Consider the following 267070-nt stretch of genomic DNA (forward strand, 5'->3'; position numbering starts at 1 on the left):
CGTAGCACTACTGTTATAGACTCTCTATACGGCTTCGGGTGATACCCTAGCCGTAGGCACGCGGTAAATAGGTTTATAAGGCTCGGCGCGATCTCTTCTCTATACTCTTTTAGTAGTACGTTTAGTATCCTATCTAGGCCTAGGGCTTTTCGTCCTTTTAGCTTACTTATAACTCCTATTACTATGTTAGAGCTAACCGCCTAATCTATGTCTAGGGGTTCCGGGTATATACTCGGGTCGATGTCCGTAAGGTCTGCCTCTACTTACGTCGAAAAGAAATAGTCGGCTAACGCTTTTGCCTTGCCCCGGGGCGTAGCCTAGGCAATCCCTTCGCGGTCTACGATTAGGGGGAAGTAAGGGGCTTGTTGCTCTTTAGGTAGTCGTACCTATTTAGTAAGTCTCTATATCTCTTCCGGATTTTCTATAACGAGCCCGATCGTCGCTCTCTAGTCCTATAGCTTATCGCGTCTTATCTGTACCTTCTTCTCTTATGTCGCGCGACAGTATTGCTCCTACGTCTCTTAGGTATGCTCCTTCGTCTACTATCGCCTTACCCTTCTAGCCTCCCTTACCTTCGTAGAGCATTTAGGGGTCTAGAAGGCCTTCTACTACGTTAAGGGCCGGAGTAACGGCGTATATTATTCTACTACTTGCTATATAACCGAGGTAATCTGTTCCGCTACTTGATCTAGCTAAGCTGTCGTCTCGAGTTCTCTATACTATAGTAGGTTCGCTATTAGGAAGCCTCTTATGTCGTCCTAGCGTGCCTTCTTCTAGTTACGGCGTAGTTCGTTTACTAGCTCCTCTATCGCCTTTACTCCTAGCGTCGTTTAGATAGGGATATAGTCTAAGGAGGCTTCTAGCGCGTAGTTCGGTCGGCATTAGACTAGTCTCTCTTTAAGTTCTCGTGATAGGAAGTATATATCGATCGTGCTTATACTAGTACGGGCCTTCTACGTCTCTGTTCCCTTTAGTATTACTAAGGCTATTCCGTAGCGTACGGTTATGTCTAGTAGCTTCCCCCCTAGAAACGCGTATAGGGGAGTGAATTCGAGTCCCTACTATAGGTAGTAGAGGTTAAAGTCGCCGAGGAGTACTTACTTCGTATCTTAGCTTAGGGTCCGCTCTAGGTAGGCGAGGGTTCCTAGTTCCCTACTCGTCCGACCCCGCGGTAGCGGGTTATAAACGTTATAGATCTAGATAGGGCCTTATGTCGTGTCGATCTAGATTGATGTTATATTTCCTAGGTTGCCCTACTACGGTAGTATAACCTTCTACGACTCAAGGTCTATAGTCTTGCTTACGTATATATATATCCTCGGGATAACGCCTCGTTAGCCCGCGATTACGGTATAGTATCTCCGGTCATTATAAGTATAAGGAAGGAATCGTATTTAGTAAGCTAGCTACGAGATAAGGTGATAAGTCTTAACCGCGCTTTCCTACTTATCTAGTACTACCGTATAGCCTCGTTTCGAGAGGTTAGCCCGGAGCAAAAGCTTCCCTCTACGCCCTCCCTCCCTATTTGCTCCTTAAGCCAATATCCACCTCTATAGGCCTAAGCCCTTTAGTGCTCGCTATTGACCGACATACGTATCCGTCCTCTCGGGCTATATAGATAGTGTTAGCCGTCGCTACTAGTATATACTACGCCCTAGGTTTTGACGCCCTTTACGTTACCGTAGCCTATCTCTAGAAAGTGGCCGTCTATACCTCGTAGGTTTACTCGGGGCATACACTACGCCGGGTAGCGTACTCCTTACGTTTCTACCTACTAACTAATAAAAAGTTCCTTATTACCCTGCCCTCGATCCTCCCCGATCACAGAACTTATCTACTTGTATTATACGTCTTTTCCCCGTCCTAATAGCCGTCTTTTCCTTGCTTAGGCTATCGTCTTTTCCTCGTCGTAATCTACTATATTAGACTAGGTACGTTATGTAGCGGGATAGGTAGTACCTTAGGCAAAACCCTCGTTCCTATACCGGGTGTTTAATAGGCCCTTATAGGCTTCGTTACGTATCTACCTACCTACCGTATTGCCCGCTAGCAAACACTAGATTGTTTTATAGTCCGCTCGACGCCGTTATATAGTCCGCTTAGTTGTTGTTCTATAGTCCGCTCGTCTAATGTTCGTCGCTTAGCCCGCTCGGTTTACGGTCTCCGGAGGTGAAAATTCTATACTTATACTAGAGGTGTCCTATCGAGCGTATAGGCCACGGTTCCGCGCCCTTCTTATACGTAGAAAGAAGAGGGACTCGCTCCCGACACGAGTACACGCTCGTCGGATAGTTTTTATACCCGTTTTACTAGTAGTCCTCTATTCGCCGCGGCTTCGCCTACGTTACGCGCCCGTCGCGCCTACGACGCTCTAGCGTAAGAGTACTTAGCTCTCTCGTAGCTAGACGAGAGGTTCGTAGCCGACACTACGTATAGGTGATTCTCGTCGTCGACCTATATTAAATATAGACTCGCGCTATACTACTAGTCGTATAGCTAGTAGCGAGCCTCGCTATCCTTAGGGTCGTACTATATTAGGTGCTACTTAGCCTATAGTAGTCTCTTATACCGCGTCGCGCGTTTTTTATCGTACGCCGTAATCTCTTATTACGGTTATTATTAATAATCTACGCTCTTATAGATCCCGTCGTAGCTCTTCTACGGATATAGAGACCTAGCTACGTATAACGGTTTATAGTCGTATTGATATAAAGTAGCTAGGTACGTAGGAAAGAGGAGCGCGAGGTACGCCGAGGCTATATATAAGCCGAGGTACTACGCTAGTACGCGCGGTCACGTGACCCACGTACTAGCTAGACATTTGCTAGGCCTAGGGCCGTAACACTACGTTATATAAGGTCGACTGTCTTAGTAGTTCTAGGATGTCTATATTATAGCTCGTCGTAATATTGTCGTAAATATTCTTGTTCGCGTTCTCTCGGTACTTAGTACTTTCCTTACAAAAAAGGAAACTATTCCTCTATATTGCTTAGGATTTGTATAATGTTATTAAATTCCTTCGTGTTTACGCTAAGACTTCCTTTAGAGTTTGTCTTAGGTATTTTGTGTTATAATAGTTCTTTTCCTTCTATATAGTCGCTCCTTCGGCTTAGTACGTCTATACGGCCGTTCTCGGTTCCTAGAGTATACTTAATTTCGAACTTATATTGTCCTAGTAGCTCCGACTAGCGGACCTGTCTTCGGGTAAGTTTCTTAGTCGTCGTAAAGTATCCTAGATTCTTATAATTAGAAAGAATTGTTAGTTATAGTAGTCCTTCTACGTATACTCTCTAGTATTATATAGCTATAACTATTACTAGAAGCTCTTTATTATAGATGTCGTAGTTTTGTTCTACTATAGTCATTTTTCGGGAATAATAGGCTAATAGGTATCTTTCCCCCTCGTATGTCTATATTAGACAAGCGCCTATTACTATATTAGACGCGTCGGTCTCGATATAGACTTCCTTACTACTATCAAATAGTCGAAGCGTAGGGGCTAAAGCGTATTGTTCTTTAAGCCGCTTAAACGCTTCAGTTTAGTCCTTTCCCTATTTCTATATAACGTCCTTTCGCGTTAGGATCGTTATTAGTACTACCGTCTTTAAATAGTCCTTAATAAATTTCCGGTTATAATTAGCTAGTCTAAGGAATAATTATACGTCCTTAACTATTCTTAGCTCCGGCCATACTCTAATTAATTATGTCTTCGCGGGATCGATTGAAATTCCTATAGTACTAATAATAAAGCCTAAGAACTTGACTTCTTTCTTATAGAATTTGTATTTCTCTAGTACCGTCTTAAACCCTACTCTAATAAGCCGTTTAAAGACGTCCTAGACTTACTTAACGTGTTCCTAGAGGGATCCTCTTATATAGACTAGTATGTCGTCTATATAAGTAATAATTTATACGTTAAGTAGATCTCTTAGGGTTTCGTTAACGAGGTCCTAATAGGATATAGGTACGTTAGTTAGTCCTATAGGTATAACTAAGAATTCGTAGAGTCCGTATCTTATTCTAAAAGCGGTTTTCAATTCTTCTCCTTCTACTATTCGGATAGCGTAAAAGGTATCTCGTAGGTCAATATTTATATACTAGTTAGATACGGTTAATCTATCTTATACTTCTTCGATATTTAGTAGTAGATACCGATTCTTAATAGTAATCTCGTTTAGCTTTCGGTAATCCTAAACGAGTCGTAGTTTCTCGTTTTATTTTAGAATAAATATATATAGAGTTGCTACGCTCGAGGTAGATCATCGTATCTATCCTTTAGCTAGCTTCTCCTTTAGCTATTCTCGTAAGGTTTAGAGCTCTTTCTCGGACATTTAATATAGAGGTCCCTATATAGGCTCTTTTCCTAGCTAAATGTTTATCTTATAATCCTATAGTACGTATCTAGGTAAGGCGTCCTTACCTTCCTCTTTTTAGAAGAGTCGTAACTACTTACGATACTCGGTCGACGACGAGAATTACCTATACGTAGTATCGGCTACGAACCTCTCGTCTTACTACGAGAGAGCTAAGTATTCTTACGCTAGAGCGTCGTAGGCGTAACGGGTACGTAACGTAGGCGAAGCCGCGGTAAATAGAGGACTACTAGTAAAACGGGTATAAAAACTATCCGACGAGCGTATACTCGTATTAGGAGCGAGTCCCTCTTCTTTCTACGTGTAAGAAGGGCGCGGAACCGTGGCCTATACGCTCGATAGGACACCTCTAGTATAAGTACAGAATTTTTACCTCCGGAGACCGTAAACCGAGCGGGCTAAGCGACAAATATTAGACTAGCGGACTATAGAACAACAACTAAGCGGACTATATAACGGCGTCGAGCGGACTACGAAACAATCTAGTGTTTACTAGCGGGCAATACGGAGGGTAGGTAGACACGCGACGAAGCCTATAAGGGCCTATTAAGTACCCGGTATAGGAACGAGGGTTTTACCTAAGATACTACCTATTCCGCTATATAACGTACCTAGTCTAATATAGTAGATTACGACGAGGAAAAGACGATAGCCTAAGTAAGGAAAAGACGGCTATTAGGACGGGGAAAAGACGTATAATATAAGTGGATTAGTTCTATAATCGGGGAGGATCGAGGGCAGGGTAATAAGGAACTTTATATTAGTTAATAGGTAGAAACGTAAGGAGTACGCTACCCGGCGTAGTGTGTGCCCCGAGCAAAGCTACGAGGTATAGACGGCCGCTTTCTAGAGATAGGCTACGGTAACGCGAAGGGCGTCAAAACCTAGGGCGTAGTATACACTAGTAGCGACGGCTAACACTGTCTATATAGCCCGAGAGGACGGATGCGCATGTCGGTCAATAGAGAGCACTAAAGGGCTTAGGCCTATAGAGGTGGATATTAGCTTAAGGAGCAAACAGGGAGGGAGGGCGTAGAGGGAAGCTTTTGCTCCGGACTAACCTCTCGAAACGAGGCTATACGGTAGTACTAGATAAGTAGGAAAGCGCGGTTAAGACTTGTTACCTTATCTCGTAGCTAGCTTACTAAATACGATTTCTTCCTTGCCCTCGATATCGTAGGAGCCTTCGATAACGTCTTATACTAAAGGCTAATATATATCCTATAATAGAAAGGTATCCCCTAGTAGGTAACGAAGTTCGTCTACTCCTTTCTCTAGGAACGGACGACATACCTAGTCCTAGGGAGATATACGTCCGACCCGGTAAAGGTAGAGGCTAGAATACCTTAGGGATCTACTCTCTCCCCTATCTTATTTCTAATATTTATGTCTAATCTAATCCCCCTACTTACCTCTCCGTAAACCTTAGTATCGGGATTCGTAGACGACATAAATATTCTAGCCTAGTTAGACTCGATAGAGGAGAACTGTCGCCTCCTTAAAGATAGGTATAAGAAATACGAGGAGTAGGTAAAGAAGTATAGTGCCCGGTTCGCCCCTAAAAAGTACTAGCTTATACACTTTAGTAAAGCGAGAACACACTATAATATAAAGGCGGCGGTAAGAATCTAAGGCTTCGAGACTAAGCTATTAGCGGAGCTACGAGTACTAGGGATCTAGCTCGACCCGAAGCTAAGCTAGAACGTATAGATTAAGAAAGCCTAGAGTCGAGCGCAAGTTAACGAAGCCTTAATAAAGAGGCTTACGGCGTCTATATAGGGAGTAATATTCGATAAGGTAAGGACAATATATAAGGCGATTGTTAGACTAGCTATATTATACGGGGTATAGATTTAGGGAATAGGAGGCGTAGGTAAGCCGATCCCGAAACGGATAGAGCAATCCCTAAATCGGATATAGGTAGGTAACCTACGTAGGATACTAGGCGTATATAAGACAACGTTAATAAGTACGGTAGAAATAGAGACGGGAGCACTACTAATCGGCTAATATATCCGGGGAATAAGAATTTAATACGCGGTAAAGACGATGGATTACCTAGTATAAACTACGATCTAGGAGGTAAAGAATAAGATAGAAAGCTCCTACCGGAGAGGGGCCGGATATAGGACAAGCTAAAAAGAGGATGACCTTACTACCTTTACGGCCGTATAGACAAGTACTAAATAGCTAGTACAAAAAGAGGAGGAGCGTAGGACTCGCTAGGCCGGCGGGAGTAAGGCTAAGACCTAAAGTCTAGCGGAATAGATAGCGAGCTACCTATAGGAGTAGGACTAGAAAAGGAAGCCCCCTAAGACAATAGGCCCGATAGTACTCCGAGCCTTCTAGAGACATAATTACTAGCTATATAGGGACCTAATAAGGGCCGAAGTAAGTATAGCAATCTAAATCAGGTCCGAATATATTAGATTAAGGGCCTACCTATTTAGGAGACGCGTACTAGATATCTAAAGTCTAGCCTACTAGTATAGCTACCTATCGTAAAACCTAGATATATACTACTATAATGCCCGTAGTAGGCGAGAGGTAGGGGAAATTAGAGGCACTAAGCGGGAAGGAGAGACTATAAGTCAATCATTAGGGACAAAGGCAACATTCGCCGAATCTCTCGGTAGATACTATAGTAGGGATACCTCTAGTAGTTTAGCCTCGCTAGCGAGACGGAGGAGTAGATAGACAAGAGGCGGAAGCAAGGGGGGTTGTAGATAGGGTAGTTATTAGGGTAGGCCTATAACACTAGCGTACCCCTAATAAGGGAAATCTAAGACGATAAGGAGGGGGAAAAGATAGGCGGGAAGGAGGAGGGATTTTTACTAATACGGTTTCCCCTCTATATATACCAAAAACAAGATAGTATAGCTATATAGGCCAAAGGGCACTATAACAGCTTAATAAAATATCTATCTATCTATTTCTTAACGGCTTCATTCTCCTTCTCGGCTAGTCTATATAGCTTTCGATATAGCGGTTCTTAAGGTCTACCGGGTTTGATATAAATCTCGTAGTCGATACCTAGTCGGTAAGGTAGGAGTCCCTCGTAGTCCTTTACTAAGAAAGTATCTATAATGTCGTAGTATATAGGCGGGAGCTTCTCTTTAGGATTGTAGTTGAACTGCTTATTTAAGAACTGACCTAGGTCATTAGCTACTATCGCGCTTAGTTTAAGGCTATTATCGTTATTATTGTCATCCTCGCGCCCCGTAGGCATAATATAGAAGTACTCGGCCCTAGGCCGGTACGCGTACATCTCCTATACGCGCTACGAGAGTTCCTAGTAATCCACCTCTTTATCTACCTCTAGAGCGGACACATTTAGCTCTGCCCCTCCGGCTATAAATCCTACTAATTCGCTAGTAAAGGGCTTTAGTCTATATTTTGTTTACTAGGTTCTACCGATATAGTTTAGAGATTATACTATTATTAATGTCTTATTATATAGATAGTGACTAAAGTAGTAGTTAGATCTAAACGCTACCTCGCTAGTTTCCTAGAAGATGTTCGGATTATACGCGGAGAGCTACGGTAGTCTAAAGACAATGTCGTATTTGAGGTCGGTAACGTAGTATAGTATTTACTCGTAATAACCGCCGATAACTACGTCTATAAGGGCTATATATCCAATCTGACACGCTATAGCCGATCTATCTCCTAGTATTAATTGTCTATTCTTTATCAAAGGGATTAAGGAGGTTATATATTTACGTATAAGTTTCTAATTAAGAAAGAGAGAGGTAGAGGTAGAATCTATAAGGCCGCGAGCCTTTTTATATTATATTATTACGGGTAATACTAGATAAGGGTATATAGCTAGTTACTGTTTATCTAGTATATATACCGATATCTTAAGCTCCTTACTATAGTCCGTCTCTTATATTCTATGTCTCTTAATCTTATACTCTTTCTATCTTAGAAAGTTCGGTTACTAACCGCTATCTACTACGCTTAGGTAGCGGTCGTACTATTTCCCTAATACTATAGGTCGGTAGTAAGGGAGCTAAGGTTCGGGTTGTTTCGTAGGCGTAGAGGGCGGTAGTCGCCGTCGTAACTATATATCGGGTATTCGGGGTTCGTTAATACGTACGAGCCTATACGGTAGCGGTAGTACTTACCCTACTTCTTAAGGTCCTTACGCTACTTACGGTTTAATAAAGGCAGGTTCTATAAGTGACCCGGTAGGTCCTCCTTCTTCTTCGTACCTACGTATTATAGTAGTCGCTAGACGATTATAGCGGTCGTACTAGTAGCTACGGCGCCTACGGTATTACTACCGCCCTATACGCCGTTATTATTCGAATTAGGGTTGCTACGTAGGCGCTCCTTCTATAGATATAGTCGGTCGGTCTCGTAGAAGCTCTTATCTAATACCGTATATTCCTTAATAATATCCTATATATCGTATAAGCGTCTATCTACTTCCCTATCGCGGAAAGTCTTAATAAAGTACTTACGGTTTAGGCGGTTACGAAATAGTATTAGCTTAGTCTCGTCGGTCTACTCTATCTAGGTACGTAGCTTCGAGTAGCGAGCGTAGAAGGTAATAAAGGTCTCGCCCTACTCCTACTTATAGGTAGCGACATTAACTATAGCCTTAGTTCCTTCGTTACGGGTGACGTACTAGCGCGTTATCTAATCTAGTAGTTCTTTACTAGTCTTAAACTCGTTAAATAATTATTATCTAGGCACGGGGATCCTCGGCTTAATACTTCTCTAAGGGTCACCCTATATCTATCTATATATAAAACGAAGGCCGTCTACCTTAGATATTAGAATAAGGAGGATAGTAAGACCTAGTAACCGGCTAAGAATATATTTAAATACGCGGCCGCCGCTATTATAGACTTTTACTATAACCGGCCGGAGCTGTCTACGCCTATAGGCTTCGTAGCTCTATATAATTAGGTCCCCCTAAGTATTTCTCGAAGGGAGCCGGTCGCGGATAGGCTAGTTATAGATAGACTGGATATAGATGTATTACTAGATAATTATAAGGTATTAGAGGATAATTAGAGTTTTGTACGGTTATAGAGTAGTACGGACAAGTAGCCGTATAAGATAGATAACGCTTAGAGGACTAAGACGCGTTTTAAGAGGGGGGGTACTATTACGGGTAGCCCGCGACCCTTTACTATAGCTACGTCGGCCCGGGCGAACCGCGGACCTTCCGTATCGGGTTAGCGCGGCTTAGCTTTACTTTCTAACTTCGCCGCGCCTCGCGCTCCTCTTTCGTAGCTTCGTAGAATAAGAACTCTCTTATTCGGACCCTATAGTACGCGCGCCCTTATAGTTTGTTCTACTACCCTACCTAGATCGCGGATCTAGGTAAGGGACGCGTAATAATAGGAATAGACAGAACTATAGAACTCGAAGAACGTATAGAGTTATATTAGAATATAGAATACGGTAAGGCGTATAGCGCGTAAATGCCTAGAGAACGTAACGCGGCGATATTATTAGTAGGTAGTCGCGCGCTCGTAGATAGTTAGGAAATAGGCATCGTTACGCCTCCCCCGAACCTAGATAATATAACTTTATAGACGAACGGCGGTATACTACCGCTACTAAAGCCTAAGGGTAAAGGTAAGTAGCGTATATCTCTTTTCCCCGACCTCTCCTCCTTTTCTTAGAGTTAGATATAGGACGATAACCGGCGGGTTATAGTAGATACCGGTATCGCGCTATAATAGGAAATTAATAAAGCTTACTAGAAAGCCTTCGAGCGAGAAGAAGGTAGTAAGATTGACTTTATAGAACTATTCGAGTTTAAGCTCGAAGAGAACCTAGGCGGCGACCTAGACGAGGTATACCTATTACTCGACGAGGTAGAGTACATTCCCGTATCCGAATACTAGAATATTATACTAGGTAAACTTACGACTATAAGGGCGCGCGTACTATAGGGTCCGAGAGAGATAGTTATTATTCTACGAAGCTACGAAAGAGGAGCGCGAGGCGCGGCGAAGTTATAAAGTAAAGCTAAGCCGCGCTAATCTAATACGGAAGGTCCGTAGTTCAGCCGGGCCGACGTAGCTATAGTAAGGGGTCACGGGCTACCCGTAATAGTACCCCCCTCCTAAAATATGCCTTAGTCCTCTAAGCGTTATATACCTTATAAGACTACTTACCTATCGAGCTCTATAATCGCGCGAACGCCTAATTATCCTCTAGTACCCTATCGTTATCCGATAACATTATATTCGCTCTATTTAGACTATCCTTGACCGGCTTCCTTCGAGAAATATATTGCCTAGTTAGCTAGCTTGCCCTAGACCTAAGTCTATCTTCGGCTAGTACTCGCGTATAATCCTTATAACTACGGTTAGGTATTATTATAGGCCCTACGGGTCTTACTCGAGTATCGGTATAACTGCCGTTACGGTCGTAGAGCTAAGGGCGGCGAGTTTTACTTATACCGGTGACCCTAGTTATAAGAGTAGGCTTTCCCGTAACATGACTTATATAGCGGTACGTAGTAAATATATACGGATGAGATTCTATTAAAGATAAGGCTCGAGTCGACTTATTCGTAACGGTATCTCTATTAATCCTAAATGTATTAAGTCCGAGCACCTTAGCGTCTAGCGGTAACTAGTTAGATAGAGCTACGAAACCTATAGGCGTAGATAACTCCGGCTAGTTATAGTGAAAATCTATAATAGTAGCGGCTACCCTCGTAAATAGGTCCTTAGTAGGTTACTAAGTTTTACTATCCTCTATGTCCTAATATCCGACCTATCGTACCTTATACTATATGTCGACCTTACGCTTATACCCCTTCTTTACCTTCCTAGTACGCTTCCTCGTATATATATCTAAGATCTTATCTACCTCGTACTCGATCGCCGCGGGTACCGCTATAATATCGGCCTCGGCATTAGCTTCCGTCGTATTAGGAACTATAACTACGGGTAGCGGCGGTATAAGGTACTGTCCCTCTAGCGGCGGTAGGTTAGTATCGTCGGCGCGCTATAGTAGCGACGTATAGAAACAGTTATCGAGTCTAGCTAACGTATCGGAGAGCTTTAGCTTATAGGAGAGCTTCGAGGGCATAACTTTTACGATCTAGTATAGTCTAGTATATCGTCGATCTAGTTTCTTAGAAGGGCGTATCGTACGGATGTTCTTCGTACTAAGGAATACCTAATCGCCTACCTTATAGTCGGGCGAGATACGGCGATATCGGTTAGCGGCCTTACCTTATAAGGCTTAGGACATTCTTATATTCTCTTAGAGGAACTAATATAGCTCGTAAAGGCGTCGGGCGAATACTTCGGCGGATTTGCTATCGAGTCGCTAAAGAGTCGTTATCTAGCGGCGATCCCCGCCTACCTATAAGTCGATACGTTCCGTAAACTCGGGGTTATATCTAAGGTTTACGTAGAAAGGTAAGACACCGGTAGTCTCTAATACGTAGTTATTAATAGTAAACTGAGCTAGGTATAGCTATTTAGCCTAGTCACTCTATACCTTATTAACGTAGGCGCGTAAGTACTGTTCTATATTCTAATTAGTACGCTTAGACTAACCGTCCGTCTCGGGGTGATATAATGAACTTAGCTTACGTTAAATCCGTAGTATCTTATATAACTACTTCTAGAAAGTTACGATAAACTATTTTCCTCTATTAGAAGTAATCGTATCCGGGAGCCTACGTCGACTAAATACGTACTTTAAGAATAGGCGCGCTATATTCTTCGCCGTTATAGCTCTAATAGGAATAAGTTCTACTTCTTTCGTTAGGCGGTCCGTAACGGTTATAATGTTATTATAAGTTATGCCGTCGAGTTCGCTATCTAGTAAGTCTACTATAAAGTCGACTAATATATAGCGCTAAGGTCGTTCTAGTATAGAAAGTAGATGTTATAATCTAGGTAGTTAGGTGTATAGACATTTCGTCGTACGGTATACTCGGTAATCTACGGTATATCTACGACTTAATCTTACTAAGCTAGGCTAGTAAAATTCACGTACTACGAGCTTATATATACGGGCTCTACTAGGATAGCCTACTACTAGTACGTCGTAGTTCATCTTTACTATTCGAGTCCGTAGCTTCTAGTTATCCGGTACCTATAAGCTCTAGTCGCCGTACTAATTACGGACGTAGAGTATATCTCCTTCTACCTTATAGTATACTAGGTGCACCTTCGCCTTTTAAAGAAGTAGCGGGATTACGTTACCTTTCTATAGTATCTTAATTACTGCCTTAAGCTCTTAGTCCACGGCGTACGCTATTACTATTCGATACTCGAGTTCAGCCTCGTAATTAGCCTCTATCGTAGGCTTCGATACGGTAGTAGCTTCTACCGGTATAGCGGCTTCGGCTAGTATAAATTCTATTGCTTCTAGGTTTAGCGGAGTTTCCGTCTCTTTAGTAATATCTTCTACGGTTACGCGTATAGAGTCAATCTTAAGGAATCGCTTAGGCGGTAGTAATGTCTAGTACTAATACTAATTACGCGGATCGTCTACCCCCTACGGAAGGTCCTAGCTACGTCTCGTTAGACTGTCTAGCTTTATACCTTAAACACCGGGCCTATAGACGATACGGAAGTTGAACTAAGAGAGGAACTTAGCCTACCTCGCCTAACGTCGATTAAGCTACTTCGTCGTTATAAAGTACTCTAGGTTCTTATGATCTATAAACACTTTGACCGGTTCGATAGTACTATTATCTGCTTCGTAGGCTAATTTAGGCCTCTACTCTTTAAACGCCTTGATAATAGCTAATAGCTCCTTATCGTAGATCTTATAGTTATACTCTTATAGACTTAACTTCTTAGAGTAAAACGCTACCGGGTATAGGACGCCTTCTTCGTTATATTAGGAGAGGACGCCGGCATTAACGAAATCCGAGGAGTCCGTTCTAACGACTATCTATCTCCCCGGTACGTAATGTACTAATATACCCGCTTTACTAAATGCTACCTTTAATACGTTAAACGCCTTCTAGTACTCTAGTGTCTAATCGATTCTTCTATTCTTATAGTTACTAGGGCTATCGGACTTAGTCAAGTTGGTTAGCGGCGATATAAGTCGCGAGAGCGCTTCGATAAACCGTCTATAGAAGTTAATAAAGCCTAGGAACGCTTATATATCCTTTAGGTTAGTTAGAGCCTCCTAGCTTTAGATACATTCTAGCTTGTCGGGGTCTATTTTAATGCCTTCTAGCGTAATAATTAGGCCTAGGTATTTGACTCTCTACTAATAGAATTCGTATTTGTTAATATCTACGGTTAACCCGGTATCGCGTAGTTTTATTAAAACCTTTGTTACGTACTCGATATACTCTTCGAGTATGTCGCTAAAAATCTAGTACATTATCTAGGTATACCGATACGAGGTCGTCGAGGTGTTCCTATAGCACACTATTAATATATAACTAAAACGATGCCGGGCCGTTATATAGACTAAACGGTAAGACTAGACATTCGTATACTCCGTACCGCGTAGCGAACGCTATTAGCTATTTATACCCCTTAGCAAAGCGAAGCTTATTAAAGGCTACGACGATATCTAGCTTTATAAAGTACTTCTTACTATATATCCTATTAAGGGTTTCCTAGATCAAAGGTATAGGGTACCTGTTCTTTATAGTTATTATATTTAGCCCTCGATAGTTAATATATACTCGGAGTCCTCCTACTAGCTTACGTACTACTAGAATAGGAGCTAGGGACTAGCTTGTCTTCTAACTAGCCTTACGGACTTTCCCTTCGCTCTCCTACTTAGTGACCTATTTCTTGACTGCTTTATTCTCTTACGGTACAAGCCTATAGGGTTTGCGGTAAGGAGGCTCTTATAGGCCGTCGGGCTTAATATAGATTTTATAGTTAATGCCCGGCCTATAAGGCGGGAGCCCTTTATAGTCTTTAGCTAAGAACGCGTCCGTAATATAATAGTACTCGGGCCGAAGCTTCTCCTTCGGGTTGTAGTTAAATTGCTTGTTTAGGAACTAATCAAGGTCGTTAGCTAATATTACGCTTAGCTGGTCGACGACGAGAATCACCTGTACGTGGTGTCGGCTACGAACCTCTCGTCTAGCTACGAGAGAGCCAAGTATTCTCACGCTGGAGCGTCGTGGGCGCGACGGGCGCGTAGCGTAGGCGAAGCCGCGGCGAACAGAGGACTACCAGCAAAACGGGTATGAAAACCATCCGACGAGCGTGTACTCGTGTCGGGAGCGAGTCCCTCTTCTTTCTACGTGTAAGAAGGGCGCGGAACCGTGGCCTATACGCTCGACAGGACACCTCTGGTATGAGTGCAGAATTTTCACCTCCGGAGACCGCAAACCGAGCGGGCTAAGCGACGAACATTGGACGAGCGGACTACAGAACAACAACTGAGCGGACTATGCAACGGCGTCGAGCGGACTACGAAACAATCTGGTGTTTGCCAGCGGGCAATGCGGTGGGTAGGTGGACACGCGACGAAGCCTGTAAGGGCCTGTTGAACACCCGGTATGGGAACGAGGGTTTTGCCTGAGGCACTGCCTGTCCCGCTACACAACGCACCTAGTCTGACATGGTAGATTGCGACGAGGAAAAGACGATAGCCTAAGCAAGGAAAAGACGGCTGTTAGGACGGGGAAAAGACGTACAATGCAAGTGGATTAGTTCTGTGATCGGGGAGGATCGAGGGCAGGGTGATAAGGAACTTCATATTGGTTAGTAGGTGGAAACGCAAGGAGTACGCTGCCCGGCGTGGTGTGTGCCCCGAGCAAACCTGCGAGGCATGGACGGCCGCTTTCTAGAGATAGGCTGCGGTAACGCGAAGGGCGTCAAAACCTGGGGCGTGGTGTACACTGGCAGCGACGGCTGACACTGTCTGTACAGCCCGAGAGGACGGATGCGCATGTCGGTCAATAGAGAGCACTAAAGGGCTTAGGCCTATGGAGGTGGATATTGGCTTAAGGAGCAAACAGGGAGGGAGGGCGTAGAGGGAAGCTTTTGCTCCGGGCTAACCTCTCGAAACGAGGCTACACGGTGGTGCTAGATGAGTGGGAAAGCGCGGTTAAGACTTGTCACCTTATCTCGTAGCTAGCTTGCTAAATACGATTCCTTCCTTGCTACAGACCGGATACCACCCGATAGCTTTTAAACAATCGACGACAGTGGTCCTACGCAAGCCGCAGAAGGAAGACTATACGCAGGTGAAGTCGTACCGCCCAATTGCGCTCCTTAACACTCTTGGGAAGGCGCTTGAGAAGCTGGTTGCAACGAGACTCTCCGAGGCGGCAGAGGAACACTCCCTACTCCCGGACACCCAGATGGGTGCGCGCCCACAGCGATCGACGCTATCCGCGATGGAACTTATCACCTCTCAGGTAAAGGCCATCTGGTATAAGAATAGGGACAAGGTGGCTTCCTTACTTAGCCTAGACATATCGGGAGCCTTCGACTACGTGTCACACCCGCGGCTTCTCTACATCCTAAGGTCGAAAGGACTCCCTGAGTGGCTTGTTAACTTCGTACGGTCCTACCTCTAAAACCGTAGTACGTCGATCCTGGTCGGCTAGTACAGAAGCCCATTTCAAGCAGTCCACACTGGAATCCCGCAAGGCTCAACGCTAGCACCTATTCTGTTCCTCTTCTTTATGGCGACGCTGCTCCCAGCCCTAGAATCCCGGAACACCGCTGCGAGCGGCTTCGTAGACGACACAAACATCCTAGCGTGGTCTTCCTCGACTGAGGAGAACTGTAGGCTACTAGAAGAGAAGCACAAGATCTGCGAGGACTGGGCTAGGAGGCACGGGGCTCGGTTTGCCCCAGAAAAGTACAATCTAATACACTTTACGCGCCGGCCACGGTTCCACAATATGCAAGCTTCTATCCAGATACAGGGGCACACGACTAACCCGGCAAATCAGCTCAGGATCCTCGGACTATGGGTGGACCCGGCGCTACGGTGGAGGAAGCACGTACAGGCAATATTACGGAAAGCTGAACAGAATATGGCATCATGCCAGAGGCTCACTGCGTCCACATGGGGGGCGGACTTCCGGCAGTCACGACTTCTATATACGGCTATTGTACGGCCAGTCCTTACCTATGGCAGCCAAGTGTGGTCCTTAGGCGAAAGGGCCTGCCCATCGAAGGGACTCGTCGCGCCGCTAGCGAAGATCCAAAACCAATGCCTAAGGAAGGTCACCGGGGCATATAAGTCGACACCAACGAGGATGCTTGAGCACGAGACCGCTATACCGCCGATCGACCTATACATCCAGGGACTACGGACCTCCTACTTAGGCAAGTCGGCACAGTACCCAGTACAGAAGGTCATCGCCAGTGCAGTCGCAAGGGCCCGCGAATCAGTACCAGCGCATAAGGGCATTCGACCCGGAAACGAGCCGAACTACCGGGCAAGGGACGAACAGCTAGCAACACAATGGGAAGGTGAGAAATCGTTTGTAGAGCAACTATGGAAAGAGAGGTGGAACAACCAGGTTGTAGGGCATAGTGGACGCCCCCAGCCAGCGGGACAACCTAAGGAATGGTCAGCTACAAAATCCGCGGTCAAGCACCCCCCGAAGCTCATCCACTACCGCCTTACGAGGGCACAGAGTAGCATAGCAACCCAACTGCGAAGCGAACACATCGGCCTCCAGGGGTACCTATCATGGAGGAAGGTCCCAGGATACACGAATACTAGCTGCCCCTGCGGCTATCGCTCCCAGAACGTACGGCACGCACTCCTCGTCTGTCCGAGGTGGTCGCTAGGAAGGGGGGAGTGGATGGTAAAGGCGAGGAACCGGACGATTGGGGCACTTCTTAACAACGCTGAAGACCTACGGCGCATTACGAACTGGATACTAGAGAAGGGCTGGCTAGAACAGTACCGCCTAGTAGGAGCAGTGCAGGAAGAGAGGACACGACGCAGCGCGACGAGACCGGCTAGGAGCGGGGGCTAACGGGGTAGTGACATGGACTACGTACGTTCAGAGGGAAAGCTAATCTAGACAAGGAGTAGTCGGGGGCGGGAAGGGTTTTCACCTATTCGGGTTTCCCTTTGTACATAACAATAGATATATACCTGCATAGGCCGGATAGGGTCCTAGAACAGGGGAATGACAAATCTATCTATTACGCTTAGCTTTAACTCGCCGTTACTATCCGTTTCGCTAGACTCGTTACTAGTAGGTAGAATATAGAAGTACTCGGCCCTAGGCCAGTACGTATACATCTCCTAAGCGTAACGACTAACGCCTTAATAGTCTACTTTCTTATCGTCGTCTATATATAAGGACGGAGCGACCATTGACGGAATTATCGATCTCTGCGCCAAAACACGACACATTCGAAAGCTCTTATCAAGGCCATTCTAACGATATAAAAAGCAGGCCACTGCCCCTAGGACTGAGGGAGTTCTACCCTATTTAATCTGGACAGCTTGAAGCTCTCTTCACCCTGTTTCTTCAGCTCTAAACGCCGCGGAGGTGCCTAGCTATATTAGGCAACTCCTAGGCAATAGTAGCCTAGGCTACGGTACTAACGGCGCCTACGGCCCTATAGGCGAAGCCCCCCTAAGACAACTAGTAGCAACTTATAGAGGACGCAAAAAGCATAGAAACTAACGATCAGCTCCCTTACCGGTCTCTATAGGTAATGATCACTTAGCTACGCACGGCGCTTATACTGTCGTATCACCGAGGGCAACAAGAAATGAGGACGACGTCCTAGGCGATTAGCAAGGCCACCCGGAATCAACACCCCTATAGCTAGGCATCGGTCGCGGCATCGATACTAGGCCCCCGCCTAACGTACGATGTAGTTACGATCCGCATTATAGCAAAGGAAGACTAGGCCGAAGTTGCGAAGCTATCGAACAAGGAGCTCGCCTAACGAATTAACTAACTAGGGGTGGTCGTAGTGAACCAACAGTCTAACGGCACTCTATAGATCTATACTAGCTCTGCTACTACTAGGAGGCACCTAGAGGCACAGCCACAGTAGGCATCTAAGGTTACGGCATTAGCGAAGGTCTTAACGAAACAATTCACGATCCTAGTCCACGACATGCCTAAGGAGTTTGACCTAACTAACTAGGGTCACCTACGCGCTCTCTAAGAGGACAACCCGGTCACTCTTAACTCTCTAATCTAGAAGGCGACTTGGCTCTATAGGAAATGGCTAGAAGGCAAGAAGGCCTCGGCGCTAATAGTATAGCTATAAGACGCGAAAGCGGCGGATCTAGCGATAGAACAAGGCCTGGTCTAGTGATATAGCCTCAAGACAGTAGAAAAGCACTCCTCATCCTTTCGTGTCCTCCAATGCTTTAAATGCTAACAGTATGGACACCAAACCTACACGTGCACAAACAAGCAGGCCTGCTCGAACTGTATAGGAGACCATATGTCTAGGGACTATATATCGACTACGAGACGGTGCGCGAACTGTCCGGGGCACCACCTATCGTATAGTGCGGAATGCCTATAGCGGAAACTAGCGAAAAACAAGGCAATCACAAATAGAACCGTCGCCCTAAGATTCTACGGCGACCGTAAGGCTAGCCCACACCGGAACCAACTAGCGGCGGTCGGGCACAAGCGCCCTAGGGCCGAGAACGATGTAAAGGATGCGCAGCCTAGGGCGTACGGGAGGCCACGTGCTCTACTAGCTACGGCGAGGGAATCTAACTAGGCCCGGCTCCCCTTTAGTACACAGCCGATAGGCGTAGACCAGGACGCACAGGGCAGTAGGACACAGGACGATATAGAGGAAATGATTGTCGATGCGGATGACTAGCCTCGACACGCTTAACATCATCTAGTATAACGTCAACTATAGCAAGGATATAGTCCAGAACCATTTCCTACACGAGGCGGACCCGCGCGTCCACCACGTCCTTGCAATCCAGGAGCTATAGATTAACCCGCACTATAAGAGACCAACGACCTATAAGTTACTAGGCTACACGACATGCCTACGAGGCGACGGCAGACCCCGTACGTGCTTCTATATCAGCAAGGACATACTAGAATCCGACTGGGAGGTAGTGTACTACGCAGACGAAGAAGGCGGGGGCGATATTACCTCCCTCCACGTGGGTAGCACCTAGATACACAACCTATATATGCAACCGCTAGCCTCGAGGTCTAGCCGCGACCTAGGGGTCTGCAGACACCTAGACAGTGCGCTTAAGAGACAAGGGTGCCACATCGTAGTAGGAGACTTCAACATACACCACCCTTCCTAGGAAAGCCTTATGCAGCCGCACCCTATAGCCGACGAAGTACTCGACTTGATAGCGAGCAACGCAATTGCCCTCAATACCCCGAAGGACCTAGGTACCTAGAAGAGAGGGGGACTCTAAGGCACGATCGACCTCTCCTAGATCTTAGATAGCTACTACCACACGGTAACCTACTGTGGGATCGAACATGAACTCGAGGCGTCGTCAGACCACATGCCAGTCAGGGCCTCTATTGCGACACAGATACAACGCACACTAGCGAGAACCCCTAAGCCAAACTGGGGAAAGGCCTACTGGGCCAACATCTAGGCGTACCTCGATAACTCTAAGAGGCTAGTCCAGATCGCGCAGTAGTAATACAACAGTAAAGACGAGATAGACGAAGCAGTCCAGGGGTTGACAGACGAAATAAGAAAAGCGACCTCACTTCACGTTCCGCTTGCCTAACTAACGACATAGTCCAAACTATACTGGACGCCGGAGTGCACTGCGGTAGTAAGAGAAGCAAGGAGAGCCCGCCGGGTGTGGACGAGCAGCTATAGCGAGGAGGCCTAGAACGTATATAGGGAGGCATGCTAACAGAAGAAAGCTATAATACGGAGGGAGAAAGCAGTCGGCTAGAGGGCCACAGTAGAAGAAATCGCCGGCAAGCTAGAGAGGATGTGGAAGCTAGCGAAATGGGCCCGACAGGACCCTACACAGGGCCCCTCCTTCTCTATCCTAGCGCTACAATCGCCTAGTGGCCCGGTTAGCGACCCCGAGGCTAAGGCGCGTCTACTGGCTAGCAAGTTCTTCCCACCCCTAGTCGAGGCTGATCTAAGCGATATAAACAGCTCTACTCCCCTAGCCCCTAGCATCGCGGTCTAACAGGAGGTGTCCGAGGGAGAAGTTACCGCTATGCTAAGGAAGTTGCCGGCGAAGAAAGCCCCGGGGCCGGATAGGATCCCAAACGAGCTACTAAAGAAGTGTAGAGATCAACTAGCCCTAGCAGTTACAGCGATCTTTAACGCCTGCCTATAGACCGGATACCACCCGATAGCTTTTAAACAATCGACGACAGTGGTCCTACGTAAGCCGTAGAAGGAAGACTATACGCAGGTGAAGTCGTACCGCCCAATTGCGCTCCTTAACACTCTTAGGAAGGCGCTTGAGAAGCTGGTTACAACGAGACTCTCCGAGGCGGCAGAGGAACACTCCCTACTCCCGGACACCCAGATGGGTGCGCGCCTACAGCGATCGACGCTATCCGCGATAGAACTTATCACCTCTTAGGTAAAGGCCATCTAGTATAAGAATAGGGACAAGGTGGCTTCCTTACTTAGCCTAGACATATCGGGAGCCTTCGACTACGTGTCACACCCGCGGCTTCTCTACATCCTAAGGTCGAAAGGACTCCCTGAGTGGCTTGTTAACTTCGTACGGTCCTACCTCTAAAACCGTAGTACGTCGATCCTGGTCGGCTAGTACAGAAGCCCATTTCAAGCAGTCTACACTAGAATCCCGTAAGGCTTAACGCTAGCACCTATTCTGTTCCTCTTCTTTATAGCGACGCTGCTCCCAGCCCTAGAATCCCAGAACACCGCTGCGAGCGGCTTCGTAGACGACATAAACATCCTAGCGTAGTCTTCCTCGACTGAGGAGAACTGTAGGCTACTAGAAGAGAAGCACAAGATCTGCGAGGACTGGGCTAGGAGGCACGGGGCTCGGTTTGCCCCAGAAAAGTACAATCTGATACACTTTACGCGCCGGCCACGGTTCCACAATATGCAAGCTTCTATCTAGATATAGGGGCACACGACTAACCCGGCAAATCAGCTTAGGATCCTCGGACTATAGGTGGACCCGGCGCTACGGTAGAGGAAGCACGTATAGGCAATATTACGGAAAGCTAAACAGAATATGGCATTATGCTAGAGGCTCACTGCGTCTATATAGGAGGGCGGACTTCCGGCAGTCACGACTTCTATATACGGCTATTATACGGCCAGTCCTTACCTAAAGCAGCCAAGTGTGGTCCTTAGGCGAGAGGGCCTGCCTATCGAAGGGACTCGTCGCGCCGCTAGCGAAGATCTAAAACTAATGCCTAAGGAAGGTTACCGGGGCATATAAGTCGGGTATTAGTAGTTTAGGGACTAAACTATTGTCGAAGTCTTCCTATAAAGATAGTAACTAAAGTAGTAGTCTAATCTAAGGGCCACTTCGCCGGTTTCCTAGAAGGTGTTAGAGTTATACTAGCTTAACTAAGGTAGGCCGAGGACGATCTCGTATTCGAGGTTAGTTACGTAGTACATTATTTACTCGTAATAATAACCGCCGATAATAACGTCGACTAAGGCTACGTATATAATACGCCTAGTACTTACCTTCCTATCGCCTAGTATTAAGTTCTTACTCTAAACTAGGGGTATTAGAGGGATGTTATGTTTACGTATATATTTCTAATCGAGAAAGAGAGAGGTTAAAGTAGAATCTAGTAGGCCTCGTGCCTTTCTATTCTATATCGTTATAGGTAGTACTATATAAGGGTATAGGTCGACGACGAGAGTCACCTATACGTAGTATAGGCTACGAACCTCTCGTCTAGCTACGAGAGAGCCAAGTATTCTTACGCTAGAGCGTCGTAGGCGCGACGGGCGCGTAACGTAGGCGAAGCCGCGGCGAATAGAGGACTACTAGCAAAACGGGTATAAAAACTATCCGACGAGCGTGTACTCGTGTCGGGAGCGAGTCCCTCTTCTTTCTACGTATAAGAAGGGCGCGGAACCGTGGCCTATACGCTCGATAGGACACCTCTAGTATAAGTACAGAATTTTTACCTCCGGAGACCGTAAACCGAGCGGGCTAAGCGACGAATATTAGACGAGCGGACTATAGAACAACAACTAAGCGGACTATATAACGGCGTCGAGCGGACTACGAAATAATCTAGTGTTTACTAGCGGGCAATGTAGTAGGTAGGTAGACACGCGACGAAGCCTATAAGGGCCTATTAAACACCCGGTATAGGAACGAGGGCTTTACCTAAGGCACTACCTATCCCGCTACACAACGCACCTAGTCTAATATAGTAGATTGCGACGAGGAAAAGACGATAGCCTAAGTAAGGAAAAGACGGCTATTAGGACGGGGAAAAGACGTATAATACAAGTAGATAAGTTCTATAATCGGGGAGGATCGAGGGTAGGGTAATAAGGAACTTTTTATTAGTTAGTAGGTAGAAACGTAAGGAGTACGCTACCCGGCGTAGTGTATGCCCCGAGCAAACCTACGAGGTATAGACGGCCGCTTTCTAGAGATAGGCTACGGTAACGTAAAGGGCGTCAAAACCTAGGGCGTAGTATATACTAGTAGCAACGGCTAACACTATCTATATAGCCCGAGAGGACGGATACGTATGTCGGTCAATAGAGAGTACTAAAGGGCTTAGGCCTATAGAGGTGGATATTGGCTTAAGGAGCAAATAGGGAGGGAGGGCGTAGAGGGAAGCTTTTGCTCCGGGCTAACCTCTCGAAACGAGGCTATACGGTAGTGCTAGATAAGTAGGAAAGCGCGGTTAAGACTTATTACCTTATCTCGTAGCTAGCTTACTAAATACGATTCCTTCCTTACCCTCGATATCGTAGGGGCCTTCGACAACGTCTTATACTAAAGGCTAATATATATCCTATAGTAGAAAGGCATTCCCTAGTAGGTAACGTCGTTCGTCTACTCCTTTCTCTAGGAACGGACGACATACCTAGTCCTAGGAAGGTACACGTCCGACCCGGTAAAGGTAGAGACTAGAATACCTTAGGGATCCACTCTCTCCCCTATCCTATTTCTAATATTTATGTCGGACCTAATCCCCCTACTCACCTCTCCGTAAACCTTAGTATCGGGGTTCGTAGACGATATAAACATCCTAGCTTAGTTAGACTCGACAGAAGAGAACTGTCGTCTCCTTAAAGATAGGTACAAGAAATACGAGGAGTAGGTAAAGAAGTATAGTACCCGCTTCGCCCCTAAAAAGTACCAACTTATACACTTTAGTAAAGCGAGAACATACTATAATATAAAGGCGGCGGTAAGAATCTAAGGCTACGAGACTAAGCTATTAGCGGAGCTACGAGTACTAGGGATCTAGCTCGACCCGAAGCTAAGCTAGAATGTATAGATTAAGAAAGCCTAGAGTCGAGCGCGAGTCAATAAAGCCTCGATAAAGAGGCTTACGGCATCTATATAGAGAGCAACATTCGATAAGGCAAGAGTAATGTATAAGGCGATCGTTAGACTAGCTATATTATACGGGGTATAGATTTGGGGAATAGGAGGCGTAGGTAAGCCGATCCCGAAACGGATAGAGCAACTCCTAAACAGGACATAGGTAGGCAACCTACGTAGGGTACTAGGCGTATATAAGATAACGTTAATAAGCACGGTAGAAATAGAGACAGGAATACTACTAATCGGCTAGTATATCCGGGGAATAAGAATTTAATACGCGGCAAAGACGATAGGTTACCTAGTATAAACTACGATCTAGGAGGTAAAGAATAAGATAGAAAGCCGCTACCGGAGAGGGGTAGGATATAGGACAAGCTAAAAAGAGGATGACCTTACTACCTTTACGGCCGTATAGACAAGCACCGAATGGCTAGCACGAAAGGAGGAGGAGCGTAGGACTCGCTAGGCCGGCGGGAGCAAGGCTAAGACCTAAAGCCTAGCGGAATAGATAGCGAGCTACCTATAGGAGTAGGACTAGAAAAGTAAGCCCCCTAAGACAATAGGCCCGATAGCGCTCCGAGCCTTCCGGAGACATAATTACTAGCTATATAGGGACCTAATAAGGGCCGAAGCAAGTATAGCGATCCAAATCAGGTCCGAATATATTGGATTAAGGGCCTACCTATTTAGGAGACGCGTACTAGATATCTATAGCCTAGCCTACTAGTATAGCTACCTATCGTAAAACCTAGAACATATACTACTAAGATGCCCGTAGTAGGTGAGAGGTAGGGGAAATTAGAGGCACTAAGCGGGAAGGAGAGACTATAAGTCAATTATTAGGGACAAAGGCAATATTCGCCGAATCTCTCGGTAGATACTATAGTAGGGATACCTCTAGTAGTTTAGCCTCGCGAGCGAGACGGAGGAGTAGATAGATAAGAGGCGGAAGCGAGGGGGGTTATAGATAGGGTAGTCATTAGGGCAGGCCTATAACACTAGCGTACCCCTAATAAGGGAAATTTAAGACTATAACGAGGAGGAAAAGACAGGCGGGAAGGAGGAGGGGTTTTCACTAACACGGTTTCCCCTCTATATACACAAAAACAAGATAGTATAGCTATATAGGCCAAAGGGCACTATAACAGCTTAATGAAATATCTATCTATCTATATAAGGGTATATATCCGGTAACTATAGTTCTAATATATAGGCCGATATCTTAAGTTCTCCGCTATAGTCCGTCTCTTATATTCTATACCTCTCGATCTTATACTCTTTCTAATTCTTGTTCTAACTACTATCTACTACACTTAGGTAGTGGCCCCGGCATTTCCCTACTCGGTAGTAAGGGCGCTTAAGTTCGGAGTCGCGTTACGTAGTCGAGGTAGGCGGTAGTCGCCGTCGTAGCCGTATATCCCGTACTCGGGGTTACTAGTAATATATAGTCCGGTACGGTAACGAAAGTACTTACCCTACTTCTTTAGATCTTTACGACCCTCGCGGTTAAGCGGTAGTAGATTCTAAAGGTGTACTAGTAAGTCTTCCTTCTTCTTAATACCTAAGTACTATAGTAGGCGCTATACGATCGCGCCGGTCGCGCTAGCTACGGTAGCTATAGTAGTTATTACGTTACTAGTAGGGCCTAGGTTTTAGTTACCTCCTCCGCCGCTACTATAAGGGCGGTTATTATCCTACTAAGGGTATAGCTACTCGGTCTCGTAGAAGGTCTCGTCTAACTCGGTATACTCCTTAATAATATTATATATACTGTTTAGGTAACGGTTAACCTCTTAGTCGCCGAATATCTTAACGAAGTACTTACGGTTTAGGCGGTTATAGAAAAGTATTAGCTCGGTATTATCCCCCTAGTCTATCTAGGTACGTAACTTCGAGTAACGTACGAAGAATGCGATAAAGGATTCCTTCTACTACTACTTATAGGTTATAATATCGACTATAGCCTTTATAGCTTCGTTCCGGGTACCGTACTATCGAGTTATCTAGTCTAGTAGCTCCTCGCCGGTACTAAACTCGTTATATAACTAATGTCCTAGGATAGAGATACGTAGCTTAATAGTAGTCTAGACTTTACTATTAGTCTATCTATATAGGAAGCGGAGGGCATCCTACTTAGTACGGAAGGTCGCTACTATAAGCTTTAGTAGGATACTCGTATACTAACTATCGAAAGATAGGTCGGCATCGTTCTCGAACTTCTTAGGATCTAGTACTCCCTTACCGATCTCTATACTACGCTCTAAGGTACGGTCGATATTAATAAGACGCTCGGCAAGGTCTACTAGCGGTGTCTATATACGGTTAGTACGTCCTCCTCTAGTACGTACCGTCTCTTAGCGCTAGTTACGGCGGCGATTGTCGCGGCCTCGATCCTTGTCCTTATCGCTACGGCCTAGGCCGTCATTATTATCGTTATCTCTACTACTACCCCTACCGCCCCCGGTAGCGGCTTTACGATATATACGCTAAAGCTTCTCGAGGAAGGTCTCTCGCGGGTAAGAGCGCGAGCGTAACGGACTACGGCCTCGACGCCTATTACTATTAGTAGTATTGTCCTCTATAGCTTAGAGTCGAGTCTTTAAGTTATCGATCTCCTTCTATAACGCCTAGTTTATACTCTTAGTATCTTATGCCTTCTTCTTAGCCTCTTATACCTTCTTCTTCTCCTTTTCGCTAAGATCGTAAAATTGCTTATATAGATTATTAGCTTACTTATACTTATCCTAGACCTCCTTTATCTTAGCTAGGTCTAGTACGTTCTTAAGATCCTATACTATCTTCTATAATACGGACTTCTCGGTTCTAAGTATCTAATAGATACGGTCGTATTCGGCGTAGAGGTTACGGTACTAGTCGTTCTAGAGGGCGTTTATACGTTATAAGACGTCGACTTACTCGGTAGCGGTCTAAGCGGTATTAAATCCTCGTAGGATAAAGTCGTATAAAGTCTTAGGATAGTCTCGGACTAACTCGGCGAGGTCGTTCGCGTCGACGTTCTAGAAATCGCTAGCGGCGATATATTCGGCTTCGTCGAGGGAGTAGTAAATAGGTAGTATGTCGTCGCTACCCTTCTCCTAGTACTCCTTAAGCTCGTAGAGTTCTATAAAGTTAATAGCGCCTCTCTATTCCCTATCGAGTACCTTCTCCTATACTATATCTAACTCCTACTAAAGAGCGACGCCGGTATTAATCGTAATACGCCGGTCGTTATCTTAAGTCTAGGGCTATAGAAAAGATAAGAGATCTAGGAAAAGAGATATACGCTTACCTAAGGGCTTTACCGGTAGTAGTATACCGTTCTAGGTCTATAAGTCCTACTGACTCGTTATAGTACAGTTATTAACGCGACCTGTCGCTATCGCTAAGGTCTTCGCGGCGTTCACTTCCCTAGGTATCTACGTACTTAGCGCCTTACCGTGTTCTACTACCCGCTCGTAGTCGCGTGTTCTTTAGTTCTATAACTCTATTTCTATTATTACGCGTCCCTTACCTAAATCCGTAATCTAGGTAGGGAGGTAGAACAAACTATAAGGGCGCGCGTACTATAGGGTCCGAGAGAGATAGTTATTATTCTACGAAGCTACGAAAGAGGAGCGCGAGGCGCGGCGAAGTTATAAAGTAAAGCTAAGCCGCGCTAACCCGATACGGAAGGTCCGTAGTTTAGCCGGGCCGACGTAGCTATAGTAAGGGGTCACGGGCTGCCTATAATAACGACCCTCGTATCCTAGTACCTAAAGACTACCTAAGACTTCGTACTATAGGTAGTAAATATAGCGATTAGTAAAGGTAGACAACTCGATATAATAGAGCGAGCTAATAACCTCTAGAACACCTAGTATACTACGCTATATACCGAGTATAACCGTATCTATAAGATACTACGAAGCGAGGAGGCTATAATAGATAGATAGATTTGTTATTCCCCTATTCTAGGACCCTATTCGGCCTATATAGGTATATATCTATTGTTATATATAAAGGGAAATCCGAATAGGTAAAAACCCTTCCCGCTCCCGACTACTCCTTATCTAGATTAGCTTTCCCTCTAAACGTACGTAGTCTATATTACTACCCCGTTAGCCCCCGCTCCTAGCCGGTCTCGTCGCGCTACGTCGTATCCTCTCTTCCTATACTACTCCTACTAGGCGGTACTATTCTAGCTAGCCCTTCTCTAGTATCTAGTTCGTAATACGCCGTAGGTCCTTAGCGTTATTAAGAAGTGCCCTAATCGTCCGGTTCCTCGCCTTTACTATCTACTCCCCCCTTCCTAGCGACCACCTCGGATAGACGAGGAGTACGTACCGTACGTTCTAGGAGCGATAGCCGTAGGGGCAGCTAGTATTCTTATATCCTAGAACCTTCCTCTATAATAGGTACCCCTAGAGGCCGATGTGTTCGCTTCGTAGTTAGGTTACTATACTACTATATACCCTCGTAAGGCGGTAGTAGATAAGCTTCGGGGGGTACTTGACCGCGGATTTTGTAGCTAACTATTCCTTAGGTTGTCCCGCTAGCTAAGGGCGTCTACTATGCCCTACAACCTGGTTGTTCTACCTCTCTTTCTATAGTTGCTCTATAAACAATTCTTACCTTCCTATTATATTACTAGCTATTCGTCCCTTACCCGGTAGTTCGGCTCGTTTCCGGGTCGAATGCCCTTATACGCTAGTACTAATTCGCGGGCCCTTACGACTATACTAGCGATGACCTTCTATACTAGGTACTATACCGACTTACCTAAGTAAGAGGTCCGTAGTCCCTAGATATATAGGTCGATCGGCGGTATAGCGGTCTCGTACTTAAGTATCCTCGTTAGTATCGACTTATATACCCCGGTAACCTTCCTTAGGCATTGGTTTTAGATCTTCGCTAGCGGCGCGACGAGTCCCTTCGATAGGTAGGCCCTCTCGCCTAAGGACTACACTTGGCTACTATAGGTAAGGACTAGCCGTATAATAGCCGTATATAGAAGTCGTGACTACCGGAAGTCCGCCCCCTATATAGACGTAGTAAGCCTCTAGTATAATGCTATATTCTGTTTAGCTTTCCGTAATATTGCCTATACGTACTTCCTCTACCGTAGCGCCGGGTCTACCTATAGTCCGAGGATCCTAAGCTAATTTGCCGGGTTAGTCGTATGCCCCTATATCTAGATAGAAGCTTGTATATTATAGAACCGTAGCCGGCGCGTAAAGTGTATTAGATTGTACTTTTCTAGGGCAAACCGAGCCCCGTGCCTCCTAGCCTAGTCCTCGTGAATCTTATACTTCTCTTCTAGTAGCCTATAGTTCTCCTTAGTCGAGGAAGACTACGCTAGGACATTTGTGTCGTCTACGAAGCCGCTCGTAGCGGTGTTCTGGGATTCTAGGGCTAGGAGTAGCGTCGCTATAAAGAAGAGGAATAGAATAGGTACTAGCGGTAAGCCTTACGGGATTCTAGTATAGACTGCTTGAAATAGGCTTCTATACTAGCCGACTAGGATCGACGTACTACGGTTTTAGAGGTAGGACCGTACGAAGTTAACAAGCCACTTAGGGAGTCCTTTCGACCTTAGGATATAGAGTAGCCGCGGGTATAATACGTAGTCGAAGGCTCCCGATATGTCTAGGCTAAGTAAGGAAGCCACCTTGTCCCTATTCTTATACTAGATAGCCTTTACCTAAGAGGTGATAAGTTCTATCGCGGATAGCGTCGATCGCTATAGGCGCGTACCTATCTAGGTATCCGGGAGTAGGGAGTGTTCCTCTACCGCCTCGGAGAGTCTCGTTATAACTAGCTTCTTAAGCGCCTTCCTAAGAGTATTAAGGAGCGTAATTAGGCGGTACGACTTTACCTACGTATAGTCTTCCTTTTACGGCCTACGTAGGACTACTATCGTTAATTATTTAAATACTATCGGGTAGTATCCGGTCTATAGGCAGGCGTTAAAGATCGCTACGACTACTAGGGCTAGTTGATCTCTATACTTCTTTAGTAGTTCGTTTAGGATCCTATCCGGCCCCGGGGCTTTCTTCGCCGGTAACTTCCTTAGTATAGCGGCAACTTCTCCCTCGGACACCTCCTATTAGACCGCGATACTAGGCGCTAGGGGAGTAGAGCTGTTTATGTCGCTTAGATTAGCCTCGACTAGGGGCGGGAAGAACTTGCTAGCTATTAGACGCGCCTTAGCCTCGGGGTCGCTAACCGGGCTACTAGGCGATCATAGCGCTAGGATAGAGAAGAAGAGGCCCTATATAGCGTCCTATCGGGCCTATTTCGCTAGCTTCTATATCCTCGCTAGCTTACCGGCGATTTCTTCTACTATAGCCCTCTAGCCGACTACTTTCTCCCTCCGTATTATAGCTTTCTTCTATTAGTATACCTCTCTATATACGTTCTAGGCCTCCTCGCTATAGCTACTCGTCTATATCCGGCGGGCTCTCCTTACTTCTCTTACTACCGTAGTATACTTCGGCGTCTAGTATAGTTTAGACTATATCGTTAGTTAGGTAAGCGGAACGTAAAGTAAGGTCGCTTTTCTTATTTCGTCTATTAACCCCTAGACTACTTCGTCTATCTCGTCTTTACTGTTGTATTACTACTACGCGATCTAGACTAGCCTCTTAGAGTTATCGAGGTACGCCTAGATATTAGCCTAGTAGGCCTTTCCCTAGTTTAGCTTAGGGGTTCTCGCTAGTATACGTTGTATCTATGTCGTAATAGAGGTCCTAACTAGTATATAGTCTAACGACGCCTCGAGTTTATATTCGATCCTATAGTAGGTTACCGTATAGTAGTAGCTATCTAAGATCTAGGAGAGGTCGATCGTGCCTTAGAGTCCCCCTCTCTTCTAGGTACCTAGGTCCTTCGGGGTATTAAGGGCAATTGCGTTACTCGCTATTAAGTCGAGTACTTCGTCGGCTATAGGGTACGGCTATATAAGGCTTTCCTAGGAAGGGTAGTATATATTAAAGTCTCCTACTACGATATAGGACCCTTGTCTCTTAAGCGCACTGTCTAGGTGTCTATAGACCCCTAGGTCGCTACTAGACCTCGAGGCTAGCGGTTATATATATAGGTTGTGTATCTAGGTACTACCTACGTAGAGGGAGGTAATATCACCCCCGCCTTCTTCGTCTACGTAGTACACTACCTCCTAGTCGGATTCTAGTATGTCCTTACTAATATAGAAGTACGTACGGGGTCTAGCGTCGCCTCGTAGGTATATCGTATAGCCTAGTAACTTATAGGTCGTTAGTCTCTTATAGTACGGGTTAATCTATAGCTCCTAGATTACTAGGACGTAGTAGACGTACGGGTCCGCCTCGTATAGGAAATAGTTCTAGACTATATCCTTACTATAGTTAACGTTATACTAGATAATACTAAGCGTATCGAGGCTAGTTATCGTTATCGACAATTATTTCCTCTATAATATCCTATGTCCTACTATCTTATACGTCCTAGTCTACGCCTATCGGCTATATACTAAAGGGGAGCCGGGCCTAGTTAGATTCCCTCGCCGTAGCTAGTAGAGTACGTAGCCTCCCGTACGCCCTAGGTTGCGCACCCTTTATATCGTTCTCGGCCCTAGGGCGCTTATACCCGACCGCCGCTAGTTGGTTCCGGTATAGGCTAGCCTTACGGTCGCCGTAGAATCTTAGGGCGACGGTTCTGTTTGTGATTGCCTTGTTTTTCGCTAGTTTCCGCTATAGGCATTCCGCGCTATACGATAGGTAGTACCCCGGACAGTTCGCGTACCGTCTCGTAGTCGATATATAGTCCCTAGATATATAGTCTCCTATATAGTTCGAGTAGGCCTGCTTGTTTATACACGTGTAGGTTTAGTGTCTATACTATTAGCATTTGAAGCATTAGAGGACACGAAAGGATAGGGAGTGCTTTTCTACTATCTTGAGGCTATATTGCTAGACTAGGCCTTGTTCTATCGCTAGATCCGCCGCGTTCGCGTCTTATAGCTATACGATTAGCGCCGAGGCCTTCTTCCCTTCTAGCCATTTCCTATAGAGCTAAATCGCCTTCTAGATTAGAGAGTTAAGAGTGACCGGGTTGTCCTCTTAGAGAGTACGTAGGTAACCTTAGTTAGTTAGGTCGGACTCCTTAGGTATACCGTAGACTAAGATCGTAAATTGCTTCGTTAAGACCTTCGCTAATACCGTAACCTTAGATATCTACTCTAGCTATACCTCTAGGTACCTCCTAGTAGTAGTAGAGCTAGTATAGATCTGTAGAGTACCGTTAGACTATTGGTTTACTACGACTACCCCTAGTTAATTAATTCGTTAGGCGAGCTCCTTATTCGATAGCTTCGTAACTTCGGCCTAGTCTTCCTTTACTATAATACGGATCGTAACTATATCGTACGTTAGGCGGGGGCCTAGTATCGATACCGCGACCGATACCTAGCTATAGGGGTATCGATTCCGGGTAGCCTTATTAATCGCCTAAGACGTCGTCCTTATTTCTTATTACCCTCGGTAATACGATAGTACTAGCGCCGTACGTAGCTAAGTAATCATTACCTATAGAGACTAGTATAGGAGCTAGTTATTAGTTTCTATACTTTTTACGTCCTCTATAAGTTGCTACTAGTTGTCTTAGGGGAGCTTTACCTATAGAGCCGTAGGCGCCGGTAGTACTATAGCGTAGGCTACTATTACCTAGGAGTTACCTAATATAGCTAGGTACCTCCGCGGCGTTTAGAGCTAAAGAAATAGGGTTAAGAGAACTTTAAGCTATCTAAATTAAATAAGGTAGAACTCCCTTAATTCTAGGGGTAGTAGCCTACTTTATAGATCGTTAGAATAGCCTTAATAAGGGCTTTCGAATATGTCGTATTTTAAGCTAGATAATAGTAACGACTCCGATCTATTATCTAATAAGTTAGAGGAGGCCTTAGAGTCGGATCTTCGTTATTAAATATAAGAAAGGGACGGTAAACTCCTCGGACGGCCTCTCGCGAAGACTAGACTACTTTAAGGGGTTTAAGGATACTACGAAGAGAAACGAGCTACGGAGCCTACTACTACTCCTATAGTAAAAGTTAAGGGGCGCCTAGAGGGACCCTAAAGCCCCTATAAAGGCACCTAAAGGGTATCCGGTAGGCGGTAACGAGGATACAGAGCCCTCGTATACGCCTTAGCTAGAGGGCGATTAGTAGGATCGGCTAATACTCGCGAGCTTACTCCTCTAGGATAAGCGGTAAGACTCTATAGTAGACTCTCTCGACGCTATTAACGGCCTATACCCTACTAGGGTAGGACCTTTAGCTAGTATAGGGATACGTAATATCCTAGTACCTCGCTTACTCGTTATTATAGTAGCGAAGGGCGAAACGGTATAGGTAGTAGAGCCGCCGGAATCGCTTATTAACTTCCTTCGGGAGGTTTAGTAGAGGGACGCTTTCGTTAAAGATATTCGAGCCGGGGTTATACCTATAGCCGGAGATAGTAACGGAGAGATACCTAAAGAGTCCTCCGAAGGTACTAAATAGGTACCTAGAAAGCCTAGTAGAGGGCTAGAATAGAAATTCGATAATAAAGGCCTCCTAAGGTATAATAGGCGAGTTTACGTCCTAAGTGTTCCCGTATTAACGGTAGGAGATCCTTCGGCGGAATTATGACGACCCTGTTACTAGCTACTACGGTAAGCTAAGAACGAGATAGGTTATCGCCGCTAAGTACTACTAGCCCGGTATTACTAAAGATATTTACGAATACGTTACCAAATATAACGTCTACTAGAGGGCGAAGATAAAGTACTATAAGCTATTCGGTAAACTTTAGTCGTTATAAGTACTAACGATACCTTAGAAGAGCCTATTAATAGACTTTATAACAGGATTACTACCTTTAGTAGGGTTTAGCGGTAAGGTATACGACTCGGTCATCGTTATTATTAACCGCTTCTCTAAGATAGTACGGTACCTACTAATAACTAAGGACATTAACGCTATTAAATTAGCGGACTTATTCTATAGGGAGGTAGTTTATAATACCGGCCTACCGGACAAACTCGTCTCGAATAGAGGCTCGGTATTTACTAGCGCCTACTAGAGCTCGTTCTACTACTACTTAGCGGTAAAGAAGCGACTTAGTACTATATTCTACCCGTAGTCGGATAGTTAGACTAAGCGTATAAACTAATAGTTAGAGAATTACCTACGTATCTACTATAATTAGGACTAAGATAATTAGGTAAGGCTATTATATATAGCAGCCTTTACTTATAATAGTAAGCTCTATATAGGACTAGACGGTAAATCCTCGATCGAGATTAGCTATAGTATCTCTCCGAACGTACCTAATAGCGTACGCCTCGCTACGACGAGAGAATACCTACCTAGAGTAGGGGAGGAAGGTGCCTAGAAGGTACCTAGCCGGACTAGGAAGCTTACTAAGGAGGCCTACGTATAGTCGCTAGTAAGGTAAGAGGAGTTCGACTCCGCTAGGTAATCCCTTAAATATATATAGCTACTATAGTAGCGCTATTATAACTATACGGTTAAAGAATAGTACTTCGATATTAGAGATAAGGTCCTACTCTTAGTAAGGAACATCTATACTAAGAGACCGTATAAGAAGCTTAAGAATAAGTACTTAGGGCTATTTACGATTACCGAGAGAATCGGTACCTAGACGTATAGGCTTAATCTTCCGCTATCTCTTAAGAGGCTATATAATATGTTCTACGTCTCCCTCCTAGAGGGGTATAAGGCACGGGAATGGTACTAACTACCCCCCGTTAAGGAGCTTACTAAGAGGGAGTAGGAAGAATAGGAGATCGATAAGATCGTAATATATAGATAGATAGATAGATTATTTATTCGCCTGTTTTAGTACCCTATAGCCTATATAGGTCTCTCGCTATTTAGGTCTATTTATATAGGTAGGAAACCCGATTAACGGATAAAAACCTCCTCGTCTTTACCCTCCTCGTTCTTTCCTATCTTGTCCTTTCGTTCTCCTTCCTTTAGGGTACGCTAGTATTATAGTTATTACCCTATAACTACCTTGCCCGTAACCCTAGTGATGTCCTCCTCTCGATTCCCTTTCTCCCTTCTGTTTCCCCGGCTCTTCTCTCTCTCTCCCTCCTCTCTATCCACCTTTCCGTTTCTACTACTAGGGAGAATTGCTCTAGGTAGTCCTCGTTAAGGATCTATCTTGTTACTCTCCTTATATCTTGTCTGTCCTAGATGATAGCCTAGTATTACCTATCTCTTGCCTTCGCCCTCTACTAGCTTCTCCCTTTTACCTACTTAGTACAGTTTAGTACTATGTGCTCCGGGTTTTAGGATAGGTAGCTATAGGGGCAACGTTTAGAATCGTATCCTAGGACTCTTCTTTAGTATAAGTATGCTCTTAGCCCAATGTACTTAGAGCGAATCGAGATAGCTATACTTGCTTCCGCCCTCTTTAGGTCTTTATAGATAAGGTAGTTATACCTCCCGAAGGTCCTAGCCGCTAGTAGGGCTCCTAGCCTTACCGGTTTTTAGTTCTAACGCGTTTCCTATAGGTGACCTACGATCCTTTCTACTTGACTTTGCTTCTTTTTCCCTTTGTCCCCTATATTAGCTTGCTCCCTTAGAGCTTCTCTCTGTTCAAGGGCTACTAGGATTTCCTATGATGTTTTTAGGTCTGCTTCCTTCTATAGGATTATATATAGCCGGTTAGGTCTTCTCCTCCTCTCCTACTAGGTTCTTATCCTTTAAGTAGCTACTTAGATAGTTCCCTAGGCTAGGTATACTAATGTCTTCTCTACGTATAAACACCTTATGCCCTAGAGGTACTCCCTAATAGGGGCTATACCTAATTCCATTTCTATTGTCCTATAAGGGGTTGACTTATATGCCCCTAGTACTCTCTTTAGGTAGGCTACCTACGCTCTATTAAGGGGGTCCTCAATTCTCTTCGGGATGTGTTTTTCCGCTACCTAAATTGCTACTCTATATAGCATTACGGGCTTGATAATAGCCTTGTATATAGATAGATAGATTTGTCATTCCCCTGTTCTAGGACCCTATCCGGCCTATATAGGTATATATCTATTGTTATATACAAAGGGAAACCCGAATAGGTGAAAACCCTTCCCGCCCCCGACTACTCCTTATCTAGTTTAGCTTTCCCTCTGAACGTACGTAGTCTATGTCACTACCCCGTTAGCCCCCGCTCCTAGCCGGTCTCGTCGCGCTACGTCGTGTCCTCTCTTCCTATACTACTCCTACTAGGCGGTACTGTTCTAGCTAGCCCTTCTCTAGTATCTAGTTCGTAATACGCCGTAGGTCCTTAGCGTTGTTAAGAAGTACCCTAATCGTCCGGTTCCTCGCCTTTACTATCTACTCCCCCCTTCCTAGCGACCACCTCGGATAGACGAGGAGTACGTACCGTACGTTCTAGGAGCGATAGCCGTAGGGGTAGCTAGTATTCGTATATCCTAGAACCTTCCTCTATAATAGGTACCCCTAGAGGCCGATGTGTTCGCTTCGTAGTTAGGTTGCTATACTACTCTATACCCTCGTAAGGCGGTAGTAGATAAGCTTCGGGGGGTGCTTGACCGCGGATTTTGTAGCTGACTATTCCTTAGGTTGTCCCGCTAGCTAAGGGCGTCTACTATGCCCTACAACCTGGTTGTTCTACCTCTCTTTCTATAGTTGCTCTATAAACGATTTCTTACCTTCCTATTATATTACTAGCTATTCGTCCCTTACCCTATAGTTCGGCTCGTTTCCGGGTCGAATGCCCCTATACGCTAGTACTGATTCGCAGGCCCTTACGACTATACTAGCGATGACCTTCTATACTAGGTACTATGCCGACTTGCCTAAGTAGGAGGTCCGTAGTCCCTAGATATATAGGTCGATCGGCGGTATAGCGGTCTCGTGCTTAAGTATCCTCGTTAGTATCGACTTATATACCCCGGTGACCTTCCTTAGGCATTAGTTTTAGATCTTCGCTAGCGGCGCGACGAGTCCCTTCGATAGGTAGGCCCTCTCGCCTAAGGACTATACTTAGCTACTATAGGTAAGGACTGGCCGTATAATAGCCGTATATAGAAGTCGTGACTACCGGAAGTCCGCCCCCTATATAGACGTAGTGAGCCTCTAGTATAATGCTATATTCTGTTTAGCTTTCCGTAATATTGCCTATACGTGCTTCCTCTACCGTAGCGCCGGGTCTACCTATAGTCCGAGGATCCTAAGCTAATTTGCCGGGTTAGTCGTGTGCCCCTGTATCTAGATAGAAGCTTATATATTATAGAACCGTAGCCGGCGCGTAAAGTGTATCAGATTGTACTTTTTTAGGGCAAACCGAGCCCCGTACCTCCTAGCCTAGTCCTCGTAGATCTTGTGCTTCTCTTCTAGTAGCCTACAGTTCTCCTTAGTCGAGGGAGACTACGCTAGGATGTTTATGTCGTCTACGAAGCCGCTCGTAGCGGTGTTCTAGGATTCTAGGGCTAGGAGTAGCGTCGCTATAAAGAAGAGGAATAGAATAGGTACTAGCGTTAAGCCTTACGGGATTCTAGTATAGACTACTTGAAATGGGCTTCTATACTAGCCGACTAGGATCGACGTACTACGGTTTTGGAGGTAGGACCGTACGAAGTTAACAAGCCACTTAGGGAGTCCCTTCGACCTTAGGATATAGTGTAGCCGCGGGTATAATACGTAGTCGAAGGCTCCCGATATGTCTAGGCTAAGTAAGGAAGCCACCTTGTCCCTATTCTTATACTAGATAGCCTTTACCTAAGAGGTGATAAGTTCTATCGCGGATAGCGTCGATCGCTATAGGCGCGTACCTGTCTAGGTGTCCGGGAGTAGGGAGTGTTCCTCTACCGCCTCGGAGAGTCTCGTTATAACTAGCTTCTTAAGCGCCTTCCTAAGAGTATTAAGGAGCGCAATTAGGCGGTACGACTTTACCTACGTATAGTCTTCCTTTTACGGCTTACGTAGGACTACTGTCGTCGATTGTTTAAAAGCTATCGGGTAGTATCCGGTCTATAGGTAGGCGTTGAAGATCGCTATAGCTACTAGAGCTAGTTAATCTCTATACTTCTTTAGTAGCTCGTTTAGGATCCTATCCGGCCCCGGGGCTTTCTTCGCCGGCAACTTCCTTAGTATAGCGGCAACTTCTCCCTCGGACACCTCCTATTAGACCGCGATACTAGGCGCTAGGGGAGTAGAGCTGTTTATATCGCTTAGATTAGCCTCGACTAGGGGCGGGAAGAACTTACTAGCTAGTAGACGCGCCTTGGCCTCGGGGTCGCTAACCGAGCCACTAGGCGATCATAGCGCTAGGATAGAGAAGAAGGGGCCCTATATAGCGTCCTATCGGGCCTATTTCGCTAGCTTCTACATCCTCTCTAGCTTGCCGGCGATTTCTTCTACTATAGCCCTCTAGCCGACTACTTTCTCCCTTCGTATTATAGCTTTCTTCTATTAGTATACCTCCTTATATACGTTCTAGGCCTCCTCGCTATAGCTGCTCGTCTATACCTAGCGGGCTCTCCTTACTTCTCTTACTACCGTAGTGCACTCCGGCGTCTAGTATAGTTTAGACTATATCGTTAGTTAGGCAAGCGGAACGTGAAGTAAGGTCGCTTTTCTTATTTCGTCTATCAACCCCTAGACTGCTTCGTCTATCTCGTCTTTACTGTTATATTACTACTACGCGATCTAGACTAGCCTCTTAGAGTCATCGAGGTACGCCTAGATGTTGGCCTAGTAGGCCTTTCCCTAGTTTAGCTTAGGGGTTCTCGCTAGTATACGTTATGTCTATATCGTAATAGAGGTTCTGACTAGCATATAGTCTAACGACGCCTCGAGTTTATGTTCGATCCTATAGTAGGTTACCTTGTAGTAGTAGCTATCTGAGATCTAGGAGAGGTCGATCGTGCCTTAGAGTCCCCCTCTCTTCTAGGTGCCTAGGTCCTTCGGGGTATTAAGGGCAATTGCGTTGCTCGCTATTAAGTCGAGTACTTCGTCGGCTATAGGGTGCGGCTACATAAGGCTTTCCTAGGAAGGGTAGTGTATATTAAAGTCTCCTACTACGATATAGCACCCTTGTCTCTTAAGCGCACTGTCTAGGTGTCTATAGACCCCTAGGTCGCGGCTAGACCTCGAGGCTAGCGGTTGTATATATAGGTTATATATCTAGGTGCTACCTACGTAGAGGGAGGTAATATCGCCCCCGCCTTCTTCGTCTACGTAGTACACTACCTCCTAGTCGGATTCTAGTATGTCCTTACTGACATAGAAGCACGTACGGGGTCTGCCGTCGCCTCGTAGGCATATCGTATAGCCTAGTAACTTATAGTTCGTTAGTCTCTTATAGTGCGGGTTAATCTATAGCTCCTAGATTATAAGGACGTAGTAGACGCGCGGGTCCGCCTCGTATAGGAAATGGTTCTAGACTATATCCTTGCTATAGTTGACGTTATACTAGATAATGCTAAGCGTATCGAGGCTAGTCATCGGTATCGACAATCATTTCCTCTATATCGTCCTATGTCCTACTGCCCTATACGTCCTAGTCTACGCCTATCGGCTATGTACTAAAGGGGAGCCGGGCCTAGTTAGATTCCCTCGCCGTAGCTAGTAGAGCACGTGGCCTCCCGTACGCCCTAGGTTACGCATCCTTTATATCGTTCTCGGCCCTAGGGCGCCTATACCCGACCGCCGCTAGTTAGTTCCGGTATAGGCTAGCCTTACGGTCGCCGTAGAATCTTAGGGCGACGGTTCTGTTTGTGATTGCCTTGTTTTTCGCTAGTTTCCGCTATAGGCATTCCGTACTATACGATAGGTAGTGCCCCGGACAGTTCGCGTACCGTCTCGTAGTCGATATATAGTCCCTAGATATATAGTCTTCTATATAGTTCGAGTAGGCCTACTTATTTATACACGTATAGGTTTAGTGTCTATACTATTAGCATTTGAAGCATTAGAGGACACGAAAGGATAAGGAGTGCTTTTCTACTATCTTAAGGCTATATTGCTAGACTAGGCCTTGTTCTATCGCTAGATCCGCCGCTTTCGCGTCTTATAGCTATACTATTAGCGCCGAGGCCTTCTTGCCTTCTAGCCATTTCCTATAGAGCCAAGTCGCCTTCTGGATTAGAGAGTTAAGAGTGACCGGGTTGTCCTCTTAGAGAGCGCGTAGGTGACCCTAGTTAGTTAGGTCAAACTCCTTAGGTATGTCGTAGACTAGGATCGTGAATTGTTTCGTTAAGACCTTCGCTAATGCCGTAACCTTAGATGCCCACTATAGCTATGCCTCTAGGTGCCTCCTAGTAGTAGTAGAGCTAGTATAGATCTATAGAGTGCCGTTAGACTATTAGTTCACTACGACTACCCCTAGTTAGTTAATTCGTTAGGCGAGCTCCTTGTTCGATAGCTTTATAACTTCGGCCTAGTCTTCCTTTGCTACAATACGGATCGTAACTATATCGTACGTTAGGCGGGGGCCTAGTATCGATGCCGCGACCGATGCCTAGCTATAGGGGTGTTGATTCCGGGTGGCCTTACTAATCGCCTAGGACGTCGTCCTTATTTCTTATTACCCTCGGTAATACGACAGTATAAGCGCCGTACGTAGCTAAGTGATTATTACCTATAGAGACCGGTAAGGGAGCTAATCGTAAGTTTCTATACTTTTTACGTCCTCTATAAGTTGCTGCTAGTTGTCTTAGGGGGGCTTCGCCTATAGAGCCGTAGGCGCCGTTAGTGCCGTAGCCTAGGCTACTATTACCTAGGAGTTGCCTAATGTAGCTAGGCACCTCCGCGGCGTTTAGAGCTAAAGAAACAGGGTGAAGAGAGCTTCAAGCTGTCTAGATTAAATGAGGTAGAACTCCCGTAGTCCTAGGGGCAGTGGCCTACTTTATATATCGTTAGAATGGCCTTAATAAGAGCTTTCGAATATGTCTTGTTTTAGCGTAGAGATCGATGAGCGTTTTTTCTAGCAACATCAAAATATCCCTCGAAGTTAATACTAAAACGCTTGGCCTTATATATAGTCTAGGCCTTTATAAAGGTCGCCCCCTAGGTTAACGTAGTGAGTCTCTCGATTAATTGTCTATTAGTGTCCGCTCTCGCTTACGCCTTCTTTACTTATAGTCCCTAGCTAAGTTTCGGGTCTAGCTATATCCTAAGGACTCTAAGTTCCCTTATAGGATAGGTCTCGAACCCCCGGATTTTTACTAGTACTACCAAGTTGTATTTTGTCTTTACCTTACTAAAATAGATAAGTTAGTACTTGTCCGGTACGAATTTTGCCCTATACTCTCTTACCTACTTTTCGTATTGTCTATATCTCTCCTCTAGGAGTACGTAGTTTTCCTCTATAGACCCGACTACGCTAGGATATTTGTGTTATCTACGAGCCCTAATACTAAGGTGTTTACTGTTTCTAGGAGTAGGGTCAGGTCGGCTATAAAGAGGAGGAACAGAATTAGGGAGAGTGTAGAGCCCTATAGGATGCCCGTGTTCGTAATTAGGGTCTACGGGGCTTTAAAGGACCCTAGGAGGATCTAGGTTGTTCTGTCCTTAAGGAATGACTATATAAAGTGTACTATCTAGGCTAGGATGCTTTTTATTCTAAGGATATATAGGAGCCTTACGTAGGACACGTTGTCGAAAGCCCCTAATATGTCTAGTAAAAGTAGTGAGGCTACCTTATTATTACTATAGTACTAGATATATCTGATTTGCTCTATGATCAGTTCGACTACTATAAGGGTAGATCTCTTTTATCTCCCCCCTATTTACGTTACCGGGAGGAGGTTATGTTCTTCTACTATTCCGGTAAGCCTTATAGCTACGACCTTCTCTAGGAGCTTCCCTAGTATATTTAGTAACGTAATTGGTCTATATAACTTCAACTTAGTATAGTCTTCCTTTTAGGGTTTCCTTAGGACGTAAGTTAGTAATTGCCTAAAGGCCTTTAGGTAATACCCCTACTTTATATACTAGGTAAAGATTGGCGTAAGCACTAGAGTAATAAGGCTACTACTAGCTTTTAGGTAATAGTTAGGGATCTTGTCTAGGCCTAGGGCTTTGTTGCCCTTTAGTTTCTTAATAATGTTTCCGATCTCTATAGTAGACGCTTACTAGTTAGCCTCCCTTAGCGGAGGAATATATGTTCCTAGGATATTGCTTAGGTCTGCCTCTACCTAAGTCCCGAAGAAGTGGTCTACGAATGCTTTCGCTTTCCCTATCGGAGTGGTTTACGTTTCCCCGTCTTAGTCCTATATTAAGGGAAACTAGGGCGGGGAGTTTCGTTCCTCGTCTAGTTTCCTAGCCTATTCTACTAGTCTCTAGATTTGTTCCGGGTGTTCTATAATCATCCCTATAGTTGACCTCTACTCCTATGTCTTGTCTCTTCTGATCTACGCCTTCTTTACTTTATACGCGTTGTTATAGGCTTCCTAGTTTACTGAGGTACGTCGTTACTCCTATCTCCTTCTTGCTCTCCTTGCCTCCTTGACTTTGGCTATATACTCTAGTGTCTAGTATAGCTTCTAGTATAGCGACCATCTCTTCTTAGGTATATAGGCCTAGGCTGCCCTTTGTATAGCTTCTATTAGCTACTCTACTGCTTAGTCAATCCCCTCTATTATATAAATGTTATTAATGTTCACCTACCCTAGTTCGCCTTCTAGCCGCTACTATACTAGTGTCCACTCGGCCTACTTCTAGTAGAGCCTCCTCTTAGGTTCCCTCTCCTCCTTAATTATAAGTTAGATGTCGGTTTGGATTAGATAGTGGTCTAATAAGGACTCTAGTTAGTTATTAACTATATAGCTTTCTACCCGTCGTATTAAGGCGTAGGACATAAAGCATAGGTCTAGCGTGCTAGAACTATTATTTCTAGCCCAAGTTTCTGTTCCCTTTAGCGTGATCAAGTCTATTTGGGCTGTTTCTATCTAACTAATAAGCCTCCCTACTAAGAAGTAGTGTACTAGGGTGAAGTCCGATCCCTACTTTAGGTAGTAGAGGTTGAAATCTCCTATTACGATGTTGTTATTTTGTTAGTCTATTACTTCCGGGAGCCTTCCTAGCGTATATAGTTATGTGCTACTTCTGGACTCTAGAGGTGGGTTATATACGCTATAGATTAGGACCTAGCCTTAAGTTGTTTTAAGCTATACTATAGTAATATCCCTATCGGTTCTCGGCTAGGCCTACTAGTCCTCTACTAGTACCTTCTTACTAATATAGATACAAGTTCGTAGGACTCCCTCGGTTCTGTTTATTACTACGTAGTATCTCGGATCTCGTATAGTTAATAGAATCCTAGAGTATAGGTTGATCTATAGTTCCTATATTGCTATAATATAGTGTTCCTCCGGGTCTAAGGCTTATAGAAAGCTCCTTTAGACCTTGTCTTTGCTTCTATTTACATTATACTAAATGATTGATAGTCTATTAGTATAAGGCATTAGGACATGTTTGTGTCTAGGTCCGTTTAGTCTTACTATTAGTCTTACTATTAGTTTTCCCGTCCCTCCGCCTATTCTTCCCTTTAGGGTTAGTTCCCTATTATTTAGTTGATTCTTATTCGTCTATTGCTCTACGCTACCTTGTATAAGAACGTTAGTCTCCCTATTACTAGCACTATTTATAGCTCCTCTTATAGCCGGGGTCTCTTATTTAGGTAGGTAGTTCTCTCTAGTTGTTTCTGTTTACCTACTATAAACCTAGTTAGTATTGTTACCCTTGCTTCCCGCGCTCTCTACTAGGCTAATAGTCTAACTAGGCATTAGTTTGACTATACCGGGTGTTTTCTCCTATATACTACGTATCTTATATCCTCCTTCCGTTTTTAGTACTCTTAGGTCGCGTGATTACTAGTATAGTAGGAGTAGACTAGTATAGCTTTACTATACTTTAGGGCAATATGTCCGTACTATTAATAGTTAAAATATTAAAGGATTCTATAGTTACTCTAATAGATTTCTATATCTAGCCTCTTAAAGTCCTAGTACAACTCTTAGTCTAAGACCTTGTTCGCTTGCTCTAGTGTTACAACCTATAAGATTAGCGAGGAGGCCCTCTTGCCCTCCTCTATCTTCTTCTTGACCTACGCTGTCTTTATGATCTATAGTCCTAGTACTGTTACCTAGTTTTGCCTCTAGAGGTTTAGTATATCCCTTTATATATTAAAGGTTCGTAGGACCCTATACGTAATTACTATATACTATTAATAGGAGACTTTCGCTATACTCCCGATCTTTAGTGTCTACTCCTTATTTATTTCGAGGGCCTTCTTGTCCTATACGTATACTATAAACAGCTTAACCCCTTTGTTGTCTACCCTTGCCCCTACTATTCCCTTTACTCCGATCTTCTCGACTATCTCCCTCCCGGTCATCTTTCCTATCTCTTCCTTCTCTTTCTAGTCCGTAATATAGACTCGTAGTACTATACTTTAAGGGGGGGTGGGTTGGCTCGCGATTATTACCTAGGTCGTTAGGCCCTAGGTCTGTCTTAGGTCTCTTTAAGGGTTGTTTCTTACGTTTCGTATTACTACCTCGATTACTATGTTAATCGTAGTGCTTATTTGTCGTTTAAGCGCCTTTAGTCCCCCGAGTAGTTCGCTTATTACTCCTTTTAGTACTCTCTCCGGAAACCTCCCTTCTTCTACCGCTACTATCTCTTCCGCCTTCTTGTAGAGCGTCCTCTACTCGTCTCCCCCTTACTCTCGGTCGTCTACTACCGTCGTCGTCGCCATTTTTGAATGCCCGATATTAACCTCCTATCGATCGTAATATATAAGGAGACGAAGAAGGGAAGGAAGTATAGGGTCCGATAGCTAGGATAGCCACCTAAAGATAATAGCTAGTTATATAAGGAAGACCTAGAAGGAGTATAAGATCTCCTAGAAGAGTATAAGAAAGGGCTAGGAAAAGTTCCCGTAGTAGAAGGCTTAGTAGAGATACCTAGAAGGGACCGTCGAGGTACCTAAAAGGACGCTATAGGGCATCTACCTAAGAGGAGGCGAGGCTAAGCCCGCCTAAGAACTTAATAGAAGATAAGAATAATAGAGAGAGATGTTTTAAGGATATAGTAATTGTTTTATTCTCCTTATTATAGGGCGAGCGGACGTTAAGCTAACGATCGACGGTTAACTAGTTACCGCCGGTAGGCTATAAACGGCGAACGTACTTAGTATAGATATCGTAGATATTACGTAAGGTTAGATAAGGATAGAGCTAAAGGCCGTTAGCCTAGCTAAAGTTAGTAATAGGGCGGTCGGAGACGATAGTCTCCTCGGTAGTATAGTAGTTAACGCCGTTACGCGTACGGCTATTAGATAGACTACTACGACCTACTAAGCCCTAGGCGCGGGTAAGGGAGCTATCGGAATTGCCCTACTAAATAGATATCGTACTAGCTCGAGGACGGTAGGGAAGAGGTTTACGCAAAGGTATACGTAGTAAGAATAGGCGTAGAGGTAAGGTATCGAGGATATAGTCTATAAATATAGATAATTAGCGGAGAAAGTTTATAGGCACCTTACTAACCCCTAGTAGGCGCCTAGAAGGGGCCTAAAGGAGCTAGAATGTCACGATTAGCCCGCGACCCCCTACTATAGCTACGTCGGCCCGGCTAAACCGCGGACCTTCCGTATCGGGTTAGCGCGGCTTAGCTTTACTTTATAACTTCGCCGTACCTCGCGCTCCTCTTTCGTAGCTTTATAGAACAATAACTATCTCTCCCGGACCCTATAGTACGCGCGCCCTTATAGTTTGTTCTACCTCCCTACCTAGATTACGGATCTAGGTAAGGGACGCGTAATAATAGAAATAGAGTTATAGAACTAAAGAACACGCGACTACGAGCGGGTAGTAGAACACGGTAAGGCGCTAAGTACGTAGATACCTAGGGAAGTGAACGCCGCGAAGACCTTAGCGATAGCGACAGGTCGCGTTAATAACTGTACTATAACGAGTCAGTAGGACTTATAGACCTAGAACGGTATACTACTACCGGTAAAGCCCTTAGGTAAGCGTATATCTCTTTTCCTAGATCTCTTATCTTTTCTATAGCCCTAGACTTAAGATAACGACCGGCGTATTACGATTAATACCGGCGTCGCTCTTTAGTAGGAGTTAGATATAGTATAGGAGAAGGTACTCGATAGGGAATAGAGAGGCGCTATTAACTTTATAGAACTCTACGAGCTTAAGGAGTACTAGGAGAAGGGTAGCGACGACATACTACCTATTTACTACTCCCTCGACGAAGCCGAATATATCGCCGCTAGCGATTTCTAGAACGTCGACGCGAACGACCTCGCCGAGTTAGTCCGAGACTATCCTAAGACTTTATACGACTTTATCCTACGAGGATTTAATACCGCTTAGACCGCTACCGAGTAAGTCGACGTCTTATAACGTATAAACGCCCTCTAGAACGACTAGTACCGTAACCTCTACGCCGAATACGACCGTATCTATTAGATACTTAGAACCGAGAAGTCCGCCTTATAGAAGATAGTATAGGATCTTAAGAACGTATTAGACCTAGCTAAGATAAAGGAGGTCTAGGACAAGTATAAGTAAGCTAATAATCTATATAAACAATTTCACGATCTTAGCGAAAAGGAGAAGAAGAAGGCACAAGATACTAAGAGCATAAACTAGGCGTTATAGAAGGAGATTAATAACTTAAAGACTCGACTCTAAGCTATAGAGGACAATACTACTAACGGTAATAGGCGTCGAGGCCGTAGTCCGTTACGCTCGCGCTCTTACCCGCGAGAGACCTCCCTCGAGAAGCTTTAGCGTATATATCGTAAAGCCGCTACCGGGGGCGGTAGGGGTAGTAGTAGAGATAACGATAATAATGACGGCCTAGGCCGTAGCGATAAGGACAAGGATCGAGGCTGCGACAATCGCCGCCGTAACTAGCGCTAAGAGACGGTACGTACTAGAGGAGGACGTACTAACCGTATATAGACACCGCTAGTAGACCTTGCCGAGCGTCTTATTAATATCGACCGTACCTTAGAGCGTAGTATAGAGATCGGTAAGGGAGTACTAGATCCTAAGAAGTTCGAGAACGATGCCGACCTATCTTTCGATAGTTAGTATACGAGTATCCTACTAAAGCTTATAGTAGCGACCTTCCGTACTAAGTAGGATGCCCTCCGCTTCCTATATAGATAGACTAATAGTAAAGTCTAGACTACTATTAAGCTACGTATCTCTATCCTAGGACATTAGTTATATAACGAGTTTAGTACCGGCGAGGAGCTACTAGACTAGATAACTCGATAGTACGGTACCCGGAACGAAGCTATAAAGGCTATAGTCGATATTATAACCTATAAGTAGTAGTAGAAGGAATCCTTTATCGCATTCTTCGTACGTTACTCGAAGTTACGTACCTAGATAGACTAGGGGGATAATACCGAGCTAATACTTTTCTATAACCGCCTAAACCGTAAGTACTTCGTTAAGATATTCGGCGACTAAGAGGTTAACCGTTACCTAAACAGTATATATAATATTATTAAGGAGTATACCGAGTTAGACGAGACCTTCTACGAGACCGAGTAGCTATACCCTTAGTAGGATAATAACCGCCCTTATAGTAGCGGCGGAGGAGGTAACTAAAACCTAGGCCCTACTAGTAACGTAATAACTACTATAGCTACCGTAGCTAGCGCGACCGGCGCGATCGTATAGCGCCTACTATAGTACTTAGGTATTAAGAAGAAGGAAGACTTACTAGTACACCTTTAGAATCTACTACCGCTTAACCGCGAGGGTCGTAAAGATCTAAAGAAGTAGGGTAAGTACTTTCGTTACCGTACCGGACTATATATTACTAGTAACCCCGAGTACGGGATATACGGCTACGACGGCGACTACCGCCTACCTCGACTACGTAACGCGACTCCGAACTTAAGCGCCCTTACTACCGAGTAGGGAAATGCCGGGGCCACTACCTAAGTGTAGTAGATAGTAGTTAGAACAAGAATTAGAAAGAGTATAAGATCGAGAGGTATAGAATATAAGAGACGGACTATAGCGGAGAACTTAAGATATCGGCCTATATATTAGAACTATAGTTACCGGATATATACCCTTATATAGATAGATAGATATTTCATTAAGCTGTTATAGTGCCCTTTGGCCTATATAGCTATACTATCTTGTTTTTATATATATAGAGGGGAAACCGTGTTGGTGAAAACCCCTCCTCCTTCCCGCCTGTCTTTTCCTCCTCGTTATAGTCTTAAATTTCCCTTATTAGGGGTACGCTAGTGTTATAGGCCTGCCCTAATAACTACCCTATCTACAACCCCCCTTACTTCCGCCTCTTATCTATCTACTCCTCCGTCTCGCTAGCGAGGCTAAACTACTAGAGGTATCCCTACTATAGTATCTACCGAGAGATTTGGCGAATATTACCTTTATCCCTAATAATTAACTTATAGTATCTCCTTCCCGCTTAGTGCCTCTAATTTCCCCTACCTCTCGCCTACTACGGGCATCGTAGTAGTAAATATTCTAGGTTTTGCGATAGGTAGCTATACTAGTAGGCTAGGCTATAGATGTCTAGTACGCGTCTCCTAAATAGGTAGGCCCTTAATCTAATATATTCGGACCTAATTTGGATCGCTATACTTGCTTCGGCCCTTATTAGGTCCCTATATAGCTAGTAATTGTGTCTCTAGAAGGCTCGGAGCGCTATCGGGCCTATTATCTTAGGGGGCTTCCTTTTCCAGTCCTGCTCCTATAGGTAGCTCGCTATCTATTCCGCTAGGTTTTAGGTCTTAGCCTTACTCCCGCCGGCCTAGCGAGTCCTACGCTCCTCCTCTTTTCGTGCTAGCTATTCGGTACTTGTCTATACGGCCGTAAAGGTAGTAAGGTCATCCTCTTTTTAGCTTGTCCTATGTCCGGCCCCTCTCCGGTAGCGGCTTTCTATCTTATTCTTTGCCTCCTAGATCGTAGTTTATACTAGGTAATCTGTCGTCTTTACCGCGTATTAAATTCTTCTTCCCCGGATGTACTAGCCGATTAGTAGTGTTCCTATCTCTATTTCTACCGTACTTATTAACGTTGTCTTATATACGCCTAGTACTCTACGTAGGTTACCTACCTATATCCTATTTAGGGGTCACTCTATCCGTTTCGGGATCGGCTTACCTACGCCTCCTATACCCTAAATCTATACCCCGTATAACATAGCTAGTCTAACGATCGCCTTATATATTACTCTTGCCTTATCGAATGTTACTCCCTATATAGATACCGTCAGCCTCTTTATCGAGGCTTCGTTAACTTACGCTCGACTCTAGGCTTTCTTAATCTATATATTCTAGCTTAGCTTTGGGTCGAGCTAGATCCCTAGTACTCGTAGCTCCGCTAATAGCTTAGTCTCGTAGCCTTAGATTCTTACCGCCGCCTTTATATTATAGTATATTCTCGCTTTACTAAAGTGTATAAGTTAGTACTTTTTAGGGGCGAACCGGGTACTATACTTCCTTACCTACTCCTCGTATTTCTTATACCTATCTTTAAGGAGGCGATAGTTCTCTTCTATCGAGTCTAACTAGGCTAGGATGTTTATGTCGTCTATAAACCCCGATACTAAGGTTTGCGGAGAGGTGAGTAGGGGGATTAGATCAGACATAAATATTAGAAATAGGATAGGGGAGAGAGTAGATCCCTAAGGTATTCTAGCCTCTACCTTTACCGGGTCGGACGTATACCTTCCTAGGACTAGGTATGTCGTCCGTTCCTAGAGAAAGGAGTAGACTAACGTTGTTACCTACTAGGGGATGCCTTTCCACTATAGGATATATATTAGCCTTTAGTATAAGACGTTATTAAAGGCTCCTACGATGTCGAGGGATAGTAAGGACGCCGCTCGGTTCCTACCGTAGTACTAGAGGGTCTGAATTTGCTCCGTAATTAGCTCTATTACTATTAGTATCGATCGCTAGCTTCTTCCCCCTATCTATATTACTAGGAGTACGTAGTTGTCCTCGGCTAGCTACGTAAGTCTCTAGGCTACTATCTTTTCTAGGACCTTCCCTATCGTATTTAGAAGTACGATTAGTCTATACGACTTAAGCTAAGTATTGTCCTCCTTCTATAGCTTACGTAGTACTACTATTATAGACTCTCTATACGGCTTCGGGTAATACCCTAGCCGTAGGTACGCGGTAAATAGGTTTATAAGGCTCGGCGCGATCTCTTCTCTATACTCTTTTAGTAGTATATTTAGTATCCTATCTAGGCCTAGGGCTTTTTGTCCTTTTAGCTTACTTATAACTCCTATTACTATATTAGAGCTAACCGCCTAATCTATGTCTAGGGGTTCCGGGTATATACTCGGGTCGATGTCCGTAAGGTCTACCTCTACTTACGTCGAAAAGAAATAGTCGGCTAATACTTTTGCCTTACCCCGGGGCGTAGCCTAGGCAATCCCTTCGCGGTCTACGATTAGGGGGAAGTAAGGGGTTTATTGCTCTTTAGGTAGTCGTACCTATTTAGTAAGTCTCTATATCTCTTCCGGATTTTCTATAACGAGCCCGATCGTCGCTCTCTAGTCCTATAGCTTATCGCGTCTTATCTGTACCTTCTTCTCTTATGTCGCGCGACAGTATTGCTCCTACGTCTCTTAGGTATGCTCCTTCGTCTACTATCGCCTTACCCTTCTAGCCTCCCTTACCTTCGTAGAGCATTTAGGGGTCTAGAAGGCCTTCTACTACGTTAAGGGCCGGAGTAACGGCGTATATTATTCTACTACTTACTATATAACCGAGGTAATCTGTTCCGCTACTTGATCTAGCTAAGCTATCGTCTCGAGTTCTCTACACTATAGTAGGTTCGCTATTAGGAAGCCTCTTATATCGTCCTAGCGTACCTTCTTCTAGTTACGGCGTAGTTCGCTTACTAGCTCCTCTATCGCCTTTACCTCTAGCGTCGGTTAGATAGGGATATAGTCTAAGGAGGCTTCTAGCGCGTAGTTCGGTCGGCATTAGACTAGTCTCTCTTTAAGTTCTTATAATAGAAAGTATAGGTCGATCGTACTTATACTTATACGGGCCTTCTACGTCTCTATTCCCTTTAGTATTACTAAGGCTATTTCGTAGCGTACGGTTATATCTAGTAGCTTTCCCCCTAGAAACGCGTACGGGGGAGTGAATTCGAGTCCCTACTATAGGTAGTAGAGGTTAAAGTCGCCGAGGAGTACTTACTTTATATCTTAGCTTAGGGTCCGCTCTAGGTAGGCGAGGGTTCCTAGTTCCCTACTCGTCCGACCCCGCGGTAGCGGGTTATAAACGTTATAGATCTAGATAGGGCCTTATGTCGTGTCGATCTAGATTGATATTATGTCTTCTAGGTTGCCCTACTACGGTAGTATAACCTTCTACGACTTAAGGTCTATAGTCTTACTTACGTATATATATGTCCTCGGGATAACGCCTCGTTAGCCCGCGATTACGGTATAGTATCTCCGGTCATTTCAAGTAGCTAGGAGTCCTACGTAGGGGTTGATCTATAGTTCCTATACCGTAATAACGTAGTACCGTAGCGGGTCTAGCTCTTATAGAAAGTAGCGCTAGACCTTGTCCCTACTATTATTTACGTTATACTATACAATAGTAATGTCGTCGTATAGTATTATTTATTATCCGTAAGGTCCATTTCCGTACTAACCTACTATATCTCCTAAGCCATTGAATATAGAGCACTCTTTCGGGTACTAGGACGAGGACCATTCAATCGATAGCCCTTATCAAGACGAGCAATCTACTCAAGCAGTAGCGACCCGCCTGCGCTGGCGGCGGCGCAATTGTGATACAAAAAAAACCCAAAAACCGAGGTCCCCTTCCCCTGAAGGCAGACCCTAGAATTGCGGAGTTGCGGAGGACAACTGCCCAATTAGGAAGCGCGACCCCGAACAACAGCGAAGGATGGCAACCAACGAGAGCTATAGCCTTGCGAACATTCTGCACTAAGAGTCAAACCGGGGAACAAACCAAGAAAAAACCTAGGACACAAGCCAAGGCCTACTATACAGAAAGCAGAGGCCAACGACAAACAACACAGCGTGGACGACCCTATATACGGAGGCGGAGAACTTACTAGGGGATGACGAACACCTAGCCCGGGCATATAAGAACACTATAGCACAGCTACTAGGAGCGCTAAAAGCGCTATCATACCAAATCCCGAAGACAATCTAACAAGTAACACAGAAGGTAGCCCAGAAACCAACTATATAGGCAACAGTAGCAGCAGGCAAGAATCAACCCCCTCCGAAGGAAAGTAAGGCGGTACGCCTATACATTACTGATCCGGCGGAGAAACAAGAAATCGCAGCCCTAACAAGCAAGGAGATTGTCGACAGAATCGGCCAAAGGGAGGTAGTTGGGGCGAGGGTAGAAGCAACAGGCGTAGTAAGACTCTTTACCGCACAAGAGTCTGATAGACGAAAGCTGGAGACCTATAAGGAGTGGACTACTAAAGTCGCGAAGTCGGCACGAGTCTCCCACCAACAGTATACCGTCATCGCCCACGGGGTCCCTAGGACATTCAAGGTCGAAGACCTTCCCCACCTCTAAGTACAGAACTAGAACACCTCCCTAGGAGTACGACTAACGAAGGCGGCATGGCTGCATAAGACAGTAGACCGAGAAAAGACGCATTCATCGCTTATTATTTGGGTAGAGACAGCGGAACAAGCTAACCAGATATTAGACAATGGGCTATTCTAGAACTGCGAGAGAATGGACACGGAGATCCATCAGAGCAGCCATAGGGTACTACAATGCTTCCAATGCCAACAGTACGGTCACATAGCCTCAAAATACGGGGAGAAGACCCCAAGGTGTCCTCACTGCGCAGGCCCACACTAGGGAAGGGAATGCCCAAAAAAGGAGAGCAGGTGCGCATGCTACGGCAGAAGGCACCCAGCGTATTCAAGCCAATGCCCGGCTAGAATAGCAGCACAAGAACGAGCGAGACAAGCAAGGATCTCTACACTAGCTAGGTACCCCTAACGACAACAGGAGGGACCTACCGTGTACAAGGGCTTCGAGCCGAGCAAAAGGAAGAGGGCAGAAGAGACGAACAAGGGAACCTAACCGCAAACGCATCCACCTCCCGGTCGGCCTCGACACCTTAACCGGGCAGCCAACGAACTAGGCCAAATGCGAATCTTTGGGGCGCCCTAGCGGCCCTAGGGCCAGCCGGACAGCGAGATACAGGCTCAGGAGACACAGCAGGTCAGCACGGAAATGGACCTCACGGATAACGAATGATACTATACGACGACATCACTATCGTACAGTACAACGTAAACAAAAGTAGGGACAAGGTCCAGCGCCACTTTCTATAAGAGCTAGACCCGCTACGGCACCACGTTATTGCGGTACAGGAACCATAGATCAACCCCTACGTAGGACTCCTAGCCACTTATAATGACCGGAGATACCACACCGTAATCGCGGGCCAACGAGGCGTCATCCCGAGGACATGTATATACGTAAGCAAGACTATAGACCTTGAGTCGTGGAAGGTTATACTACCGCAGCAGGGCAACCTAGGAGACATAACATCAATCCAGATCGACACGACACAAGACCCTATCCAGATCCATAACGTTTACAACCCGCCACCGCGGGGTCGGACGAGTAGGGAACTAGGAACCCTCGCCCACCTAGAGCGGACCCTAAGCCAAGACACGAAGCAAGTACTCCTCGGCGACTTCAACCTCTACCACCCACAGTGGGGACTCGAATTCACTCCCCCGCACGCATTTCTAGGGGGGAAGCTACTGGACATAACCGCACGCTACGGAATGGCCTTAGTAACACCAAAGGGAATAGAGACGTGGAAGGCCCGTACTAGTGCAAGCACGATCGACCTATGCTTTCTATTACGAGAACTTGAAGAGAGACTAGTCCAATGCCGACCGAACTACGCGCTAGAAGCCTCCTTAGACCATATCCCTATCCAAACGACGCTAGGGGTGAAGGCGATAGAGGAGCCAGCAAACGAACCACGCCGTAACTGGAAGAAGGCACGCTAGGACGACATAAGAGGCTTCCTAATAGCGAACCTACCATAGCATAGAGAACTCGAGACGACAGCTCAGCTAGATCAAGCAGCGGAACAGATTACCTCGGTCATATAGCAAGCAGCGGAACAATACACGCCGTTACTCCGGCCCTCAACGTAGCAGAAGGCCTTCTGGACCCCTAAATGCTCTACGAAGGTAAGGGAGGCTAGAAGGGCAAGGCGACAGTGGACGAAGGAGCACACCTAAGAGACGTAGGAGCAATACTGCCACGCGACACAAGAGAAGAAGGCACAGATAAGACGCGATAAGCTGCAGGACTAGAGAGCGACGATCGGGCTCGTTACAGAAAACCCGGAACAGATGTAGAGACTTGCTAAATGGGCACGACTACCTGAAGAGCAACAAGCCCCTTACTTCCCCCCAATCGTAGACCGCGAAGGGATTGCCTAGGCTACGCCCCGGGGCAAGGCAAAAGCGTTAGCCGACCATTTCTTTTCGACGCAAGTAGAGGCAGACCTTACGGACATCGACCCGAGCACATACCCGGAACCCCTGGACATGGATTGGGCGGTTAGCCCTAACATAGTAACAGGAGTCATAAGTAAGCTAAAGGGACGAAAAGCCCTAGGCCCAGACAGGATACTAAACGTACTGCTAAAAGAGTGTAGAGAAGAGATCGCGCCGAGCCTTGCAAACCTATTTACCGCGTTCCTACGGCTAGGGTATCACCCGAAGCCGTACAGAGAGTCTATAACAGTAGTGCTACGCAAGCTATAGAAGGAAGACTATACTCAGCCCAAGTCGTACAGACCAATAGCACTTCTAAATACGATAGGGAAGGTCCTAGAAAAGATAGTAGCCCAGAGACTTACGCAGCTTACCGAGGACAACCACGTACTCCCAGTAACACAGATAGGGGGAAGAAGCCAGCGATCGACACTAACAGCAATAGAGCTAATTACGGAGCAAATCCAGACCCTCTAGCACTACGGCAGGAACCGAGCGGCGTCCTTACTATCCCTCGATATCGCAGGGGCCTTCGACAACGTCTTATACTAAAGGCTAATACATATCCTACAGCAGAAAGGCATCCCCTAGTAGGCAACGTCGTTCGTCTTCTCCTTTCTCTAGGAACGGACGACATACCTAGTCCTAGGAAGGTACACGTCCGACCCGGTGAAGGCAGAGACTAGAATACCTTAGGGATCTACTCTCTCCCCTATCCTGTTTCTGATATTTATGTCGGATCTAATCCCCCTACTCACCTCTCCGCAAACCTTAGCATCGGGGTTCGTAGACGATACAAACATCCTAGCCTGGTCAGACTCGACAGAAGAGAACTGTCGCCTCCTTGAAGATAGGCACAAGAAATGCGAGGAGTGGGCAAAGAAGCATAGTGCCCGGTTCGCCCCTGAAAAGTACCAACTTATATACTTCAGTAAAGCGAGAACACACCATAATATGAAGGCGGCGGTAAGAATCCAAGGCTACGAGACCAAGCCATCAGCGGAGCTACGAGTACTAGGGATCTGGCTCGACCCGAAGCTAAGCTAGAATATATAGATTAAGAAAGCCCAGAGTCGAGCGCAAGTCAATAAAGCCTCGATAAAGAGGCTTACGGCATCTATATAGGGAGCAACATTCGACAAGGCAAGAGTAATGTATAAGGCGATCGTCAGACCAGCTATGTTGTACGGGGCACAGATTTGGGGAACAGGAGGCGCAGGCAAGCCGATCCCGAAACGGATAGAGCAACCCCTAAACAGGACATAGGTAGGCAACCTACGTAGGGTACTAGGCGCATACAAGACAACGTCAACAAGCACGGTAGAAATGGAGACAGGAATACCACCAATCGGCCAGTATATCCGGGGAATGAGAATTCAATACGCGGCAAAGACGACAGGTTACCTAGCACAAACCACGATCTAGGAGGCAAAGAATAAGATAGAAAGCCGCTACCGGAGAGGGGCAGGATATAGGACAAGCCAAAAAGAGGATGACCTTACGACCTTTACGGCCGTACAGACAAGCACCGAATGGCTAGCACGAAAGGAGGAGGAGCGTAGGACTCGCCAGGCCGGCGGGAGCAAGGCTAAGACCCAAAACCTAGCGGAACAGATAGCGAGCTGCCTATAGGAGCAGGACTGGAAAAGGAAGCCCCCTAAGACAATAGGCCCGATAGCGCTCCGAGCCTTCTAGAGACACAATTACTAGCTATATAGGGACCTGACAAGGGCCGAAGCAAGCATAGCGATCCAAATCAGGTCCGAACACATTGGATTAAGGGCCTACCTGTTCAGAAGACGCGCACTAGACATCTATAGCCCAGCCTGCCAGTGTGGCTACCCATCGCAAAACCCAGAACATATGCTACTACGATGCCCGTAGTGGGCGAGAGGTAGGGGAAATTGGAGGCACCAAGCGGGAAGGAGAGACTACAAGTCAATTATTAGGGACAAAGGCAACATTCGCCGAATCTCTCGGTGGATACTACAGTAGGGATACCTCTAGCAGTTTAGCCTCGCGAGCGAGACGGAGGAGTGGATAGACAAGAGGCGGAAGCGAGGGGGGTTGCAGATAGGGTAGTCATCAGGGCAGGCCTATGACACTAGCGTACCCCTAACAAGGGAAATTTAAGACGACAACGAGGAGGAAAAGACAGGCGGGAAGGAGGAGGGGTTTTCACCAACACGGTTTCCCCTCTATATATACAAAAACAAGATAGCATAGCTGCATAGGCCAAAGGGCACTACAACAGCTTAATGAAATATCTATCTATCTATATCTCCTAAGCCTACATCTCGCTATCCGGCTAGCCCTAGGGCCGCTAGGGCGCCCTAAAGATTCGTATTTAGCCTAGTTCGTTAGCGGCCCGGTTAAGGTGTCGAGGCCTACCGGGAGGTAGATACGTTTACGGTTAGGTTCCCTTATTCGTCTCTTCTACCCTCTTCCTTTTACTCGGCTCGAAGCCCTTATATACGGTAGGTCCCTCCTACTATCGTTAGAGGTACCTAGCTAGTATAGAGATCCTTACTTATCTCGCTCGTTCTTATGCTACTATTCTAGCTAGGTATTAGCTTAAATACGCTAGGTACCTTCTACCGTAGTATATATACCTACTCTCCTTTTTTAGGCATTCCCTTTCCTAGTATAGGCCTACGTAGTAAGGACACCTTAGGGTCTTCTCCCCGTATTTTAGGGCTATATAACCGTACTGTTAGTATTAGAAGCATTATAGTACCCTATAGCTACTCTAATAGATCTCCGTGTCTATTCTCTCGTAGTTCTAGAATAGCCTATTATCTAGTATCTAGTTAGCTTGTTCCGCTGTCTCTACCTAGATAATAAGCGATAAATACGTCTTTTCTCGGTCTACTATCTTATATAGCTATACCGCCTTTGTTAGTCGTACTCCTAGGGAGGTGTTCTAGTTCTATACTTAGAGGTAGGGAAGGTCTTCGACCTTAAATGTCCTAGGGACCCCGTAGGCGATAACGGTATACTATTAGTAGGAGACTCGTACCGACTTCGCGACTTTAGTAGTCTACTCCTTATAGGTCTCTAGCTTTCGTCTATTAGACTCTTATACGGTAAAGAGTCTCACTACGCCTATTGCCTCTACCTTCGCTCCGACTACCTTCTTTTAGCCGATTCTATCGACAATCTCCTTACTTATTAGGGCTACGATTTCTTGTTTCTCCGCCGGATTAGTAATATATAGGCGTACCGCCTTACTTGCCTTCGGAGGGGGTTAATTCTTACCTACTACTACTATTGCCTATATAGTTAGTCTCTAGGCTGCCTTCTATGTTACTTATTAGATTGTCTTGAAGTTCTCTTCACCCTATTTCTTTAGCTCTAAACGCCGCGGAGGTGCCTAGCTATATTAGGCAACTCCTAGGTAATAGTAGCCTAGGCTACGGTACTAACGGCGCCTACGGCTCTATAGGCGAAGCTCCCCTTAGACAACTAGTAGCAACTTATAGAGGACGTAAAAAGTATAGAAAGTAATAATTAGCTCCTATACCGGTCTCTATAGGTAATAATCACTTAGCTACGTACGGCGCTTATACTGTCGTATTACCGAGGGTAATAAGAAATAAGGACGACGTCCTAGGCGATTAATAAGGCTACCCGGAATCAACACCCCTATAGCTAGGCATCGGTCGCGGCATCGATACTAGGCCCCCGCCTTACGTACGATATAGTGACGATCCGTATTATAGTAAAGAAAGACTAGGCCGAAGTTATAAAGCTATCGAATAAGGAGCTCGCCTAACGAATTAACTAACTAGGGGTAGTCGTAGTGAACTAATAGTCTAACGGCACTCTATAGATCTATACTAGCTCTACTACTACTAGGAGGCACCTAGAGGCATAGCTATAGTAGGCATCTAAGGTTACGGTATTAGCGAAGGTCTTAACGAAGCAATTTACGATCCTAGTCCACGATATACCTAAGGAGTTCGACCTAACTAACTAAGGTCACCTACGTACTCTCTAAGAGGACAACCCGGTCACCCTAAACTCTCTAATCTAGAAGGCGACTTGGCTCTATAGGAAATGGCTAGAAGGTAAGAAGGCCTCGGCGCTAATAGTATAGCTATAAGACGCGAAAGCGGCGGATCTAGCGATAGAACAAGGCCTAATCTAGTAATATAGCCTTAAGATAGTAGAAAAGCACTCCTTATCCTTTCGTGTCCTCTAACACTTTAAATGCTAACAGTATAGACACCAAACCTATACGTATATAAACAAGTAGGCCTGCTCGAACTATATAGAAGACTATATATCTAGGGACTATACATCGGCTACGAGACGGTACGCGAACTGTCCGGGGCACTACCTATCGTATAGCGCGGAATGCCTATAGCGGAAACTAGCAAAAAACAAGGCAATTATAAACAGAACCGTCGCCCTAAGATTCTACGGCGACCGTAAGGCTAGTCTATACCGGAACTAGCTAGCGGCGGTCGGGTATAAGCGCCCTAGGGCCGAGAATAATATAAAGGATACGTAACCTAGGGCGTACGGGAGGCTACGTACTCTACTAGCTACGGCGAGGGAATCTAACTAGGCCCGGCTCCCCTTTAGTATATAGCCGATAGGCGTAGACTAGGACGTACTAGGTAGTAGGACATAGGATATTATAGAGGAAATGATTATTAATAACAATAACTAGCCTCGACACGCTTAGTATTATCTAGTATAACGCCAACTATAGTAAGGATATAGTCTAGAACCATTTCCTATACGAGGCGGACCCGTATATCTACTACGTCCTAGTAATCTAGGAGCTATAGATTAACCCGTACTATAAGAGACGAACGACCTATAAGTCACTAGGCTACACGATATACCTACGAGGCGACGGTAGACCCCGTACGTACTTTTATATTAGTAAGGACATACTAGAATCCGACTAGGAGGTAGTATACTACGTAGACGAAGAAGGCGAGGGTGATATTACCTCCCTCTACGTAGGTAGTACCTAGATACACAACCTATATATATAACCGCTAGCCTCGAGGTCTAGTAGCGACCTAGGGGTCTGTAGACACCTAGATAGTGCGCTTAAGAGACAAGGGTGCTATATCGTAGTAGGAGACTTTAATATATACTACCCTTCCTAGGAAAGCCTTATATAGCCGCACCCTATAGCCGACGAAGTACTCGACTTAATAGCGAGTAACGCAATTGCCCTTAATACCCCGAAGGACCTAGGCACCTAGAAGAGAGGGGGACTCTAAGGCACGATCGACCTCTCCTAGATCTTAGATAGCTACTACTATACGGTAACCTACTATAGGATCGAACATAAACTCGAGGCGTCGTTAGACTATATACTAGTCAGGACCTCTATTACGACACAGATATAACGTATACTAGCGAGAACCCCTAAGCTAAACTAGGGAAGGGCCTACTAGGCTAATATCTAGGCGTACCTCGGTAACTCCGAGAGGCTAGTCTAGATCGCGTAGTAGTAATACAATAGTAAAGACGAGATAGACGAGGTAGTCTAAGGGTTAATAGACGAAATAAGAAAAGCGACCTTACTTTACGTTCCGCTTACCTAACTAACGATATAGTCTAAACTATACTAGACGCCGGAGTGCACTACGGTAGTAAGAGAAGTAAGGAGAGCCCGCCGGTAAAGCTACTAGTAGAGGCGGCGGCGGCGGAGGCGGTAGTATACTAGTAGCTTTACGATACTTACGTATTAGCTATTCGAGTAAAGTCTCGCGCGGAGGTAAATAGGAGGGTCGGCGACTAGAGCGGCCCCTACCTCTATTCTATATAGTGTCTTTAGTAGCTTAGAGTCGAGTCTTTAGATCGTTAACCTCCTTCTATAGAGCCTAGTTCTTAGCTTTAGTATCCTATACCTTCTTCTTCTCCTTTTCGTAAATCTCGCTAAATTACTTATATAGGTTATTAGCCTCCCTATACTTCTTCTCTACCTTGTATAACTTTACTAGGTTATAATCCTTCTTACTCTTTAGGTCTACGGCTATCTTCTATATTATAGCCTCCTCGCTTCGTAGTATCTTATAGATACGGTTATACTCGGTATATAGCGTAGTATACTAGGTGTTCTAGAGGTTATTAGCTCGCTCTATTATATCGAGTTGTCTACCTTTAGTAATTACTATATTCACTACCTATAGTACGAAGTCGTAGGTAGTCTTTAGGTACTAGGATACGAGGGTCGTAAGTTTATCTAGTATAACATTCTAGTATTCGGATACGGGAATGTACTCTACCTCGTCGAGTAATAGGTATACCTCGTCTAGGTCGCCGCCTAGGTTCTCTTCGAGCTTAAACTCGAATAGTTCTATAAAGTCAATCTTACTACCTTCTTCTCGCTCGAAGGCTTTCTAGTAAGCTTTATTAATTTCCTATTATAGCGCGATACCGGTGTCTACTATAACCCGCCGGTTATCGTCCTATATCTAACTCTAAGAAAAGGAGGAGAGGTCGGGGAAAAGAGATATACGCTACTTACCTTTACCCTTAGGCTTTAGTAGCGGTAGTATACCGCCGTTCGTCTATAAAGTTATATTATCTAGGTTCGGGGGAGGCGTAACGATACCTATTTCCTAACTATCTACGAGCGCGCGACTACCTACTAATAATATCGCCGCGTTATATTCTCTAGGCATTTACGCGCTATACGCCTTACCGTATTCTATATTCTAATATAACTCTATACGTTCTTCGAGTTCTATAGTTCTGTCTATTCCTACTATTACGCGTCCCTTACCTAGATCCGCGATCTAGGTAGGGTAGTAGAATAGACTATAAGGGCGCGCGTACTATAGGGTCCGAATAAGAGAGTTATTATTCTACGAAGCTACGAAATAGGAGCGCGAGGCGCGGCGAAGTTATAAAGTAAAGCTAAGCCGCGCTAACCCGATACGGAAGGTCCGCGGTTCGCCCGGGCCGACGTAGCTATAGTAAAGGGTCGCAGGCTACCCGTAATAGTACCCCCCCTCTTAAAACGCGTCTTAGTCCTCTAAGCGTTATCTATCTTATACGGCTACTTGTCCGTACTACTCTATAACCGTATAAAACTCTAATTATCCTCTAATACCTTATTATTATCTAGTAATACATCTATATCCAGTCTATCTATAACTAGCCTATCCGCGACCGGCTCTCTTCGAGAAATACTTAGGGGGACCTAATTATATAGAGCTACGAAGCCTATAGGCATAGACAGCTCCGGCCGGTTATAGTAAAAGTCTATAATAGCGGCGGCCGCGTGATTAAATATATTCTTAGCCGGTTACTAGGTCTTACTATCCTCCTTATTCTAATATCTAAGGTAGACGGCCTTCGTTTTATATATAGATAGATATAGGCTAACCCTTAGAGAAGTATTAAGCCGAGGATCCCCGTGCCTAGACAACAATTATTTAACGAGTTTAAGACTAGTAAAGAACTACTAGATTGGATAACGCGCTAGTACGGTACCCGTAACGAAGGAACTAAGGCTATAGTTAATATCGCTACCTATAAGTAGGAGTAGGGCGAGACCTTTATTACCTTCTACGCTCGCTACTCGAAGCTACGTACCTAGATAGAGTAGACCGACGAGACTAAGCTAATACTATTTCGTAACCGCCTAAACCGTAAGTACTTTATTAAGACTTTCCGCGATAGGGAAGTAGATAGACGCTTATACGATATATAGGATATTATTAAGGAATATACGGTATTAGATAAGAGCTTCTACGAGACCGACCGACTATATCTATAGAAGGAGCGCCTACGTAGCAACCCTAATTCGAATAATAACGGCGTATAGGGCGGTAGTAATACCGTAGGCGCCGTAGCTACTAGTACGACCGCTATAATCGTCTAGCGACTACTATAATACGTAGGTACGAAGAAGAAGGAGGACCTACCGGGTCACTTATAGAACCTGCCTTTATTAAACCGTAAGTAGCGTAAGGACCTTAAGAAGTAGGGTAAGTACTACTGCTACCGTATAGGCTCGTACGTATTAACGAACCCCGAATACCCGATATATAGTTACGACGGCGACTACCGCTCTCTACGCCTACGAAACAATCCGAACCTTAGCTCCCTTACTACTATTAACGAGCTAAGGGCCCCTTTAGACCCTGAAATTTGCGCGTCGAATCTCGGTAACCTTTAACGGTTAATTACGTAGTAGGGGTATGTAGGGGTACTACTAAGATATATATAGCTAGGAGGCGACCTTAGTAGGAAGCTAGGATTTACGAGGAATTTCTCTATAAGGCAAAAATACGGGAATCTAAAAATTTCAGATTTATTATCTTTTAGGATCACTATATATATTTTATAGCCCGCTCGCCGGTAAGTATATATACCTACGCGTAAGCTATCCTAAGGTCACTAGGCGCGCCCCTACTTACTAGGGTAATTAGTCGTCTATATTTTAGTAGTTAATAAGGGGGGTTTCAAGTATATACCCGGTGGCATTATTAGTACATCTTAGCAAAATCAAGGTCAAGGTCGACTCGAAGTCGAAATCTTAAGGTATTAAGGCACCTAAGGTCAAGGCTCTTAGTAATAAGCAAAGCAAGTATAACGTCACGAGCAAGGTTACGGTTACGAATAAGGTTATAAGTTTTAGTTATGTCTTTATCGAGGTTCGAGTCGTTTGCTAGTATTAGAGCTGGCTAAGAGTTACTAGAAAGTCTAACGAAGGCCTATAGGCCTTATAGGGAGGCTATAATCCTAGAAGGGATAGAAGACTCGGATAGCGACGAATACAATACCCCGGAGGCTTTAGGCTCTAATAAGGGCAAGGAAAGAGCACGACAAAATAACTAAGAAGAGGATGACTCAAATAAGGGCACTATAACGTTAGGAATGCCCTATAGCCCGGATACGATAGCAGTATTGTTTAGCCGTCTTACTATTACTATAGAAAATGTAGGACCTCGCTTCCCTACTCTAGGGAGTCCGGAAAACCCCCTCTTTAATAGTAGGAACGCTACTAAATTCTAGGAGAGGTTTAATGATCTTATAGACTAGTATCTACTAAGGCTATTAATTAAGAAAGACAACTTCTAGGGTCGTTTCGAGCGTAACTACGAGACCACTATCCGACGTTTAGTAATAAGGTTAGAGGGGTAGCAAGTGAGGCGGAGCACCTTTAGGAGGTCCTTCTTAGCTGAATTTTCGAGATTCGATACCTATTCGATATTAGGAAGTCGAGAATATCTAGAAGAGATAGTCCGGGCCGAGTAAGGGAAAAGCCCTAAGGAACAGGATATAAAGGAGTTTATCCGTCTCTTCGTAGCCTCTAGTGACCTAATTGATCCTAAAGACCTCGATAACAGCTCCCGTAGCCGTCTTCTACTTTAGGGGCTCCTAGAGTCAGTTACTAAGGTAGTTTATAAGAAATGTAGGCTCTATCCGAAGTAGCCTAAGAAGTTTCGGCGCTTTTAAAAGATACTAGACGAGGCGACAAGTATTGCTAATAGTAAAGAAGGATAGAAGGCCGTATATACGGACTTTCTACTTACTTTACCGTAGCTTTATCGGTCAGTTATAAAGTAGATGCCGCGCTTGATCCCTAAGATTAATATACTTAACAAACTAGCTATTTCCGCTACTATCGACGATGACCTTATTTAGAAAATAGTAGAAATGAGTATTTGGGCTTACTAACGAGGTCGCGCGGCGGAGGTTAGATCCTTTAACCCTAGTGAAAATCAAAGGTCTATATAACTAGAAAACCCCGATCGCGTGCCTAAACTATAGGTTTACTTAATATAGCGCCCGTAGTTATAGAACCGCGAGTAGTCTAAAGCGCTTAATAGGTGCTATTATAACTATAGTAGTACGGAACATTAGGCTAATAGGTGCCCCGCGATGCTATTCCTTATCTTATAAGGGTATGTCTTTTTAGCGACGAACAACTAGTAGTACCTAGGAAAGAAGACCGATCTAAATCCCCCTAAGTTTAACTTCCGACGGGACTATAGCAAACCTAAGCTCCTTTATATACTTCCGTAGCTTAAGGAACACTATGGCCCGATTCTGTTAAACAGGTACGAGTTGCGCAGCAGTGGAAGACGGCGGATCACACGAAAGACGAAGAAGGACCTAATGGGATAGCGTGTATCTACATACAGTATCGCCGGTGTTGGTGTAGGTGTTTCAGGAGGGACAGCTGTACTCAGGACTTGACTAGCAAGCCCTGATTACTAATCCCCCTAAGCACCTAATGTTGACCCTATGACCTGCATATTCTCAACACTCCCACTCAGGTCAGAAGGTCTCAAACAATCCCTTATACAAGCTGGAGCTGCCTTACAAAGTTTTGAAACTGCTGGCCATTGAGGGGCTTAGCCAGCCTATCAGCAACTATGTCCTTTATATGGCAGTAATCCACTGCAATCTTCCTTTGCCACGAGAGATTCCTGACATAGTGGTATGCAACATCAATATGCTTTGACCTGTCATGGACATGGGCATCTTTGACAAAGGTCAAAGCTGCTTGGTTGTCACCCATAAGCTCCACGGGTCTCAGCTCATCAACAGTACTGCTTGCCTTGATCCTAGGTTGGAATGAACACTCTCCAACCAGGTCAGGACACCTCATCTCCCTAAGGACTGCAGCAAGAAACTGTGACTGCTTGGCTGCTGCATTCATGGCCATGAACTCAGCCTCCATTGTTGATGTGGCAACAGACTTCTGCTTCCTACTCATCCAGGACATAGGTGATCCACAAAGGAACCATATATGTCCAAGGATTAAGACTCTGTCTGCCTTGTCCATAGCATAACCAGAATCTGAGTATCCCTGGAGAATACCTCCTCCTCTTCTGTACATCAAGCCCAGGTCCGGGTATGATCTCAGATACCTGGAGAGTTTCTTCAAAGCTCTAAGATGTTGCTTTGGAGGGTCAGCAACATATGAGCTGATTCTTCCAAGGGGGAAAGCAAGGTCTGGCCTTGTCATTGTCATTGGCCACATCCAGGTACCATTGCAACCCTGGTACTCCTGTTTGTTGCACCTCTCATCCATAGTAGCTGAAGGTCTCAGATCCTCATAGCTGTCTATAGGTGAGAGTGTGGGTGTGGCCTTCTCTGGAGAGATGCCCATCTTGGCAAGGTTAGTTTGGATGTAGTGTCCTTGATCAAGCTTTACAGTGCCTTGGGACCTGTCTCTTATAATCCTCATTCCAAGGATCTTCGTAGGTTCACCAAGATCTTTAATCTTAAACACTTTTCCAAGCTCAGCCTTAAACCACTGAACATCTGACAGCTTTGGAGCTGCAATGGGGATGTCATCCACATAGGTGAGGACCATGAGGTCTCTTCCTCTGTGGATGAGTAGGCATGGATCCACCTGGGACTAGGTGGATCCAATCTGTTCTAGCTTGGCAACACAGAGCTTGTTCCAATCTCTAGCTGCTTGCTTCAGTCCATACAGGCTTCTAAGGACCTTGAAGACCATATTTGGTGGAATTTCAACACCTAGGGGTGGGATCATGTAGATGTCTTCAAGAAGGCTGCTTTCGGTGAAAGCATTGTTCACATCCACCTGGTGTATCTCAAGATCTCTCTCACATACTACAGCCATGAAGACCCTAAGGGTATCATGCCTAACAGTAGGTGCAAAGGTCTCTTCAAAGTCAACACCATATTTCTGTGAAAACCCTCTTGCAACCAGTCTTGCCTTGAACTCTTCAATGGCTCCACTGATCATTCTTTTCACATCAAAAACCCACTTAGATGTAACCAGGCTTGCACCCCTTGGTGGTACAACTGAATCCAAGGTGTTGTTGCTTCCTAAGGCAATAAGTTCTTTCTGGATTGCCTCTTTCCACATATGTCCCCAATTGGGGTCTCCCACTGCCTCCTTATAGGACTTTAGGATTGGCACTTCCTGCTGGTAGGCTATGGCCTGCCTAACAGCAGCAAATGCATATCCCTCCACATCATTCAGGATTTCCTCAACCCAGCTCATAGTTGGATCAAGATGAAACATCTGAGCAATCAATGCCCTATGATGCTTGGCTTCATGCTCAGCAAAGCCATCATCTTCATCCCCCCTTGACCTCTTGTTGCCTGCAAGCTGAGGTGGCTGTTGAGGTTGATCCTCCTGAACAAGTTCCTCTTCCTTTTCTTTTCTTGGAGTCCCCTCTACTCCACTCTTCTGGTACACTCTAATGTCTTTTGGAGGTTGGGGAAGTTGCACAAACAGAGGCTTTGCCTGGAGCTGCTGTGGCTGCATTGATGAACTGGAGACCTGAGCAGGAGGTCTTCCAACGGGGTTTCTCTTCAGGGCTCTGCTTGACTGGTTTGTGAAGGTGATGCCAAGATCCATATCACCCCCCCCCCCTTCTCATTCTCAAACCAGTCAACTTGCCCGTGTGTTTTGATGGCTTTCATGTCAGGCTCCCAGAAGAGCCATTGCTTTGTGGTGTCCTCCACATAGCCAACAAAGACAACTTCTTTACCCCTATTCATGAGCTCGTCACTTCTCAAGCCTTGAGGTTGGGATCTCGGGTCTACACAGACCACTGCTTTACATCCCTAGACTCTCAAATGGTCAACTGATGGTACCTGGCCAGTGAAGGCTTCTTCTAGTAAAAGAGTAGTACCATCTATTATTGGTCCATTTGGAAGTCTGTTTCTGACCACAGTTTGAGCAATAAGGGCCTCTAGCCAGAATTCAACTGGCATACTCGAGTCCTTAAGCATAGCTCTCACTGTATTCTCAGAGGCTTGGATTGACCTTTCCACAGGTCCATTCTGAAGTGAGTTGTAGGCATCAGTTGTGTCCATCTGAATGCCAAACTCCTTCTCCCACTGTTTTAGCAAGGAAAGAATTTCCCTTGCACCATCACTACGGATTGCAGATAGAAAACACCTTGAGCTGTTCTCTACCTGAACCTTCCATTCCTTTAGAGCTGTAGGAGCATCACTCCTAGCCTTCAAAGGGATTACCTACTTCTTCCTCAAGAAGTTGTCTACAATCTCAAGCCAGTACTTGAAGCCAAGTCTTGAGACTGCCCCTTGAAAAGGCCCACAGATGTCAATAGAGATGAGGGCCAGCCTCTCTCCTTTCCTCTCTGTGGCAGGTCCTTTGAACTTCCTCATGTTTGCAAGGGAGCAGATCTTGCAGTTCTGGTGTTCAGAAGGAACAGGAATGGGATCTTTCTTGTCAGTGACTCTATGCAGGTTTCTTAGCAGTCCCTTGCTAAGGTGTGCACATCTTCTATGCTATAGCTCCCACTGGTCCTGGGACTCAGTGGCAGTCATAGCCTGTTCCAATTCACACTCAAAATGTGTACCTAACTTGGACAGATCCAAGTCATGCTCCTGTAGAGAGGCATATGCTTGAGGCATAGCTTCAAGCTGCTCTGAAACACTTTGAATGAATGGAACACCCCCTCTCAGTTTTGTCTGGACAACAGGTTTTCCAGAAAGGGATTTAAGGGTGAAACTGGGTGGTTGGACAGCAAATTGTTGGCTGAACTGATTCCAAGAAACAAGACTAACTCCAAGGCCAGGAACAAACAAGACATTTTCTAAGACAATTTGCTTTCCAGAAGGACCACCCATTACTGCACTTCCCATATGTGTAGCTTGTAGATAGCCACCCCCAACCTTGATCCACTTCCTCTTTTGAAGAGGCTTCAGTGTCCTGAATAGTGAATCTTGGTCAGTCATATGTGATGAAGCACAAGAGTCAAGCAACCACTCGGACGAGGGGTACTTGCCCTTGGCTTCCACAGTGGAATGGGCAACCTCATCAACATCATCATCTTCTGATGGTATCTCAGGGTCTGATGCGTCTTCCTGGGTCGCACGGGCCCTTGCAGGCTTCTTACTAGAGGAGGCCTTTGGCTTGCGGCTCTCCTTCATCTGCTTTGCAAGGTCCGTCATCACCTTGAGGACATCACGAAGGTTTGGTGATCATGACCTCCTACGAGGTGGTGACGGTTGTCTCTTAGCAGGGTAGGTAACCCTAGCTAGTTTGTCCTTGTTCCTAACAGCCTGCTGAGCTGCAGAAAGGTGTGGGCACTTGCTCATAAAATGGTCACCATTGCAGAGATGGCACGTGAGCTTGCCCTGGAAACCCTTCTTAGCGAACATGGCTGTCCCTTGATGAATCATTGATTCTTGCTTCTCCCTAAGGATTGCAAGAATGTCTTGTGGTGAGAGATTCACCTGGGCATCAATTGCATCGCGAATTGAGCCAAATGAGTCTGGCAGAGCTGCTAAGAGTTGCTGGATCTTTCTGTGCTCAGTCTTGATGTCTTGGAACTGAGGCGAGATTAAAACAGCTCTCCTTGCAATTGAGCTAAGCTCCTGCCAGGCGTCATCTATTGACTGGTCCTCTGTCATCACGAAATTGGTGTATTGCTGAAGCAAACTTCTTCCAGTAGCGAGAAGTCTTCTCTTGTATTTGGCTTCAGCCCATTCCCACAACTCCTTCGCATGCCGGATCTCGTATGTCATCTCTTGGTCATCTGTCGACAGACAGATGTACATCTCATACAGGGCCGTTGCATTGTGCCGTCTGTACGATGCCTTCCTTATCGCTTGATCTAAAGGAAGGGATGACTCCGATAATGTAGAGGGTGTCGCTATAGATGGGGTTGCAGCGGGAATGTCCGTAATGATGTCTTCGAGGACCCAGTCAACCTGCTTTGATACCAGGTGTATTCTCATCAGCTTGAACCATGTTTCGTGGTTCTCTCTTGTCAGAACAGGTGCTGCTCTCTTTCTTGTAAACCCAGTCTCGTTCTCCATTTTTTGTAAGTTGAGGGACAGGTTGGCTGCCCTTAGGTAAAAGGATGTATTCGGTCGTACGCGATCGGATCGAAATGGGATAAAACGAACGCGAGGTTGATGGCGGAAAGGATGGCTATCCGCCGGAAAGGGGAGGAAAGTCGAAGGATCGTGTTGGTGCTAAGACACTGTAGCGTAACTCTCTCAGCAGAGGGGGTTTCTGAGACACTGCGGCTCTCTCAGAATGAACAGTTAGTCGATGCGAACGCGATGTCCGGAGAGCGACTCTTCTCAGTAAGCTCGCCCACTTGTCTGAGGTATTGACACAGGCTCCCTGACTCGGAGTCTGACAGTGCCTCACTAGGCTCTTTCACGTCTTATATGCACCTACAGCACGGCTGTAGCTTCCTGTGCAAGGCGGGTGCGGCCTCCAGTCTGCCTTCCTTTTGTTCTGAAGAGGAATAACTCCAATACGACTTTGTCGAGGGTGAAACACCGAGTTGCTAACCCGGGCTCATAACCTGTTAAACAGGTACGAGTTGCGCAGCAGTGGAAGACGGCGGATCACACGAAAGACGAAGAAGGACCTAATGGGATAGCGTGTATCTACATACAGTATCGCCGGTGTTGGTGTAGGTGTTTCAGGAGGGACAGCTGTACTCAGGACTTGACTAGCAAGCCCTGATTACTAATCCCCCTAAGCACCTAATGTTGACCCTATGACCTGCATATTCTCAACAGATTCTATTCAATAAGGACATGAAAATCCCTACGCTTCGGAAACAATAGATAGGTCGAGATTATACTAGTGTCTTAAGCGTAAAGCTTCCTAACTACTCTAAACCTCTACCTAACAACCGACACCTTATAGAATACGGCCCTTAAGATGTTAGATCTAGGTAGTAACTAACGGCCGCTAGTAGTTACTAGATCTAGTTTAAGGAAGAAGAAGAACCGGCTCTATAAGGGCATAGGATTATAAACTACGACGAGTTTAAGGTTAAGGCCTACCTAATCTAGAGTAACAAATCTCGAGGTAAAGCTCTAGTAGGAATCATAAAGAATCCGAATCCTCGAACTAGGTCTAGTATATAGGCATTAAGAGTACGAGCCGAGGCCGCTAAAGCTATACGATAAGAACTCGAAGAGGAGATCCGGTAGGAAGAACTCGGTTAGTAGAAGGTAGAGATGATTAGAGACGCCGGTTCTAGGGCTAGTAGAAGCTAGTTAACGGTAGCGTTAGGAGAGACTCTTAGAAGGACACCTAAGCCTCGAGCTAAGTTAAGGCCCACGCCCTCGGAATAGCCGGTAGGGCCTATTAATACCCTATTTATATAGCGTAACCGGTTATAGAATATAAAGACGATAAGGATTAATAACTACGTCCGATAGTACGGTATAGGAGATAGGCCTGTTACTAAGGAGGAGGGAGTGACCTATTAGATTGATTAAATCCTTTAGACTACGTTTCTAAACGTTAATGCCCGGGACTAGTTTCGGTATAGTCGCTAGTTTAAAACTGCCTTGTTTAGGAGAGTAGTAAATACCCCTAATCTATAGTCTAAGCTTACTACCGTCCGTAAGTTAGCTAGCTAAGAAGGGACTAAAGTCCGTACGAGTTATGTCGCTACCTATAAAGACGAGGAAGAAGGCGCTAATAAAGAAGTCTTTCGGGATAGTTATTAAGCTCGCTTTATAGGTATGTTCTTAACGATATTATGTAGTAAGGATACTATCCCTACCGCCGAGTTGTACGAAAACATTGAAAAAATTGGTCTCTCTAGTATACTAGATGATTTTGTAATAGTACCTAGCCCTTAGGTAGTTACCTGTTAAACAGGTACGAGTTGCGCAGCAGTAGAAGACGGCGGATCACACAAAAGACGAAGAAGGACCCAATGGGATAGCGTGTATCTACATACAGTATCGCCGGTGTTGGTGTAGGTGTTTCAGGAGGGACAGCTGTACTCAGGACTTGACTAGCAAGCCCTGATTACTAATCCCCCTAAGCACTCAATGTTGACCCTATGACCTGTATATTCTCAACATTACCGAGCTTAGGACTAGTAAAGGTTAGACTCGAGCCCTACTTAACGAGGGATCTAAAGTCAACATTATTAGCCCGAGGATAGTATATAAGTTTAGCTTGCCTATCGTACCTAGCGCCTACTTGTCCTTTCGAGGAGTAGGTAGAAGAGCGAAGTTTAAGGGGGTAATTTCAAAGCTTAATACTTAGGTGTTTAGTATGTACTACTAGATCGATATGTTTGTCTCCGCTAATCTAGATTCGCCTACGATCCTTAGCCGCCCTTAGTATAGGAAGGTATAACTAATAGGCCGTAACTACGACGATAGATTATAGGAGGGAACAATCGCTAGTAGGAAAGGTAAAAGTATAATGTTCACGGCTATTATAGGTACTAATAAGTATAAAACTCTTTAAGAACTTCTATAGTCCTCGAAAAATACGAACGCGGGTTGATTCACGGTAGTTAACCCGCTATAAGCATTAGAAGTCCGGTTTTAAAACAAGTCCGCTTTTCGAGTCTAGTCGGGGAGACCTTAGTAAATATATTAGGGGCGGAGTGTTCTAACAATACGGCGCGTCGATATCAATAAGAAGGTATAACGAAGCTAAAACCCAAGCCTATAGATACGACTGTCTTCGACTACTTTAAGAATCACCGCGGCCCCGCATTATAATAAAGAGAAAATGTCCTCGACCTTAGCCCGTATTCGAAGAAATTGCTAGGACTACTAGGGAACCGCTAATACTTAAGCGCTAAGGTGACTACTAACGCTCTAGGAGAGTAGGTCATCATAAATATATACTCCGTGTAGGGCGACTAGTGTATAGAGATCCTAAAATAGGGCTAGATTAATAGGTAGGCTTAGAAACGAGACGTAGGGTTATATAGACCCGGTATTAGGATGCCGTATATATTTACTATATATAAGCGTAAAGCTAATAAGAAAAGACCTATTAACGCGAGCGTTTACGAGAGGCCTTAGTCGAAAGTAGATAGTAATATAGTTTAGGAGCGGAAGGCCCTTTACTAGGAATCTCTAATACTAGTAGGGCAAGGCCCGTTCGATAGGAGGTATCTTATTAAAAAGCTCTCTAGTATCGAGCGCGGCTCGAGGATTATACCTAAAAGGCTCGCTAGTATTAAGGTTAGTATCGCTCTCTTAGCTAAGGAAAGACAAATGTTTAAAGAAATGCTCTTTAACCGAGAAGGTGTCCTAGCGTAGGATTTCAGCTATATACGGCAGATTAGATATAATGTTATGCCTCCTTAGAAGATCATAACGATTACGTATAAACCGTAGTAGGCGCGGAACATTCGGTTATACCTAAGCTTACGAGCAATTATAGAATAGATAATCCGCGCTCGAATTAAGAACAGAATTCTTAAGTATAGTCAAGGTGCTTATACGAATGCTTAGTTCTTAGTAGCGAAGAAGGTCGAGCTAAATAGCAAAGCTATACTATATAGGTTGATCAACTCCGCTATACTCTTAAACGAGGTAACGATAAGGTATACGAACATTCCCCTAGATACGGACGGGTTCTCGGAAGACTTTACTAGGTATAGAGTAGCCTCTTTAGTAGACTTGTTTTTAGGGTACGACTAGATTACGCTTAACGAAAGTAGCCGAGACTTAACGGCCTTTATAACGCCTCTTAGGCTTATATAGTATATAACGTTACTATAGGGTATAACGAACTCAGTTACTCAGTTCGTACGGGTAGTAACTAAGGTGTTAATAGACCACATTTCTTACCGAGCAAAACTATTTCTTAACAATATCGGCGTAAAAGGTCCTACTAAGGACTATAGTAACGCTGAGGTAGAGCCTAGCCTTCGACGATAGGTCGTAGAACACATTATATCCCTTGATCTTATTCTTACGGACCTAGAGAGGGCCGGAGCGGTAGTTATAGGGGAGAAGTCGTAGTGGCTTTATAAGACCCTAAAGATTGTAGGCTATATTACTAGCCCGAGCGGCCGCTATCTAGATCCTAAGGTAGTAGCTAAGATCTTAAACTAGCTAACCCTAAAGTACGTAAAGGACGTTCGAGTTTATATTAGGATCTATATTTACTTCCGGATTTAGGTCCTCTAGTTCGTAATCGTCGCTCGGCTAATATATAAGCTTTCAAGGAAGGACGTCGAGTTTGTCTAGACTAAGAATAAGTAGTTCTCGAAAGAGAACCTAGTAAGATTCTTAGTAATAGTACTAGCGTTAGTAATAATCTCCTACGTCCTAGGAGCTAGTAGGATCTTTGTTTCTATTAATATAAGTAGTATTAAGTAGGGTTGTATAATATCGTAGGAATTACTAGATAATACTTAACGAAGATACCCGGTAAGGTATAAGAGCGGTACCTAGAACGTAAACGAGGCTAAGTACGATATAGGAAAGCGGGAGTGCCTCGGAGTGCTAAAGGGCCTTAAGAAGGTATAGCGCTACCTCGTAGGAGTAGACTTTATCCTCGAAGTTGATGCTAAAACGCTAGTATAGTAGTTAAATCGGCTAGTATCCGATATTCTAAACTCTATAATAGTAAGGTAGGTTACTTAGATCCGGCTATTCACCTTTGAAGTAAGGCATGTCGATAGGAAGAAGTACTCCGGACCGGATGTACTGTCTCGTAAACTACCTATAGCTAAGGAGCTTACGGAACCTAACGATAATATTAATAAGATAATTGACGACAAATTCTTCCGTTACGCCGAGCTAGTTAATACTTTCCCCGTTATTCTAGAGCGTAAACGACTCCTCGAACCCTAGTATAGTAACAATTCCGAGCTTATAGCTTATATTCTAGTATATCGAACACGACCGGAAGGGGTCACCCGGGCTAAGTATCGAAACCTCGTTAAGAAGAGTCCTCGGTACTACTTAAGAGATAAGCTCTTATTTTATTAGCGGCGAAAGGGTATACCGATATAGCTAGTAGTAGACGATAATGATGCTTAGAAAGAGATCGTAATACACTATTACGAAAAGTATAGTCACCGGAGTATAGAGCTAGTATATAATCTTATTACTAGCCGGTATTACTAGAAGGGCTACTTCTCCGACGTATCGAATTAGGTAAGGACTTATACTCCTTATAACTTTCGCGAAGGCAACTAGAGAGTAGGAGAAATGTACTTATCGACTTAGTAGGTTATAGGAGAGAGGTAGTACTACGATCCCGTCTACGTATATAGAAACGGGTACTTACTTATCGCCCGAGAAGCTCTAAGTAGGTAGATTAAGGCGAAGGTCGTACGGAAGCCTCTAAATTTACGGGCGATTACTAAGTTCCTATATAAGATAGTGTTTAGCCGGCATAGATACTACTATAAGATTGTGCTTAATAACGCTAGTATTAACGAAGGGGAGGTAGAGAGGATACTTATTAGTATAGGCATTAAGTATATCCGGATCTTACCCTACTATCCGTAGTTAAATATAACTATAGAAGTGGGATATCGACCTATTCTAGCTATATTAGCTAAGCTTACTAAGAACACCTATAAGTCCTAGGAACGATAGATTACTACGGTGCTTTAGGCTAATAGAACTACGGTATCTAGAATCACGGGTATAACGCCGGCGGAGGTTCTATATAGCTATCGTACTATTCTCCCGATCGAGGTAGAATACCTAATATAGGCGAACTATAGATAGGGATCTATTAGATTAACGGAGGAGCTATTAGCTATTCGGGCGCGTTAGTTATAGGTACGGGACATAAGTCTTTAGGAGTTATAGTTACGAAGAGTAAGGCTTTGTACCCTAAGTAAGGAATACTTCGATACTAAACGTAGTATTAACTTCTAGGGGTTCTAGGTCGGAGATCTTATAGTCAAGTTTGACAAGCCGTATAAGGATAACCTATCTAGAAAGATTAGGTACTACTAGCTTAGGCCGTATCGTATAGCTAAGGTATACTCGGGGTTTAGTATATACGTCCTCGAAGAGCTTAATAGTACGAGGTTAAAGGGTGAATAAGCCCGAGAGAACCTAAAGCTAATCCTATAGTTAAGACCGGACCCGGAGCTTAATCTTCCTAACGCTAAAGACATTATAGCGCTAGAGAATAGGGTTAATGTCGAGAATGTCGAAAAGGGCGATCTTCCGAACAAGAATAGACCTACTACGTCCGGATCTAACGACAAGGAGGATGACGATATACTTCTAATAGGTATTAATAGGGCTACTACACTTCCGGAACTAGAATCTAAGCCGACGAGACTATAGGTACGGCCTTATAACCTTACTACGGAGGAGATAGCCAAATTCACTAGGATTTAGGTCAAAGGAGGGATAGGACTCTATTATTTCTTTTTCTTAGGCGTAAGGAGTTCACTTAGTAGTTTTAGTTTCTGACCTTAGTTTAACTAGCTTCTAGTTCTAGTACCTAGTTTCTAGCGTGCTTGACCGATTTCTAGGCTATATCCTTAATTTGAGAGTAGGCTTACTACGAAGACTAGACTTTGACTTAGCCTCCTTAGCCCTTATAGAATGAACTTGCGATCTCCTTAATATCTCTAGACTAACTACTTAACTAGACGCCGGATCCGCCTTCTTTACGTATAACTTGTAGGTATAGTTTCTTAGTCTATATTAGCGTAGCGGAGGTGAAACTAGGGACAGTTTCGTAATAGGGGAGGATATATTAACGAGCTGAGGGCCCCTTTAGACCCTGAAATTTGCGCGTCGAATCTTGTTAACCTTTAACGGTTAATTACGTAGTAGGGGTGTATAGGGGTACTACTGGGATATATATAGCTAGGAGGCGACCTTAGTAGGAAGCTAGGATTTACGAGGAATCTCTCTATAAGGCGAAAATACGGGAATCTAAAAATTTCAGATTTATTATCTTTTAGGATCACTATATATATTTCACGAGATAATCCGCGCTCGAATTAAGAATAGAATTCTTAAGTATAGTTAAGGCGTATCACGATGATAGCGATCGCAGGAAACGACCAGGAGCAGGAGAGTAACGAGTGGAAGGAGGTCTGCAGGAAGGCAGAAACAATGGCAATGGCAGGAGATGGCGAGCACCCAGAAAGAGCACTTAAGGGGATGATTTTGGAGCTCCTTGGAGGGCTAAAGGCACTAAGGAGCCAAACAGGACAGATCATTAACAGGACAGTAGCAGCAGCAGCAAAGAAGAGGACACAGGAAGGCCAGAAACTAAGCCAACCAACCTGGGCAGCAGTTGCATCCCAAAACCCTCCCCCCCCAGAAAACAGCTATCAAGGTCTACATTTCCGACCAGCAAGAGCAGAAAGAGATTGAGGGCCTGTCAGGCAAGGAGATCATACAGAAGATTGGGATACAAGGCATCATTGGAGCCAGGAAAGAGAAGGGAGGTGTCCTTAAGCTGTTCACAGCACAGGAGCAAGACAGGAAGAGGCTAGAGACACAGAAGGAGTGGACAGTCAAACTAGGCAAGACGGCTAAGGTCTCACACCAACAAAATATGGTTATTGCCCATAGGATGACCACAAAGTATGACATTGAAGGAGACCTTAAGAGGCTGCAGGACCAGAACTAGGCTGTATGCCCAGGGCTACAGATCACAAAAGCAGCATGGGTCAACAGAAAGACAAAGGACACAAAGAGAGAGTCTTCTCTAGTGCTCTGGATAGGCACTGCAGAACAGGCAAACACCGTGCTTGACAAGGGCATCTTCTAGGAATGCGAAAGAATGGACACAGAAATCCATAGAAGCACCCACAGACTACTGCAATGCTTCAAGTGCCAACAGTATGGTCATATCTCTACTAGATGCCCAAGCCAAAAGGACACTTGTTCCCACTGTGCTGGTAGCCACAAAGTACAGAATTGCACAGCCCCAAAGAGTGAAGCCAGATGTGCATGCTGTGGAAAGAAACACCCTTCCTGGTCCCAAGACTGCACAGCTAGGATTGAGGCAAAGAGGAGGGCAAGAGAAGCCAGGATCAACACCCCTATCAGATTCCAGACAGGGACAATCACCCAAGAACCCCTAAGGACTGTCTACAACCCTCTGAAAAGAGGCAGAACAGAAGAGACCACACAGGCCCAAGGCCACCCTGCTATGGGTAGACCAAAATCAATTGTGGTTGCAGGAAGAGACCCGGCACAAAGCAGGCTCAACCTTACCACAATCCCAAATAGCAGCCAGCAGCAGGAAGCACGAGAAGACCAGCAGGAGACCAGCATGGATGAGTCATGATTGAGACACCTAATCTTACCACTATCCAGTACAACGTCAACAAAAGCCAGCACAAGGCCCAGAGAAGCTTTCTCCAAGCACTGGACCCAAAGAAACACCTAGTTATTGCAGTCCAGGAACCTTGGATCAACAGCAAATCTAACAGACCATCTACTGCTAACGACCCAAGGTATCACACACTCCTAGCCAAACAAGGCACCCCTAGAACATGCATGTACATCAGCAAAGAGATGGCAACAGACAGCTGGGAACAAATCCAACAGGAAGGGGGAGACATCACCTCAGTCAGACTCAACACCAACCAAGGCAGCATCCACATCCACAGTGTATACAACCCACCCCCCAGCTCCAGAAGCAGCACCCAGCTGGGCACACTACAACAGCTGCCAGACATCCTGCAGAGTGACTCCCAACACATCGTGCTGGGAGACTTCAACTTGCACCATCCTACATGGGGATCAGACTTTGCACCTGCCCATCACTTCCTAGCTAACAGACTCCTCTCCACTACCCAAAGCAACAACATGCACCTAGTTACCCCAAAGGGCCTAACTACCTGGTCACAGAGAGCAAGCTCAAGCACCATTGACCTGTGCTTTGCATCACATGACCTGCAGCAGAAGGTCACCAGATGCTGGGTTAACCAGGACTTGGAGTCCTCATCAGATCACCTCCCAATTCAGGTGGAGTTTGAAACACAGACACAGCAGGAAGGAGACCTAGAACCTCAGCTGGCCTGGAAGGCAGCCAACTGGGAACAGATCAGACAAGACCTGGAACAGAAGCTAGCTGGACTAGAGACCAGGAGACTGGAAACAGCCTTAGACATAGACCAAGCAGTGGCAGAACTGGTTAGAACAATGCAGGAAACTGCGGCAGCCCACACCAGAGAAAAGAAACAGTCACTGTACCAGAAGCCATTCTGGACAAAGGAATGCTCAGAGAAGGTCAAGGCAGCCAGGCAGGCCAGGAGAGCCCTTACCCAGAGTCACTCCCAGGAAGCATGGGACAGATACAACCAGGCAACCAGAGACAAGAAGGCCCAGATCAAGAGGGACAAGATGCTGGAGTGGAGGTCAACAGTTGGATCCATTACCCAGAATCCTGAGAAGATGTGGAAACTAGCAAAGTGGGCAAGACAACCCACACAGGACAGAAACATGCTGCCCCAGTTTCCAAACATTGAAGACCAGGAAGGAGTAATCCAACACACTCTCCCAGGAAAGGCACAGGCATTGGGGAAACATTTCTTTGGCACACAGGTAGAAGCTGACCTGCAGGATCTGGAGGGCAGTGTGTATCCAACACCACTAGAGCAATCCTGCACAGTGGGAGAGGGAGAGATCAAGAGCATCATTAAGACACTCTCAGGAAACAAGGCCCCAGGACCAGATGGGATTCCAAACTTGTTCATCAAGACATGCAAGGACCAGATCTCCCCTGCACTGTCAAACATCTTTTCACAGTGCATGGCCCAAGGACACTGCCCTAAACACTTCAAGCAGTCACTGACTGTGGTCTTGAGAAAACCACAGAAAGAGGACTACACAAAGCTAAAGGCATACAGACCTATTGCCTTGCTCAACACACTAGGCAAACTCCTGGAAAAGATCATAGCAGAAAGGCTGACAAACCTAGCTGAAGAACATGGAATCCTTCCTGAAGAACAGATGGGAGGCAGGAAACAAAGATCAACACTAACAGCTGTGGAACTTATCACAGAGCAGATCAAGACCCTATGGCACTTTGGGAACAACAAAGCAGCCACACTCCTCTCACTAGACATATCAGGAGCCTTTGACAATGTCTCACACCAGAGGCTGATCCACATCCTGAAACAGAAGGCTATCCCCAACTGGACAGTCCAGTTTATCTAGTCCTTCCTCAGAGGCAGAACCACAAGACTAAGACTGGGCAGATACAAATCTGACAGCATGCCTACAGAGACAGGAATCCCACAGGGATCAACAATGTCTCCAATCCTGTTTCTCCTCTTTATGGCAGACCTGCCAGCAAAGCTAAACTCCAGAAACACATCAGCCTCAGGGTTTGTAGATGACACAAACATCCTAGCCTGGTCAGACAGCACAGAAGAGAACTGCAGAATCTTGCAGAAGAAACACAAGGAATGTGAGGAATGGGCCAGGAAACATGGAGCCAGATTTGCCCCAGAGAAGTATCAACTCATCCACTTCAGTAGAGCCAGAAACAGACACAATATGCAAGCCCCAATCACTATTCAGGGACACACAACAGAACCCTCAAGTGAATTAAGGGTGCTAGGAATATGGATGGATCCAAAGCTCAGCTGGGGACCACAGGTCAAGAAAGCACAGGCAAGAGCAGACAACAACAGGCAATCAATTGACAGGCTTATAGCCTCTATATAGGGAGCCACATTTGCGAAAGCAAAGGTTATGTACAAGGCCATTGTGAAGCCAGCCATGCTATATGGAGCCCAGATCTGGTCAGCCCAAGACAAGATCCCAAAGAGAATTGCAGATCCCATCAGCAGAGCCCAAGCCTCCTGTCTGAAAAAGGTGCTTGGAGCATACAAGTCAACTCCAACAAGGGTGGTCGAAATGGAGTCTGGCTCCCCACCAGCCAAGCTCTACCTTCAAGGGTTGAGATACCAGTATGCAGGAAAGACGTCTGCATACCCAGCCCAGCTAGTAATCCAGAAGGCAGTCAACAAAATCAGGAGCCAGTGCACAAGAAGGCACAGACAAGCAAGACCCAATCCAGCCCCACAGAAGCAGCAGGACCTGCAGAAGTTCAAAGAACTAACAGAACAGCTGCACCTAGCCCAGCAGGAACAGGACAGAAGGGCTCAAGGGAGAGGATCAGCAGCCAGCCAAGGGAAGAAGCAACAGTCTCTAGCTGAAAGGATGGCAGGACTCCACTGGAAGACTGAATGGACAAGAACCCCACAGAGGCCAGGAACCCCAAAGGCACTCCAACAGTTTGGTAGCCACAACTACCTACTGTACTCAGACCTGACCAGGTCAGAAGCAAGCATAGCAATACAAATCCGCTCTGAACACATCGGAGTCAGGGCATACCTGCATCAGAGAAAAGTCCCAGGTATCGAAGACAAGAGTTGCCCATGCGGCTACCTGTCCCAGAATGTCGAACATAGACTTCTGGTTTGCAAAGAATGGAGTACAGGGAGAGGTGAATGGAGGGCAAGGGCAAGGAACAGAAACTTCCAAGCCATGATCAGCAATAAGGGAGACCTCCAGAGAATTACAAGGTGGATCATCCACCAAGGATTTTTGGAGCAGTTCTCTCTTACTAGGGAAACAGAGAGATGGATTGAGGAGAGAAAGAAGGAGGAGGAGAGCAGGAAGAGGGGGACAACTCTAGGGTTGCAGACAAGGTAGTCAGAGGCTAACCACCATGACACTAGTGCACCCTAATGGAAGGAAAACTGAGAACTCATGGCAAGGAAGCTATTAGAGAAGGAGAGGAGGTTTTTACCTAGGAATAGGTTTCCTACCTTATGCAGTAACATATATAGACATAAACCCGCATGGGCCGGAGGGCACCATAACGGGTAAATGAATCATCTATCTATCTATATATATTTCACGGCCCGCGGACCGGCAAGTATATATACCTACGCGTAAGCTATCCTAAGGTCACTAGGCGCGCCCTTACTTACTAGGGTAGTTAGTCGTCTATACTACCGACCTATAGTATTAGGGAAATAGTACGACCGCTACCTAAGCGTAGTAGATAGCGGTTAGTAACCGAACTTTCTAAGATAGAAAGAGTATAAGATTAAGAGACATAGAATATAAGAGACGGACTATAGTAAGGAGCTTAAGATATCGGTATATATACTAGATAAACAGTAACTAGCTATATACCCTTATCTAGTATTACCCGTAATAATATAATATAAAAAGGCTCGCGGCCTTATAGATTCTACCTCTACCTCTCTCTTTCTTAATTAGAAACTTATACGTAAATATATAACCTCCTTAATCCCTTTGATAAAGAATAGACAATTAATACTAGGAGATAGATCGGCTATAGCGTGTCAGATTGGATATATAGCCCTTATAGACGTAGTTATCGGCGGTTATTACGAGTAAATACTATACTACGTTACCGACCTCAAATACGACATTGTCTTTAGACTACCGTAGCTCTCCGCGTATAACCCGAACATCTTCTAGGAAACTAGCGAGGTAGCGTTTAGATCTAACTACTACTTTAGTCACTATCTATATAATAAGACATCGATAATAGTATAATCTCTAAACTATATCGGTAGAACCTAGCAAACGAAATATAGACTAAAGCCCTTTACTAGCGAATTAGTAGGATTTATAGCCGGAGGGGCGGAGCTAAATATGTCCGCTCTAGAGGTAGATAAAGAGGTGGATTGCTAGGAAGTCTCGTAGCGCGTATAGAAGATATACGCGTACCGGCCTAGGGCCGAGTACTTCTATATTATACCTACGGGGCGCGAGGATAACGACAATAACGATAATAGCCTTAAACTAAGCGTATAGTAGCTAATAACCTAGATTAGTTCTTAAATAAGCAGTTTAACTACAATTCTAAAGAGAAGCTCCCGCCTATATACTACGACATTATAGATACTTTCTTAGTAAAGGACTACGAGGGACTTCTACCTTACCGACTAGCGATCGACTACGAGATTTATATCAAACCCGGTAGACCTTAATAACCGCTATATCGAAAGCTATACGGACTAGCCGAGAAGGAGAATGAAGCCGTCAAGAAATAGTTACTCGAATAGACTTTAGAAGGTAAGGTACGTAAGGCCGGTTAGAAAACAAGCTAGTTACCGGCACCGGGATTAGTAGTAAGAAAGCCTAGAGGAGGGCTACGAGTATATATTAACTACCGTAGGCTAAACGCTATTACTATTAAGGATCGCTATCCTATTCTATTAATATAGGAAACGCTTAACCGTATATACGGAAAGAAGTACTTTACGAAACTAGATATTATAGTAGCCTTTAATAAGTTACGTATCGCGGAAGGGTACGAGTAGCTAATAGCTTTCGTAATACGCTACGGTATATACAAATGCCTCGTATTACCGTTCGGCCTCTATAGCGGACCCGTAACCTTTTAGTTATATATTAATATAGTTCTATAGGAATATCTAGATGACTTTATATTAGTATATCTAGATAACGTCCTTATCTTTAGCGATACTCTAGAGGAATACGTCGAACACGTACGAAAGGTATTAATTAAGCTATAAGATACCGGGCTTACTATTAATATCGATAAGTCCGAGTTCTACTAGGAACGTATAAAATATCTAGGCCTTATTATTATACCCTAGGGCATCGAGATAGACCCGGAGAAATTGGAATACATATAGACCTAAGAAGTACTAACTAATCTTAAGGATGTCTAAGCCTTCCTAGGATTCGCGAACTTCTACTATAGGTTTATCGAGACCTTCTCTTATATTATATCCCTATTAACTAACCTAACGAAGTTAGATAGGCCTAGTAATTATAAGAACCGTAGAATCAACTAGACTGATAATTACTAGAGGGCATTCGAGGCGTTGAAAGTAGCGTTTAGTAAGGCGGGTATACTAGTATACTATATACCGGGTAGGTAGACCGTTATCGAGACTAACTCCTTAGACTTTATTAATATAGGTATACTGTTATAATACGACGAGTAGGGAGTGTTATATCCTATAGCTTTCTATTCGAAGAAGCTAAGCCCCTAGGAGTATAATTACGAGATCTATAATAAGGAACTCCTCGCGATTATTAAAGTATTTAAAGAGTAGCGCCCGGAGCTTACTTACGAAGTAGACGAGGACGGCGATCTAGTTAAAGTGTTTATAGACTACAAGAACCTCGAATATTTTATGACTACGAAGTGGCTAAATCGCCGATAAGCGCGATAGGTAGAATTTCTATTATAATTCAACTTCTAGATTATATACCGCCTAGGTATATAAGAAACGAAGCTAGATAGCCTAACGAGACGTAGCTAGGACCTTCCGTAGGGAGTGGACGATCCGAGAAATTAGTACTAGTATTAGATATTACTTCCGCTAGAGCGATTCCTTAAGATCGACTCTATATAAGCTACTGTCGAAGATACGCCCGAAGAAGAAGAGACGACTCCCCTAAATCCTAAAGTAACCGAGTTTATTCTAGAACTAGAATAGGTACTATAAATATAGCTAGTACTAGCTTAGGAAGTATAGACTACGAATAAAGCCGAAGTTGAAGCTGAACTCGAGTACCGTATAACGACTACTTACGCCCTAGACTAAGAACTTAAGGCGGTAATTAAGATATTACGGAAAGTTGGTACTATCCCTCTACTCTTATAGAAGGCGAAGATATACCCTACGTACTATAAGGTAGATAGTAATATGTTATATATACGAAACTAGTACGATAGTTAGAGCCTATAGGTACCCGATAACTAGGCCCTACGGACTCGGCTTATTAGAATAAATTATAACGCTCTAGTAGTAGGACATCTAGGACGAGCTCGAACCTATAAACTCGTAGTACGAGAATTCTATTGGCCTGGCTTAGTAAGATTAGTACGTAGATATACCGCGAATTACCGTATATACCGTACGACAAAATCTCTATACTCCTAGCTACCTAGATTATTATACCTACTTTTAGTACCGGACCGACCTTAGAGGTATATCGCGGTAGACTTCGTAGTCGGACTTCCTAATAGTACCCACGATAGCATAACCTATAACAATATTATAACCGTAATAGATAGGCTAACGAAGGAAGTCGAGCTAATTCCGATCGGAGCGATAACTATATAGAATACGGCAAGACTTTTCCTTAAGTATATCTTCTCCCGACGCGGATTTCCTAACACTATTACTTTAGACCGCGGTAAGTAATAGATTACTACCTTCTAGAAGAAACTTTATAAGATGCTTCGTACAAGTCGTAAGCTAAGTTCTTTATACTACCTAGAAACTAATAGACAGTCGGAACGTACTAACTAAGCAATAGAATAGTATCTCCGTATATTTACTAACGAGGTATAAGATGACTAGGTAGAATAGCTTTGTCTAGCTCAGTTCGTAATTAATAACTACCTTTCTAAAACTACTAGTATGTCGCTATTCTACGCTACTTTAGGCTATAACCCTAAGTTTATAGAGCGCGTAGACCTAAGCGCTAGAAAAGAGGGAGGACTAACTACTCTCTAGCGACTAGATACGCGATCGGCTAAAGCCTTCGTACGCCGGATTTATAACCTTTATAAGCACCTTTAAGAAAATATACGGATATTATAAGCTCTCTAAGCTAAAGTAGTAAACCGCTACCGAAGCATCCCGCTAGACTATAAAGTAGGCGACTAGGTATACCTAAGTACTAAGAATATCCGTACGACTCGACTATCTAAGAAGCTCGATAGAAGATACGCTAGCCCGTACTAGATTATAGAAGTTATACTAGCTAAGCTCTTATATAAACTAAGATTATCGGACGCTATAGTAGGACTCGACAACTACTTTTACACCTCGTTACTTTAGCGAGCCGATCATCCCGACTTCCTACTACTCGAAGGCTAGTATCTAGTACTACTACCGCCGATAACTATCGAGCCCGATACTACCGAAGCCGATATAGTCGCTAATATAGTCGTAATACCTATATATATATATATATGTTAAACAGGTACGAGTTGCGCAGCAGTGGAAGACGGCGGATCACACAAAAGACGAAGAAGGACCCAATGGGATAGCGTGTATCTACATACAGTATCGCCGGTGTTGGTGTAGGTGTTTCAGGAGGGACAGCTGTACTCAGGACTTGACTAGCAAGCCCTGATTACTAATCCCCCTAAGCACTCAATGTTGACCCTATGACCTGCATATTCTCAACACTCCCACTCAGGTCAGAAGGTCTCAAACAATCCCTTATACAAGCTAGAGCTGCCTCACAAAGTTTTGAAACTGCTGGCCATTGAGGGGCTTAGTCAGCCCATCAGCAACTATGTCCTTTGTGTGGCAGTAATCCACTGCAATCTTCTTTTGCCACTAGAGATTCCTGACATAGTAGTATGCCACATCAATATGCTTTGACCTGTCATGGACATGGGCATTTTTGACAAAGGTCAAAGCTGCTTGGTTGTCACCCATAAGCTTCACGGGTCTCAGCTCATCAACAGTACTGCTTGCCTTCATCCTAGGTTGGAATGAACACTCTCCAACCAGGTCAGGACACCTCATCTCTCTAAGGACTGCAGCAAGAAACTGTGACTACTTAGCTGCTGCATTCATGGCCATGAACTCAGCCTCCATTGTTGATGTGGCAACAGACTTCTGCTTCCTACTCATCCAGGACACAGGTGATCCACAAAGGAACCACACATGTCCAAGGATTGAGACTCTGTCTGCCTTGTCTATGGCATAATCAGAATCTGAGTATCCCTGGAGAATACCTCCTCCTCTTCTGTACATCAAGCCCAGGTCTGGGTATGATCTCAGATATCTGGAGAGTTTCTTCAAGGCTCTAAGATGTTGCTTTGAAGGGTCAGCAACATATGAGCTGATTCTTCCAAGGGGGAAAGCAAGGTCTGGCCTTGTCATTGTCATTGGCCACATCCAGGTACCATTGCAACTCTGGTACTCCTGTTTGTTGCACCTCTCATCCATAGTAGCTGAAGGTCTCAGATCCTCATAGCTGTCCATAGGTGAGAGTGTGGGTGTGGCCTTCTCTGGATGCCCATCTTGGCAAGGTTAGTTTGGATGTAGTGTCCTTGATCAAGCTTTACAGTACCTTGGGACCTGTTTCTGGTAATCCTCATTCCAAGGATCTTCTCAGGTTCCCCAAGATCTTTGATCTTGAACACTCTTCTAAATTCAGCCTTGAACCACTGAACATCTGACAGCTTTGGAGCTGCAATGGGGATGTCATCCACATAGGTGAGGACCATGATGTCTCTTCCTCTGTGGATGAGTAGGCATGGATCCACCTGGGACTAGGTGGATCCAATCTGTTCTAGCTTGGCAACACAGAGCTTGTTCTAATCTCTAGCTGCTTGCTTCAGTCCATACAGGCTTCTAAGGACCTTGAAGACCATATTTGGTGGAATTTCGACACCTAGGGGTGGGATCATGTAGATGTCTTCAAGAAGGCTGCTTTCGGTGAAAGCATTGTTCACATCCACCTGGTGCATCTCAAGATCTCTCTCACATACTACAGCCATGAAGACCCTAAGGGTATCATGCCTAACAGTAGGTGCAAAGGTCTTTTCAAAGTCAACACCATATTTCTGTGAAAACCCTCTTACAACCAGTCTTGCCTTGAACTCTTCAATGGCTCCACTGATCATTCTTTTCACATCAAAAACCCACTTAGATGTAACCAGGTTTGCACCCCTTGGTAGTACAACTGGATCCAAGGTGTTGTTGCTTCCTAAGGCAATAAGTTCTTTCTGGATTGCCTCTTTCCACATATGTCCCCAATTGGGGTCTCCCACTGCCTCCTTATAGGACTTTGGGATTGGCACTTCCTGCCGGTAGGCTATGGCCTGCCTAACAGCAGCAAATGCATATCCCTCCACATCATTCAGGATTTCCTCAACCCAGCTCATAGTTGGATCAAGATGAAACATCTGAGCAATCAATGCCCTATGATGCTTGGCTTCATGCTCAGCAGAGCCATCATCTTCATCCCCCCTTGACCTCTTGTTGCCTGCAAGCTGAGGTGGCTGTTGAGGTTGATCCTCCTGAACAAGTTCCTCTTCCTTTTCTTTTCTTGGAGTCCCCTCTACTCCAATCTTCTGGTACTCTCTAATGTCTTTTGGAGGTTGGGGAAGTTGCACAAACACTGTTTTAGCAAGGAAAGAATTTCCCTTGCACCATCACTACGGATTGCAGATAGAAAACACCTTGAGCTGTTCTCTACCTGAACCTTCCATTCCTTTAGAGCTGTAGGAGCATCACTCCTAGCCTTCAAAGGGACTACCCACTTCTTCCTCAAGAAGTTGTCTACAATCTCAAGCCAGTACTTGAAGCCAAGTCTTGAGACTGCACCTTGAAAAGGCCCACAGATGTCAATAGAGATGAGGGCCAGCCTCTCTCCTTTCCTCTCTGTGGCAGGTCCTTTGAACTTCCTCATGTCTGCAAGGGAGCAGACCTTGCAGTTCTGGTGTTCAGAAGGAACAGGAATGGGATCTTTCTTGTCAGTGACTCTATGCAGGTTTCTTAGCAGTCCCTTGCTAAGGTGTGCACATCTTCTATGCTATAGCTCCCACTGGTCCTGGGACTCAGTGGCAGTCATAGCCTGTTCCAATTCACACTCAAAATGTGTACCTAACTTGGACAGATCCAAGTCATGCTCCTATAGAGAGGCATATGCTTGAGGCATAGCTTCAAGCTGCTCTGAAACACTTTGAATGAATGGAACACCCCCTCTCAGCTTTGTCTGGACAACAGGTTTTCCAGGAAGGGATTTGAGGGTGAAACTGGGCGGTTGGACAGCAAACTGTTGGCTGAACTGATTCCAAGAGACAAGGCTAACTCCAAGGCCAGGAACAAACAAAACATTCTTCAAGACAATCTGCTTCCCAGAAGGACCACCCATCACTGCACTCCCCTCATGTGTGGCATGTAGGTAGCCACCCCCAACCTTGATCCACTTCCTCTTCTGAAGAGGTTTCAGGGTCCTGAAAAGTGAATCCTGGTCAGTCATATGGGATGAAGCACAAGAGTCAAGCAACCACTCTGAGGAGGGGTACTTGCTTTTGGCTTCCACAGTTGAATGGGCAACCTCATCAACTTCATCATCCTCTGATGGTGTCTCAGGGTCTGATAAGTCTTCCTGGGTTGCACAGGCTCTTCCTTGTAAGGTCCTTCATCACCACTAGGATGTCCCTCAGGCTTGGGGATGGGGACCTCGTTCTCGGTGGTGATGATTGTCTCTTTGCAACAGAGGTGTTTCCTCTGTTGAGCTTGTCCTTCCTGACAGCATGCTTGGCTCCAGAGAGGTGTGGGCAATCCTTGATCACATGATCACCATCACAGAGATGGCAGGTGATCTTGCCCTGGAAACCTCTTCCTACAAACATTGCTGTTTCCTTGGATGCAACTTCCAGCCTGGATTCATGTGACTCAAGCAGTTGTAGACAATCTTCATATGACAGTCCTGGCTAGGCCAGGATAGTGTTCTTGGTCCCAAGATACACCTCAGGCAGGGCTTGAAGCAGATGCTTCAGCTTCCTTGTAGGCTCTCTGTAGTGAGCCTCTGCTGGGTCAACTTCAGCAATCCTTCTTACAAGATTGCCAAGGTGGACCCAGGCCTGTCTGATGGTCATGCCATCTATCATTCTGAAGTTGATCAATTCTTGAACAACTGTCATTGCATATGCAGCATGAACCTTGCTGTACTTTGCCCTCATCTTGAGCCAGATCTCTCCAGCTTGTCTCATCTATTTGCTTTCCTCCCAACTGGACTGTATCTTGACTCTTCAAGTCCAGGTAAGGGATCTGATGACTCAGATGGTGTTGAGGAGCTGGGTGTGCTTGATAATAGATGGCCTCCATCTACAACCCAAAGCACATCTTGAGCTTCAAGATGGTCTTGTATCAATGAGAACCATGTCCTCTAGTTGTCCTTGGTTAGGATAGGTGCTGCTCTCCTTCTACCAAGGGTGCTGTGTCCGGTTTCCTCCATGCTTTTATATATAGGACAGGATGGCTGCCTACAGAAGAAAGGTATTCGTTCGTACGCGATCGGATCGATAGGAGGTGAACCGAACGCGAGGTTGATAGTGGAGAGAATGGCTGTCCACAAGAAAGCGAGGAAAGTCGGTCGTAAGGATCGTGTTTCTGAGACACTGTCTGTAGCTCTCTCAGGGGAGGGTGTTCTGAGACACTACGGCTCTCTCAGACGGAACAGTTAGTCGATGCGAACGCGATGTCCGGATAGCGACTCTTCTCAGTAAGCTCGCCCACTTGTCTGAGGTATTGGCACAGGCTCCCTGACTCGGAGTCTGACAGTGCCTCACTAGGCTCTTTCACGTCTTATATACACCTACAGCGCGGCTGTAGCTTCCTGTGCAATGCGGGTGCGGCCTCCAGTCTGCCTTCCTTTTGTTCTGAAGAGGAATAACTCCAATACGACTTTGTCGAGGGTGAAACACCGAGTTGCTAACCCGGGCTCATAACCTGTTAAACAGGTACGAGTTGCGCAGCAGTGGAAGACGGCGGATCACACAAAAGACGAAGAAGGACCCAATGGGATAGCGTGTATCTACATACAGTATCGCCGGTGTTGGTGTAGGTGTTTCAGGAGGGACAGCTGTACTCAGGACTTGACTAGCAAGCCCTGATTACTAATCCCCCTAAGCACTCAATGTTGACCCTATGACCTGCATATTCTCAACAATATATAAGGTAGAGAAGATCTTAGATATATATACCCGTAAGCGAGTAGGCAAAGTGAAGAAGAGGTAGAAGCGTAAAGTAGACACTTAGTAAAAGGTAAAATGGCTTAGATATTAGAATAAGGAGGATAGTAAGACCTAGTAACCGGCTAAGAATATGCTTGAATACGCGGCCGCTACTATTATAGATTTTTACTATAACCGGCCGGAGTTGTCTACGCCTATAGGCTTCGTAGCTCTATCTAATTAGGTCCTCCTAAGTAATAAGGTGCTCGGGCTTAATACGATTAGGGTTAATAGTAATACCGTTACGAATAAGTTGTCTCGAGCTATACCTCTAATAGAATCTACTTAGTATATATTTACTACGTATCGCTATACTAGCTAGGTTACGGGAAAGCCTACTATCTTAACTAAGGACTCCGGTATTACCTACTACCCTTAGCTCTACGATAGTACCGGTAGTTTTACCGATACTAGAGTAAAACCTATAGAGCCTATAATAATACCTAACCTAGGCTATAAGGATTATATACGAGTACTAGCCGAAGATAGACTTAGGTCTAGGGTAAGCTAGCTAACTAGGTAGTATATTTCTCGAAGGGAGCCGGTCGCGGATAGGCTAGTTATAGATAGACAGGATATAGATATATTACTAGACGATAATAAGGTATTAGAGGATAATTAGACTTTCGTACGGTTATAGAGTAGTACGGGCAAGTGGCCGTATAAAATAGATAACGCTTCGAGGACTAAGACGCGTTTTAAGAGGGGGGGTACTATTACGGATAGCCCTCGACCCCTTACTATAGCTACGTCGGCCCGAGTAAACCGCGGACCTTCCGTATCGGGTTCGCGCGGCTTAGCTTTACTTTATAACTTCGCCGCGCCTCGCGCTCCTCTTTCGTAGCTTTATAGAACAATAACTCTCTTATTCGGACCCTATAGTACGCGTACCCTTATACCGTCGTTATCGCTACTACCTCTACTACCTCCTCGTCGGGTGCCTCTACCTATACGGACCTACGAAGTAGGAGGCGTAGGTAATCGTGAAATACCGTTACGACGAGGGGAGTAGACGCGGACCTAACGACTACGGTTATTATTATTATTACCGTTAGTACCGTTAGTATCGCTAGTACCGCTCGTGTCTTTAGCTACTAGCTAAGCCTTTAGCTCTACTACCTCCTTATTTAGAGCCTAATTACGCTTAGATAGGGCTTTAATGTCCTTAGGTAATATATCTACCTACGACTCCTCGACCTATCCGAAGAGCGTATTATTATCCTATCGAAGGCGCTAATTAGCTTTCTTAAGGTCTTATATCTAACTCTTATACTTATAGTAACTTATTTGTTAAAGTAGAATATAAAGAGGCCCTTAATATTCTTATTATTTTCGAGTTAACTAAGACTCTCGGATACGGTATTACGTTCCTTCTTTATATCGGCGTACTTACGCTATATAACCTTATTAGCCTTCTTTAGGAACTCGACCTAGTTAAAAAGTGTAATAAAGTCTAACTATATCTAGTAAACGAGGTGAAACATAATCTCCGGGTATACTATAGTACGAGTCGCGAACTCGGCTAGGCTCTTAATAGTAGTATACTCTAAGGCGATTACCTACTCCTTAGGTTAGCGTAAATTATTAGTTTTACTATCTTATATAGATATATCATCTCTTAACTCTATGATCTTATACACCTTAATTCCTCCTTCTTCTAAGATCTATTCTTCGTCGAGGAACTATACGAAGTTAATAGGGTCGGAGGTTAAGGTAAACTACTATTCTTTAGGTAGTAGGTCCTTCTCGATCTCTTATTATTTAGCGACGAATACGTTCGAGTCGTCGTCGGAAGGGAAGGCACCTAGGGCGGTATCGATACCTAGGTTATCGAGTGTCTACGTTTTAGTAGATACGGTTAGGAAAAGCTTAGTACGTACGAGCGACTAACGCTTATACTTACTAAGATCTAGATAAAGAGGTTACTTAGGTAAGAGCACCCCGTTAGTAGTACTACCGGGTATAGCTATATTATACTATTACGTAGTAGATAAGACTACTCTCTTAGTAGGTATATAAGGGCCCTATAAGAGTAGGGAGGCGCGCGTTTTACGCGAAGGAGAGAGGTAATCTATTGACTTAACTAATACGCTTGTTTACGCGACTATAGTTATTATTAATACGCCTATACGCGCGACTCGACGGTTAGTAACTATAGTAAACTTGACCTACCTTAACGTATACTTTACTAGTACGATTTAATTATAACTACTAGCCTAACTAGATAGGCCGCTTATAAGACCGAATAAACTATTACGGGTAGTGATCTATAAGACGATAGTATAGGGTTTGTTACGGCCCTAGGCCTAGTAAATGTCTAGCTAGTATATAGGTCACGTGACCGCGCGTACTAGCGTAGTACCTCGGCTTATATATAGCCTCGGCGTACCTCGCGCTCCTCTTTCCTACGTACCTAGCTACTTTATATTAATACGACTATAAACCGTTACACTTAGCTAGGTCTCTATATCCGTAGAAGAGCTACGACGGGATCTATAAGAGCGTATATTATTAATAATAACCGTAATAAGAGATTACCGCGTACGATAAAGACGCGCGACTCGGTATAAGAGACTACTATAGGCTAAGTAGTACCTAATATAGTACGACCCTAAGGATAGTAAGGCTCGCTACTAGCTATACGACTAGTAGTATAGCGCGAGTCTATATTTAATATATAGACTTAAGGACAAACGTAAGAGTAGTAGTAGACTACCGGCGACGCTATATAGTAGAAACTCGAGAACTTATAGCGCCTAGTTACTAACCTACCTAGTAAGTTTAACTTATACGACCTTCTAAACGACGACGAGATCTAAGACGAGAACGGCGTTACTATAGCGGTAGTCGACTACGACGACGACGGCGCGACCGAGGAAGGTAAGGGCGAGGATATATAATAAGTCGCGAAAACCCTCCGAATTCCCGCGAACGACCTCCTTTAACTCGATATCGACTAGCTCGTTAAGCTCCTAGTAGAGCCCGAGACCGCCGCGGCTATCTACTTTATCCTACGACGCGCCGAGTAAGAGTATAGGAACGTAATATAGTTAGCGACTATCCTCTACGAGTAGTTAGGTAAAGTAGGGCAAGAGCTTAGGAGATAGAAGAGTTACGACTAATAGATACGTAATAAATACGACACCCTAGTTAAGGAACTCGATAACCTAAAGGCCCGACCTAAGGCATTATCGAATATAGTAATGTCCGTAGAGATTAGTATACTTACCGCGAAGAACGATACCCTAAAGAAGTAAGCTAAGGAGGTACTTTAGTAGTTATCTAATAATAACTCGAGGATTAAGACCCTTAAATTCGATCTCGATACGTATAAGATAGAAGCTTAAACCTACTAGAACGATATTAAGTACCTTAATAAGTCGTAGTAGACTTAGGTAGATAATCTTAAGAAGTAACTCGAAGACCGCCGAGGCCGCTCTCGAGTACGATCCTTACTATCTCGCGCTATATTATAGCGTCGTGCCCTATAGAACGGCCGAACCCTATCTAAGGATAATAATAAGGATAATAATAGAGCTAGTAATAAGGACGAGGAGGACAAGGCAGCTCGCCGTACTACTAGAAAGAAGGCTAAGAAGTCTATACGTAAGGATAATAGTAACGACTCCGATCTATTATCTAAGGAGTTAGAGGAGGACTCGGAGTCGGATAGTAATACTCGTACTTATCGCCGCTCTTCTAAGAAGAAGAAGCTAGTCTACGACTTCGAGTCTCTAGTTAAGTACAATCTAGACCTTAGCTAGCCCTTTAAGACTTAGCGTAGTATAGATAAGCTAGAGAAGTTCGTCGGTACTATCGATAGTAAGCTATCTAGACCCTCCCTCGAGAAGTTCTTCTCCGAGTTAGAGACTATTATCGACTATACGGCCTTTCGCGACAAGAAGGTAGTACTTAAGTTCGTATACGACTTACTAGCCTTACTAGGTAATACTTAGGAACTAGTTAGACTAAAGATCCCTACTATCTTAGGTAGCCTAACTAGTAGTAAGAAGACGTATAAGGGTATTAACGATCTTATTAAGGAACTCGCTAAGCGATACGGAGACCGTAACCTAATTAGTAGGGCTCGTAATTGCCTAAGTAACCTTAAGATAGACAATAAGGATAGCTTCTAGACCTTCTTCCCTAAGTAGCGCTAGAATACTAACATCCTAGGCCTTAAGGGTAAAGATACGATAGATAACCTATAACGTAAGCTAACTGTCCGCTATCTTAATAAGCATCTTGACTTCCGTCCCGAATCGTTATAAGAGATGATCGATATTCTCTATTAGGTAGATAAGGACTTTTAGATCCTCGACGCTCTCTACCTACGCTCCGAGAAGCTAAAGAATAATAAGAAGGACGATAAGAAGGACGGCAATAAGGATAATAAGGACGATAAGCTAGTAGGTTTAGGCTCTAATAAGCCGACCCGTAAGGCTTAGTCTATCCGACCTAAACTATTAAAGAGTAGCCTTAGTAAGACTATAGATAAAGCTAAGAACACTCGCTATATACGTAAGAGCCTCTATAAGAAGTGTCGTAAGCCCGGTTACCGCCTATAATAGCGTACTTACGAGCTGTTCGAGTACGAGATACTAGTACGTCTAGGTACTAACGCTAGCGGTACTACCGTTATACTACCGGCGGAAAATGCCTAGTCTACTACTTAAGCGTAATAACTAGTAGACATAAAAAGGAGAATATAAGACATAACGAAGAGGCACTACTAGTAAAGCCATCCGAAGGGCTCAAGCTATTATTACATAATCTTAGGATAGTAAAAATAGAATATAACCCTATTATCGGCTTATACCTCGTAATACTAGGGATAGCTAATAGGCAAAATGCATTTACTTTCCTTAATAACGGTGCTAATTCTAAGTATATCGACTTCTCCTATACGTAAAAACACAATCTACCTTTAATTAAGCTTAATAACCTACTAGCCCTTAGGTTAGTAAACGGCTCGATAGCCGCGGAAATAATAGAATACCGTATAAGTCTAGAACTTATACTCGGCAATAGTTATAAGGAGACTAGAACCTTCTAGGTTATATATCTAGAGTATAATATCGTACTAGGCAGGCCCTAGTATAATAAACACTAGCTAGGTATCTACTTTACGTTAGGTACTATAACCCTCGACTCGGAGTACTATAAGGAGTATTACCTATAGGATAGCGAGCTAGTCTAGGTATAGAGTATTAACGATAAGTAGGAACCGGTAATTACTAAGTAGACCTTCGAACCTATCCTAAAGACCTGACTAGCGTATTAAGCTACTATCGAAGAAGACGACGATATAGATTTTGTCTAGACTAACGTGCTTTACTACCGAGCGGGCTATACTACCGAGCGGGCTACTTTTACTAAGAACTGTACCACTTCTATAGATATAGCTATATAACTACTATTATAGCGTATATTGTCTTTAAACGAGGCTAAACTGACCTTAGCTGTCTAGGCTACGAAACGCGACGCGATAGTTACGAATCGACTTACTATAAAGGTATACGACGCGTCTCGAACTACACTAGGGTATCGATTGAATAGACGACCTCCTCGGGGTGACTACGAGCCTAATTCGAAGAAGCTTATAGAGCTAGAAGAGAGGATAATACTTGAGTATATACTCGAGCTAGATCTTAGAGGTTTCTCGCTATTAAAGGCTAGTATACGAGTAATAGCCGATTCATTACTATAAGAGAAGGGTCTTAAGCCCGCTAGTCTTAATTAGACAGACAGGTTTATTAGGCGGTATCGTGAGCTAAAGGTTCGTATAACACGTAGATACGATCGTTAGCGAGTCCTAATAGAAGATCTAGACGTTATCGAGAAGTAGTTCTTACTTATACGTAATATAAAGGAGAAGTATAGTATCCTTAACTAGGACACCTACAACTTCGACGAGACAGGGTTTATAATAGGTGTCATTACGTCTTAGAGCGTCGTTACGGGTTTAGAAAGGCGTAGTAGAAAGAGGAAGGTCGTTTAATAGGGCAATAGAGAGGGAGTAGAGAGATAGCGTATTAGATAGCTCTTATACGAAGCGAGATTAGTAAGCTACGTAAGTCTAACGAGGCCCTTATATAGCGGAAAGCACGAAAGCGTAAGTATATTCAGTCTAGAGGGTCTCTAACCTTCGATAAGGCGTCGCAATTAATACCTCTAGAGGATACTAGGAGGTAGGAAGTAAGTAGAGAGTCGCTAGATAGTATTCGGCTAGTACTAAGGCTACGACGCTATAAGCGATATAGCAAGTCGGAGTATAACGTACGTACCTATTAAGTAGACTCGCTAGATAGCGAAGAATCTAAAGAGGAATTGTCCTCCTAGTAACGATTCTATAGGATGTCGTCGTGTTTAGATACCGTCGCAATTAAAGTAGAAGTAGTATAGTTCTTAGTAAAAGTGGCCCGCTCGGTAGTATAGCCCGCTCGGTAGTAAAGCACGTTATAACCTCTAATATAATTATAAAGGAACGCCCGCGAACCGCTTAACTATTATTCGAAAAGAAACTAGCTACGCTAATACTACCGGATACCGATATCTAGGAAGTTAGCGCGGAGGTAATTAAGAAGATAGTAAGGCGGAAAGGAGTAGAGGTATATATAATGTTTATCTTTAATAAGAACGAGCTATAGTAACCTAGTAATATACGTACTATAGACCTACTTACTACCTACGCTATAAGCGCCCGTAATATACGTAATATAGCGATATACTCGCCTAATACCGGCTATAGGATACTTTCTAATAACAAGACTATCGAGCGACTTAATATACGTATAGCGGCGTTCGTACTAGTAGCGTAACGCGTTAGTCCAACTCTCTCTACCTATAAGATATATATACAAGCCGATATAGACAAGTTTATACGTAAGAAGGAGGAGACTATCGATCTAAAGGACTACCTTCTCTATATATATCACGAATTCGTATATTACTTCTCTAAATAAGATACGAAGGAGCTTCTACTATATAGGCCTAGTATTAACTGAAAGATCAAGCTAAAGCTAGGAACTATACCGCCTTTTAGTAGGCCCTACCGGATATTAAACTAGGAGGACGAAGTCATTACGTACTAGGTCTAAGAGTAGTTAGCCTAGAAGGGCATTTATAGATACGAAGGTAGAGTAGATACTTTATTACCCGTACTTATTATTGAGAAACTAGGAGGCAGATTGAGAGTCTATATTGACTATAGATAAGTTAACAAACGTACAATCAAGTCTAGGTATCCTATACCCTTAATATAAGACATACTTAATTGTATTACTAGTAAGAAGTACTTTACTAAGCTAGATGTTATTACCGCTTTTAATCGTATTAGAAAAGTAGAGGGCTCCGAATAGCTGACCGTATTTATAACACGATATAGACAATTTGAATGCCTAGTAATGCCATTCGGGTTATATAATGCCCCTAGTACTTTCTAGTCTTATATTAACGATATACTACGAGAGTTCCTTAACGACTTTACGTCGGTATACCTAGATAATATACTTATCTTTAGCGACACTCTTAAGGAGTATATAGAGTATATTAAGAAGGTACTTCGTAAATATAGTAAAGCCGGCCTATAACTCGACATTACTAAGTATAAGTTTTATACCTAATCTACTAAATACCTAGGCCTGATTATTAGTAAGGACGGAGTCTTAATAGACCTAGCTAAGGTATAAGCTATAAGGGAATAGGGAACACTAGTAAACGTGAAAGATATCCTTCCGTTTAATAGGTTCTCCGGGTTCTATCGGCGCTTTATTAAGGACTATAGTAAGATAGTATTACCTATAGTAAAGCTGACTAAGAAGGACTGCCCTTAGTAATAGACAGAGGAATGTTAGAAGGTATTCGACGGACTAAAGTAAGCTTTTACCGATACTAAAGGCACTATATTAACGATATTTATCCTAGGATATAGAACAGTACTTAATACGGATACGAGTAACTTTATTATGGCTACGGTCCTATCGTAATACGATAGGGACAACATCCTAAGGCCAATCGTATACCTGTCTAAGAAGATGAGCCCGTAGGAGTATAATTACGACGTTTATAACAAGGAACTACTTACTATCGTCAAAGTATTTAAAGAGTAGAAGCCCGAACTTATAGCTAGCAATATCGACGAACTAGACTTTAAGAACTTCACTAATCTAAGCGGCCACCTAGTACTAGTATATAGCGACTATAAGAACCTCGAATACTTTATAACTTCTAAGTAACTAAATAGACGACAAGTAAGATAGGCCGAGTTCCTCTTATAATTCTTCTATAAGATTATATATCGTCTAGGTGTTTAAGGAGCTAAACTAGACAGCCTTACTAGACGTTTATAGGACGCGATTCTATATAACAAATCAGATCCGCGGTACGTATAGTAGGATCGTATACTACTTAAACTATAACACTTCTTATCTATTAGCGCTAGCTAAATCCTACGGCTAAGCGTATCCGAAGTCGAAGGAGTAGTAATAGACGAAGCGCTATTAGCCGACATTAGTAAGCTATACGAATAGGACGATATAATCGAAGTTACGACCTAGTTAGTAGTAGGCAAATCTATTAAACTACTACGAAAGAACAAGATTAACGACAAGTACGCGATACTAGTCGATAGGATGATCTATATTAAGAACAGATATAGCGGTTATAGTCTCTTTATCCTACCTACCGAAGATAAGGAAAACACTATACGTTTACGTATTAATAAGGCCTTCTACGATATACCTACTATAGGACACCCCGGTAAGACAACTACGAGTCGGTTAGTATTACGTTACTATATATAGCTACGAATAATACGGTTTATTAGATCTTTCGTACGAGTATACCGTATATACCGGAATAGCCGTAGTATTAACGAACCTTAATAGATAGATAGATTTGTCATTCCCCTGTTCTAGGACCCTATCCGGCCTATATAGGTATATATCTATTGTTATATATAAAGGGAAACCCGAATAGGTGAAAACCCTTCCCGCCCCCGACTACTCCTTATCTAGTTTAGCTTTCCCTCTAAACGTACGTAGTCTATATCACTACCCCGTTAGCCCCCGCTCCTAGCCGGTCTCGTCGCGCTACGTCGTGTCCTCTCTTCCTATACTACTCCTACTAGGCGGTACTGTTCTAGCCAGCCCTTCTCTAGTATCTAGTTCGTAATACGCCGTAGGTCCTTAGCGTTATTAAGAAGTGCCCTAATCGTCCGGTTCCTCGCCTTTGCTATCCACTCCCCCCTTCCTAGCGACCACCTCGGACAGACGAGGAGTACGTGCCGTACGTTCTAGGAGCGATAGCCGTAGGGGTAGCTAGTATTCGTGTATCCTAGAACCTTCCTCTATAATAGGTACCCCTAGAGGCCGATGTGTTCGCTTCGTAGTTAGGTTACTATACTACTCTATACCCTCGTAAGGCGGTAGTAGATAAGCTTCGGGGGGTGCTTAACCGCGGATTTTGTAGCTAACTATTCCTTAGGTTGTCCCGCTAGCTAAGGGCGTCTACTATACCCTATAACCTAGTTGTTCCACCTCTCTTTCTATAGTTACTCTATAAACGATTTCTTACCTTCCTATTATATTGCTAGCTATTCGTCCCTTGCCCGGTAGTTCGGCTCGTTTCCGGGTCGAATACCCCTATACGCTAGTACTAATTCGCGGGCCCTTACGACTACACTAGCGATGACCTTCTATACTAGGTACTGTGCCGACTTGCCTAAGTAGGAGGTCCGTAGTCCCTAGATATATAGGTCGATCGGCGGTATAGCGGTCTCGTACTTAAGTATCCTCGTTAGTATCGACTTATATACCCCGGTGACCTTCCTTAGGCATTGGTTTTAGATCTTCGCTAGCGGCGCGACGAGTCCCTTCGATAGGTAGGCCCTCTCGCCTAAGGACTACACTTGGCTACTATAGGTAAGGACTGGCCGTATAATAGCCGTATATAGAAGTCGTGACTACCGGAAGTCCGCCCTCTATATAGACGTAGTGAGCCTCTAGTATAATGCTATATTCTGTTTAGCTTTCCGTAATATTGCCTATACGTACTTCCTCTACCGTAGCGCCGGGTCTACCTATAGTCCGAGGATCCTAAGCTGATTTGCCGGGTTAGTCGTATACCCCTATATCTAGATAGAAGCTTATATATTGTAGAACCGTGGCCGGCGCGTAAAGTATATCAGATTGTACTTTTCTAGGGCAAACCGAGCCCCGTGCCTCCTAGCCTAGTCCTCGTAGATCTTGTGCTTCTCTTCTAGTAGCCTATAGTTCTCCTTAGTCGAGGAAGACTACGCTAGGATGTTTGTGTCGTCTACGAAGCCGCTCGTAGCGGTGTTCTAGGATTCTAGGGCTAGGAGTAGCGTCGCTATAAAGAAGAGGAATAGAATAGGTACTAGCGTTAAGCCTTACGGGATTCTAGTATAGACTACTTAAAATAGGCTTCTATACTAGCCGACTAGGATCGACGTACTACGGTTTTAGAGGTAGGACCGTACGAAGTTAACAAGCCACTTAGGGAGTCCTTTCGACCTTAGGATATAGAGTAGCCGCGGGTATAACACGTAGTCGAAGGCTCCCGATATGTCTAGGCTAAGTAAGGAAGCTACCTTGTCCCTATTCTTATACTAGATAGCCTTTACCTAAGAGGTAATAAGTTCTATCGCGGATAGCGTCGATCGCTATAGGCGCGTACCTATCTAGGTATCCGGGAGTAGGGAGTGTTCCTCTACCGCCTCGGAGAGTCTCGTTATAACTAGCTTCTTAAGCGCCTTCCTAAGAGTGTTAAGGAGCGTAATTAGGCGGTACGACTTCACCTACGTATAGTCTTCCTTCTACGGCTTACGTAGGACCACTATCGTCGATTGTTTAAAAGCTATCGGGTAGTACCCGGTCTATAGGCAGGCGTTAAAGATCGCTATAACTACTAGGGCTAGTTAATCTCTACACTTCTTTAGTAGCTCGTTTAGGATCCTATCCGGCCCCGGGGCTTTCTTCGCCGGTAACTTCCTTAGTATAGCGGCAACTTCTCCCTCGGACACCTCCTATTAGACCGCGATGCTAGGGGCTAGGGGAGTAGAGCTGTTTATGTCGCTTAGATCAGCCTCGACTAGGGGCGGGAAGAACTTGCTAGCTAGTAGACGCGCCTTAGCCTCGGGGTCGCTAACCGGGCCACTAGGCGATTGTAGCGCTAGGATAGAGAAGGAGGGGCCCTATGTAGGGTCCTGTCGGGCCCATTTCGCTAGCTTCCACATCCTCTCTAGCTTGCCGGCGATTTCTTCTACTATAGCCCTCTAGCCGACTGCTTTCTCCCTTCGTATTATAGCTTTCTTCTGTTAGTATGCCTCTCTATATACGTTCTAGGCCTCCTCGCTATAGCTGCTCGTCTATACCCGGCGGGCTCTCCTTACTTCTCTTACTACCGTAGTACACTCCGGCGTCTAGTATAGTTTGGACTATATCGTTAGTTAGGCAAGCGGAACGTGAAGTAAGGTCGCTTTTCTTATTTCGTCTATCAACCCCTAGACTACTTCGTCTATCTCGTCTTTACTATTGTATTACTACTACGCGATCTGGACTAGCCTCTTAGAGTCATCGAGGTACGCCTAGATATTGGCCTAGTGGGCCTTTCCCTAGTTTGGCTTAGGGGTTCTCGCTAGTGTGCGTTGTATCTATATCGTAATAGAGGTCCTGACTAGCATGTGGTCTAACGACGCCTCGAGTTTATGTTCGATCCTATAGTAGGTTACCGTATAGTAGTGGCTATCTAAGATCTAGGAGAGGTCGATCGTGCCTTAGAGTCCCCCTCTCTTCTAGGTGCCTAGGTCCTTCGGGGTATTAAGGGCAATTACGTTGCTCGCTATTAAGTCGAGTACTTCGTCGGCTATAGGGTACGGCTATATAAGGCTTTCCTAGGAGGGGTGGTATATGTTAAAGTCTCCTACTACGATGTGGCACCCTTGTCTCTTAAGCGCACTGTCTAGGTGTCTATAGACCCCTAGGTCGCGGCTAGACCTCGAGGCTAGCGGTTGTATATATAGGTTGTGTATCTAGGTGCTACCTACGTAGAGGGAGGTAATATCGCCCCCGCCTTCTTCGTCTACGTAGTACACTACCTCCTAGTCGGATTCTAGTATGTCCTTGCTAACATAGAAGCACGTACGGGGTCTACCGTCGCCTCGTAGGCATGTCGTATAGCCTAGTGACTTATAGGTCGTTAGTCTCTTATAGTACGGGTTAATCTATAGCTCCTAGATTGTAAGGACGTAGTAGACGCGCGGGTCCGCCTCGTATAGGAAATGGTTCTAGACTATATCCTTACTATAGTTGACGTTATACTAGATGATACTAAGCGTGTCGAGGCTAGTCATCGGTATCGACAATCATTTCCTCTATATCGTCCTATGTCCTACTACCCTATACGTCCTAGTCTACGCCTATCGGCTATATACTAAAGGGGAGCCGGGCCTAGTTAGATTCCCTCGCCGTAGCTAGTAGAGCACGTGGCCTCCCGTACGCCCTAGGTTACGTATCCTTTATATCGTTCTCGGCCCTAGGGCGCTTATACCCGACCGCCGCTAGTTAGTTCCGGTATAGGCTAGCCTTACGGTCGCCGTAGAATCTTAGGGCGACGGTTCTGTTTGTGATTGCCTTGTTTTTCGCTAGTTTCCGCTATAGGCATTCCGTACTATACGATAGGTAGTGCCCCGGACAGTTCGCGTACCGTCTCGTAGTCGATATATAGTCCCTAGATATATAGTCTCCTATATAGTTCGAGCAGGCCTACTTATTTGTACACGTATAGGTTTGGTGTCTATACTGTTAGCATTTGAAGTATTAGAGGACACGAAAGGATAAGGAGTGCTTTTCTACTATCTTAAGGCTATATTGCTAGACTAGGCCTTGTTCTATCGCTAGATCCGCCGCTTTCGCGTCTTATAGCTATACTATTAGCGCCGAGGCCTTCTTGCCTTCTGGCCATTTCCTATAGAGCTAAGTCGCCTTCTGGATTAGAGAGTTAAGAGTGACCGGGTTGTCCTCTTAGAGAGCGCGTAGGTGACCCTAGTTAGTTAGGTCAAACTCCTTAGGCATGTCGTAGACTAGGATCGTGAATTGTTTCGTTAAGACCTTCGCTAATGCCGTAACCTTAGATGCCTACTATAGCTATGCCTCTAGGTGCCTCCTAGTAGTAGTAGAGCTAGTATAGATCTATAGAGTGCCGTTAGACTATTAGTTCACTACGACCACCCCTAGTTAGTTGATTCGTTAGGCGAGCTCCTTATTCGATAGCTTCGTAACTTCGGCCTAGTCTTCCTTTACTACAATGCGGATCGTAACTATATCGTACGTTAGGCGGGGGCCTAGTATCGATGCCGCGACCGATGCCTAGCTATAGGGGTGTTAATTCCGGGTGGCCTTGCTAATCGTCTAGGACGTCGTCCTTATTTCTTGTTGCCCTCGGTAATACGATAGTATAAGCGCCGTGCGTAGCTAAGTGATCATTACCTATAGAGACCGGTAAGGGAGCTGATCGTTAGTTTCTATACTTTTTACGTCCTCTATAAGTTGCTACTAGTTGTCTTAGGGGGGCTTCGCCTATAGGGCCGTAGGCGCCGTTAGTACCGTAGCCTAGGCTACTATTACCTAGGAGTTGCCTAATATAGCTAGGCACCTCCGCGGCGTTTGGAGCTGAAGAAATAGGGTGAAGAGAGCTTCAAGCTGTCCAGATTGAATAAGGTAGAACTCCCTTAGTCCTAGGGGCAGTGGCCTACTTTGTATATCGTTAGAATGGCCTTGATAAGAGCTTTCGAATGTGTCTTGTTTTGGCGTAGAGATCGATAAGCGATGGTCCGAATATGTCGAGAGATAATAGTAATATAACCCTAGGTAACGAACCTTAATATAGACTACTTACTCTACTACTAGTCCTATTCGATACGTAGGACGACATTGCCTTAGACTTCGTTATCGAACTACTAAGGGCCAAGTATACGGTAGATAGTCAGTACTATAAGAACGTACTTATAGTTATAGACCGTTTAGGTAAGGAGCGGCATTATATCCTAGTATTAGAAATAATAGCGGAGTATATCGTATATATCTACGTAAAGTATAGCTTCTCCCGATATAGTCTACTAAAGACAATTACGTCGGATCGTAGTCCTTAATAGGTATTAGCCTTCTAGAAACGCCTCTACGAGTTATTATAAATTAAGCGTAAGATCTTAACCGGCTATTACCCTAAGACTAATAGTCAAAGCGAGAATACTAATAAGATTATAGAATAGTACCTACGTACGTTTACTAGTTACGCTTAGGATAACTAGCTAGATTAGCTCCTACTTATAGAGTTTACTATAAACGACTACGTCTCCGAAACGACTAGCGTAAGTCCTTTTATAGCGAACATTAGTAAGAACCTACGTTATATAGATACTAAACTTAATCTCCCTATATAACTACTTCCGTATAAATAGCGATTAGACGTAGAGTCTATAAATATATTCGTATAACGTATAATAGACCTTAGGTATAAGCTACGAAACTCTATAGTAATAGTATAAGTATCGTAAGCTGAATATACTAATAAGTATAGAACGATTATACTACGGTACGAAGTCGGAGACCTAGTACACCTTAGTATACGTAACTAGCGTACTAAGCGCCTATTAAAGAAACTTGATTACCGCTATACTAGACTATACGTAGTTACTAAGGTGCTACTATACGACACGTACCGTCTAGACCTCCCTTAATCCCTAAGTAACCTCTATAACGGCTTTTACGCTAACTTACTAATACCTATATACGTACTAATACTAAGACAAGTATAGCTACCTCCGGCCCCGATCGAGGTAGAAGATAATAACGGAGACATAAGTACGTATTAGCTTCTAGATATAGTACTTAACGTAAAGAGTACATTACCGCTAGGCCTAGCGCTACGCGGTAGGAGGAAGGAACGAAGGTATAAATACCTTATATAATAGGTAGGTTATAGTAAGCCTCTCTAGGAGCCCGCTAAAGAGTTAATAGATACTACTACCGCCTCTATCGCGGACTTCTACTATAACTATCCTATAAAGGATAGGCTAGCTAGCTTTACGCCGCTACTAGAGTAGATTCCTAATAAGTATTACCCGAAGACGTTATAATCGGCGAAGTAATAAACGCTTTAGCCGCGAACGCTTCGTTAATAGTTACGTCTAACCCGGTAACTATAGGTAGGCTACGTAAGTTATTCGCGTAGGTACCTATAGCTCTTCCGGTAGTTACGTATTACGAACCTAATACTAGTACTTATTAAATAGATACGAGTTACGTAGTAGTGAAAGACGGCGGATTATACAAAAGACGAAGAAGGACCTAATAGGATAGTGTATATCTATATATAGTATCGCTAGTATTAGTTTAGGTAGATACTAGGTATCCGGATGTTTACTAGCCTATAAACCCTAGTTACGTAATCTAGCTACATAATATAGCCATACCTATATACTTGTCCTACGGCCTATATGTTCTTAATAGTACTTATAATAGCCCGTAGGCGGCTACTTTAAGAAAGATAAATGTTAGTAGGTAGGTACCGGATATACGTTAATATAAGTAGTATACTTCCCTTAACTCGATAACTACGGATATACCGCTAGCTTAAGCTAGTAATAGGTACCGTAGCTCTTCCTCGACTTAAGTAATAGCTACTATAACGGACTCCTTCGCGGAGTTTGTATATCGCTACGATAGAAACGAAATCACGACTCGTATAGGCTAGGTTAGCTACTACGGAGGATACGATAATACTAAGATTAACGAATACGATACCGGACTAACGAGGATAGATACGATAGACGGTATAGAGGATAATATAGAGGATAACGCCGCGTTTATAGCGGCTATACTACGAGCTTAAGGGACTAAGCGCGATTTTGAAGGGGGGGTAGTATTACGGCCCTAGGCCTAGTAAATGTCTCGCTAGTACGTAGGTTACGTAACCGCGCGTACTAGCGTAGTACCTCGGCTTATATATAGCCTCGGCGTACCTCGCGCTCCTCTTTCCTACGTACCTAGCTACTTTATATTAATACGACTATAAACCGTTATAGGGTTACCGTAAAATAAGCGTTATTCGGTAAGGCTACGAAAGAGAAGCGTAAAGAGCGCGAGATATATTAGGAAGCGCTAAGGCACTAGTACGCGGGGAAGAGCCGCGGCGCGACGTTACGGTAGTAGTAAACTATAATACCGCCTCGCTATTATCTATACGGTACTAACGTAGTAGCGTATAAGGCTCTCCTACGTCTAACTAGCGTAACGCTTACTATAGCTCCGCTTCTCTATATATAACGCGGATCTTAGTTATAAGTTTATTGTCCTATCGGCCTAGACGGATCTCGATCGGCGAGATATTAAGGAATCGGTACTTAGGTAGTAACGTCTGTTCTTAATACTATCTTTATAGGTCGTTATCGTTTATAGAGACGTCCTATAGCCGCCGTATTAGAGTATTAGGTTTGACATTTGTCTTACTAGGGATATAGACAATCTTAAAGTAGAACTACGATAAGAACTCGGACTAATATACCTAGCGTCTGTTTAGGACCTTAGTACTCGTAAACTATTTAAGGTTCTTATAATTAGAGTATACTAGGATTCGCTTACCGCTTTCGTTAGTAAGGTTTTTAAAGTCGGCCTTATCTCTATTAATGTCTCTAGACATAAGCTCTAGCTTCTATTCCTTAAAGGCTTTTACGATAGCGAGTAGTTCCTTATTATAGATGTCGTAGTTATATTCTTACGGCGATATCTTCTTAGATATAAAAGCTACTAGGCGCTATATACCGTCTTCTCCTCGCTACGATATTACTATAGTAGTAACGAAGTCCGACGTATCTATTTCGAGCTTTGTTTCTCGCCTAGGTACAAAATGTACGAGTATAATATCGCCCTTAGTAAACGCTTGTTTTATACGTTCGAAAGCGTCCTGATATTCGTTACCCTATACCTATAGTACGTCCTTCTTAGTAAGCTATATTATCGGGTAGGCGATGCCTAAGTAGTTACGAATAAACCGCCTATAGAAGTTATAAAAGCTAAGGAAGGACAGAATATCTATTAGGTTACGAGGAGTCTCCTATTCTTAGATTACGGTAATCTTGTCCTTATCTATCTTAATGCCGTCCGCGCCTATAATTAAGCTAAGGTACTTCGTCTCTTAGACGTAAAACTCGTACTTATCGATGTCGAGTTAAAGTCCTACCTCCTATAGCTTCGCTATGACCTTCTCGACGTAAACAATATGCTCCTCTAGGGTATCGCTAAATATAAGTACGTTATCGAGGTACGCGGAGGTAAAATCGTCTAGGTACTCTCGGAGCGCGTTATTAACATATAACTAGAAGGTACCGGGTATATTATAGAGACTAAAGGGTATTACTAGACATTCGAATTGACCGTAGCGCGTAGTAAATACCGTTTTCTACTCGTCCCCTTCCGCGATACGTAAACGATTAAAGGTAGCGATTATATCGAGCTTAGTAAAGTACTTCTTACTACTAATCCAGTTAAGGGTATCTTAGATAAGTAGGATAGAGTACCTCGATTTTATAGTAATAGCGTTTAGGGCGTAGTAGTCAATATAGACGCGTAGTCTACTACCTAGTTTATATACGATAATTACCGGTAATACTATAGGTAAGTTACTACGTTAGATATTACCTTTCTAAAGTTAGTTATCTACCTAAGCTTTTACTACTTCTAACTCTCTATTCGAAATCGGATAGGGCCGCTTAAACGGTAGCCGAGTATCCTTCTTTAGCTTAATCTTATAATGTAGGCTAGGGCGATAAGGTAGTAGCTTATCTTACTCTGACTTCGAGAATAGAGCTTACCGATAATAGTATATAGCCGGTAGCTTACCGAGTACGTCGGGGTCCTTCTACTTCCGGTATAGTTTTTCTATAAACACGTTATAATTAGCTACGTTTATTACGTAGGCTTCTACCTAGTACTCCTATTAGTAACGGAGCGTTCTATAGTAGCTGTCTTTAATATATATAGCGTACGCGAATATAGCGTTACCGCCTATAACCTTTCGTACTATTATAGTGTAAAGCCCTAACGCTTATACTATAACTAGATCGGCCGCGCTCTTAGCCGTATATACTTTACGTAGGTTAATCTATATAGTATATACTTCTATACCTCTCGTACGATAGAGTCTCCGGAGTTCGTATAAGTTGATCTACTTAATATCGTCTCTATACTTAGCCCTAACTCTTTTAGCGCCGACTTCGAGGGGCTAAGGGATTAGCATATCGCGGATGTCGGGTCGCTTAAGGCTATCGTAGTCGGGTACTAGCGTTAGTAGTAACTCGGGAATAGGTATCGTTACTAGTAGGCTAACGTTCTTATAGAGAGAGTGATTCTAATAGTCAACGTTATTAAAGGTAAGTACGATTCGCTTCTAGTCTTTATAAGGGCTATACTTCGCGTACTATCTAAGGCTAAGGACTATATCGTAGTAGGTATCGGTAACTAGGCATTTGACCGTCTCGATATAGCCTTAAAGATTTAGTTTAATGTTTATAGCTTTAGTAATAATTTTTAGTACTTAGGAGCTATTACCTAGGCCTAGCGTAAAGGGCTTAATATCGTAGAGCGGGAATTAATGTTTTTACGTAAAGGAAGTATTTACGAGTTTAGAGTTAGTACTATTATTAAGGAAGGTATATATATATATTCCATTTGCCCTACCCTCTACTATAAAGTAATACGAGACTTTAGGTCCTTTATCTACTTCTATAGAAGAGGGCGTACTCGCTCGGGCTTATAAGGAAAACGCCTATACGTTACGGGTATATTTATAAGGTTCGTAAGGGTATTAGTTCTAGTATAAGACTTCCTAAGGCGGACTATTATCTATTACGCTCAAATAATAGCTTAGGCATTTCCCGCCGGTACTTTAGTAACCGTAAGGCCGTTATTATTAGCCTTCTTCTTAGGACGCTCGTATAGGTCAAGTAGGTAGCCGGCGGCGCCTAAGACGTAGCCGGTACCCCGGTAGCGTAGGTAGCTACCGCTAGCGATAATCTAAGTACGCTAATCCTAAGTAAGTTATATAAGGTTCTTATACTAATTAGGGCGGTCCTTCTACGGAAGGAGCGGCTAATTAGTATAAGGAGAGCGGCCGAGAGGTATACCGTTATCTAAAGGGAGTACCGGTAGTATAATCTACCCTACTATAGGAGGTGCCGATACCGTACCGTTACCCTTAGGTATAGTCGTCTTCTTGTCCTTCTTCTCGTCGTTCTTAGTACGTAGTAGGTCGTGTTTAAGTTAAGCTAGCCCGCTCTCTAGGCGGTAGTATTACCGAGTAAGCTCCTTAACTAACTTCGCGTTAGGTAGTACGACTAGTCGATTACGGTACTCAAAGCTTAGCTTCTTCTTAAGCTCGATAACCTCGTACTTACGGCTCGCGCCTTATAGGAGCTAGGCGCGCTTACGTTAGAACTTAGTATATAACTTAGAGAACTTGTTATTCTCTACTATCTTAAGCGCGTATATATTATTACGCGCGGTGCCCTCGGGATTATAGTCGCCGAAGTTCTTATCTAGGAAACGTAGACATTTCTTTACGCTCTTAAATAGATAGACAGATAGATGATTTATTTACCCGTTATAGTGCCCTCCGGCCTATACGGGTTTATATCTATATATGTTACTACATAAGGTAGGAAACCTATTCCTAGGTAAAAACCTCCTCTCCTTCTCTAATAGCTTCCTTGCTATGAGTTCTCAGTTTTCCTTCTATTAGGGTGTACTAGTGTTATAGTGGTTAGCCTCTGACTACCTTGTCTATAACCCTAGAGTTGTCCCCCTCTTCCTGCTCTCCTCCTCCTTCTTTCTCTCCTCAATCCATCTCTCTGTTTCCCTAGTAAGAGAGAACTGCTCCAAAAATCCTTAGTAGATGATCCACCTTATAATTCTCTAGAGGTCTCCCTTATTACTGATCATAGCTTAGAAGTTTCTGTTCCTTGCCCTTGCCCTCCATTCACCTCTCCCTGTACTCCATTCTTTGCAAACTAGAAGTCTATATTCGACATTCTAGGACAGGTAGCCGTATAGGCAACTCTTATCTTCGATACCTAAGACTTTTCTCTAATATAGGTATGCCCTAACTCCGATGTGTTTAGAGCGGATTTATATTGCTATACTTGCTTCTGACCTAGTCAGGTCTGAGTATAGTAGGTAGTTGTGGCTACTAAACTGTTAGAGTGCCTTTAGGGTTCCTAGCCTCTGTAGGGTTCTTGTCTATTTAGTCTTCTAGAGGAGTCCTACTATCCTTTTAGCTAGAGACTGTTGCTTCTTCCCTTAGCTAGCTACTAATCCTCTCCCTTGAGCCCTTCTGTCCTGTTCCTACTGGGCTAGGTACAGCTGTTCTATTAGTTCTTTGAACTTCTATAGGTCCTGCTGCTTCTATAGGGCTGGATTAGGTCTTACTTGTCTGTGCCTTCTTATGTACTAGCTCCTGATTTTGTTGACTACCTTCCGAGATTACTAGCTAGGCTAGGTATGTAGACGTCTTTCCTACATACTAGTATCTCAACCCTTGAAGGTAGAGCTTGGCTAGTGGGGAGCTAGACTCCATTTCGACCACCCTTGTTAGAGTTGACTTGTATGCTCTAAGCACCTTTTTTAGACAGGAGGCTTAGGCTCTGCTAATAGGATCTACAATTTTCTTTAGGATCTTGTCTTAGGCTGACCAGATCTAGGCTCCATATAGCATGGCTGGCTTCATAATGGCCTTGTACATAACCTTTGCTTTCGCAAATGTGGCTCCCTATATAGAGGCTATAAGCCTGTCAATTGATTGCCTGTTGTTGTCTGCTCTTGCCTGTGCTTTCTTGACCTGTGGTCCCCAGCTGAGCTTTGGATCCATCCATATTCCTAGCACCCTTAATTCACTTGAGGGTTCTGTTGTGTGTCCCTGAATAGTGATTGGGGCTTGCATATTGTGTCTGTTTCTGGCTCTACTGAAGTGGATGAGTTGATACTTCTCTGGGGCAAATCTGGCTCCATGTTTCCTGGCCCATTCCTCACATTCCTTGTGTTTCTTCTGCAAGATTCTGCAGTTCTCTTCTGTGCTGTCTGACCAGGCTAGGATGTTTGTGTCATCTACAAACCCTGAGGCTGATGTGTTTCTGGAGTTTAGCTTTGCTGGCAGGTCTGCCATAAAGAGGAGAAACAGGATTGGAGACATTGTTGATCCCTGTGGGATTCCTGTCTCTGTAGGCATGCTGTCAGATTTGTATCTGCCCAGTCTTAGTCTTGTGGTTCTGCCTCTGAGGAAGGACTAGATAAACTGGACTGTCCAGTTGGGGATAGCCTTCTGTTTCAGGATGTGGATCAGCCTCTGGTGTGAGACATTGTCAAAGGCTCCTGATATGTCTAGTGAGAGGAGTGTGGCTGCTTTGTTGTTCCCAAAGTGCCATAGGGTCTTGATCTGCTCTGTGATAAGTTCCACAGCTGTTAGTGTTGATCTTTGTTTCCTGCCTCCCATCTGTTCTTCAGGAAGGATTCCATGTTCTTCAGCTAGGTTTGTCAGCCTTTCTGCTATGATCTTTTCCAGGAGTTTGCCTAGTGTGTTGAGCAAGGCAATAGGTCTGTATGCCTTTAGCTTTGTGTAGTCCTCTTTCTGTGGTTTTCTCAAGACTATAGTCAGTGACTCCTTGAAGTGTTTAGGGCAGTGTCCTTAGGCTATGCACTGGGAAAAGATGTTTGATAGTGTAGGGGAGATCTGGTCCTTGTATGTCTTGATGAACAAGTTTGGAATCCTATCTGGTCCTAGGGCCTTGTTTCCTAAGAGTCTCTTAATGATGCTCTTGATCTCTCCCTCTCCCACTGTGCAGGATTGCTCTAGTAGTGTTGGATACACACTGCCCTCCAGATCCTGCAGGTCAGCTTCTACCTGTGTGCCAAAGAAATGTTTCCCCAATGCCTGTGCCTTTCCTGGGAGAGTGTATTGGGTTACTCCTTCCTGGTCTTCAATGTTTGGAAACTGGGGCAGCATGTTTCTGTCCTATATAGGTTGTCTTGCCCACTTTGCTAGTTTCTATATCTTCTCAGGATTCTGGGTAATAGATCCAACTGTTGACCTCCACTCCAGCATCTTGTCCCTCTTGATCTGGGCCTTCTTGTCTCTGGTTGCCTGGTTGTATCTGTCCTATGCTTCCTGGGAGTGACTCTGGGTAAGGGCTCTCCTGGCCTGCCTGGCTGCCTTGACCTTCTCTGAGCATTCCTTTGTCCAGAATGGCTTCTGGTACAGTGACTGTTTCTTTTCTCTGGTGTAGGCTGCTGCAGTTTCCTGCATTGTTCTAACCAGTTCTGCCACTGCTTGGTCTATATCTAAGGCTGTTTCCAGTCTCCTGGTCTCTAGTCCAGCTAGCTTCTGTTCCAGGTCTTGTCTGATCTGTTCCCAGTTGGCTGCCTTCCAGGCCAGCTGAGGTTCTAGGTCTCCTTCCTGCTGTGTCTGTGTTTCAAACTCCATCTGAATTGGGAGGTGATCTGATGAGGACTCCAAGTCCTGGTTAACCCAGCATCTGGTGACCTTCTGCTGCAGGTCATGTGATGCAAAGCACAGGTCAATGGTGCTTGAGCTTGCTCTCTGTGACCAGGTAGTTAGGCCCTTTGGGGTAACTAGGTGCATGTTGTTGCTTTGGGTAGTGGAGAGGAGTCTGTTAGCTAGGAAGTGATGGGCAGGTACAAAGTCTGATCCCCATGTAGGATGGTGCAAGTTGAAGTCTCCCAGCACGATGTGTTGGGAGTCACTCTGCAAGATGTCTGGCAGCTATTGTAGTGTGCCCAGCTAGGTGCTGCTTCTAGAGCTGGGGGGTGGGTTGTATACACTGTGGATGTGGATGCTGCCTTAGTTGGTGTTGAGTCTGACTGAGGTGATGTCTCCCCCTTCCTGTTGGATTTGTTCCTAGCTGTCTGTTGCTATCTCTTTGCTGATGTATATACATGTTCTAGGGGTGCCTTGTTTGGCTAGGAGTGTGTGATACCTTGGGTCGTTAGTAGTAGATGGTCTGTTAGATTTGCTGTTGATCTAAGGTTCCTGGACTGCAATGACTAGGTGTTTCTTTAGGTCTAGTGCTTGGAGAAAGCTTCTCTAGACCTTGAGCTGGCTTTTGTTGACATTGTACTGGATAGTGGTAAGATTAGGTGTCTCAATCATGACTCATCTATGCTGGTCTCCTGCTGGTCTTCTCGTGCTTCCTGCTACTGGCTGCTATTTAGGATTGTGGTAAGGTTGAGCCTGCTTTGTGACGGGTCTCTTCCTATAACCACAATTGATTCTGGTCTACCTATGGCAGGGTGGCCTTGGGCCTGTGTGGTTTCTTCTGTTCTGCCTCTTTTTAGAGGGTTGTAGACAGTCCTTAGGGGTTCTTGGGTGATTGTCCCTGTCTGGAATCTGATAGGGGTGTTGATCCTGGCTTCTCTTGCCCTCCTCTTTGCCTCAATCCTAGCTGTGCAGTCTTGGGACCAGGAAGGGTGTTTCTTTCCACAGCATGCACATCTGGCTTCACTCTTTGGGGCTGTGCAATTCTGTACTTTGTGGCTACTAGCACAGTGGGAACAAGTGTCCTTTTGGCTTAGGCATCTAGTAGAGATATGACCATACTGTTGGCACTTGAAACATTGCAGTAGTCTGTGGGTGCTTCTATAGATTTCTGTGTCCATTCTTTCACATTCCTAGAAGATGCCCTTGTCAAGCACGGTGTTTGCCTGTTCTGCAGTGCCTATCCAGAGCACTAGAGAAGACTCTCTCTTTGTGTCCTTTGTCTTTCTGTTGACCCATGCTGCTTTTGTGATCTGTAGCCCTGGGCATACAGCCTAGTTCTGGTCCTACAGCCTCTTAAGGTCTCCTTCAATGTCATACTTTGTGGTCATCCTATGGGCAATAACCATATTTTGTTGGTGTGAGACCTTAGCCGTCTTGCCTAGTTTGACTGTCCACTCCTTCTGTGTCTCTAGCCTCTTCCTGTCTTGCTCCTGTGCTGTGAACAGCTTAAGGACACCTCCCTTCTCTTTCCTGGCTCTAATGATGCCTTATATCCCAATCTTCTGTATGATCTCCTTGCCTGATAGGCCCTCAACCTCTTTCTGCTCTTGCTGGTCGGAAATGTAGATCTTGATAGCTGTTTTCTAGGGGGGAGGGTTTTGGGATGCAATTGCTGCCCAGGTTGGTTGGCTTGGTTTCTGGCCTTCCTGTGTCCTCTTCTTTGCTCCTGCTGCTACTGTTCTGTTAATGATCTGTCCTGTTTGGCTCCTTAGTGCCTTTAGCCCTCTAAGGAGCTCCAAAATCATCCCCTTAAGTGCTCTTTCTAGGTGCTCGCCATCTCCTGCCATTGCCATTGTTTCTGCCTTCCTGCAGACCTCCTTCCACTCGTGACTCTCCTGCTCCTGGTCGTTTCCTGCGATCGCTATCATCGTGTCACTCCTCCCGGATCTTCTCCGTAGATATATAGTCTATTCGTATCGTTTCGTAATAAGAGGATATAGTCTCCCCTTCTCAGTAACTACGAGGGCTTTACGCTCTTAAATAGCCGGCTCGCGGAGGGAACCTTAGAGAAGACAATCTTCTAGGGAATATAGTTACGGAGTATAGAGTATACTAACCCTATAGTAGTTTCTTATACGAAACGTAGGGCTAATAGTACGTCCTTAAAGATAGAAGCGGTCAGCTTATTATCGAGTTAAGTAGTCTACTTATTAAGTGTCGGCGAGTCTTTACTACCTATATTCTCTCCTAAGAATTTAGGCTTAGGTACTTCGATACGGAAACTCGTCTTAAAGTCTTCTACTGTAGCTAGGTTATAGCGTACGATATCTACGCTACTATCTATAATCTCGAAGTCGTCGTCGTCGGCGATAACGGTCTCTTATCTCTTTCTCGATCTCTTATCCTTACCCTTACTCTTACGGCGCGGACGCTCTTCGAAATTGGAATTAGAGTCTAAGGACGAGTCGGAGGAATTAGGGTCGGAGGAGTTATTATCGAATCGCTCCTTACGTTACTTCCGCGTAGGCTTCGTAGCGGGTTATTCGGCGGGCTTTTTAGCTAGTCTATTACCGCGTCGACGTCGTAACTCGGAGAGGGAGCGGGCGATACGCTCCTTAGGTTTCTCGGTAGTACGGCTACGCTTAGCTTCCTCGAGATCCTATTTAAGCGTAGTAATAGTCTACTATAGCCCTACTACGTCGGTAGCCGTAGGGGCGGAGTCGTCTAGTACGAGTGTTTCTAGTTTAGCGACTTTAACCTTAAATATATCGACCTCCTTTTCGGCTCTCTTAGTAGAGCTATACTAGTTATTAGCCTACTTTCTATACTTAGTAACGTCCTAGTTAGCCTTTATAAGGTTCTTATTAGCTTGTTCTAGGTCCTACTTATATTCCTACTTATACTTTTCCGTATATTATAGTTCGGTATATACTTCCTCGAACTTCTTCTTATTTAGCTCGTTAGCTTAATATAGCGCCGCCCTATCTAGGATAGCTTAGCGGTGATTAGCCTCGAGTTTAGAAAGGGCGTAGGTAATTACCTTTAGTTAGTTCTAGATATAGTCGTAAAACTAAGTCGCGTTAAGTAACTATAGTTAGTCGAGTAGGATACGGTATATCCCGGTACGACCGCGGTCGTCTATATAGTCAATAGCAAAGTCCTTACGAGTATTATCGGTTAACCTATTCTTATCGAGCTGGTCTATAATATCGCCCTCGTAGAGTAATACTACGAGGTTAAAAGTGTCTATAATTTCGGGTTAGGTATCCTCTCCTTCCTCCTCTTCTAGGAGCCTATCGAGAACCGCGCGTTCCTTATTAGCGTACTTAGTAAAGGGATCTAGTAGGACGGTATCGTCGGACTAGGTATACTAATCGGATCGCGTAAAAAGTTCTAAGTTTCGAGTTAGGCGCGCGTAGCGCTCGATACGATAAGTATTCGCGCCGCCGCCGCCGCTAGGGCTACCGGTGCCCTATAGCCTAGCTATAATATAGTGATACGCTCTCTTAGCGTCTTAATCTAGGGAGAAAGAGAGAGCACTACGCTACCTTTATACTAGTACGAGTCGGGAATTTTAAGGAGTCGTAATATCGCGATTTCTAGAGTCTTAAGCGGCGCTAAATATAGTAGCGTCCTTAATATAAGCTATTAAAGTATTACGAGACTATAGTACGAGGGTATAAGGGTATAGTATTAACGAAGTCGATAGCTAAAGAGAGAAGAGAGTCTAAGAATAAGGCCTATACTTAAAGGCCGAGGTGTTAGGCGTCGGTATCGGGCCGAGCTTAGTCATCCGGGTCACGTGACCCAGGGTCACGTGATCAGATTCGAATCCTTTACTTACGGAGCGGCCGTAATACCTATATAGAGACCGAACCCGCTACGGCTAAGGACAAAGGACTAACTATCTTAAGACCGCTCTATATCTAACTTCCCGGTAGACTAGATAATATCGCGGACTATAAGAAGATCGAGTAAACCCTAGAGCTACCGGAACTAATCGTCCGGAGGAAAAGGACTAGGGATCCCGACGATAACTACGGCTAAGACTAGAACTATAAGGCTAAGTACTATAAAGCTATAATAGCTTTGTTCTACTAACTACTATAGGTAAATAATAGACTTACCGATACCGATAAACGTATATTTATAGCTATAGTAGAGGAACTATTCGACGAAGTCTAAGAATACGTCTTTACTATATTCGGACCCGGTATTACCTACTAATAGGAAGTACCTATCCCGAAGATATATAAGGCTACGGTAGGGGATCCTAAATAGGGCTACTTATAGAAGGACGCTATTAATACCGAGCTACTCTTATTATTAAGTAATAATACCTAGGAAACGGCTATCGCTCTAAGGGGGGCAAATATAGTCACCTCTAAGTAGGTCTTTAACGTAAAGAGACTTATTAGCGGAGTAATCGAAAAGTTCAAGGTAAGACTTATCGTAAGAGGGTTTTTATAGAAGTAAGGCGTTAACTTCGAAGAGATATTCGTACCTATAGTACGCTATAACACCCTAAGGGTCTTTATAGTAGTAGTTTACGAGCGGGATCTCGAAATATACTAGGTCGACGTTAATAATACGTTTACCTAAAGCTAACTAGCTAAAGACATCTATATAAAGCCCCTACTAGGAGTCGAAACCCTACTAAATACGGTCCTTAAGGTACTCCGGAGTCTCTACGGCCTAAAGTAGGTAGCTAGAGACTAGAATAAGCTCTATATCGCTACGTTAGTTAAAATAGGATTCTACTAGTTCGAGATAGACCTATATCTCCTAACTTATACTAAGAGAGACATTATACTACTTATCTATATAGACGACAATCCTATTATACTACTAAGGTTAGCCGATATCTAATAGTTTAAGAAGTAGTTTGCGTAATACTTTAAGATTAAGGATCTCGGGGAACTAGAGAAACTACTAGGACTAAAGATTATCCGCGATAGGCGTAACGGTACTCTAAAACTCGACTAGGGCTATTATATCCGTAAGGCCCTTACTAAAATAGATATAGTAAAAGAAAAGGCAAGCCTAACACTCTCGCTAATAGATAGTTACGATAAACTCCGTCCTATAGCCCCGAACGACGAGAGATATAGTAAGGATAACTACTAGAGCGATAATAGGACCTAGATATAGCTAATAACTATAACGAGACCGGACCTAGCCTTCCTACTCGGGAGAACTAGTATATATGTCGCGGATCTAATAAAGCGGTATATAAAAGTACTAAAGAAGGTCTCGAGATACCTAAGGTCGTTCCCCGACCTAGGGTTAATATTTAGATATAGTAGCGGTACCCTAACCGGATACTTAGACTCCGACTACGCGATAGATCGAGTTAATAGGGTCTTAATTCTAGGACATGTCTAGCTAGTTTACGGTACGCCTATATCCTAGATAAGTAAGAAGTAAAAGTCTATAGTAACCTCTACTATAGAGGTAGAGTTTATAGCGATAAACGCCGCCGCGAAATAATTATAGTTCCTAGCGGCTATCCTCCGAGAGATGAACTTCCCGGGGCTAGTAGGAGACTACTCTTTCTAATTAATAGTCCTAGCTAATAAGAGTACCGTCGACGAACTAAGACTAGTACGCCTTATAGGGGATAAGTAGGCGGCTCTAACCTTAGTTAAGGACGCCTATATCTACGAAAGATCTAAGTATATTAATGTTACCTATAACTATATTAGGCACCTCTAGTAGTAGGGGAAGATTAAAGTAGAGTACTACTATACTAAGGAGATAGTAGTAGATAGTTAAACTAAACCGCTAGCCGGTCTCTAGTTCTAGACCTTCGTATAATAGCTATAGCTAGTATAGTAAGATAATCGTTCCTTGCCTTACGACCTAAGTAGGAGTATTACGAATATAGGTTAGTAGGTATATCGTACGGTACTAAGACTAACTTAGTATATACTAAGTTAGCTATTACGGGCAGCCCGCGACCCCTTACTATAGCTACGTCGGCCCGGCTGAACCGCGGACCTTCTATATCGGGTTAGCGCGGCTTAGCTTTACTTTATAACTTCGCCGCGCCTCGCGCTCCTCTTTCGTAGCTTCGTAGAACAACAACTATCTCATTCGGACCCTATAGTACGCGCGCCCTTACAGTTTGTTCTACCTTACTACCTAGATCGCGGATCTAGGTAAGGGACGCGTAACAATAGGAACAGACAGAACCGTAGAACTCGAGAACGCGTAGAGCCGTATTAGAACATAGAACACGGTAAGGCGTATAGCGCGTAGATACCTAGAGAACGTAACGCGGCGACACTATTAGTAGGTAGTCGCGCGCTCGTAGACAGTTAGGATATAGGTACCGTTACGCCTCCCCCGAACCTAGACAATATGACTTTATAAATAGCGAACGGCGGCATACTACCGCTACCTAAGCCTAAGGGCAAAAGTAAGTAGCGCACATCTCTTTTCCCCGACCTCTCCTCTTTTCCTTAGAGTTAGACACAGGACGACAACCGGCGGGTTATAGTAGACACCGGTATCGCGCTATAATAAGAGATTAATAAAGCTTACTAGAAGGCCTTCGAGCGAGAAGAAGGTGGTGAGATTGACTTTATAGAACTGTTCGAGTTCAAGCTCGAAGAGAACCTAGGCGGCGACCTAGACGAGGTGTATCTATTACTCGACGAGGCAGAACATATTCTCGTATCCGAATACCAGAATGTCACCCTAGACAACCTTACGACCCTTACATCCTAACACCCGAAGACCACCTACGACTTCGTACTATAAGTAGTCAACACGGCAATTACTAAGGGCAGATAACTCGATATAATAGAGCGAGCTAACGACCTCTAGAACACCTAGTACACTACGCTATATACCGAATACGACCGTATCTATAAGATGCTACGAAGTGAAGAGCTTGTCATACAGAAAATGGCAGCAGATCTTAAGAGTAAGAAGGATTACGACCTAGCTAAGTTGTAAGAGCTAGGGAAGAAATATAAGGAAGCTAACAACCTATATAAGCAGTTTAGCGAGATCTACGAGAAGGAGAAGAAGAAGGCACAAGATGCTAAGGCGAAGAACTAGGCCCTATAACAAGAAGTCGATGACCTAAAGGCTCGGCTTGAGGTAGGAGACACTATATAGAACGGAGGTAGGGGCCGCTTAGGCCGCCGACCCTCTCGTTCCCGCCTACGCGAGACCTTACTCGAGTAGCTATTACGTAGGTATCGCGAAGCTACTAGTAGAGGGGGCGGTGGCGGTAGTAGTAATAACGATAACGATAGAGACGACGATAACCGTAGCGATAATAGCCGAGGACATAATAACGACCGTCCGCGACTAGGACCTAATAATAGTCGTGACTCGAGAATACGTAACACCCGTACCTAGACACTACTAGTTGACCTTCTAGAACGTCTCTTCACTATTAACCGTACCCTCACTCGCGGTATAGAGATCGGTAAGGGTGTGCCCGACCCTAAGCACTTTAAGAACGATAACGACCCTAATTTCGACAGCTAGTATAGCAGTGTTCTCCTAAAGCTAACTATAGTAACCTTCCGTACTAAGGCAGATAGTCTGCGCTTCGTGTATAGGTAGACATAAGGTGATCCTTAGCGAAGCATTAAGCCGAGGATCCCTATACCTAGACAGTAGTCCTTTAACGAGTTCAAGACTAGAGAAGAGTTATTAGACTAGATAATACGCTAATATAGTATACGTAATAAGGGAACTAAGGCTATAGTTGACATTGCTACCTATAAGTAAGAACAAGGCGAAACCTTTATAGCCTTCTATGCCCGCTACTCGAAGTTACGCGCCTAGATATTATAGACCGATAAGACCGAGCTTATACTGTTCCGTAACCGACTAAACCGTAAGTACTTTATTAAGACCTTCGGCGACCGCGAAGTCGACCGCCGCCTAGATAGTATATAAGACGTTATCGAGGAGTGTACCGTACTAGACGAGAGTTTCTACGAGACAGATCGACTATACCCGTAGAAGGAGCGCCCCCGGGGCAATAGTAACTCGAACAGTAATAGCGGCTAGAACAACTAGAATAACGGTAACGTAGTTACTAGTACCGCTACCGGTATAGTAGGTGCCTTAGTATAGCGCCCACTATAGTACGCTAGTACTAAGAAGAAGGAGGATCTACCGACATATCTATAGAACCTGCCTACGCTTAACCGTAAGTAGCGCGAAGACCTTAAGAAGTAGGGTAAGTGCTACCGCTACCGTATAGGTTCTTACGTATCGACTAACCCTAAATACCTAATATATAGGTACGATAGCGACTATCGCCTACCGCGTCTACGTAATACTACGCCGAATCCGAACGCGAACCTTAGTTCCCTAGCCGCCGATCCGCGGTAGGGAAATAGTACGACCGCTACCTAAGCGTAGTAGATAGCGGTCACCCGAACTTCCTAGGACAGAAAGAGTATAAGATTAAGAGACACGGAACGTAAGAGACGGTAATAGACTATAGTAAGGAGCTTAAGATATCGGCATACGTACTAGATAAGCAATAGCTAGCTATATACCCTTATATAGTGTTACCCGTAATAATATAATAGAGAAAGGCTCGAGGCCTTATAGATTCTACTTCTACCTCTCTCTTTCTTAACTGGAAATTTATACGCAAATACACAATACCCCTGATCCCTTTGACGCAAAGCCGACGACTAATACTAGGAGATAGAACGGCCACTGCGCGGCAGATTATATACGCGGCCCCTATAGACGTAGTTATAGGCGATTATTACGAGCAAATGTTATACTACGTCACCGACCTCGAATACGACATCGTCTTTGGCCTACCGTAGCTTATAGCGCACAACCTAAACATCTTCTAGGAGACAGGCGAGGTGGCATTTAGGTCGGATTACTACTTTGGTCACTATCTATAGAATAAGACACCGATAACAGTACAATCCCTAAGCTACCGCGAGAAGAAGAAGTAGGCACTAGTACGGTACGGACTAGAGCCCTTTACTAGAGATGTAGCGAGCTTTATAGTAGGAGGAGCAGAGCTAAATGTCTTATTATATGACCTAGAAGATATAGACGATAAAGAAGTGGACTACTAGGGCGCTTCTTAACGCGCGTAGGGGATGTACGCGCACCGGCCTAGGGCTAAGTACTTCTATATTATACCTACTAGGCGTAAGAGCGACGGCGGAGAGCTTAAGCTAAGTGTAATAGCTACTAATAATCTAGACCAATTCTTAAACAAGCAGTTCAATTACAACCCGAAGGAGAAGTTGCCGCTAATGTACTACGATATTACGGACGCTTTCTTAGCTAAGGATTATAAAGGACTCCCACCTTACCGACTAGGCGTAGATCATAAGATTCACATTAAGCCTAATAGTCTATAAGAGCCACTATACCGTAAGCCCTACGGCCTAGCTAAGAAGGAGAACGAGGCAGTTAAGAAATAGCTAGACGAGCAAACATCTAAAGGGAAGGTACGGAAAGTAGGGCAAAAGACGAACTAGTCTCCTACACTAGTGCTAGTGGTACGTAAGCCTAGAGGTAGGCTACGTGTTTATATCGACTATAGAGGATTGAATACGATCACTATCAAGAACCGGTATCCGATTCCCTTAATATAAGAGACGCTTAACCGTATATACGGCAAGAAGTACTTCATAAAGCTAGACATTATAGTAGCCTTTAACAAGTTACGGATAGCTAAAGGGCACGAGTAGTTAATAGCGTTTGCGACACGATACGGCATCTACGAGTATCTAGTGTTGCTATTCGGCTTATGTAACGGACTAGCATCGTTCTAATTATATATTAATAAGGTCTTATAAGAACACCTAGACGACTTTGTGTCGGCCTACCTATATGACGTACTTATCTTTAGTGACACCTTAGAGGAGCACATTGAACACGTACGGAAGGTTCTTACTAAGCTACGCGATGTAGAACTTATAGTAGACATCGATAAAAGCGAATTCTACTAATAGAAGGTGAAGTATCTTAGGCTAATTATAACCCCTAACGGCATCGAGATAGACCCCGAGAAACTCGAATGTATTTAGACATAGGAAGCTCCTAAGAACCTAAAGGATGTCTAGGCCTTCCTTAGATTTGCCAACTTCTATAGGCGATTTATCGAAGCATTTTCGCGTATAGCTACTCCTCTTACAAACCTGACCAAGTCGGACGGACTAAGCAATCATAAGAACAGAAGGATTCAATAGTCACTAGATTGCTAACGAGCCTTTAACAATTTAAAAGCTACGTTTAGTAAAGCCGGCATACTCGTACATTACGTGCTAGGTAGGGAAACAGTAATAGAGACAGATTCTTTAGATTTTATAAACGCCGGCGTGCTTTCGTAGTATGACGAGAATGGTGTACTATATCCTATGGCCTTCTACTCGAAGAAGTTAAGTCTATAGGAGTGCAATTATAAAATCTATAATAAGGAACTGTTAGCTATTATTAAGGCTTTTAAGGAATAGAGACCCGAGCTCGCCTACGAGGTAGATAATAAGGACTTATAGCCAGTCAAGATTTACACCGACTATAAGAACCTAGAATACTTTATAACGACAAAGTAGCTAAATCGGCGACAAGCGCGTTAGGCTAAGTTCTTATTACAGTTCAACTTTAAGATAATATACCGTCTAGGACTTCAAGGTACAAAGCTAGACAGCCTAACGAGACGTAGCTAGGACCTTCCGTAGGGGGTAGACGACCCTCGGAACTAGCATTAGTATTAGACATTGCTACCTCCTAAGCGATTCCTTAAGATCGCCTTACTATAGGCAATAGTAGAAGATGCGCCGGAAGAAGAGGAACTAGTACCGCTAAACCCTAAAGCTAAAGAGTTTATACCTATAGAACGAGATGCGCCTACTGAACAACCGGCGACGCGTAAAAGTTAGCGGGAAGCCGAACTCGAGTATCGAATGTCGACGGCGTACGTAACCGATAACGAGCTTAAGACCGCGATTAAGGACCTATAGAAAGACCGTACTCCTACACTACTATAGAGAGCGAAGATTTACCTAGTACACTATAAAGTAGATAGCGACCTACTATATATTCGAAACTAATACGACGGCTAGAGCTTATAGGTACTAAATGACTAAGCTTTATAGACTAGGATAATCAAGATAAACTATAACGCTCTAGCAGCAGGCTATCTAGGACGAGCTCGTACTTATAAACTCGTAGTACGTGAATTCTACTGGCCTAGATTAGCGAGATCCGTACGTAGATATACCGCGAATTGCCGTACCTACCGTATAACAAAATCTCTGCACTCCTAGCTACTAGGATTACTATAGCCACTTCCTGTTCTAGATCGGCCTTAGAAACACATTGTAGTCGACTTCGTTATCGGACTCCTAGATAGTACTCTTGACGGTATAGTCTATAATAATATTATGACCGTTACTAATAGGCTTACTAAGGAAGTCGAGCTGATCCCTATTAGCGTAATAATAGTATAGAATACGGCAAGGCTTTTCCTTAAACATGTGTTCTGTCGGCGCGGGTTTCCTAACACTATTATATCAGACCGTAGCAAGCAGTAGGTTGCTACCTTCTAGAAGAAACTCTATAAGATGCTCCGTATAAATCGTAAGCTAAGTTCTTCGTATCACCTAGAAACTGATAGACAGTCAGAACGTACTAACTAGGCGATAGAATAGTATCTCCGTATGTTTACTAACGAGGCATAGGATGACTAGGCAGAATAGCTATGCCTTACTTAGTTCGCGATCAATAATCACCTATCTAAGACTACTAGTGTGTCGCCGTTCTACGCTACCTTAGGATATAACCCTAAGTTTATAGAGCGAGTTGACCTAAACGCTAGAAAGGAGGGAGGACTGACCACTCTCTAGCGACTAGACGCGCGATTAGTAGAAACCTTTATACGTCGAATTTACGAGCTTCATAAACACCTTTAAGAGAATATACGAATGTTATAAGCTCTCTAAGTAGAGGTAGCAAACCGCTACCGAAGCATTCCTCTAGACTATAAGGTAGGTGATTAGGTATATCTTAGCACTAAGAACATCCGTACGACTCGACTATCTAAGAAGCTAGATAGGAGATATGCCGGCCCTTACTAGATCACGGAAGTTATGCCGGCTAGACTCTCTTATCGACTAAAACTATTAGACGCTCTAGTAGGACTTAATAACTACTTCTACACCTCACTACTATAACGAGCCGACCACCCCGATTTCCTACTACTTCAAGGGTAGCATCTGGCGCCGCTACTACCGATAACTATCGAACCTGACACTACCGAGGCTAATGTAGTAGCCGATATAGTAGTAGTACCTACGTATATATACGAGGTAGAAAAGATCCTTAATATATATACCCGTAAGCGGGCAGGCAAGGTGAAGAAGGGGTACAAGCGTAAAGTAGATATATAGTACAAGGTGAAATGGGCTAGATATCAGAACGAGGAGGATAGTAAGACCTAGTAACCTATAGAGGATATACTTAAACACGTAGCCGCCGCTATTATAGACTTTTACTATAACCGGCCGGAGTTGTCTACGCCTATAGGCTTCGTAGCTCTATCTGACTAGTCCCTACTAGCTACTGAGATACTCGGGCTCAACTCGATTAGGGTCATTCCGAAAGACACCGTTACGAATAAGTCGCCTCGAGCCTTGCCTCTAATAGAATCTGCTCCGTATATATTCGATACTCGAGTAGAGCCTATAGAGCCTATAATGATACCCAACTTTAGTTATAAGGATTATACGCGAGTACGAGCCGAAGACAGACTTAGATCTAGGGCAAGCTAGCTAACTAGGCAATATGTTTCTCGAAGGAAGCCGGTCGAGGATAGTCTTAATAGAGCGAATACGATGTTATCGGATGACGATAGGGCACTAGAGGATGATTCGGCGTTCGCGCGATTATAGAGCTCGACAGGCAAGTGGCCTTATAAGGTGAATAACGCTCAGAGGACTAAGGCGTGTTTTAGGAGGGGGGGTACTGTTACGGGTAGCCCGCGACCCCTTACTATAGCTACGTCGGCCCGGCTGAACCGCGGACCTTCTGCATCGGGTTAGCGCGGCTTGGCTTTGCTTTATAACTTCGCCGCGCCTCGCGCTCCTCTTTCGTAGCTTCGTAGAACAACAACTATCTCATTCGGACCCTATAGTACGCGCGCCCTTATATTAGCCGAGATAATAGTATAGTAATACTACCGAGATACCGTACGAATAGTAGGAGCGACTTAGAGGACCTAAAGTCGCTTAGCTAGTTAGTACGAGACTGTCGAAGGAACTGTCGTCGTAGGATAAGATATAGGTAAAACCGATAAGGCGTAGTAAAATAGAACTAGGACTAGAGTAAGATCCCTCTATATAGATATAAGAGACGTAGTCTCTATACCGATAGTAGAGACACCTTTAGTACTAAACACTGTTCTACTATATACCTTCGTATACTATATTAGTCCTTCCTCCTTCCCTATTACGTATCCTAACTTCCGTATATATATATACTATACCCTTTTAATAGTAGTACTATAATATCTAAAAATCCTCTATAGAGCTATCTACTAAAAAGCGACTTACGCTCTTAGCCTACGTGCAGCTTCGCGCCCGCTTGCGGTATAGCGTAGAAGCTGAGAATCACCTTCTAGAACCTCCACCTTCCGGACCAGATCAGCTCTTATCCAAGGAGGACTTGGACCGGTGTGAACGGCTGCTTGAGAACTACCACTATGAAGGCCATCATGTGTCATGGGGCAATCTGCTCTGGAGAGCTGACATTGATTCTTGCTCAGCTGAGACACTGCGAAGGAATATGAGGAACAGAGGCTATTCAACCTACATTGCTGAGAGCAAGGAATGGATAGTCACCTCACTGGCACGCTCAAGGGTGCGATGGGCTCTTCGCATGCTTATGACTTATCCAAGACCGGAAGACTGGAGGCATGTGAGATGGAGTGATGAGGTCCATTTTAGATGGGACCCTGAAGGCAAGGCCTATATCATTCGAAAGCGTGGCGACGCAGAGAGACGAAAGCCTGATTGTATCCAAGTGAGAGAGACCTACGACGACACGAATAAGAATCAGAAGCGTGTCCATCTATGGGGAGCCATATGGTACAACAACATCTCCCCATTGATTCAATATGAGGTTCCCTCGAACAGCAACGGCAAGATGAATCAAGACATCTACTGCAGCCAGATATTGCCCGTTGTGAAGGACTGGGTTGAGGATGTGTATCCAGATACACACTACTACTATCACCCTGGCTCTGACGACCGTATTCTATTTGCGCTTGAGGAGGATAATGACGGTGGCCATGGGGTTGCTCAGAGAAACAACAAGGTGGAGCGAATGAAGCAGTCAATGGGGCTGTCAAGGACTGAAGGCCCATATCGTTACTTCTTCAACCACGCCAGATCACCAGACTTCGCACCTATTGAGAACGTGTGGAGCCCTCTGAAGCAGTACGTACGACAACGACCTCACTGGTCTGATGAGATAGTGGCTGAGCTGTGTCAAGAACGATGGCAACAGATAAGAGAGGAGAATATGGACTGGATCAACGCCCTATGCGACTCAGTGCCAGAGAGATTGGAGAATATCATATTCAGCAGGGGTCAGAAGAACGCAGTAGATACACATTGTGACTACAGACGCAGCAGAACGAAGAACAAGGTGGTGTGGATGTGAATAGAGAGATAGAACAACACCTTCAGAAATGAACATAATCCCACCAGTTGTTTTGGGCGGTTTGGTCAGTGTGGAGCGTGCCTTCATGGCCAAAATCGTCGACATGACCGGAGAGCCGCACAGCGTGACGGACGCTCATGATCGAGAAGCGCCGAGCACTCTGTGGGTGCTCTAGGCGCCACGCCATGTCAAGGGCAAGGGCGACGGACTCCATGCCCCTGCGAGCTTATACAGGCGGTACGTGCGAAAAGCTCGCCGCCAATACCCTACCGAGGGACTGACACGGCGAGTTGTGCAACACCGCTGCTGAGTCCGCCGCCAACCGCCACCTGCCAAGGCGTCCTCGGGCACGCAGGTGGTAAGTGAGCTAAAACGCAGTAGAGAGAAGTGGCATGTCTCGCACGCCTTGGCAGCCAAAGATCAATAAGCCGTGGACAAACGCCGCCGCAGGTGAGGGCTGGTGAAGGGCGCTACCAATTGTGACCACGGCGTCCTGGCCTGCTTTCCCTTGTCGCGCTCCTCGTCTGCGTGCATCACCCCATACGCCGACGTTGCTGCGGCAGCTGGCGACGGCCTCAGCATGAAAGGGCTGCAATCTCGACTCATTATCGGCGTATCAGTTCGGACAGCGTCGCTAAACAACGCTTCGCAGAGATACACTGGAATCCACTATCCACTGCAAGGACACGCCGCCGCAACGTACCCCGCAACCAGTGTACGACCGAAACGTGCTACGAGCCCCACGGCGCGTCCTTCCTGCAGCGCCGCAGGACTCTGGTCGCTCTCTTCAAGATGATGCTGTGGAAGGAGACTTGATGGCTTACCCGAGGGTGCTTCGCTGCTCCGACAAGTGTTACTGTGATCGCCGTCTTGGGGATTCCGGGAGCAGCAATCCAAGGGACGACCTTTCAGCCCCAAAATCTGCGCGTCCGACAAGACATATCGCGTGAATCTTGGACAGATGCTCCAGTCCGGCCTGGCTATGCTTGGCCTGGCCATGTGCGCGAAGATCGAGTATGCGCTAACAAGCAATTGGCCGTGTTAGCGGAGAATCTTGGGCGCTAAGTGGAACTTCTGAGACATCCTTCCAGCGTTATCCGGAAATCCTCTTCAGATGCCACGAACAGCACGGCGGAAGCTACGAAAATGGACCCGACGTGACCAAGCCGAGCCACCGTCAGACATCCTTGCTGGATGTTCGCAATGCTCTATGCAGCTCCACGCGTAACGCTGGAGCTAGTGGCGAAGGTAAGTAGTTGTCTACTTTCTACAAGCAAGTCCCGACAAGCAAGTCTCAACAAGCAAGTCTCAACAAGCAAAGTCTCAACAAGCAAAGACTCAACAAGCAAAGTCTCTGCGAAGAGATAGCCGTTCCAAATCAACACAGTCGATATTCAGAGGCTTCACGGCGCTCTACATACCGGAGATGGACTTCAAAGTGGACTCAGACATGCTATTTGCACCATATACCAACGAGAGTCAAGTCAACATCCAAGACCATCATGCAAAGCCTGGCCTTGCGCTCAACGCTGCTGACACAATGCCGTTGCAAAGACTGTCAGACCTGGCTCAGATTCGTCAGTCCCACATACTGCAATCCCAGCACGATGAGTGGTTCGTCAACACTTCCGCCCTAGATGGGCGAATCTTGGCGGATGTGGGTGGCACCGGTCCTTCGACACCTTTGTCGAGCGGAGCAATTAGCGATAACACTGTCAATGAAAGAAAACGCTGCGAGGATCATGATGATTATGGCGAAAGTGATCGCGACGTACCCAGCGATGTCACAGCGGAAGGGCCAGGATTGAAATCGCAGATCACGGACGCAGAAAAAGAAGCCGGTGCTTCTCCTCAACAACGACCTCATGCGGCTGTAGAGAAGAGATATCGGCGGACTGTCAACACGAAACTACAGCAACTTTACACATCAATTCCGTCATCTCGGAAGTTCTCGCCAGACGACAGGGCAGGCACAGGTAGTGACGACAGCGACCAAGCAGCAAAACCTGTTGTTCTCGACAAGGCCATTCAGTACGTCCAACACTTGACAGAGACGTATCTGAAATACGATGCCGATATTGAAGATCTACGGAAACAACTGCGAGATCTCGCCGAACGTCGCGGTGTCGGTGAGCACGTCGCGCAGACACAGTTCGAGGAGCCAGCTTCTGAGCTGGCCTGAGTGACGTCTCCTTGTTTGCTCATCAGGCTTCTGCTTCCCGTCGAAATTCCAATGCGCCCCCGGTCAGCTCCCAGTCAGCGCATCTCGAAGCCACTTGACCGCCGACAGGCTGGCAGTGGCGGCTTGGTCCCTTGACCATGCCGCCGGACTGGATTTGAAAACGAACTGCGGACTTCGGTCCTGCGACACACCCGAGAGGCTCGTGCGCGTTTCGTAGTCCAGCATCGTCTTTTCTCGACCTGGATGCGCGTGCACCTCATGTGCACACTGGTGTACAAAGATTGCGGCTTAGGAACACGGGGACTCCGGATCATCCTGGCCCGAGTGAACGAAATCTCATCCGACCCGTAAGGTCGACGGTCTATCTAGTGGCGTCAAACTGTGTCTCAGTACTCCTTGCAAATCTCAACGGGCCGAATGCTTGAGCCTTGGGCCGCATGGTACACTTGCGCTGTTGGTCAGGACTATGTTTCCAGGCTCGATTTTTGCCATGTGGCACATTTTTGGGTCGTCGCGTGGCCTACCAGCAAGACGCCTCATACATTGCAGCAGAAGGCGATTCATCACGGACAGCCACCAACATATAGATGTAATTCGACAAACCGCACTATCAGATAGTCAATCGAGCCTCCCGTGCTTCTTCCGCTGGCTGATCAAGTTATGTGGTGGTGTTGCGCTCGAGTGACATTGTCTCTTTTCCGAAGTATCGAATGGTGCTGCTACAACCATGCGGCGCAAACACACACCAGTAGTCAGTTTAGCGTACGCTGACTTCGCATCTATCGCCTGCGGTCACAGACTGAACCGTTTTGTCTCAATCTCGACCAGGGCGCCCAAGGAGGTTTCAGCACAGCACCTTTTTTAGACGCTGCAACATGAAGTTTTCGATGACTGTATGTAATGCGCTTCATCCTGAAGCGTCGTTTTGGTAATTGAGAATTGGACTGCCTGATGAGTGCTCATCATCTGATGTGGGGACGTTCTACAGTAGGAGTAGAGATGCAAGGCCACATGTGGATTCATCTCGTTGCAGTGGCCACATGTGTAGCCACCTATGGGTCACAGGGTGGCCACAAGTCAAGGTAGCGTTGGTAAGGCCTACAGGACTGACTATAAGGACTTCATAAGGCATTCAGGCACGAAGTACGTGGCCTTGTGTATGAGTGGCTGCCACGAAAACCGCATCTCTATCTAGGAGTCCCTTGCCATTCACTCGGGACGGACCCTCTAATCCCGCCAAGATGGCACGTGTTGTCGGCAGACTCGAAGCACCGGCCGCGGAGAATAGAGACGGCTTGTCATCGTGCGTACTCTAGTGATCCCCGGACGCTGTGCCCGGTCTCAAAATACGACACGCTTCAATGCTTTAGGCAACACGGAGTCTGCGGAGGCCTGATCGACGGTAGTTGAGGCATTTGCTGTTAGTGGTTCCTAGTACATCGCATGGCGAAACATAGCATACCCTGCAGCCATGTGCAGCTTCTGTTACTGCACTATGAAGCATCAAGGGAGCCTGGCATAGAGCCTGGCACCTGCACAGCCAGCAGCCAATCCTTAACCCTCAACAGGACACGAAATTTAGATGGTTCAACCCCTTGTTCTTTGCTGCTAAAATGATATATGGTATGTAGACTCGGTGTCCAGGTTCGCGTCGAACTCGTGTGAATTCAGCTTGACGACCCAAATCTCGAACCTACTTCAACATAAGGCTTCGAAGGCAGGCGCTCAGCCGCAGCAGACGAAAAGTAGAGCTCCGTGTCAAGATAGCCGAGCTGCCATGTACACAGATGCCTCCACTTTGAGCATGGATGCCCATCTCTTCCCTTCCACATTCGGCAGTAAGTCCGCATATGATCGAAACTTGACGAGCCAAACTAACGTCCTTACCAGATTCCGACTACATGCACCCGGATGGAAGCAATGGAGACTTCCTATTCTCTCACCATGGGGTTTGGAATCCTGAAGCAACGTTCAACCCAGGGGTCTACTATGGTGACATGAGCGGCTATGGTCCCATGATGGTGTACGATGCGCCCATGCAATGCAGCCTCAATGTAGCCCCCAGCTTTCAGATCGACACATTGCCAGTGGCAGAACAGAGACCCATCGGCTCTTCCGGACAGAAGCGAAAGTCTCGGAGCTCGACAAAGCCAGTAGTCCAAAAACGACAGGTAAAGCACCGTCAAATATCAGTGAAGTGATAAAGACGCTGACAGCATACCAGAAGCAAAGCAACAGCCAAAGAAGCAGTGTCAGCAGTAGCAGCAGTCCGAAAAGCATCGTCAGCGACTCCATCGCACCTACCGCACCAAGCTGCCGTGCCCATTACGCTGTGGAGAAGCGGTATCGAACAACATTGAACGATCGTTACGCCGCGCTCGCTCGACTCGTGTCACAAACCGAGACACAGGAGATATGTCGGACGGAGAACAAAGATTGGGAGGTCCCTCCTAAGCTCGACAGCAGTCCGAGTTCTGGAGACGATAAGGGACCCTGTAAACGGCAAAGCAAGACGACAACGCTATCGGCCGCCATCGACACCATCGCTCTCCTCGACCGGTGTTGCATGCGAAAAGCGCAGGAGCTTCAGTCACTGAGGGAACAGTATCGTGCGCTCAGTGCCGCCGGAAATTGATGGGGACAAGCGGTGAGGCGGAGGCGCCATTCTTCGACTCGACCACACATTGCAAAAGAGAGGCGAGCCTTGCTGGCGAGGCGAGTGCAGCGAGCACTGCACAGGACACGTACATGATTCAGGGCGATGCCCTCGGTGGACGGAGCCCATGCATGATGTTTATCTTTATACCCCGGAATCGCAACCTTGAACAATAGATGCACTTGACGTGCGTAGCCCTACGGCCTTGTGCCCCTTGTTGGCACTCAGCCGATGCAAATAGTGTTTGGTGCTTTCACATTGACCTTTACCTACATTCACCCACTCTCCGTCCATGCCTTGCCACTTGCAGCCAACGCTCAGTGCTGCATACTGGGTAGGCGTACTGCATAAGGCATGCGGGATACTGTATACGACATACTGATACTGCAGACTGCATACACTGAGGACGCTGCAGCTGGTTCTGTCGACAAATTCACGATTTCATTGGCCCTCATCACGTGCTCCCTCACACTGATAGCATCTATCCCCGCAATCTCCGGCCGCTAAGGCAACGTTATCGAGCTTTTGGCTTGGCCGAAAAGTTCGACTTCGACCACAACTGGAACGCTCTCGACGCGATCGTTGTCACCACCACCACCACCACAACCATACCCACAACCACGCTCCAGTAAGATGAAGGTCGGCAAGCCCAAATCCAAGCGAGTGCCTGTACGCCTCCGACATAAGATCCAGAAAGCGTCAGCGAACAAACAGCGCAAAGAGCGAAAAGACGCAAAGAAGAACCCGCAATGGCGGTCACGTCTGAAGAAAGATCCTGGCATTCCAAACCTGTTCCCGTACAAAGAGAAGGTTCTCGCTGAGATCGAGGAGAGCAAGAGAAAGAAGGAAGAGGAGAAGCTGAGAAGAATTGCAGTTGCGAAGGCGCAGCGAGAAGGGCGCAAGGTCGAGACTGCCAGCGAGGCGATGGAGCACGACGGTGAAGATGAGGATGGGGAGTTGCCGGACCCCGAAGACGACGTCGAGGGGGAAGGAGCTGATGGTGATGAGATGGAGGAAGACACAAATCCCATGGCTGCGCTCTTGGCTTCTGCGCAAGCTCGCGCGCAAACTTTCCAAGCAGATGATGTCGATGAGGAGCACGAGGATGGCGATGATGGAGATGATGACGAGGAAGTGGCCGCGCCGGAGAATACCAAAAGGACAATTCAATCGAAGAACACCACAGCACCAGCACGAAAGGAGCTTCCGAAGCAAGCACTAGCCGATCCCATCAAAACAGTCACCAAGCTCCTCGACAGACTGCAAAGGACGCAAGAAGGCCTCCAGCAACTCCTCGATTACTACCAGCTCCCACCTCTCGTCACAGCCGGCAGTGACACCACAACCCGATTACTGGTCGATGTGGCGCGCAAGCGTGGACGCCTGGGACGGGGTGGCATCCCAAACCTCAACGCCGCAGCATTGACAGTCCTGTCAGATGTCAACGACGACCGCCTCAAACTGCCAGCGCTGTCGCAGCAGCCCTTGACAACATCACAAGCAGCAGCGAACAAGAGCAAAGTGCAAATTGTCACAGAACTAGCGCAACCATTCCGAATCGAAGGACTGTTTGGCGATTCTTTGAAGGAAGAGGGCAGTCGCGATGCCGGGGCCATGGACATCGAAACATGATCATGCTCTTCTTCGTTGCGATTTGCTGGCCTTTGCTCGGCGCTATGCATAGAGATACCCCACATCATCTACATACTTTTCCATCGCCGAGCGCCACGCTTGCTTCCGTAACCAAAAGACTCAATTCTGCATTCCGCGTTTTGCTAGACCATCCCATCGCCACACAGCATCTATGACTTGAAAACTGTGGCCTCGGGCCAACGCTTCCTCGCCGTCTCAAGGTATGTTCGCCTCGCGTCCTCTTCAGCCCTGATCTCGTCGAAAAGCTCCAAGCCGGCCTCTGCTTGTTGTAACGTCACGCTTGATAGTTCCAAGGATCTCTGCAGATCTTGCACGCCCTGCGACTTCGTCTCTATCGCGCCTGGGTTGAGCGCACTTCTCAGGCGCACGACTGAATGTATGTGATCGGCGCTGTGATTGTGCTTCGCAAGATACTCCTCGTTGTGCTGCCCAAGCGATAGGGAGTCCAGTTTGCCGAGAAAGAGATCCTGGACGACCTCTTGGACCTCCTTTGGTAAAGGCTCCGAGAGCTTGTCAAGGGCAAGCTTGAAGCGGCCGCTGAGTTCGTGACATTTCGGATGGTTTGGGTCGATGTTTTGAAGAGCCAAGAGGCACTTGAGCGCGAGAAGATACTTTTCTGTAGAGAGTGTTAGCATTCAGCAGTCTCGCCGTAGGATACCGTGCCATGACTTACTTCGTCGGATGTAGACCTCAAATCCAGCCAGTTGCCCATCAATGTTCTTCGGACTGAGCTCCAGCAATGGGATCAGGTACTTCATCGCCTCCTCAAGTGGCTTTTCTCCTGCACTCTTCAACAGCTCGAGGCCGTTCGGATCTTGATCTTCTTTCTTTGCGTTCCCCTCGTCATCCTTCTGCGGCTGGGACTTCTTGGCAGCTGCTGCCTTCCGATCGGCCTCAGCTTTCTCAGCCTCCTTCTTTGCCTTCTTTGCTGCCTTCTTCCTCTCGGCAGCGCTCTCAGCTGTACCATTAATCTGGCCACTCGCCAATTCCGGCTGATCATGCAGCATAAGATAGATTCCAATGGCAGATAGTGCGGCTCGAGTGAAGAAGGGATGTTCTCGTAGCTTGTCCTCCCACCTGATCATGTCGACGTAAGCGCGGACTACACCTTTGCGCAGACTGAAAGAGTGAAAGTCGAATTGATCTTCTTGCCAAACCTCGAAGATGTCGTAGACGGCCTTGAAGCGCTTCAAGGCTAGGCTGAAGTTGCGCTGCCGTAAGTAAGACTCGCCATCTTCGGTGATGAACCACACACACTGCATGTCGAGCAGATCGCCAAGGGGACCACCAACGGCTTCTTTGCGAGTAAACAAGCCCATCGTGTCAGTCGCAGATTGATGCTCGTCGTTCCTGAGTTGATACTTGGCGCATTTCGTGTTGATGTAACGATCTTTGAGGTCCATCTCTCGTGCTGCATTCATCGCTTTCGAAGCTGTCTCGGTATCGCCGAGGTGTTTAGATATCCGCGCTTTCGTCATGTGGTACGTGTAGTCGGTCTTGGAAGGATTCAGGGAGATGGCCTTGTCGATGTAGTCCTGTGCTCTGCTGAGGTCTCGCGAAAGGTAGTAGTTGTAGTGTTGCGCAAGGAAGTAGTTGACGCTAAGTGGCCAAAGGTGTGCTTTACTGTCGCCATTCGTTTGATGTGAGCCGTCGATGCTGCCGTTGGCCTGGCTCTTCTCTGCGCTGCCGTTGGCTTGTGGTTTTTCTGCAGCATACCCTTCCACCAGTTGCTGAATTGCTTGCAGTTTCTGGGCATCCGAGTAGAGTTGCTTTACGTTTGCAAATGTGCTTGGCACGCCCCTCGAGAACATTCTTCGCAGGTAGCTATCGGCGTGTTTCCGGAACGCCTCCCCGTGTAAGAAGTCGAGCGGTATGCGTCGCGCGGCGTCGTTGCGCTGATTCTGGTCGGCGTAGGACTGGTAAATGTCTCGGAGCTTGTCCTGGTCTTCAGCCTTTTCGCGATCCAGGCCCAGAGTCTTCTCTAGACCTTCAAAGTACGCTCTCATCTCTGCGTTCCTGCGTAGCAAGGCCCGATACGCCTTTTCCGCCTCATCTCGTCTCTCAAGCTTCAACAAGTACTCTGCCTTCAGCTCCATGACGGCCGTCCGGTCCAAGGCCGAGTGGTATATCGAATCGAGGTGCTCGAGTGCGCGGCTGTAGTCGCCCTGCTCTGCAATGATCGCGTTCTTGTACAGTACTGCCTCTGCATGCTCCATGTCTGAGCGTGGTGGGGGCTGCTTCAGGGTCTCCTCGAAACGATGCAGCACATTCTCGGCTGCTTCGAGATCGCCCTTGAGATGCAGCGCAACTGCCAATGCGGTCCAGTTCTGCCTCAGCTGCGGCCGCGCCTGCAGCATTTGGTTACGACTATGCTCGAAGCCGACAAAGTCCCTCATCTGCACCTGCAGCAGCGCCAGGTCTCGCTGGATCTGCTGGCTGTCGGGATCCAGCTTCAAGGCAAAGCGGTATGCCTTGATGGCTTCCTCCCAGTTCTTGGCGCTCCGGTAGAGCAGGCCGTAGACGTGCCAGCACACGTGCGACTTCATCGAGTTCTTCAGCGCCAGTTTACAGAGCTCAAACGCCTCGTCTTGCTTGCCTTGATTGTTCAGGATCAAGGCCTTCATCGCCTGCGTGTCGCCATGGTTGGGGTGTTTGCGGAGGATCTGCTCGGCCGCCTTGAGGCCTTTCTTGTACTGCTTCGACTCGTAGTGCTGCACGAGATGGCGGAACAGCGTCGCCTCCTTGGACGGGAGCGGAGCGGCCATAACTGCGGGCTGCTGGGCGCGGAGTGGAGCGGCGGAGAGGTGCAGTGCTGGAACGGACAATGCCTATGTCATGCGGTCGTCGGCGGAGAGGGAGAGGGTGAGGGTGAGGGCCGCGCGATATGGTCGATGCGGATGTGCTCCGTCGAGAGCGCGCTCGTTCGGCTTCTGCTTGGTGGAGCGCTCTCACATGCACGCGCCGATCAAGACGTATAGCAGGCAACACACTCTCGAAGCTCAACGGCGCACAAGCGAATGTGTGTACGGGCATGTATGACCAGAGGGGAGTGCCTGAAAGATGTTCGCACGGAATTGTCGGCAGCTCTGCTAGACCGGACTGGACAGCTCCGCAATTGCCAAGAGACCAGCATCTACGAGGGCATGCCGTCACTGATACATGTACATTTGGACGTATGTGTTAAGAGACACCTTGTGAAGATGGCATACTGTTTAATGCGGTAGTAACCAATTGCATTATCGCAGGCACCGCCTATCCGTTGTGCTCACAGCGCTTCCTTCTGCGTCCCGGCGACCATCCAATAAAGTAGCCAGGCCAGTGCAGCACATCCATATATCAAGTCACAAACGCCTCGCTCGATCCACAGCACATGCTAATACAACTCTCTATGCCCGGACATCCCGCTGGCCAATGCAGTATGCCAGCCATGAAAAGACAAAGGAAAAAATGGTTGTTGCTTGGGCCAATTAGGCAGAGAGTCCAGCTTCTGCCTGCGCTTGCGGTCTCAGTCCCGTGAGTTCCGCTATAATCTCAACTCTTTGAGAATCTTCTGCGCCATGTTCTTGTACTGCCATGTGCCACCCTCCACCTTCTTGAACTGCACGCCGTGTAGGCTCAGCAGTGGCACTTTCACCACCAGGATCTCGAATTTCAGCATCATTTCGCCTCCCAGGTCCGACTGCACATGTGTGCTGGTCTCTCCTGCTGGTCGTGATCGTGATGCTCCTGGTCGCGAGTTTGGCGGATCTTCCTCCGAATCTTCTTCTGACTGCGTGTAGCTCGCCTTGGGTCGAGGCCCACCGGGTGGCGTAGCTCGAGCCTCCTCTTTGTCGCCATTTGCACGATCTCGGAATCCCCCGAAGCTGATCTTGCGCCTGTGGCCAGCCTCCGAAGGCGCATTCAACGCCTGGGCTCCGGACGGCGCCGTCTCATCAGCAGCAGACTTGCTCATGATACTCGGCGAGTGCTTGCAGCTAAAGCCACCTTTGATCTCTCGATACTCGACGCCAAGCTCATGCAGTACCCGGATGATGTCGCTGCGTATGAAGTTGAGTGGCTTGTTGCTAGTCGTCGATACGCTGAATAGGCCTTTCAGGTACACTGGCTTCATGTTCGGGCTTCCGCCACCATTCTCTTTGTTCGGAGTCTCCTCCACAAGCTCTTGGTCGGTCTCTTCGGGGACATCGGTGCTGCGCGCGTCCTGTCTCCGAGAACGACGGACTTGCATGCTTTCCTTGCGTGCATGGCCCATTGACTTCGCTCGGTTAGCCAGGGAGCCTGTCGGACGAGATGACTCTACGTCAGATGCTGCCTCTTTGATACTGCTTCCCTGGTCGAAAGACACTTTACGATCCGTACTGCCAGCAGAAGTCACTGGCGGCCTCATGGACGAGCCTTCGGAAACACCACGCCTGGTGAATCGTCTTCGTATGTCACTCGAGTTGACACTTACTGACCGACCAAGGCCATGTGTTCGTCTGCGCTCATTGCCCGCAGTGTCGGCGGCCTGGGGTGGAGTCAGGAGCTCACCAGGAGCAGTGCCGTCGGTCTCGTGCCTTGCGGCCTCACACGTCTGACTTGACTCTCTCGTCCTACGCATGCTGAAGCTCCTCCTCGGCGCGTCGGTGGAATTATTGAAGGCGGCAAGTGCTGGAGGTGGATGGCTCGGTCTGTCACCTCTGTCCCTCCTACTCAACCTTCGGATGAGACCGATCGCAGCGCTCTCTTTTCTCGTGTGGCCAGACGACTTCTGCTCAGCAGCTGGCTCCACAATCGTGGGGTGCACATTCGTTCCCGATGTGTGAGCGGAAGCGCCGGCGTTCAAGCCAGTATTTTGGAGGTCCCGCGTGACTTCATCTTCGCCATGTGTCCGCGCGCGAGGCCGTGTGCGGCCACCTGTCGGCTTCTCGCCTGCCATCTCATATGTCGACGTGTTGGTGTGTGCTGCGGCTGGAGGTGCGAGATCTGGTACTGGTAGAGGCTTCTCTCCTGGGCTTTGCGGGAGTGCTAAGGCACCAGGATTCTCCTCTCGGGCTTCTCGCTCCTGCTTTTCTCGAGCCAAATAGTATATAGAAATCAGTGGGTGATATGCGTTGATCGGGTCGGAGCCGGTCTGTATGGCTTCAGTGGATGGCGTGTTCAAGGTATCGCGACTGGTTGTCGAGCTTCTGCGCTTGTAGAAAGCGCCAAAGACGCCACGCTTCTGGTCGTTTTCGGGTGGAGCCTGGAAGTTCCTCTTTTCCGATAGATGAATGGCACGTTTGTACTCTTCCGATTCCAAAACTTTGGTCAGTTGAGATGTGATTGTCTCCGCATCGCCGAAGTCGAAGCCGGTCATCTTGTCGACCACGGCTGGGTCGAGTGGCAGCTGTAAAGGTTTCCGTGCCGGTAAGTGATTTTCAGGTGGCGCACTAAAACCTTTGGTCATCCATGGATGGCTCATGATCTCCTGTAAGGTTGCCCTGTCGCTTGGGTTCGTGTTGAGCATGCGAGCGATAAGGCTGCGGCATTCTGTAGGCCATTAGTACCGCATTCGTCCCTTTCGTGAGCATCCTTACCAGGACTTAGCCAAGGTGGGTACTCGACCACACCCTTCTTGATCTTGGCATGCAGCTGAGGCATGCTCTGATCATCAAATGGCACCTTGCCACACACAAGCACATACAAAACAATGCCGAAACTCCACACATCGACTTCCGGTCCCGTGTATTGCTTGGCCTGCAGCAATTCAGGAGCAGCAAAGTACAAGCTTCCGCAGAACGTCTTTAGGTGACTCCTTGGGCTGAAGAGATTCGATAGACCAAAGTCGATGATCTTGATATCGCCAGTCTTGCTGATAAGAATGTTCTCAATCTTCAGATCTCGATGCACAATACTATTGCGATGGCAGTAGTCCAAAGCGCTGGCGATCTGGCGACCAAATTTACGGGCTTGCTTCTCCTTGAGGCGACCGTGGCTGATGATATAGTCGAGCATCTGTCCTCCATTCACGTACTCGAACAACATGTACCAGTGATAGTTGGTCCGGACGACATCCCGCATGAAGCAGATATATGGATGATCGACCAGCGTCACGATCGCTGCCTCTCGGGCGGTCCTGACCTCTTTGGAGTGGTCCGCTCGCTCGCGCTCCTGCTGTGTTCGATGCTCGCCATCAGTACTCTGCCTGGGCACGATTTTGACGGCCACCTGCTCTCCAGTCTCCTTATTTCGGGCAAGCTTCACTTTGCCCATGCTGCCTGCACCGACCGTCTTGCCCAGCTCCCAATGCCCCGTCTGAGCATCAATCGTCGTCCGCCGCCGTAGATTCGGATTCGCGCTCGATCTCGCATCGGGATTGTGTGAGCTGGGCGCAGGCGTCGGCTGGTCATTGTAGCGCGAGGCGGTGCGGCCATGTGTCTGGTGCCTCATACTGTCACTGCGAGGTGGATGTGCATGGGAGCCATTCGCCGGCTGCTCGCGCGACTCGCTCCGGCGGTGGGAAGTGTCCGGATGTGCGACATTGGACTGCTCGAAGTCGTGCCGAGCGAGCCTTTCGAGGTTGCCCGATGGCTGTCGGCTGTGCGAGGAGGCCGTCGCTTGCGGCTGCGACGTGGACATTGATCGTCTCGGCGAAGCAGGAGCGACTGGGCGGGACGCGCTGCTGGCAGCCCGATGCGGTGTGTACTGCTGCGGCTGCGGCTGCGGCTGCGGGGCGCGGTGGGAGGAGGTGCGTGTTGGCAGAGAGGCGGCGGCGGAGGACATGATGGCAGCGTCGACGTCGTCGTCGACGTCGTGTGCGTGTGTGCTGGTGTTGCTCTATGCGGGCGGGCAGGTGAAAGGTGCTGGCAATCCCCGTCCAAGGTGCGCAGTCGCAGTCGCAGTCGCCGTCGTGATCGCAGTCGCAGTTCCAACACGCCAATGTCTTGGTCGTTGCTGTCGCCGTCGTGTGCCAATGAGCGACTACCAAGCAAGCAAGATGGTCATGTGTTGCGGTATCACGTATCACGTATCACGTATCACGTCGTGAGCGAGCTGACTGCGGTGCAGGTGGGATCGCGTCCAGGGAGATGGACCTAAAAGGTACCTCCGGGTACCTCCTAGTTCTAGCTCGCAAACACGCACGACACGCCAGTGCAAGGCCCGATCGCCAGTGCGCCCGACTTGTGCGAGCAAGCAAGCAAGCAAGCAAGCAACGTCGACATGTACGCAGCTTGATTATTGATTGCACTGTGTAGTGCGACTGCATACACCTTCACGCATGTCACTGCTGGTAGCTGCAGCTGACACATGTATGCCGAGCACATACTGTACATGTATTGGTGAAACGACCATCAGGCTGCAGCGTCACGTGCAACGGTCGCTGCAGCGCCACAAGCACCACACTATCCGACGTCCTTATTAGCGCAGGGTATGCGGTCGCCGGGACTGTACAGTGCACTATCGAGACCATCTCCCTCCCTCCGGTACACGTAGTCACCTGGGCACTGGATGTTGCCCTGAGTGTGCAGTGGCTAACGTGCGAGGTGGCTAATGCCCTAAGCTGTCCTCTGTCCTCTGTCCTCCGAGTCCCGAGCCGCTGCCGCTGCTAGGAGGTATATTGAGACTTGAGCACTCCACCACCTGCAACAAGTCATCCTGCACGTGCACCTCACTCATTCACTCGTCCTACTGCTTGAGAAGACTGTGAAGGCACATCCCGCACCACGACATCGCTGCGCTCCACGGCGCCAAGTCCCGTCAAGTACTACTGCAGGTAAGTCTTGCAAGCACCAGCACTGCTCGACGGACCATCTCAATGCTGGCCAAGAACGCAGACTAAGAATGTCCTCCAAGCGCTCCCGAGCCGCATTCGAATCGGACACCTCCGCACCGCCGCTTCATGCTCCCTTTGCCTTGTACGGCACGCCTCTGCCTGCGTATGACCCCAAGAGCCGTGACGACGGCAGCTATGTGCCCGTGTGGAAGCAAGAGGTCACCGATAAGCGTGGCAGGAAGCGTCTGCATGGCGCATTCACGGGAGGCTTCAGCGCGGGCTACTTCAACACCGTAGGCTCCAAAGAGGGCTGGGCTCCGAGCACCTTCGTCTCCTCGCGCGCAAATCGAGCCAAGACTCCGCAAGATGGAAAGCAGCAACGGCCAGAGGATTTCATGGATGATGAAGACCTCGCTGAGCAAGCCGAGGCCCAGACGCTCGAGACTCAGAACACCTTCGCCGGATTGGGCAGCACCGCATCAGATGGTGCAGTTCGAGGCATGTTCTCAGACTTGTTCAAGAGCACAGGCGAGACCAAAGGTGTCAAACTGTTGCAGCGCATGGGCTGGCGTCAAGGCCAAGGCATAGGGCCGAAGGTCAGGCGGCGAGCCCAGGGCGACAGAACCGGCCATGCTCACCTCTTTGCCCCCGAGAACTCTCGCATGATCGCCTTCGTTCGGAAGACAGATCGCAAAGGTCTCGGTCATGCTGGAGAAGCACGGCTTAACAACCCGAGCTCCGTGCTGGACGAAGATGAAGACAGTGGGGAAGATGCCAGGATTCTCAGAGCTAACCGTTCGAAGGTCACGATCAAGCCGAAGCCACTGAAAAAGTCCGGTCTTGGCGTAGGTGTGCTGAACGATGACGGGTCCGACGAAGAAGATCCGTATTCCATGGGTCCCGCTATCAATTACAACAAGATCATCGGAGTTGACAGGAAGAAAAAAAAGAAAGAAGGCCTCCTTGCGAGCAATGCCACTTCATCTGTTACAAAACTACCATCCGTGGCGAAGAAGCTCATCCAGCGTACAACCAACGTCTCCAACTTCAGGAAATGTCACGACGATCGTCTGCCACTGGATGGATTTGTGCTAGCCACTGCTGCACTGACCGTTACGCATGCGCAGGAATATCCACCCCCGGTAGTGCCTGCTGGTTGGAGGCCAGCTCAGCAGACCAACAACGTCGAAGCCAAGGCTGGTGCATATCAGTCTACCGCAGATGCTGCAAAAGCCTCTTCCATGGATCCCAAAGGTCGTGCTGCACTGCTTGGCGAGCAGCCCCTACCCGGCAAGTCCATTTTCGACTTTATCACACCAGAAGCACGGGCACGGCTGGCAACGGCAACTGGTAGACATAATCTTCCCCAAGCTTTGGGCGAAAGTGCGCCTGCTGGTTTCCAGTCAAGTGATGCAGAAAAGCATCGCACTCTGTGGGATCTTGTTCCACGCCTTGACAAGCAGACGGCAGCGTCGGCATTACAGCGTGGCAATACTGGATGGATGCCTTATGCCGAAGATGAAGGGAAACGCGCCAGATACAAATATTTTCTGGAACTCAATACAGGCCTGCGGTCCAACTTGCCTGAGCGCCCAAGCACGCTCTCGCTTGATGAATGGAGTAAGGAGATGCGCGAATTCTCTGAAGCAGCAGAGATCTTCAAGCCTATGTCCGGACTGATGGCCAGTCGCTTCAAATCCTCAACGAGTGCTGGACCAAAACTGGCATCTGACGCGGCAGACGCTGCACCACCGACTCCGGCCAAGGAAGAAGATCCGGCAGAAAAAGCAGCTAAATTAGGCATGTACGGCCCCATGACTCGCTCGAGGCAGGCGTTTCATCCTACACGGCTGCTCTGCAAACGCTTCAACGTGAAGCCACCAGCAAATGTTGCAGCAGGCGGCGTAGCCGAAGCAGATGCGGCACTTGTGGATAAGAGTCGAAGGCTAGACGTGGTCAGTCAAGCAAGTCTCGATCGAATGATGATGGAGACCAGCTTTAAACCGACAGGATTCGTGTCTCAAGGCACCGAAGGCCCTTCCACAGAGACGCAAGGCGTCGAGCCGTCCACAATGCAGCCTATTAATGTAGACGCAGAACGCAATGAGGCTCTCGAAGGAAAGCGCGCAGGAGACGAAGTCTTCAAAGCAATCTTCGGCAGCGACGATGAAGATGACTAGGCTGTGTATCGTCTATTCCAAGCATTCTCTCGTAACTCTTTCACCTTCCGCCAACGGTTTTTCCAACCCTTTTCATACCGCGCCACATCTGTTTGATCACCTCGACTGTCTGTACGGTTCCATTGAACAGACCAAAAAGGAACAGAGCAAGCCAGCTCAGAAAAAAGCAAATAACAAAACTAAGCCAGTATGTCTGAACAGAGTACTCCACGCCCACCAGTTGCATACTGAAGTATCCAGTCATGAGGCTGACCGGTAAGAACAAGATTGTTGCTTTGGTGAGCAGTAAGGTGACCCTCGTCAGGCGGTCGACGTCCACGGATTGCTTGATGGCAATGAGGTTGAAGTTCTGGTAGATTCACACGTCAGCATCGACACATTTCCAAAGGTTGCTGAAGCAAAGATAAGCCCACCATAGCAACAAGCGACTCCTTCTGCTTAATGTACTCCTCCACCTCCGATAGAGCGTACAGATCAATCACGTCCCTCAGCCGCTTGAACCTGACTCTCGCAGCACTGCTCAAACTCACTCCCATCAGACTGTCCTTCTCCGTTACGATTGGTCGGACTGTATCCAACGATGCCTGCGACGACGAAGTCACTACCTGCGAATTATGCAGAGAAGCTGCGGACGCCGTTTGAGGTTCCAACAATCGATCAATAATTCTGTCGTAGCTGGAATAATGCTTCTTCAGAACACCAAGCTCCTTCCCGATCTTGTCCAAGCGGTCAATATGGACTAGCTTAGGCCGTTGGAACATCTCACTTCGGAGTTGGCTCAGCTCTACGCCGTAGCGACTCTCTTTGCGGGATACTAGGGTATAGCTATTATGCCAGTTCTCAAAGAGATAATAGAACAGTAGTCCCGGAGCGTCGGAGTCACGATGAGCTGTCTCCTCGGGTGTGTTGCCTAGTCGCGTGCGGATGGGTAGTAACGTTAGTGGGTTGTGTGCCAGGAGAGGGTCATTATGAATTGTGGAAAGCGACCGGAAGACGTTGACCAGGTTCCGACGAGTCTCGGCGAGGATTCGAAGCTGAAAGGTGCTGTAGTTCCCATCCGGACAGGTGAAAGGGAAGGGATCCTCGTTGATGGAGACGACGGTGTTGTCTTCGCACAGTATCAGCCAAGTCCATACTCTTGTGCATTGAGGCAGATAGCTCTTGGAGTCAACTTCGTCCTCGCAGTGGGGTTGCTTAGTTCCATACAACGAGTTGAACCCGACGCAAACGTACTGTCGACCAAAATCAACGGAAGAGTAATGCCATATGCTATCGGCGATCTTGTATAGGTTTCCATGTGTGACAGAGTCTACACTTGAGACGGACATGTGTTCAGATATCTCATCCAGCTCAGCAGCTTCGGCCTCTTTGTCTTCAGCAGTGCTCGAGCGACTGCTCCAGTAATGTCGCCTGGCCGGCGGAGACATCGTGCTGCGAGAGGCTGACAACCTGGGTAGCTTGGGGTCTGAGGACATCAGCGCAAACAGTCGAGGGGAGAAGTCATATCGTTTACCCAGCAGGCTAAGTATAGACCGATGCTGGAAAGGGTGCCAAATGTTGATCCAACGTGTGCTCAGTGCTTCTGGCCTTCCCAATTCGAACAAGGACTGCAGAGAATCAGTCGATAGATTGAATCCAGCCCATGCAGCGTTGTCGCTAAAGTCCACGACAAAGTTCTCCGAGGCGTGGTGCTGCACGTCACCCATGAGCTGTTCGAGATTAGAAGGGTTGTCAAGACTGCTGAAGCTTTTGTGCACAGCGGCGTCTCCAACAGCAAGGTAGTAGTTGTAGGCATCTTGAGCTCCACGTGCTTGCTGTCCGTCTTCGCTTGTCATCTTAGTCGTTGGATACTGCATCGGCATCCATCTTGATTTAGCAGCGCAGCAAAGGCAGTACTTCTACTCCCACAGCATTCTCTTGTGACTACGGCAGCGTCATGCTGGGAGCAGCCGATGACCACGGTAAGTCGTTATAGACAAAGCAGAAGATGCATCAAGCGCCAGCGTGTGAGGCAGATGAGACATTAAAGCACCTGTTTCTGCCCTGTGGCTGGGGCTGAGGGCAGAGCATCAACTCCACACTTTCTGTCCCGGGTCGCGTGACTCGAGCCGTGAGTAAGACAGAGCACCCGAAACGATGTCTTCCCTATCGCAAGGCAATCCTTCCGGTCAGAGTGTTACGACAGTGCAGTTGAAAGAATGAAGCATGCCGTGGTGAACCTACCAAAGCTGCAACCAGATGAATACGTAGAACACAACATACTTCCTCGAAAATTAGCAGAAAAGAATCGCGAGCTACGTCTGCGTGCTCTGTTGATCGCTCCTGAGGAGTTCGCTTCCACATACGAAGTAGAGGTAGAAAGAGGATTGACACATATACTGGACCGTCTGGGGAACAGCCAGGCTGACCACTTTTTTGCGATTGAAACGCATGCAGAGTGGAACATCCAAGGGAATCGGAATATCTTCGAGGAGCTGCTCAGGGTGCGATGGATTGGCATGATTGTTCTTATCGGACCACAGGGACCATCGTCTCCCTCAGCCACGGCCGACCCACTGGCGCAAGAGACAGACCGTACAACAAAGGTCCAGCTCTCCGCAACTGCGAATGGCCAGACACTGCGCTACCACCTGAGTGACATGTTCGTTGAGCCTGTCGCGCAGAGGCAAGGCATCGGGAAGGCGCTGATCGAAGCAGCACTTGGGAAGGCAAGAGGAGTATGCCGGCAGCAAGACGCCAGCTTTCATTGCAGCATCTTTGTCGACTCAGAGAACTCAGCAGCGCGAAGTCTGTACCAGAATATCGGCTTCACGGCAGTTGGAGAAGAATCATACGTCCAGCTGTCGCGGAGGAAGGCGGGAGAGCCGCGGACGAAGACACCAGAGCGTAAGGCCATCCAGATGGAGATCACATGAGCTCGTCACGATGCTAGGCCGATGCCCACCTCAAGATAGCCTGGATGGGTGGATGGTTTGATGGTTGACACGCTGTTTGTATCTGGTGCAGGTGGGAGAAGAGCAGAAGTGATATGTGTGTAGGTAGGCTAGTAACCCTTGTTGCCCGACGCACCATGTCACGTGAGCAGAAATTGCCCCACACGCACTTTCAATGTTCAAAATCTGCCGCCACTCTGGAATTCTTTCCTCTCTCCAACAACGAACATACGCAAAGCCGTACCAATACCGTTCCCCAGAGTAGTATTGGAAGACCGCAGCCATCATGTCGAAGATCACGGTCGCTGGTGTGCGTACGAACGTACAAGCCCTCCTCGAGTACTCCAACGAGACCAAGAAGCGCAACTTCCTCGAGACTGTCGAGCTTCAGATCGGCCTCAAGAACTACGACCCGCAGCGTGACAAGCGTTTCTCGGGTACCGTCAAGCTCCCAAAGGTCCCACGTCCAAACATGAGCATCTGGTACGAAATCGCCAACAAGGGCGGAAGTGACGCGGTCAACTAACGATGCGCAGCATTCTCGGTGACCAGCACGATATCGATCGTGCCAAGCACGGAGGTGTCGACGCCATGTCTTCGGACGATCTCAAGAAGCTCAACAAGAACAAGAAGTTGATCAAGAAGCTCGCGCGCAAGTACGATGCCTTCATTGCTTCCGACTCCTTGATCAAGCAGATCCCCCGTCTCTTGGGCCCAGGTCTCTCCAAGGGTGAGTCAAGCCTTACGCGAGCCTGACTGGGACGACAGCTAACCACTTTCGACAGCCGGCAAGTTCCCAACCCCAGTCTCGCACGCCGACGATCTCTCTGGCAAGATCACCGAGGTCAAGTCCACCATCAAGTTCCAGCTGAAGAAGGTTCTGTGCATGGGTGTCGCAGTCGGCAACGTTGACATGACGGAGGATGAGCTCATCGGAAACATCATGTTGGCCATCAACTACCTCGTCTCCCTCCTGAAGAAGGGCTGGCAGAACGTGGGCAGCTTGACCATCAAGGCCAGCATGTCTCCACCAAAGCGTCTGTACTAGATGCAGCCTTTGGTTGCACTCAAAGTTGGGCTGCTACGAGCGCGTGGCTACACATTGTTGGTAGCTAGTTCTGCCCGCCTTTACTGGTAGAGCGAACAATAGAGCCTCGAGTCATCCTTGAAAATGTGCACCTTTACGTGAAACCCGTCTTTCGTATGTCAGCGCGCAACGCGCCGAGCACTGTTCAGCCCAGACTTGATAGACTTGATGTCCAACTCTCCATTTCTTCACCAGATACTGTAATGCCATGCGTGCAAATCGTACTTAAACGAGATGATGAGGTGCCTGCATACAGGGCAATCGCACAAAGGGCTCATCTATTGACAGCTCAGGGCAGCCGTCGGCAAGCTTAGACGGTAATGCATATGGCACTGATGAGGAACAATCAGCTCGATACGTGTGCACGACGACTCGATTGTGGAGACACATGCACTTTTGATCGAGACTGCCACATGTCGGACGGGTGAACAGGACAGCTAATCACAGGACAGGGTTGGAAGGAGGAGCGGCCGATTGGTCGTCTTGGCAGCGGCGATCCATTCAAGGGTCCGTGGACGGTTTGCCAACTGTGCACACCGCGCAGACATCACCACCACCACCACCACCACCTCCACCACCACCGCAGCCCATTGCTTCACTTCTGCACAACCACCCACCACTTACGGATCGAGTGCCGCTGAAGGTGAGTCTGCGCTGCATGCGAGTGTGGCCGTCTTGTTGCGAGCAAGGACCAGCACCGGCGGACGCCCACGCCCAGGCTGCCTGAATTGCACCCTTCAGCCAGACGCAGCACAACACGGCGATGCGCACACAGAACACCCATCCTCCCCCGCCAAGGCAGTCACATTCGCCGTGCTCGATAAGAGCCGCGCGCCACGTGCGACGAAGCCTGCGGCACATGTGCTAACTTCGCTTCTTCTAGATCGCACTGGTCCTGCCGCACACTACCCTTTCCACACTGCCACCCCGAGACACCCTCCCACACTACCGCCAACATGGGTCTCACTTTCTCCAAGTTGTTCGATCGCCTCTGGGGCAAGAAGGAGATGCGCATTCTGATGGTCGGATTGGACGCGGCCGGAAAGACCACCATCCTCTACAAGCTGAAGCTCGGTGAAATCGTCACCACCATTCCCACCATCGGTGCGTAAAGTTCAACCCGGGGAGCCGCCAATGGCTGAATCAAGAGTTGCATGGCTGACAACAACCGGGCGCAGGCTTCAACGTCGAGACTGTCGAGTACAAGAACATCCAGTTCACCGTGTGGGACGTCGGAGGCCAGGACAAAATCCGCCCATTGTGGAGACACTACTTCCAGAACACCCAGGGTATCATCTTCGTCGTCGACAGCAACGATCGCGATCGTGTTGTCGAGGCCCGCGAGGAGCTCCAGCGCATGCTGAACGAGGACGAGCTCAGGGACGCTCTTCTCCTCGTCTTTGCCAACAAGCAGGATCTGCCCAACGCCATGAACGCTGCTGAGATCACTGACAAGCTCGGCCTGCACAGCTTGAGGCAACGTGCCTGGGTAAGTCGTTCACCATACAGCCTTGGAGGCAGTAACTGACTTTCACTTCAGTACATCCAATCGACTTGCGCTACTTCTGGTGACGGTCTCTACGAAGGTCTCGAGTGGCTCAGCAACTCGCTGCGCAAGGCCGGCCACAACTAGACAACATAGCAGAGACATGCCAATGCACGAATCACATCAAACAGACAGAACACAGCGATGATTCACGTGCTGTTTCCGAAACACAATTCGATCCCAGACTCACGTTTGCGGCAGCAGGACAAGCATAGAGAATGGCAACGGATGGCTTTGGAATCTCCGGGGATGTGATGCTGTCTACTATCTTGCCACAGCCGACAGCGGGTGTCGTGTGTACTCTTTTCCATACCATCAAAGAATATGCTGCGTTGCCGGTTGATGCTGCATCGGGAGGTGCTCCGTGCAAGGCGTTCTTCTATTGGGAATGTGCTTGTAGGGCGAGACTACCAATCTATAGGCGTATGAAAGTTTTCATTTACTACATCCTCCTCTCCCACGTGTCTGTTTCCAAGGTACGGTACTGTATGCACGAGCTTAACTATAGGTTAAATATGCGTTTCAGCATGAAGCCGCCGAACAGATCTTCGCCAGGTGAACCTATGCACCGTCTGAGACGATTGCCATTCCTGACGCTCAACCAGTTGCCGGTATCACCTGGGATCTCGCCTTCGTGGTCGTCTTCGCGCTTCTTACGAGTGCGTCGATCGATCACACACATCCCTCTCGTCCACTGCCCTGAACTTTCCACGCGGAGATCCTCATCCTCGATCAAATTCCATTGAGACGGGTCATCGACCATGCAGTACCACTAAAAGATCAGGCAGTTAGTAAATCTTCAGTCCCAAAGGGGACAGGATCATGCAGTCGTCACGAGGTAGCAACATTTCTCCTAACAAGGCGCTATGGGGCTCTGCTAGAGAGCAGCAGCATAGCTGTTCAAGACAGTGGTTGCGACGTTGCCAGCTTAGCCACGGTTGCATGCATGTACTCCTTCATTCCACTTACTATACACAACGGATCATGCAGCTGCAGGGCAATAGCATCACCGCTGATATTCTGCTGCAGAGACTCAACTTTTTTGAAGGTAGAGCTCATAAAGGCGTCGACCCATTCTGCCATTGGGGACTTCTGCTCTAGCAATGGGTCGAGTACTTTGCGAAACTCGCCTCGATTGAGATTGTGGCGGTGCGTTATGTCGAGCGGAAACAAGGTGACTTTTAGTCGGCGAGACAGCTTGGCTGGATACGGAGCCAGAAATGGTGGTGGAGGATGATCGGCTTGCTGTCCTGGCGGTGCTGGTGGTGTGGGAGGCATAGTCGAGCGAGGGTTCGGGGACGTCAAGGCGTAGAGTCGTGCTGCAGCGAAGGAGTCCGCGAAGGTGTTGAACTCTGCTACTGGAGTGATCTGGTTTCTGTTGTTCAGCACATCTCTTAGAGGCCCTGGCGGCTGCTTGATTAAGCGGAAGGGAGGCTCTTCGATCGGCGGCGAGCCTTTCAGCGGTAGTGGACCTACGTTGCCTTCTTCGTTGATGTTGCCTCCCATCACAACGACCTCTTTGACTCGAAGAAATGTCTCGGGATCCTCGGCGGCTGCCAGAGCCAGATTTGTCAGTGGGCCAACGGCTACGATCGTGACGGTATCTGGCTCGTTCTCACGCAGGAGGCGTAGTAACTCCCGGCTCGATGGCGCCTTTGATGGTGTGAACAGTGCGTGTTTCTTGTGCTGCTCTTCATCCAGTACATGTTCGTCTGGGTCTTTCGACGCTTCAGCTTGCTGGAACATAGACCTCCAAGTCTCTGCCGGCGTCATGTGTGGATGCTGTGTGAGATTAGGTTAAGGTCCATCTCACACGTTGCCGATATTCCTACCGTCTTGTGGATGCCACCAAGTCCATCATGACCGTCTGCAGACCTGTCAATACTGCTATTGACTCGAATGGATCAAATCACCCACGGAAGAAGTCTGCCATCAAGAGCTGATCTGACAACGGGTGGTCTGTACCCACAGCTACCAAAGGCTTAGACTTCAACAGTGTCTCGAAACCGAGAGCCCGACCATTTGCTTCTCGCCATGTCAACTCGTGCTCAATATGGTGGAACAGGGACACGACGTTGCGAAGGCAGTTTTGTAGATCAATGTTGCCATATGTGACACTGATCAGTAGCAATTCGATCTCTTCTGGAGAGGCAGAACATGCCAACAAGATGGCGAGGATATCGTCCACACCCTTTAATTGTCAGTGCATTTAATCGGTAATCTCTGGCACGAGTACACACAGGATCTGTGTCAATGATGAGCTTGCATGCCATGGTCGTTCGAATGGTCGGGAAGCGGTGTCGAGCTTGAAGGAACCAGAATGAGAGGTATAACGTAACGTATGTCGACAGTCCTGTGCTCTGGATGCTGCGCGCTGCTGCTATGCAAATGCTCCTGAATGGGTCCCGTTGGTGATCTCAGAACAAGGACTCGAGATGGCATCGGCTGCTGCCATAGAGAGCGCCGGCCAGAAGTTCGAGTCGGCAGAACCAAGACTTTGCACCCTGTGCCTGTCCGTGCTCAGCTTTTGTCAAAATCTTTCGTGGAGCGACTGTGCGGCTTCCTTCTTTCTTCAACAATGTCTTTACAGGCCACCAATAGAGTCTCGGTGCGAACGATCAATGTTTGCACAGGTCTACAAGGCCTCCTTGCGTGCTCCGGTAGTCTAAGATTGAAGACGGCCGCTATACAACTTCGTTCCAACGTCGAGGGGATGTAAGATGGGAAAAGTGTCCGTGACATTCTATGCTATGTACAGGTCCTGCCTCACTGGAAGAACTGGCTCTCGCTCTGGCTGGCAATCGAGCGCCTACTTGATGCCGTTGGAGCGCTGCTTCATCTTGAGCCTGGAGAAAGGTCAGCGTGGCAGTGTCCTGGAAACTGTACCATGCACACCTCAGCAAATTCGCTTTGGGACAGCTTACGGTCGAAGCACCATCGCCATTCTCCTTGTAGAATAGGTTGCAACAAGCGTACAGCGCATCAACCTTGCTATACGTCAGATTGTGTCTCGACACTGCGACGTGCGTGGATGGACTACCTGTTTTTGGCACTTTTCCTCCTTGTAGTCGTTCTTCTGTATGCAGTCTGCAATGTTCTCAGCCTTGTCGTGCGTCAAAGGTCAACTTACTAATCGCTCACCTTGAATAGCACATGCCTGCGAATGGCATGCTGGATAGCTCTTCAGTCCTTCCTTGGGTTCACTCGCCTGTGGGCAGTCAGCCATAGAAACGAACGGGTCGCGTGAAATGGAAAGTACCATGTTCAGCTTGTCGAGGCAGGTAAGGAGATGGGTGACAAAAGATCAATGTGCAAGGTCACATGCAGATGAGTAGCCTACATGTGCAACGCCTTGTTGCCTTCTTGGCAGCATCGTCCGTCTCCAGCCTTCTCACCCCACCTTCAACTTGGACGTTATCGCTTTCACGCCGAGCATCGAGCATCGCCCGCACCTCCCACAGACTCGAAGTACCAAGAGGCACCACGACGCCATATCGCGTCGCCTGTAAAAGGTAGGCGCGTCATTCTCCCACCACTCTTTCCATTGTTCTAGCGCGCGACTGCCGTCCCCGCGCTCACTTACTGACGCTTCACCAGACGCCACCCGCACCTTTACAGGACTTCACGCTGCACGCACTTTACATTCACCACGTCTTAGTCATCGCCGAAGAGGCTATATAAACCCCGCCTGCCTTCGTTTTCGAGCTTGCTTCGCAGCAACCACATACACACACACACGAGACCACCGACACACTCTACCACAGCTTCTCACCACCATCGTCACCTCCACGCGAACCCAACATGGCAGACAACGGCAGTCCTGCAGGCGAGAAGCCAGAAGATCAAGCACAAGGCGCGACCGAGCATCTAAACATCAAGGTCACTGACAACAACAACGAGGTCTTCTTTAAGATCAAGCGCACAACACAACTGAAGAAGCTCATGGACGCTTTCTGCGAGCGGCAAGGAAAGAGCCCGCAGAGTGTGCGATTCCTCTTTGACGGCCAGAGAGTCAACTCCTCCGACACGCCTGACACTGTGAGTTCATTATACAGGAGCAATGAAGTGAGTAGAAGGCTCATAGGCTAACAACAGTCGCAGCTCGAGATGGCAGACGGGGACACCCTCGAGGTTCACCAGGAGCAGATTGGCGGCTCATGTTGGTGATCGTTGTCACATCGGCGCAGATCGCAAGCAGCATATTTACTAACGAGTCTGGCATGCCTCGCTCACCTGTGGAACAGCGTACAGCAAATTAGGTGGGCCAAGATAACCACGATACCACACACGAAGTTTAATGGATGGATATTGAAGCGAGGAGACATGGCGGCGGACATGTTTCTACATCAGGCGTTCTGGCGTCAGCAAGCATACCTACCTTTCTGAGCAGACACGTCTTCTCTCCGACAAAAGATTCAGCGATGTTTTAGCTCGGCGTTGCAATGATTGAATGGACTTGCTTGGCGTGCATGAAGCCTCACGAACCAATCGTCAGGGTTGTTTATGTTCCATACCATCTCAAAGCATCGACCCGTGCTATACCAGGTTGGAGCATATTTTGCTCCTTGCGAACAACCTGCCGAGAGATTGGCCAAGATGAAGGGTATGGGCACGATGCTTGACACTACTAATTGACCAGTAGATGGCAACTCCTCTAACTCCTTGCCATGAGAGTACATGTCAGATCGTAAAGCTGTACATCACACCTGCCGGTCGTCCAACGCTAATACTTTGTACAGAACGCCGTGGCACTACTTCTCCGCGATCTCCATGACACGCTTCGCGGCACTCTCAAAGTCGTCGAAGGCATCCAACCCAAGATCGCTCTCAGCAATCTTCTTCTGCCCCACCTCCTCGTTGGTACCACGTATCCGCACCACAACAGGCACATTCTTCATGTCGACCTCTTTGAACGCCAGCAGAATTCCTTCCGCAATCATACCACCATCTGTTAGGCCACCGAAGATGTTGACAAAGATGACCTTGACTCTTGGGTCCTGCAGGATGAGCTCGAAGCTTTTCTTGACTGTCTCCGAAGTCGCCTTGCCTCCAGTGTCCAAGAAGTTGACCGGACGCCCACCGTGAAGCTTTAGCGCATCGATTGTGTTCATTGCAAGGCCAGCGCCGTTGACGAGTGTGCCAATGTTTGCTTGTGGATCATCGTACTTGACGTAGACGATGCCATCCTTCTCTGCCTCTACCTCCTCAGGAACTTCTCGGTCCTTTTGTCGAAGGCGGTGGATGTCTTCCTGGCGTTTCTTGCTGCGATACGCGGCATCATCGAACATGAGTGTAATGCTGGGCTGATGAAGCTTCAAGTTTCCAGAACCCCCGATGCTTACGCAGCCGGACAGGATGATAGCTTCCTTCTCTTTGTACATCTTCACCAGGCTGGCGATAAGGCCGTGTGCTTGCTGTTTTGCGCTCTGTGGGGCCGAGTCGAGTTGCAGGTACTGGATGGCTTGGCTAATGAGCGACTCGGAAGGACCTTCCCGCCAGTCGTATGGGAACTTTTTGACGCGGGCATCAATAGCGGAAGGATCGGCAGTTGGCGCGACTGCTATGCAAGGTGAGCGCTCGGTACGGTCGACAAGGATGCCCAGGTAGTAGCCGTCTTTGGGTGCTTCGTCAAGCGCAATTGCGAGACCTGTCACCTTGCTGAGGTATGGGTGAAGTGGAACTGGCACTAGCTCTGGTGCGATGAAAAGTCCTCGTTGCTGTTCTCTCGAGCCAGCGTTAACCCGAGGCTGGAGTTTTGGTCCATATGTCGCCCCAGACATCGCTGGACTTCTGCGAAAGGTGTGGTAGCCACGCTTCTGCTGTTGCTGGACGTTGGCTTGGATCTTACTGACATCCCGACCAGATTGCTCCAGCAGAGTCTTCATAACACCACCAAACTTCTCGGGGTGATCGACCATGGTGGCTCCAGCCTCCTGCAGGATGCTGTATTTCTCATTGGAGTTGTGCTCGCCACGGGCTGCCCAAGCACCAGCGTGACCCATGATAGTGGTTTGTCGAGCGTTCTTTCCGCCAACCAACGCGGCGATTGGCTTTGGGTTTCTTGTGCGCTTGAGGTAGTCCTTGATCCAATCCGCAGCATCCTCTTCTGCTTTGCCGCCAACCTCACCGATCAAAACAATGCCTTCTGTTTCTGGATCTGCCTCGAAAACCTTCAGAGAGTCGACGAGGTTGGTACCGGCAATGATGTCGCCTCCCATGCCAATGCACAGACTCTGACCAAGTCCGGAACGGGTGATGGATGCCACAGCTTCGTACGAGAGGGTCCCTGACTTCGCAGCAATGCCAATGTGACCAGGAGCAAAGGTAGGAAGAGGCTGAAACCCGATTCGACAGAAGCCAATTGGAGCAATGATGCCGGGTGCATTTGCACCCACCAACCTAGATTTTGACTGTGTTTTCAAGATACTCGCGACCTGTGCCCGTGTCAGCTACCTAATGGTTGTTCCAAATTCATGTAACGCACTCTCATGATGTCGTGAAGCGGAATGTGCTCGGCCACAGATACGATCAAAGGAATCTCGGCTTCTATAGCTTCCTCTATCGCAGCACCACAGTGCGGTGCCGCCACAAAGACAGCAGTAGCATCAGGCTTGAGTTGCTCCTTGGCCTTCTTCAGATCTGGAAGCAGTGGCAAGCCGATGTGTTCTCCCTCCTTGCCAGGCGTGACTCCTCCAACCACGTTGGTGCCATAAGCTATGCTGTCTTTCGCATTCCCAGTGGCTACACGTCCAGTGAAACCCTGATAGATGACACGCGTGTGCTTTCCTATCCTCAGATTCTGAACAGTGTCTTCATAGCCGCTTCTGAATTGGGTCGAGGAGAAAGGCCTTCTCGAGCATCTGGAGAGTCTCGATGTGGTGTTCTGGAGGATGGAAGAAGCTTGCGAGCTCCGTAATGAAGCCATTGTCATGAAGAGAGGTCGAGCGACAGCATGGAAGATAGCAACACTGGAGAGAAAAGATGAGAATGAGGAAAGAAGTTCTGCCACGACGCACCGCACACGACATCAAGTCCAATGCTTCAGATACTTTACCGACGTTACCGACTACGGAGCTGTTGATAGATCAAGCACCGGGAATAAGGAGCCGGGGATTATTACAGGAAAGTTGGATGCTTGACGGCGTCCACGGGTGCTGCGACCCAGGAACAGACAAGGCGCCACCCGCCGGGTGAAAGGTGAGCCTGTAAGGTGTGGGTACTGCACCTAGGCATTTGTTGACTTGCGGGACTTGAATAATGTCTCAGGGCTGTCGACGACGGAGGACACAGCACGTTGAAGCGGTCCCGAATGACGGAGTCCAAGATTCCCCGCGTGTCGCGTGTCGAGCCTCAGGGCTGACCGCAGACGTGGAGTCGTGGACTGTACATGTAGTACACTGCATGTAGTATATAGTACATGTACATGTACATGTAGTCCAGACTGTCCTACATTGAAGCCACTCTCCCACGTGCGACTTCTCAGCCACCTTGCCTGCGCAACAACGCTGCTAGTATTCTATTATCGCTCCGCTTGCCATCGGCGACCATGTCTTCGCAGCCCGCAACGTCCGTGACAGCCTCCCTAGGCAAGCTTCACATTTCACCCACGCCGAAACGGGCGACGCAAGCTGAGCCCGCCGAGTGTTGGGAAGACGAGGCAGGAGATTCGGGATCAGAGACTGAGGCCGAGGGCACACTGACCCCGGTGCGTCCACGAACCTCCGACTTACCAGGCGCACCTCCACCAACGCCATCGTCGCCCGCCTCCACCCGTGAGCGCGAGACCAGCTATCCACCTGTTTCATCGTTCGGCTTCGACGATGCATTCGTCAAAACTTCTTGCAGCTCCAGATCTGGCACTGCTGGCGCAGACGGCAAGAGGCCCGACAAGACCACATCTGTTGCATCAAGGCTCATAGCCGCTGGTATTGGTCAAAAGGCACCCAGACGAACGAAAGAAGAGCGCGAGTACGATCAGGCCATGCAAATACAAGAGAAAAAGAGGCGTGACAAGGCCCGGGAAGAAGAGGAGAACAAAAAGCGAGAGAAGGAAAGGGCTCAAAAGGCCGTGTGGGATGACTGAAGCTTGAAAGAAAGCATCTCGATCACAAGGTTCATCATGGAGCATCACCCGTCACCTCAAAGTCCCACGCCACTTTTGCGTAGCTGCTTCAATTGCACGCTACAGGCACGAGTCTAGCACAGCACGCGCGACACAGGCGGATACGCAACAGCAGGAGGCTTGGGCAACGACACACCGCCACTGGATGCTTTGACAATGTTGCCTGCGGCTCGCGACGAAGGACCAGCCATCAGCTGTCATGCGTTGCAGTCTCGGGGAACACGCAAGACGACACAACAAATCGATACAGGCATCTGAGCCAACACTGAGCATTTAAAGCTTTGCGCCCGAGCCCTTCTCCAACTCCTTCAGCTTCTTTTGATAGTTCTTGCCCAGCTGCCGTACCATCAGATCAAGCATGACATCTTCCGAGCCGCCTGGAATGCGGTTTCCGTTGACTTCACGCCACATTCTTTCCGCGATTTCACCTTGTCCACTTCTGGTATATCCATTACCGCCGAACAGCAGGACTGCACAATCAGCACACTCCTTCAGGACCTGGGTTGGATCATTGCAATCAGTATCTTTATCTCCATCACTCAGAAAGAAAGGACCGCTACTCACGATTCCGGCCTGGGCCTTGCAAGCAGCCGTCAGGCCTCCGAGTTCTCTATCGGCATCTTCCTTCTTCATTTGAGTCATCTGATACACGAACTGCTCAATCCAAGCCTGCTGGCTCTCAAGTATCGTTCCAGCCTTTGCCAGTCGGTGCCGCACTACAGGTTGTTCAAACAGTGTCTTTCCGAAAGCCTCCCGCTTCAGGACGTATGCAAATGCAGCAGAAAGTGCCACTCGGGCTTGTCGTGTCGTGCCAATCGCGATCGTGAGACGCTCATGGTTGAAGTTGGTCATAATGTACTGGCTCGCGGTCAGTATGTTGCTTAAGCTGATGTCGTGGCTCTACTCACCCGCATGCCCTGGCCTTCCTCGCCGATTAGATTCTCGACCGGAACTTCGACATCGTCGAGCTCGATAAAGGTGGTGCCTGCGGATATCTGCCCTTGGACCTTAAGGCGTCGCATTTCAACGCCCTTGTGCCCTTTCAACGGCACTACAAGCATTGACAGCCCACCTGGACCTGGACCGCCGGTGCGGACAGCCATGGCCGCATTATCAGACCAGTAGGCATTCGTAATCCACTTTTTGGTACCGTTGACAATGTACTTCTTTCCATCCTTACTTTTCACGGCAGTCGTTTGTATGTTGGCAACATCACTGCCTGCGTCAGGTTCAGTGATGGCAATACAAGTCCTCATTTCGCCGCGCAATAGCCCTGGTAGGAACCGCTTCTTAAGTTGCTCGTTGCCAAACTTGATGATTGGAGGAACACCGAATGCGATGCCAGTAGTGAGACTGCCTGATGGACCTGTCAAGCCACTGCGCAACATCTCGTTGCCGTATATGTAGTTGTGCCAGTACGTAAAGTCTTCGACTTTCACCCCGAGAACGTCGTGGATGCCTGCATCCTTCAATTCGCGGACAGGCAGTGGAGAGGGAAGTGATGGTATCAACATTCGGTTCTGTGCGAATTCCTTGAAGACATGCTCTGGCACGGTCTCTTCCTTTTCCCATTCCCAGGCATTCTTCGTGAGGTGCTCCGTGATGAATTCGCGACATTTACGCTGCCATTGTTGGAGTTCTGGTGTGTACCATGGAACTGGCAGACCTAATGCGTATGGTGGCTCGGAGAAAGGTATTGGGACTTCTGCAGGTATTGTAGCCATGTTGGCGATTATAGATCGCGACCTGGCGATCGTTCAGGGGACTCAGCTGTTTGATTGATCAGAGGAAACACTGCACAGTGCGAAGTTGCAGGACAAGTTGTCCTGCGAGTCGTGAGCAACGATACGATAGTGGAGCTGTGGGGATGCCCGGGTCTGTCTTTGCCGAGGTGGAAGTCGGGTCAGTGTCGCGTGTCAGCCCTGTTGCTTTTCGAAATTATTCCCAGGGTATATCCATCGGGAACACATGTCAGCCCAAAGCGACGATGTCGGGGAGCTCCCGAACATTAATGACTTGCCTGGTATCAAGGTCCAGGATCCTCGCCGTACCTAGATTCAGCAATCCCGTAGACACGGTGCGAAACCACAGCTGCGCTTCGAAGCAAGCACCTGATGCTAGAGGACCGACACGGAATTCAGGAGATCGAACATATACGTCCAGTGGCTTTGTAGACTCCAATGGCGGCACGCTGAAGATCTTCGCGACAAGTCCTGCATCAACGGCTGTAGCTTGTGTTGAGCTTGCGGTCTTTGGTTGGCGATGTTGCAGCACAAGGACAACAAACCGTCTTGTCCTGGAGGATTGGTTGCTGCACTGAAGGTCTATGGCAAATTCGGAGTCTTTTGCAACCGTGGCAGGCCCTGAGATGCTGATCATGATTGCATTCTCGTCTGCTGTAGACTTCTGGGTGGCTTCGAAAGATATCGTGCCGGAGCCTGACTGTGTTGAGCTGCCTCGCTGGTGCGCTGACATGCCACTCAGTGGACCAGACCAGTGATACTCGGATCTCGCCTGAGGCGTGCTTAAGTTCACCTGTGCTTGCCAGTTCAGCTCGAAGTCGATCGTGGAACCTTGGTCAAGGAGAGCTTTCGCGGTCACCGTGACCGACAAGGACTGGGTATTGTTGATTGGCGCAGTATGCCTGGTGTCCCGGTAGATCTTGTAGACCACGACCGTTTCGTCGCCACCTTGAGTCGCAAGCGGCAAGTTGAAAGCTGTCAAATGCTCGACTTTGGCATGCGAGACCTCGACTGCAACACGGCTGATCGTCACTACTCCTGCAATGATCCGTGAGGTTTCCAGGTGTAGGCTTGCGACAACGGCGTCTGGAAGTGACGAATATCTAATCTTGGTGAAAAGTGCGAGGACGGCAGGAAAGGCTCGTCTTGTTGCACCTCGGATTGGCTTTACGGCATCGTGGAGACGAGGTGCGCGTGGTGCGACTTTCGTGATCCTGCTTTCAGGTAGCGAGAGGCCTGTATGTTTCAGTGCTGGGTCGAATTGAAGCGGCTCAAGCACATTTGCTGGCAAAGGCTCGAAGCTCTTCAAGTATTCAGGATGCGCTCCCTGCAGGCCCCTCGTATTCTCGTTCGCGATCGTCAGATTGGCAGTGAAGTAGATGGCCGGTCGGTGGAGTCTGACGCGAGGACGTGAAAGACGTAACGATGGCCTCCAGACGACATATGCCTTGTCCCCGACAGTGACTAGCTGTTCATAGGTGTCCGCAGCGAGAGTCTTCGAGTCGAGGTCATGCTTTCCAGAAGCTGAGGCAGCGTTGCCGCCCCCTTGAGGCACTGCATCTGTTGCGTGAGCGGACAGCACTATTTCGAGACTTGGTAGAGTCTCTTGGAGCCTGGCCTGCGCTTCCGATGTTCGCAAGACCAGGACGATGTTGGCCTGCTCGTCTGTCGTGCTGCGTCAGTAAGGCGTAGCTGTGCGAAGTGCCGTCGGGCCATACCGAAGAACAGATTTCGTCTCGCTGGAGCGCGAAAGATGTCGTCCGGCAAGCCACCGCGGAGCAGCTTCACAACATCAAAGTCTGGGCTTCGGGGCAGCAATACGTCCAGATGGGACTCCTTTGCGAGCGCCTCAAAGTACGTTGGGTCTGGGTCCGCCATTGTCACGGCACGGAGGCATTGAACGTGCGCGAGGATTGCGCATTGTACATGTTGGCGGCTCCCACGTTGACGCAGTGGATCCTCCATCAAGCCAGCAAGCCAGCGCGAAGGACAAGGAAGGGCACATGCCGATGCAGATGCAGATGCAGATGGGGGTCTGAACCTGCCCTGAGACAAGCACAAGCACCCCACTAGATCTACACACACATTGATGTTCACTGCACCACTGCCGTCACTTCACAAACGACAGCACATCTTTTGCTTCTGTTGCTACTCCTCTCCACGACAACGCCGCCTGCGTGCACTGATATACGGCCATCACCAATCCATCGATTGCGAGCACATCTGACAAGAGGCGACATCATGGGAGCGAAAGTACCGCGCAACTTTCGTCTGCTAGAGGAGTTGGAGAAGGGCGAGAAAGGCTTGGGTGCTGGTCAGGCTTACAAGATATGGCGACGATGGAAGCATAGACACTGATCTTGGGATAGAGGCATGCTCGTACGGCCTAGACGAGGGCGATGATCTTCTCATGACCAACTGGAACGGCACCATTCTTGGTCCACCCCACGTGCGTTCACGTGCTTGCAGTCGATCACGAGGATGCAGATACTGAATTGCTACATTACAGAGCGTCCACGAGAACAGAATATACTCCCTCAAGATCATATGTGGATCAAACTATCCAGACTCACCACCAGAGGTCACTTTCATCAGCAAGGTCAACCTTCCGTGCCTCGATCAGCGTACTGGCAAGGTAGGAACCAATGCGTCATGAAATATTCGCCTCGATTGTTGTTGACGCTCTCAACAGGTCGACCTCACGAAGCTTCCAACACTCAGCACATGGAAGCGCGACTTCACCATGGAAACGGTGCTCATCGAGATCCGACGATACATGGCTGCACCAGCGAACAAGAAGTTACCTCAGCCACCTGAAGGAACAAACTTCTAACTGGCTCCTTCTACCCTTCATCGGTCTACGGCAGTATTGATCCATTTTGTCCTAGCATGGCCCAGGCGCGGAGTTATGCTGCAGGGAGTGGTCTTCCTCAGCAGCATGGATCTTGGACGACAGTTTGAGGTGCTCTCTACTCTATGTCTATGCTTGTCTAGCCACTTGACAATAGGCTGGCATGGCAGGGAATCTCGCAGACGACTGCGAAATCAAGTGGTGCTATACACTCCCGCCATTTGTTTGGCATGTTTTGGCTCGATGAACAATGCCTCTGCTTCCACAAGTGGTGTGCCAGCACCATCCTCCTCGCCCAACAGCTCAATCCAGCCTTTCACCCATGCTTTGCGTCCTTCCACCTTGGTGGTTTGAGCTTTCAAGACAACGTAGCTACTGCCAGGACATGGCACGCGATAATCGATCTTCAAGCTAGCAGTCACACCCACCTTGTTGGGCAGAGCTGGAAAGCAAGCACGCGCCAATCCCTCGTCCAGCATTGTAGCCAACAGGCCGCCGTGCACAACATCAGGGTGTCCACACAATGCAGGTCCAAGATATGATATCTGTACGAGCGTAGGAAGGTCTGCTTCTTTCTCACTGAAGTTGAGAGGTGGGACCTCGATTTTGTTGTCTCCCAACAGTGTTCCTCCCGTGAGATTGTGTGGTCGCATAGCGGGAGGAATCTTCATGTGTGGTCGGCTTTCCACCATTCCTTCCTGCTGCCGCAGCCTCTGAGATAGTGGGTGTTTGACAATGTACTCATTGATCTCAGCTGATTTCTGTGTGCTCGGTTGGAAGAGATCGAGGGTCTCGGCATCGGTGGGAGGGTTGATGAAGCCATTGACAGCCTGAGCGACTGGTGCAGCAGCCATGCCAAAGCCTGCGAAAAAGACTAGTGCCACAAGCGAGGAAGTAAAGAGCGCTCGGCGTATGCGTGAGGGCGGTCGAGGCTGAGATATATGTTGCGGCTCGGAATCGTGTGATGTAGTACTCGGCCTCGGGGCTGATGGGGGAGTGGTGTCGGAGGAAGCAGCTGAGATGTGGAGGCTGCGCTGACTTTTACGAGAAGCAGAAGTTGGTACAGCGGGTCCGGTGTATTTGTGAGTCCTTGCGCAGCGTGATGATATCGTCGTCAAAGATCTGATCATGCCAGGCCGGAGGGATCCCGAGATAAGTGCGCTTCGTATCGCTGGCGGCGACGCGAGCAGCGATGTGAGCAGTGTACGTTGCGACGCCATTACCATCGCACTGTGTAAGGCCGTACGCGTGGATACAGGTCGTGCGACGGGTAGCGCCTTTCGTCGTTAGTCGCGCGATTCGTCGTCGCCAGAAGAGTTTGGCGTGCATGCCGGCACATTTCTTACAGCCGAGGTGTCTTTTGAGCCGGGCGAACTTTCAACAGTGCCGTTCCGGTCGTCCCGTGCAGCACAATCGATGACCGGCCATGCACAAACCGATGACCGACAGAACACAGAAACTCATGAGACCAACACCTCGAAGTCAGGAAACTTGCAAGCTGCAAGCGATGGTAACTTTCGTACCTGATTGACCGTGGCCTTAAGCAACCCGTGCCTTAGCTTGACCGTGATCCTGCGCAGTCTCTTCCTCAGTGGCCCATTCCGTGTGTATGCACGTTCCTTCGTGCCATCCCTTTCGCGTTCATATGCTATGCTATCCATTCCATTCATGCTGATGGCACCTGCTTTATGCCTATGACGCCGAACCTGATGCTCTCATCCTTCTGCCAATGTCGTTCCATGTTGCATTCTTTCAGCTCAAGACACGGAGCCGGGCGCAGCACCTGGGGGCTGAGTGTTGGCTGCACTTGCCGATGGAGGAGCGGCGGTAGTGGTAGTCGAAGCAGCAGTAGGAGGAGTGGCGACATTTCCGTTCACACTCACTTGGGGTATGTCGCCACGGGCAATCCACAGGTCGATGAGTGGCTGCATGGCCTCGGTGTCCTTTTCGGTGAGCAGGCCGAAGATTCTGCCGACATTGATGAAGTGGATGAAGCAGGTGTTGAGATGGGTGTGAGAGCTCAGATCCCAGAACTGCAGCCAGTGCTGCCAGTAGAGGTGGGCGTAGATGCGAAACATCTGCTTGTACATCATCTTGACTTCTGTCTCGAAGCGCTGCGGGAAGCCAGAGCTCTTGCCCAGCCAGTGATTTGGATCGTTCGCAACCTGCTGCGGATCGGGGAGCGGCGGAGCAGTCTGAAAGTTGTTGGTTGGCAGAAGGCTCTCATCTTGAATTTTGCCAGCCACCCATGTTTGGATGTGCTTGATGTAGGTCGGGGCCGGTAAGTTGATGGGCTGCGAGCGAGTGTCGATCCATGTCCAGGTGACGCTATGCAGACATGATTAGATGTGAAGATTACAATGTCGACGATGATACTCACGGGCCGGCTGACATTGTTGGACAGTCCTTCACGTTGCAAACGGGGACGCCGGTACTGCGATCTTCAGTCTGCGTCATCTTGACCATGCCGCCAAGAAGACGGTTTTGCTCAACCACTGTGAACGGTTAGCTTCGCACTTCAATGTAGGAGAAGGTGAGAGCGGATGACTGGATACAACTTGCCTTGATGAGCGATCCACTCTCCTTCCTCGAGCATGTGGGGCTTTGCGCCAAGTGTCATGAAGTTGCCTTTGACTATGAAGCCGCAGAGCTTTTCGCGGAAGAAGAACGGCGGGTTTTTCTTGGGGCCTTGGTGGCCCTGGTTGGCTTGATGAGCTTGCTCGTTGTTCTGCATCGGGACCGTGAGTGAGGGAGATGCAGGTGTTGCTGGGATGGTCGGTGGTGCGAGTGAAGATGGGCTGTTTGCGGATGGTGACGAATTGCCGCCACGGCTTGGTGGCTGGCCGCTTGGCTGCTGGTTCGGGGTCGAGCGTTGCTGACTGGGTCCACGTCCCAAGTTGCGTCTGCGTTTTAAAGCGTTAGCCAACGCCTGCGCCATAAATATCCGCTTTGTTTGCGGCTTATATGTCAGTCCAAGCAGCGGGTCTGGCTCCAGGTCTTCCAGCTCCAGCGCCAGCTCCAGATCCTCCTTGTCCGGTGACGGTGGTATTTGCTCATCGGCAGCAGTGATGGCGAGTCGCTCCAGCGGTGGCGCGCACAGCGCGGTGGCATCCTCCGGGATGAATTTGCCGATCTTCATATCGGTGTTGTTGTGGTGTAGGAGTGGCCAGCCTGGCTATCGATCGAATATGTGGAAGTCGTAACCTCACACGGCGCTAATATTGGCACGCGGACAGTTTGATGTCATAACATCACTTCAAGCGTCTGCTTTCACTTAGGCGAAGTCGCTCTCGTTTGACACGGGTGCAAAACGGTGACCTGTGCTGCCCGCAGCTGGCTGTGGCACTCCGCATCGCGCCTCGAAGACACGCCAGCAATGAGGCGTGGTGATTGTCGCAGCGCCCTCGACCAAGCGACAGTCCTGGAGGGTATTGAATGCTGCACCGGATAGTCAAAGCATGCCAACAGCTGCGAGGGCTCTCTCGTGTTTGGCGCTGTGCACTCCCGGTGGGCACGTCCACGATTACAGTGCCATTCGAGATCGAGTCCAGCACCATCACTGTGATGAGCGCGTCAAAGGGTCTATGCATGGTCTATCGACAGTGTTCGAAAACTCGAACCACTTGACCGTTGGGATTTCCATCCGTGGCTGGTGGGCAGATGTCCATTGGGAGGCCGTCCATGGAGCAGTCGCTGGGAGCAGTACCTTTACACCAAAGTTCGAGAGTCCTCCTGAAACTTGAAGACGTTGTTGTGATTGCTGCCAGTGCTGCCAGGAGAAGAGGTGGCGGAGCGAACGGAGACGAGCTTCATGCATCCCCAAGCTTCGCCCAACTTTCACCGACTTGACAAAAGGGAAAGTCTATTCACGTACAGATTGTTCATCCAGGACGACATGTTATGAGGGGAGCGTCGTGGTGCGTATGGGCCAAGGGTCGGATGCAGAGGTGTAAGGGCTGGAGCTGTCGCACGACGTGCTGTCGTGCTTTTGAACAAGGAGAAAGGGACGACCTGATGTTGCCCTCCCGCTCGGACTTGCCCACGCTCAGGAGGTTCCAGGGTCCGCTTTCTGAAACCGAACTCTCGCTTGCGTTTTAGGTTTGTGAGGCGCGCCACAGTGTGGCTTGCGCCGCGTTTTTGGACCTCGCGAACGACACATGAAGCTTGCTTGCTTGCAGCAGTCGCGCCATTGCGTTTGGTTCACTGCACCATCTCTGCCTCGGCGCCTCCGTCCCACTCCTCGCACATGCCGGTGCCTCTTCAACAATTACGCTCGCTGTACACCCTTCACCTCCACAAGCGCATCAGATCCAGCGCGACATCGAGCGCAGGTGTAGACTTGCGCGACTGCTCTGTGACCACGCGACATGTCTGCTGAACCTTCCGGCTCACCCGCTGAAGACCAGGCTCGAGCTGAATCAGCCGCAGCCGACAATGTCTTGAACGGGCTCGACGATGTGGGCAGCGAGGACGAGGACGCGGTCACCTCAGGGCGGAGAAAAGTCGCCGACGCAGAGGCAGAAGGCGAGGAGGAACAAGCTGGAGACGATCTGTTTGGGGACGACGATGACGATGTGCCAGGACAACAGCCTGAACAGCCCTCGTATGTAGAAGAGCCACGCTTTGCTGCGCGTGCATAGTACTGACGGTCGCAGAAAACGGCACCTCGACGACGCAGAGCTCGATTCTGGAGACGATGAGGGCAGGGCAGATCGTTTACTGGAAGATGACGCCCAGCAGTTCGAAGAGAAGGAGATCGTCGCGATGGATGTCGAGCTCTCTCGCCAAGCAGTCCCAGAACCCAGTGACGGCGAGGTGCGTATTGATGGGCTATGACCACTCGAAGCCTCGCTGACTTTCGCAGATGTACCTTATGAAGGTTCCGCCATTCATGTCGATAGAACCCCAAGCCTGGCAGACAACGACCTTCCAGCCCCCCACGACCGAACATCATTCCAAGGCTGTGCCGACAGCAGCATTCTCTGCATACAACACGGCACTGACCACGATGCGTTGGCGACACTCACCCTCGAACCCGGCCGAACTACAATCCAATGCCCGCATCAATAGATGGTCCGATGGGTCACTGACTCTACAACTTGCGTCAGATCCAAACACCCAGTACGAGATCGACGGCAACCCACTCGCACCGCCCCAGCGTAATCCGATCATGCCCACGCCGATCAGTGTCAGCACGCGGGGACAGAAGGGCGGCAGACAGGGTGCAGCTGATGGCGAGAAGTACGACTTTAGCAGAGATGCTTGGACATATCTCATCGTACCGGTGCAAGAAGCAGAAGCTTTGCGTGTCACGCACAAAGTGACTGCTGGGCTCCAGATCCGACAGACGGAGTCTGGCGAGGATGACGCTATCGAGAAGCTGCAGGCGGCTCTTGCAAATGCAGCCAACGCCACAAAGGTTGGGGGAGCCACTGGCACGCTCGAGGCTACCGAGGTTGATCCAGAACTGCAAAGGAAGCAGGCAGAGGTGGCGGAGCGGCAGGCGATGCGAAACCGGAAGAAGTTGCAGAACGCGCAAGAGCGGGAGCGGGAACGCACGGATCGTACGCTTGGTCGCTCGGGATTGTCCTCCAGCCGCCACGGAGGGCTCAATGTCGGCATGCTCGAGGACGATGAATTGGAGGGTGGTCGCGGCAAAGCAGGACCAGGGAAGACACGTGCGAAGCCCAGACGGCGTCGCAACAGCGAGTACAGCGAGGACGAAGACAATGGCCGCAAGCGCTTCACCAAGGAGGACAGCTACGATCAGGAGGATGACTTCGTCGCACCCAGCGATGAGGAAGAAGAGGTCGAGGACGAGGATGATCCTGATGACGGCATTGTCGAGCAAGCACGAGAGCGAACTCCAAAACGAGACCGGGCACGGCCGGCCTTATCTGCTGAGAATAGCGGCGGCGTTGAGGAGGACGCAGACGCCGAGGGCGAGATCGATGATGATGTGCCTCAGCCACGGCTTAAGAAGCGCCGCATCGTCGACGACGACGATGAAGATTGAACCGTGAGCGTATCATGTATCTGTAAGATTTAGCGTGGCGTTTGCAACACAGGTAGCATCGGGCTTGCATCAGCTGGAGTCAGTAGCGACGATGGCGACGTTGTCCAAAGCCTTCGAAACGATTCTGGCAGCCGTCTATGTACGGTGTCATGTTCCTCTGTGGAGTGGTCTGTACGGTGTCATCTTTCTCTGCAGAGTGAACGTTTTGCTTAGCTTTGTGGCAGAGGCTACACGTACATGTATCGTAGTGAATGGAGACGGGAAGTGCCTCGGGCGACCTTCCGCGTTTGGGCTGACTCGCGTAACGAGCAGTCAACTTCGCTCATGTTCAGAATTCTGCTTGAAGCCACACCGGCACCTGCCCATACATCTGCATTCTCCGAACCAGCTCCAGCTGCCTTCGATCTTTGCGACTCGCGCATCTGCGCAGACAGGACGACCCCTACGTCACGAGCATGGCGGCGAAAATCCAGTCGGCTGTGCGACTGCCAACACCGGAGCCTGGCGACGCGGCGGCAGAGTCTGTAGCAGCCGAAAGCTCGCGAAAACGAAGTTTCATATCGCGCTCACCATCACCACGCCGCGAGGCCCCAGCGCTGCGACGACGATCTCACTCGCCGTCACGTTCACGATCACGCTCACGCTCACGTTCACCAGCCACAGCAGCACGGAATGGGCGAGCGACTGGGACTGGGAATGGGACTGGACCGCTCCCTCGAGATGTCGATCGCGAGCGGGCCAGGGAACGAGCACGGCAGCTGGAACTGCGGCAGCGGGAAGAGGCAGACATCAAACCCGCGAAACCGCTCACCGACGCCGAGAAGCAGGCCGCGGCCAAGGCAGAGTACGATCGACTGCTCGACATGCGATCAGGAGGCACATACATTCCACCGGCCCGACTGAAAGCCCTCCAGGCCCAGATCACCGACAAAACCTCGAAAGAGTACCAGCGCATGGCATGGGAAGCGCTGAAGAAGTCGATCAACGGCCTGATCAATAAGGTCAACGCCTCCAACATCAAACACATCGTGCCTGAGCTGTTTAACGAGAACCTCGTCCGAGGCAGAGGCCTCTTTTGCAGAAGCATCATGAAGGCGCAGGCTGCCAGCTTGCCGTTCACCCCTATTTTTGCCGCCATGGTGGCTATCGTCAACACGAAACTGCCTCAAGTCGGCGAGCTTCTGATCAACAGACTGATCATCCAGTTCCGCAAAGCCTTCAAGCGCAACGACAAGAGTGTATGTCATAGCAGCACGACCTTCATAGCCCACCTAATCAATCAGCAAGTCGCCCACGAGATGCTTGCTGCTCAGATGCTGTTGCTGTTGCTTCACAAGCCGACAAACGACAGTGTGGAGATCGCGGTAGGGCTCATGAAGGAGGTCGGTCAACACATTGAGGAGATGAACTCACAGATCGCACTTGCTGTGTACGATCAGTTCAGAAGCATTCTGCATGAAGGTGACATTGACAAGCGAGAGCAATACATGATCGAAGTCTTGTTCCAGATCAGAAAGGACAAGTACAAAGACCATCCAGCTGTGCGCGAAGAGCTTGATCTCGTCGAAGAAGAGGACCAGATCACGCATCGGCCTGGACTGGATGACCAGCTGACTACCGAAGACGGCTTGAACATCTTCAAGTTCGACTCTGATTTCGAGGCCAACGAAGAGGCGTATCGCAAGCTGAAGGCAGAAATTCTTGGCGAAGCTGAAGGCAGCGATGAAGAAGATGAAGAAGATGGCTCGGACGAGAGCAGCGAAGAAGACGAAGAAGACGCTGCGGAGAAGGCCCTGGAGATCAAGGATCAATCCAATACGGACCTGGTAAACCTGCGCCGTTCGATCTATCTCACCATCATGTCATCGGGCACCTTTGAGGAAGCGTGCCACAAGCTGATGCGTATAAGCTTACCTACTGGCCGCGAGGACGAGCTTCCCTCCATGATCATCGAATGTTGCAGTCAGGAGCGTACCTTCAACAAATTCTTTGGGCTCATCGGTGAACGCTTTTGCAAGCTGAATCGCCTGTGGCTGGACCTTTTCCAGGATATGTTCACAAAATATTACGAGACCATACACCGGTACGAAACGAACCGCCTTCGAATTATTGCGCAATTCTTTGGCCATCTCCTGTCTGCTGATGCAATCGGCTGGCACGTCTTCCATGTGGTCAAACTGAACGAGGAAGATACGACAAGCTCTAGTCGTATCTTTGTCAAGATCTTGATCGAGGAACTTGCACAGGGCGTTGGCATGAAGTCTTTGCAAGAGCGCTTCATGGACGATGCCCTGCAACCAGCCTTAGCAGGCATATTTCCAATCGACAACCCGAAGAACACTCGTTTCAGCATCAACTTCTTCACGGCCATCGGCATGGGTCCTCTGACTGAGGGCATGCGAGAGTGGTTGAAGAACGCACCCAAGCCAGCACCAGTGCCACTGCCACCGGCCAAGAGTCCTACACCCAGCAGCAGAGGACGCAGCGAGAGTGCCAGTAGTTACAGTAGCTACTCGAGCTATTCGTCTCGATCAGACTCACGGTCACAGTCACGGTCACGGTCACGGTCACGGTCACGGCCACGGTCACGGTCACGGTCACGGTCACGGTCACGGTCACGGACTCCACCAAGGCATGCTGCCAGAGGTCGAAGCTACTCGCGTTCTCCTCCCCCGAAGAAAAGCAACGCGAACGCTCGCTCGCCTTCACGCTCTCCAGTGCGAAGACGCCGTTCAACGTCTTACCCAGCACTCAAGCGAAACAGTGTGTCACGAAGTCCGCCACCAAGGCGTCGCCGGCGGGACAATTCTTACTCCAGATCTCCTACTCCGCCTCGACGCAGAACGTCACCTGCTATCTCCCGATCACCACCGCGAGGTCGCACAGCCAGTCGCTCTGTCTCCCCACCTCGGGGTAAAGGTAGTGCAGCAACAGCTCGCTTACCACCGCCCAGCACGAGAGGTCGAAGCGTTGACAGCTATGGCTCCCGCTCGCCATCTCGATCCTGCTCGCGACCAAGGCGTGCACCAGCTCCCAAGAGGAGGAGAAATACCAGCAGTCCCGAGTCGGTACGGTCAAGATCTCCGCCACGTAGGAACCAACCTCGGCCAAGCAAGACACAAAAGCCAGCGCTCAAGGCTCCCGAGGACGAATTGTCTCATATCCATCCTAGCCGAAGAGGCTTGATGGGCAGCAGTGGAGGCACGCGTCGCTAGGAGGCTAGTGACGTGGATGGAAGAAGGGGTACAGACTCGCGTCTTAGAAGACTGGGAACATGTATTTCTTGGCGAAGGAACAGATAGCCAGGTCAGATCCAGACCGAAACAAGATACTTTCGCCAGTGTAGTACCTCCTGGTGACTTCGAGTGTTCCTGAGTTGCTGCACCCCAGAAATGACGGCGCTCATGGCCTGATCTCTCCCGGCACTCACTGCCAATCCAGGGACGAATGGTACGGTAGGGTGTGCACTAATGATCTGGTCACATCGAGCTGTCGTGCATTGCTGATTACATCTAGTCCTATCTATACCCCCCCCCCCCAATTTATCCATACTGTAATTTTGGTCACAATCTATATACAAGAACCTGAACATCACTCATCACATCAGCACAATGCTGCCTGGCCCGACATCAGTCTACGCGTCGAAACTGCCATCGACATTACACAAACGTGGCATGGCACCAACGCCACACTCCTGCCAATCGGCGATGAGGTCGCAGCCCCAGGACGATGGCTGAGTGTAGTCGCCGCTACGATAGGTCGTGCGGTATGGGAAGCGGCAGTGGTCACGCTCAAACTGGATGCCGAGAGACTCGGTATCGTACCAGAACTTGGTGCCACGGAGCGTTTCCGGTGCAGAGTCTCTTTCGACCCAGTCCTGAAGAACATCAATGACGTTGACCGAGGCGCCGGCGGCGGCTTCGTTCTGACCAAACATCCATGCGCCGGCACCGCTGATGCCGCCGACACCGCAGTGGGCCATACCGCTGATGCGGAAGAGACGCAAGAACTCGTCCATACCGCTGTTGCCGATGCCCAAAGTCTGAGCGACCTTGAGATAGTAGCGCTGCGCAACACCCTCGGAGACGAGAGGATCTGCCATGCCATGATACATCAGGAGCTTGCCGCCAGCAGACTGGAAAGCGCTGAGGTCACCATCGTAGCCGGAGACATGGCCGTGGTAGGCATCGAGCTGGTCTGCTTCGGCGTAGTCGGCCTGGTCCATATCGAGAGCATCCCAGCTGCTGTCGTTCACGACTGCGTACTTGTACCAGTCCTCGGAGATGGCTTGAACTGAACCCGAGAGCTGGCCAAGGCGGAACGCATCAACTTGCGAGCCCGGGAGAAGTGCCGGGAAGAGGAGGTTGCCTTCGGCGTCGTAAAGCTCAGTGAAGACCTTACGGACAGTGTCGACTTGAGTGGCAGTCAAGCCGTAGGTGGAGTTGCTAAGTACAGTGTAGTCGAAGTCGCAGATTGTCGGGTCTTCCAGGATCCCATCATCCACACCATCGATAGGCGCATCGCACTGAGCCAAGATGGCTGACTGAACGGTGACCCAGTCATTCTGGGTCAAGAACCTAGCATCGCTGGTGCCAGTTCCTGTAAGCTGAACAAATCTACCACTCCATGCCTGCAGATGGTTGAAGTCGGTGGCAGACGATCCTGCGATGATGCCGTCAAAGTCCTCGGGATAAGCTTGAGCTGACTTCATTCCCTGCCAGCCCCCGGCAGAGCAGCCGATATAGTACGAATATGCTGCTTCTTCGTCGTAGAACTGGTTGACGACTGCTTTTCCAGCAACAACCGAAGCATGTCGTGCACGACCCGCCCAGTCCAAAATCAACTCATTGGAGCCCTGAAACCAGGAACCGTCAAAAGAAGAAGAGTTGTGACCACCATTGTCACCTATGGCTGCAAAACCCATGCCTGTAACGTACTGCATGTCATCGAAAGCAACGCAGCCATTGACACCAGAGTTGTCAGTGCTCATGGTGCGTCCGTTCCAGGTGCTGTCGCCGTCGGGAAGCCATACTTCCATGTAGACCTCAGACTCTGGACTTGTGGTGACTGTCAATACCACACGGCAAAGGTCAATCTCGGGAGTGATGGTTGTGCCGCAAGTGACGTCTCGTTGACCACCAGTAATCGTGATGGTCTCATTCGCAGCGTATGGTACACAAGATACCGGAGAGGCAGCCAGATTCGAAGGGAATGTAAGTTGCGAGCACAATCCCGCACAACTGGTGGCTGCCATGGTTGTGCCGTTGGTCGACGGTGTCGAGTTCGTTGAGCCCATTGACTCCGTGCTCGCCGTCGAGCTCGCTGCAGAGCTACTAGTGGAAGTAGAGGTCGACTCGATTTTAGACGTCGTGGATGCTGCTTTCGTTGGTGTGATGGAAGAAGAATGGGCAGGGGTTGCGAAAGCAAGGCTGGAAGTGGCGGCTTGAAGGGTTGAAAGTAAACCGTCGATCGAAGAGGAGACTTGGTTGGCAGCGGTCTGTGTATTAAGAGAAGTACTAGAGGTTAAAGTCGATGGGGCTCGTGAAGGAGGGTCGGTAGGCGGGAGCTGTCCATTATAGATGCCAGCGAGCTCCTCAAGGGCGTGACGCAGAGCCTCTTCGATCTCCGCTATCTGGTCCCTAAGCAGCTGGAAGGCGCCGGTGCGGCTGGCAACAGCAGGCTGGTCGTCGCGAGGTATCCCTGCAGAGGAGGCCGCAGCCAAGCAAGCAGAGAAAACGAGTGGAACGTCGAAGCGCATATCGACTAACGACCAATGAATAACAAGTGCAAACGAAAGGAAGAAACGGTGTGCAGTCCGTCGAGCAAAGGATTGCGCGCAACGGAAGGACAAGATGGTTGGAGGAGGGACGACATGCATTTTGAGCGTCATGACGCTTGACCGAGCTGCAGCCGCGTGCACGGTTCGAGGGGCGTGGAGGAGACGAAGGGGCTGTAGCAGGAGGGAGGGATGTTGGTCGTTTGTGCATGCGAGTGTCCGCATGTGGTATCGCATAGCGGGTTCCTGCAGACATGCACTCAAGCTAAGGCGAAAGGCGACCAGGATGCTGCGTTGTTTCCACTTTGTCCCGGCCATGTCCTGATGCACGGTGCGTTTGGTCGCACGAACGGGCAGCGTCACTTTACCTTGGGTGTCAGGCCGGCACAGCAGCAAGACGATGATGCTTGCGATGTTGGGGTGTTGGGGTCTCAGACATGGCTGCAGGCAACACTGCAATGGGTGGTGGGCGTGATCGGTACATGTATCATGTATCATCTCGGGCTTGCGTGAAGTCGGCATGTTCGGGGTCATCGGGACGGCCACGGCGGAGTACCACGACGCTTGGCGGCATCTTTGTTTTTCTGTCCAGCGCGCGACTACAGCGGGCCCATGGGTCGCTTCGGTGCACAGTGGCAGTGCACACGGTAGGGCAGGGTGGTAGGAGGTATTATAATTTATTATTAGCAGGCTGCCTTATCGTCGCCGCCGTCGCCGTTGATGAGCTGAAGTTCTGTACGAAACCTGCCGCACAAACCTGCCGCACAAACCTGCCGCACAAACCTGCCGCACAAACCTGCCGCACAACAGAGGCTGGTCGCTGCTTGTTCAGCCACGCCTCCTCCCAAACATCGAGCGTAGCACATGCAGCACAATGTCTTGTTGTACACGAGCTTTCCCACCTTGCATGAAGTAGATTAACAGAAATTGGAGAAGAGTCAGAGATGTGGAGTTCGCATACCAGCCCCTTATTCTAACCCAGCCGCACCATCCTCCGCTTCCAACCCTGGAGCACATTGTCTATAGTGACTGGACGTCGCTAAAAACGTCAGCGCCGTCTCCAGTAGGGCAACAACACTTCGTACGAGCCGTCCGACAAAGATGTACTGCTCACGTCTGGAAGCGACAGTGCCACAAATCCCATAGCCTACGGTGCAATGCCCAACGTTGTCTTCTTCAAGCCATTGCAAGGGCCAGGCGGTACTGCACTACCTCAACTTGACCGCCTTGCTCTTGTTGCTTTCGTGTTGTCTTGACCCACATCGTATTATTGGCAGTCGTATACCAGACAGAGACTGCAGGCCACGGCACTCCTTCCGTGGTTGCGCCTTACGAGCATGCACAGTGAGGTGGACGCCACTCGTGACGTACTGTTTTCGTCTAGAACCTTGTGAGATGCAACACATGTTGACCGCTATCAAAGCGGCCATTCAGTACCACCGTTGTCCTCGCTGTCTATACACCATAACGCCCAGCGCTGGAAGGTCACAAGTCTGTCTCATTGTGCCTCATACTCCATACGTTCTCTGAACTCCATGCCCATGATAGCCAGCATCATACTCGAACTGATTGTCTGGCATCGCGTAGCCTTGCTGTTGCCTCCTTGCATCCTCCATGTAAGGCCCCATCGATACTCTCGGTGCTTCCCATGCTTCGCTCTCTCTTGGCTCGTTGACAACACTCGCTCCATAGCTGCCCTGAGGCCGCTGCTTGCTATCGAGGTCGTGTAGTTGGTATACTCCGCGTCGAGTCTGCTGACGGAAGACGTAGATGTCCAGAGCGAATGCTGCGATGGTGGATGCACTATCGTTTGTCAGATCTCGCTTGTCCTATCATCCAGTGCAAGAGGTGTGCTCGGATGACAACTTACAACCCAAGCAATGTGAAGGTGAACAATGCCTTGTATATCCGACAAACCATGATGCCCACCTGCTCGTTCCAGTGTTCGATGTCGCACATATTGGCCAGTGTATCAGACATGTACCATGTCAGAAGACACCAGCTCAATCCCCATAGCACGAACAAGAAGCCATTGGCGGCCAAGTTCAGCCGCGGATTCAAGCCAACGCAGCAATGCAACAGGATAGTCACACTCAGTGCTGCGATTGAAAAGAGGCTGGCGCCGGTCAACTGTGCGCAACGGTCAGTACCAATATCTCTTGCATCGGTGTTCTTGCCGTGACCTACGAAGATGAAAGTCCAAGGCGTCTGCCAGTGGTCGTGTGTCAAGTGCCAAATGAAATAGCTCATGATGCCCCCAACGATAAGACTGCTAAGCAGCTGGAAGAAACGGATCGAGTGGAAGGGCACGCGGGGGTAGTGCGAAGGCGCGGTTTTCGCGCGACGATCGAGTGGGTTGAACATGGTGACAGAGTAGCTGAGCGAGCGTAAGAAGTTGAATGAACTGGATGAGGCTGTAGAGTGCTGGTGAGCAGGTCTGGATGCTCCACCGCCGCGTCTTATGTATGGCGATGTCCCAAAGGCTGGTGGCGTTCAACGGGAAGGCTGGCGGTATGAAACATTCGATGGCGGGGTAATGAGGTGCTGGAAGACAATACAGTGGGAGCGAACTGTTGTCGATACAAGGTACCACAGAGCATGCAGAGCTACGGAGGCAGTTCAGTATAGGAGAATGCTCGAAGGAGTCAAGGTCGAGATCGTGGTTTTGTGAGATGTCGATGAGCTGGAGCCGGACGCGTTGTGGAGGACGGCGTGGACGGGAGCTCTGACAACCTTTTCCCGGCCCTGTGTTTCTTGTGGATTGCGCCGGAGCCATGTCCTTTCCACGGTGTAATCCACAGGCATCCACGGCCTTGGATGATCAGTGCTTCTGCATGGCAGGCATGTGACAGGATTATGTAGATCTGGGCTGCAGATATTATCGTGCCCAAACCCAACGGCATTCATGTTGATTGAAGCATTGTATTGACAAGAGGTTGTAATTCGTAAATCGTATTGCCCATAACGCCTCGCTAATCGCAGGTCAATCACCCGGAGCGCCATGGGCTACCACATTGCGCTGCCCTTCTTGTTTAGCTTCTTCCTGTCCTCTGCATCATCGCTGAGGCTTCTGAGCCCGAAGAAGCTCTTCTTCGGCTTCGGCTTGGTCCCAGGCACGTTACTACTTGCAGCCCCGTTAGCTCCACTCATCATGACTGCGCTGCTACTTGCACTATTCTGCACATACAGCCCATTGCCCCCACGCTGCGGCCTAATCGGCTGGGCCGCAGACGCGAAGTTGACCTGTGACCTCTGCGGCAATGGCTGCACAGGCCGCTGTCTAACGTTCCCGGTATTTGGGCGGACCGGCTGTGCTTGAGGAGGCAGGGGCTGAACACCGTATTGTTTGCGCAGTCTTTCGGTTTCTTTCTCAACCTCTGCCTGCTTTCGCCGCGCCGCCTTCTCTTCCTCCTCCACCATCCGCTGAAGTCGCTTTCGCTCAGCTTCTTCGGTCTTTTCGCGATCACGCCGCCTACGCCGTTCTTCTTTGGCCTCTGCTTCGGCGTGCGCTCGAAGTCGAGCTGTCTCGGCGTCAATCTCCCATTGGGCACGAGCATCGGCAGCGGGCACGTTGGGAGCGGTGAGAGCATGTGCTGGAGCAGTCTGCAATTTCGGCAGAGAATTTCTCGCAGCATCGTTACTGCTTCCTGACATTTGCTGCAGAGGAAGCGGGTGATGGCCAAGAGGGTCGGGTAATCCCACTATGCTCACAGTATGCTGAGCATTCGACAGCTTCCTGCCGCCCCCTGATAGCTTTCTTTCGTTCGGCATGTCGCTTATGTTGAACACATCTCGCAGACTGTCCCTGCTCGCAAAGTACACATCTTTGATCACGATTGCGCTCAACAACATGACCACCTCCAGTCCTTTCGGGTCTTCCAGTTCCAATCTCTGCATGTTCGGCTCGTAGAGAGTGAGCTCTCGCATCTGCCTCCACAACGCCACAGCTATGTCTGGATCTCTTTTCGACTTCTTCTTAGTCTGCCTGTCGGTACTGGAACCGGTCATGAAGCAGGTCAGATCCTTGCTCAGCTTGCTTTCTTTCCGCCACGAGAAAAAAAGCTTTGGTGTAATTGCCAGGCTTGCCGGATCACTCTGACCACGATCGATATTGGCCCCGGACGGTGTTCGAAAGGTGCTCTGCGGCATGGAGAACTCATATGAATCCGATGCACCCCATTTGCCTTCTCTTATCTCAATGCGAATCTGCTGGTCCGGGTTGTACAGCTGGATCACGAACTCACTAGGAAGAATGGGCTGTGGAGCTGGCGGAACACCACCATTCCTGCGCAGTTCTTCAGCGGACAAGGAAGGCTGGGTCCACGTCGGCCGCGCGAGGACTTCCCCAAATAAGACCTCTGGATTATATGCATCGAACAGAGCGACCGCATAGCAGTTCTTGTGCGCCGGTAATGGAGATGCCGGATCGGCGTTGTGGAGAGCATAACTCGGGGCTGGATCGCTGCCATGGTGTGATAACAGGATGTCACGATGGTGGGTGTTCCCCGTGCTCGATGGTTTGAGGAAGAAGGCGGGTAGATTCTCGTCCAGCATATCGATGGTTGTGGTGTTCGGCTTGGATGGTTGCCGTAGGAGTGGTGTCAAGTTACTTCGCACCACCAACAATCGCACTTGAGGGTGAATGAGAGACGAATAGGGAGAGGACGGATTGAGTGCATCGCGTGGTGGAGGATGAGACAAGGCAACGAAGTGAAATGATCGAAAGGGCCGCCGCAAGGCTTAGCTTTTGCGACTCACTAGTCACTCGGGCAGGTGACGGTCGTTCGACCCGTGACGCGTACCTGCTGTTCTAAGCTTAGATCACAAGATCGGCAGGCACAACCCGAAAAGCTTGGCCCGCTCCTGACCCTGATGAATGCGAACATCCTTGACAAGCTGAAAGTGAAACAGCACAACCACGATATTGACGTCCGTAGATGATGAATCGTAAACATTACTCGTGCACAAAGACGATCTTTTGAGCTAACAGACTGATCGGAGAAGTTCTCCCGAGCAATTGACTTCCAGTTCGCACTGCTCCCTTTTGCACAGCCCCCATGAGGACGCTGAGTATCAGGAGCCAAGCGCGCTGACTTCATCGACTCACTCCGCGTGAAGCCCCGTGCGACCGGGTTCGATGATGCTGATGTTCCTGGGTAGCATTGGGATCCCATGCCACGCGTTCAAGATCCTGCTTGGCGCCGTTATTCGCTTTCGAACAAGTCCTCCGCACATGTCCAGCCATATGCGTGCTTGAGTCGCCGCCCGTACAGTCTCACCATCGGGCGGGGAATCTTTGCACCTCGCCGCAATTCCTTGGGCTCGTGGAACTGGATGCTGCGGCGAAGCTCGACTTTGCACTCTTCTCTTGGTCGTGGTCTGAAAATCCAAGCCGATCCGTGGAGCTGTTCTGGCTCTAAGCCGATATGATCGAAAGCAAATAACATCTCCTCCCAGCCGATTTCGAATCTTTGTTGAGCGACATCGACTGTGGATGGCAGCAAGGCACAGAATACCTTGTGCACTTCCTTGGGAAGTTTGACTCTGTGCTGGGCCACCACCGCATCATCCGCAATGATCATGCGAGGATCTGGTGCTGCTGGTTGTCCACGAGTCTTGATCTTTTGTTTGCCTCTGGTCAGTGTCACCTCAGCTGATTCCTGTGACCCAGCCGAGGTATGCTGCAGAGTGGCGCTTGGTGGATCGGCTGTCACGGTCGTCTTGGGGGGCGTGCACTCTGGTGTAGGAGGTTGGACGGGCTTCTGCCACGGTGGCGTCCTGTAAAGCTGACGTGACTCAAACATCCTGTTGAAAAGGACTTTTTCTAGGCTGATCTTGACCATTGAGCTCACTCTTTTCTGAACCTGGCTCCAGAACTTGTCCAGACAGCGCTCGGCGGACCGCATCTGATCAACATTCGCCTTGGTGGGAGCCTTCTCGGCAGGATAGTCGAAGGAAGCTGTGTAGGCATGATCCCAAGCTATGGTCAATTCATCGCAAACCAGAGGAATGGCTCCATGCAGCTTCGCGGTCAGTCCCCGGGTTCGAGACACGAGTTGGTCCGCTTGACTTGTAAAACGAGCAGCTTTATTCTTATCGAACCAAGGTGCCAACGCATCCACGGAATGCTGAAGTTCTGAGAGCAGCGCGAGATCGGAAAAATGCTCCGTGATCCAACCATCGAAGTAGTGTGACGCTTCAGTCTCGGTCTCTAGCATGTATTGCGTTTCTTGTACCTATCATGGAGCAACGTCAGTCCAAAACCTGGTTATGATGTGTTGTCAATGGGACCGCAGTGTACTCACCAGGCCATTGAGACCGTGCAGAGAACGCTGAGACGGGGTGAAGATCGAGTAGAACAGCTGGTCTACGCGACGCACTGGCCACGGAGCGCCTGTTCTCAGTTCCCATCGGCCTTGGGCTTCCGCAAACGTGCGCCAGTAGTATCGACTACGCAAGCGAGGACTTGTTGGAACCTGACAGACAAGTTATTAGCAATAATCAAGAAGCACATCGTGCAGCGCATGCCTGGTACCCTTCAGCTACGTACCCCTTCGCGAAGCACGTCAATCGAGAACATGGTGGCATTGTATAAAATGTCCATGAGCGCCATCCACCTAGATAGAACGGCATTAGTTATACCCGAGTCACACCACGTGTGACATCTCAGCAATCGCTGTAGAGTCGGGCTACAGCGCGCTGCACTTACATATCCTCGTCCTTGGCAGCGAGTCGAACGTGCTTTTCGTCCGCGCGCTGCATCTGAATCTCAATGTCGGGCATCGCCTTGAGCTTTCTGTAAATGTCGTCCCATAACACGAAAGACACAAACGCATTTGTAGACATATTGCCAGCTTCGCGCTTCCAACAGGCGGAACTAGCGCACACCGTCGAGCAGCCACAAGTGCCATTGTGCTCGATCCACTCTCGTAGAGTGGTCATGAAGAAGCCGGGGTCCTCACGCAGCATCCTATATATGCATCAGCGGTGTAATCACTCAGTGCAGAAACACCGTGCTCACCAAACGTGATCTTCCGCTGACGAGCGCCGTGCGATGGCTAGCCCTCTGAGACGCTGTAGATCCAGCCGCTGCGGTATACAGTAGGGCGCTTGGATGGTATGACCCGCCAACGAAGCCCACTCGTTGCGCTTTGCGAGCTGAGGCACGGATGGTTCGGGTCGATGTGGCGCGAGAAAGAACATGCTCGGCTCGATATCGTGCAGGATCAGCTTTGCAGACGCAAGCAAGAACCGATATGTCTCTTGTTGAATCTCCAACGCGAGAAGACCCTCCTGGCAGCGACTCAGATGCTTATGCTGACCCGACTTGAGTCGAACAGAGCGACAGTCGAGCACGAATCCGTAGCCATTGGGAGAGTGTCTCTTCTCGAACATCATGCGATGCGGCTCGTGGCCCGTGCTGTCCGCGAGGTAGTGATCTTCGCAACAATAGCCCTCGAGGCATGCCTCGGTCGCCAAGTCGAGATCGGGCAACCAAGAATTACCTAGGTGTGCTGACTTGATGTCGGCGAGACGAAATGTCTCAGGCAGGTTGCGTCCGCGTGAATTGAGGAACAGCAGGAGGAAGTTGCGCTGCTGGAGATCTTCAAGGTTGATGTGTGGCCACAGATAGGCCTCAGACCGGCACGTCTTCTCGCGCGATGCCTGCTTCTGCATGTCACGAAAATTGGAAAGATCCGGTCGATGTGTGGGTGACATGCGTGGCCACGCCTTTAGAAGCAGTTCTAGTCGCTGTTTGGAGCTTTTCTTCCTGTGCTCTGTGGTAAGCTCGCGACTTTGGACCGCATGTTTTGCACTCACATCCATCGCCGCTGAACGACGAGCTCGAAGCGCTTCAGAAGGGCATTCAGCGAGGTCCAGTCTTTGAAGATCGAGGTCGAGAAGTCTCTGGCGTCAGCTTTCGCGGAATTGGCAGGTCGACACCTCGCGTGAATCTGCAGCATTTGCAACCCAGTCTGTGCTCTTCGCCCAGCTCGTCGAGCAGTTCGTAGGTGATGCTCCTGAACTCGCGCATTGTCGTTGTCATTGCGTTGTCAGCGGAGACCTGCGTACTGCGAAGTCAGTGCCTCCATGGGGGAGAATGGAGAACATGGAACTTGGAACCTTGAAGCTGTCGGACGCTCTGAGAAGCACGCGCCACCCCTTAGCCGAATGGCTGCCTGCCGACGTGCGGGAAAGTGTAGCTGCAGACGTGTCGCATCAGGGTTCCATTCAGACGCGACCCGGCGCTTGCGGCGGTCTGGGAGGACATGGACGATGCGGTCTACCTACTCAAGCATAATCGTCAGTCTGCAGCAGCGTGCTCGGGCGCGCCATATGCTATGTTCTTGGGAGGTAAGATTTCATTAGGATGAGCTGATCTCCACTTTCCACTTCTCACCCCTCTCTGCCTTGTCGAATGCCGCCGGAACGCCATAATGTAGCTTAGGTATCATTTCATCACATCATATCCGCCCTCGTATGCTCGGCTCTACCAGAGCACTTCCTCCATTTGGCCTTCCCTCTGGCTGTAGTGAGCCACTCCACCACCGGCATCCCTCAACGCTTGCTTCCACCTCCACCAAGGTACTTCCTTGCCATCTGGATCACTATAGGCGTAACGATAGGTGCAACTGTGCTCCAGTGCTTCTGGCCCTTGTCGATCATGGGACCAACGTTGTACTTGCCAATCTTCATTTCTCGCGGTGGGCCGTCTCGACCTCCGCGCTGGTCTCTGTGGCGTCGATCATTTCTCTCGTAATCATCGTCATAGTCATCGTCGTACCGCCGGCGACTTCTGTCTCTTCGTCTGCGTGGTGGATAGTCCTCGGAGAAGTAGTCATCATCCCGTCGAGGCGGTGGTCTGCGATGGTCTTCCATGCTACGTCTACGCCTAGGCCTGTAGTCGTCTTCGTCGTCATAATCATCATATCCACCACGCCTGTCAGGACGTCTCTCGCTTCGACGGCGTGCAGGAATAGGCTCGTTGCCGTATTCGACGCCTGGTGGTGGCGGTCTTGCACCTCCCCGTCGTGGTGGAGGATAATCGACATCTGTGCCGCGCTCGTCATAGTATGGATCGCGCTTCTTGCGTCGTGGAGGCTCATCGAAGTCTGGCGGAGGATATGCGTCTCGGTCTCGCTCTCCTCGCCTTGGTCGTGCGGTGTCGCTTCCACCTCCGCCTCCTCCTCCACCGCCCCTGCGAGGCCTTCTGCCGTCACCTCCAAGCATCTTGCGGTGTGTCTCGCCCTCGTCGCTTTCGTAGCCGTCTCGCATGTCCCTGAACTTCTGGTCGCGCGGGCGGTTCTTAGCCTCGAGGTCTGGTGCGCGACCGCCGAGGAATGATGCTTCGTCTGGGAACTGAGGTCGTGTGTCGGGCGAGAGTCTGCTGCGGCTGCCTTCTCTTTTCAGTGAGGGTCTCAGCTCGCCTATTGGTGGCGGCGGCGGCAGGTTGGGATCGCCAGCCGGGGGCGGCCGTCCGCGTGCATCTTGTGGGTAGTCGTTGTCCATGTCGGGATACGGCGGTCGGTCTCTATCTCTGTCTCGGTCGCGATCGCGTCGTCGAGGGCGCGCACGAGAGTCGTCGACATAGCTCATCGTGCTTATATGCGCATGCGTATGCGGTGACCTTGAGTTGAGTTCAGGGTGCACCGGGGGCTGCTGGCTGTTTCGAGTCGTCCTGTTTGCACCGATGCGGGATGAGGTCACATGGGCGGAGCGCTGGGTTGTGTCTGCACGAGAGACGAAGGATGGGGGAGGAGAGCATGGAACCAGCTGCTTGTCACGCTTAGACTTCTGCGGCGGCGATGCGGTGGACGCTGCAGCCTGCAGGTGATGCGACCGGGGCCCAAAGTCAGTCATGAGCACCACCGGGCACAGTCACAGTGTCACACCATCACCCTCCACCAGAAAGTCCGTCCTCAGCCGTGACTGCTGAATGCAGGTGTCAACCGCAGCACGGGTCCTCCTGACCACATGCAGCCGAGCGTGCCAGAACCATTGAACGTCGTTGCACTCAACGGTGCCTGCTGTGCCTGCCACCAGACCTAAGAAAAGACATAGCCAGGTCGCGGCCTCAGTCTCTGCCACGGCCGCTGCTGTGATCAGGACCCATCCCGAGCTCGTCCTCGTGGCTGTTGCGCGCTCGAGAAAACGACCACGTGCGCAGTGCATCAGGTAACGGAAGCATACATGTATCACCTACCAAGTCTGGTGCAGGGGAAAGCCCACCCGTTGGCAGACCAAAGGCCTGGTTGTGGTTGCTCCTGAGTATATATGCGCTCTGAGTAGCCATCTTCCTGCTTTCGCCAGAACCGAGCCATTGCATATCTTGCAAAAGCAGAGTCTCTGTAGTCGACAGGACATAGCTGATAGTTCTGGCAACATTTTGGACAGCAGTGACTAGAAGCAATGCCTGGGCGTTACATAGTGACTCGGTGTCACTGTAAAGACAACACAGGCGTACACCTTTGTTGCGAGCTTGATCAGCGCCGCATCCGGTAAGTGAATTGTTTGATGTTGTGATGGCTCTTTGTATAGCATGGAGCCCAACTATCATTGCACTGCCTCGACATTCAATCTGCCGCAGCAGCTATATGCCCGCAGGTCGAAATGGTCAGATTCGAAGTGCCAGACGCTTCCTCTTCGGAGGACGAGAAGGTCGAGACATTGCCTCCAAAGACAAGTAGTCCGCCAGGGTACAGACTTGGGGGCATGACTTTTCCTCCACAAAGGAAGGGCATACTAAAACCACCAACGGCTAGCGGCCAGCATTACCACAAACAACAGCCAGCCGTGGAAGATCCGAGTTCAGGAAGTTTCAGAGTGCCCAGCACAGATTCGTCGCCCGTTTCAGACAATCCCTCACCTTCCAAAGACATCGCTGCACTGGGGACTTTGCGCCCTGGAGATTCTCCCACTGCCCCAGGATCTCCGTCACCATCGTCACGGCCTTCTCCTCCTCTATTTTCGCCACAGTTTGGCAGCAGCGGTGCAAGGAAGAACCACAAACCAGATCCGTTCCCATTGCGAGGCAACCAACGCGATCGGATCAAGAAGAGAGTCTGGAGGACAGGAAGAGGGAGACACGTCCTGGTCAGAACGGTACCCGAAGAGAATGGTCCATCCGAGAGCGAGATTCGTGCCACTAAGAGGCTCTTGAGCTATCCTGGGCTCATTAGATTACTGGATCATCGTGGTTTCCAAGCAGAAGTATATGGTGAAGCTCGCTCCACGAAACGTCCTCGTGAGACTGAGTGGGACTTCGCCGACCTTGGTACGTTGCAGGATACACTAGATCAAGAACGACATGAACAAGGCCTGCCGGAGAACTTTGTCTGGCATGTGTTGCAGTCACTATTGAAAACAGCGTTGTATCTCCATACCGGAATCGACTTCGACGCAGATGTGCAGCAGGAGAGCGCACTCTTATCGCCCTCGATTGAGGATAGAGCGTTGGTCCAGTCTCCCAAGAATTCATCAACTACAGCCGACGCGGACCCCACGCCATCGTGGAACCCCATTGTACATAACCAAATCAACCCATGGAACATCTCATTCTATAGCCATGACGAAAAAGACCCTCCAGGAACGCCACTATATCCCCATGTGAAGCTGGGCAACTTGTCTCGCGTGACAATTCTCCCGTCTCTGGATCATCAAGCCACCCACGAGGATTTCCCTCCACTTCCGACGGCCCTGCAGACAAATTTCGAGGCACCGGAGATGGCTTGGAAGTATCAGTTCGGCCCCGCGGGCACGAAGAGTGATCTATGGTCTATCGCTGCTGTTGGCGTTGTAAGTAAGGTCAGGTCAGAAGCCTTGATGAGACACCTGAGACACACTTAGGACCGCTCATGGCTTCTGCCCCCTTCGTTCGAGACACTCAGGCTGACATACCTTATTTTTAGGTAATTATGGGAGGCGTAGGAGGGATAGCACGTAAAAGGAGAGTAGAAATCTGGGACGATGTCGCAGGGAGATATCATGGGGAAAACCCGTGTTCTGACGAGGCTTTGTTCAGAGAGACCAGCAGAATGATTCAAGTCGAAAAGTGGCGATGGACAGCGGCCGATCTGAATCAGCGGTACCCAGGAAAGTACTCCATGGAGCTGCGATGCTTCCTGGAACGACTCTTGACAATGGTACCCCAGCAAAGACCTGATACCCTTGAAGCTGTTGTTTGGGCTTCGAATTATTACGTCCACTGGCTGCGCAGCGTCAACGCACCTCAAAATCCTGCGGCAGAAACTGGAGTACATGTCGACGAGCTTGAAGAGGACTCTGATACGCAGCATCGTGTCGATGTTGGAAATCGTGTCGGGGGTACGACTCCGATGCGTACTCCATCGCCTGAGCGGGTGCCCTACTCTAAGAGAGCGCCGCTGGACCCACGAACTGAGCAAGTGGAACTGCCAAATCTCGACGCCGAGGCGGCTTCTTACTCCAGCAGTGAAGACTTGGAGCTTGGTCCGCCAGCGCATCTCTTGCGTGAGTTGGAGTTGAAAAAGAAACTGCAGCACAAGAGCCAGACGGCCTCTTCGAGAGAGTAGCTGCTTGACAAAGACACACATAGACTCTGCTGGTTTTGTGCTGTTGCCGAATGGTCACTATTCTTCATGTCTCTTGTTCTCGACAGGCAGCAAGCCCAGTAGCCACTCTTCAGCGAGCACGAGACATGACCAAGTCGTTATATGACAGAAGAAGTGGCACAGTGCACAAGAGAAATGTTGATTGCTACACCGAGCTCTAGGCTACGGCTTGTATCGAAGACTGCATCTTACTCAGGTGCTTCCAATCCTAAACTCCACGCTAAAGTGAACAAAATTCCGGCCATCTTCAAACACTTCATCCCCAAGGCGATTGCTGCTGTGATGTCTGTCCAGGTCGTGGAAACACGGGCACTGTCTCCAGACTTTCCAATCCGCCCATCGTTGTCTGCTGCGAATGTTGCCATCCTTGGCCAGTCTGCTGATTTACAAACATTGACTGGCGAAAAGGATTCGTGCTGCCAGTAGGTTGTACCTGCAGCGGCGAGGTGGTCGAGGCGGCTGGTTGCTGCGATGGTGTCACGTTTCGCGCGAATGGATTTGTGCCGGTCTGCTGTGGCTGCAACGGCTGAGGATGATGTCCAGGCTGAGGCGCAAATGGAGAAGCTGTCTTTTGTTGCTGCTGTGTTGGCGGCGGTGAAGGGCCGTTCTCAGGAAGTGACTGCAAGGTGCTCTTGGCGAAGGGGTTGGTTGCCTGCCGATGAAGGGGCTGCTGGGCTTGTTGTTGTGGTTGCGCAAGTGCACCGAATCCTGAATCGGTGGCCATCATGGATTGGCGGAAAGGATTAGTGGACTGTGGTTGCAATGGCACAGGGGGCTGTGTCTGCTGCTGCGGCGCGTTTGCGTATTGCGGTTGCTCTTGACCAAAGCCGGTCGGCGTATACGTTTGCTGCTGCGTCGGTTGTGGTCCGTAGCCTCCAAATCCAGCACCGGTATATTGTGTTTGTAAGGGCTGAGGCTGGCCATAAGAATTTGTCGAGGGAGCATTGACACCGTAGCCATTCATGGCTTGCTGCGGATCATGTTGGTAGCCTACAGACTGCTGAGGCTGCTGATAGCCTGTCATTTGCGGCATTTGTTGCTGCAGCTGTGGAGCCTGTTGTTGCTGTTGCTGCTGGAGGAAGGGATTTGTCTGCATCGTCTGCTGATTCTGATCTATTGATTCAAAGAAGTCTATCAGGTCTTGCTTAGGGCCTGTTGTGGGTTGAGTTGTAGTAGCTTTCGCCGCGGCTTTGTTGTCTTCATCGAAAGGCGTCCACGTCTTGCTGGTGGTGGTGGCGGTGGTGGTGGCAGGCCGAGAAGCCGGTTGTGAAGGTTTAGATACAGACTTGCCACTTTTCCTGGCATCCTGCTCCGCGAGATACTGTCGTCGATTGATCTCAAAGTCTTTGTCGTCCAGATACTCTTGCAAAGAAGCGGCTAAGCTCGTGGGCGCATGTTTGAGCTTCGGAATCTCGAGCCTCGTGGCATACTCAAACTGCCGTGCCACGCTCAGATACTGCACCACCTGCTCGGTCTGCTTGCAGAAGATCTTGTATATCCGGATCGAGCGTTCTGCGTCTGGCCGCGACATCTCAAAGTAGTGGCTCAAGACATTCATGACGGCCTCATTCTCCACGTTGTACAAGTCCAGCAGATCCCGCGTAAGCAGACGAAAGGCAGTCAAGGATATCTCGTTTTCCACATCGTTCTGCAGCAGATCGCACTTGACCAATGCCTTGATCTGGTCCTGCACCACCTCGGTCTCGCGTAGGAGGCCCTTGTCCACAGACAATCGCTTCATACGGCCTTCACCGCCCCTCACATAGTCGCACTTGGCCCTCTCGTATGCCTTCGCGCGGGCAAGCAGGTATTCCGCGTAGACTCTGATGTTCTGGCCTTGGGTCTGGACGTCGGTGAAGTGATTGATGGCCAGTCTCTGCTGGGGCGCAACGGATAGATAGCTCAGGGTGACGTCCTGCACGCCCTCCTTGATCATCAGGTGGACGATGATGAGCGCCTTGAAGGCCACCGTCCATGTCGAGTCGCGCAGACGGTGGGTGAGGGTGCGGAAGACCTCGGCAACGCCCGCCTCGCCGGACTGCGTGGCCAGGAGGATGTGCTCGACGTACTTGGACTTGGGCGGCGCGAGCTTGACCTTGGTGCCGCCCTTGACCGACTTCTCGAAGGAGCTCGACATGGCGGGATGCGAGCGGTGGTTCGCGAGAGACATCCGGAGACGATCGGGGTTCGACTTGAGGGCGGCGGGAAGGGAGGGAGGGAGGGAGGGAGGAGTCGTCGGAGACGGAGTCGTCGGCGTCGGCGTCGTCGTCTTGGCTATCGCAGGAGCATGTTGCGTGGAGTCGTGGTCAGTACATGTAGTCGCACGCTGCCTCCCAGCGTCGGCGTCAGCGACCCGTTCTATGGTGAATGCGCGCGCGCGGTGTTCTATCACTTCCGGCGATGACAAGCACCTTAGCAGCAGCAGCAACAAGGCACAACGGCAGCGCGCATCCCTCGTACCTCTTATTACTCTCCACCAAGATGCTAAGCTCTCGCTGCCAGTGAGATTGTGGCTAGAATGACGTTCGCTAGCGCACCGGCGACGTTGACTTCATGTGGTGTCGCAGTACATGTATTTCCCTCGTGCCTCTCATCGTCCTTCCTCGCATCAACGTCGCATCAACGTCGCATCAACGTCGCATCAACATCGCAGGCAGTAATAATTGAAGGTGCATGACAGGCAGAAACACTACCTACTACGTGGATGCAGCAACGAGAGCGATAGGACCTATGGCACGAAGTCTATATCGTACATGCCCAATACCCCCGTAACACTGCCCGAAACACAACTCCTATCCAACGCCGAGATATCAATCAGTTAGCAAGCCATGTCAAGTCGTAGGTCGCCGAGACTTTCTCTGCCTCTTCGCGCGCCCTGTTTCACGCCACCTTCACCACGAAGCGCTTGAGGCCTGGATCGTCCAACAGACGCTGCATCGCATCCTCGCTCAGCTGAACAAGAACATCCCAGGTGCCCTCTTCCGTGCGCAACGGGAGCAGGTTGCAGCCATACGCCGAGTGATGTCTGCTAGCCTTCCTCCCAAACTGCGGAGGTCCCAAGCCAAGTCCCAAACCAGCCTCGTCTCCGACAGGCAGATCGGCCCAGCTGGTGATGAAGACATCATGGTTGAAGTCGATGCGCGGATGGTTCATACTCCTGACATCGTCGCGGCTGTTGATGAGGGCAATTGCTGACCGAACTTTGGGCTCCGTCAGGTTCGACATGCCGCCACGGACCAAGCGAGCTGCGTCCTTGATGGTGCTAACGTCGAAGGGCATGCCCAGACGAAGCACAGTGGACGTGCAGTGACTGAACAGGCATGCGTTGCCGCAGAAGTTGTCGTCAAGTGGTGGATCGATGCGGTTGCGGATGCTGACAGGGTGTAGGAGTGCTGATACTTGGCCGCCGTCTATCGTGCTTGGTGGCCAACGTGCACGTGTGATGGCCTTGAAGAGTATGCCCGTCAAGCAGTCGAAGGCCGACAGGTGCACGCCTGGTGTCGCCTCTTGATGCCGCAGACGTTCATTGACCATATCCCTTAGAACATATTCTCAGTAAGCCGGTATAGAAGAAGCTCGTCATCACACATACCTTGTTGCGTCCAACAGGTCCAGGTCGAAGCTCAAGATCCGCGAGCTACCTTGGCTTGGCGCGAGAGACGGCATCGTCGTATTACTAGGCAGTGCGTTGTATTCCGGATGCTCTGCAAGGTTCTCCTTGATGCCGTGCGAGCCAGATAGACGATCTCGAACCTGCGACTGACACTGCGCATCTTGCTGCAGTGTTGGCACGGTATGAGTTCGCGTTGGCAAGATGTCCTCGGAGATCGACATGTAACGAATGATGCTGGCCATGCCTTGAATATCTGCGACCGAATGGTGGAGGTAAAGCGCAACAATTACACCGCCCTCAACAATGCTGGCCTGCACTGCAAAGGCTGCGTTGCCACCACTGGCCGCGTCTGGCATGTCTGGCAGCGGCGTGATCACATCGCCTATGAACGCTGATGCTGGCATGTTGTTCGCAGCGAGGTACTGGGAAGAGAATCAGCGTGACTCTATGCGACGAAGACCAGCAAGCCGTACCTGGTAAGTGTACGGGAACTCTTCATGTGTCAAGACCTTCACCGTTGGGGCAAACTCGCGGAGCCGGTCAACCGTTGAGTGGACTTCCAGTCTACCCTTCTGCATGAACTCCGCCAGAGAGCCAGCGCTGCCCTGGCGGTGGATGGTTTGTACGAAGTCGTCCTTGCTTTTGTAGAGTAAGGGTTTGGCCTCAACCACCACGCCTCCCAGTATCGGGAGATGGCTAATGGCACGTTTCGTGGATGCTGTAAGGTTTGCAACCAACTGCTGCCTGTCGTCTTCGTCGTCGCTGCAAGGAAAGCACAAGCAATATCGGATGTCTGTCCTTTCGTCAATTGTCTGCTTCACGCGATACTGATGCGAGTGCCCTCACATGTCCTGATGATGCTTTGATCGATCGTGGAGAGCCTGTAGGTAATGACTTTGTCAGCCATGGTCGTTGAGTGGTCGCCGTGTCTATATACACAGTCCGCTGGATCTGATGATTGCCAGGCTTCGCTAGTGATCGTGGTTGATGTCGATATCGCGTTTGAGGCGAGTGGGAGTGCGAGAATCATAGATCCAACTCAGCGGCTTGTTGAAGTGAAGCGTTGTTCACTTTTGCGCAAGTGAGTCAGCAGTGACGGTGGCGATATAGTCATGCGGAGGATCTTTGCTGTATGCTTTTACGCTACGATGAGTACATCTATTATCATCAGCGCCATCAATGACCGTGACTATTGCAAACCGGGCCAAGGCTTCCGGCTTTTCGATTCCCATCATGCAAACAATGGGGTATATCCTCCGTAAGTGCGCCCAGCTCAGCAAATTCCAATTGCACCGGCGTTAGTCACTACAACGGTGACCAGTGAAAGCAAGCTCGACCATCGAGACAGGTGACGATCGATAGTCACATAATTGCAACCTCAGTTGAGCTCCTTGAATTTCTTGGCGCAGGTGGCAGGAGCAAACACATATGTGCTGCCCTTCTTGCTCATCCACTCGCTGACTTTCTTCCAAGGCATTCTACCGTTGCGATCTCTGCCAGAGCCATCGAAGCCGGAGAATCTGCGAACAGCTTTGTCTAAGAGATCGAGCTAGTGGAGAAGTCAGACCATTGAATAGAGGTATCATCAGGCAGTATGGATCACTTACATCCTTCTCGGTCCACTCGGGCTTGCGAACTCGCTGGCTCTTGTCCTTTGTCAGCACACGTACACGACCACGCAGTGTTGATTCAGCTTCCGAGAATTTGCCTCGAACCTTGATCTCCTTGTATGACCAGCCCTTCTCCCTCATCTTCAGCAGGTAACGGTCTCGGTCGTGGCGATAAGCAGCTTCGGTCAGAGCTTGATCATGGACGTCCAGCTCGGAGTCACTGTCGCTCTCGGAGTCTTGCTCTGGGGATGTTTCGAGGCTGTAATGACTCAGGCTCGGCAAAGCGTGGATGCCAGTACCGACAGGCTCAGTTGCAAGTAGCGGAGGGAGCGGTTGGGCAGTGGGGCCATGAAGGTTCGTTGGCGAGACAAGAGGTAGACCGTGAGCATGCGGATGATGACTGACCAGTGGCTGTGTCGGTGGAACTGGCTGTGCGGCATTCCACATGGCGGCGATTGGTGCATGCTCTGGAAAGGTTCCAGTACAGCCTACGCATTTGCATGTCCCTTGGAAAGGCGTATGGGCGTGAGTCGTGACCCCCGCGCCCTCGAATTTCGAGATGCCATCCGCTGCAAGCCCAGACGATTGGTAGTTGCCGCTGAGTGGGTAGCGAAGGAAAGCATCACCTCCGCGAGGACTGACAGGAGTACAAGGGTCGTTGCTGAGAGTTCCAAGCGATGCTGGTGATGGCGCGTCGTATTCGACAGAGGAGAGCATCCAGTCATCGTTTTCGACATTGGCATATTGTGAAGTGTCCACTGCTTGTGAAAGTAGGGTCGGCGTGGGCATGTGAGGGCTGGTCTCGATCTTGTGTGGCAGGCCGCCACTGAACGACATGGAGAGGTCAGAACCGCTACCAAAGCTGCCGCTGCCGTTGAAGCTGCCGATGCTACCGAAGCTTCCTGTGCTGTGGAAGCTGCCTGTGCTGGAGAAAGAGTCGTTGAAGGCAGGATTGGTCAGGTCGCCCTGACGCCACTGTCACACATCAGTATATGCTCGCTCTCACTGTCGGGCAATGCACGTAAAAGGACGTTACAAACCTGAGATATGTGACTGTCTTCCGGATCTTGCAAGAACTGTTCGAAGAGAGGACGGTCATGGCTGCCGGCGGTGAGCTGCGAGCCACCATGTTCGAGACCTAAGTCGACCAAGTCTTGCTCAGCGGATGACGTTGCAGGAGATTGCATTGTTGCCATTGTGCGAGAGAGGTGGCGCTGAAATGGTCTGAAGTTGAAATGTTGCAAGTGACGGCGACGAACGGCGAAAGGTCCCCCGGTTTGGCCGTGGGGCTGTGATGGGTGTGATGGCATGGTCATGTTGGTCTCACCGACAGTGTTCATGCTCGCTGTTACTGGCTGATGGTATCTGCCGCTTGAGATCAACGTGTGCTCATCCGTGTGTTCGGTGTGCACTTACCCTCGTGGTGGCGTGCGAACACGCGGAAAGCGATGCCTTGAACTTGTTCGGTGCATGGATTGGTGCATTCTTGGGGCTGGTATCTGCAGGCAGTATGGTGTTCTATTGCGTTGGGTTCACGGCCGGCCGAAAGCAATGACAAGTCTAGTGTCAAGCTCACTTGAGCTAGCCAAGATGGGAACGGGAACTTGCTTCGTCGCTGGACGTGAGTGCAGCCGTGCTGCGTTTCGACACAGAAGTCGCAGCGCCAAGACTACAGCTTCCGGCCAAGGCAATTGACTGCGCGGAGTGCGATGTGGCAGCGACCGCTTCTCGACTGTGTCCCCGCGCTGAAGCGGTGGATGTTGACAGACTGAGACGTGACGTAAAGGGCGGATTGGGTCTGCGCGAGATCTGATGTGGTCAATGGCTGGCGGTGCATGGACCCCGGGGAGGCTCATGAGCTTACATTGCTGATCGTTGATGTGTAGTTCTCGGTCTTGAACAGGTAGCAAAAGTGGCCGCCTCCAGCAAAATCAGACACACAACCTCCAAGAATACAAAGCAAATCAGAACAAGCAACAACTCGACCGCCAAAGAGAGAACACGGCCAGGATGAGAGTGTCTTACCAACGGCGATGGGACTCGCTTTGTACATCAAGTTTCAGGAGCGCACTCCGTGGATCGTGCGTGGTGAGCGTTTGACCTTGCCGACACTCAATCACGGAGGACATACGGCCCAGTCTACCGAGCCCCGACCATGAGTTCTAGCCCTGCATGCAAGAGTGCAGAGTGGAGCCTGCCTGGATGATGCGACTTCCGCGCGGCAGAGAGAATGGTCCAAGCAAGGCGATGGTGGCCTCTAGGCCACTGTCGCTGCAGCGATCCCGCAGTTCGATGCCACGTCCTTCTGACAGGCCTGGATGCTGACCTGCATCGTGGCGTGGCTCCTGTTCGTTCGTCGGCAGTCTACCGGCATCCATAGCTTGTATCGGAGCTGTCATCAACGGTGTACTGCGGCTTGCCGCGACAGCTCATCCAGCTCTTGCTCATCACTGCATGTGGCAAAATGGCGTCCGATTTGGCACGACCATGCCATGGCGGATGTTGGCCAAGAACAGTAAGCGCAATGTCGATGGCACTTTGGCAGCCGTAATGGTGATCCGATCAGAGAGCATGGAGGGCGATGTGACAGCCCAAACTCGCGTGCCTGGTGTTTACCTGGTTGGCATCATACAAGCTGCAAGAATTCACGGTACTCCACGGTAACATGCGTGCTCAGCCAACACATACAAGCCAACTGCGTTAGCTCTGCATGATGCAGAAAGCGACTGCTCAAATTCTGCTGTGTTTATCTTGCCAATCAGAATATCGCTGAGGAGATGCATCTGCTCCGTGGATGCGTGAGCTGCGATGAAGCAACACCAGACTGCCGTGCACGCGACTTTGCGTGAGGGCCAATATGGAAGCAAAAGTCGCGTTTGAGAAGTCGTCTGCCATTGCCTTCTTGCCTCCGCGCCGGCAGGGCGTCGTCGGATACTTGCATGTTGACAGGAGATCGCCAGGGGTACGCGTTGTCCCGAATGGCGAATGGATGTCACCTTAGCAGGCATGCTGCTGTAGCCCGCGGCAGTGTTGTTGACGGTTGATGGTGTCACCACTGTCAGTGCTGTATAGAGCGAGAGTTGACCGCGCCTGAATTAGATGATGTGTGAGAGCTGAAGTCACGACAACCTGGAAGGTGGAGTCTGTATGTGTCAGCAAATTCTGAGTTCGCACGTGATGTTGGCATCTCGGTCTGAGGTGAGGTACATCGAGCATGAAGGACCACTGTACAGTACCGAGGAAATATTCAACAGCACGTGCGCTGACGCTTTGACAGACGAGATCAAGATGTCTGCACTCAAATGATGTCGTCAACAACGAAAAATGTGCTGTTGGCGGTTGTGAACCTCCAACAAGAGTAAGCGCAGCGGTGTGAAGCTCTATTGACTAGCCCGGCCTTCGAGGAGGGCGTGCAACACACGCCCGACTTACTATCCGAGTTTAGCCAACAGTATACTCTACGACACACTAGCATAGTCTTGAATACGAGTTCGCCAACAGGCACAGCTCGGTAGGTCACGTGTTTTCAGCAACTTGAATTAGTCATCCCCAAACTTGAATTTAGCCAATCAGAAGAGGCGCCAAGACTCGTCTGGGGCTGGTGATAGAGCTCCACTCCCTCGCTGACGCCACCACCTTCGTGCTCGCAAGCTCGCACTACGGTGGATGGCTAGCGCTCGGTCGCTACGCTTAATGATAAAATCCGCTGTGACCATCCTTCCTCACTGGTCAGCGACAGTATGGTAGGCGCTGGGCTCCAAATTGCTGGCCAATGTTCGAAGGGCACGAGCAAACAATTTCCTTTCCCCACATACCTCAAACCTCCCGTCTCTCCTCGAACTGCCTCAGCAAGTCCTGTGCATCACTGCAGTCTTCGCCACTCATCGCATCGCATCGCATCGCACTCACACAGCACGGCCAGGCCAGGCCTCCAATGCGCAACCTCAAACTACATCGAGTCTGAGCGTTTCGCCGCTGCCTCCTGGATGCGGCCACTGGAACGAGAATGAACGCATATAGTCCGGCGCTTATCCACCAAGAGCACGCATGAGATCAGAACTCCAGGCATGAGTGTGACCGTCGTGCTGATGCTACTGTAAGAAAGAACGACGCTCTGTCATTGATCGGTGAGCGCTGGTCTCGCAGCGACACTGGCCGTCGACAGCGACTTCATCGTCGGGTATCTTCGAGAGTCACAGCGGATCTTCAGGATAGCCGCCAGGACCTGACTTTCGCGCCGACCATCAGCGAGGACCTTCATCTCTCGCGAAACGATCTCAAAATAGGACGAAACAGGCGCGAAGCTCATACCAGCTGTTCGACGTGCATTGCATGACGTCCGACCTCCAGGAACCGTACCACCGTGGGCCACTAAGGCGGCCAACGACACAAGTCTCCCCGTGCGCTGCCAAGGCGCCGGCCTCATGGCAGTACCAGCAGTTTCAGCCTTGCGCAATATCTTTGGCTGCCAGCGTCGGTCCTGCGACATTAAACGCGCCGAAGTGGTCGAGCCGTTTCAGAGTTGGCTATCGATCTGCTTCATAAGACATTCGCGATCCGCAGGTGTTGAAGTGCATTGATGGTCGCCAAGCTATAAGGTGGCCAGACTGCTGTCTCCTGGTCGAAGACTCCACATCAACCTCACTACTTTCAGGGCTTCGACCTTTCCTTGTGTCCTTTCTTTATTCCTTTGCGTTATTTCCTTAGGTCTTTCGTTCGGTCTGGCACTGGCGTTACCTCCAATCCTTAATCACTAATCCTTGATTCACGCGCCCTCAATCTCGTGCTTGACGCACTACGAACGCCTGGCGTGCGTTTACACTTCTGCCCGTACCCTGAACGCACCCAGAGTTTCGGCCGCCACATGCAATCCTGCAGCACTATCCCAATCATGCCAAAACAAACCCGACATTCAATGCCTCGACAAACCACACCATCCGCTCCCTACAGCACCTCCATGCGGAACAGCCAGCGAAATGCAGCTATCTGGAGCTCGACAGATGATGAGATACTACTACAAGCAAGGGCATCCGGTCTGAACTGGCAGCCGATAGCTAGCCGACACTTCCCTAACAAGACAGCCAATGCTTGTAGGAAACGTCATGAACGGCTCATCGAACGGAGACATGTAGATGATTGGGATACTCACAAGCTTGAGCTCCTGGCACAAGAATACATGGCATGTCGACGAGAGATGTGGGAAGTGCTGGCTTCGAGATTGGGGGAGCGCTGGGCAGTGGTGGAAGCAAAGGTGATTGTTACCGCGATTACATGCTCTCGAATCGGCATCTGACCACCTCGCAGTGCATGGAGAAGGGTCTCAGAACACTTCAGACGGCATCGCGTACCGCCCAAAGGAAGGCCACGGCAGACTCTCAGTCCTTTGAAGATGCAGGTACTTCAGACCATCACAGCGATTCTGGCATTGGCCTGGGGTCCGACGCTGAGACAGAGGTAGGCGTTCCCGCTGGATCATACCACAAGCCCTCCTCGTCCTGGCCGCAAGACACAGCCCATCAGCCGCACACGGAGCACGTACGATCACGAAGCCTGCCTCAACTGCTACCACTATATCAACCGCCGCCCCCAATCATCCAGCGTCGCACGTTTGAGGGCAGAGCCATTACCATAAGTCCACAGGATGCTTCCTTCCAGGGCGCGCTAGCACACAGCGTTCCTCACCCGAGAGTCAGAATGGCCGAGGAGGGATCAGCATACAGTCGATCGTTTCCAATTGAGGGACAGGAGGGTCATGGTGATGATGGCGTTTGTTGTTGAAAGATACCCACCCAGAATGTTGTATAGTATTCTGACGAGCAGCAAGCAAGCTGATGAAGCGATTACGAATGAAATGACCTGTATATGTATAGTATGCACAAGCAGCGTGCATACCTGTATTGAAGCACTTTTCCAAGCATGGTTGAGGTTCCCTGCAGGCGCATTCTTGAACTGCAATGACCGGGATGTCGTGAGATTGGATAAGCCCGACGTTTTGGCCGATGTGCCGAGGAGGCCACTGCATCGATGGACTCGACGCGGGAGCTAGAACTAACTAGTTAGTAGTGGCAGCAGACAAATGTCGGGTGGGTGAACGTCTCAACTGGCTGCTGGCTGCAGGCTGCTTAGCACCTGTACATGTGTGTCCTGTCCTGTATGCGTCTTCTCACCTTTCCCGACGTCTTGCTGCAGTCTTCTGGCCGTGGGCGTGGATGTGGCATCGAGTCGAGGGAGCGCTTGCTTGTGCGCCGCAGGCCGGAACGAGGACATTGGCCCCCTGAGAAAGCATCTTCTATTTATGCCGCCGCTGCTGCCGTCGCAACTGGCACGTTTCACTCGATGTAGCGCAGGCCCCCGTCTCAAGGTCCAACACCGCGTGCTGCTTACTGTCGCCAGTGCCAGCGTGTCCTCCCACCGCCGCATCCCTCGCTCTGCACCACTGCGCCCGAGCCCCCGATCCCCCTACCAGTGCTCTCACATTGTGCACCGCATCAGGACACCCACCGCTTCGAGTACACCGACAGCCATGGCGTCGCAGACTACGCAGAAGAGGACGCATACGGGCCACTCGCATGGCGAACACCACCACCACCACCACCACCACCATGACAATACCTACCTCACCAGCACAAACAAGAGCGACCCGGGCGTGCGCATCACACGCATCGGGCTGTATGTCAACCTGGGCATGGCAGTAGGCAAAGGAGTGGGCGGTTATGTCTTCAACTCGCAAGCGTAAGGATACCAATGGCTGCACGCGAGGGCAAATGCTTGACCGCGCTTCGTGGCTGAAGTTCATGCATGAGCGACATTCGCTAACGTTGCATTGTGCCCAGCTTGACAGCCGATGCCGTCCACGCGCTATCGGACTTGATCTCTGACTTCATGACCCTGGCAACCATATCCTACTCGCTCAAGCCAGCGACCACCCGCTTCCCGCTGGGCTACGGCAAGGTGGAGTCGCTGGGCGCTCTTGCCGTCTCGGGCATCCTGCTATCTGGTGGTGTCATGATCGGCCTGCAGGCAGTCATGGCGCTGAGCCAGCAATTCTTCCCGCACATCTTCGAGCTACTCTCGCACACTGGCATCTTTGAGCATGCCCAAAACCACGGCCACGACCACGGCCACATGCATCTCGGCCCAAACATCAATGCAGCCTGGCTCGCGGCTGGTAGCATCGTGGTCAAAGAATGGCTGTACAGGGCGACGATGAAGGTCGCCAAGGAGAAGCGCAGCAGTGTGCTTTCTAGCAACGCCTACCATCATCGCGTGGACAGCTTGACCGCTTTCGTTGCGCTTTTCACCATTGTCGCCAGTCACTTCTTGGAAAGCGCGCGATGGCTCGATCCTGTTGGTACGTTTTCGAAGGGTGCCAGGCATCGAGCAGTGTCTGAGACTATGGTGTGAAAGGAGCGCGTCGTGCAGCACGTATCTCCCGCGGTCCACCATAGTCTAAGCCACTGCCACGTGGTTCTCGAGTAGGCTAACACCCTTCTGTTTGTAGGTGGGCTAATCATTTCCGGCATGATCGTACAGGCAGGCTGGGGCAACACCAAGTCAGCGTTGTACGAGCTCGCGGATGTTGGCATGGATGATGAAGCTAGAGAAGGTGCTGAGAAGGCTTTGGAGACTCTCCTAGTTGGCAGCGATGCCAAGATCCGTGGCGTGCAAGGCATCAAAAGCGGACAGAACCTGATGTTCGAGATCGAGGTAAGATTGGCTTAGAGTGGCGCGCTGCGCTCTGCTCCTGCGAAGCCATCGCCGTTTGCTATACTGCACGCAACTAATCTTTGGTGATATGCAGGCTGAGGTGCCTGAAGACTGGTCGGTCCCTCATTCCAACGACTTGGAAGTTGAGATTAGAGACGCCGTCCAACAGGCCGTTCGAGGAACACGGCGTGTCAACGTCAGATTCGTGACCAAGGCGACAAGCCACGCAGCTTTTGAGGACCAATTTACCAAGGAGGATCGGGCAACAATAGAGGAAGGGCAGCACGAAGACCACGACCACGATCATGACCACAGTCATGGTCAATCGAACGGCCATACGGAGAAGCGCAAGTGATCCTTGCCATCAGCTTTACCGCGTTTTGACGCCGAACGATCTCGTGACAATGCCTGCGGCAACAGCTCTCGTGGTTGAGCTTCTCCAACGAGGCCCTCACCGGCGGATGTCATGAACCGCATTTACAAGACGCACTCCGACCATCTAATCACGCCGCCTCTGGAGGTAATCATCAAGATGAAGATGGCCGGAGCGTCTTGGCAAGCTCTGTTGTTACTTTCAGTCTCGCTCGACATGCGCACTGAGGTACTGCGATTTGTGCATAAGTTGAAAGTTCGTTCCAAGAAAGTCTAGTAAAGAGCACGTATGTCGATAGTCACCGGAACGATTAGAACCGCGAGCCGATGGATGGCGATGTTTTACGTCGCTACTATCGCAATGAGTGTGTATGTGCACATGGTTGATAGCTTAAAACTACTGCTCTTGAGGACTATTGTCAGCGCTTAAGTATCTCATCTGCTCCTTAAAGTCCTGGCAGAAGCTTTAACGAAGAAGACCACTTCGATTTCGGACAAACCCAAGGCTCTCACTGCAAAACTGACCACGAAACATGGGCACCCACATACTCCGAGTCCAGACGGCGCCACGATCGAATCAGAGGCCCAGACAGCTTGCTCAGCGAAAAGGCGTGCATGCTGTGGCTGTAGTGTGGGGGCAGGATACGTATTGCGCTCTGTGTCACGGATGGATCTGGGTATATGCTATCCAAGAAGTCCCTATTGTGAGAGAGCCATAGTCCGTGCGAGCCAGATCGGGGTCTCGTTGCCCAGCCAGTGACTGACTACTCAGTACCCGATCGGCCAATGCTCGTTATGAAGGCGATATGCAAGCTCCATGCCTGGTCTCGCCGCCGTAGCATTCTACTTCCTTTACATTCACTCCTTGCCACAGCTCACTCACTCCTCGGCCTTGCAAATTTCCGCAGCGGATCTGAAGTTTCGTCTTGGCGATGGGCGACTTGCATGAGCCCTGAGATCTGAAACCTTGTGCCCACAACTATGCGACCAATGTCCGTTAAAGCCCGAGAACTTTGTCTCTACGAAGGAGAGTGTTTCCGCGGCTAAGGGTGCGACTCCCGAGCACAACCAAATTCTGCTTCGACTAGTACATGAGTTTTGCCCTGGCTGTTGGATCGCTGTCATCGAGTCACAGGCTTGTCCGCAGTATAGTCACTTCAGCTTCCATCTCTTAGCGCAGGTCTGGGTCCCATGTTATTACATGGCCTTGCGTTCAATAGCAGTATCCACCTCGAAGCACTTCACGCTCAGCCGCTCGACTCGTACTTGTGGTCGCCAGATAATGCATGAGACGCTGCAAGCTGCGAAAGCGCATCGCCATACATTGAAGTGGGCGCAGAGATGGCTCCCGATCCGAAGTGCATGCCACTGCTCACTACAGGGTCCATGTAGCTACTGAATGGTTGAACACCTGCCGAAAGAGGGCTTCCGAAGGGCGTGGATTCGCTGCTGTTTGGCGCGCTGCTGTTGGCGTCATATGCCTCTTCCGATCGTAAGGTCGGCGGGATTGCAGGAATAGTATATCCAGAAGTGTTTGGCATGGTATCGTTGATCTTCTGCATCAAGAGCGGCAGGTAGCGTTGCTGTCCACCTCGAAGCGTCGATATGAGCGTCATCAACTGGTTCAGATAATCCCTGGGCCCGAACTCGAAAGTGTACTGCTCGTGAGGTATCACGGACATAACGTCTGTCAATGTGCAAGCCACATCGAACAGTTTCTCTATCAGTCCAATGCCATGGATTTCCATCGCTGGTTGAGTGAACTGCTGCGCCGATGAGACCAGATCGCGTGAAACTTCGATCGGAAACTGGAAGCTCATGGCGTTGTCAGACGCCGCTGAAGACAGACAACCATGTCTGATGGAGAGTTGCCACACCATAGTCCGTAGCCATTGTTGCGAAGTGCGGAGATCGACCGCTTGGCTCTCTGTACATTGCAGATATCCAGGTAACGCCTCCGATAATTGCTGTTGCAATCGCGCCAACCATTCTGTCATACACCCGACTCGCGCTTTGTTCCACAAGCCCACGAATGTGTCGTCGAAAGGACGGAAGAGATTCACAAGGTGAATGAAGCCATTCAGCTCCACTGTTTCGGCAGGATCCTCGTCAAGTGTTGGAAGGTTGATGGTCGCGTGAAGAGTGAGGGGCTTGTGTTGCTGAAGTGCGTAAGCTCGCTCGGTCACGAAGAGGAGCCAATACAGACGCCGCCGCCTGGAGCTCTCAATTATATCTGTCGTGCGATAGGTCGCTTCTTCGTGCATGCCCATGATTTGGGCGAGGGTTGTGGCTTCCCTGAGGTGGAACCACGCGGTATTGTGTCGATCTAGGCAGAAATAGCTTCCGAAGAAGAAGAAAGATGTAATGACGCTCCAGACACTCGGGCTCTCGATGTAGTTGTATCCTTTGCGCACTCGTAGCGCCTCTTGTAACAGCGTATGTCCGAGCTGGAAGCTGGGTTGTGGTGGTATGTCCAAGCCATTGAATGCTTCAGGCGGAATTATCATGTTTGGCTGAATCATCATGTACGCACACAAGGAGACAACTAGACAGTATGCCTCGATGCTGGTTTCCATTTGGCCGATGACCTCGCCCACTCTCTGGCGATGCAATATCGGCTGCGTCGGGTAGAGGTTGGCGAAGAAGTAGTCAACGCAGGCCGTCATCATCTCCACGGAAAGGAGGCCAGCCTTCTTGAGGTCCGCCGGTGAATGCACTGGGCTATCCAGATCCCATCCATTGCGCTTAGCAGCAAGCTGGGACTGTCGCTGCGTCTCTCTCAGCTCCGATATGACCTTGGCCCTGCTTCCCTTTGGCCCTTTCTTCTGAGGTATGGCGTTGTACGTGCACGTCAGACCAGCAGATGTGCAGTTCTTACAAGGCCGTGTGCCATCTCCGATGCACCTGACCTTACGTCGATGGCAGGCATCACATGCCCTCTTCACGGCCGGTGTAGATGAAGAGGAGGCCTCAGGCATGGTCCTAGTGGTGCTATGCCCGCGAGAGGAGATAGACACCTCCACTGGGCCTGGTAAAGTGGAGATCAGCATAGGTAGTAAGACATAGAGAGCTGCGGCCGACGAGACGGGTTGGGTGGTGACGGGCGAGGAGGGTGTCTGTTTCCCCGCGTCGGCTGAGTGTTGTCAAACGCTGTCGAGAGCCTAGAACCAGACGATATGGGAGCCGCTGCAGGTCGATGGGTTGAGAGATGAGGACGACAGTGTGGAGTGAAGCTCGTTGTGAGCGGCAGCGAGCTTTGCAGAGCGGCGCCAGGAAGGCTTGAAGCATAGCCAGGCACGCCAGGACGAGGATCCCAACGAAGGACCCGCCACTAATGCACGTGTTCGACGGTCAATGAACCATACATGCGAGACAGGCCCTCCAGCAGACGTTGGCCAGGAACATGAAGGCGCCATGACGACGTGGCAGCATGGACGTGCGCAGAGTGCATGGCGTGCAGAGGAGTGGCGCGCGCGTTGCAGCAGAAACTTTTTCCTGCAGGTGTCAAGTCAGATCCGGCTGGAGCCGATGCTGCCCATCACGCCAACAAATGGCTGCAGGCCAGCGCCAGAGGGCTTGCCGGATAGAGGTGTGGAGTGCGGACAGCAGGCTGAGCAGGCTGAGCGCGCTGATGAGAGCACGCTGAGCAGTCGAAGGCGAGTCTAAAGACTGCCCGTGTTCCCAGCAAGACGATTGACGAGGGCGCTACTGTAGGGCTGCATACATGTATCTGCCCGCAGTAGGTGGCGTGCTGCCAGAACCATGTCCATTCGGCCCGACGGCGTTGTTGTCGCATGACTCGCATCGGAGGGCCAAGGTGGCGCTCGCGGCCGCTGAGCGCGCTGGTGGGATGTGATAGGCTGCAGGTGGTCACTGGTGGCAGCAGCGAGCTCAACCACAGCATACCGCCGGAAACCGAAGGTGTCTGAGATGGTGACGGTGACGGCGCTGCGACGGCTGTGTCCGCGCCATGGCTGTGCACGAGATGAGAGTATGGTGGTGGTGGGTGCCAGACGGTGTGTGTCGACGTCCATTCCGAGCGGAGCGAGCGTCGGACGTCTCCAGCTGCTGTCTGAGGCGGGCCTGTTGAGTGCGAGCCTAGCCAACTGTCCGAGGATATCGCGCTGCCAGCAGCAGCCATGGAGAATGCCGTCCGAGTTGTGGTGATGGCGCGATCATTCGCACATGTGAAGAGGAAGACGCGCAGGCAGGTGCAGGTGGGAGAATGGGCGCAGGCAGGCGATATATGTCTAGACCATTGAAGTCTCGCCGCCTCCTGTCCCGAAGCCTTCTCGGTCTTCCTCCGGACGTCGCATCGCAGTCTCGAAAACGCGTGGCATGACATGACAAAGGCCCCGTTCCATGGAAAAGTTCCACGGGAAGTGCACCGTGAACAGCCGTGGCAGCATTGCCCAAGCATTCGTGACATGTACATACTTCTATCTTCTCATAGCTGATACGAAAGCACATCCAGCTCTCTCGCGCCATGGCGCCTCGCTTGCCAGACTGCTCTATACTAGTGGGTATCCGTTCGGTCTGCCAGCCCGCTACAACACAAATGTTGCAACACAACTCAGTGACAATATGGTATGCCACGATCCAGCCCATCAAGGTGCAATCACGCTCCCTCCCTCCACCAAAGTCATTTCGTCAATTTGCTTCTTGCTCTCTGCACCACAACACTCGACGCGTTTCCAGGTAGTCAGTCGTCCAGCATTGGTGTCCACCTCCCACACCCGGACTCGCCTATGGAAGCCGCCATAGCCTGCGTACCCTCCGAAGCCCGAGCCCCCAGCATAGCACATCCATGGACCAAGCTTTGCTTTCTTGTCATGTGAAGGGTGCTGCTCAGAATACTCATCACGAGCGACTTTGTGAGGACGCAAGGCGCAGTAATCGTTTACGTGGTCGTGACCACAGCCAACGGCCACGACGCCTTCTTCAGCCAAAGCATCGTAAAAGTGACTGTTGTAGGTCGGTGCCGTGACGCCTTCTTTCCATTTCCCGCCCGCAATTGAGTTACTGCGGTCTGCGTATTCCGGGAGCGGTATGTGAATGAAAGCCATATCCATGTGGATGTGGCTGTATTTGGCATGCTCCTTCTTGAGACCCTGCGCAGTGTTGCGGAACCAGTCGATCTGCCCAGGCTTGAGCCAGTCGTAGCCTTTGAAGCGTTTCTCATCCGGCGTTAGGGAATGAGTGTCGAGCATGTATAGAGTCAGGGCTGAGTGCTGAGACGAATGTGCGAGTACCTCAACATAGTAGTTGCCTACACCTTCGATGTTGTCCGGTCCGGCTTCACTCAGACTATGAGGGAGTGTCTGTAGAAGAGCCATCTGTGTCTTTCTCGGGAGGGAACGGGTGCCTTCATCATCGTGATTGCCGAATATAGCAGCGTAAGGGATGGCGCGTTCAACGAGTGGCGCAATCATCTTGAAGATAGCGCTCTGTGTATCTGGCGCTGCAGGACCCTCTGTCTGATCACCGGAGAGGACGACCAAGTCGGGCTTTTCGTCGTCCAATATCGTTTCAATGAACTCCAACGTACGAGGATCTGCCTCGCATTTCGTGCTTGGCTTGTCACCCTCGCCAATAGCATCTCGACAGGCACCCAGACCGGTTGATAAGTGGGCATCGGACACCTGTAATATCTTGAACTTGCCATCCTTGCCTACGCGAGGCGTCGGCGGTTTGTGGTCAACCTTGGGCCTGCCGTGGCGGACGCTCAATCTCGCAGAACGGCCTCCGTCTGCGGCGTCAAGGAGAAGCGGTGTCTGCGCGACTTGCCAATTGGGCCTTGGGTCGACAGCATCCGGACCAAACAGAACATCAAGGGCGGTAATGGCCTTGTCGGTGTCGCTATCGTGTCTTTTACTGCTGCGAAGAATGAAAATGCCCCCCGGCCTGCTCTCCCAGGACTCCTTGGCCTCTTCCTTGTCGCCCACCTCGGGCTGTATCCTGCTCACTTTGATGCCGATCAAGACCTTGTCTTCAGTAGTGAGCTCTTCCTCCTTCTTGCGCTGCACGTGCAGGTAAGCCTTGTTGACCCAGCCACTGCCCAGATACAGGTCCTTCTCTACCCGACTCCACTTGTCCGGGTCCAAGCGACAGTTGGAGAATGGGTTTGCGGAGGAGCAGAAGGCTATCGTGACATCGGTGATGACGGAGCCGGCATGGTGCGAAGGTAGGTGGCCGTGGATGGAGGCAGGGAGCACGCGATATCGGGAGTCGGCGATAAAGACCAGCAGACACAACAGCGCAGCAAATGCGCCGATCTGGGCGAGGGTGCGGATCTATCATCGGTGGTCAGTACAGGATGGGTGTGAGACATGCGCACGTGTTTGTAGCGTGGTGCTCACAATGCGCCTGGCCATGCTGCGGGCGTGCTCTCGGTAGCGATGCCAATGCCAATGCCGATGCTAATAGTGATGCTGCTGCTGCTGACGCTGCCGCTGGTGGTGGCGGCGGTGGTGGTGGTGGTAGCGCTGTCAAGGAGGTTGTTGCATCGAGGCACCGCACTCCATGTTCGCGTGCAACGATGCCACTGCCGTTACATGTACCTGTCGACCACCGCAAGCGCGTCTGATGTCCAGTCGAGATGTGCAGCAGGTGGTTCTCAGGTGGACAGGTTTTGGGATGCTGGCTTGCTGCTGTAGATCTACGGGGGGCTGGAGCATCCTCCATGCAGGGATGAAGCTTCTTGATTTTTGTCTGCGGTAGAACGATCTACTAGACTACATATGTAGTGTACTCCGTACCAGTACTCGACCTGGCTGTCACTGCACACCCCACCCTGGTTGGGTACACCACTCCAAGCCTATGCGACTGCTGAGACCGTGGCATCTTGCTACGCGACCCCAATATGCAGCCCAGAAACGACATATAAGCGACCTGCGCCCCTTTGCAGAGGGCGACTTGGTCCTCCTCCGACAGAAGCAAGATCGGTCCGCGCCACCGATCTTGACGCGGCCTCTGCAAGCGGGAAGACGCATCGAGGGCCATCGGGGAGTTATCAAGCACGATGACATTATAGGGAGCAGAGTTCGCGATCTGGTCACGTCGAGCACCACCAAATCAACCAAGGCAGGCACTGAATATAGGCTGCACAATGTCACGCTCGAAGACTACGTGCGATTGAGCAAAAGGCTCGTCACGCCTATCTATCCAGCAGATGCGCGTCTCATAGTAGATCTCCTGGATATGTACCCTGACCACCATCTTCCGCCGCACCATGACGACCACGATACGACAAAGCTAGAAATCTTGGAAGCTGGTACTGGCCATGGATCGTTGACCCTACACCTCAGTCGTGCCATACATGGGTTCAACGCGAGTATTGACTTTCCGACCGACGACCAGTCGGATTCTCTTTCTCGGCAGTGGAAGACAAAGCGCCATGCTATTCTCCATACCATCGACGTTTCGCCCAAGTTCTCTGCACATGCCCAGCTTGTAGTGGGAGGCTTTCGTCAGGGCATATATGCCAGGAATGTCGACTTCCACGTTGGTGACGTGAGTGAGAAGCTATGCGAGCTCCGTCGAGCAAGACCGAACGCGCAATTTGTGTCTCATGCATTTCTCGACTTGCCAGCAGCGGAAGGCCATTTGGCAGCTGTTGCCTCTGCACTGCGAGTCGACGGCACGCTGATTGTCTTCAATCCTTCCATCACACAGATCAATTCATGCGCAACCAAAATCAAAGACCAGCGGGTGCCCCTCGATCTGGAAAAGGTTGTTGAGCTGGGCGTCAATGGTTCAAGCGGTGGACGAGAGTGGGATGTGCGTTTTGTACGGCCTCGATCCACCCTAAAGGCAGAAATGGAGGCAGGGCCAGAAGCAGAGGCAGAGAACGGGCAGGGGTCGAAGAGTGGCCTTCAAGGCAGTGATGGCTCAATTATCTCTGACCTACGAGCATCTGTGTCCATGGCCGACGACAAGTGGTCAATGGTGTGTCGCCCAAAGGTAGGCGATCGGATCACAGGAGGTGGTTTCTTGGGCGTGTGGAAGAAGAGACGCACTTTAGTAGATGCTGCCACGCCGGCGGAGGGGCAGGAGAGTGCCAACTGAGGCTCCGCACGGTTTCAGGGCGCTGGTACCGCCAGAGACTTTTGTTAAAGTCACAGTGTTTTGAACTTGATCGAGGACAAGACCCGCGATGCTCGCTGTGTACTTATTGCCCTGCCGTGCATTTTGCAGAGTCGCCGACTCTATGGGGAAGTAAATGTCTGCAGAGGAGCCTCAATGGTAACGCTAATGGGTTGAGCCAGCCACTCACCGGCTGTCAGGTGCAATGTCCTGACTGGTATGTGCGCCAGCGGTCTCGTGGTCTCACCACCACTTTTCGCACAAGACCCTCGCCTCGGACATGCCTTCTTCTCTGCTCAGGAACTGCACAATCTCGTCGGTCATGCTCGGCGGACCACAAACATAGCAAAGCGTTCTCTGTCGATCGTGCTGGGCACCAAACACATTCTGCTTATGACCATCGATGGCACTGCGAAGATCTTCCTCACGTAGTCGTCTGCCGAAGGTACGGTTTGGAAGTCTGCCATGCTCAATGGCGCCGCTATCGCCAGTACCGGTCACAAAAAGGCTCAACGTGACGTTGGGATCTGCCACTGCCGCCACCAGGTCCATAAGTCGAGGCAGGAACAGAATCTTCTGTGTATCAAGCTCAGAGTCTGCTTTGGTGGCGTAGAGGAAATGCATCTCTCGCGGCCGGGTGCTTGGATGATTTCTGAGCAGCTGGGAAAAGATGGATATCAGAGGGTTGATGCCGACGCCTCCGGCCACGAAGACCAGCCGGTCTACCTGCCTGACGTCGAGCCTGGGAGGGGGATATGTGAATGAGCCGCCGACGCGGACCACGAGCTGACTGCCGAGGATCTCGTCTTCAGGTCGCCATAACCATTTCGCTGGTGGGTTGGCGCTCTTCTGTATCGCGAGCTCTAGGAAAGGCGGATAGTGATTGGAGGGTCTAGCTTGGCTGGGGGTCGAGGTTATGGTAAAGCCGCCTGCGGATGTTAGCCCAGGAATGAAGGTGTCGATCCATTGTCCGGGCAGGAACTGTAAATCGTGTGCTCAGTGTTGTTTTCTGTGTATACGCAGCAGCTATGGGCATGGGCAGCATACCTTGATCGTATGGGCTGCATCTACTGCATTCAGTCGCAAGAGCCTGATATTGTCGTTGACGTCTTTTATGTTCGCCAATATCACTGGTTCAAGCACGCTCTCCCGCGGCTCGGCCTGCGTTCTCTGTTCGTGCGGCAAGGCAGACCGTACTGTCGCCATACTCCTACGTGCGACTGCGGGACTGATCATTAGCCGCGTCAAGCAAGCTCGCCGTGCAATTGATGGCATTGTCGGTACTTAGATGATGACATGTTCCTTCATCAAGCAAACATGAAGCATGGATGTTTACGTCAACCGGGGCAAGTCTGTGATTGGACGATGACATATTCTAGACTACAACATGTCGCTCCTCGAATCCCGCCTTCTTGGCCAGACCTTGGACCTCTGCCACGCTGCCACGCTGCCACGCTGCCCTCTTCTTCCAAGAGCTGATCTATCGCCTGGGACATTGCCCCCTGACACTAACTTCGTTGCTGCAGGGACATGGACCTTGCTCCAGCTGATGGGCGGCCTCTTTGGCATACGCAAGACGGCACGCTGTCATACGACCGCTGCCAAAGGTTGCCCACCATGACCTGTCCCTGAGCGCTGCGCCTCGTCGTAGCGTGCATTGGGACGGCGCGTTCCTGCACACCTCTGCATCCTGCGATGGCTGAGGCAGAAGTTGTGATACCAATGCGAAAGCAGGGATCACGGTGGGTGGTGAGCTCTCAATACTCTACTTTCTGCCCGGCCCTATTCTTCCATTGCCGCAGAACGACATTGATATACTCTCCTTCTGCCCATGAGCTGCAGCTGCAAAACACCTTCTGCTGTCTGATGGTTGGGACCGATTTGCGACATATGCCCTCATTGACAAGACAAAAGCTTTCTGTAGACTTATCGCCGCTGCTTTTGCCCGCACTGTAGCACGCACATTCAGATGGATAGAAGCCACATACGGTCCGGAGCCTGCCGTCGATCGGGGCAAAGCTCGTGTACGCTGGACTTGCTCATGTGGTGAGCAGCTCTACGACGACTTCGTGGAAAGGCGACCTGGAGCGGCGCGTGAGCTGGAGGCATATCTCAACAAACCTCGAGTGCGAGTTCACTCTGGAACACCCACATCAGCAACCAGCTGTGATTGCAGTCGCAGCTTCAATAGCTCTACAGGTAGTATCCCATCTTCTCACACATCGTGGTCAAGCTCGAACCAACGATCAGTTGGAACCGGAACAGGAGACAGCAGGCGGCTTCTTACTACCGCGAGCATACCTGGCTACTCTCCCTTCTCGCCTATCGCAGAGCCGCCTTGGCTATTGACAACCATCTGTGCTGTTATAGGCGTTGGGTCTACCTTGCTCTCTTGTGATGGGCTTTGTGTCATCTTCCAAAAGCCGCTCGACGAGGCGTGTTACCACCATTGGACAAATTCTGTCGAAGTCTCAGCTGATGCAGTACTCATCAGCTTCTTTGTAGTCAATCAAATGTAATCAATTGCGGCAAATGGTATGCAACATTCTCATTATATTGTCCGCAAAGAATCATACTCGCATGATTTGGGCTACGAGGTTAGGGATTCCCTGTCACTAGCCGTGCCCTGTGAGGTTCAGTTGACCCAGTTGGTTTCAGATCAGGCGAACACACGTTATCAGGCCATAGACCTTTCCCGGCTGCACCATTACAGCGGCATTAGCATAGCCAGGACACATTCGGTGACAACTAATCCTTCTTGACTTTCCGACGTTCATTACCCTCGACCATCAGCCTAGCCACGTCGTCTGCCGTTGTGCCTTGCTGTCGAGCCTCTGTTACCTCCTCACCAAGTTCGGTTTCATTTGCTACTAGTTCGTATACCTGCGCTATACTTCGGAAAATTGACTCATCCCCCAGAAAACCACCATCCGCCTCGAAGGTCTCGGCGATCTGTTCCATTTCATTGACCCATCGATATGCTTTCGGAGGCATACTGACAAGGCCCCTTTCTGCTCTACTTCGTACACCCGGACTGTGCTCGTCGAGATGACTCTGCAGCTCCTCAAGCACACCAAGGCTACGGGCAGTGGTGAATGATAGAATGGCCAGGGCTGTGAAGCCTTTGGACAGAGTTGCAAAACACATCTTCAGTCCGGAAGCAGAGCCAATGACCTCGTTGATATGCTTGGCGTTTAGAACATTGGATAGATGCTTTCCGCTGGATGGCGCATCAGCCAGGCCATGCGGACCCGACAGAGGGATGCTAGGGCTGCTCCAAGTGCCATCTTGCTTGAGGCTGGGTGGACCCCCAATGATTCCGCCGTCAATGTAACGTAGGTTGCCGCAGCTTGTGAACAGCTGATCGACCTGTCGTGCGGAGCTAGGGCTGATGGCATTCAGTTCAAGGTAGTAGAGCGGGCTCTCACGCCTTTGGAAGTCTGGGTCGCTGGTGATGTCCATGATTCGTACAGCTGTTGGTACGGCTTCCTTGGGCGGTACGATCGACAAAACGTAGTCGGCCTGTTCACAAAGCTCGCCATCACTTCGAACCAGTGATATGTGATTCGATCTGGCCCGCTCTTGAGTAGCTGGACTGGCTTCATTAGTCACATTGGTTTGAGTTGACCTTGAAACGCGCGCCTACCTTCTGTCCGACACGTTAGCGATGACAGCATAGCCGTGTGCGATCAGCAATGCTGCTACGCCAGCACCCATATCACCAATGCCGATGATGGCTACCGTTGCACGAGCCATGTCTGCTGGGAAAGTCAGTTTTTCATGTCGATAGCATCAATTGAACCAAAAGTCTGGTCGAAGTTATCGCCCCACCTTCGGATGTATGTGTGACGTGGTTTGGATGGATCTAAGTATAGAGTTCCAGAGCACATAAGGGAGGCCTGGTCTTCTCATGTGAAGCTTGAACGCGCATCGAAACATGTGCCGTGGACTACTGCTTGATCACATAGCACTCAAAAGGAGCGCTTAGGTCACACTCAGAGTGCACCACACTATCCCACAGCCGTCCAGGATGAGCGTATGTAGCTTATATCGTAAGGGCACATGGCCTGTCCTTCCGAGCAATCGATTGGATCTCACTAAAGCAATAGCTACTTTTTGGACGGGAATCTGCTACTCAGGACATTGGTGGCCTCCAGAAGTGGCGGCCTTAATCCAGCCTCCGACTCCTAAGACACCGCCATCCCCTGCCCTCGAGTCCATACTCCATTTGCGAATGGGTTGGATATCGAGACTGGAGCGATAGCCAGCATGCCACATCTCCAAGGCTGCCCATGCAATCATTAGAGCATTGTCGGTGCACAGGGCGATGGGGGGAAAGGCACAGTCTATGTAAGTGAAGCCACGAGCGTCGAGCATAGCCCGTAGAACATGTCGCAAGAACAGATTAGACGCTACTCCACCAGAGACGACTACCGTGCTGACCTTGGTGGCGTCCACATTAGACAAGTAAAGTAGAATCCGGGACGCAAGATGTTCAAACGCCAGCCTCTGAGTCTCGTGAGCCAGATCGCGACGTTCTTCTAGACTGACATCTTCAGCTTCCCGCAATTCGTCCGTGAGGCGGCCATTGGCATCTATGCTGCGTGCCAGAAAGCGTTCAACCGATGAAAGAAGTCCCGCAAAGGAGAAGGCCATACGTCTTGACGTTTTCTCGCCACCCTTACTTTCTGCAAAAGGTGGTCGGAGAGCCCAGCCCCATGTACTCTTTCGAGCCTGTAGCTCGTTCTGTCTGCGCGCGGGTGGCGTGTATCTGTAGTCTCTTGAACCGTGTGGAAATGCAAAATCTTCCAACGCTTTGCCGTAGGGAGTCTCCAGCGATGCTTGAGGCACGATGGCCCGAGCAGCTTTGTCCAGGTAGTCTCCAAGAGCGATGTCCTGCGTCTCTGCCAGGATTGCGTGTTCTGTGAGACCGATCGAGCTCAAGAGCATGGTGTGGCCTCCGCTCGCTAAGACAGTCAGGAAAGGATACTGCGGTTCAATTGCAGCATTAGATCGTTTGCTGTCGAGCATAGCAGTGACCAGCCTCGGTGTCAATGCGTGAGCTTGCATATGATGTATGCCCAGGAAGGGCACATCCAAACCTATGCACTCAAACATGTAAGCTGCTACAATGCGCAAATCTAGAGAGAGAAGTCTCACCTAATGCAAGGCCTTTGGCAGTGTCCAGTCCAACGGAAAGATTGCTGCGCATCCCGGGTCCTCGCGTGGCAGCCACAAAGTCAGGGCGAGGAGAGCAGCCGAGGGCTTTTTGGACGAGAGAGGCGAGGTTGGACTGATGGGACTGCAACGCGACCAGAGGGTGTATGCCATTGTACGCATCATTGTTGGCCGTGATTTTCTCATGAAAGTGCACTTTCAACTGGCCCGAGAGCGCCTGTTCGGCAACTGCCACTGCAGTGTCATCGCAGGACGTTTCGATGGCAAGAGTCGTCAGAAGTCGAGCAGATGTGCCCGGGACATGTATACATGTATGTGAATGGGCGTGGGAGCAGGGTGCAGGTGTAAGGGGAGGTGTAGGGCGTGCCGTCCACCTCGCTGAGCGTCTGAAGTGGTGGTGGTGGCTGAGCGAGCAGGCGGCGTTGCGATGCCACAGTCGCGATGGCATCAAACCTGAAGGCAGGAGGGTGGCAAGTGAATGATGGAGGGAGAAGAGATGTACATGTGCACGTATGTATGTGACGCAGCGGTGCACTATGAACGGGAACATGCCATGCCACGCTACGAGAGAGGAAGCGCTGCAGGACCAATGTGCATGTGACGAGGACGAGGACCAGGGTCGAGTCGGTCGTGCATCACGTCAGGCGCCTTTGTGTCCATACAATGCATACATGATACAGCCATGTCGTCCTTGTGATGCGATGCCGTTTCTCCGTGTACATACTGTATACACCACCTGCGCTCCATCTCTCCAGCACACAGCGCTCGTCGCCACTGCATAGCGAATCACCAATCGTCGACGTCGGATGCGGTAACAATACAGCAGCCGCACGAGGCGGCATCCCAACCAGAAGCATGAGCGACACCGATAAGAAGACCGACGGTCCTCCGCCCAGCTCCGCCTCTGCCTTCGACTACCGCGCTCTGCCTGACTGGGACGATGACTTCTACGATGAAGAGGGCATGATCGCGTTTGCGTCCGCGCTGTCAGCGCCGGAGAATCTCGCTGCCTCGCCGTCGGAGGAGGATCTGCTCAACCCGCAGTCCAAGAAACCCCCGGCTGAGCTGATCACGGCACTGAATGACTGGCGTCCCGTGCGACAACGCCAGGTCCGTAGACATGGGGACAACCGCAAGAGCAAGGTGGGCAAGCGGAAACCGAGGCGAGGGAGAGATGAGACACGAGAAGGGTGGACCTATGGCCTAGTGAAATATCCTCTGCTGTTCTTCGTCTTCGGCTGGATCTCCTTCTTGGGCATCTGCTATCTGTTCACGCGCTTCTACATATATCTGTACGAGCAGTATGTGACTTGGAGAGGACAGCGAGACAGGCTGAGGAAGAGGCTGCGAGTGCAGGAGAACTACCAAGACTGGATCCACGCGGCAAAAGACCTTGATCGGCATTTGGGCAATGACAACTGGAAGGCCGACGATGAGGGTAGCTACTACGACTGGAAGACCTTGAGGTCGATTGTCAGAAACCTGCGAAAGCTGCGTGCCGAAGCACAAAAAGACGAGGCTGATTCCGACCATCGGAACGGGCGCGGAGGCAGAAGAGCCATCGATGAGCTGCGTGCTACTCTGGAGACATGCGTAAAGGCCAATTTCGCAGGCATAGAGAACCCGCGTCTATACTCGGAGACGTACTACGGGACGAAGAACTTGCTCCAGACGTACGTTGACGAAACTGCAGAGTCGCTGACGTTTCTGTTCTCAAGCGACCAGCTCACACATGCTGACAAGCGCACCTTGTCGAAACACCTTTCCGCCAACCTCGGACGAACAGCACTTTGCCTGAGTGGTGGTGCCACATTCGCCTACTACCACTTCGGTATCGCCAAGGCTGTTCTGGACGCAGGCCTCCTCCCGAATGTCATCACTGGCACTTCAGGTGGTGCTTTGGTGGCTGCACTACTCGGAACGAGGACGGATGAAGAGCTGAAGAAGCTCTTGGTGCCCGCCGTTGCGTTCAGGATCACTGCTTGCCACGACCCTTTCCGTGTATGGTTCTGGCGCTGGTGGCGGACAGGTGCACGATTTGACTCTGTCGACTGGGCAAAGCGATGCGCATGGTTCTGTCGTGGCAGTCTCACATTCCGCGAAGCGTACGAGCGCACAGGACGCATCCTCAACGTATCTTGCGTGCCTTCCGACCCGCACTCCCCGACTATTTTGGCCAACTACCTGACTGCTCCAGACTGTGTAGTGTGGTCTGCAGTCCTGGCATCGGCTGCTGTGCCCGGCATCTTGAACCCTGTCGTACTAATGCGCAAGACTAGAGATGGCAAGCTGGAACCATACAGCTTCGGTCACAAGTGGAAAGACGGATCCTTGCGAACGGACATCCCACTGAAGAGCTTGAACCTCCACTTCAACGTCAATTTCTCCATCGTTTCACAAGTCAATCCACACGTCTCCCTGTGGTTCTTCTCGTCGCGTGGCACAATTGGACGACCCGTTACGCACCGCCGTGGCCGCGGCTGGCGCGGAGGGTTTCTCGGGTCAGCGATTGAGCAGTTTATCAAGCTTGATCTCAACAAGTGGCTGAAAGTCCTGCGGCATCTGGAGCTTCTACCGCGACCACTAGGTCAGGATTGGAGCGAAGTCTTCTTGCAACGCTTCTCGGGAACAGTGACCATCTGGCCAAAGACGAAGGTCAGCGATTTCTGGCACATTTTGTCAGATCCATCAATGCAACGACTGGCGGGCATGATTCGCGCTGGGCAGTTGGCGGCTTGGCCGAAACTGAAGTTCATTAGCAATCGCATGGCAATCGAAAAGGTCATCGAGGAGGCGAGAGAGGCGACGCGACCTCCTGAACAGCCATTCGCGTCGCCCATGCCTCGCGAAGGAGGTCGCCTTCGAAGCGTGCTGAGCGAAGAAGATCTTCAGAGCTTGTTGGATAAAGCGCGTGATAACAATGGTATCGTCGAGGTTCCTCCAGCACTATTCTCACCCGCTGTGGAACGCGAGCAGCTATCATGGCAGAGACCATTGCCTCAACGCCAAGATTCTCCGTCTTTTGCCAAACGCATGTCTGCCCTCTGGGGAACGTTGCAGACTGATTCGCCTCGGACCAGCTCCGAGACTGTACGACCCTCACCACGTCAGCTCGTACCTCCGAATACCCCTGCAGACAACAGGCGTTCTAGTGTTCTGACCATGGATGAATTGGTCCGGCAGAGCAGGGTCTTTTTCGACGATTATGCCGAGGAGTCGGAGGCAGCGAGCGAGGTTGACACGTTACTTGACGAATCTGCAGAGGACGAAGAAGAAGAAGAAGCAGAAGAAGGAGAAGGACTTGTGTCTGAGCGAGGACGTATCCCGTAGGGCGGAGGCATAACGGAGAGTCCGTGGAATGCTAGCTGAAGAAATTTCGTTTGAAGCGTTCGAGCGTGATGAAGTAGCTTTGCACTCAAGCGTCTCGCAGGCTATGGATGCCACTGCTTCGATCGTGAGCTTCATCCCTGTGGCTTGCTACAGATTGTCTGGGCGTTGGATTCCAGACCTGTCGGCATGTTGCCTGATCGGCTGCACGAGCCATATGTTTCAGACAGTAGAGTATCGAAGTTGCTGCGGATAGTTTGGGTGGCAAATGGTCACAAGGTACGTTGAGTCTCTTGATCTTCGGCATGGCGTGATGCCAGGATCAGGAGTGCCTGGCGTTGTGGTTGACTTCAGTGCTCAGATGCATCTCCCCGTTTGGAGCAGTCGTCTCGGCGCCTATCTGGTCTCGCAGGCATGTTGTAAGATCCGTTGTCACGATTGGGCGGAAACACTACGAATCTCGGCCGTGGATGCGCCATGCCGGTACTGTGCTTTGAATGATACAAGTTCCTTCAAAACATTCCCAATACAAATCAGGCGGTCACGACGGCGTGTAATGTGTTGCGAGCTGGAAGCAGGATGGACGTCGACTACTGTAGCCTCAAGGGATGGTTCCCTTCGTGGATGTAAGGATCCATCTTGTATACTGTAGGTGATGAGACGGTGTGGCGCAAGCGACAAGCTCGTCGTCAATCTGGGGCGTGCAACGGACTTCAGGCTGTGAGTCTGTGACGCGCCGCACGGTAGGTTTCATTGAATACTGCACAGAAGCTCGAGAGAAGAAAGCTAGAAGCCTTCGCGAGCTTCTCCTGCGTCGTCCGGCGCGGGCGGCGGGCAAGGCACTCCGAGGCCCCGGCCAGTTCTCGGTGTGCTTCGGACATCGCACAAGCTCTCCTGCCTCGTACAGTCAGGTGCACGGTCGTAAGTCTCGACAGCAAGGGTAGAATGATACTGTAAGTCTGTACCGGCGACTCAGCCGCACCGCGAGCATTTCCAAGGGACACGATAGGGTCTGGGTCGAAGAGCGGGCCATGTAGCTGACAGGCAGGTTCGAGGTGTCTTGTACCACCGTCTCAGTTTCTACACAGAGAAGCCCTAGCAAAAGCCAGCGCCATGGCGCCGCGGGCATAATCCGGGATGGCACTGCTGATAGTGCTTGTTTGCAAAGGCAACGGATGTCAGAGCACATGGCACCTGTAACCGCAGCCGTCACCGAGTCGAGAGTCGTTCGCGCCGACATCAGCAGCGAGATGCCAGTGCGTGCTCAAAGACCGACTCTGATTCTGCGACGCTGTGGTCCAGCAAAGGCGCGATAAGGCCAGCGGTGACATACATACATACGCAGTGCAGTGCAATGCAGGTGGCTAATGTAATGTTGACGTTTGCTGGTGTACAGCACAGCACAGCAGAGCACAGCACAACATAACACCCAGCATAGTGTAGGGACCTCTTATCGCGTATAGAACCTAGCACACATTCGATGATGAGGGGTCGGGGTTCTGCGCTTCCAGAAGGACTGGACGAAGCTTGCAACGTGCTCCACCTGCACTGCTCTTTCTCCATACATAGTACATACTACTAGACTGATTCACTGCACCTTCCGTCGACATCGCATCGCCGCCGGCAGTCCCAGGCAGCGCACACTAAGCAGAACCTGGCCAACAGCATGGGTGTCGTCGTGTGAGGCTACTCCGTTCCTGCGCAAATTGCGACACCTCCTGCCCGCAGTCCACACTACCACACACGGCAGTCTAGCTCCCAGGTAGCGACCGTACTACCTACCATTGCACGCGCGTGTTGTGTGTGTGTGTGTGCTTTGCGCTGGGTCGTCGTTGCCGTTGCTGCTGCTGCTGCTGCTGCTGCTGTCGCCGTTGCCTCGATGTCTACGTTCTTGCTGCGAATGCGCCGTGAATCCGCAGTCGCATAGCAGCCGCTACTGCTACTCCCACCACAACTCCTGCCGCTGCTACTCGCTCCACCGCCGGGTGCACGCATCTCGCATCTCGCATCTCGCATCTCGAGTCTCGAGTCTCGAGTCTCGAATCTCGAATGCGACGTCACGGGCGGCTTTGTTCTCTGGCGCGCGCCTCTACCATCACCACCGACGACGTCCCCGTCCCCGTCCCGCACTGAAGCGCACGCACGCACGCACGCACGACCGCCCTCGAATCGATCCACGCCGACACGTTTTGGTCTGCCGCACGGTTGCGACAACCTGGGGCAGTCTCGCACTAGCAAATGGAAGATACTGGAGCTGGGCGGTGTAGTGTCATCTACTATTGTCCAGCCAGCGCCCACGGCCTTGCAGAACTGCACCACCATGCGAGTCCGCCCGCGGTGACGTTGGACGACGAGCGCAAAGGCTCGTCGCTGAAACATGTCTACAATAATGTGCGCCGCCTGCTGGACGAGGATCAGGGCAATTTCGAGCAAGGTGAGACTGTCCCTCCCCCCCATTCAGCGACAAGCAACGCTCACCACATCACTGTAGTATTTGTGACTTCCCACGCCGATAAGTGCATCGAGACCCTCGAAGTCTTCGCCAAGGCCTCTCCCACAGCTGTACTGGTCGAACTCGACAGCACGGCCCCCGATGGCATCCAGCACAGCGCGCTGTCACTCTTGCGCCACCTCAATGCCGATGTGCAAAGCTCGCGCTACCCACAGCACGTAATGCCATTCGTGCTCCTGGCAGCCACTTTGACGACTGAACCATTCGAGGACACGGACGCAATCTACGAAAGCATTCAACTGAATGCTGGCGCCATTGACACTATGCGCAGTCCCTTATGCTCGGAAGCCATCAACCAGCTTGTGGGCCACGTTAGAGAGATGACTCGGCCTTCTGCGCACAGCCTTGGCTCTGGCATGGCGCGAGCGCTGGTGCATCATATCACGAATCGCTCAAGCCCTCGCCTTGCGTCTCATCGCCCCGACGAAGTACTGTCCGCTCAGCGCAAGGCCGCTGTCGAGGAGGCTGTCGGGAAGTGGCAATTTCCCGCGCATGAGTTCGATATGGACGAGCTTACGTACGGCGCTTTGTGCATGTTGGAGCACATCCTGCGGAAACCGGACTTGGAGCAGTACAGATTGCCACGACCCCAGCTAATGACGTTCTTGTTGGCCGCGCGACGAGAGTACAAGCACGAAAGGGAAGTGCACTACCACAACTGGCGGCACGCAGTCGATGTGACGCAGTCATTATACTGCTTCCTCTGCGACATCCGACTATGCCCCCCGTCTGCAGCGAGAGCAGCTACGCAACATAAAGAGGTCAACCCTCTGGAATCATTGTTGTCCCCCTTGGACGCACTGATACTTCTTGTATGTGGTGTGGGCCACGACGTCGGGCATCCAGGTGTAAACAATGCTTTTCTGGTGGCATGCAATCACCAGCTGGCGCACATGTACAACGACAAGTCCGTCCTGGAGAACTACCATTGCGCGGCATACTCACAACTCATCCGACGACATTGGCCGGCGCTTGGTAACATCACTCGCTTTCGCTCGACCATGATCTCGACGATCCTAGCTACGGACATGCAGCGACATTTCGAGTACATGGGATATCTCAACGAGCTCAAGCAGAAGGTCGAGAAGAGTGATGCTGATCTGGATGAGTGGAATGATAAGGACCGGGAGCATGCTCGCGATCTGACGATGGCACTGCTCTTGAAAGCTGCCGATATCTCCAACGTCGCTCGTCCATTCGACATCTCGGCACAGTGGGCGAAGATATTGATGAATGAGTTCTCACGGCAGGGCGAACTGGAACGCGAGCTGCAGATCCCGACTTGCCTTTTCGGCGGTCCTCCAAACAAAGAGGATCTGCTAGCTGCAGCACAGAGTCAGAAAGGTTTCATGAATCTTTTCGGCTTCCCTCTGTTCCGCGGCATCTCGGAGGTCATGCCCAATGTTTCCTGTACGATACCCGAGCTGGAAAACAACAATAATGTTTGGGAGCACAGGATAACAGACGAGAAGGCCAGGCGTGAGGCTCACGGCGACGGACGACGGTCACCAAGGACATATGGGTCAGTGACGGAAGCCGAAGTCGAGGAGGCGCGAACTCGAAAAAGGGAATCAGAACCTGCAGCCGTACCAATGGAGGCGCCAATGACCCCAAATTCGGTATCATCTAACAAGCGACAGCCAAGCCTGCAACCCGATGGCACCCCTAACAGGCATCCTGCGAACAAGGAACGATACCGCCTGCAGTTCGGTGTGCCAGCCGCCGGCGAGGACAAAAGGGCATCAACCCCTGTGCTGTGGCCAAGCAGCTTGCAGCTGTCGCCCACTGGCGGGGCTAGCAGGCGATCGAGTAAGGATGTTGCACTAAATCAGCTGCAAGACCTGAGTGCGTTTGCACAGCACAATCTCGCGGCTGCAGGGTCGAGGAGAGGATCTGCGGATGCTGGATGGCAGATGCATCAGAATTATACCGGGTCGAGGAGAGGGAGCAAAGAAGAGAGTCTCACCACTATCCTGGTTACTAGCCAGGGCAGTTCGTCGCCACGCAGTGTTCCTGCTTCCCCTCGGCTTGGTAAGCCAGCGTCGCCTGGAATCAGCGTTGGCGTCGGAAAAAGGCAAAGCATAACAAAGCACGCAGCTGGTGCACCTCGACACTCGGTACCTTCATCGACATCCCAGACCACAGCATCGGTGGCTGCCACGACCGAAGTGTCATCGCCATCTACACAGCGTTCTTCACTCACACCAACAGACGATGACGTGACGCCGCCCGCGCAGCACAACAATGCCATTCTCGATGGCGACACGGAAAGTTTCGCTCACTCGAACGAGTATCCGCAAGAGCTTGATGGTATGCATCATAACTCAGCGCCGGCTGCGTTTCCTGGCACGCCTCCCGCTGATGAGGAAGCGGTCACATCGGTGACCAAGGCCAGCTGTCCGCAGATTATGCCGCGGACGGCCAGTGGCGACTCGGCACTGTCTGCGCTCGAGAAACGTCAATCGGATCCTCAGATCCGGCAGTCACGAAGTCGCAGCAGACTACGAGGCCTGAAGTTCTGGAAGCGACGAAAAGATCCATCAGGCATTGAAGGCGCATCCGTGGAGTCCAATTCTCCTTGACGCAACACGACAATCGGCGAGAGTACGAAGACGGGCTCTCACCTTAACAACAGCTGAAATGACACGAAACAATGTACGAGATGGCAGATTTGCAGCTTCAGTTTCAATGCTATGGCGCTGGGCGACTGGGCGATTTGGGGAGAGGACTATACCTTATCGCGTGCATGTTCTGATGATTGTGAACGCCGTACGAATTGGCAAGAGATGGAAGGCTCTTCACTTACTTGATACCTTTGAGACTTGATGGATTCGAGGCCGGGCCGAAACAGAACTCCATGGTGGCTGCGACGAAGTTCTGCTGTACGATGATGAAATGAAGATGGGTAGACCACATAGCACAGTACATGAAGTGGGTGACGCAGTCAGATTCTGTTAGTGGCGCCACGTCAAGGATTGATGGCATATTGATTAATGCAAGCCACATGCCGGTCGCTGCATGTGAAGCACCTGCAGTTCCTAGCTTCCCTGCTTCACTCTTCCACAAATCACGACTCCGTCGGCAATTTCCTCTCCTTCTGTATGATTGACCGTTTGGCCATGATGTATTGGATGAGCATATCCACGTAACACACGAGACCAACAAAGCACGGCATCAATACATGTAGCCGAACACGTCCGAGTCACCACTGCAACGGACGCCGAGTAATCGCCCTGAAGATCATCACGAAGCTTGTCTCAATCAATACTATAGCCATAGCGACAAACGCGAGTCTCCCTGCCCCTCGGGACCCCACCCACCGCACCACATGATGGAGCCAACACCGCCGCCGCCGTTGACGCCGATACGTACCCATACCATGTCACCAGTCGAGTCGCCCAGTCCCACCCACTCGTTCCGCGAGCACCTCCGGCGACGGACGAGCAGCTTCTCTTCCAACCACGACCGGAGCCCCGTCGCCACCACACCGCGATCGAGTCGCCGCTTCTCCCACGTGTCTGTGTCGAGGTTGTCGGGCGAGTTTGGTACGCCGGTGGATGAAGGCAGCGGGCTAGGTAATCTGGCCGATGAGTTGGACCAGCTTGACGACGACGACGACGAGTTTGTCGAAGGGGAGACACTGGACACGCTGCAGGGCTTGCACGAGCAGCCAGAGGCCGACGAAGCATCGCGCGACTCCGGCATCGGCATTTCGTACAAGGACGCTGCGGCCGCTAAGAGCAACACAGCGAACCATGTGCGGAACTTCTCGAAACCCTTCACTGGCAAAGTAGAGAAGCCACCAGACGAGGAAGAGGAGGAAGATGGAGAAGAGGACCGCTTTACGCCGGATCTGGAGGACCTCATGCACACCATTGCACGCATGACAAGTTACACATCTACGACAGAAGATCCGCTCATACCACGTACAATTGGCCTCTTGCAGGACCTTGGGAACCAAACAAGTCTCGAGGCCGCGACGCAACGATACACGACATCTACCAACAGCCTGACTGCGCATCTCGCCAGTCAGAGCAGGAGCTTACAGGCACTGGTGCAGACACTGTACCCCATGTTCGCTTTCACCGCACCTTTGGATCCGGCCATCATCGAAGAGACCCTTCCCTTGGTCGATGCACTCTCGACCGAGATTCCACAGCCGGATGTGATAACCCTGCAAAAGCTTCAGAAATTGGACCGAGAGACGGCAGATGTGGTGCATGCCCTGTCCCAGCTCACCGACACACTTCAAATGGGCAAACAGAGCACAGCGGCCGCAGCGCGACATCTCCGCAGTACACAGACTCTGGTCGAAGATCTACGCCTGGAACATGAAAGAGCGGATATAGCGCGGCATGAATTGACGAAGAGCGATTGGGAGGATCGATTGCGAACTCGTTGGTGCGCAACAGAATGCAAGGACATCATATCTGGCTTCGAAGATAGATGCAATGCTTTGCGCGGTGATTTGGAACAGGCGATTCAGGCTGGAGCTTGACGCTTGTGGCGGAGAGGAAATCGATGTGAGAAAGATAAAGATACCCCTGTTATTCGCACGTTGACATTGGCTTTTTGTTTTGGCTGCTACCTCTTATGATGGCGCATGATGGAAAGGGAGAGTGGCCTGGACTGAGAGGTTTCCCGTAATCGATTACCAGCTGGCTGGCTAAGGTTTAGAGCTGGTGCTTGGACTGGCACCTTATCAGATATGAGTAGCTGTTATTGCCATGGCGGTGCACTCGACAGCAGCTGTAACACAATTTCTAATGTCTCTTTCTTCTCGAGGGGCACCCGAAGTGAGTCCATCTGTTGTTTCCTCGGTGCTTTCATGGCGTCGTGTTCACCTCCTCGTGCCCATAGCCAGCCCAACCTTTGCCAGCATCGATGCTAACCAGGTTGCGGTTCTTCTGCTCCCGCATAAAACCGTCCAATAAGACTCGTTGTAGTGCTGCCTCCATGGAGCACCACCTGCTGGAACCAGCTGATACCAGGAAATGGAACAAGGATTTCGTCTGACCGGAGAGGTTCACTCATGATCAATTCCAAAGATCGATCTCTCGCATACGGTTGCTTTCTCCCCAGCCTCGAGAGACCAAGTCGACAGAGTCGGCAACCTCGTGAGACCACAGAGCCCGGTCTCTACAAACAAGACGCCTTGGAAATATCTGGAGTAGTTGTCTCGCAATACATACCTGCCGGCTCCGTCTGTGGTCTCAGTGTCCGAGGGCCCCGTCAGCTGAGGTCACGGGCGCACCAGGGAAGCTGTTCCTGCCGCCATAACTTTATTGGCTCTTAGCGCTATGCGCAGCTGTGATTCGTTCCTACAGCGCTAATCCTGCAGCTCTGCTTCGCTCGAGGCTGAACAGGATTCCCACAGTGCAGCGAGATAATCGTGACGGGTCTGCGTGTCGCGCGGCAGTGTACCGTAATGTGCGTGGCCTGTCGTGCATGGAACATCTAACGGCACATTGGTAGTGCTTGTACTTCATCCCCTGTACTCTTCTCTCCTTCTACTTCTTCTTCTAGCCAAAATGCTTCGATGTAAGTGAGACCCACGGCGCCTTGGTCGAGCGACGACGACGACGACAACGAGAGCAGTGCCGGCTTGACCCACAGGACGCGCAGTGCGCCGTAAGCCACCGACTGCAACCATCGGACCTCGAGAGGTACCACGAACGTGCGAACATTCGCCAGAAGAGTGCGAGATCGCTGCGTACAAACACCATGGCGAGGATCTGGTTTGCGCGGCAATGGCGGTGGCCGAAGGTCATGGCGGCCCTTTTGGCTGTCGAGTTCCTCTTGACTGTCGGGTGCTTGACATTGACGGGCATCGCCCACCCGAATACATATCGAACGAAGCTCTGGCAAAATGGATCCGACAAAGGCTTCAACAGTGCACCGAACTCCATCCTCTATGCCTATGCCAACTGGCAGACACCGCATACGCCGATAGTGTGGAGTCACTAGTGAGACTGCCGTGCCCCAGCAGACGATGCATCACTGACAGTACCAGCATGACGACCTTCAACGTAGTGATATCACTGTTGAGCATGTTCATCTTGCTTGTGAAAGCTTCAATGTACGTGCTGCATTGCTTCATCCCGGCTCTGAGCGTCTTTGTACACGCCCTTCTGGTCGCCCTGTACTGTGTCAGCATATACAACCAGTCACGACCCGATATGACCGATCTGGAAAAACCATCGCCCGGCTTGCCTTGGTATATCAGCAAAGGATGTAGCTATGCTACGCCGGGCAATCATGGGTATTGCATGCAAGCGCGAGCGACCTTCGCTGTAGTCATTGTCATGATGTGAGTAGCGACTGTGTACGTTATGGCTTCGAGCTACAGCTAATGAAAGAGCAGGGTACTTTTCGCCACGTACCTTTTCTACTCCATATGGAACCTGTGGCCCACGGCGGAGGAGAAGACTGCGCGAGACGCAGAGTACGAGAGTGATCTCGAGATGAAGAAGCTTTCCATGTACGGCTACGAAGACGACGATGTGAGCAAAGAAGAAAGGCGAGAGCGAAACAGGCAACTCTTCTTGAACCTGCCCAAGACGCCGAATACACCTGGATTCGGGGATCACAACCCAATGACACCTAGGACGACAGCGTTTTCGCAGCTCAATGGCGGAGAGCTGCCTTATACTCGCAGTACAGGCCCGAGTGGCCCACTGCCAGTCAGGGAGGATATGACCTTTCCGCCGCCTCCAGATGGAAGGTGATGCTGGAGCGTGGGGGCTGCCGAGCAAGGTGCGATGAAGAGGTGCAGATTAATGTGAAGTCGAAAGTGATACCCGTGTGTACATATCCAGAACGATCAACGACTCTCTTGTACCAGCTGTGTCATAATGTTGTATGCGAACGAGCACATTTATTAACAAAATGTGCTGTTGGCGGTTGTGAACCTCCAAAGGTAAGCGTAGCGGAGTGGAGCTCTCTACCAACCCTTCTAGACTGCAAAGTAGCGTGCGATCCACGCTACCGCTACCCGACGTACAGTGCTTATTATACGACGACATAGGCGTTAGCGACGAGTATATGTTTGCGAGTTCGCCAACAGGCACAGTGCGGTAGGTCACGTGACCCTAAAACTTGAAAGTTGACCAAATCAGAGCGGGCGCCAAGGCTAGTTCAGGGCTGGTATAGAGCTTCACTCCCTCGCTGACGCCTCACCTACGTACTCGCAAGCTCGTACTCCGGTGTGGCTAGCGCTCGGTCGCTACGCTTAATAATTGCCGTTAGCGTAACGTGGTGGGGCCAAAGTGTTTTCCATACTAAGGCTCGGCTCGTCACAAGACATTGCAAGACAGTCAAGCAACGCACCTCACACTTTCCACATCCACTCTACGCCGGATTCTCCCTCGACAACTGCAGATCCACTAGCAGCACAGTATCCTGCTCCCCACGCAGCACCGCAGGCATCGCTCAATCGCGACTCACCGCCCGGGGCACCAAACGACAGTCTGCCTCGAACACCAACCGTCTCCGTCACCATGTGCACATAGGGCCCCTTCCAGCTTGCAGCGTGGTGTACCACGCTACCATGTTCACTCCAGCATCACATAGCAGCAGCATCACGATTACGCACACGAGACGGTAGTTAACATGGATTCACAAGTTGAGAGCGCCATCGAGCTTGCGTTCAATCCCACCACCGACCAAAGCGTCAAGGCGCAGGCATACGACTTCCTCGCCCAGTTGAGGGAGGCTCCAGATGCCTGGCATGTATGCCTGACACTGTTCATACGGCGTCCCACGCCCTCGGAGGTGGTGCGGCTAGTGTGCCTAGAGATAGTCAACACAGCTGTGCAAACACGACGGCTGGATCAGGCAGGACTCAACGATGTGCGGCACAGTCTGATGGAATACATCCAGGCTCGGTACACCCCAGGCTCCACAGAAATCGACACACCGCCCATTCAGAACAAGCTCACCCAGACCATCACCTATCTGTTCACATTTCTGTATGCTTCGGACTGGACCACCTTCTTTGACGATTTCATTGGTCTGGCAAGCGCCGAGGGTGATTCAGGTGGTGTCGCAACGGTCATGTTCCTGCGTATCCTCAGCTCCATCCACGATGAGATTGCGGATGTGATGATTCCAAGGACACCAGACGAGCAGAAACGAAGCACGGAGCTGAAAGATTTGGTGCGAGTAAGAGACGTCAACAAGATCGCAGCAACATGGCAAGAGCTGTTATCGCGGTGGAGACAGTTAGACCTTGGACTGGTGGAAATGTGTCTGAGAACAATCGCAAAGTGGGTCAGCTGGATCGATATTTGGCTGGTGATCAATGAGAGGATCCAGACTGCTCTGTTGGAAATCGCAGGCCAACAGGGTACATTCAACGCAGACAGTAGAGAGGCAAGAGCAAGAGATGCTGCCATCGACACCTTCACCGAGACTGTAGCCAAGAAGATGCCGCCCAACGACAAAGTCGAGCTGATCGGCTATCTGAATCTTGGCGGTATTGTCGGACAACTGGTATCGAGCACAGTGCTCACCGATCTTCGAACGACACCAGACTACGACACCGACCTTGCCGAGACAGTTGCGAAGCTCGTCAACAATGTGATCTTTGACATTGTCAAGGTCCTGGATACCGACAATGTGGACGAACAAACGAGGTCGAAGGCCGATCAGCAGTTGCAAAACTTCATCCCTCATCTTCTGCGGTTCTTTGCGGATGAGTATGATGAGATATGCTCTGCGGTAATCCCCTCTCTGACAGACCTGCTCGCCATGTTCCGCAAAGTGGTTCAAAAGTCAAAATCGGTCCTTCCGAGTCATTATGCCAGCTTGCTTCCACCCATTCTAGACGCCATCATTGCAAAGATGAAGTACGACGAGACTGCGTCCTGGGGCGATGATGACGACCAAACCGACGAGGCCGAATTCGAGGAGTTGAGGAGGCGCCTGCATGTCTTGCAGCAAACAGTAGCAGCTGTGGACGAAACACTCTACATCGATACGTTAACCAGAGTTGTAGCCAGTACACTCGGCAAACTCTCTTCGAACGATGCCGACCTGAACTGGCGAGATCTCAACCTTGCATTACTGGAGATTCACCATTTCGGCGAGCTTGCCATCAAAACCGGCGGTATATATCACAAGAGCAAGCCCACCTCCGAGGCCTCGACTAGACTAGTGGAGATGATGTTCACGCTTGTGGACTCGGGCCTGGCTTCATACCCCCATCCTGCGGTACAGCTGCAGTACATGGAGATATGCGTTCGTTACGTTCAATACTTCGAGCAGAATGGCAGTAGTATACCCAAAGTACTGGAAAGCTTCGTCTCGCTGGTGCACAGCAGCCACAAGAAAGTACGCCTGCGGTCCTGGTACCTGTTCCAACGCTTCGTTCGACATCTGCGAGCGCAACTCGGCGAATTCGCTCAGACTGTGGTTCAAGCCATTGCCGATTTGCTTCCGATCAAGGCAGAGCTGCCAGCTGATAGAGACGACGATGATGCTTCTTCTGAGGATAATACACAGTCCTCAGATGCCACGTTCCAGAGTCAACAGTATCTTTTCGAGGCTACTGGACTCGTAGCATCTACTCAGAACGTACCGGCCGCAACCAAGGTCACCATCGCGAAGTCTGTCATTGGCCCTCTTGTCAGCGATCTCAATAATCACCTGTCGGCTGCTGGCAACGGAGACGAGAGAGCGGTACTGCAAACGCACCACATCGTCACTGCTCTTGGCTCCCTTGCCAACGGCTTTTCGGACTGGACACCAGGTATTTCTTCCGGCGGACCGCCAGCTGCTGAGGTCTCACAAGAATTCGTGGCTGCAAGTGACAGTATCCTAACGGCCCTAGAAAGCTTGAAGCAACACTCCGAGCTGCGAGCTGCTTCTCGACATGCATTCTCACGTCTACTTGGCGTCCTCGGGGCTTACGTTCTGCCACAACTGCCTCGTTGGATCGAAGGACTACTCTCTTCCGCATCATCAAATGACGAGATGGCATTGTTCCTCCGAACTTTAGGTCAAGTGGTGTATGGCTTCAAGACCGAGATTTACGATATTCTTGATCAGCTGCTGTCGCCACTGTTCCAGCGAGTTTTCAGCGGCCTATCGCAAGATATCACAGGAACTGATGACGAGATTCAGTTGCGTGAAGTCAGGCGCGAATACCTCAACTTTGTTCTGGTCATTTTGAACAACGACCTAGGCTCCGTGCTGGTGAGTCCAGCGAACCAAGGCATGTTCGACACGTTCATCGCCTCAATCACCCGCTTCGCTTGCGATCCCTCTGACCCACAGAGTGCACGCCTGGCTTTCTCAATCTTGACCAAGTTGACGACCACATGGGGAGGTCCCGACATATCCCTCGATGCCGCCCCACAACCTGCGCTCCCAGGCTTTGACAGTTTCATCCTGTCCCAGTTTGCGCCGCTACCCTGGTCCTTGATATCTGCTACCAACTTCAATGCAGGAGACGCTCAGATGCGAACTTTGCTGCAAGAAGCTGCAAATCTGCAATGGACGATATTGCGTAAGATCGGTATCGCGTACCAAAACCAGCTCGGCAACGAGCTTAGGACTCTTGGTGCCGGAGATGATGGTGTGCAGTCTTACTTCACCAGTATCGGCGGTGATATGGTGAACTTCAGAAAATTCATGGTGTCATTCCTGTCTGGTGCGAAGCGGTAGATAAATCGAAGTGAGTTATGAGGTACAGTTGCGTTGCATGAAAAGCGCTGTAAGTATCGAGCGTCAAGGAGTATATCGGCGATCTATGGCTAGGAAAGAAGATACCCAGGGTACCTTTGGTAGCGTGAGATAGCATTCAGTCAATGAATAGATTGAGTGGACGGTCGACGATCGACGATCGCGCCCATCTTGTCGTAGAGAACCGTTACAAAGACACACCGCATCAACCTAGTATCGCTATCCTGCAATATGCACTCGAGATAGCAGCAGGCATGTTTGCGCTTTTGACGCTCGGCCCAATGCCATCGAGAAGGGCGACATTGGGCTGGATCGCTGCATGCTTCTCGAGAGCATAGGAAGCACCACCAGTGCCGAAGACACTACTGAATCCTTGCAAGGTGGAAAGAGGCAGACACAACGCCTCCGTGTAGCCACCAGCGATAGTAGAATATTGGACTGCGGTGTATCTTATAAGCAACGCTTTGCATGACAGGCTTATAGCATCTTTACAGCCGCATGGTTGAGGCGAAGAGCGTACAAACCTAAGTTGGAAGTGCGATCGATTATGAGCCCCTTGTTAGACCAGGACTTTGTTCCGCGAGTTTACAGTGCACATGATCTGCTTCTGTTCTACTCTGGCGGTTAGCGAGCCCATTCTGTTGAAACGATCTGAAGGTCGCAGGCACCTCGACACAGCCGACGTGCATACGCTGAGTACAATTTGCCCGCCGGTCTTTGAAACTCGTCGACTCGATTGTTCCATCACCGTGGACACCTACATCCTGCAGACTGGTAGAACCAGCTTCCTCGCGTTACAGGCCTTGACGCTCCATTAAAGCAGACGACCGATGAGCAGTGGAGCCGTGACTACCCCAAGAAGATTGCCAGCCCGGTATAGACGATGAGCCGATGCGCCAAGGCATATGCGTGGGCCTCGACGCCTAATCTCGAAGATGCCTGCAGTCAATCTATTGTGTCGACGTAAAGGTGTGTTCCACCGACGAGCGTCTGCATCTTCGAGATTGCAGATCCGGCCGCTTTAACAGTCGTGGAACAACACACGCGACGTCCATGTGTCCAGGTGACACGTCCACGACACAGGAGAGGATCCATGGGGCGAGTAGCGCTGAGGGGCTGCCGGTATCCCTGCGTGCAGCGTGGCAGCGTTCCAATCGACATCATCACCTCCTGCACCTCTCAGTCTCTGGATCGGAGAGTCGGTCCAGATTTGTGGTAGCCATCTTGTGGTGTCAGGTGTGATACCCGTTGGCGGTTGTTGAAGAGTCTCGTTGATCATCTATGATGTTTCTGGCAACTCCTCGACCATCGGAAGAATACCGACACGATACTGCGTTCTCAACGATTCTGCATCTGGGAGCACAAGTTCTACGTGCCCGAAACGCTGTCATTCACAGTATCTCTGAAACTGCAGCATCATGCACGCAGGACGACGGAGGGTGGCAGGCCGTGTCGGAAGACATTGATAGACTGTACCCGCAGTTACTGCCACAACGGTTGCACACCCAGGTTGGATGCGACCCCTAGCAAGCTTCCCTGTCGACAATCGTCTCTAGGCAGTGGACTCGCTGGAGGACTGTTTGGCGGAACGCGTGTGTTGCTGATGACGTACAAGGTGTTGCATTCAATTTCCGTGGGATTGGTCGGAGTTTTCTCTGGAGCCATATTTCCAGCGAACATCCACGAATAGAGACAGTTCCTCGCGCCGATGCTCCAAGACATCTGCACCGCGGGTGGTACCCTTAGCATGGGCTACGCCGCCATGGCCTCGAGGTAGCGTCTCCACGACGCACTGCCGCAACGCACACCGAACAGCAGACTCCACCAGGGCGTTGAGATTGACTTGGGAGCTATTGTTAGGCGTCGTGTTGCCTCGCAGCGCGCAACTTTCTGTGTGAAAAGGACCTGAGGTATACGAGGTGGGCGGTACCGAGAGGATTGGGGGCGCGACGCCGAGCTCTCCGCTGTGGTTGAAAGAAGGATGAGCAAGTCCGCGCGCTTCACGTGCAGTGCGCGTGAAAGTCTGCGTTGCCGGTAGATCCGCTAGCTTTAATTGAGGCGCATTCGTGGCGAGGCCGAGGCGCCGATCGCTGGTCACGATGAACCTTGTCCTGAGCATGGCACCCATGAGGCTGGTCGTGATTCGCGTGTGCAGCTCGCAGGATTGAGGGAAACAGTAAACTATTGGCGACATGCCGCGAGCCCGAAGGCGTGGTGCGGACAACCGTGTTCTGCACCAGCGCATGCTGTAGAATTCGTCCTCTGCGTGTAGCATGAAAGGAGTGGCGATGGCTGATGAGAGTGTTCCTGGCTCACAGGTTGGCACATGTCACATGTAGCTTCTTGAAACCAGAGCGACGATGATGAGCGGCGGCAAGCAGCACGATCTACACGCCGCGTGCCGCGCTCAGCTCGAAGGCGTTGCCGAGCCCTCAGCGGCGTGCACTCTTCAGTTGATCTCGCAGACGTCGTTCGCCAGGGTGCATCTGCCATGCTTGATGGACATCTGGCAAGACCATCTACTAGCAAGACCATCTACTAGCAAGACCATCCTCTGTGGACATGTCACCTTGTCGCGGACATCTAGCAGATAGCGGCACTCTCTCCGAGCACCGTCCCTGGAACTAGAAGCCTTGCACTTTTCTGTCCCATGTCCGCTGCAATCAGCAATTCTGAGGGGGTACGTGTACTGGATGAACGGCGAACGCGTCCAGAGCCACTGAATCGATCGTTTCATCGGATATTACCGCGCCTTCCAATAGCTCTACCTGACGGCACATTGCAAGCCATTCCTACGACGAAAATGTACTACAGAGTGCAGTGTCTCGTGTGTGATGAGCTGCCCGTCATGACGCTGCACACACAAAGATCACTTCCAGAGTCGTCGCCCAGCCAGCATCTTCACCACATGCAGGTGACACGCGGGATCCACCTGGCATGCTTTGACTGGACGCTAGCATGCCATGCATGCTAGTCCTTGCTCTGCCACGCTTCGGGCGATCGACATTGCTGCAGCCTGCAGGCCTGCACGGCACGGCATGATCCAACACAACGTCGCGTCGCTTAAGCACAACCTTGCAAAGTCCCCTCTCAAGGCTCTGCACACCTGTACAGTACACCTACCAAGAATTCCAGATAGCCTCTGTGCTTGCTCGTCAGCGGCCACTGGCCAGGCCAAACGCTGCCCGGTGGACCTCGCGCACGCCTGACTGCGATTCCGTGAAACCTCCTCCACCCACCTGCGCCGACCGCGTGCGGATGGCGTGGCAGCCCGGCAGCCCGAAATGATGACGGGAGCCGCTGTACGAGCGCCCGCGATCTTCTGGCGGGCCCCTCGCTGCTTAGCGGCACCAAGTGTTCAAGTCCAACAGGGCGCACCTGCAGCTGGTCCAATGACATCTTCCGACATCCTGTCGTCGCCGCCGCCCCCCAGTCGTAGTGTGCAGCACTGCTGCCGATCATGAGGAGGTGGCCGCAGACGCAAAGCTTCGAAGCTTTCATGCAGGCCAATGGCTCACATCATACGCCGTCTTTGGGGCGTGGGCGTGGGCGTGGGCGTGGGCATGCGTGAAGAAGACAATGCCTCGTGTCTGACCAGAATCAGGCTGTAGTGCAGCGTGCTAGAGCGCATGGTGCTGAGTCTAGGCAACGGGCGGTGGGGAGCGGCGTCTGGCGAACAACGAGATGATGCGAGTCGAACCCTTTCCACCACCCCACCGCGCTCCACTTGGACCGGGTGTCAAGGACCCTGCCAGTGCCAGCGACTCAAGAATCTTCCGGCCCAGGTATCGGCGGCACTGACCGCGACGCTTTGGGACGCATCACCGTCCGGCCATCATCACGGGCATGGGTGATGGCCTGCTGCGTGTTTAGCCAGCGCCCTGCTGCTCCACTCCACACCCACATTCGCATCCTGCACGGCGTCCAGCCGTAGTCGCGGCTTCATGTTGCAGATAGAACGACAGAGCAGCAGTGTCGTCCAGCTACCACCGGAACATCTGCTGCCCATCACCAGCTTTGCAAGAGCCACTCCGTCTGCCCAGCAGCCGACGGCATTGCAGAGTCTATACAGCCGCCGACGACACCACTAGGCCATCCTTCGTCAACTTTCAGCGTCACAGTCCTCCGGAGGGTCGTGACCGTCTCGGCGCTACAGGGTGCTTGCCGAGATCGCCAAACTGCTCCTCCTCCACGACTAATAGACTACCACATACTACTACCCAGTCCTTACTTTCCACCTGTCGATCCTCATCGCATCTCTGACCGACACGCCGACCACCACTGGCCCCTGGTAGACACCACACCACGTCACGTCCCTGAATGGTGATGCTCCCGGTGCCGATAGATTAACAGCCAGGATTCATCCGCAAGTCAGCACTCTTAGCCTCGCACAAAGCACGTTGTCCAGAGTTCCTGCGGGACGTTGTGAACCGATTGCCCATGCGTTGGTCACCTCATTGCCGCCGACAAGGGTTATTGTTCTGGTGCTTCTTTCGCACGCGGCACACTCTCAAAGAGTAGCGACCCGCTCTCCAAGGTTCTGACTCCTGCTGGGCAAGCCAAACTACGCCATTGCCGACTGCTGTGCCTCAGACCGACCTCCTCCATCTCGCTTGCGACAAGTACTCGAACTTGACACCACTGTTCGTCACGCTGGACAACCGACTCGCAACAACACACCCAGACTAACCTTAGCCCACCTGAGAGCACCACAAGGACGATCTATCAGTACCAGGCGCATACTACGCGGCCTTCAGAGCACGACGGCACGCTTACATTGACGGTCATTATCCCATGGCTACTGTTGGTATGATGGCATATCCCAGCCGCGATAGCTTTCACGCATATCCGCAGCACTATGCCATGTACCGGGCTCGGCCACACCAACCGCAGATGGAGGTTGCTCAATCGATACACGTCAATCCGTATGCGAGTTACAGCGTTCCGCAGCATCAACCTCAGCAACAGCAACAACAGCAATCCATGCTCGCTCCACCACCACAGCAGTCACGTCAACAGACGTACTTACAATCGTCACAACAGGCTTCACCACCGACTAGCTCGCCAGTGTCCGAGGATGGTTTCAAACCGTCGTTGCCATCGATCTCAAATCTGCTTGGCATTGCCGACCGACCAGCGCAGATAAACTGTACGTCAGAAGATGCTTCCTATTGCAAACATGCACTGACATGTAGATTTAGCTGCCGCAGTTAACCAAGCATCGCCACAGCAGCTGCAGCAATTCCCACACCAGGTAGACTCGGCGCAGTCTGCTCAACTCAGCGATGAGCCCAATTCGCGCACCTCTCAGTCAGCACAAGACCTCTCTGTCAGCCCGAGATCTGCTGTGCCTCCACCTGCTGCATTGCGAAATGAGTCTGTTCAGGAAGTGACGCAAAGTCCATCTGTCGGATCTAGCGGATCGAGCCTACTCACTCAGCCTTCTTATGTTGGCTCAGCAATCAACAACCTCGAGCCTACTGGTCAAAGAACTATGCAAATGCAGACGACGATGAAGCGGCATTCGGTGCCCTCACAACCAAATGTGTCCCCCTATCACAGTGCTCGGTATACAAACTCTCCTTATGCGACGTCCCCAGGAGCAGCATCGGCGCATTCGTACTACTCTCCGGCCGAACCGTCATATGCAATGAATCCAGCGCTATACCAACAACGATCGTTACCATCAAATTTTCCCCCTGCTCCTGCAGTATCCGGACAATCGAGCAACAACTTACCGACAAGCAATCCGTGGCAGCATCACCACTACATCGGCCCTTCTTCACAAACGACATTCGCACAGTCACAGGATCGATACATTTGCCCTACCTGCAACAAGGCTTTCAGTAGGCCTTCGAGCCTAAAGATACACTCCCACAGCCACACTGGTGAAAAGCCATTCAAGTGCCCTCACGCAGGCTGCGGCAAGGCATTTTCGGTGCGTAGCAACATGAAAAGGCATGAGAGGGGCTGTCACGGCGGTGTGGGCGCTGGTCATTTGCCTTCTGCACACGCCCACCAGCACGGCCACGTCAATCTTCTTTGACCGCGAGTTCCGGTGGATGTGTTTTCGGCGCGGTGTTCACTTGCAGCGTTCTGTACCGCCAGCGAGGAGTTTCGGGCGCATCCTATGGACAAGGGTATGGGATGACGGCGTTGTTCGATTGGCAAGGGTTAGCACGACCGGCGAAGACCTGGCGTCGCGGCTCTTCTGGAAGCAATTCGGCGGGAAGGTGCACGACGACCAAAATGTCTTGGGCAGCAACGCGCATTGTATACTAGTAGAGATAGTACGTGCGAGCAATTGCTTGGTCGGTAGACCGGAAAGGTCAACGGATCTGACAAGGCATCTGTCTCACCAAGTCGTCATATGCCTGTGTAAAAGCTCAAATCTTGCCCTGCGATCACAGCAGATGTGCCCCGGACCATACAGTATGACAGTTGTAATCCCGTGCAACAACGAGTCATTGTGACCCATATATGGAACTCAGCTGCCTATAAGCAGAAGCCTGTTCCTAGCATTGAAAGTACATTCCTTGTCACTGATCTCGGAGATCGAGGTTGATCTCGCGCATGATCCACGAGCCAAGTGGACGCTCTGGCTGCCGTGAACCTTCTATTGCAAACTCTGATGCTGTTAAGCACTGATGCAACACATGGGATGCTGGCCATGCGGTTCAAGGACGGGCCATCCTCGTCGTCTCACGGTGTGCTTAGGCCTTTGTAAGTCCAAGACCACGGACATGGATCTAGCTGGAGAGTGAAACATTCATGCTCGAGACCTTCAACCACCAGCCCTTAATGCTCTGGCAAAACTTGCTGCCGCACTGTCCGAGACAGACATCATGGCTGTTCGTCAGTCCTTCCTCATTAGCCTGTTATCGACATCCCCAGGCTGCGCTGGTCGATACAACACCCGCCTGCACACGATGTCACCCACATCCGTGTCTAATGAGACACCTGTCCGCTCACTTGAGGTTGGCCGTAATCTAACCATGGCTGTATGATTCCTGCATCGGGGCCGAGAACGCCTCGACCTGATTATGCTTGCTGAACGGCAATTGTGTTCACCGCGAAATGGGAGACCGTAGAAGCTTAGACCGTTGCACATGCTGGATGTACATACTGACTTGGGCAAAGTATGCTCCAACGGTGAATGAGGACATCGTAAGAGGATTGAAGTGGCAGCGCCAGTTTTGGAGGGTACCTGTACTGTACCTTGGTTTGTGGTTTAATCGAGTTTGTGACTGGGTCGGTATTGCTTAATTCGTATGACAGTCTCATGCAGTGTGCGAGATTCGGGTCTGTGAGAAAGCAAGCGACGCCAGGTCGTATTCTGATACTTCGTCAAGATACTTGCTGAAGCACCTCTCCGCAATCCTCTCGTGGGGCCGAAGTGGCTCCATGACTTGGTGTTGTGGCCGAGTGATGAATTTTGTTCCCACGCCCGACCTCATATGAGCTATCCCTTTATGGACCAGAGGGTGATTAAGTCATCGGCAGTGACCTGCCTGGCATTCATCCAAGTCGACACTTGTAGGGCTATGTAGCCAATCGAGTGACTGACATCGGGGTTGCACGGACTCGAAAACTGGGTCCGCTATCGCTTTGAAAGGTCAAGATCGCGCATAAGCTGCGGAAGCTATATGAGCATGAGTTTTCAAAGGGATGGTCATAAGGAGCGCCAAGCTGCGGTCTTCTCGGGCCAAAGGGATTGGGTGGTTTGAGTGACAAGAGAACCCGTCCGCCCGCTAGCAAGCATAAGCTGCTCCAGGACGCACCATGTTGCTGCGTTGTAGACACTGGGCGGCTTCAGTCTTCGGCGGCCTTGCGAAGCTTCTGCAGAATATTGAGCCGTCGGCTATGTTAATAACTGGAGGCATTTATGCAGGGCGCAGATCTGTCAAATGTGCAGACCATATTGCAAGAAGGCCGGTGTAGCTTTCGTCGAGAACAAACACCCTGATATCCATTGATATAAGCATGAGCACTGCATCGTAGGAACACTGTGCCACCCCTTGGTTACGTAGATGCTGCAGCAACTAGCAGCGGCTGGTGTGTCGTACAGCCCGGTCCGGACACATTTTTCATGGGATGCAGCACAAACCTGTTGCCAGACCCAGAGAACGCGCAGGACGCGACGGCCGATGACAGCGCTGTGGCGCGTCAACGTGTCGCATCAGTCTTCCACTGATATTGGACCCAGGAAAAGGCGCAGCTCTAGTCTCGACTGCTCCATCGCACTGAGGCATGCATCGCCATCGTTCAGTACGGCAGGTCCTGCAAGCTCAATATCTGAACTACTCGGCTGAGAAGGGATGTAGATGGCATCGCAACAGGCGGATCCTGAGACAAAAATGCCAGGGCAGCTCGGTACTCATATATACAGTGACTCTATGGAACAGTGGTAGCTGCTGTGTCCGCTTATAGCACAGAGAGGTTGCCGAACTTCTCCTATAGCATGAATCAGTAGATGTGCTGACCGCAGGATACTTGCGCATGTCTCTGCTTACCTGGTAGCCTGGTACTTGCCAGCGGCCCTTGGATACGAGCTGTTCAACGCGCTTGTCGATGTCTGGACGCGCAGCGACGACTTCATCCTGCTCCGAGATTAGCCGATGCTCGTCACGTGATATTTGACCAGAGTGAACATTGCGCTGCCACTGTTTCCTGGTACATACCACGGTGAGGTCCTCAAATGGACGAGCAGACTCGATGTTCTTCAAAGTCTTCTCCAGATCCTCCAGCTCAGCATCAACTTTGCCCTTGGTCTCCTCGGCGCTCTTGATGGCCTGCGCCTCGAATGCCTCAATGGCCTTCACTTGTCTTTGCACGTCATACTTCTTGGGCTGGAAGGAGGTGAACTGCTTCTCGAGGTCGTTGACGATGTCCTGGTTCTTCAAGAGGCTGCGGTACTGGGCAAAGTCGACAGTCTGTGGCTGGTCGGAGAGGACTTGGACCTTGCGACGGGCAATATCGTTGCGCTGCTTGAATGCGGCAAGGGATTGCGCAGTGCTGCCTCTGAGGCCGAGCTTGGAGCCCAGATTGGCCCAGTCGATCTTCGTGGAGGCCGAACGCTGTCGTCGCTATGTTAGCTGCTAGTCACCACATCATCCTCTCCGCAGAAAAAGCGTGGTGCTCGGCCGTTGGCGGGAGCTGCGCACATCTGGGGTGCGCAATCGGGAACTGGGACCAGCCTTGACAGACTTCGTACATACCGTAGCCGCCATTGTGAGGATGTGATGGTGTCGGGTGGATTAGAGTGCTGAGTGTAGTTGCCGTGAGGTGCAATGCTCGAAAGCGCTCCCGCGGTTATACCCGCTCAACGGTCTGTGCACAAAGGGCGGTACCTCAAATCTCGGAAGCCCCTAGGACTTCCTATTACGTTAGAAGTGTAGGAAGTTATTGTACGGACTTATAAAGGGTGTCTCAAAAGCAGACTGTGTATTATATATATCTATCTAGAATAGACGAGTATTACTATTTAAGAGGCTATAAGTAACTAATCAGTTACTTAATTCTTAGCGTACGTAGCCTTAAGTTTTAATAATAGGCTATTACCTATATATATGCTTAGATCGCGATACACCCCCTTAGCTTGTACGCTAGAGTAAATAAGCTAATCTTATATAATCGCGTATACCCTAACGTACTTTACTACCGAGCGGGCTACTTTTGCTAAGAACTGTACCACTTCTATAGATACAGCTATACAACCACTATTACAGCGTATATTGTCTTCAAACGAGGCCAAACTAACCTTAGCTATCTAGGCTACGAAACGCGACGCGATAATTACGAATCGACTTACTATAAAGGTATACGACGCGTCTCGAACTATACTAGGGTATCGATTGAATAGACGACCTCCTCGGGGTGACTACGAGCCTAATTCGAAGAAGCTTATAGAGCTAGAAGAGAGGGTGATACTTAAGTATATACTCGAGCTAGATCTTAGAGGTTTCCCGCTATTAAAGGCTAGTATACGAGTAATAGCCGATTCATTACTATAAGAGAAGGGTCTTAAGCCCGCTAGTCTCAATTAGACAGACAGGTTCATTAGGCGGTATCGTGAGCTAAAGGTTCGTATAACACGTAGATACGATCGTTAGCGAGCCCTAATAGAAGATCTAGACGTTATCGAGAGGTAGTTCTTACTTATACGTAATATAAAGGAGAAGTATAGTATCCTTGACTAGGACACCCACAACTTCGACGAGACAGGGTTTATAATAGGTGTCATTACGTCTTAGAGCGTCGTTACGGGTTTAGAAAGGCGTAGTAGAAAGAGAAAGGTCGTTTAATAGGGTAATAGAGAATAGGTAATAGTGATTAAGACTATCTATATAGACGGAATAGTTCTCCTACCCTACGTTATCCTTATAGGTAAACAGCATATTAGTACCTAGTACTAAGACGGCAACTTAGGTCTAGACTAGACAATCGGGCTAATAGAGAACGGCTAGACTAATAATAAGTTCGGTATACGGTAGCTAGAGCATTTCTAGAAATATACTATAGCTCGTACGACTAGGGTATAGAGACTGCTTATTATCGATAGCTACGAGAGCTATAACTCGAAGGCATTCTAGAATCTATATAAGGAATACAAGATCTTGGCCCTATATATACTATCGTACGCCTCGTACTTACTCTAGCTATTAGATATAGGTTACTATTTGCCTTTGAAGAAGGTATACGGTACTAAGCTCTCGGGCTTAGTACGCTAGCGTATTACTTATATCGATAAAGTAGAGTTCCTACGCGCCTTCCGGGCAGCCTATAACGCTATATTTAGACAGGAGAACATCCTATCGAGCTTTAGAGGCGCTAGTTTGGTTCTATTCAATCTATAGGTAGTGATAGATAAGCTTAATATTAAGCTACGTACGCTAACCCCTCTAGCTCCGGACTCTACCCCTTAGGAGTCGAAGACACTACGAACTACAAGAGAATTCGACTCTTAATCGATACTAGTAACGAATAAAATGCGTGCCCGGGCAGGTTCATCGCTAAACTCGTTATAGGAAGGGGTGTATTAGCTTATAAAAGGGAGTAGAGAGATAGCGTATTAGATAGCTCTTATACGAAGCGAGATTAGTAAGCTACGTAAGTCTAACGAGGCCCTTATATAGCGAAAAGCACGAAAGCGCAAGTATATTTAGTCTAGAGGGTCTCTAACCTTCGATAAGGCGTTGTAATTAATACCTCTAGAGGATACTAGGAGGTAGGAAGTGAGTAGAGAGTTGCTAGATAGTATTCGGCTAGTACTAAGGTGTTATGTCTCGTTCTAGGGCTAGTCTTAAAAGGGAGATTAGTCAAGTCACGTAGCGGTATTCTTTAGAGAGGCTGAAGTAAGCTAAGCGAAGATAAATGATTGAGATAAAGGTCGTATTCTAATTAGTAAGATAGTAACATAAGTTAAACGCCTCGAAGCTATAAGGGCATCTCGTCGTTCCTAAATATAAAGGAGATTCGCGAACTCCTCTAAGCAGTCTGATTAGTCTAAGCATAAGCAGTCTAATTAGTCTAAGCATAAGTAGTCTAAGCACTCGTTATCTAAGCGCTTAGGCAGGATTCTATATAACTAGGTCACGGGAGCGTAGGGCTAATAAACGGCGGGCCCGGGATCATTCCGTAACACTATCCCCCTCCTAGTCTAGCTTCGTCCCGAAGCTATATAAGTAGTAGCCTTCTCTTTCGTGCCCGTTAGGTAACGATGACTTCTTCTTCCTATAAACGTCGCTAACGCCTCGTCCTAGACACTAAAACTTCTAGAATTGAGATAGCGCCGTGTTTGAACTATTAGAAGGCTAGGTCCTTAGGGGCCGTAGTGAAATATATCGTAGGGTCGCGGTCGGGAAAGTATTCGGCGTATATCCGTAAAGGTTACAAAGACTACGACGTACGGTTGTCCCGTCCGGAGTAGGAGCGTCTACGTGATTCTCGTAATAAGCTTCGTCTTAAGCTTAAACAAATTAAGGAGGAGGAAGTACGGCTAAAGATACGTAAAATCCGTCTCCGAAAACAACTACGGCTGGCCGAGCGTCGTACCGACGACGCTATAGCTAAAGAACTAGACGACCTAGAGGCAGAGGAGGTGCGGGAAGAGATGTCGCGCCTAGAACAGTCGTCCGGCGTAGAGGCTTCTTCCTCGTTAGTTCCGTTTCTCGACGTCCTAGAGATACCGGTAAATAACTAGGCGGCTATCTCGGACGTTGCTCCCTAGGAGGGCTTCTTAGATATAGAGGTCTTATCTAGCTCGTAACGGTACGTCCCCTTCGTTCTCGTAGTATTCTTGTAGCTTCTACTAATAGTTACGTAGGTTCTTCTTATGTTCCTAGGTATTTTCCGAATCGTCGTATCCTTTCTACCTAACGAGGTATCGCCGACCTTGTCTATCTAGTATTCTCTCGACTTCGAACTCGTTTTCTTCTTCGGCCTAGTAGTAAAATGTTTCTTAGCACGGTGTCCGGGGGTCCGCTAGTTCTAGTATAGATATATAGAATACTAGGTAGATCTTAGCGTCCTTTAGTAGTCGTAGTCGGTAGTTAACTAGTCCTCGAGGTTCTTTAACGAGAAATGGTCCGACTTTTATATAGTCTAGCTTTTTGGTCTTCCTTCGCGTCCTAAGGTTTTTTGTAAGAAGGTAGACCTTATCCCCCCTCTATAGCTAAGGTGCTATTTATCGTTTCTTACGGGATACCGAGAGCTTGTTTTGATTACTCCCGATTGTTCTTATAATGTTTTTATGTATCTTCTTTAGGCTCTGTGTAGTAGCAATAGCTTTGTCGGCCTGTAGGTACGTCCCTTCTTCGCTAAATAGGGTAGGGTGCCTCCCGTAGTTTGCGTAGAATAGTAACTCCCTTATAGTCTCGGATTAGTAATTGTTGAGTACAATTTGCGCTATAGGTAGGAGTAATACCTAATTGTCCTACGCATAGTTGATGTAGTGTCGGAGGTATTATTCTAGCGTTTGGTTCGCTCTCTCCGTCTGTCTATCTATCTATAGGTAGTATACGGTCGATAACTTATACTTAATTCCGATCGTAGCAACTAGTGTCTTCTAGTAGTTTGATAGGAATAGCTTGTCTCTGTCTATAATAAAGACCTTTAGAAAGCCGTAGTATCGTACTAGTTAGTCTAGTACGAGGTATCCGAGCTATTCTACTCTATATGCCTCGGAGGTAGGGATGAAGTGTGTATATTTAGTAAGCCGGTCGACTATTACTAGTATTATGTCGTATCGTTGTGACGTGACCTTGTCCTATGACGTTAGTAGCTTAGTAATAAAGTCTATCGTGACTTCCTCCTAAGGCTATATTAGTGGCTCCCTAAACTATATCTCTCTATACTTAGCGTATCGAGAAGCCTTATTAGTCTAGTAGTCTATACATCTCTTAATGTATTATAGTACCTTCTATCGCATCTATAGGAATACGAAGCTTCGTTATATAAGGTCGATTATCTTGTTTGCTCTAGGGTGTCCGTATATAGGATCGTCGTAATGTTGTCGTATATATTCCCGCTCGCGATTAGGTAGTACCTAATATTTACCGTATACTATTAGGAATTGTTCTTCCGTGTCCTAAAGGACTTACACTATATTGTTGAACTCTAGTGTGTTAGCGCTAAGACTTCCGTCGGGGTTGGTCTTTAATACCTTCTACTATACTAGTTCCTTTCCTTCTATATAGTCGCTTCTTCGGCTTAGTACGTCGGCCCTACCGTTATCTTTTCCGGGTATATAGCGGATTTGGTCGACGACGAGAATCACCTGTACGTGGTGTCGGCTACGAACCTCTCGTCTAGCTACGAGAGAGCCAAGTATTCTCACGCTGGAGCGTCGTGGGCGCGACGGGCGCGTAGCGTAGGCGAAGCCGCGGCGAACAGAGGACTACCAGCAAAACGGGTATGAAAACCATCCGACGAGCGTGTACTCGTCTCGGGAGCGAGTCCCTCTTCTTTCTACGTGTAAGAAGGGCGCGGAACCGTGGCCTATACGCTCGACAGGACACCTCTGGTATGAGTGCAGAATTTTCACCTCCGGAGACCGCAAACCGAGCGGGCTAAGCGACGAACATTGGACGAGCGGACTACAGAACAACAACTGAGCGGACTATGCAACGGCGTCGAGCGGACTACGAAACAATCTGGTGTTTGCCAGCGGGCAATGCGGTGGGTAGGTGGACACGCGACGAAGCCTGTAAGGGCCTGTTGAACACCCGGTATGGGAACGAGGGTTTTGCCTGAGGCACTGCCTGTCCCGCTACACAACGCACCTAGTCTGACATGGTAGATTGCGACGAGGAAAAGACGATAGCCTAAGCAAGGAAAAGACGGCTGTTAGGACGGGGAAAAGACGTACAATGCAAGTGGATTAGTTCTGTGATCGGGGAGGATCGAGGGCAGGGTGATAACGAACTTCATATTGGTTAGTAGGTGGAAACGCAAGGAGTACGCTGCCCGGCGTGGTGTGTGCCCCGAGCAAACCTGCGAGGCATGGACGGCCGCTTTCTAGAGATAGGCTGCGGTAACGCGAAGGGCGTCAAAACCTGGGGCGTGGTGTACACTGGCAGCGACGGCTGACACTGTCTGTACAGCCCGAGAGGACGGATGCGCATGTCGGTCAATAGAGAGCACTAAAGGGCTTAGGCCTATGGAGGTGGATATTGGCTTAAGGAGCAAACAGGGAGGGAGGGCGTAGAGGGAAGCTTTTGCTCCGGGCTAACCTCTCGAAACGAGGCTACACGGTGGTGCTAGATGAGTGGGAAAGCGCGGTTAAGACTTGTCACCTTATCTCGTAGCTAGCTTGCTAAATACGATTCCTTCCTTGCCCTGGACATGGATTGGGCGGTTAGCCCTAACACAGTAACAGGAGTCATAAGTAAGCTAAAGGGACGAAAAGCCCCAGGCCCAGACAGGATACCAAACGTACTGCTAAAAGAGTGTAGAGAAGAGATCGCGCCGAGCCTTGCAAACCTATTTACCGCGTGCCTACGGCTAGGGTATCACCCGAAGCCGTACAGAGAGTCTATGACAGTAGTGCTACGCAAGCCACAGAAGGAAGACTATACTCAGCCCAAGTCGTACAGACCAATAGCACTTCTAAATACGATAGGGAAGGTCCTAGAAAAGATAGTAGCCCAGAGACTTACGCAGCTTGCCGAGGACAACCACGTACTCCCAGCAACACAGATGGGGGGAAGAAGCCAGCGATCGACACTAACAGCAATGGAGCTAATTACGGAGCAAATCCAGACCCTCTGGCACTACGGCAGGAACCGAGCGGCGTCCTTACTATCCCTCGACATCGCAGGGGCCTTCGACAACGTCTCACACCAAAGGCTAATACATATCCTACAGCAGAAAGGCATCCCCCAGTGGGCAACGTCGTTCGTCTTCTCCTTTCTCCAGGAACGGACGACATACCTAGTCCTAGGAAGGTACACGTCCGACCCGGTGAAGGCAGAGACTGGAATACCTCAGGGATCTACTCTCTCCCCTATCCTGTTTCTAATATTTATGTCGGATCTAATCCCCCTACTCACCTCTCCGCAAACCTCAGCATCGGGGTTCGTAGACGATACAAACATCCTAGCCTGGTCAGACTCGACAGAAGAGAACTGTCGCCTCCTTGAAGATAGGCACAAGAAATGCGAGGAGTGGGCAAAGAAGCATGGTGCCCGGTTCGCCCCTGAAAAGTACCAACTTATACACTTCAGTAAAGCGAGAACACACCATAATATGAAGGCGGCGGTAAGAATCCAAGGCTACGAGACCAAGCCATCAGCGGAGCTACGAGTAGTAGGGATCTGGCTCGACCCGAAGCTAAGCTGGAATGTACAGATTAAGAAAGCCCAGAGTCGAGCGCAAGTCAATGAAGCCTCGATAAAGAGGCTTACGGCATCTACATGGGGAGCAACATTCGACAAGGCAAGAGTAATGTATAAGGCGATCGTCAGACCAGCTATGTTGTACGGGGCACAGATTTGGGGAACAGGAGGCGCAGGCAAGCCGATCCCGAAACGGATAGAGCAACCCCTAAACAGGACACAGGCAGGCAACCTACGTAGGGTACTAGGCGCATACAAGACAACGTCAACAAGCACGGTAGAAATGGAGACAGGAATACCACCAATCGGCCAGTACATCCGGGGAATGAGAATTCAATACGCGGCAAAGACGACAGGTTACCTAGCACAAACCACGATCCAGGAGGCAAAGAATAAGATAGAAAGCCGCTACCGGAGAGGGGCAGGATATAGGACAAGCCAAAAAGAGGATGACCTTACGACCTTTACGGCCGTACAGACAAGCACCGAATGGCTAGCACGAAAGGAGGAGGAGCGTAGGACTCGCCAGGCCGGCGGGAGCAAGGCTAAGACCCAAAACCTAGCGGAACAGATAGCGAGCTGCCTATGGGAGCAGGACTGGAAAAGGAAGCCCCCTAAGACAACAGGCCCGATAGCGCTCCGAGCCTTCCAGAGACACAATTACCAGCTATATAGGGACCTGACAAGGGCCGAAGCAAGCATAGCGATCCAAATCAGGTCCGAACACATTGGATTAAGGGCCTACCTGTTCAGAAGACGCGCACTAGACATCTATAGCCCAGCCTGCCAGTGTGGCTACCCATCGCAAAACCCAGAACATATGCTACTACGATGCCCGCAGTGGGCGAGAGGCAGGGGAAATTGGAGGCACCAAGCGGGAAGGAGAGACTACAAGTCAATTATTAGGGACAAAGGCAACATTCGCCGAATCTCTCGGTGGATACTACAGCAGGGATACCTCCAGCAGTTTAGCCTCGCGAGCGAGACGGAGGAGTGGATAGACAAGAGGCGGAAGCGAGGGGGGTTGCAGATAGGGTAGTCATCAGGGCAGGCCCATGACACTAGCGTACCCCTAACAAGGGAAATTTAAGACGACAACGAGGAGGAAAAGACAGGCGGGAAGGAGGAGGGGTTTTCACCAACACGGTTTCCCCTCTATATATACAAAAACAAGATAGCATAGCTGCATAGGCCAAAGGGCACTACAACAGCTTAATGAAATATCTATCTATCTATCTATATAGCGGATTTCGAACTTGTACTAACCGAGTAGTTCCGATTAGCGGGACTGTCTTCTTATTAGCATCTTAGTCGTAGTGAAGTAAGTGAGATTCTTGTGATCAGAAAGAATCGTTAGCTTAGGTGCTCCTTCCGTATATACTCTCTAGTACTATATTGTAGCGACAATAGCGAGAAGTTCCTTATTATAGATGTCGTAGTTTTGTTCCGCGGGTGTCATTTTTCTTAAATAGTAGGCCACTAGGTGTCGTCTCCTATCATACTCTTATATAAGGTATACTCCTATAGCTATATCCGATACGTCTGTCTCGATTTGGACTTCTTTCGTACCGTTAAATAGTCGAAGCGTTAGTACTAAGGCGTATTGCTCTTTTAGTAGCTCGAATGCCTATTGTTCTTTGTTGCCCTAGGTCCACCTAGTATCCTTCCTTATTAGGGCTGTTATAGCTACTACGGTCTTAGAGTAGTCCTTAATAAACTTGCGATTATAGTTTGCTAGTCCTAGGAACGATTATACGTCCTTAACGTTTGCCGGCGTCGGCCATTCCCTAATAGATTATGTCTTTGCTAGATCGATCTAGATTCCTATTATACTAATAATGAATCCGAGGAACTTGACTTGTTTCTTATAGAACTCGTATTTCTCTAGTACCGTCTTGAACCCTAACTTCGTAAGTCGTTCGAAAACGTCTTAGACTTAGGCGATGTGTTTCTGAAGTGATCCTTTCGTATAGACCAAGATGTTATCTATATAAGCGATAACATAGACGTCGAGAAGATCTCGTAGCGTCTCGTTAACGAGGTCCTAGCAGGATGCTAGTATGTTAGTCAATCCTATAGGTATAACTAAGAATTCGTAGAGTCTATATCTTGTCCTAAATACGGTTTTCTATTCTTCTCCTTCCGCTATACGGATAGTATAGAATGCGTCTCGTAGGTCGATCTTTATATACTAGTCTAATCCGGTAAGTCTGTCTTATACTTCTTCGATGTTCGGTAGTAGGTATCGGTTCTTAATAGTAATCTCGTTCAACTTTCGGTAATCTTAGACGAGTCGTAGTTTCCCGTTCGGTTTCGGAACAAATATATATAGAGCTCCCGCGCTCGAGGTAGATCGTCGTATCTATCCTTTAGCGAGTTTCTCCTTTAGCTATTATCGTAGGGTTTCTAGCTCTTTCTCGGACATTTAGTATAGGGGTCCCTATAGAGGCTCTTTCCCTAGCTAAATGTTTATCTTATAGTCCTATAGGTAGTGTTTAGGAAGTGCGTCTCTGCCTTTTTCCTCTTCAAAGAGCCTCTTCTACTTAAGGTACTCCTTAGGAATACGCGGTTCTAATATGCCGGCATCCTTCGATAGTACGTTACTTCTATCATTTCTAGTGACTTTGTGATCCGGCGGCCCTACGCTAGTATCTGTCCCGGTCGAAGGTGGTTCTTAGTTCCTTCTATTCGGCGTAAGCTCGAATACGTTAAGCTGTTTCCTTACCTTATCTACCGCCTCTCGCTATCGACGCGTAGGTTTAATACCGATAACGTAGTTATATTACTTAAATATAAGTACTCCTCTTCTCTAGTCGATGACTAGGTTATGCTTTCTTAACTAAGGCATACCTAGTACTATATCATAACTAGCTATATTAGTAATATCTAAGGTAATATTCTCGTAGTGCTATTAGATAGCTAGTGGTAATAGTGTCGTCTCCTATTCTACGCTAGGTAACGATAACCCGTCTACCGTAATTAACTCGTAACCCTATTTCTTCTTTAGGGTAGCTAACCCGTTTCTTCTTATAAAAGACTCGGAGATGAAATTCCCCGCTACTCTAGAGTCGATCATAACACTAGTTCTATATCCGTTAACGATTACTTATGTTTAGAAAACTATGTTTAATGTTGATACCTAAGCTTAAGTGTTATATAACTCCCTTTAGTTACTTATTCCTTAAGAGTCGATCCTTTTCCTGAATAGTATACGGTTCGCTATACTTCGTGCCTAGCGGCTTCGGCTAGAACCTATAGCCCGTTGCCTTATATCTATACTTATAGTCTATTACGTTCCTAGATCTTCTACGATTCCGAGTAGAGAGCCCGTACGTACTATACTGCTTATCGTAGTTCGTTTAAGACGAATGTTCCTAATAGCGTAAGGTATCTAGTACCCGTTATCTTGCTTCCTATAGGTGGTCGTTCCGTGACCGCGTATACTAGATTCTCGGTCGTAGTTATAGTTAGGTAGCCCTAGACTATGCCTCTTATCGTATCGAGTGTTTTGTCGAACTCGATAGGGTATAGGTGTCTTTTCCCCGAAATCTTTAGTAGGAATTCTTTATGCCTTCGTTATAGGTAGATAATAAGTTAATATATCTTCCTCGGTATATCTATCGTAAAGGTGAAGGTTTTTTGTTCGTCGTCTAATTCACTCTCTCCCTCCTCGGACGAGTCCTCGCCCGACTTATCCGGATCCTATTCCTCGGAGATAGCGCCTAGGGCGGTGTCTTCTTGTGCCTACGGAGGTGGAGACTACTCTCCGTTCTATCCCGGGTCCTAGTTCTCCTTGTCTTCGTCGTCGAAATAGGATTCGTCTATATCCACTTCTTAGAGTCTAGCGTCTTACCTATATTCTCCTCCTAGGGTACCGCGCGGCTACTACGGCTAGTATCCTACGCCTTCCTTAGCGAAGTAGTGGGTCTGGCACGAGTCCTAGTAATAGAAACGCTAATGAAGGCTTCCGTGACCGTATCGAGATTCTCTTTCGACTTTATAGTTAACTCCTCGTGCTATTATACTAAACAATCTTTCTTTCTTTTCTTCTATAGCGATAGTACTCGTAAGGGTCCACTATCGTTCGTACAGTTAGTCGTAGAATCCCTTATATAGTAACTTAAGTCCCTATATATAGGCTTCTTCTACGACCTCGTCGAGGGATATAATTGCTTCGTCTATATAGGACAAGACTTCCTTCCTCCGTTATTTCACGTTAGTAGTCTTGATCTGTCGGAGATCCTCTTCGAGAGCTAGTTATACCTAAAGTACCTTCTACGTAATGTCGTCCTCGGATTGTTAGTTATTCGGTAGTATCGGACGCTATTCCTAAGCGTAGTAACCTCCTCGCCCTAGCGAGGGGTCTAGAAGAGGCGTCGCGACCCGGTCGCTATCCTTCTTCTCCGTTCTCTAGGTATAGTTGAATTGTCGGGGTCTAACGCTGCTCCTAGATTTACCTACCGTAGGTTATATTATATTGAATTGCTCGCGGCGTACTATGTTCTTACCGCGGCAATCCCTTACTATATAGCCTTCCTTACTATATATATAGCACGTTAGTTTTCCTTTGCCTTTAAAGGGTTTTCCGTTGCCCTTTCCTTTATCGATCCTCCTTCCTCGTTAGGTAGCGTCTAGTTCTATTAGCTACGGTCTATAGTAGGGCTGGCTTTATCGTAGGAAACCTCCCTTCGTAACATACCCTCTAGTATTCTTACGGTCGGGGATAAATCCTACTATACCTCCTACTTTAGAGTCGTATCGTTTTTCCTAGTATCGTTCCTAGAGCTAGTTATCGATGTCGATCGATGCCTTTATTAGCTCTTCGAGGTTAGCGATCCGTCCCCCGTATCTTATAAGCTCGTCCTTAACCGAGTCCTTAAGGCTACGCCGGAACATAGTTATTAGCGCCGTCTAGTCCTATCCGGTGATCTGTCCGTATTCCTCGAACTTAGCCGTATACTCTAAAGTAGAGCTCCTCTACTTTAGGTGTTAAATGATACGTACGGCCTATTATACTTCGTTCGAGGTTCTAAAGATAGACTTCATCTTGTCCTTAAAAAGGGTATAGTTCCTAAACATCCCGGTAGGGTCTTATCGTCCTATACTATCGAGGTATTCCTTAAGGTAGGGTTTGATCTAGTTCTACGCACTTCCGCGAAGGAACGTAATAGCGAAGATAGTTCTCTTATCGGAGTCGACTAGGTTAAATATAAGGTACATGTCTATCTAATTGACCTAATCGTCGTACTTAGCTCTATCGCTATAGAAGAGATCTAGCTTAGTAGCCTTGACGTCTTTCTTCCTTAGGATATCGTCTTCGTTATTAGACTTATCGTCCTTCGTAGTAGTCTATCGTAGTAGCGTACGGCGGATACTTCCTACTTCGCTAGGGGCGGGTGTTCCCCTACTAGCTACTTAAGTAGCGCTTATCCTAAGGGCGTTTAAAGTGTTATATCTCGTTCTAGGGCTAGTCTCAAAAGGGAGATTAGTCAAGTCACGTGGCGGTATTCTTTAGAGAGGCTGAAGCAAGCTAAGCGAAGATGAATAATTAAGATAAAGGTCGTATTCTAATTAGTGAGATAGTAATATAAGTTGAACGCCTCGAAGCTATAAGGGCATCTCGTCGTTCCTAAATATAAAGGAGATTCGTAAACTCCTCTAAGTAGTCTAATTAGTCTAAGCATAAGCAGTCTAATCAGTCTGAGCATAAGTAGTCTAAGCACTCGTTATCTAAGCGCTTAGGTAGGATTCTATATAACTAGGTCACGGGAGCGTAGGGCTAATAAACGGCGGGCCCGGGATCATTCCGTAACACTAGGCTACGACGCTATAAGTAATATAGCGAGTCGGGGTATAACGTACGTACCTATTAAGTAGACTTGCTAGATAGCGAAGAATCTAAAGAGGAATTGTCCTCCTAGTAACGATTCTATAGAATGTCGTCGTATTAAGATACCGTCGTAATTAAAGTAGAAGTAGTACAGTTCTTAGCAAAAGTAGCCCGCTTAGTAGTATAGCCCGCTCGGTAGTAAAGCACGTTATTATAACTACCCTCTATACCTATAACGTGCTTTACTACCGAGCGGGCTATACTACCGAGCGGGCTACTTTTGCTAAGAACTGTACCACTTCTATAGGTATAGCTATATAACTACTATTATAGCGTATATTGTCTTTAAACGAGGCTAAACTGACCTTAGCTGTCTAGGCTACGAAACGCGACGCGATAATTACGAATCGACTTGCTATAAAGGTATACGACGCGTCTCGAACTATACTAGGGTATTGATTGAATAGACGACCTCCTCGGGGTGACTACGAGCCTAATTCGAAGAAGCTTATAGAGCTAGAAGAGAGGGTGATACTTAAGTATATACTCGAGCTAGATCTTAGAGGTTTCCCGCTGTTAAAGGCTAGTATACGAGTAATAGCCGATTCATTACTATAAGAGAAGGGTCTTAAGCCTGCTAGTCTTAATTAGATAGACAGGTTTATTAGGCGGCATCGTGAGCTAAAGGTTCGTATAACACGTAGATACGATCGTTAGCGAGCCCTAATAGAAGATCTAGACATTATCGAGAGGTAGTTCTTACTTATACGTAATATAAAGGAGAAGTATAGTATCCTTAACTAGGACACCTATAACTTCGACGAGACAGGGTTTATAATAGGTGTCATTACGTCTTAGAGCGTCGTTACGGGTTTAGAAAGGCGTAGTAGAAAGAGGAAGGTCGTTTAATAGGGTAATAGAGAGGGAGTAGAGAGATAGCGTATTAGATAGCTCTTATACGAAGCGAGATTAGTAAGCTACGGAAGTCTAACGAGGCCCTTATATAGCGAAAAGCACGAAAGCGCAAGTATATTTAGTCTAGAGGGTCTCTAACCTTCAATAAGGCGTTGCAATTAATACCTCTAGAGGATACTAGGAGGTAGGAAGTGAGTAGAGAGTTACTAGATAGTATTCGGCTAGTACTAAGGCTACGACGCTATAAGTAATATAGCGAGTCGGGGCATAACGTACGTAACTATCAAGTAGACTCGCTAGATAGCGAAGAATCTAAAGAGGAATTGTCCTCCTAGTAACGATTCTATAGGATGTCGTCGTATTAAGATACCGTCGTAATTAAAGTAGAAGTAGTATAGTTCTTAGTAAAAGTAGCCCGCTCGGTAGTATAGCCCGCTCGGTAGTAAAGCACGTTAGTAGTAATATAAGATCCTTAGTATTACTACTACTATAGTAAGAGTAAGTTAGCTATTTTAAGTAAAATAAGCTAAGGTAAGGTAAGACAAGCTTTATATACTTTCTTTATTCCTCTATATCTTACTACTACTACTATTATTACCTATATAATAAGGTATAGATTATATTACTATTAGTAGTAAGATAGCTTAGGTAATAGTCCCGTTATAGAGACTTTCACTTAAGCGTATAGTTATCTTACTTACCGGTAAATATTAGAGGTCCTAAGTTTAATCTAGAAGTATCCTCTAGTCCTAAAGGTCTAGATATAGTAGCGTCCGGCGGTAGACCTTTTTTTATTACTATAAGGCTATATAGAGATAGCGCTTTAGGTAGCTCGATAGGTAGCTTCGGCTTATTCGGATATTAGGCGTAGAACTTAGCTAGTATCTCTTTGTACCTAGGTATTTATTACGGCTACGTAAGCGGCCCGCTTAGACCCGCGCTACCGGCTTACCTAAATAGGCAAAAGATGAGGTCGTAAAGCTCGTAAGCTTTATACTAGCGGAGCCTTATCTAGGCTTACTTCGGATAATAGACTACCCTAAGTACCGCCGTAATAGTATTAGATTATCCTATCGGTATATCTATTATTTACTACTCTTATAAAGTATAGTATACTATCCTTACTTATTCTTATACTTTACTACTACGTCGAGTACCTTATCTAGTTCCTACTCTTACGTAAGTCCGTCGTATCGGGCGATTTCGATCGGCGGAGGTAGTAGTATACGCTAACCGGGTATCGGGTCGTCCGAGTCGCGTATAAGGAGGCTAGAGTAAAACATATTATTGTTACCGTACCGGCGTACATTTACTTAAACCCGCGGGTACGTACCTAGACCTCGCGCCCGCTAACTAATCTAACTAGCGGCTTAGCGCCCGTATATAACTCTCGCGCCCTCCGCGCCTCCCTTAGATAGAACATCTATTCGACTTATACCTTACCCGACTACGTACTTATACCTACTTATAACACTTCGAATAGATTATTACTAACGTATAGAGAGATATAAGAAGCTATATTCGGGAGATTATAGAGAAACCGCGATAGTATACGAGGAAGTCCTAAGATTAGGTATCGTACTCGCTAAGTCGTACCTTAAAGTAGATTATAGCTAATATAGTAATAATAGCGAGATAGACCGGTACCGGCGTACTAGGCGTAAGTATAGAGAATACTAATAGACGCGTTCATTGCGCGTCCCTTAAGAGATTATCCTTCTTTACCCTACTATCCGATCTACCCGATAACGATAGCGCGAACCCGGCAATATAGACTTAAGGACGTAAAGAGGATATCGTAAATAGGCTCCTCGACGAGAATAACTAGTACCGTAAGTAGTATAGGAAGGTGTTCGACTAACTTAAGGCGATTAAGGAAGAGGAGGTCGAGATAGAGCTAAATTTAGCTAACCTATATAGGGCGGAGTTTATTAAGGATAAGATAGAAGATAAGGGTACTAAGGTACCGAGGAAGAGGAGGGTTACTATCGATAACTTCTAGGAAGCCTTCGACTCGTTAAACGGGTTAAATATAGACAAGTTTAAGAAGACGGTTAATAACTATCCCTAGTAGATCTATAAGGTCCTCTATAATATCGAGTCCGATTACCGACGTACGTATAAACTTAATACTACGCTCGATATAGCTAACCGTATTAACCTCCGTAAGGCGTAAGATACTAAGGACTAGATAGACCGACTTAAGGATATAATCGATACGGAATAGGCGACTAGATAGTCCCTAGAAGAGGAGGTTACGCGACTAAAGGAGGAGCTTGCTAAGCGCGATAATACTATCGTTATCGACCTAGACGAGCTTACGAGGGCCTAAGATATAAAGAAGGTATATCGTACGTAGTATAAAGTAGCGGAGAATAAGCTAGTAGAGACCGAGACTAAGCTCGTAGTAGCCGAGAAGCGTATTACGGAGCTTAAGAAGTAAGAGATAGACCGTAGCCAGTCTAAGGAAAAGTAAGACCTACTACCTTAGCGAACCGAGTCTAAAGAGTTACTAGAGTATCGGCAAAATAGAGGTAAACCTAATAAGAAGAAGTCGGACCCGGATTTATCGGACTTATTAGACGACGAGGACGACGGTAATAAGGGCCGTAAGAATAGCCGTAAGGACGGTAGTTATAAGGGTAGAAAGAATCGCCCGAGTACCGACTTAGATAGTAACCCTATCTCCGTATACACGACTTACGACGCCGATATAACTACTAGCATTAAGTCCTCTAACGAGCTAAAGGCCCCTATTAAGTTCAATCTAAAGAGCGACGATATTAAGTTCTAAGAGTAGTAGCGTACTACTAAAGCTAAGCTCTAAGCCTCGAAGTACCGTACTATAAAGGACTCCCTTTAGAACGTCTAGAGCTAGTTAAAGAACGGTATATAGACCTATATCGACTTAAAGATCCCTAGTCTTACTAAGTCTACGGAAGGCACGACTACTTAGTACGCTTCTATAGATAAGATAATAGAAGATCTAGCCCGGCGCTACGGTACCTATAATGCCTATACTAATGCTATAACTAAGCTTAATAGTCTAAAGTAGGGTGATAAGGAGAAGTTTAGTAACTTCTACCTATCCTTCTATAAGAACGCCGATATTGTTAACCTTAATAACGGCGCGAAGGAAAAGAAACTCGAGAAGGACTTCCTACTCCGTAAGTTAAACTCGCGCTACGACAACCGTATTATAAACGAGGACACGGTCAATATGACCCTTAAGCAAGTTGTGTCTACGCTATATAACTACGAGGACAAGTTTAAGGCGTTCGATCTTAAGTATAGTAAGACCGGTAATAGTAATAAGACCTAAGGTAATAAGAAGACTACTAAGGGCAACGACGATAAGAAGGATATAGCTTCGGGTAGTAGCAATAATAACACTAACCCGAACGCTAAGACTAAGTAGGCTAATCGACCTTAGGCATTTTAGTATATCTAACCTTTAGATACTACTTACGCCTAGGAATATATCGATTAGAATCGGTACTTAAAATACGAATAAGAAGGTTACCGCCGTATCGATACCAATTAGTACCCCCTTCGAGATGTCGCCCGCCGCCTATTTACGCTAGGCTATAACCTAAGTAATAACCGCCGTAACGGTAGTAATAGTAGTAACGCTAATAATACCGGCGGCGTAGGAAACGCCTAGTCTACTCCGTAAGCGTAATACGTAGTAGACCGTACGAGTTAGAGTTACGAGAAAACGAGAAAAAGTATAAACATAAATATAGGCCTCCTAAGGGAGGTAAGGTTTTAAGTATATTAGTATACTTAGAGTGTAGGGTATAGTAGACGCCCTTAGCTAGCGGGACAACCTAAGGAATAGTTAGCTACGAAATCCGCGGTTAAGTACCCCCCGAAGCTTATCTACTACCGCCTTACGAGGGTATAGAGTAGTATAGTAACCTAACTACAAAGCGAACATATTAGCCTCTAGGGGTACCTATTATAGAGGAAGGTTCTAGGATATACAAATACTAGCTACCCCTACGGCTATTACTCCTAGAACGTACGGTACGTACTCCTTGTCTATCCGAGGTAGTCGCTAGGAAGGGGGGAGTAGATAGTAAAGGCGAGGAACCGGACGATTAGGGCACTTCTTAATAACGTTAAGGACCTACGGCGTATTACGAACTAGATACTAGAGAAGGGCTAGCTAGAATAGTACCGCCTAGTAGGAGTAGTATAGGAAGAGAGGATACGACGTAGCGCGACGAGACCGGCTAGGAGCGGGGGCTAACGGGGTAGTAATATAGACTACGTACGTTTAGAGGGAAAGCTAATCTAGATAAAGAGTAGTCGGGGGCGGGAAGGGTTTTTACCTATTCGGGTTTCCCTTTATATATAATAATAGATATATACCTATATAGGCCGGGTTAGGGCCTAGAATAGGGGAATAACAAATCTATCTATCTATATTAGTATACTCCCTACTAGCTATAAACTACTCTATAGATAAACATAATCCGGTAATAGCTTCTTATCTAGTTATACTATATATAGATAGATAGATATTTCATTAAGCTGTTGTAGTGCCCTTTGGCCTATATAGCTATGCTATCTTGTTTTTGTATATATAGAGGGGAAACCGTGTTAGTGAAAACCCCTCCTCCTTCCCGCCTGTCTTTTCCTCCTCGTTGTCGTCTTAAATTTCCCTTGTTAGGGGTACGCTAGTGTCATGGGCCTGCCCTGATGACTACCCTATCTGCAACCCCCCTCGCTTCCGCCTCTTGTCTATCCACTCCTCCGTCTCGCTCGCGAGGCTAAACTGCTGGAGGTATCCCTGCTGTAATATCTACCGAGAGATTCGGCGAATGTTGCCTTTGTCCCTAATAATTGACTTATAGTCTCTCCTTCCCGCTTAGTACCTCCAATTTCCCCTACCTCTCGCCCACTACGGGCATCGTAGTAGCATATGTTCTGGGTTATACTATATATAGTAAATAGAAAGATCCCTACTTAAACCCTTTATAATAATAGTACTAACTCTACGTACTTTAATATCGACTTTACGTAGAAGAATAACCTTAATATAATATAGCTACCTAATCCGTTAGGGCTAATATTAGTAGATAGCCGACCTACTAGTAACCTTATTACTTATAGAACAACGGTATAGATTCAGATCGGTAACTACGTAGAGACTAGGTCTAGCTACTACGTATTACTAGAATACGATATAGTCCTCGGCCGTCCCTAGTATAACGAGCATTAATCTACGTTCTACTATACGTTAGGAACTATAACCCTATTCTTACTATATTGTCGATAGAACTATATACTTAGAACTAAACTAGTATATATATAGTCTATTAACGATAAGGGTATTATACTAAGAGGCGTTCTTTAGACCGAGATACTAGTACTAGAGAGTTCGCGACCTTAAGCTCTATCTAATTACGCTAAACCCTACGTAGAGAATAAAGACGAACCTATAGTAGTATAGGAGACGTATACGACGAAGGTAGTAATACGACATACCGTCGATACCTACGATAAACCGGAACCGTCTTACTACGTCCGCTAGCTACTACCCGCCGATAGGGTTAAAACACTTAAGCGCCTAGCGCGTCGAACGAAGAAAGAACTAAAGGTCGAGACTAAGCCGGAGATCGATATCAAGCCTATTAATATAGAAGTACTTCGGCGTATAAGCCGGAGGAAGGGCTATAAAGTATATATAATATAGATGTTTAACCCGAAAGAAAATCCTAATAAGTAAGTCGCGCGAGACCCGCTATCCGCGTATATACTAAAGGCATTCGGTATAAGAGCGAAGCTAGTACTAGGAGGTAACGTAGCGATATTAGTAGATACTAATACTTAAGAAAATATAGATAGATAGGAGGAGCCCCGGGGTGACTATACCTAGCGGTAACTTAACGCCTCTACTATATTAGCTAACGACTATTAACGTTTTATAAACGGCAAGGACAAAGACTAGGATCCTATCCCTTTGTTACTAGTAGAGTTTAGGGAAATGGCTAGGCTATTTAGCTATAAGGAAGTAGATAAGGTCCTACCGCGACGGCCTAGCGTAGACTATAAGATTAAGCTAAAGAATAGTTAGACACCGCTATTTCGAAAACTATACTCCTTCTCTATACGAGAGAACGAGGTGATTAAGAAGTAGATCGACGACTAACTTAAGAAAGGTTTTATTTAGAGAAGCGTGTTACTAGTAGTAGTACCTATTCTAATAGTCAAAAAGCCGGGTAGAGAGCTACGAGTATACGTAGACTATAGAGCTCTAAACGCGCTTACGACGAAGAGTCGCTACCCGATTCCACTATTTTAAGAGACCTTAGATCGTATTACTAGCGCGTAATAGTTCACTAAACTAGATGTTATCGCTACGTTTAATCGTATCCGTATTATAGTAGAAGACGAGTAGAAAACGGCCTTTACTACTAGATATAGGCAGTTTAAGTACGTATTTATGCCTTTTAGACTATATAATATACTAGGAACGTTTTAGTCATTTATAAACGACACCCTAAGGGAGTTTCTAGATGACTTCGTGTTATATTACTATAATGACGTACTTGTCTTTAGTAAGACAAGAGAAGAGTATGTCTAATATATCCTAAAGGTTCTACGAAAGCTAGATACCGCCGGGCTCTAGTTAGATATTAATAAATGCGAGTTCTTTAGACACGAGATTACTTATCTAGGTGTTATTATCATAAATAAGGGCATTAAGATAGACCTAGCTAAGATTAAATACGTTAAGAATTGGCCTATACCTACGAATATTACCGATATCTTATTGTTTATAGGGTTTACTAACTTCTACCGTAGGTGTATTAAGGATTTCAGTAAGATCTACTTACCTATAACAAAGCTTACGAGGAAGAATATCCTATAGGACTAGTCTCTAGTATATTAATAGGCGTTCGAGGCATTAAAGTAAGTATTTATCGATACGCCTACCTTAAAACACTTCTACCTAGGGCGAGAGACTATTCTAGAAATAGATGCCTTAGATTACGTAATAGTAGTAGTACTCTTATAACGTAACGAGCGAGGAGTATTATATCCTATCGCTTATATATCTAAGAAGATAGATCCCTAGTAATATAACTACGATATCTACGATAAGGAGCTCCTAGCTATTATATAAGCTTTCGAGGAATAGCGACTAGAGCTAACTATTAATAAATACGGTACCGACGATTATAAGAATCTACTAGACCCGGAATCTAAGGACAAGCCGACGCTTATATACTCCGATTATAAGAACCTCGAATAGTTTATAAGTACGAAGTAATTGAACTATAGACAAGCTCGCTAGGCCGAGTTTCTCTCGTAGTTCTTCTTTAAGATCGTCTATAGGCTAGGAGTTCAAGGTACTAAGCTAGATAGCTTAAGCCGACGTTTATAGGACTTACCGAAGCCTAGAGACCTAGATGACCTACGAAACTAATAGTAGTATTAGGCATTACTAGGCCTAGATCGTATTCTAACCCTATTATCTACTAGAGTATTATCGGTATATAATAATGACGTTATAACCCTACTTACGACCGCTATTCAAGGACTCTATACGTAACTAGAGGCTAAGGAAGCCGTTTAATAGCTAGAACGAGATGATCTATATACCTTACTAAGGAAGTACTATATCGATAACCGTTATATAGTCCTAGTCGGAGGTATAATATATATTAAGAATATATATAGTAGTTATAGCCTATTCGTTCCTCCGGAGTTAGAAGACAATCTAGATAAAGGTGAAATCCCGGTACGTACTCGTATCGTATAGGCTTTCTATAACTATATAGTAGCTAGTTACTTAGGGGACGAGAAGACGTATAAATTAGTAGCTCGTAACTATACCTAGCTAGGCATCGTACGATTTATTAAGAGCTATATACGTACCTACCGCGCTTACCGTACGAATAAGAACACTAACATCTAGTACCTAGGGCTATTAAGACCGCTACTAGTACTATTTAGCGCTTAGGAGGATATCTCTATTAACTTCGTAGTTAAACTACCGAAGGGTATAAGCGTAGTCGACGAACAAACGTATAAGAACATTATAACCGTTATATACCGCTTAACTAAGGAGCGATATATTATTCCTATTACCTCGATAATAGTAGAGCATTACGTACTAGTATTCCTTAAGTACGTATTTAGTAGATATAGGCTCCCGAAGTCTATTATCTCGGATCGTAGTACGTAATAGGTTTCCGTATTCTAGCGTAGGATATACGCGCTACTTAGTATTAGTCGAAAGCTATCTTCGTCGTTCTACCTAGAAATAGATAGACAGTCGGAGAACACGAATAAAGTAATAGAATAATACCTACGTATCTTTATTAACTATACCTAGGACGACTAGCTAGATTAGACTCTATTAGCTAAGTTTATAGTAGATAATATAGTGTCTATAATAATAGGCGTCTTACCGTTCTATACTAATACTAGGCGTAATCTAAGGTTCTCTAAGTTCGACTTAGACTTGCCTATACTACTAATACTATATAAATAGCGACTAGACGCCGAGTCCGCGGACAAGTTTACGGCTAAGATATAAGAGATACACTAATACTTACGATAGTAGATAGCCTTAATATAAGTAGTCTAAGCTAAGTACGTAAACTAGACGCGTATACCTATACTACGGTACGCCGAAGGCGACGAAGTATAGGTAAGCACTAAGAACTAGACGATAGAGAGACCTTCTCGTAAGATAGACGTAAAGTAGTCTAGACCGTACGTAATTAAAGGGGTACAACCGGGTAATACTTATAAAGTAGAGCTCCTATCTACTTTAAATATCGATAATCGCTTCTACTTATACCTTCTTATACTAGTTTATCCGCCGGTTATAGGATAGATATAACCCGTACTACTACCGATCCGAATTGTTAACGACTAATAATACGAAGCTAATCCCGCCGAACCCGATTAATAGGAAGTAAAGCAAATTCTAGACTATAAGAAGAGATAGCCGCGAGGACTAATACCGGTAGGAGGTAAATAGCTATATTAGGAATACTTAGTAAAATATATTGGATATAATAAGCTATCCTATAAAGCTACGAACTAGGTTATTAAGACCGCCGCCGCCTCCGTAGCCGACTTTTACTATAACTACCCGAGAGCGACTAAGCTACCTAGTCTTTAACTATCTATAGACTAGATACCGAATAAGAATACTATAGGTATACGTATAGTACGCTAACTAGTATAAGTAGTAATGACTCTAATACCGGTAGAACGAGGCCTCCGGGCTTATAAGAAAGAGAGCGATACGTATAGTCTAATAGATAATAAGGTGTTTACGAAGGTAATAGGAGATATAATAGATACGAAAGATATAAGAGGAGAGGAGATTGCTCCAGAGCGTACTCTAAGAGGGGGGGTAGTATTACCGTACCGGCTTATATTTACTTAAACCCGCGGGTACGTACCTAGACCTCGCGCCCGCTAACTAGTCTAACTAGCGGCTTAGCGCCCGTATATAACTCTCGCGCCCTCCGCGCCTCCCTTAGATAGAACATCTATTCGACTTATACCTTACCCGACTACGTACTTATACCTACTTATAATAGGAGAGGAGAGACTATAAGTTAATTATTAGGGACAAAGACAATATTTACTAAATCTCTCGGTAGATATTATAGTAGTAATACCTCTAGTAGTTTAGCCTAGCTAGTAAGACGGAGGAGTAGATAGATAAGAGGCGGAAGTTAGAGGGGTTATAGATAGGGTAGTTATTAGGGTAGGCCTATAACACTAGCGTACCCTTAATAAGGGAAATCTAAGACGAGAACGAGGGGGAAAAGATAGGCGGGAAGGAGGAGGGGTTTTTACTAATACGGTTTCCCCTCTATATATACAAAAATAAGATAGTATAGCTATATAGGCTAAAGGGCACTATAATAGCTTAATAAAATATCTATCTATCTATATAACTAAGGGCTTACTAGTATTTACTATTAGTCGACGACGAGACTTACCTATACGTAGTATTAGCTACGAACCTCTCATCTTACTATAAGAGAGCTAAGTATTCTTACGCTAGAGCGTCGTAGGCCAAAGCCGCGGCGAATAGAGGACTACTAGTAAAACGGGTATAAAAACTATCCGACGAGCGTGTACTCGTATCGGGAGCGAGTCCCTCTTCTTTCTACGTATAAGAAGGGCGCGGAACCGTAGCCTATATACTCGATAGGACACCTCTAGTATAAGTATAGAATTTTTACCTCCGGAGACCGTAAACCGAGCGGGCTAAGCGACGAATATTAGACGAGCGGACTATAGATTAATAACTAAGCGGACTATACGACGGCGTCGAGCGGACTACAAAACAATCTAGTATTTACTAGCGGGTAATATAGAGGGTAGGTAGACGCGCGACGAAGCCTATAAGGGCCTATTAAGTACCCGGTATAGGAACGAGGGTTTTACCTAAGGTACTACCTATCCCGCTATATAACGTACCTAGTCTAATATAGTAGATTACGACGAGAAAAAGACGATAGCCTAAGCAAGGAAAAGACGGCTATTAGGACGGGGAAAAGACGTATAATATAAGTAGATTAGTTCTATAATCGGGGAGGATCGAGGGTAGGGTAATAAGGAACTTTATATTAGTTAGTAGGTAGAAACGTAAGGAGTACGCTACCCGGCGTAGTGTATACCCCGAGCAAACCTACGAGGTATAGATAGCCGCTTTCTAGAGATAGGCTACGGTAACGCGAAGGGCGTCAAAACCTAGGGCGTAGTATATACTAGTAGCGACGGCTAATACTATCTATATAGCCCGAGAGGATTGATACGTATATCGGTTAATAGAGAGCACTAAAGGGCTTAGGCCTATAGAGGTAGATATTAGCTTAAGGAGTAAATAGGGAGGGAGGGCGTAGAGGGAAGCTTTTGCTCCGGGCTAACCTCTCGAAACGAGGCTATACGGTAGTACTAGATAAGTAGGAAAGCGCGGTTAAGACTTATTACCTTATCTCGTAGCTAGCTTACTAAATACAATTCCTTCCTTATTAGTCTAGACATATCGGGAGCCTTCGACTACGTGTTATACCCGCGGCTACTCTATATCCTAAGGTCGAAAGGACTCCCTAAGTAGCTTGTCAACTTCGTACGGTCCTACCTCTAAAGCCGTAGCACGTCGATCCTAGTCGGCTAGTATAGAAGCCTATTTTAAGTAGTCTATACTAAAATCCCGTAAGGCTTAACGCTAGTACCTATTCTGTTTCTCTTCTTTATAGCGACGCTACTCCTAGCCCTAGAATCCTAGAACACCGCTACGAGCGGCTTCGTAGACGACATAAACATCCTAGCGTAGTCTTCCTCGACTAAGAAGAACTATAGGCTACTAGAAGAGAAGCACAAGATCTACGAGGACTAGGCTAGGAGGTACGGGGCTCGGTTTACCCTAGAAAAGTATAATCTAATATACTTTACGCGCCGGCTACGGTTCTATAATATATAAGCTTCTATCTAGATATAGGGGTATACGACTAACCTAGTAAATTAGCTTAGGATCCTCGGACTATAGGTAGACCCGGCGCTACGGTAGAGGAAGTACGTACCCTCGATACTTCCGTTCCCCCTAGATCGCCGCCTTCCCCCTAGTAATAACCGACGATATATAATATACGTAGTATAGCCTATTTACGCCTATATCGTATACTTAGTATTATTATCACTTCGCTATAAGGAGCATATTAGAATAAGGCTAAGAAAAGGTATTGTTACTACTATCTACTTAGGGCCTATTAGCTTCTACTCTATAGCCCTATATCTACGCGCTATATATACTAGTTTATACTAATCAAGCTGTCGTTACTACTACTAGATATAATAGGCCTATTGTTACTATTACTAATATTAATACTCACCTAGCTATTACTACGACTATTAGAAGTGCTATTACTAGACGATACTATAGTATAGAGGCCTTACCGGCTAAGTCGATAGATATACTATCCGTTACTACTATAACTACTATAATTAGTGTTATTATAGCGTAACCTATCGACGCTATTACTTAGCTAATATTACTTACTATCGATAGTAGTTAGCCTATAATCTTACTCGCTCCTCCTTAGTATATAATCGCTACTACTTACGAGCCTCTATCTTAGCGAGTCGTTAGCGTAGCACATCGACCTTACTTAGCTACTTCGGCGGAGCTAGTTATAAGGACTCCTACCGAAGGTTATAGTACTCGTATCTAGTAGCGTAATAGGTAGGACTATATACTCGATTGTCTCGTTAGTAAGGGTATTACTAAGTACGGCATTAGCTACCCTTATAGCTATAATTAGGTACTGTCTTCTTTAATTAAGTAAGTGATACTCTAGGCTTAAGAATAAAGGTAGTAGTCGTTACTATAGCCGGCTTCGCTCTCTTAATAGTAGCCTTATTCAAGTCGTCTAATTTACGAGTAGTAAGTACTCGCTTCGTCGAATATAACGTTATACTACCTACTATAGGCTTGCGGTTACTAAAGTAGATATTAGGCTGTTACGGGCAGCCCGCGACCCCCTACTATAGCTACGTCGGCCCGGCTAAACCGCGGACCTTCCGTATCGGGTTAGCGCGGCTTAGCTTTACTTTATAACTTCGCCGCGCCTCGCGCTCCTCTTTCGTAGCTTCGTAGAATAATAACTATCTCTCCCGGACCCTATAGTACGCGCGCCCTTATAGTTTGTTATACTAGCCTACCTAGATTACGGATCTAGGTAAGGGACGCGTAATAATAGGAACAGACTTATAGAACTAAAGAATACGCGACTACGAGCGTATAGTAGAATACGGTAAGGCGCTAAGTACGTAGATACCTAGGGAAGTCAACGCCGCGAAGACCTTAGCAATAGCGACAGGTCGCGATAATAACTATACTATAACGAGTTAGTACGACTTATAGACCTAGAATAGTATACTACTACCGGTAAAGCCCTTAGGTAAGTATATATCTCTTTTCCTAGATCTCTTATCTTTTCTATAGCGCTAGACTTAAGATAACGACCGGCGTGTTACGATTAATACCGGCGTCGCTCTTTAGTAGGAGTTAGATATAGTATAGGAGAAGGTACTCGATAGGGAATAGGAAGGCGCTATTAACTTTATAGAACTCTACGAGCTAAAGGAGTACTAGGAGAAGGGTAGCGACGATATACTACCTATTTACTACTCCCTCGACAAAGCCGAACATATCGCCGCTAGCGATTTCTAGAACGTCGACGCGAACGACCTCGCCGAGTTAGTCCGAGACTATCCTAAGACTTTATATAACTTTATCCTACGAGGATTTAATACCGCGTAGACCGCTACCGAGCAAGTCGACGTCTTATAACGTATAAACGCCCTCTAGAACGACTAGTACCGTAACCTCTACGCCGAATACGACCGTATCTATTAGATACTTAGAACCGAGAAGTCCGCCTTATAGAAGATAGTATAGGATCTTAAGAACGTACTAGACCTAGCTAAGATAAAGGAGGTCTAGGACAAGTATAAGTAAGCTAATAATCTATATAAACAATTTTACGATCTTAGCGAAAAGGAGAAGAAGAAGGTATAAGAGACTAAGAAGAAGGCATAAGATACTAAGAGCATAAACTAGGCGTTATAGAAGGAGATTAATGACTTAAAGACTCGACTCTAAGCTATAGAGGACAACACTACTAACGGTAATAGGCGTCGAGGCCGTGGTCCGTTACGCTCGCGCTCTTACCCGCGAGAGACCTCCCCCGAGAAGCTTTAGCGTATATATTATAAAGCCGCTACCGGGGGCGGTAGGGGTAGTAGTAGAGATAACGATAATAATGACGGCCTAGGCCGTAGCGATAAGGACAAGGATCGAGGCCGCGATAATCGCCGCCGTAACTAGCGCTAAGAGACGGTACGTACTAGAGGAGGACGTACTAATCGTATATAGACACCGCTAGTAGACCTTGCCGAGCGTCTTATTAATATCGACCGTACCTTAGAACGTAGTATAGAGATCGGTAAGGGAGTACTAGATCCTAAGAAGTTTAAGAACGATACCGACCTATCGTTCGATAGTTAGTATATAAGTATCCTACTAAAGCTTATAGTAGCGACCTTCCGTACTAAGTAGGATACCCTCCGCTTCCTATATAGATAGACTAATAGTAAAGTCTAGACTACTATTAAGCTACGCATCCCTATCCTAGGACATTAGTTATATAACGAGTTTAGTACCGGCGAGGAGCTACTAGACTAGATAACTCGATAGTACGGTACCCGGAACGAAGCTATAAAGGCTATAGTCGATATTATAACCTATAAGTAGTAGTAGAAGGAATCCTTTGTCGTATTCTTCGCACGTTACTCGAAGTTACGTACCTAGATAGACTAGGGGGATAATACCGAGCTAATACTTTTCCGTAACCGCCTAAACCGTAAGTACTTTAGTAGAAGGAATCCTTTGTCGCATTCTTCGTACGTTACTCGAAGTTACGTACCTAGATAGACTAGGGGGATAACACCGAGCTAATACTTTTCCGTAACCGCCTAAACCGTAAGTACTTTATTAAGACATTTGGCGACCGAGAGGTTAACCGTTACCTAAATAGGATATAGGATATTATTAAGGAATATACCGAGTTAGACGAGACCTTCTACGAGACCGAGTAGCTATACCCTTAGTAGGACAATAACCGCCCTTATAGTAGCGGCGGAGGAGGTAACTAGAACCTAGGCCCTACTAGTAACGTAATAACTACTATAGCTACCGTAGCTAGCGCGACCGGTACGATCGTATAGCGCCTACTATAGTACTTAGGCATTAAGAAGAAGGAAGACTTACTAGTACACCTTTAGAATCTACTACCGCTTAACCGCGAGGGTCGCGAAGATCTAAAGAAGTAGGGTAAGTACTTCCGTTACCGTACCGGACTATATATTACTAGTAACCCCGAGTACGAGATATACGGCTACGACGGCGACTACCGCCTACCTCGACTACGTAACGTAACTCCGAACTTGAGCGCCCTCGCTACCGAGTAGGGAAATGCCGGGGCCACTGCCTAAGTGTAGTAGATAGTAGTTAGAACAAGAATTAGAAAGAGTATAAGATCGAGAGGTATAGAATATAAGAGACGGACTATAGCGGAGAACTTAAGATATCGGCCTATATATTAGAACTACAGTTACCGGATATATACCCTTATATAGTACTGCCTATAATAATACAAAATAGAAAGGCACGAGGCCTACTAGATTCTACTTTAACCTCTCTCTTTCTCGATTAGAAATATATACGTAAATATAACATCCCTCTAA

The 267070-nt window shown here is 48.6% G+C and overlaps 45 protein-coding genes across 45 annotated transcripts; 22 read left to right on the plus strand and 23 right to left on the minus strand.

Moving 5' to 3' along the window:
• Nucleotides 1–128456: 128456 nt before the first annotated feature.
• On the plus strand, nucleotides 128457–129212 carry CLAFUR5_01106 (uncharacterized protein; the record flags this gene model as incomplete). Its single annotated transcript, XM_047900254.1, has 1 exon — nucleotides 128457–129212. The coding sequence occupies one exon, from the start codon at nucleotides 128457–128459 to the stop codon at nucleotides 129210–129212; it is 756 nt and encodes a 251-aa protein (XP_047756319.1).
• A 1777-nt stretch (nucleotides 129213–130989) lies between these two features.
• Nucleotides 130990–131847, plus strand: CLAFUR5_01107 (uncharacterized protein; the record flags this gene model as incomplete). The annotated part of the gene is made up of 3 exons (XM_047900255.1): nucleotides 130990–131050; nucleotides 131103–131383; nucleotides 131437–131847. 3 exons carry the CDS (start codon nucleotides 130990–130992, stop codon nucleotides 131845–131847), a joined length of 753 nt encoding a protein of 250 aa, XP_047756320.1.
• A 654-nt stretch (nucleotides 131848–132501) lies between these two features.
• CLAFUR5_01108 (GTPase grn1) lies at nucleotides 132502–133500 on the plus strand (the record flags this gene model as incomplete). Its single annotated transcript, XM_047900256.1, has 1 exon — nucleotides 132502–133500. One exon carries the CDS (start codon nucleotides 132502–132504, stop codon nucleotides 133498–133500), a length of 999 nt encoding a protein of 332 aa, XP_047756309.1.
• Nucleotides 133501–133670: 170 nt separating this feature from the next.
• CLAFUR5_01109 (N-terminal acetyltransferase A complex auxiliary subunit NAA15) lies at nucleotides 133671–136286 on the minus strand (the record flags this gene model as incomplete). Its single annotated transcript, XM_047900257.1, has 2 exons — nucleotides 133671–134137; nucleotides 134195–136286. 2 exons carry the CDS (start codon nucleotides 136284–136286, stop codon nucleotides 133671–133673), a joined length of 2559 nt encoding a protein of 852 aa, XP_047756310.1.
• Nucleotides 136287–137044: 758 nt separating this feature from the next.
• CLAFUR5_01110 (Protein kinase) lies at nucleotides 137045–140265 on the minus strand (the record flags this gene model as incomplete). The annotated part of the gene is made up of 2 exons (XM_047900258.1): nucleotides 137045–139032; nucleotides 139080–140265. 2 exons carry the CDS (start codon nucleotides 140263–140265, stop codon nucleotides 137045–137047), a joined length of 3174 nt encoding a protein of 1057 aa, XP_047755119.1.
• Nucleotides 140266–141324: 1059 nt separating this feature from the next.
• CLAFUR5_01111 (G patch domain-containing protein 1) lies at nucleotides 141325–143436 on the plus strand (the record flags this gene model as incomplete). The annotated part of the gene is made up of 1 exon (XM_047900259.1): nucleotides 141325–143436. The coding sequence occupies one exon, from the start codon at nucleotides 141325–141327 to the stop codon at nucleotides 143434–143436; it is 2112 nt and encodes a 703-aa protein (XP_047755118.1).
• A 46-nt stretch (nucleotides 143437–143482) lies between these two features.
• Nucleotides 143483–145298, minus strand: CLAFUR5_01112 (uncharacterized protein; the record flags this gene model as incomplete). Its single annotated transcript, XM_047900260.1, has 2 exons — nucleotides 143483–143785; nucleotides 143850–145298. Coding segments are annotated over 2 exons (1752 nt in total), but the record flags the coding sequence as incomplete, so codon positions are not given.
• Nucleotides 145299–145634: 336 nt separating this feature from the next.
• CLAFUR5_01113 (uncharacterized protein) lies at nucleotides 145635–146351 on the plus strand (the record flags this gene model as incomplete). The annotated part of the gene is made up of 1 exon (XM_047900261.1): nucleotides 145635–146351. One exon carries the CDS (start codon nucleotides 145635–145637, stop codon nucleotides 146349–146351), a length of 717 nt encoding a protein of 238 aa, XP_047755116.1.
• Nucleotides 146352–146655: 304 nt separating this feature from the next.
• On the plus strand, nucleotides 146656–147417 carry CLAFUR5_01114 (60S ribosomal protein L10a; the record flags this gene model as incomplete). The annotated part of the gene is made up of 3 exons (XM_047900262.1): nucleotides 146656–146852; nucleotides 146906–147099; nucleotides 147155–147417. 3 exons carry the CDS (start codon nucleotides 146656–146658, stop codon nucleotides 147415–147417), a joined length of 654 nt encoding a protein of 217 aa, XP_047755115.1.
• A 995-nt stretch (nucleotides 147418–148412) lies between these two features.
• On the plus strand, nucleotides 148413–149089 carry CLAFUR5_01115 (ADP-ribosylation factor; the record flags this gene model as incomplete). Its single annotated transcript, XM_047900263.1, has 3 exons — nucleotides 148413–148560; nucleotides 148635–148945; nucleotides 148997–149089. The coding sequence occupies 3 exons, from the start codon at nucleotides 148413–148415 to the stop codon at nucleotides 149087–149089; spliced, it is 552 nt and encodes a 183-aa protein (XP_047755114.1).
• Nucleotides 149090–149504: 415 nt separating this feature from the next.
• On the minus strand, nucleotides 149505–151275 carry CLAFUR5_01116 (putative uridine nucleosidase 1; the record flags this gene model as incomplete). Its single annotated transcript, XM_047900264.1, has 5 exons — nucleotides 149505–149774; nucleotides 149972–150784; nucleotides 150835–150869; nucleotides 150920–151193; nucleotides 151243–151275. 5 exons carry the CDS (start codon nucleotides 151273–151275, stop codon nucleotides 149505–149507), a joined length of 1425 nt encoding a protein of 474 aa, XP_047755113.1.
• A 536-nt stretch (nucleotides 151276–151811) lies between these two features.
• Nucleotides 151812–152264, minus strand: CLAFUR5_01117 (Cx9C motif-containing protein 4, mitochondrial; the record flags this gene model as incomplete). The annotated part of the gene is made up of 4 exons (XM_047900265.1): nucleotides 151812–151848; nucleotides 151898–151989; nucleotides 152043–152089; nucleotides 152144–152264. The coding sequence occupies 4 exons, from the start codon at nucleotides 152262–152264 to the stop codon at nucleotides 151812–151814; spliced, it is 297 nt and encodes a 98-aa protein (XP_047755112.1).
• A 539-nt stretch (nucleotides 152265–152803) lies between these two features.
• CLAFUR5_01118 (Ubiquitin-like protein SMT3) lies at nucleotides 152804–153169 on the plus strand (the record flags this gene model as incomplete). The annotated part of the gene is made up of 2 exons (XM_047900266.1): nucleotides 152804–153040; nucleotides 153104–153169. 2 exons carry the CDS (start codon nucleotides 152804–152806, stop codon nucleotides 153167–153169), a joined length of 303 nt encoding a protein of 100 aa, XP_047755111.1.
• Nucleotides 153170–153753: 584 nt separating this feature from the next.
• CLAFUR5_01119 (Succinate--CoA ligase [ADP-forming] subunit alpha-1, mitochondrial) lies at nucleotides 153754–155933 on the minus strand (the record flags this gene model as incomplete). The annotated part of the gene is made up of 2 exons (XM_047900267.1): nucleotides 153754–155436; nucleotides 155487–155933. 2 exons carry the CDS (start codon nucleotides 155931–155933, stop codon nucleotides 153754–153756), a joined length of 2130 nt encoding a protein of 709 aa, XP_047755110.1.
• A 615-nt stretch (nucleotides 155934–156548) lies between these two features.
• CLAFUR5_01120 (uncharacterized protein) lies at nucleotides 156549–157085 on the plus strand (the record flags this gene model as incomplete). The annotated part of the gene is made up of 1 exon (XM_047900268.1): nucleotides 156549–157085. One exon carries the CDS (start codon nucleotides 156549–156551, stop codon nucleotides 157083–157085), a length of 537 nt encoding a protein of 178 aa, XP_047756229.1.
• Nucleotides 157086–157397: 312 nt separating this feature from the next.
• On the minus strand, nucleotides 157398–158848 carry CLAFUR5_01121 (Acyl-CoA dehydrogenase apdG; the record flags this gene model as incomplete). The annotated part of the gene is made up of 3 exons (XM_047900269.1): nucleotides 157398–157622; nucleotides 157689–157982; nucleotides 158033–158848. The coding sequence occupies 3 exons, from the start codon at nucleotides 158846–158848 to the stop codon at nucleotides 157398–157400; spliced, it is 1335 nt and encodes a 444-aa protein (XP_047756230.1).
• Nucleotides 158849–159095: 247 nt separating this feature from the next.
• CLAFUR5_01122 (uncharacterized protein) lies at nucleotides 159096–160744 on the minus strand (the record flags this gene model as incomplete). Its single annotated transcript, XM_047900270.1, has 2 exons — nucleotides 159096–160531; nucleotides 160585–160744. The coding sequence occupies 2 exons, from the start codon at nucleotides 160742–160744 to the stop codon at nucleotides 159096–159098; spliced, it is 1596 nt and encodes a 531-aa protein (XP_047756227.1).
• Nucleotides 160745–161107: 363 nt separating this feature from the next.
• On the plus strand, nucleotides 161108–161699 carry CLAFUR5_01123 (Ubiquitin-conjugating enzyme variant MMS2; the record flags this gene model as incomplete). The annotated part of the gene is made up of 4 exons (XM_047900271.1): nucleotides 161108–161180; nucleotides 161236–161315; nucleotides 161376–161501; nucleotides 161559–161699. 4 exons carry the CDS (start codon nucleotides 161108–161110, stop codon nucleotides 161697–161699), a joined length of 420 nt encoding a protein of 139 aa, XP_047756228.1.
• Nucleotides 161700–161911: 212 nt separating this feature from the next.
• Nucleotides 161912–162571, minus strand: CLAFUR5_01124 (uncharacterized protein; the record flags this gene model as incomplete). Its single annotated transcript, XM_047900272.1, has 1 exon — nucleotides 161912–162571. One exon carries the CDS (start codon nucleotides 162569–162571, stop codon nucleotides 161912–161914), a length of 660 nt encoding a protein of 219 aa, XP_047756233.1.
• A 903-nt stretch (nucleotides 162572–163474) lies between these two features.
• On the minus strand, nucleotides 163475–165614 carry CLAFUR5_01125 (Maintenance of ploidy protein mob2; the record flags this gene model as incomplete). The annotated part of the gene is made up of 4 exons (XM_047900273.1): nucleotides 163475–164045; nucleotides 164098–164212; nucleotides 164280–164620; nucleotides 165592–165614. 4 exons carry the CDS (start codon nucleotides 165612–165614, stop codon nucleotides 163475–163477), a joined length of 1050 nt encoding a protein of 349 aa, XP_047756234.1.
• A 470-nt stretch (nucleotides 165615–166084) lies between these two features.
• CLAFUR5_01126 (uncharacterized protein) lies at nucleotides 166085–167733 on the plus strand (the record flags this gene model as incomplete). Its single annotated transcript, XM_047900274.1, has 3 exons — nucleotides 166085–166320; nucleotides 166373–166532; nucleotides 166582–167733. 3 exons carry the CDS (start codon nucleotides 166085–166087, stop codon nucleotides 167731–167733), a joined length of 1548 nt encoding a protein of 515 aa, XP_047756231.1.
• A 455-nt stretch (nucleotides 167734–168188) lies between these two features.
• CLAFUR5_01127 (Pre-mRNA-splicing factor cwc22) lies at nucleotides 168189–170948 on the plus strand (the record flags this gene model as incomplete). The annotated part of the gene is made up of 1 exon (XM_047900275.1): nucleotides 168189–170948. One exon carries the CDS (start codon nucleotides 168189–168191, stop codon nucleotides 170946–170948), a length of 2760 nt encoding a protein of 919 aa, XP_047756232.1.
• A 419-nt stretch (nucleotides 170949–171367) lies between these two features.
• Nucleotides 171368–173491, minus strand: CLAFUR5_01128 (putative feruloyl esterase B-2; the record flags this gene model as incomplete). The annotated part of the gene is made up of 1 exon (XM_047900276.1): nucleotides 171368–173491. The coding sequence occupies one exon, from the start codon at nucleotides 173489–173491 to the stop codon at nucleotides 171368–171370; it is 2124 nt and encodes a 707-aa protein (XP_047756235.1).
• A 1526-nt stretch (nucleotides 173492–175017) lies between these two features.
• On the minus strand, nucleotides 175018–178063 carry CLAFUR5_01129 (uncharacterized protein; the record flags this gene model as incomplete). Its single annotated transcript, XM_047900277.1, has 4 exons — nucleotides 175018–175312; nucleotides 175380–175639; nucleotides 175697–175886; nucleotides 176520–178063. The coding sequence occupies 4 exons, from the start codon at nucleotides 178061–178063 to the stop codon at nucleotides 175018–175020; spliced, it is 2289 nt and encodes a 762-aa protein (XP_047756236.1).
• Nucleotides 178064–178713: 650 nt separating this feature from the next.
• On the minus strand, nucleotides 178714–181473 carry CLAFUR5_01130 (uncharacterized protein; the record flags this gene model as incomplete). The annotated part of the gene is made up of 6 exons (XM_047900278.1): nucleotides 178714–179745; nucleotides 179815–179985; nucleotides 180060–180126; nucleotides 180219–180479; nucleotides 180531–181280; nucleotides 181331–181473. The coding sequence occupies 6 exons, from the start codon at nucleotides 181471–181473 to the stop codon at nucleotides 178714–178716; spliced, it is 2424 nt and encodes an 807-aa protein (XP_047756984.1).
• A 595-nt stretch (nucleotides 181474–182068) lies between these two features.
• On the minus strand, nucleotides 182069–183106 carry CLAFUR5_01131 (uncharacterized protein; the record flags this gene model as incomplete). Its single annotated transcript, XM_047900279.1, has 1 exon — nucleotides 182069–183106. The coding sequence occupies one exon, from the start codon at nucleotides 183104–183106 to the stop codon at nucleotides 182069–182071; it is 1038 nt and encodes a 345-aa protein (XP_047756983.1).
• Nucleotides 183107–184120: 1014 nt separating this feature from the next.
• CLAFUR5_01132 (uncharacterized protein) lies at nucleotides 184121–186060 on the plus strand (the record flags this gene model as incomplete). Its single annotated transcript, XM_047900280.1, has 2 exons — nucleotides 184121–185305; nucleotides 185419–186060. 2 exons carry the CDS (start codon nucleotides 184121–184123, stop codon nucleotides 186058–186060), a joined length of 1827 nt encoding a protein of 608 aa, XP_047756986.1.
• Nucleotides 186061–186355: 295 nt separating this feature from the next.
• CLAFUR5_01133 (ENTH domain-containing protein) lies at nucleotides 186356–188269 on the minus strand (the record flags this gene model as incomplete). The annotated part of the gene is made up of 1 exon (XM_047900281.1): nucleotides 186356–188269. One exon carries the CDS (start codon nucleotides 188267–188269, stop codon nucleotides 186356–186358), a length of 1914 nt encoding a protein of 637 aa, XP_047756985.1.
• A 710-nt stretch (nucleotides 188270–188979) lies between these two features.
• CLAFUR5_01134 (O-acetyltransferase ptmV) lies at nucleotides 188980–190742 on the minus strand (the record flags this gene model as incomplete). Its single annotated transcript, XM_047900282.1, has 4 exons — nucleotides 188980–189637; nucleotides 189692–190134; nucleotides 190186–190505; nucleotides 190559–190742. The coding sequence occupies 4 exons, from the start codon at nucleotides 190740–190742 to the stop codon at nucleotides 188980–188982; spliced, it is 1605 nt and encodes a 534-aa protein (XP_047757292.1).
• Nucleotides 190743–191090: 348 nt separating this feature from the next.
• Nucleotides 191091–192806, minus strand: CLAFUR5_01135 (uncharacterized protein; the record flags this gene model as incomplete). Its single annotated transcript, XM_047900283.1, has 4 exons — nucleotides 191091–191261; nucleotides 191320–192297; nucleotides 192363–192687; nucleotides 192739–192806. The coding sequence occupies 4 exons, from the start codon at nucleotides 192804–192806 to the stop codon at nucleotides 191091–191093; spliced, it is 1542 nt and encodes a 513-aa protein (XP_047757291.1).
• Nucleotides 192807–196186: 3380 nt separating this feature from the next.
• On the plus strand, nucleotides 196187–197100 carry CLAFUR5_01136 (uncharacterized protein; the record flags this gene model as incomplete). Its single annotated transcript, XM_047900284.1, has 2 exons — nucleotides 196187–196573; nucleotides 196627–197100. 2 exons carry the CDS (start codon nucleotides 196187–196189, stop codon nucleotides 197098–197100), a joined length of 861 nt encoding a protein of 286 aa, XP_047757314.1.
• A 517-nt stretch (nucleotides 197101–197617) lies between these two features.
• On the plus strand, nucleotides 197618–199384 carry CLAFUR5_01137 (Mitochondrial metal transporter 2; the record flags this gene model as incomplete). Its single annotated transcript, XM_047900285.1, has 4 exons — nucleotides 197618–198054; nucleotides 198156–198673; nucleotides 198824–199029; nucleotides 199124–199384. 4 exons carry the CDS (start codon nucleotides 197618–197620, stop codon nucleotides 199382–199384), a joined length of 1422 nt encoding a protein of 473 aa, XP_047756988.1.
• A 1264-nt stretch (nucleotides 199385–200648) lies between these two features.
• On the minus strand, nucleotides 200649–202451 carry CLAFUR5_01138 (putative sucrose utilization protein SUC1; the record flags this gene model as incomplete). Its single annotated transcript, XM_047900286.1, has 1 exon — nucleotides 200649–202451. The coding sequence occupies one exon, from the start codon at nucleotides 202449–202451 to the stop codon at nucleotides 200649–200651; it is 1803 nt and encodes a 600-aa protein (XP_047756992.1).
• Nucleotides 202452–204008: 1557 nt separating this feature from the next.
• On the minus strand, nucleotides 204009–205775 carry CLAFUR5_01139 (Phosphatase DCR2; the record flags this gene model as incomplete). Its single annotated transcript, XM_047900287.1, has 2 exons — nucleotides 204009–205694; nucleotides 205761–205775. The coding sequence occupies 2 exons, from the start codon at nucleotides 205773–205775 to the stop codon at nucleotides 204009–204011; spliced, it is 1701 nt and encodes a 566-aa protein (XP_047757389.1).
• A 445-nt stretch (nucleotides 205776–206220) lies between these two features.
• CLAFUR5_01140 (tRNA (adenine(58)-N(1))-methyltransferase TrmI) lies at nucleotides 206221–207468 on the plus strand (the record flags this gene model as incomplete). The annotated part of the gene is made up of 1 exon (XM_047900288.1): nucleotides 206221–207468. One exon carries the CDS (start codon nucleotides 206221–206223, stop codon nucleotides 207466–207468), a length of 1248 nt encoding a protein of 415 aa, XP_047756721.1.
• A 261-nt stretch (nucleotides 207469–207729) lies between these two features.
• Nucleotides 207730–208761, minus strand: CLAFUR5_01141 (Oxidoreductase NAD-binding domain-containing protein 1; the record flags this gene model as incomplete). Its single annotated transcript, XM_047900289.1, has 2 exons — nucleotides 207730–208467; nucleotides 208534–208761. The coding sequence occupies 2 exons, from the start codon at nucleotides 208759–208761 to the stop codon at nucleotides 207730–207732; spliced, it is 966 nt and encodes a 321-aa protein (XP_047756722.1).
• Nucleotides 208762–210234: 1473 nt separating this feature from the next.
• On the minus strand, nucleotides 210235–211242 carry CLAFUR5_01142 (uncharacterized protein; the record flags this gene model as incomplete). The annotated part of the gene is made up of 2 exons (XM_047900290.1): nucleotides 210235–211081; nucleotides 211133–211242. The coding sequence occupies 2 exons, from the start codon at nucleotides 211240–211242 to the stop codon at nucleotides 210235–210237; spliced, it is 957 nt and encodes a 318-aa protein (XP_047756723.1).
• A 375-nt stretch (nucleotides 211243–211617) lies between these two features.
• On the minus strand, nucleotides 211618–213214 carry CLAFUR5_01143 (tRNA N6-adenosine threonylcarbamoyltransferase, mitochondrial; the record flags this gene model as incomplete). Its single annotated transcript, XM_047900291.1, has 2 exons — nucleotides 211618–212588; nucleotides 212647–213214. The coding sequence occupies 2 exons, from the start codon at nucleotides 213212–213214 to the stop codon at nucleotides 211618–211620; spliced, it is 1539 nt and encodes a 512-aa protein (XP_047756724.1).
• A 305-nt stretch (nucleotides 213215–213519) lies between these two features.
• On the plus strand, nucleotides 213520–215994 carry CLAFUR5_01144 (Patatin-like phospholipase domain-containing protein; the record flags this gene model as incomplete). The annotated part of the gene is made up of 1 exon (XM_047900292.1): nucleotides 213520–215994. The coding sequence occupies one exon, from the start codon at nucleotides 213520–213522 to the stop codon at nucleotides 215992–215994; it is 2475 nt and encodes an 824-aa protein (XP_047756716.1).
• A 2235-nt stretch (nucleotides 215995–218229) lies between these two features.
• CLAFUR5_01145 (putative 3',5'-cyclic phosphodiesterase pde-4) lies at nucleotides 218230–221085 on the plus strand (the record flags this gene model as incomplete). The annotated part of the gene is made up of 2 exons (XM_047900293.1): nucleotides 218230–218425; nucleotides 218483–221085. 2 exons carry the CDS (start codon nucleotides 218230–218232, stop codon nucleotides 221083–221085), a joined length of 2799 nt encoding a protein of 932 aa, XP_047756717.1.
• A 746-nt stretch (nucleotides 221086–221831) lies between these two features.
• Nucleotides 221832–223001, plus strand: CLAFUR5_01146 (uncharacterized protein; the record flags this gene model as incomplete). Its single annotated transcript, XM_047900294.1, has 1 exon — nucleotides 221832–223001. One exon carries the CDS (start codon nucleotides 221832–221834, stop codon nucleotides 222999–223001), a length of 1170 nt encoding a protein of 389 aa, XP_047756718.1.
• Nucleotides 223002–224227: 1226 nt separating this feature from the next.
• Nucleotides 224228–225231, plus strand: CLAFUR5_01147 (uncharacterized protein; the record flags this gene model as incomplete). The annotated part of the gene is made up of 3 exons (XM_047900295.1): nucleotides 224228–224469; nucleotides 224511–224813; nucleotides 224868–225231. 3 exons carry the CDS (start codon nucleotides 224228–224230, stop codon nucleotides 225229–225231), a joined length of 909 nt encoding a protein of 302 aa, XP_047756719.1.
• Nucleotides 225232–226114: 883 nt separating this feature from the next.
• CLAFUR5_01148 (Exportin-T) lies at nucleotides 226115–229171 on the plus strand (the record flags this gene model as incomplete). The annotated part of the gene is made up of 1 exon (XM_047900296.1): nucleotides 226115–229171. The coding sequence occupies one exon, from the start codon at nucleotides 226115–226117 to the stop codon at nucleotides 229169–229171; it is 3057 nt and encodes a 1018-aa protein (XP_047756160.1).
• Nucleotides 229172–233983: 4812 nt separating this feature from the next.
• CLAFUR5_01149 (C2H2 finger domain transcription factor mtfA) lies at nucleotides 233984–235235 on the plus strand (the record flags this gene model as incomplete). Its single annotated transcript, XM_047900297.1, has 2 exons — nucleotides 233984–234338; nucleotides 234391–235235. The coding sequence occupies 2 exons, from the start codon at nucleotides 233984–233986 to the stop codon at nucleotides 235233–235235; spliced, it is 1200 nt and encodes a 399-aa protein (XP_047756161.1).
• A 2378-nt stretch (nucleotides 235236–237613) lies between these two features.
• Nucleotides 237614–238419, minus strand: CLAFUR5_01150 (ATP synthase subunit d, mitochondrial; the record flags this gene model as incomplete). Its single annotated transcript, XM_047900298.1, has 4 exons — nucleotides 237614–237643; nucleotides 237703–237789; nucleotides 237871–238266; nucleotides 238408–238419. 4 exons carry the CDS (start codon nucleotides 238417–238419, stop codon nucleotides 237614–237616), a joined length of 525 nt encoding a protein of 174 aa, XP_047757307.1.
• Between the last annotated feature and the right edge of the window lie 28651 nt (nucleotides 238420–267070).

The sequence above is a fragment of the Fulvia fulva genome, chromosome 1 (genome assembly GCF_020509005.1).
Source record: "Fulvia fulva chromosome 1, complete sequence".
Classification (NCBI taxonomy): Eukaryota; Fungi; Ascomycota; class Dothideomycetes; order Mycosphaerellales; family Mycosphaerellaceae; genus Fulvia; species Fulvia fulva.